At 46.2% G+C, this 243,793-nt stretch overlaps 5 protein-coding genes across 21 annotated transcripts in view; 1 reads left to right on the forward strand and 4 right to left on the reverse strand.

The window, feature by feature from the left end:
- The window catches only part of LOC309613205 (uncharacterized protein), a 179,109-nt gene extending 173,723 nt beyond the window's left edge, over positions 1 to 5,386 (reverse strand). For all 3 annotated transcript variants that reach the window (XM_082359761.1, XM_082359759.1, XM_082359760.1), the window contains exon 1: positions 2,772 to 5,386. The gene's annotated coding sequence lies outside the window, so the exon portion shown is untranslated. The remainder of the gene's footprint in view (positions 1 to 2,771) is intronic.
- A 10,517-nt stretch (positions 5,387 to 15,903) lies between these two features.
- LITAF (lipopolysaccharide induced TNF factor) lies at positions 15,904 to 125,138 on the reverse strand. Of its 6 annotated transcripts, none has more exons than XM_082359766.1 (6): positions 124,999 to 125,138; positions 113,800 to 113,913; positions 79,227 to 79,333; positions 23,303 to 23,527; positions 20,584 to 20,740; positions 15,904 to 17,520 (listed from the first exon to the last, which is right to left on the reverse strand). In XM_082359766.1, exons 4-6 carry the CDS (start codon positions 23,520 to 23,522, stop codon positions 17,412 to 17,414), a joined length of 486 nt encoding a protein of 161 aa, XP_082215892.1. In that variant the 5' UTR covers positions 23,523 to 23,527; positions 79,227 to 79,333; positions 113,800 to 113,913; positions 124,999 to 125,138; the 3' UTR covers positions 15,904 to 17,411. The 6 variants fall into 6 exon arrangements, with proteins under 6 accessions (XP_082215892.1, XP_082215889.1, XP_082215888.1 ...); XM_082359763.1 differs by lacking the exon at positions 79,227 to 79,333 and adding an exon at positions 93,160 to 93,624; XM_082359762.1 differs by lacking the exon at positions 79,227 to 79,333.
- Positions 125,139 to 125,284: 146 nt separating this feature from the next.
- On the forward strand, positions 125,285 to 135,849 carry SNN (stannin). 2 transcript variants are annotated; one of them, XM_082359960.1, is made up of 3 exons: positions 125,317 to 125,451; positions 132,305 to 132,407; positions 132,635 to 135,849. In XM_082359960.1, exon 3 carries the CDS (start codon positions 132,726 to 132,728, stop codon positions 132,987 to 132,989), a length of 264 nt encoding a protein of 87 aa, XP_082216086.1. In that variant the 5' UTR covers positions 125,317 to 125,451; positions 132,305 to 132,407; positions 132,635 to 132,725; the 3' UTR covers positions 132,990 to 135,849. The 2 variants fall into 2 exon arrangements, with proteins under 2 accessions (XP_082216087.1, XP_082216086.1); XM_082359961.1 differs by lacking the exon at positions 132,305 to 132,407 and having other exon boundaries at positions 125,285 to 125,451.
- On the reverse strand, positions 135,777 to 200,585 carry TXNDC11 (thioredoxin domain containing 11). Of its 7 annotated transcripts, XM_082359951.1 has the most exons (12): positions 200,204 to 200,564; positions 192,621 to 192,837; positions 189,346 to 189,443; positions 185,756 to 185,885; positions 174,872 to 174,965; positions 156,478 to 156,590; positions 154,192 to 154,392; positions 147,692 to 148,484; positions 145,253 to 145,395; positions 144,198 to 144,307; positions 140,535 to 140,615; positions 135,777 to 136,534 (listed from the first exon to the last, which is right to left on the reverse strand). In XM_082359951.1, the coding sequence occupies exons 1-12, from the start codon at positions 200,449 to 200,451 to the stop codon at positions 135,892 to 135,894; spliced, it is 2,871 nt and encodes a 956-aa protein (XP_082216077.1). In that variant the 5' UTR covers positions 200,452 to 200,564; the 3' UTR covers positions 135,777 to 135,891. The 7 variants fall into 7 exon arrangements, with proteins under 7 accessions (XP_082216077.1, XP_082216075.1, XP_082216076.1 ...); XM_082359949.1 differs by lacking the exon at positions 140,535 to 140,615 and having other exon boundaries at positions 200,204 to 200,585; XM_082359950.1 differs by lacking the exons at positions 189,346 to 189,443; positions 192,621 to 192,837 and having other exon boundaries at positions 200,204 to 200,583.
- Positions 200,586 to 206,911: 6,326 nt separating this feature from the next.
- Positions 206,912 to 241,564, reverse strand: ZC3H7A (zinc finger CCCH-type containing 7A). 3 transcript variants are annotated; one of them, XM_082359946.1, is made up of 23 exons: positions 241,404 to 241,564; positions 229,643 to 229,744; positions 228,801 to 228,840; positions 226,972 to 227,169; positions 225,867 to 226,025; positions 225,549 to 225,629; positions 225,417 to 225,455; positions 224,430 to 224,463; positions 223,660 to 223,943; positions 222,092 to 222,296; positions 220,928 to 220,992; positions 220,178 to 220,364; positions 219,384 to 219,545; positions 218,104 to 218,300; positions 217,722 to 217,822; positions 217,110 to 217,291; positions 216,624 to 216,700; positions 215,361 to 215,494; positions 214,843 to 214,948; positions 212,161 to 212,269; positions 210,374 to 210,507; positions 208,621 to 208,784; positions 206,912 to 207,814 (listed from the first exon to the last, which is right to left on the reverse strand). In XM_082359946.1, the coding sequence occupies exons 2-23, from the start codon at positions 229,708 to 229,710 to the stop codon at positions 207,625 to 207,627; spliced, it is 2,916 nt and encodes a 971-aa protein (XP_082216072.1). In that variant the 5' UTR covers positions 229,711 to 229,744; positions 241,404 to 241,564; the 3' UTR covers positions 206,912 to 207,624. The 3 variants fall into 3 exon arrangements, with proteins under 3 accessions (XP_082216072.1, XP_082216073.1, XP_082216074.1); XM_082359947.1 differs by lacking the exon at positions 241,404 to 241,564 and adding an exon at positions 240,408 to 240,529; XM_082359948.1 differs by lacking the exon at positions 226,972 to 227,169.
- Between the last annotated feature and the right edge of the window lie 2,229 nt (positions 241,565 to 243,793).

Consider the following 243,793-nt stretch of genomic DNA (forward strand, 5'->3'; position numbering starts at 1 on the left):
AGTTATGTTTTATGTTTTATTGTGGGGACCTTACTGAGGGCTGTAGCCCAGGACAGATAGCTCTGAGGAACTATTCCAAAGAGGTAAGGGAAGAGCCAGGATATATAGGAGTTTTGCTGAAGCAAACATGTAATCGAATATCAAAAGACTATTGCTAATCACCAAAAGCAGACATCTCAAGTTAATGATTTTAGTGCTTTTCTATGCATGGGAAGATGCAAGAGTCTGGGCTCATTGAAATTATTCCTTTGATATGCATCTTATCTAGGGCCAGTGTTGTAACAGGGAAGAAAAAATCTGACCCCATACTGGATCTGTTTCTTTTACTTTAACCTTTGTATTCTATTACTTTTGCTACAAGTTAATCTTGAAAGGGATGTTGCCTATAAGCTTAAATTACAATGGCCCATCTCTGGGAACCCTGCTCCCTTGTAATGAGCCTTAAACTAAAACACCTTTGTTTATCTCACATGAAAGCTCCTGACCAGGCCCACCTGTGAATGGCTGCAGGAAGAAAGAAATTAACAAGTCCCCTCCGGAACCTGAACAGAACCAGAACTTGACCCTCTCCTTTCTTAGTATAAAAGAAGCCTGAATTCTAACTCAGGGCAAATGGCTTTTGGGGACACTAGTTCACCATCTTCTTGGTCTGCTGGCTTTCCGAATAAAGTCGCTGTTCCTTGCCCCCCAAAACTCATCTCTCGATTTATTGACCTGTCGTGTGTGGAGCTGATTTTCTCCATCCTGAATTCCCCTCGGGGGCAGCTACAGTGGCTGATAGCTTGGCAGCGGGCAACATTCTTTGTTTAATGAAATAGCAGGCAACATTTTTTTTGTCCACACCAAACTTTTTACAGTATGACAACCCTGCTTACACCAGGAGTCCAGCCTTGTAGGATCTGAGTTTAGGATTCCCCTCCCCTACCCCCGCCAACCCCGCCAAGCTCCTGCTTTGCTTTTCCCAGGATGCTTTGAAAAATAACCACTTAGAGTTGAGCCTGAGAAAAGTGAGTGGCTTCTGCCCCAACCACAGGTCGTAAGTCAGAGGTGCTCCCTGTCTACCTCCTGACCCCTGTGACCTGGGATGGAAGACTGCCCTCCCCTCAGCTGACTGCAATATCACCTCCCCCGCTGTTTCTGTCAATAACACATTTGTGACTTTACTTCCTTGGTGTGAAAGTATTGAAACTGTCCCTTTAATCAAAACGACCCTGGGGTTTTCACTTCCCTAAAGTGGGAGCTACCTGACGATCCAAGTGGGTGGCTTGTGCCAATTTCAGGCAGTCACAATCTGCATATTCTAAATTCAATACACCAGCTCCATCCCACCCCACCCCCAGACAGCATTGCACAATCAAAGATCCAGCAACCCTTCCAGCTGATGTCGGGAGCGCGCAGCTTCAGCTTGCAGAGAGCGGGCGAAGCTGCCTGGTGTCAGAGCAGCCGATTCATGCAACGAGCCCAAAATAAAAGGAGTTACACTTTGCGTCACTTCCTACAGTGGGGAAAGTGCTGACTCCCTTTGTTCCACTTTCCTCCAGGGAACTAACTGGCACCCGTGGAGGATCGGGGAGATCAGCCCAGACGTGCGGTTTTTCTCACTTATTGAGGGAGCACCCCAAAAATGTCTATGGCAGTTTTATGGACCCTGAGCCGGAGGGGGTGGGAGGAGGTGTGGAAGGCATCTTCACGGTTCCCCTCCTCCCCACCTAGCACAGGGGGGCCTCAGCAGGGACACCTGAAGGAGACCACCGCCGGAGGCCTCAGATAAAAAGACCTAGGAATGCAGGTATGCGGAGCAGCGTTGGGGGGCTGGGCCCTGGTCTGCAACTCCCCTCAGAGGCTGCAATTCACTGGCTGTCACCAAACACGCCAGGGAGGGCAGCTGCCTTCCCCCCTTTCCCGGGCAGGGGTCGGGGGCTGCCAGGTAGAGCCTTTGAAAGTACTTGGCCAGGCCTGAAAAAAATCACACTTAGGTTTCTCGAGGACCCTGACTCCTCAGCCCGGGGCCCGCTGAACAAGACCATTCATCATTCTCACTTGGCCCAGGAATGAGAGCATCTGTACCTCAGGTTTGCCCAGCACAACCCTGTTTCACATCCGTTGCCCGGTATAATCATAAATAGCAGCCCCCTTTCATCCTCCAAAGTTCCAACCTTGATTTGCTACCATAATAAAAGATTTTAAAAGAACACAGAAGGAAACTAACGATCATTTTACTGACAAAGGGCGCACAGCTAATTCTTTCTTGACCAGCGGCTACAATGAGTAGCCATTTTAGAACCATGAATTCCTTAGAAAAAGGTAGCTATCAACACATGAATGGATAAACAAGATGTGCTATATCCATACAACGGAAGACCATCTGACCGTCCAAAGGAACGAAGTACCGGTACATGCTACAACATGGATAAACCTCAGAAACATGCTAAGAGAATAAAAGCCAGATGCAAAAAAAAAACCACACACTATACGATTCCATTTATATGAAATGTCCGGAATGGGCAACTCCAGAGGCAAAATAGATTAGTGGTTGCTTAGGACTGGTGGGTGGTGAGGTGGGGTAGATGGGTGGGTGATAACTAAAAGTTATGGGGAGTCTTTTGGGGGTTGATGAAAATGTTGTAAGATGGGTTGTAGTGATAGTTGTAAAATTCTGTGAATATGCTAAAACACCACTGAATTGTACGCTTTAAATGTGTGGATGGCATGGTATGTGAACTATATCTCAATAAAGCTATTACCAAAAAAAACACCACATAAGTTCTTACCTAGAAGCCCTTTTTCAGTGGCTGTTTACAGAGGAGATTCTACAGTGGAGTCTGAGCGCGTCTCTGCATTTGGAGGCCTGCTTCTCCCAGAACCTTCTCCCCCGACGCCTGCTACTCAGAGACCCAACAGCCACTGTGCAGGGGCCTCAGCTTTATATTAACCTGCTTCCAGCCTCCACCTCCTCCAAAAAGAGACACACCTGCCCAGCATTCCATTCACATCCGCTGCAAGGTAATAAGTGAGCTCATGTGAGGACTATAAACCATGCCCAAGCATTTATTTGTTCCTGCTTCCAGGGAATGGGCTCCATTAATCATGACCCAAGGAAGAAACCCTTCACCTTGGGTCAGTGAAGGTAAAAGAGTCACTCTAAACGTGGCATTCTCGGGCCAGCCAGGGAGGGAGGCGGCCCCCATGACCCCCCTGTGAAAGGAATGCGGGGGCTTTCAAATGACTGCAGAGATGGCTTCATCCCCATGGTGAGCCAGGTGTGCTGACACAGATGCTCACACCTGGCGGCAGACGGCAGGAAGGGGACCCAGGTGGCCAGTTCTTGTGGTTTAGTCTTCCTGCTTGGCTATTGTGATCCTGCTTATCAAAGCTGGACACTGCCTGGTCCTAACTGAGACTCTTGGATGCCAAGCCTGTGTCTTGATGGGTTTCCTGGCTCGCCCAGGAGCTTGCCTCTAATACCCCAAGAAAGCCAGCCCCTGGAATGTTCCAGCATGTTCTGGCATGTTCCAGAGCCTTCTCTCTGATCTGGCCATGTCCCAGCACAGACGTTTAGAGCTGGAAGGATCAGCCTGCCTCTTTTTAGAGAAGAGAGGAACTCAGCCCGGGAAGTTGAAATGATATGCCTCGGCCATACAGCAGGTTGCACGTCACAGGCTCAGTCAGGTTCTTGATGGAACTGCTTTCAGTTCTTTTTGCTTCTCAAATTCAACAAGCTCATACTGCATACTAACTCTCACCCAGCATTGTACCAGTTCCAAAGACAAGAGTACTGAGGTCCAGCCCTCAAATTCTACTCTTGCTTTTAAAATATTATTTAATTGTATGTTATGTTCTTATTATACTTGTTAATGGTTATGATGACCTCATTTAAAGGTCCAATGTATGCTGCATTCACAATTCACTCCACCCCCATCTTACCAACTGTCACAGTAAATTATACAAACTGGTACTTTTTTTTATTGAGGTGAAACTCATGTTACATAAAATTAACCGTTGTAAAGTGGACAATTCAGTGGCATTTAGTACATTTCACAATGTGGTGCAACCACCCCCTCTATCTTGTTCTGGAACATTCTCGTCACTCCCAAAGGAGACCCCATGCCCATTAGGCAGTCACTCCCCATCTCCCCCCACCCCCGGCAACCACCAATCCGCTTTCTGTCTCTATGGAGTTATCTATTCTGGACATTTCATATCAATGGAACCATAGACTACACTGCCTTTGTATCTGGCTTCTTTCATTTAGCACCATGTCATCAAGGTTCATTCACGTGGTAGCAGGGATCCGTGCTCCATTCCTGTTTATGGAAATGGGCATATTTTACATGTTAACCACATGCTTGGATAGTGAGGGACACCCCAAATCCCAAACATGGGAAATGTTGGCTTCAACCCATGTACTTAGCCCAGGGGTTCTCAATGGGGCATTTTGTCCCCTGGGAACATTTAGCAATGTCTGGAGAATTTTTGGTTGTGCTGACTGAGGCATGTGCTTGTGGTGTCTGGTGAGTAGGGGCCAAGGACGCTGCTCGACATCCTACAATGCACAGGACAGCCCCCACCCAAGAAAAGATCTGGACCAAGGTGCCAGCAGTGCCGAGGTCGGGGCCCCTCCCTTGGCCTGACTTCATTTCCTTCTCTCTGGCTGATCTGGCCCCAGGCCGTGTGGAACAGCATTTCTCAAACTCACCTGCCTTTAGGAACCACCTAGGTGCTTTTATATAAAAATGCATATTCCTGGGTCCCCTCCCAGGCCTTCTGAATCCAAATCTCCTGGCAAAAGACCCAGAAATCTATGTTTAACAAGCCCAAGGTGTATTTTAGGACCAGAAGGCCTCACTATGCTGTGGGTCGCCCGGTAGCCCTGTGTAACTCACACTTATTCTGTGTCTCCGTTATTTTTGTTTTTATTAATTTTTATTTTTTTGGCCATACCACGCAGCACGTGGGATCTTAGTTCCCAGACCAGGGATCAAACCGGCACCCCCTGCAGTGGAAGCGCTGAGTCTTAACCACTGGACCGCCAGGGAAGTCCTTCTTCATTATTTTTTTTTTTTTAATATATTTTTTTTTTAACACGTCTTAATTTTATTTATTTATTTATTTTTGCTGTACTGGGTCTTCGTTTCTGTGCGAGGGCTTTCTCCAGTTGCGGCAAGCGGGGGCCTCTCTTCATCGCGGTGCGCGGGCCTCTCACTATCGCGGCCTCTCTTGCTGTGGAGCACAGGCTCCAGACGTGCAGGCTCAGCAATTGTGGCTCACGGGCCTAGTTGCTCCGCGGCATGTGGGATCTTCCCAGACCAGGGCTCGAACCCGTGTCCCCTGCATTGGCAGGCAGATTCTCAACCGCTGCGCCACCAGGGAAGCCCTTTCTTCATTATTTTATCTGTAAAACAGCAAAGATGTTTTTCTTTTCCATCTGGAAGAGTTCTTGGCAGGATTGGTGAAGACAACATGAGATGAAATTCTTATTTAAATTCCCCAAGAGCAAGGGGGCTGTCTCCTTACACATTACACAGCCAATAAACATTTATTGCAAGAAGGGAGGCACAATTGAGTCTATCACGTCAATGGTAGACCAGGGCCTGCAACCTGGAGCCACGTGATGACTTCCCTGGGCCCCTCCCTCCTTAAACATATATTCAAAAGTGTATTTTAAGACTGTGTTGATAGAAAGAGGAATATAATCCAGGTTGGATTCATTATTATATATTCATTATTATTTTATTCAGGCTTTTCCCTTCTCATTAAAAAAAATTAAAAATCAAGCATTTCCCTGCGTCCCTAAAAATATCATGGGCCCCAGGTGCCCAGTGGGGAAATCAGCCCCGGGCTTTGTTGCAGCCTGGGAGATTCTGATCCAGTTGGTCTGGGGTGTGGCCAGATTGGGGAGTTTTATAAATGCTCCCCCAGCCCAGGCTGAATGCAGGCCAGGCCTGGTCCTGCTGTGAAGGTTTCAGTAAGTCTTTCCCAACTGGAGTCACCCCCTACCATGGGGAGTGATTGACAAGGTCGGGGAGGCCAGGGTGCCCGCACCCACACAGTATTCCAAGCAGCTTACGTGTAGGGACTGGCAGAAGAACGATCATTCTCACCCCTTAGTCCCTGAGATCAGCTAGGTGACAGCCACTCCCCCGCTGGGCTGGCTGGCCTGAAGTCCCTGGAGGCCTCCCAAGCTGAGGGACTGAAGCCGCCTTCAGGGAGCCCTGGAGGGAAACGCAGCTCCAAGTAGCTCTGTCACTTCTCTTTCCCCTGCAAATACCCAGGGACACACACACACACACACACACACACATAGCCACTCACAGTGGGTACAGAGACACACATCACAGACACCTAGAACCATCCCTCAGCAAACATCCACAGACACACCCAGACACACACACAAGTCCAGACCCCCGTGTACCCTCACAGAGGCTGTGCACCAACACACACACACACACACACACACGTATGCTCACACATGAGATCTGGTCATTGATGAAGGCCTGAGCTAATCTAAGACTTTAGGACAGGGACTTCCCTGGGGGTCCATGGTTAAGACTCTGCACTTGCAGTGCAGGGAGCTCGGTTTCGATCCCTGGTCGGGGAACTAAGATCCCACATGCCGCATGGCGTGCCCAAAAAATAAAATAAAAAAAAAAATAAGACTTTAGGACAGAGAGCAGGAAGAAGATAAAGTGAGGAGGAAGATACTTAGTTAGAAAAACAACAAGGTAGGGAAAGGTAAACTAATACAACCACAACTTACGTGTGAATTTTAAAAAGTAAACAAAAGAATATAACAAAACAGAAACAGACTCACAGATGTAGAGAACAAACTAGTGGTTACCAGTGGGGAGAGGGAAGTGGGGAGGGACAAGATAGGGGTAGGGGATCAAGAGGTACCAGCTACTAAGCATAAAATAAATAAGCTACAAGGATATACAGGACAGCACAGGGAATGTAGCCAACATTTTATAATAACATTAAATGGAGTATAATCTATTGAATCTCTATGTTGTTCACCTGAAACTAACTGTAAATCAACTATATATACTTCAACTAAAAAACAAAAAACAAAAAAAAAAACAGGCCCTCAGCGAAACTAGGGAAAGAATCCCTAAATCCCATCATCACAGCAGGCAGCAGTGATCAGATTCGGCTGATGAAGCCGATGAGTTCAGAGCCTCCACCCGCCACCCCTCCCCCACACGCGCACACCCCCCCACCCCCCACTCACCCAGCTGCTGGGAACTCCTTGCTGTGCTAAGAGTTTCAAGTTCAAGCATGTGCAGAAAGGGGAGACCTCAACCCACCACTTCCCCATCAGGCTTATGATAAGCTTTTTTTTTTTTTTCTACTACTTTAATTTCAGACATGAACAAGAAATGCAAATTATGGCTTAGAAAACAACCCTAAAGAGCTGTGAGCATTTTTTTTACCATATGCTCCCTTCCCGGTTCTCTCTGCTGGGACAGCCCCCAGCCCCAGAACAAAGCAAAAGAAACAATCCCCACTGAAAGAAAAAGTGATCGTCAAATGTTTCACTTTCCCTTTCTCCACAGTGTCCTTACTGGGGATGCCCAGATGAGCTCAGGTTGGAGAGGGGATCACCGGCAGACACCTGGGAAAACCCTGTGGCCCGCCGGGCAGATGGAACAACTTCTACTGACCACACCCACCTGGAATCCACCCACTTACTTGAAGTCAGCCTTGCCCTTCCTGCTTATCAACGGGAAATCCGGGGACAAGAGCTAGAGTAAAGGATTAGGTTTCACTCTTCCAAAGAAACTGGAAGGCATCCAGGGATTGCCCCCCAGAGAGGGAGACAGAGCAAATGAAATCACATAAAGACACAGAACAGAAATGAACTTTCCTAACACAGTTTTCAGACTCATCAGGCAGTGAAACCTAAAGGCCGCCCCCTAAGCAGGTGAAAACATCAGAATGACTTGATAATTTGAGACGATGAGGTGCCCCTCCCCCAAAATACAATCATTACAAAAGTATCTGGCTACCCTGCGTGCACACTCCCCCTATAGCTGATACACTGAGCTTGCAGCATTAATTTTGCCACAGTCCCCACCACTCCCTATCATCACACACTAGTCCTGCTTCACTCACAAATGTCACCTGCTGAGCCTTTAGGCAGCTGATTTTGTCATTTCACCTTGTTGAGGCTCCTGAAAGATCCTCTGATCCAGCCTAGAAAACTGAGGCCCTGGGGCTGGAGAGGAGAAGGGGTCACACTTCAAGTGGGGTCACACGACTACAAAGGAGGCAGATTTCGGGTGGGGACCAGGTTGCTTGACTCCTGTCCGGTTGACTTCCTATGACCCCAGGCTTCTCCCCATGTGAATTGTTCAGAATTTATTATCGTGCCTGACACCAAAAGTGACTCTCTGACCTTGCTGTCAGTCTACTCCCAAACAGGTGTGCATTAAAACACGGGGCAAAAACAAAAAATAAAAAATAAAAAAATGAGGGGCATAGGGTCTGAGACATAAAGGCTGGAGCCGTTGGGGGCCAGGACGCTTATTAATTTGAACGCTATTGTATTCTCTTTCCCAATTCTGCTTCACTAATTCAGCAAAACCAAGTCCAAGAAAAGTATAGCAAAACCTCAACAGCAATGCTCTAGGAATGCGAACAACCTGGGGATTTTTCACTTCCTGGTTAACAAGGGTGATCTGGAGGTCCTTTTTTTTGGTTTTAACCTTTAGAATCACAGGATGTTTCTTGAGTGAATGGATGAAGGAATAGATGGAGCTCATGAGGGCCTCAGGAGGTGATACTTTCAACCCCCCATTTTTTCAGAAGAGAAGGCCCAGAGAGGCACAGTGACTTGCTCACAGTCACACAGCAAGTTAGAGGTGGAGCCGGTACCCTGTTCTCTTCAGAACTTCCAGATCTGTTGCAGGAAACCCTCAGCCCACTTTCTCCCCCTGGTTAAGGAGAGCTGAGGGGTCACACTGAGCCTGTCTTTGCTGTCGATGACTTTGAAGGGCCGAGAGCTGTACCATCTGGTCTGGGAATGAAGGCGGCTATGGATTAGGACACACAGGAGGGTTGCCCTTTGAAGCTGCCTTACTTGATATAAGCTTTCATTCATTCATTCATGTCTTCATTTGAAATATTCACCGAGCACCTGGCACGTGCCAACACCTGTGCTGGGCACTGTGGCCCCAGCAGGGACTCTGCCTGACTGAGTCCTGCCTTCACGGAACTCACAGCCACAGCTGTCTGTCAGACAACCCAGGGAAAACAATTCTGTTTCACTGAGGAGTGAAATGAGATTTTAATAAATGGGCTTCAAATGTTTACTCATCTCTTGAAAAGGTGAATTTGCAAGGTCTTCTTTTACTCGATAGCTGGATCAGAAGAGGTACCGGGGTCTGAAATTCCCTGAAGCTGAGCTCCGCCTGCTCCACGGGGACCCCTCCACCCTCCTCTCTGCCTGAGCAGCTTCCCCAGGCCCTGCTGCAACCCAGGCTTCTGCCCCAGGTCTGTTCGCTGAACCACATCATGTCCCCTCACCGCTGAAATCCACTAGCGGCTTCCCATGCAATCTTTCCCAGCTTCATTGACATGTAAGCGACGAATTGCAAACTGCACATATTTAAGTACGGTATGATCAGTTTTAACATATGTGTCCAACCAACAAACCACAGCCACTAATCAAGATAGTGAATGAATCCATCACTCCCAAAAGTTTCCTCGCCCCCTTGCTCATCCCTCCCTCAACCAGGCAAACACTGATTAGTTCATGGTTTCTAGAATTTCATATAAATGGAATCATACACCATGCACCCCTTTTTTTGTCTTGCTTCTTACACTCAGCATATTTGTTTTGAGACTCGTCCATGTTGTCGCATGCATCAATAGTTGGTTCCTTTGTATTGTTGAGTAGCCCACTGTCTTTCCCATTGTGATCTGAATAAAACCCGGGCCTCTGACTGGCGTTGCACAAGCCTGCACCGTCTGCCCTCTGCTCCCCTCACAGCCTCAGCTTCTCCTCATTTCTCCACTCACTATGTGCTGACCGTCCTCTATTTTTCTTCATCCCTTAACACACCCAGCTCTGCCTGCCGCAGGGCCTTTGCACTCACTGTCCCCACTTCCTGGAATATTCTGTGTGTGTGTGGCTCCAGCTTGTCGTTCAGGTCTGAACCCAAATACCACCTCCTCCGTGAAGCCTGCCGTGACTACTCTACCTCACCTCCCATCTCTGTGACTGTCCCGTTACCTTGTTTTACATACTTCACAGAACTTATCACCACCTGAAATCCACAAGAGCAGGGTGAATGAATGAATGAAACTATAAACAACCCATTTCTGTCATGATGTTTACGTGTAGGTTAAAAACTCCAGTACGATCCCAATAAGACAAAGACGAAATTATCCATCAACTACAGAGTTTGAAGAAACCTCAGAACATCTAGTTAGATGTCCAGACTTGAGCCAAGTAGTGCATTTAATTCCCACTTCGGGAAGCAGTAAATAAAGAGCAGTAACCAGAACCCTCCCCAGACTCAAACCCAGTTCTAGGGCCTTATTCACTCCTACTGCTTGCCATCTTATACTCCAAAGGCCTGGCTTCATCCCACTGAGGTGATCCCAGAAATTAGACCCTTGTGCCCCCAGGATCCATTTCCTGGAACCCCCCCCCCCCACCTCCACATTCTCCCTCAGTTGTAGGTTTGATGTTGCCCACCTCATGGCCCACACAAGGGTCAGTCAACCTGGAACATGGGTTCTATTTATCATGTCATTTTATGGAAGTGGAAAGTGAGGCCTAGAGAGGTTAAGAATCTCACCCATAGTCACACAGTGAATAAATGGCTGAGGCAGGACATAAGACCAGGTGTGTGACTTTAGGGTCTGAACTGCTGACCCCAGCCTCCCAAATAAGAGAAGAGCTATTGTTTAGAGTGGACCTAGAGTTCAAGAGGGATCTTGTAAGGCCATTGGCAAATCACCCACTGCAGAGGAGTCTAAAGGAACAGAGGACCCCACAGCCTTACTCTCCAAGCAGCTGACCTGGGGGGATAGCATTTCTCTGTTCTCTGCTAACAAATAGCAGTAATAATAATAATAATTGGAGATAACATCTTCAATGCTTGCAAGATGCCTTACAAACATGATCTCAGAACGGAACTCATTCGTATGTAGGGGACTTACTGTACCCTGTTTTCCTGCACTTTTCCCTCCTGGTTTGTAACAGGTTGGAAATGTTAGGTTTTCTTATTTGGTGTCTCTCTCTCCCCTTCTACCATCAATTCCATGAGGGAGAGGATAGTGTTTCCCACTTTACTGCTGTATCCCAAGCTGGGCATACAGGTAAACAAAGGACAAACAGTTGAACACCTTAAAGGGCCCACTCAGAGGGGCCGAGATGCACCATCCACCCCTCCTCATTTTTCAGGCTCAGTGGGAGCCCCAGAGGATTGAATGGGGTTCAGATCAGCTGAGGAGTCTGGGCAGGACGGCCCAGGGAGCAGGTCTTCCTGCTCCAAATCCAGCTCTGTTGCCACCAGGCTGCTCCAAACAGCTCTCACTGCAGAAGAGGGCAGAATTCTCCAGGGCAGGGCAGTTCCAAATTGTAGCCTGTGCCAGATGTGGCTTTACAATAGGACACATTTCTTTAAGAAGCCATCGGGCAGCTCCTCAAAGAGTTAAACTGAATTACCATGTGACCCAGCAATTCCACTTGTCCGTATATACCCAAGAGAACTGTAAACATACTCTCACATAATAACCGGTAAACAAATGTTCACAGCAGCCTTATTCACAATCACCAAAAGGTGGAAATGACTCAAATGGGCCATCCATAGATAAAAGGATAAACAAAATGTGGCATATCCATACAATGGAATATTATTCAGCCACTGAAAGGAATGAAGCCCTGACACATGCTGCACTGTGGATGAACTTCAAAAACATGATGCTCAGTGAAACAAGCCCGACACAAAATGTCACATATTATGATTATGTGTATATGAAATGTCCAGAATAGATAAATCCAAAGAAACAGAAGCAAATTGGTGGCTGCCAGGTGCTGGGGGAGGAGGAATGATTAGTGACTGCTTAATGGGTATGGAGTTTTATGTTGGACTGATGGAAATGTTTTGGAACTCGATACAAGTGATGGTTGCACAACACTGTGAATCCACCAGATGTCACTGAATCATACACTTTAATGTTACATGATGGAGGTTGAGATTGACATATACACACTACTATATATAAAATAGATAATCAACAAGGACCTACTGTATAGCATAGGGAACTCTACTCAATATTCTGTAATAACCTATATAGGAAAAGAATCTGAAAAAAAATAGATGTATGTATATGTATAACTGAATCACTTTCCTATACAAGTGAAACTAACACAACATTGTAAATCAACTATACTCCAATATAAAATAAAAATTAAAAAAAAATAATGTTACATGAATTTTAGCTTAAAACAAAAAATAAAGAAGCCACCAGAAATGTTGGCAGGGTAGTTCTAGGCCCAGTGATCACTTTTCCCGGGCAGGGCTGTGTCTGGTATCCAAGCTACACAATGTCTTGAATACAGCAGGAGTCGATCAGTGATACATGAAAACCACAGATGTGCCAGACCAGAGGTTCCCAGATGTTGCCCTTGGCACTCACTTTGCACTGTGACCCCCCTGTAAGAGAGCAATCTTCCCAGGACATACCCCTCACGTCCTCTGCCTGCCTCTTGTATATAGAGAAACTTTAGCCAAGGAATAAATTTAATCAGAGAAGCGAGAAAATACAGAAGCAAAGGAAGATAATCAAACAAGACAAAATATTGGGTTGGCCAAGAAGTTCGTTTGGGTTTTTCCATGACATCTTATGGAAAAACCCAAACCAACTTTTTGGCCAACCCAATAATAATAGTTTAGCCATTAAATGAAGTCAAGGACCTTTAGTTTCTCCTCAAGGGCTATCAATAATATTCCGAGCCATATCCTTTGAGCTGTTTTGCAGATGCTAAAACCCCCACCAGGTGGAAGAAGTTAACTACATGATGACCAGACTGCAGCCATGACCTAAGCTGCTCCATCTTACACAGTTCTGAGAACTGGCCTCATAACAAACCGACCCTGGAATTAAAGATGACCTCTACCTAAAACAACCATGATGACGCTGATCAGGCCACCGCACGACTAATTTCAAGGGGCGTGTTGGAGCTGCCTGTGCTGTTCTGCACGTAGCCCCCTCCCCCAACCCCGAAACACCCTTTTAAAAGCTCTTGCCCCCGATTGACAGTGGGGAGTTGGTTCTTTGGGTCATGAGTCCACCTTCTCCCCAGGATTGCCAGATTCCTCAATAATGCTATCTTTACTTTTACCCAACACTTGTCTCTCAGTATTGGATTCTTGAGCAACGAGCAGCCAAAGCCGAGCCCAGTAACCCCCCCAACACATATACAACTATATAAACACAGGGTTCACAAACAGTACTGCGCTCTCTGATGACACTGATGTTGGACACACGAGCTACGTTGATTTTGCCCATTTGGGAAACCAGGTACAACATCACTGAGACACTGCAGTACTAAGAACAGTATAGGTACTTACATGTATGGCACATCCAAAGAGATATCATCTGAATAATAAAGAAATGAGCTACCCAGCCATGAGAAGACATGGAGAACCTTAAATGCATATTGCTAAGTGAAAGAAGCCAATCTGAAAAGTCTATGATTCCTGTACATATGTTTCCAACTCTGCATGACTCCAACTGTGTGACATCCTGGGAAAGGCAAAACTGTGGAGCCAGTCAGATCAGTGGCTAGGGGCTAGTGGGGAGGGAGGGATGAATAGGCAACACACAGATTCTTAGGGCAGTGAAATTATTCTGTACGATGCTATGATGGTGGATACATGTCATTATACATTTGTCCAAACACACGGAATGAGGCGGTCCAGTGGTTAGGACTCAGGGCTTTCACTGCCGTGGCCCCGGGTTCAATCCCTGATCGTGGAACTAAGATCCCAAAAGCTGAGAGGCATGGCCCAAAAAATAAATAAAAATAAAGAAACACACACACAGAGAAATGTACAACACCAGGAGTGAACCCTAACGCCAACTATGGACTTTGGATGGTGATCATAAGTCAATGCAGGTTCATCAATTGTAACAAATGTAGGGGATGACCGTGATGGGGAGGCTGTGCACGTGGGGGGACAGGGGATGTATGACAACTCTCTGTACCTTCCGCTCAATTTTGCTATGAACCTAAAACTGCTCTAAAAAATAATTTAAAAGGGGAAAAAAAAGGTATTTCAATGTGTGAACATTTTCCTAATACTGCAAGAGAACAGTCACAAAACAGTTAAATGCACTAGACTGTATACTTGGCCATGAACTTTTTTCTTCCTTCTTTTTTTAAATCTTTCCAAGCCTCAGATTCTTGTTTCTTTAAAATTCTTAAGACAAAAAAAAAAAAAAAAACAAAAAACCTCCGGGTTTCTCTCTTTCATCGCCCTTGCTGGATCTACTTTCAATTCACTGGTGTGCCCATGAAAAACAGACGACTCATTATAAACATCTGAGTCATAAATGCAGGAGATAACTTTAATAGGATCCAAAATGCAAATCAGAATTTTGTTAAGTAAAATTCCAACGTCTACACTTACTCCTAAACAGAGATCTTTGAGCTCAAAAATTCAGAGGATTTTAATATCCCAAGCACGAGAGGTTTGTCACTGGGGAGAAAACCGAGGCCAAATTGTGTGTGAGTATATGAAGCCACATTTATGAATAGTTCAGGGCCCAATAGAAGTGTTCTCGGTAGCAACTGGGAAGCCAGTTGTCCCAGAGAAAACATTTTCATGGGTAATGTTGTGGTCAGCCAGGAATCAGTCATGTGCTCAAAGTTGGCTTAAACAGATGCAAAAACTGAATTCTTTTTGATAACAAGACACAAACCAACACTTGTATGTGTACAAGGTCTAGATGGACTAACGGTATATAAGACGTACAGCCATTTCGGGTTTGAAATTGGTAAATATTCTTCTTTGAGGTCCAAGTAGATATAAAATAAAGCTCTCGCATTCACTGAATGTGATTCAGTGTTTGCAACAAACTCCAAAGTCCCCAATAAACAGGGGAAGAACAAAAGAGCCTTTTAATTTGTAAAAATATATGAATAAGCCCGTATTTCAAAGAATAAAATAGAATGTCTGACGAACACTTCATGCTCCAGGCATCTGATGTTATTTTTAAAGTTTCCCAGAATACACATATATGTTACGGTCCTCGAAATAGGGCTCTTGTTTTGAAGACTCTGCATATGTAATTGATAACAGCTTGAGACCATTTATATGCCACCATCTGAGCAAAACTGCTAAATATGCATGGCCTTCAATTTTGTCAAATGAAAGAAAAACACATGCTCAGGATCGGCTGAGTGGCAATTTTTTAAGACCAGAAGTTAGGGTTTAAATGACAAAGTCGCACCAAGGTGGCATGATTTTCCGGCACCTTCCAAAATGAAGCTTTATCACCAGGTAGGAAAAGAGGATGACATTCATATTCCCGGCGAGTTACAATGCCCTCCTTCTAGCATCTCACATCTACCCCGATCAATTAACAAAGCATGTTTTGTTCGGAGCATGAATGAGGACGGCTTTCTTCTGTGCATTTTATTAAAACTTGAAAGCTATGGCTTGCTGCCACTGATGACGCCTATTGGGTTCCAACAGCCTAATGTTCAAATCTGACTCACTAGCTATCCACCCAACTCAACATCGGTCATCTTGACATCGGGGGATATTCAGCAAGTCTGTAGTTTTCATCATGAAGGATTTTCTACTGTGATGGAACAAATAAAGGGTTCTTTGTACCAACGGCTGGAAACACAACATGAGACCTTTCTTCACACCGTAAGAATTGATGAGTAGTTCACAGAGTGAACAAAAGACTTTATTTTTGAAAAGCAGATAACACCAAAGTACTATGTAGTATCCATAGTCATTGCAAAAATAATTACTGGAACTTTCGAAACATCAAATGAATAAGCTGAATCAATGGGTTATGACTATAATTTTGAACCAATATACAGATTTTCGATCAAGACCTAGGCTTGATTTCTACATAATATTATTCACATGCATTCCCTGTGCCTATTTATTATCAAAACAGGGACTCCTGAAAGTCGAGCCCGGCTTTGTCTTGATTTCAAAGATGACACAGCAGCGAACAGAGAACTCTGGCTTGCTGCTTCAGTCCTAGAAATCATGTCTTCAGATGTTATACAACAAATTGATTTCTGAAAAATAAAATCCAGACTTCAGATGCCTTTGAAACAGTCAGGTCCCCACACTTTTCAGCACCATGGTACTCAGATGTGCTCAAACACGCTTTCCTTTGTCTTTCCAAATATCCACCAGGAACCTAAAAGGGGACCCGCTTTAAGAGTTCCATTATGAAGGTCCTTAGGAACAACACTAAACCCAAGTAAAGGCGGTGGATGAAATTATCCCCATTACTTTTTCTGTTAAGGAAAAAAAAAAAAAAAGTGAGAGTGCATTGGCAAATGGGAAAATGATACCAGTCATATAGTTACGGAAAACAGTTCTATAAATCCCTCCTTTCAAAATTATGTTCAAAGGTGTTTAAGACCAAAAGGAGGTCACAAAAACTGTTAATACAAACAATTCCTCTACCAAAAAAAAAAAGCCCTTCGTGGAAAGTGGCTGAGGATCTGGTCCAAGGAAGGCAGATCAGTGAAAAGATCCAGCCTTCTATTCCTAGCCTGCATTTATGACCTCATGGCTATGTGTCTGATGGGTGTGAATAACCCCTCCCTGTACTTAAAAACGAATTAAGAAATTAAAGTGAATTTGTGTGCTATTTAAAAGCCTGCAGTTACAGAATCTGAGAGCCAAGCCCTTAGACTGTAAGGCAAGATTTTTGTCATCAGAAGTGGAAACAGATGGCTATGACGGTAGGCACTAAAGGTTGGTTCAGCCGTACTGGGGCCAGAACAGTTTCAAAAATAAGGCAATCTGGGGCTTCTCAGTTTGAGACCACCAAGAGAAAGGCCCACTGAGGCAAAAAAAGAAGCTGGCCAGTGGCAAATCACCAGAAGATACTCAGACGGCACAATGCTCACAGCTGGATGGGATGACTTGGGGTCACAGACGGGGAGGCAGGAAACCCTTGAACCAGCACTCAAGGAGAATGTCTTTGCATGTCCTGTGCACGACTCCAAGCAGCAATTTCTGGGGTTTGGAGGTGTGTTATTTTTGCGATATTTTCCCCCCAAAAGAAGACACGAAGGTGGAGACCCTGGAGAGATGAGAGCACCAAAATGGAGCCTTCACCAGGGGCGGGGCTGGGCGAGAGTTGGAAAGGCCTTCCTGCAGCACACGGCTCCTTTCGGGTCTGGCTGAGTCCTACAAACGCTTGTAGGTGCCCAGGAGAGCTTTGCAGTTGGGACAGTAGTGGTCCACATCCTGCAGGGCGTCCACACAGAAAGGGATGAAGCAGCAGCCCGCGATGCACCTAGAAGAAAAAAGGCCACACATGGAGAGGGTTACAGACTGTAGTCGTTTGGACGATAGCCGCCAGAAAGGTATGTCGGAGTCTTAATCCCCGGAACCTATAAACGTGACCTTATTTGGAAAAAGGGTCTTCGCAGATGTAATTAAGGATCCCAAGATGGGATCTTCCTGGATTATGAGGGTGGGCTCCTTAAACTCAAAGACCAGGATCCTGATAAGAAGAGAAAAGGACACACAGAAATACAAAGAGGGACAAAGCCCACGTAAAGACAGAGGCAGAGATTGGAGTGATGCAGCCACAGCCGGACTACCAGAAGCTAGAAGAGACAAGGAAGGATTCTGCCCTTAGAGCCTTCGGAAGGAACATGGCACCTTGATTTTGGACTTCTGGCTTCCAGAATGGGGAGAGAATAAATTCCTATTGTTTTAAGCCACCAGGTTTGTGGTAATTTGTTATGGCAGCCCTGGGGAACTAAGATCCCAACCATTGCCAAGGCTGCTCCCACAGACAGACTGCTCTGGGTGTATTATCAAGTCCTGGGACATTTAGGCATCTTTCAAAGTGTTAGATTGGAATCGGTGAACTTCTTTTGTAAAGGGCCAGAGAGTATGTATTTCAGGCTACATGGGTCTTGTTCTGTCATTGGAGCATGAAAGCAACCACAGATAATCCGTAAATAAAGGGCGTGACGTGTTCCAATAGAACTTAAAATAGGCTGGATTTGGCCCCTGGGCTGTAGTTTGCTGACTCCTGTCTTGGACTGATCACTTTTCCATACAGAGAGCCTGCTTCTCACAGCAACAATCATATAAATTTCCACAAATCACGTCTCTTAACCTACATAATCCATCATCAGCGCACGCAGGCAGGACCTCCATACAGCCTGAGGTGTAAGAAGAAATATATTTGGTCTTTGGTTCCCAGCACAGAGCTCCAAAACCCGTGGAACTTCCTGAGTGACAGGAGTGTCTTCTGTTATTCACAAAGAGCCCCTTTCACTCACACCTGAGTTTATGCTAATGAGGTGACTAGGGTGGGTCCCTAGACAGGCTCTGGATGGGCTGGTCACCAGAAAGACCAAGTGACCAGAGGGCTGGAACTTTCAACCTCAACTACAGACCTCTGGGGTGGAATGGGGGGCTGAGGGCCGGGTTATAGAAACACTTGAACAGCTAATTTGGAGAGATTCTGGGTTGGTGAATCCGGCATTTATGTGCCAGAAGGGTGGTGTACCCCAGCTCCATGGGGACAGAAGCCCCTGCACTCAGGACCCATCTGGATCTCGCCCTGTTACCTCCTCACCTAGCTGTCCATCTGTCTGTCTCCTGTATGATAAACCTGTAAATGTAAGTAAAGTGCCATTCTGAGTTCTGTGAGCCATTCATTCTAGCATATTATCAAACCTGAAGAGGGGATAGCAGGACCCCTGATTGGTCAGAAGTACAGGGGACCTACGACTTGTGACTGGCATCTGAAGTGGGGGGCAGTCTGTGGGACTGAGCCCTTAAGCTGTGGGGTCTGCACCAACTCCAGGTAGTGTCAGAGCTGAACTGAAACACTGGACACCCAGCTGGCGCTGGAGCCTTGGCCAGTGTCAGAAAACACCCCACAGCCTTACAACCAAAGTTTGCCAAAACACATAGTTTAAAAAAAAGAAAATCAACATTTTACAGGAAGACACTGATTTATGTAAAGCAGAATCAGGAAATATCCTGATGAGAAAACTATCTCATGAATGGAATTTCCTATTGCCTAAGCTTACCTGAGTTCAAATAAGGGCAGCCAGTGCATTTAGAGATCATCCTAACCTCCCGCCTGACAAGTGCGGGCATGGCTGCAAGAGGCAATACACACACAACCACCTACTTTATCCTCAACACCCCCGGAGGTGGGCATTAGTACACCCCAGTTTACAGATGAGGAAACTGGAGCACAGAGAGGTGAAGTCACTTGCCCAGAGCCACACAGCTGTGAGAGGCAGGATCTGAACACACAGTACTGCATTTAAGGAAGAAAAGGAGGAACGGATAGAAAAAGCTGCCTCAATTTGAAAGCCAGTGGCCAATATTCGATAAAAGTTTCCATTTTTGTCCTTCCCTGATTTCAAAGACAAAAGTTAGTTTTAACAGGAATGTCCAAAGGATGATGAATTTTTATGTAATGTTTTCTGTCTCTTTTCTTCCCCACTGAATGCAAGTCCTCAAGGAAGTTAATTAAGCTCTCAGGGGCTTTGAGCCTCTCTTCAAAATTAGGAAGAGAACGATGATTCCCCCTCCACCTAAGTCACGAGCAGATAATGAGGAAAGAGCCAGGCAAGGGCATCTGAAAAGAAACACACAAACACGGTTTCCTTCGAGGAAGAAAATGGAGCACTTATGGTTTTCTGAGTGACTTGCATGGCCAGGAATAAGGAGGCTGCCTTTATCTGTCGGGAAAAAAAAAATTAAATGGTGCTTCCTCAACTTTCTCCCAGAACAGAAAGTATTATCTCTTTCAACATAATACCCTTGGTGCAGACATAAATATTTACACACTCTCCTTGTGTAGGCAACAGAAAACTACTGGGGGTCCTAAAAGGATAAGAAGTTTTGAAGAGATGACTATAAAGTATTTTAATGTATAGAATGTTTAAAGCTTCTCTGAGAGTCAAGCAAACATTATTAATTAGGTCATGAAATTCTAGAAGAAAAAGAAATCCCCAAGGGTATCGCTGTACACAGATACAAATGGCTGCTATGCTTGTCCCTACACGCAGAGAGTGGTCTGAGAAGAAAACGATGGAACAGCAGCTTCCAGGAGTGGTCTGAGAAGAAATGATGGGACAGCAGCTTCCAGGGGCTGATATGCTCGAGGGCAGTGGTTCTCAACTGGGCACGATTTCTGGTTATGACAACGGGGGCAGGGGAGCTCCTGGTATCTAGTGGGTAGAGACCAGGGATGTTGCTCAATATCCTACAGGGCACAGGACAGGCCCCCACAACACAGAAGTAGGTGCTGAGGCTGAGAAATCCTACAAGAGAGGAATTCGGGAGAACCCGGGGTCTGAGTGGACCCCAGACTTACCCCAACAGGCACAGGCTCCCGCAGGAGAGCCAGGTGAGGGCGCCGGCATTATAGGACAGCTGAGTCACGATCATCTTGTTGCAGGAAGGACAACACATCTGGACCGGGCGGTCGAAAAAGGAGATGGGCTGCTGCACGTAGACTGTCTGCACAGCGACTGATGGAAGGAACAGAACAAACCGGCCAATCAGTAAACGAGGAAGACATTCATTAAATGCAAAACAGTAGCGGCAGGATCTCGACAGATATTTGCTCACCCATGTTCAGGAGAGCACTATTCACAAGAGCCCAGAGGTGGAAGCAACCCAGTGTCCATTCATAAATGAATGGATGAACAAAATGTGGTCCATCCATGCAACGGGTTATTATTCAACCTTAAAAAGGAAGGAAATTCTGACACATCTTATAACATGGATGGACCTTAAGGGCATCAGGCTAAGTGAAACAAGCCAGTCACAAAAAGACAAATACTGTTGATTCCACAGATAGGAGGCACCTAGAGTAGTTGAATTCATAGAGATAAAAAGTAGAATGGTGGGTGCCAGGGGCTGGGAGAGAGGAGCGAAGGGGGAGTTGCCATTTAATGGGTATAGAGTTTGTTTTGTATAATGTAAAAGAGATGGAAGGTGGTGATGACTGCCCAAAGATGTGAACGTACTTAATGCCACTGAACTGTACGCTGAGAAATGCTTAAGGTAATCAATCTTATGTTATGTGTTATTTTACCACACACAAAAAAAACTGGGGATGGGTGAGGAGGGAGAAAAATGACAAAAAGGGAAGAAGAGAAAACAGTGGCAGATTTCCAGAATTACCAATTGAGGGGCTCTGGAAACCTCCACACATGAGATGGGGGAAAGGACTGTGTGTTTCTGGAGGAGATTTGGCCCAGCTCCACCAGGCTTTCAAACTCAACTGTCTCTGGACTCAAGTGCGGAGCTTATTGAGAATGCAGATTCCCGGGTCCTGCCCTCAAGACTGTCTGATTCGGCAAGTCTGGGGCAGGGTCCCCAAACCGCTTTTTAAGCTCTTGAGTGGTTCTATGAAGGTGGTCTGCAGATGGTAATTTCAGAAACAGTGATGTGATGGGTTTTAGCCTCAATTTTCTTCATCCGTAGATTAGTGGTTGCCAGGGGCTGGGGGATGGAGGGTGTCGGGGGTTTCTTTCTGGGGTGATGGAAATGTTCTGGAATTAGTGCTGATGGTTGCACAGCTCTGTGAATATGCTAAAACCACTGAATCGTATACTTTAAAAGAGTGAACTTTATGGTATGGGAATTCTATCTCAATAAAGCTGCTTTTTAAAAAATGGAATAATAAGGGTTGTCGCTAGGATTAAATGGGACAAAGGCAGTAAAGAACCTCACCCCGTGCCTGGTACAGAGTGAATCCTCCATAAACAAGCCTGCATTTCACACGGTCTCTTTAGCAAACTCCAATGCCCAGTAATAAGGCTGGCGTTTACCAAGCCAGGGGATACTGGCCCAGTTCTTTACAAGTCGGGGGACCATATTGATACACGCAGTGAGTATACGAAATCATGCTAAAAAGAGAAAACTATGTGAAAAACATGCGCGGACATCCACAAGCATCAGAAGAGCACCTCGGGTGATGGAAATCACAAAGCTCTCAGAGCTTAGCACGTTCTTTTGGTTTTCGGCAAAGTTGTTTAAGCTCGTAGTTCTGTCAAAGTGACTTTTTTCTCTTCTTTTTTATGTTATTGAAATGCCATTTCTGTGATCTATGTATTAGGGGACATGAACTGCTACCCAGAGCTAACCAGACAATATTCCCAGAAAGACCTAGAAAGCACCCCCGCCCCCGCCCCCTGCAGAAGAGCCAGCATCAAAGCATAATTTAGCACTTACACGTAAATTTTAATAAGGGTTATTTGGGGTGCAAGAATGAGTTATTTATTGATCAGAGTGTGATCTAAAATAGTCTGAAGTCGTTATCTTGTCCTCTTCCATCTCAAGGAGTCGAAGTCACTTGAGCACAATGACAACAATAGTTCACATTTATCCAATGATTACTCACAGAACCTTATTTAATCTTAACAGCCCCCGGCTGTAGGTACTTGATGGGCCCCATTTTATAGATGGGGAAACCGAGGGACAAGGAGGCTGGTGAACCCAGGCAGTCTGACTCACAGGTCCGCTCTCTGAGCTGCTTGTAATACTGAATCAGCTACATACCTGGGTGCAGGTGGGCAGCAGGAAGTACCAAAGGGCAAGGACATGAAGAAGTTGCCGGAAGGCAGGGGAGTCACCTGCACTAATGTTGGGCTGGGGGTGGGTTTCAGCTCACCCATTCCTCACTCACGGCTACATCCTCTCCCTCTCCTGCTCCAGCCCTGGCCTCGGGGCAGGGGTTCTCCCGCCAAGCCTCAGCAGGAAGGGCAGGAGCTCCCAAAAGCAAACTCCCATTCCCAAATTTCTCCGGGATGGTTGGTTGTGCCTCTGTGATAAACACCAGAGGCTCAGTTTATGGTGGACGTGGGAAAGTTCATAAACTGTGCTTTATTATGGAAAAGCCAAAAGCCTCACTGACTTGGAACCCAAGACTAGATGTGAAATTTCAGGACAAGGGGGAAAGTTGGACTTACTGGCACTTTGCTTAGACTCTGGGGCACAGTCACTACGGCCACTCTCCTGATTCTCACGGAGTCCCAGGGCGGAGGGCCAAGGAGAGGTAAGGGGGCCCGGGAGGCCGTACGTACTTGCATTGGCATTGGGGACGGGCACTGGCTGGGTGTAGTACGCAGGCGGATTCATGCCCTTCCCATCCGGGCCCGTCATGAGCCCCGTGGCTGGCCCTGGCATGGGTGCTGGAGGTGTGGGGTAGTAACTGTTAACAGAAACTGTCTCTTCATAGGATGGGGGCGCAGTTGGCACCGAGGAAGGTCCAGCAGCCGCCTGGTAGGATCCTGGAGCAGACATTTTACCTAAACCAAAACCAGAAGACACCAGATCAGAAATTCAATTGACAGGGGCTTCCCTGGTGGCGCAGTGGTTAAGAATCCACCTGCCAATACAGGGGACACGGGTTCGAACTCTGGGCCGGGAAGATCCCACATGCCGCGGAGCAACTAAGCCTGTGCGCCACAACTACTGAGCCTGCGCTCTAGAGCCCGTGCTCCATGCCTAGAGCCCATGCTCCGCAACAAGAGAAGCCACCGCAATGAGAAGCCTGCGCACCGCAACGAAGAGTAGTCCTGGCTCGCCGCAACTAGAGAAAGCCTGTGTGCAGCAACGAAGACCCAACGCAGCCAAAAATAAATAAATTAATTAATTAAAAACAAAAATTCAATTGACATCTTCCCATCTCTCTTTTCCACCCTCAATCTTTCTTTTTTTTTTAAAAACATCTTTATTGGAGTATAATTGCTTTACAACGTTGTGTTAGTTTCTGCTGTACAACAAAGTGAATCAGCTATACATATACATATATCCCCATATTCCGCCCCCCGCCTTGAGCCTCCCTCCCACCCTCCCTATCCCATCCCTCTAGGTCGTCACAAAGCATCGAGCTGATCTCCCTGTGCTATGCGGCTGCTTCCCACTAGCCATCCATTTTACATTTGGTAATGTATATATGTCAATGCTACTCTCTCACTTAGTCCCAGCTTCCCCTCCCCCTCCTGTGACCTCAAGTCCGTTCTCTATGTCTGCATCTTTATTCCTGCCCTGCCACAAGTTTCATCAGTACTGCTTTTTGATTCCATATATGTGCATTAGCATCTGGTATTTGTTTTTCTCTTTCTGATTTACTTCACTCTGTATGACAGACTCTAGGTCCATCCACCTCATTACAAATAACTCAGTTTCGTTCCTTTTTATGGCTGAGTAATATTCCATCGTATATATGTGCCACATCTTCTTTACCCATTTATCTGTCAATGGACATTTAGGTTGCTTCCATGTCCTGGCTATTGTAAATAGTGCTGCAATGAACATTGTGGGACATGTATCTTTTTGAATTTCTTTCATTTTCTAACCGACAAAAGACAATCAGGAAATGACCTGTGTCCAGTCTTGTCCAAAAGCCAGAAAGGGAGTTAACATCATCCCTTCCAGACCCAAGAATGAGAACCTTAACAAGAGATTCCCTACATAAAGGTAAAAGGTAGGGGGACATCCCTGGCGGTTCAGTGGTTAAGACCCCACGCTTCCACTACAGGTTCAATCCCTGATTGGAGAACTAAGATTCCACATGCCGAGTGGAGTGGCCAAAAGAAAAAAAAAGACTGCCTTGGGTATTGCTCACCCTTTGCATTTCCATTAAAAAAAAAGAAAGAAGGTAGATAATGACAAGAGAAAATTACCCAAATCCCCAGGGCAAACATCAGCCAAATGTGAACATAAATTTTTTCACACTTGAAACCATCACCCAACCAAGACCTGTCTTTCATAGCTAGTGTTTTTTCTTTTCTTTTCTTTTCTTTTTAAATTAACCACTGCAGTTTTTACTATCAGTGTTTCAAGTGACGGAAAAGACAACGGCCTTCAAAAGCCAACCACAAACTATGGCAAATACTGAGCAAAACAAGCCAGATGCCAAGACACCCGCACCGTGTATGCCATGTACCCGAAGTCCAGAAGCAGGCAAAAGGAATCTTGGGGGTGTAAGTTAAGAAAACGGTTACTCTTGGGAGGGGAAGGAGAGTCTGGAAGAGGCTGGTGGGTGAGGGTGTCTAGTCACGTTCTCTTCATCTGGGGGTGGTTACACGGGAAAGTCCACTTTGTGAAAATTCGAGTCGTAAGATTAAGTTATGTGCCCTTTTCTGTATATATGTTATAGTTTTAAAAAAGTAAACACACACAGGGACGCACAAACCAACCAGTTCTCATTTTGAAAAGTGAGAATCAGAGCAGCCAGGCACATATTTCCTTTTGTGAGGGCAAAGAACCGGGTTTTTTTTCCCTGCAGAACTTATGCCCGCCTAGAATTACATGGCCTGGACCCAGGGTGTGTTCCTGTCTGCGGTCCCATGCTCGGCAGCCCCCGGGCAGCTGGAGAAGGACACAGTGCCGTCCTTTGTCTGCTTCTGTTTTTCCAATGGGGCAGGGCTAACGCTGCATTAGAAGATCCATTCAAACCTGTCTCAGGAGAAACGGGGCACGGAGCTCCGGGGGCAGCGAGCCACGGTCCAGGGGCTTGGCCGGACCTGTGCTGCTTCCCACGCACCATGCCTCCACTTCTAGATCCCGTGGGAAGCAGAATCGATTCATTCTGCTGCGGGGAGAAGGGGAGAGTCCTTCAAGGACGCTCTGCCTTTCAGCCCAGCCCGAAAGAGGAGATTTCTCTGGGGGAAGAGATGAAAGGGCTTTCAAAGTGGAAAGAGAGGCATGGGAAAATGACCATGCATAAAACAAAATCCATAAATAAAGCCAGATAGGTTGGAGCTGGGTTCTAGAAAATTGTGAAAGTCCTATGGAGATGTTTGGACCTCATTCTATAAGCCTGGGGCTGTCCAAGGGAAACTTTCCAGAAGGATGGAAATGGTCTCTATGTGGGCTGTTCAATATGGTCGCCAGCGACCACACCACACTGCCCAACACTTGAAATGCGTCCGAGGAACTGAATTGTTAAATTATATTTATTTAAATTGAAAATCGAATACAGGGAATTCCCTGACGGTCCAAGTGGTTAGCATCCCGTGCTTTTACCGCTGAGGGCCCGGGTTCAATCCCTGGTTGGGGAACTAAGATCCCACAAAAAAAAAAGAAAGAAAGAAAATCGAATACACAATTCATTTACTGGAACATTTTTATGTAAGTCTGGGACTCCTTAGGTATGTGAATCTACTTTTTCAACAGCAAATTTAAGGAACTCTGAATCAAGATCAAATGTTTTTGATAAAATTTTAGCATCCAATTTGGGATATGATGTCAATGTAAAATACACCTTGATTTCAAAGCATTTTTAAAATGTTAATGTGAAACACCTCGTTCATAATTTTTTATATCGCCTCTAGTTTGAAATGATAATACTTTAGATAGCCAGAGTTAATATGTTGTTCCAGTTCATTTCACCTGTTTCTTTTTACTTTTTAAAATGTGGCTACTAAACAATTTTAAATTGCCTATGTGGCTCACTTTCTGGTTCTATGGGACAGGAGCCATGGAAGGTTATAGAGAAAAGGAAAGGTCCAACCCTAGACAGGGTAGATGAAGCAGAAGGTCTGGAAGGGAAACAAGAAGCAAAGCTCGGAAGGCCCCTGTGTGTGGGTGGAAGGCCCAGGGTTGGGGGGAGACTACACACCGGTCTACAGTGGGGGGTTGACCCCAGAACATCTTTGTGAAAACAGGTTCAGGGTTTAAAACAGACGGACTGTGAAAAGTGGTTAAGGTATAGAACTGTGTCAATTTCCTCTGTCCCACAGGAACAGAAACGCAGAGTAGGAGGGAAGACCGGCCACAAACATCAGCCCCAGGATGCCTCTCTACCAGGCTCACCTCCAACACTGGCTGCTGTCCCCTCCCGGCTGGCCCCAGGACCTCCCCACATCCGTGCACTGGGCTGGAGGAGACTTCAGCTGGGGAAACACGGCCTCGTGCTCCCGGGTAATTTACATCCGTGCAGAACGTCAAGGACTCACTGTCCCTTCCTGTCTCAGGAAAGGCAGACCCAGAGCTGCCTACACGATTTATTATGAAAACTGAGTCATATAAAAAACCCCACAAGAGCAGAAAGCACCATGTGTCCAGAAAGCCTAAAATAGCACAGTTTGCTGTGGTTGCAAACGGAGTGCTTCGGGAGGGGAAACAGAAGGTCCTGGGGTGCCCCAAATTCTGCAAATAGTTCCGGTCAAACCATTGCCTCTCTCCTCCAAAAGGGAAGAAACTCAGAGATTGTGAATCGTGCTGCTGAGAGCGAACACACAGGTGTTAGGAAGCTGGGGGGAGGCGGGGTTCTTGCCAAGACATCTAAAGGAAGGAAGGGCCTGAGCTTCTGGTTCTGGAAATTAATGTCTACCCACCCCTGCCCCTGTTTTAATTGACCATCGTCATCTTTCTTGTGGTCACATCCTATTTTCTGGAACTTCAGGACACTCTCTCTCGGGAACATTCCTTTTGGATCAAACAGCCACATAAACACGGTCATAATTCTGAAAAGAACAAGAGCAACAGTCTAGAATGGTTTAAGGAAAGGAAGGAAGGAAGGAAGGAAGAAGGAAGGAAGGGAGGGAGGGAGGGAGGGATGGAGGGAGGGAGGTAGGGAAGGAAAACACATAACCAGCTGCTTTGAAAGCTTTCTAAATAAATTCCACAGCTTGCCTTCCCCCAGGCCCCAGGCCCCAGGCCAGGAAATGCCACTTCAGTCAATCCCATTTCTCTCCCTCTCTTTTTCCTTTTCTCTCCCCACCCCCATTTCTTTTTAATTTGGTTTCCCCCAGGGGCAGGAGGCCCACCTAGCCAGCCACTAAGCCACCCTTCCAGAAAGGATTTGTTCACCTGGCCTCCACACCCCCCTCCTCACCCCCACAATGTGAAATTCTTAAGGGCAGACACACATGTGGACACACAGACACACAGACACGCTCCACTGTCAGCGGAGAACCCTGCATCCCTCCAGAGCCGCCGCCGCCTGTGTGCTGAGGCACTAGCACAATTCCATCTAATACTTGTGACCCATTTTTCTGGGACAAACTGGAAACCACAGGAAAGCGTCTTTTAGTTTAACAAAACAGAAAAGCCACAGTTTTGCCACGTAAAAGCACAGCCTTGAGAATCCTTTGGTGGCGCTGGGTGCCTGGGGTGCAGTCTCTGCAGAACCCAGGTTGCCACAGTTACGGGGAGCTTTGTGGGGGAAAATAAAGGAACAAACAAGGGGGTCTCCCTCCTCCCTCCCCAGTTGTTTAACTTTCTTATTAAGCCCCTGAGACTGGCTTTTCTCGACTGTCAATTAAAAAGGACACATTGAAGGCGATTCTCCACCCACCTTCCACCTGCCCCCGCAGGAATCGAGAAAGTGCTAAGGGCTGGAGATTTCTGTTTCCACCATCTCAGAATGACTCTTTTATTAGCTCCTTCCAAATGCAGAGAGAGGCATTCCAAACCCCTTTTTTTTAAATATGGAAAATGTGACCAGGGCTGACCTCACCAGCATGTGACCCGTGTAGTCCCACGGGGCCCTACACGCAGAAGGGCCCCCCAAGCTCGGTTGAATGCTGCCGCCATCTTGAAATTCCAAACACTTCTCGAACCAGAGGCCCTGCCTTTCCACGCTGCACTGGGGCCAAATGTTAGGTAGCCGAATCGTGACCACTGGTTACAGAAAAGGAAAAGGAGGCATTTCTGATGCATGAAGAGATGCATTCCTGATGCAAGAAGAACAAGGCTGGGCTTCCCTGGTGGCACAGTGGTTAAGAATCCACCTGCCAATGCAGGGGACACGGGTTTGATCCCTGGTCCAGGAAGATCCCACATGCCGCGGAGCAACTAAGCCCATGCGCCACAACTACTGAGCCAGCACTCTAGAGCCCACGAGCCACAACTACTGAAGCCCGTGTGCCGCAACTACAGAAGCCTGTGCGCCTAGAGCCCGTGCTCCGCAACAAGTGAAGCCACCGCAGTGAGAAGCCAGCGCACCGCAACAAAGAGAGTAGCCCCTGCTTGCCGCAACTAGAGAAAGCCCGCATGCAGCAACGAAGACCCAACACAGCCAATCAATCAATCAATCAATCAATCAATAAAAAAGAACCAGGCTTGAACTTGGAAATTGGCCCATGACCAGCTGCATGATCCTGGGCCCCACTCTCTCATCCGTAAATATGCCAATTGGAAGTTTGGGGTCCGTAGCTGAAAACATCCCTTGTTCTAAGACTCAACGATTCGCTGGGTGAAAGATATTCTCTTAAATGGGCAGTGAGGGCTACACGGATATTTATTCCTGGGCAGGCCTAAGGGAATGAGTCTGGGAGTAGCTTATTCACTGAACCCAGTATTAAACAGGATTTCCCAATCTTGTTTTCATTATAGCTGCCTCCCTCCCGCCCCTCCTACCCCTGGCCCCCAAGGAAAAAAATTAAATTATATTTAAATTCAATTAATTAACTTGAATATAATTTAATTTCTACCTAACAAGAAAAATTAAATACTAAGAAATAAGATTTTGTTGGGCAGGGTTGAGTTTTGGAGGGCCAAACACCACTGTAATATTTCAGATTTTTTTCACCTCTCCCCTCCCCCAAGAACCAATTTTCATTCCCTTGGATCCCCAGTGAGAACTCACTGTTTGGAAAGAGGTAGTTGGGCCCAGTGAGTTTCGCCAATCACCCACATTTATTCATTGAGTATTTCTAAAATATGACTCCTCCTTTCTTGGTGTCAGAAATGCAATTGTCCGAACTCAGTTTTGAACCTTTTACGGACCAAGTCCTAGGATCCCTTACATCTGCGTGTTCTTTTCCAGGCATGCCCAGCCCTCTCGCAACTTAATCTCGTGAGCCACAAGGAAGGGAGGTGGACAAGGAAGGGGTAGGGTGATCCCCACAAGGAAGGGGTAGGGTGATCAGACGGAGGGACACTCCCTTCTGTTGTACTGGGGCCAAGCAGGGCTGGGCTGGCATCCACTTCCTCCTGCACCCATCACTCCTCTGGGTCTTGAATCTGCTGGGTCCTCCCTCACTCCAGGAAGAAAGTAAAGGTTGCTCAGGGGTTCCAAATAACCAGACTGGTTACGCCTTATTTTGGCATCTCAGAGTCCAGAGGTCCTGGCCTGAGCACAATCTACTACTCATCTCACAACTGCTACTCCGCACCCCATTCCAGATTCACAACTGCATTAAGATGAACCAAACGGGCTCTTACTTTACCACAGCGGGCCCTGTAATTCACGCCCTTACATGCATCATCCCATGTCATTCCCACACCACTGAGTCAGGAATTATTGTTGTCATCAACCCGATTTACAAATGAAAAAACTGGGGCCCAGAGAGGTTGAGCGGCTTATCCAAATTTACACAGAGGGAGTGGTTTGAACCCATGCCCCTCAGACTCTGGAGCTCTTTAGACCTCATCAAAATACCTCCCAGGCTGGGAGATCCAGACACAATCAGCAGCTCGTTTTGCACACTTTGACCCCCCCAATGAAACGTGAAAGGAAAATCAATTCTCAGTGGAAGCAACACATTTGAGCCCGAGGCGACAGGTCACCCCCTTTCTCTCTGCCTCCCTAGCACCCGTGAAGATGCATATACACAGACTTTCACACCACACACCCAAGACGAGATTTAAAAAACTACCTGCCCATTATGGACTCCAACTAATTTTGTCATGAGGACTTTGCAGTTCAAAACGATCTACTTCTTTCATGGGAATCAGGCGTCCAGGAGGTCAGTGATCTGCCAAAGGTAGATATCCACAGAGCAGTTCCTGCTCGCCTGGGGGACACAAGCAACGAAGGGGAGATCTCAGAACTTCTGAGATGCCACATTTGCTTCAAGCAGCAGTGGGGGGCTGGGATATCTCTGCCACCTGCTGCAGCTCCCAGGGAAGAAAAGGCAAAGGCCATGCCAACCGAGTCTCAGAGCAGGCTTTTTAATATCGCTGTTGAAAGACAGTAGCAAAAAGCCCTCAAAATCCTGGAGAGAAGCCACGCTGGTGGGCGCAGTGATCTTCGCACCTTGAGCTGAGATTAATGAATTGATCCTGAAACCTCGAGACACAGGAAGAAACTCTGAGTCACTTTCAGCAGCAGATTTGTTCCTAAAAAAAACGCCCAAACAGTCTTAGAATTCCCGGAAACACCCCGGTGGAGCTGCTATTCCGGGCGCTCACACAAGCTCTGGGAGTCATTGTACTCGGTCTGAGCCTGCACCGGTGTTCACTGGATAACTTGGGGTCCCAGCCTGGCAGCGTTTGCCTGGAATCCTAAATTCAGAGGCAGGGGCCTGACTTCTGGGAAGCCTAGAGATGGCTGGCTGACCAGCTCGATCACTGATACAGCGGTTCCAAAACATTGCTGGGATGAACCTCGAAAACATGATGCTAAGTGAGAGAAGCCAGATGCGAAATCATTGTATGATTCCATCCATTTATACGAAATGCCCAGGATAGGTAAATCCAGAGACAGAAAACCAATTAATGGTGCAGGAGCTGGGGGTGGGGAGGAGAGGGTACTGGGAGGAAACAGGTATGGGGTTTCTTTTTAGGGTGATGAAAATGTTCTGGAACTGGATGGAGGTGATGGTTGCACAACACTATGAATGCACTACTTGCCACTGAACTGTACACTTTCAAACGGTGAATTTTATGTTTGGTGAATGTTACCTTAATAAAAAGAAAAAAGAAAGAAAGAAAAAGGCAGTGCTAGAAATCTTTTATCTATCATCTCCATATCACAAGCCAAGGCCTGCAATTTGAGCCTCCAAATCCACCACTAGCCTTAGTTCAATGCATTCAGTGGCCTGTTTACCTAAAATTGAGACCATTGGGGTCTTTCTGACACCGGCCAACGTGCCCCCCGACTAAGGTGACCTAAGGTCCTGAGTTGCCTGGGATGGAGGGGGTTCCCAGGACATGCTGGACCCCTAACTCCCCACACTGCCTCTCACGTCACCTCCCACCACAGTTGCAAATTGATGTGTCTCCAGCCTGGCTTGGATGTCCCCAAACATGCCCCAAGCATGCTCTTTCCTCTTTGCCCCCTATTTCCTTCCTTTCCTATGGGTTTGCAAATTCCTCTCACCCATCATATCCCTGCTTGGCTGTCACCTCCTCCAAGAGGTGATCTCTGGCTTTCCCAGAGGAGAACTAATTCCTCCTGAACCTCTCTCTACACAGTGCAGAAATCAAGGGTGCAGTGTCTGGAGCCAGACAGCCTATGGTCACATCAAAGTTCCCCTGGGCATGACTTTGGTGCCTCAGTTTTCCCATCTGTAAAATGAGCACACTGGCAGCTTCTTCCTCATGTCTTGGGAGGATTAAATGAATCCACTTGCGAAAAGGACCCAGAGCAACAAGAGACACATATGCCCTCAGCACGTGCTAGCTGTCATTAACATATGCTTCTCTGCTGTACTTGTCACAGGGCACCTTTCTCGTCTAAGACGTCTTCCTAACCAGTCTGTGGGCCTTTTAAGGGCAGGGATTGAAATTATTAAAATCTGCATCCCCAGCACCTAGAACTAAGCTCAAAACATCATGGGTGCTTCATAGGGTAACCCACTATCCCAGTTCGCCCAGGACAGAGGGATTCTCCCGGATACAGGATTTTTGGTGCCTAAATTGGGAAAGTCCCTGGCAAAGACCAAGACAATTTGGTCACCCCGATATTTCCACAAATGTTTGGAGAAAAGGATACCTATGTGTAAAAAGGACACCAAGACCCATCTTGGATGGCATCAAGATTCGGAAGCAGACATAAATGGGAGGGTCTTACCCTAAGAGCTTCAACTTAGAATCTGACAAAAATAAAGGTATTTTTTTATAGGAAGATGTTACTAACAACAGGCCTCGATAACAGATGGCCTCGCAGTTCAGCTCAAGGTAACATGAGGATTTGGCCAAATATGCTCCAGGACTGGAATCACTTAATTGGTCTGGAATCCTTTGTTTCCTCCAGAATTCCTTGGGGAGAATGGTATTTCTCAACAGGGCACCCTGTGATGTCCAGGCAGAAGATCAAGGTGTGGGTGGAGGGACTTCCCTGGTGGTGCAGTGGTTAAGAATCCACCTGCCAATGCAGGGGATACGGATTCGAGCCCTGGTCCAGGAAGATCCCACGTGCCATGGAGCAACTAAGCCCGTGCGCCACAACTACTGAGCCTGCGCTCTAGAGCCTGTGAGCCACAACTACTGAGCCCGCGTGCCACAACTACTGAAGCCCACACACCTAGAGCCCGTGCTCCGCAACAAGAGAAGCCACCACAATGAGAAGATCACGCACTGCAATGAAGAGTAGCCCCCGCTCGCCGCAACTAGAGAAAGCCCACGCGCAGCAATGAAGACCCAACACAGCCAAAAATAAATAAATAAATAAGTTAATTAATTAATTAAAGAAAAAAAAGAAAGAAGGGCTCTCCTCACACCCTTTGAAGAAAAAAAAAAAAAAGATGTGGGTGGAAAGAACTTGAAAAGGGAAGTGTGGAGGCAAGCAAACACAAATAAGATAAAATCAGAGACAAAAAAAGCCACAGTCTCTAAACTTCAAGATCGGTTCATTTTTACTCTTTGATGCAAGTTTCTGAGGCTGCTCATCCCCGGGCTCTGCAGAAGGCGCCCCTGAATTTTGCCAACAACCACTGCTGGTTCTGGTTGGGGTTTCAGAAGAGAGTGAGAAGGAGGCGCTTCCTGCGGCTGCACCATCCATCCAAGATCTGAACTTATGAGCAGGCTCCTTGCTGCCACCAGCCCAGACTCAGTAACACCTGTCACTCCATGTTCATCACCTGGTCCTTGGCATGGCTCTGAAGCCACTTGTTCTACATGGATGGTGTGTCAACCATTCTCCAAAAATGACAATCTTTTCTCATGGGTGTCAAGAAAATTCAGAGGCTCTAACGAGCTTCTACCCCAAGATGCCATAAACATCAGCAACTGCTGCTGACACGTGTGGAAGGGGGGGGGGACGGAGTTCACACCTTTGCGACATCTCCACCCTCAGTGCTTACTTATAACCAGCACGGATGGAAGGGGGACTCTTGGCAGATGAGGGGCTTAAGGAGTCTCAGGTGATTTTTTTCTTCCCACTCCCAATCCTTTCCGGTGAAATGACCGACAGGCAGGCAGGGTCCAAAAGCAAAGGAGGAGGAGGCCAGAGAGGTAATGCCCGATGCTGAGTATTCTCCTTGGGCAAATTGTACAAGACACATGGGCTTCACAGGCAACTCTGATCAGGAACCGACCTGGTGGAGAAGCAAGGCCACGGCCACTGAGCTCAGAAATGTTACAGGTGGGATGTCTCTGCCTGGTACCCAAGATACGGTCGCATGTGGGGTCTTCAGAAACACCTGTGTGTGTGTCGCCTGTCATTTACAAGCATGGGCGGGCACCACCCACCTCTCAGGGGTCAGTAGGAATGACGTGGACCACGACCTGGCCTGCTGAATACCCAACAGTGATTTGGAGAAAAGAGAAGACATGGAAGAATGTGAGCAGATGGGGCACGGAGAGGGGAACAAAAAAGGTCCAAAGAAAATTAAGACGATAGGATTTTAAGGTAGGTTGAATGTTTAACAGCAGTAACTGGGACCAAACTTCCTTGGTTCAAATCCCAACTCTGCCACGTCTAGGCTGTGTGAACTTGGGTGAGTTGCTTCATTTCTCCGTGCCTTGGTTTCCTCATCTGGAAAATGGGCTAACAATCGTACCCACACCTTCACAGTGTTGCAAGTTGGATGTGCCCAGAACACTGGGCACGCGGGTCACTACAAAAGCATTAGTTCTAATTACTTACAGGGAAGCAGAGTAAAATCCGGGGAGGGGGTCACTTGCCCTCAGTGACACAGAGGTCTCACTGCCAGGAGGCAGGAGGACCCAAGCACAGACCCCATCACACCACATGCCCCTGTTCTGAGGCCTCTACCTTCACGCCTTTACTTGTTTGTCCAAACCCCCTACAGTCTGACCCTCCCACCTGCAGTGCACAGACAGAATAATGCCCCTTAAAGCTGTCCACATCCTAATCCCCACAACATGCCTTAAATGGCAAAAGGGACTCTGCAGCTGTGATGAAGTTAAGGCCCTTGAGATGAGAAGATGATCCAGGTGGGCCTGAGGCAACCACAGGGGTCCTTAGAATAGGGAAGCAGGAGGGCCTGAAAGAGAGAAGAGGCCCATTGGCTTTGAAATTGGCCCACGGAGCCACGAGCCAAGACATGCAGGCGGCTGCTAGATGGATTCCGGCCTAGAGCCTCGAGGAGGAATGCAGCACCTTGAGTGTCACCCAGTGACACCCACTTTGGATTTCTGAGCTCCAGACTGTAGGATAATAAACGTGTTATTTCCGCTACTAGGCTTGTAATTTGTTACAGCAGCCAGAGCAAACAAACCTGCCCCCTCCTAGCTAGGTTGCCCAATCCCCCTCTGGCCCTGCAGACTCCCAAGGGGGCTCTCTCCCTCCCACGGTAGGTGCCCCCCATCAGAGACCTGAGCCCCTCAACCTCCCACCCCAGCTCCCAGGCATCTGTCCGCCCGCCCTCGGTACTGCAGGAGCCCTTCTCTGGTTCAAACTCCACTTAAAGCCCACAAGTATGGCCACCCCGCCACGTCCCGCCACGTCCGGGGGACTTTGCTCCAACAATGACCCCTCCTGCCAACCCCTGCCCTCTCAGCTGGCTTCTCTCCTGATCTCTAGGTTGGTTCAAATCTTTCCTTATTAAAAGGTAAAAAACAAAACCCCTGTCTTCCCTCAGCCTGGGTCCTCAGCCCCTGTGACTCCCTGCTTCTCTTCCGTGTCCACGGATTCACCCCTGACCACCAGCCTCCTTCCTCCCTTGGCCATGACCCCTCCAAGCCCACTTCCCGTTTCCTGTCCTCTTCTCCCAAGGCTGCTGGCATCTCCTCTGGAAGGACTGCCTCATTGGCCTGGCCCTGCACCTCTACCTTCAGGGGCTGTGCCTCCCCGTCAGCCCGTCCACAGCAGGTCCCCGGGGACTCGGGGGTCCGCACGCAATGCCCACGGTCCCCCGAACTCCTCAACCCCACACCCATCATGCTGACCACGACCCACCCCTGGACAGCTCCCCCCCACCCCACCCCCACCCCAGCCAACCCAGTCTTCACATACAGAAAGATGCTTATCTCTCTCCAAAGCAGGGAGATACAGTTAAAGCGACTCAGAGACAGATGGTCAAGCTTAATATCATCAGTGAGAAGTCATGTGGACATCACACACCTGCTGATCTGACAGAGTGAAAAGGGAACTCTGGCTTGGTGGCCTGGCTCCCCGAAACCCCTGACCCCAGGCTCATCACAAGAAAACCCCAGACAAACCCAAATTGGGCGACTTTCTACAGGGGACCAGGCCAGAACTCAAAACAGCCAAGGTCATGGAAAAAGGAAAGTTTGAGAAACTGTCACAGACCAAAGGAGAATGACAGGTGACAACCGAACAAAAGGTAGGATCCTGGATTGGACCCTGGAATGGAATCCAGTGGAAAAACTGCTGACACTCAAAAAGTCTGGAGCTTGGTTTACAGGAAGTTACCAATGTCAGTTTCTTAGTTGTGGCGAATACACCCTGATGATGTAAGATGCTAACAGTAGGGGAGGCTGGATGGAGCGTAGGGCACTTCTGCACCAGCTCTGCATCTTTTCTGTAAATCTAAAACTATTCTAAAGTGAAAGGTTTGATAGACAGAGATAACAAACTTATGGTTACCAAAGGGGGGAAGGTGGGGAGGGATAAATTAGGAGTTTGGGATTAGCAGGTACACACTAATATACACAAAATAGATAAATAACAAGGACCTGCTGTATAGCACAGGGAACTATATTCAATATCCTGTAATAAACCATAATGAAAAAGAATATGTATATACATGTATAACGGAATCACTTTGCCATACGCCAGAAACTAACACATTGTAAATCGATTATACGTCAATTAAATAAATAAATAAATAAATAAATAAAACGAAAGGTCTGTGTTTTAAAAAATCCACAACTGATACCAAGATCTTTTTCACCCATCATTAGATTTGCCATTTTCACCCCAGCAAAGAGCAGGGTTTGATCGTACACAGAGCTGGCCTGGGTGTGGATGAACAGGCCTCTCTCCCAGAGCCGGTAGGAAGGTAACCTGAGTCTCACACAACAGAAGCATCTACCAAAATTTAACATGCATGAGTCCTTTAACCCAGCAATTCCTCCTCTAGGAATCTGTATCACAGCTGACCCCATGCGTGGGTGCAGCGACAAAATGATGAGCACACAAGGGTACTCACTGCAATGTTGCCAGAAACCACCTAATTGTCCATCAGCAGAGGCCTGGGTAGACCAGTTATGGCGCATCCACACAAGGGAATGGTATGCAACCATCAAGACAGAATGAGGGGGGCTTCCCTGGTGGCGCAGTGGTTAAGAATCTGCCTGCCAATGCAGGGGACACGGGTTTGAGTCCTGGTCCGGGAAGATCCCACATGCTGCAGAGCAACTAAGCCCGTGTGCCACAGCTACTGAGCCCGCGTGCCCTAGAGCCCGCGCACCACAACGAAGAGTAGCCCCAGCTCACCGCAACTAGAGAGAGCCCGCGCGCAGCAGCGAAGACCCAACGCAGCCCCAAAAAAAAGACAGAATGAGGAAGTTTATGTGCAGAAACGTAGTTATCTCCGAGATGTATCAGTGCATGAAAAAAGCCCAAATGGTGTTTATTGTCATAGGCCATCATTTGGGTACAACGAAGAAGGATGTATGTATTTCTTTGTGAAATATGCATAAAATGCCTCCAAACGGATACACAAGAAACTGATAACTGGGAATTCCCTGGCAGTCCAGTGGTTAGAACTCCGCGCTTTCACTGCTGCATGACGTGGCCAAAAAGAAGAAAAAAAAAAGAAAAGAAACAAAGAAACTGGTAATAGTGGTTGCCTGTAAGCAGAGGGGGGAGGTGCACTGGGGGATGCAGCCAGATGAATGCTTTTCACTCTTATACCCTAAGTTGATCTTTTGTATACTGAGCCATAGCAATATTACATAATCAGAAAATTAAATTAAGAAAAAATTAATAAGTTAAACATATTTATAACTTTAAAAATTTACAGTTCTATAATCTATTAATTATAATTTAATTATTTATATTAATTATGATATATTTATAATAAAATAAGTTTTAAAATTAATGAAATTTAAAATAAAATACATTAAACCTTTTATTTTAATAAATTTTATTTATTTATTTATTTATTTATTTTTGGCTGCGTTGGGTCTTCGTTGCTGTGCACGGGCTTTCTTTTGTGGCGAGCGGGGGCTACTCTTCATCGCGGTGCGCGCGCTTCTCATGGAGGTGGCTTCTCTTGCTGCGGAGCACAGGCTCTAGGTGCACGGGCTTCAGTAGTTGTGGCACGCAGGCTCAGCTGTTGTGGCTCACGGGCTCTAGAACACAGCCTCAGTAGTTGTGGTGCACAGGCTTAGTTGCTCTGCAACTGGCATGTGGGATCTTCCTGGACCAGGGCTCGAACCCATGTCCCCTGCATTGGCAGGTGGATTCTTAACCACTGCGCCACCAGAGAAGTCCCAAAACTTTTTTTTTTAATGGGGAAAAAGAGCCACTTCTGCAAACCCATATTTGCCCTCCCCAGGTTGGTCTCTCTTGTCCTCCCACCTCTGGGTGAAATGACGTCATCATTAAAGTTACTGATTACTTCTCTTTGGTGAAAAGATGTGCACTCCACCGTTTCTGCTATATCAGCCCCAAATCTGTACTAACAACATCCTATTGGCCAAAATAAAATTCTTCTCTTCACATTTTATGCTATGATCCATTTTTCAGGCGGGAGGTTCTGAAGGCTGATGGCGGATGTGGGATTGGGGAGGCATGGACCCTCCCTCACTGGCCTTAAGGAACCCATTTAGGGAGGCAAAGTTAACCAACACGGGGAGATATGGGAGCAAACGCAAAGGGGAAACTGAGCCCAGATTCTAAGGCAAGTGGAGGGTCTAAGACAAGAGAAGGACACAGGCGAGGGCAGAACAGGAGGAGGGTGAACAGTATGGCAGAAGACACAGAGGCAGGCACACCTGTGTCCTGTGGGGGGGTGAGCAGTGGTTGGCCAGGAGGGTGGGGTCGGGTTACAGGAGCACTTTCGCCATCAAGAGCCTGGCCCTGGGACTTCCCTGGCGGTCCAGTGGTTAAGACTCCACGCTTCCACTGCAAGGGGGGCAGGTCCTATCCCTGGTCGGGGACCCGCATGCCGCACAGCACAGCCAAGAAAAAAAAAACAAAGAGCCTGGCCCAGGTGAGGTGGGGACCAGGCTACCAGGCTGGACCTTCTGGGGAGGGACCCTCACGCAGGTTCTGTTTCATTAACCAGCAGCCCAAGAGCGACTTGAAAAGCCCCCCAAAGTTTTCAACTCCTGCCAGGGAGAATTCAGATTCTAAAAATAAGCCTCAAAACCTAGAATACCAGGAGAAAGCAACCACAGCAGAAGCCATCCAACAACTCCCCGTCAGTATAAACACACATCAAAGGCCCAAAGGCCCATAGCCAAGGGGTCTTCTCCCCAGATCACGTCTCAACACAACAAAAACTCCAGTCTCATAACTTCTGGTGTTGCTTCATTCTGATCGAGGCCCCTTTTTCAATATCTCTCCCCTGAAAATCTCTTAACCATTTTCTAAAGTGATCCCCTATTATTTCTCTCTGCCTTCTTAAAGTCAAGAAAGAAAGGAAGAGAGAGAGAAAGAGAGAGAGGGAGGGAAGGAAGATTGGAAGGAAGGAAGGGAGGGAGGGAGGGAGGAAGGGAAATGCTTGTGTCACCATCTTGTGGTTCTGTGATACCCCAGGCTGCTGGCAGCCCCCATCCTACTCCTCCATTTGCTGCTTCAAAGCTTCCGAGAACTGGAAAACCAGAACCCAGTGTGTAAGAACTCTGTGTAAAGTATGAATTACTAGTTTCCTTGGGTGCCTCCCATGAGGAAAGTAAACAAGCTTGGGCATTTATCTTGATGATAAATACCTGCATTACTTGGGAGACTCCTATTTGCTTATTTTCTCAATTCTGGCCATAGTCCAGATGACTGTAGCTTTTATAACTGTCATACCTTTGAAAATTATAGAACAGTCTTGCCTTTAGCAAGACTTAAGGTGAGAACAGGGTGGTAAACGTTAGCTACTGCAGTCTTTTAAGGCATGCCCCGCTTCCCCTTGCCTATCCTGTACAACCCAGCCCTGGATGACAGAAGCCTTCCCCCTGTGTCCTAATTGCTTCCTGTCTGCAAATTAGATTCTGTTTCCCTAACTGGACCGCATTACACCCCTCCAGGGAAGGGCTATCTTCCATGTTTCTCTGGATCCCCCAGAGCTTTAGAGAAAGCAATGCACAGACAACCTCCTGGCAGAGCTGAGATTTCATGCGCACATATGGCGTATATATATCCCACATACGATGGGGGAATCTATAGTGCACGTTCTTTGAAAGAGTGTATTTTTGGGGGGTAGTTTTCTTTTCCAGTTTGAGATATAACTGACATACAGCACTGTGTAAGTTTAAGGTGTACAACATAATGATTTGCCTTACATACATCACGAAATGCTGACCACAATAGTTCAGTGAACAGCCATCCTCTCATAAAGATTCAACACTAAAGAAATAGGAAAAAAATTCTGTGCCTTGCGATGAGAACTCTTAGGATTTACTTTCTTAATAAGTTTCATTTATAATGTACAGCCATATTAATTACCTTTATTATACATTTACATCCCGAGTACTTACTTATCTTATAACTAGAGAAGTATTTCCTAAATAAAGAAGACAAATCTTCCTTACAGAAGAATTCCAAATGGTATGTGTAGAAGCCCCCTCCCTCCAGGAGGTAGAGCTTAATCTAGCCCCTCCCTCTCCTAGGTGTGGACTGGATTTAGTACCTTGCTTTTAAAGAATAGTCTAGGAAAAGAGAAGAAGAGTAACTATCTACAATGGAGAAAACTGGCGAACACCACCTTAACCTAGAGACAAAAGTTAACATCATTAGCAATGTCACGTGGGTATCACGTACCCCCTGATGTGATGTGATGCAAAGAGCCCTTCATCTCTGTGGCCTTCTTCCCCCAAACCCATAACCCCAGTGCAATCATGAGAAAAAACATCAGACAAACCCAATGTGAGGGTAATTCTATAAAATCTCTGCCCGGTACTCTCCAGAAAGTCATGAAAAACAAGGAAAGGAAAGACTGAGAAACTGTAGTAGACCGGAGGAGACTGGGAGATGGGGTGATTAAATGCAGTATGGTACCCTGGGTGGGATCTTAGAACAGAAAAGGGACATTGGCGGAAACACTGGTGAACTCCAAATAACGTCTGGAATGTGATTAACAGTGAGGTACCAATGTCAGTTTCCTAGTTTGACAAATGTCCTGCGGTGATGATGTAAGATGTTGTGGGGGGGGCGGGGGGGGTAGACAGGACGACTGGGTGAGGGGTAGATGAGAACTCCTGCACTAACTGCTACTTTCCTGCAAATCTAAAATTAAACTATAAGATGAACTGGAGCAGGCAGGCTTCACTCAAAAGCATTCAAGTTCAGTTTTTAAAAACAAAAACAAAAAAAATTTTAAGGTTTACTTTTTTAAGTTTTTTTTTTTTTTCTCAAGTGTATTTTGGTTAAATGGGAAAGGTTAAGTGGAGGCGGGGGTGATGATCAGGGTTTCTATTATTTCTCACTGAGGATGAGTGGATGGATACTTAGGTAGGTAGATAGATAGATAGATATCACCATATTTAAGCAAATGGGCCTTAGAGTTTAGTGAATCTCCAAACCTCCCAGCTGAATGCACACTGATTCCCGGCCACAGATCTGTACCCCCTCCCTTAAGATAGATTTTAAAACTCTCACAAAGTGGTTTTAACCACAGGTAGGTGATAAACTCTTCTAAAAATATATCCTCCTGTTTTCTAGATTTAGGTATCAGATCAACATACAAAAGGGCAAAGCCTTCAGAGAGAAGATAAAGCAGCTTTTTCACCACCAACTTAATCCTCTAAGATCAGTTCTTTCAGGAAGAAAAAGAGGAAGACTATTCAATTCCACTCTCTGCCCCCACCGTCCGGCCCCAGAAAAGAATCTTGCTCCGAGTATACATCACAGAAATGACCCCAGGAAAAAAAGGCATTCCTTCAGCAAAAGAAGGACACACACACACATGCAAATTGTCAGGTCCCCTAAGAAAACAGTCTAGTTTGTACACAAGGTGGAGAACCAGCTGAGGAGGTCAAAGAGAGCTGGTCTTTCACAGTCTCTAGAGAAAAATGTTCTTTACAATAATGTGAGCACAAGTGAAACCTGATTTCAAAAACCCTAACGAACTATCTGACTTCTACATTTAGCCAATCAAATATTGTTCAAAATTCTTAAACTAAAGGCCACTGGCTAGCAATCTTTAAAACACAAAGATTCTGCGACGCTGTGTTTGCTGTAATGTAATTTAACCTGTTTATGGCACCAGAAAACGTCCCAGGCAAATGGTGCTTCTTAAACGCTCAGTCAGTAAGGAGGAAGAATTTAGACAAAAGGGGAAATTGGGATCTCCAACTCTCTTTGGGAAAGGAAGTGAGAAATTACACTAAAGTTTTTAGGCTAATGGACCCCAAAACAAATTCAGATTCGGTCTCCCTTAGTTCAAAAATACCAAAGCTCACAGGGAAAGATTTCAGAGACATGTTTTCAAATGACATCTTCTAAATTCAGTCTGTTTCACAAGTCAAAGATAAAGTGACCACAATCTGAGAGCCAGGTTCAAAGATGGCATAACTACAAATTACAGTGATTTGTAGAATGGAAAATCCTTCCACTGGGGAGCTGGGTTGCTCCCCCAGAATCAGAGAGGGCAATTTCCCCCTGGATTCCTGGTGAAACCACATCCCCAGTTTCCACATGAATGATAGTTTTTGATGAAACAGCACAATGAGAATATTAATGGGACTACATCAGGAGACAAAATGATATGTACCCTGATTATAATTTCATAAAAAAGCAGGCACCATGACAAAAGATAAAACTGCCAAATAAGGAAAACTGATGCTAGTTGTTTCGTTCACAGGGTGAGATTATACCTGATAATCTTCTTTATCTTTCACGCTTTCTGTAATATTGTTATTTTTTACATAACTTTAAAAACTATCAATGCAGCCTTTATGAATAACCTCCCTGGAATCAAGGTTAGGGCAAGTCAATGCGAAGCTCTTAAATTTACCCCAGGAACGCTGTCAATTCTAAAACTCCATGAGCTAAGTAAGCTTCAATTCTCCATCATCATTTTCCCTGAAGTTACCTTCTTCACCCACAAAGAAGAAAGTGCCTCTGGCTTTTCCGATCTTGGTGAATTAACTTCCTACCTACTAGGTGAACAGGGAATCACCACACAGACACCCTTGATATTTCCTTTCTTCTGTCCAGGCCTTAAACCCTATGAAACTACACACAGTTCTTCTGCTGAAATAACCTGCGGCTAAGGGACAACTTCATTCCCTACCAAAGTGTAATCCTGACTGCCCAGAGTGCAAACAATAAGATGAAATTGTGAGAACCCGGGAAAGTACCACTTAGAACTCAAATAACAATGTTAAGATAAGTAAACACCAGTCAAGTTCAGAACAGGCCATGGGGGGGCCAAATGGGCACCAAAGACACCATAAACACGTCAGTACTGAAGTACCCAGAGTTAAGGAGGCCTTATTTGCATGATGAGATGGACCACCTCGCCCACTGAGCTATTTTTGTTGCAGTAAAAGCACAAATAAGGACAAGTCACGGTGCCAAGACTCTAGGACTTCATGTCAGATCTCGCTTTTTCCACCGTCACTGTAGCTGGGGTTGATTCATCTTCGGTGGGAGAATTTTAAGTCCCTGATGGCATACTCCCGTTCTCAGAGTGGCACCATAGCACCTCTGGTTGTGGGTAATGGCCACAAAGCATGCCCTATCTCCTTGAAAATGAACTTAGGCCTTCCGGTTCCTTTGCTCTCAGTGGTTCCCCTTTTACTGTCCTCAACTATGGGCTAGTCTGTGCCTCCTCTGAAGCTTTGCTGAGCCCCTTCTGCTCATTCGGAATGCTGCCCATCTAGTCCACGTGTACCTTCTGCTACATGTACTCAGGCCTCTGCTTTTCTATGAAACTTTCCCTGACTAACCTGGCCCCCAGCTCACAGCTCCCTCCTTTCCATTCCTTTCAATCCTTCCAGAGTCACAAGGGCATTGCTGAGCACTGGCTTTTCACCTGTGTGTGTTTCCATTCTCCACCCACAGCATAAACCCCTCAGGACCGGGAGCCATTTCTTCTGTGTCCTTTACGAGGCAAGGGTAGCACTTTATTTCCCCACAGCTATCCCGTAAAAGTGACCACAGGAACAAAGGGAAGTTTACTACTCTCCAGAGACAGCGAAATGACTTCAATCTAGTATTTTAGAGACTTCAGAAATTGATTCTCCATCTCAGATCAATCACCGAGTCACTTAATCCACGAAAACATTACAACAAGGATACTTTTACAAACTTGAATAAAAGCACGCATTACTCATGCCTTAAAGTAACAGGGAAGAGGGAAGATGGGCCTCTCCCATCGTAGATCTACAATAAATGTTTCTTAGAGAGTCTGGTGCACATTTAAATTCCAGAGCAAGGACTGGCTGAGAGGTAAGCCAAGTGCAGCATGGGTGTTACTCTATGCCAGGTAGAGCAAGTCACCTGCTCTCTGGACTCCGAGCCAATTGTGATAAAAGCAAACATGCTGGTGGAGTCCCAGATACCAGCTCATCCCACTACACGGCATCCAGGTTAGGCCCATTTTAAAAGAGTCACCCAGAGACGTCTTGGGGTGGGAGTAGGAAGGTAAGGGAGGCAGTCAAGCACACACTAATGCAAACCATGTCTTTCCTTAAAAGGGCCCCAGGGGAACTGCAGGGCCAACCTGCGTTCCAGACAGCGCCTGAACCAGGGCCAGCTCACCAGGCCAAGGATTTATTCCCCTTGGGAAGACCGGTGGGAGAGTCTACCCTGATGGGCTAAGATGGGAAGGTCCTGTGGCTTCCAGAAACTGGATTTCCCAGCCACCAAAGCTCAGTCCAACAGGCAATGACATCAGCCCCACTTATGGGAAGCACAAAAGCCACCAGAAAACTATTCAAAGACCAGCTGGCCGGATCACTGGAATGCACAGCCCTTCCAGAATACACCCATTTCCCATCACCTCCTTTCCCTGACCCTGACCAAGAGCTTCTGGCACAACAATGACCCCACTGCCCAGATCCACAGGGGCCTGTACAGCAGAGGGGAGGGGGCGACCTGCCCATCTTGGTAGGGAGGGGCGATGTCCACCTCGCCGGCATGTGCCACTGGCATCCATCCAGCACCGGCAGTGGATGGGGTCCCGGCCCAGCCCTGCACTCACAGAGTGCCCACCTTACCCCCCATGAAGGGGGCGTCTAGCCAGGGCCCAGGCTCCCTCTGCTCTGTGTCCCGGATTTTCATCTGCCGGGGGCTCCCTAGGCCCTCGGGTGTCCACACAGTCACCGGCTGAGAGCCGTCCTGAATCCTGCGGGGAACCCCCGGAGTCAGGGGAAAAACGCAGATGCCGTGGCCCCTAAAAGTCGAATTTCTGGGACCGGCGTCCGGAAATTCGTCGGGCTTTTTTGTTTGTTGTTTGGTTTTGTTTCTGAATCACCGGGTGAGGATTCTGGAAATCTCAACTTTGAGATAGCTGCCACCAGAGCGAGTCGAGACTTTCCTGAAAAGCCTCGGGGCGTTCTCTCCGGGGAGGCGGCCCCGCGAGTAGGAAGGGGCGCGCTTTCAGGTTGGGGCGGGGCGACCCCACCGCGCGCGATCCGCGGGCGATCTGCCCACTTAGCAGAGCAGGAACGGAACCAGCCCGTCCCGCGGCGGGAACAGGCGCCGAGAGGCTGGAAACCCGGCCTCACCGGCCCCGCACGGAAGATCGAGGCGGGACCTCGACGCCCTCCACCCCACCTCGACCCCGGGGACCCGTCAGGGTTCCCGGCCGCCACGACCCGCGTGGAGCCCGGAGCAGGTGCTCGCGCCGCACGGAGCCCGCTCGCTCCCCACCGCCGGCCCGGGGTACCCCCGATCCGCGCCCCGGCCGCTGCCCGCCCCCATCCGCGCCCCCCACCCGCGCCCCGGCCGCCCGCCCTCCCGCGCCGCACTCACCGCCGCCTGCGCAGCCAGTCGAGCCGGGAGGTCTGAGCTGGCGGTGCAGGCTGGAGGGCTGGCGGGCGGGCGGCGGGGAGGAGCTCCGGGCGGCGGGGGCGGGAGCTGGACCGGCCGGGGCGGGACGCTGCGGCTTCGGCTTCCGGCTTCTCCACGCCTCCGCGCGCGGTCCGGACCCGCGCCCAGCCACCTGCGGGGTCCGCTAACCCGGGCCTGAGAGCCCGCCAGGGACCTGCGACCCTCCGGCTTCTGCCCTTCCCCTCCACCCCCCCGATCTCCCACTACCCTCGAAACACCCCGGGTTACACCCCAGACCCCGTTCACTCCCTGGAACCCCCAGTTTCAGCCCAGACCCCACTCGCCCCATACTGGTGTCTCCCCTTTCGGATTCTGCCCCTGCTCGTCGATCCCCGCCACGTGCCCGGACACCCTTGAATCTCCCCTCCTGATTTCCACCCCCTGCTCTCCCCGGCTCGCATGGGTCCCCCATGTCTGGCATTCCTTCTTCCCCACCCTCAGACTACGCGGACCCCCACCCTCGAGTTCCAGATCCCGCGCCAAGGGATCCAGTGCTCCCTGCCCTCCGGAGGGCGGCCCTTCTCTCCCCATAACAAATTTCTGTACAGTCAGACGCATCCAGACAGCCCAAGATGCTCTATGTGCCTTTGGCCAAGTGCCCACTTTCTCTGAGCCTCAGTCTCCTATCTGTAAAATGGGCATAACAGTGCATATCTCATAAGATCTACGGGAGAATTAGGTGAGCTAATGCAGGCAAAGCGTTTAACACAGATTGCGTTAAATAAAACTTACCGTATGTTATAAAGCAGAAACTAACTCACCATTGTAAAGCAATTATACTCCAATAAAGATGTTAAAAAAAAAAAAAAAACTTACCCTATCTGGTAACTATTGTACTTTGTATGCCCCCAGGGTGGCCCGTGGCCCCTAGGTGCTTTCTCACTCCATCACTGAAAACTGGAAATCAGTAACTACTGTTCCAGCAAAACCCTCTGCCCCTGAACAGGTGCTGCGTATCTGATAAGAGCCCCCATTATGCTGCTACAGTAATGATAGCAGCCCTGACCCAGCAGGGCCCCCTGGGAAGTCATTACAGGGCACTGATGAGCTGATGTGGCTTTAAGAGTGCAGAGTCCTGGAGAATGGGCGGAACCCTAACGTGGCTACCTAGAGAAAAGCCACTTGGGCGGGGAGCCTAGGATCCCCGTTGCGGATTCAGAGATCTGGATCCCAGAACTCCTCTGGTGGTGGGACCCTCCCCACCTTTACACTGAGACCCAGGCAGAGAGTGACTTGCCCAGTGTCTTACAGCAAACTGTCCCCTTCTTTCCTGCCCAAAGCTCTTACCACCTTTCACCACGTGGACCCAGCTACCAGCAGCCACGTATTACTACCAGCCCTGGACGTATTACTCAATTAAAGGAGGGGATTTCAAAGTTCTCCCCAGCATGAGAAGTTGCCACGTAGATGTTATTAGTGATGCCAATCTTTTCCTGTTTTAAAACTATAGAGAAAGCTGGATTGTGCCCAACACCTGATGTCTTGACATTAACCCAGAGTATCACAGACCACTGATAGCAAGAGGTGAGCCCTATAGAAAATCTGTCAGAGCAAAATCTTGAAGAAACAGCCTTCCTTCCTTCCTTCCTTCCTCTCCCCCATCCTCTTCTTTCCTTCTTCCTTTCTACTGAGGGAAAAGCAATCGCACACCTGAATTTCCTTCTCTTTTACTCATTGCTAAGCCATCTTCATTCATTTTTCTCCCCCCAACTGCTGAGCCACAACAGGAGCTGGTTTTGTTTTCTCATCTGTCCTAAATACTTACTGCATCCGTGAGTTTGCGATTATTTATGGGGAGAGCTATAAAACTGTAACCCTTTTTGATCCCTGAAAAAAACCACAGAGTTGGAATTTCCAACCCAACGCTTCCAAGAAGGGAAGAAAAGTAAACCAGCCACATGATCATCTTTTTCTGTGTCATCAGTAGACACAGAAAAAGCATATGACAAAATCTAAAACCTTTTTTTTTTTTTTTCATTTTTTGGCCATACCACACAGCATGTGGGACCTTAGTTAGTTCTCCAACCAGGGGTCAAACCCGCACCCCCTGCAGTGGAAGTGTGGAGTCTTAACCACTGGACCGCCAGGGAAGTCCCCCAAATCCAACACCTTTTCGAGATATAAAGACACTCAACAAACTTGGAATAGAAAGACACTTCCACAACCTGATAAAGAGCATCTACGAAAAGCCCACAGCAAACATCATCTCCATGGTGAAAGACAGGATGCTTTCCCCCTTGAGATCAAGTACAAGCAAGGATGTCTGCTTTCACAACTTCTATTCAACACTGTACTAGAAGTTCTAGCCAGAGCAATTAGGCAAGAAAAAGAAATAAAAAGCAACCAGATGGGAAAGGAAGGAGTAAAACTATCTCTATTTGTAGATGACATCATCTTGTATATAGAAAATCCTAAGGAATCCACAAAAACTATTAGTGCAAATAAACAAGTTCTGTAAGTGGCAGGATACTAGATCAACATTTAAAAAATCAGTGGCATTTCTATACACTAGCAAGGAACAATACAAAAACAAAATGCAGAAAACAGTTTAACTAAGGAAGTTTAAGATTTCTTCACTGAATGTTGCTGAAGGAAATTAAAGAAGACCTAAATAAATGGGAAGATATTCATGTGGTCTATCGGAGTTCTATCAGAGAAATGGAACCGGAGATAGATAGATACATAGACACATAGATACACAGATATAGATAGAGAGATAGATACGAAACTCCTGAGCAGGAGCTGAAGCTCTAGTCCATAGGTGGAATTCTTCTGGGAAACCTCAATTTTGCTCTTAAGGCCATTCAACTGGTTGGATAAGGCCCAAATTACCAAAATAATCTCCTTAAAGTCAACTTGTTGTAGAAGTTAACCACATCTACAAAATACCTTCACAGCAACACCTAAATTAGCGTTTACTTGAATTACTGGGTACTATAGCCTAGCCAAGTTGACACATAAAACTAACCATCATGGATGGTAATACTCCCCAAACTTATGTAGAGATCCAGTGTAATCTCTGTCTAAATTCCAACTGCCTCTTTGGCAGAAATAGATAAGCAGGCACTAAAATTCATATGGAATTGCAAGGGACTCTGAATAACCAAAACAGTTTTGAAAAAGAACAAAGTCGGAGGACTCACACTTCTTAATTTCAAAAGTTATTATTCAGTACAAAGCTACAGTAATCAAAGCATGTGTTATGGGCATAAGAATAGACGTATAAACCAATGAAATAAAACTGTGATTCCAGATATAAACCCATACATCTGTGGGCAATGGGTTTTTGAGAAAGATATCAAGACCATTCCATGGGAAAAGAGTCTTTACAGCAAGTGGTGCTGGAACATCTGGATACTCACATGCAAAACAATGAAGCTGGATCCCTACCTCACACTATAGAAAAAAATGAATTCAAAATGGAAAAAATATAAAACTCTTAGAAGGAAACAAAAGTGTAAATCCTCATGATCTTGGATTAGGCAATGGTTTCTCAAATATGACATCAAAAGCACAAGCAACAAAAGGAAAAAATAGATAAATTGAACTTCATCAAGATTAAAAACTTTTGTGCATAAAAGGACACTAATAGCATACTTCGGCTATATTATGGGTTCAGTTCCAGACCACCACAATAAAGTGAATATTGCAATAAAGTGACTCACACGAATTTTTTAGTTTCCCAGTGAATATTAAAGTTATGTTTACACACTACTATAGTCTATTGTGTGCAATAGCATTATGTCTAAAAAAAAAGTACATATCTTAATTTAAACATACTTTATTGCTAAAAACTGCTAACCATCATCTGAGTCTTCAGCTAGTCTTAGTAGTAACGTCAAAGATCACCGATCACAGATCACCATAACAAATATAATAGTAATGGAAAAGTTTGAAATATTTTGGGAATTACCAAAATGTGACAGAGGGACACAAAATAAGCAAATGCTCTTGAGAAAATGGCTTCAATAGACTTGCTTAACGCAGGGTTGCCACAAACCTTCAATTTCTAAAAAAAAAAATGCTATGTCCACAAAGCACAATAAAGCAAAGCAGCATAAAATAAAGTATGCCTGTATCAAGAGATTGAAAAGACAATCCACAGAATGGGAGAAAATATTTGCAAATCGTACATTTGATCAGGATCTAGTATCCAGATTTTATAAAGCACCCTTACAAGTCAACAACAAAAAGACATCAACCCAATTTTTTAAATGGGCATTGGGATGGTGAAAAAGTGCTGGAGAAAGGCAAAACCATGGAGCCAGTAAAAAGATCAGCAGTTGCCAGGAATTAGGGTGAGGGTGAGGGTCAGGATGAAATGAATAGGCAGAGCACAGAGTAATTTTAGGGCAGTGAAAATACTCTGTATGATATTATGATGGATACATGTCATTATATTTGTCCAAACCCATTGAATGTCCAACATCAAGAGTGAACCCTAATATAAACTATGGACTTGCGTGATGATGATGTGTCAGTGTAGGTTCATCAATTGTAACAAACATACTGTTACCCATCAGGTTCTTGGCCTTCCCTAATCAATAGAAATTGATAAGAGGCCAGACAAGAAATTTAGGTAAGGCTTTATTGGGGCTCCTGCTGCAGCAGGAGGGAGTGAAAACAAGTAACAGATGCCCTTGGTCACTCCCCGAGGCGGGTGGTAGGCTGATTCCTGATATGGGATGAGGGTAGGGGCGGGGCCAGAGGTTGGGCAGAAGGAGTAGCTTGGGTGGTTGCCCACCCTTTTGGTGGTGTTGTGTGCAGGGTGCATGCACAGTACCCTGTTTTTGCTCGGGACTCTTCAGAAGTGGCAGTTGGGTTTTTGGTCTTTTTGTATCTTGTTGTCCATAATTTGCCCCAAGTGCACATGCACACAGCTATTTTTAGTCCCATATAGTTTCTTCGTATTTTGTTGCTCAAGGAGACGTTTGTCCAGGTGCAAGCACTGCAGCAAAGGGTCCCAAGTCCCAGGTCCCAGCCTGTCTCAGTACCACTCTAGTGGGGTATGTTGATAATGGGGGAGGCTATGCATTTGTGGGGATAGGGGGTATAAGGGAACTTTCCGTGCCTTCCTCTTAAGTTTGCCGGAAACCTAAAACTGCTTTTAAAAAAATAGTCTTTTTTTAAAAAAAAGTTTTAGAGATGGATAGTGGTGATGATTGCACAATATTGTGAATGTACTTGATGCCACTGAACTGTACACTTAAAATGGTTGAAATGATAAATTGTATGTTATGTATATTTTACCACACACACACACAGAAATTTAACTTAAACAAAAAATTGGCAAAGAACTTGAATAGACGTTTCTACAAAGAAGATATACAAACACCAACAAGCACATGAAAAGATGCTCAACATCTTTAGTCATCAGGGAAATGCAAATCAAAACCACAATGAGAAACCACTTCATACCCACTATGGTGGTCATAAAAAATTTTTTTGTTTGTTTTAATGGAAAATAACAAGTGTTGGGGAGGATGTGAAGAAATTGAAACCCTCATACATTGCTGGTGGGAATATAAAATGGTGCAGCCACTATTCTACCCCTGGTATATAAACAAAAGAATTGAAAACAGGTATCCAAACAAAAATTTGTACAGGAATGTTCATAGCAGCATTATTCACAATAATCAAAAGATGGAAATAACCCAAATGTCCACTAACTGATGCACGGATAAACAAAATGTGGTATACCCTTATGATGGAATATTATTTGATCATAAAAAGAAGTGAAATACTGATACCTGCGACAGTGTGGATGGACCTTGAAAACATGATGCTAAGTGAAAGAAGCCAGACACAAAAGGTCACATATCATATGATTCCATTTATATGAAATTTCAAGAATAGGAAAACTCCATAGATACGGAAAGCTGATTGGTGGTTGCCAGGGGCTGGAAGGAGTGGGGTAATAGGTATGGGGTTTCTTTTGGGGGTTGCTAAAAATGTTCTGGAAGCCAATAATGGTGAAGGTTGTGCAATATTTTGAATTGTGAAGTTTACTGAATTGTAGAGTTTAAAATGGTTAAAATGTTAAATTTTATATTATGTGATTTTATCTCAATTAAAAAAATAAAAGTAAACCGGCATCTCACGTATGCTCTGTGAGGACATAGCAGAGGGGGGGCCATTATACATACATCTGTGACTGTTTCTCTTCCCACTGAAGATTTTGCAGCTGTATTCTAACCTGAAAGGGCCCAGAACAAGATCTGGGAAGTGGACCCATTATATGCCAACACCCCTGGCATCACATGAACCAGACAGAAAGGGGAAGACGTCCTCTGGGTATATTCTGAAATTTCAGCAGCCAGGGGAGAAAAACAGTTTGCATGAAAGAATGCAGGCTATAATCCCATTTTTTGTTAAAAAGGAAAAAAAAAAAAGAATACATACACCTGGAAAAATGTCTTCACACTTTTTCAAGGATAAAAGAACGTGATAAATAGTTGTCTCTGAGTGAGGAGAATTAAGGATTTTTCTTCTCCTTTTGCTACTTTCCATTTTCTAACATTTTAAGAACAAACACAAATTGCTGGTTTAGGAAAACTAATTTTCAAAAAAAGGAAACCAAAAAAAAAAAAAAAAAAAGGAAACCAGTTGCTAGAAACAGCCTCCACTGACTGATCTGTGTTATTCATAACAATGAATTCTGGTAACTAATGTTTCCATAACACTTTTTTCATTTCCAAAATACGTTTCCCACACACATCACACGATTCATCCTTGCAAAAGCCCTGTGCAGCCGAGATTCTTCCTGCTGAGTTACACAGATGGGGAAACTGAGGCCGGGGACAGGCGAGGTCCTCCCCATGCCCAGATCCTAGCTCACTGCCCTTGCCCGGACTCTGGCCCTGGATAAGCCCTTTGCTTCTGCTGCTGCCAAGCTGGAGCTGAAATGGGGTGAATTCAGGGGCAGAGAGAGGCCTTGGTGGAGTTGCCAGATGTAGCAAATAAAAACACAAGACTCCCAGTTAAATTTGAATTTCAGATAAACAGCAAGTAATTGTTTAGTATAAGTATGTCCCGAATGTTGCAGTGTTGCAGACTTGTAATATATTTTCAGCATTGTACAAGACATACTTAAACTAAAAAAAAAAAAAAAAAAAAATCACTCGTTGGTCTGAAACTCACATTTAACTGGGCGTTCTCTGTTCTATCTGGCAATGCTACCTGCCTGGTGCACCAAAGCGACGGCACCTACAGACAGTGGCCCAGGTGGAGGCCCTGGGGGTGAGTTTCCCCAAACCTGCAATTACATGGGTCAGCCTTTCCCCTGGAGGTGTGGGAAACTGTCCCCAAACTAGCCAGACCTCTGTCTTCACCAGGCCCAGAAGAAGTAGCAAGTGGGGCCTTTCCTGGCCTGCCTAGAGTGAGAACTTTGTTACCTGCTTGGGGGGTGGCCCATTAACTGCAGGGAAAAACAGGTCCTCAGGATGAGAGGCCTGATCCCCTCAATAACACCACCTAAATGACACGCCGTGTGCCTGTGGTTCTATTTAACAAGATATACCCTGACCACAGCAATGGGCCAAGGATGCAGAATAAACCCCCAGTGCAGAAGAAGGAGGACGATGATGGATGATAGTGATGGGAAACACTAACACTAACCCTACCCCTGCTGGGTGCTGGACACTGGACACTTTCATATCCATTATCTCCTTTTCTTTAAAAAAACACCTCCTGTTTTACAGATGAGGCATCTGAGGCCCAGAGAGGTTAAGTAACGAGCCCCAAGTCACACAGCAAGAAGGTGCCTGGAGATGGGATTTGAACCAAGTCCAGCTGACTCCTGAGATTGTCGCACAGCCTTCTCACTCCCTCAGCTGATGTGTCCTGGGTGCCAGGACTGTTCCAGGGCCTAGAGCTGGGGTAACAAAACGAAGGGCAAAGTCCTAACTCCCCTGGATTTTATGTTCTGGTTGGGAGCAGGAGATAGATAATGAATCAATAATGAGTACCCTGTGATTTTGCAATCATCCCTGGCTCTTTCTAACGGCTGTAGCTTCCCGGAAACAAATGTCTTCATGGCACAGAAGAGCTTCGTTCTCTGGGATCCATTCCAACAGCCCTGGCTGGGGAGAAGGGGCGGTGTGGGTGGAGCCTGAATCCCAGAATCATATTTATTTAACAAATGGTGCTCCCAACAACCCTGTGAGGGAAGTATTATCATCTCTACTTTACAGATGTAGCCATTGGAGCCCAGAGAGATTAAGCAAGTTGCCAAAAGTCACACAGATAGTAATGGTAGCAGTGGTAATTTGAACCCAGGCTGCCTGGCGCCATGTTTAGTCACCACGCTGTGGAGAGCTTCTTGGTGCTTAGAGCCTTTTAGATCACCCAGACCTGTATCTTTCAGGCTGTTGAACCTCAGAGCCTTTCCCTCCAATGTAGCCTCCTACAGAGCCACAACCCACAAAACAAAAATAAGCATTTCCAAGCAACACCTGGCCCTCCCTAGTCTGAAAGGGAACAGCCAACTTCCCACCTCCACCTCCCAGCCAAGGTCTCCATGCAGGTTCCTCTCTTCCCTTGGAGCACCCACAGAGGCCCTTGGCCACTTTTCCTTAATATTTTTGTATGGAGATGTAACTGACATATAACATTGTATATTAGTTTCAGGTGTACAACATAATGATTCCATATTTGTACATACTGCAAAATGATCGCCACAATAAGTGCAGTTAACATCCATCACCACACATAATTACAAATCTTTTCTTCCTTGTGATGAGAACTTTTAAGATCTATTCTCCTAGCAGCTTTCAAATATATGATGCAGTATTATTATTAACTATGGTCACCATGCTGTACATTACCTCCCCAGGACCTATTTATTTTATAACTGGAAGTTTGTACACTTTGACCACCTTCACCCACTTCACACACACCCCATCCCTGGCTTTTGGCAACCGTCAATCTGTTCCCTTTTTCTATGAGTTTGGTGATTTTTTTTTTTTTCAAATTCCACGTGTGAGAGACTTCCCTGGCAGTCCAGTGGTTGGGACTTCGCACTTCCAATGCAGGGGCGCCGGGAGGCGGGGCGGGGCGCTGGTTCAATCCCTGGTCAGGGAACTGGGATCCGCGTGCAGCACGGCGCAGCCAAAAAAAAAAAAAATTCCACATGTGAGTGACATCATATGATAGTTGTCTTTCTCGGTCTGACTTGTTTCACAGAGGCTCTCCATCTCTTGCACCACTGTCTTTCCAGGTGCCCCAAACACCAGAGCCACCTTTCCACTCAACTTTCAGAGGGATCTCCTCATTTGGGGTTTTCTCCCGGGCACATTGCTAGACTGATTCTGCAATTCCTGGAATTTGAACCTGAATGCCAGTGTTTGTCTATCAGTTCTAGGCTGGTCTCTCTTCCGGCCAGAAGGAGAAGTGCAGGCCAGGGGTGGTGACTGTAGGCCTGGGAAGGCTGGAATTGCCCAACCTCCAGAGGGTCAGACCAGGGCTTGGGGGTGGGAGGTGGACAGTCAGGCCCCCTCTGTTTGAGGAAATAGATGGAGCAGTGGTGATGACATCAAGTCTGACACAAGGCCTGGGCCCCAGTCCCCGTCTTGGCTCCTTCCCGGTGGCTGGAACTCAGCCAGCCCCTCCTTCCAGACTCTCTTTTCTCTGCTGCCCCAGCATCTCCAGTGAGGTCGTGACAATGAGACGAACTCGTGAAGGGAAGCGGCCTGGCACATAGGAAGGCTTCAGGTGTTCATAACTGCTACTATTATTGTGTTGCTGTTGCTGCTGCTGTAGTTGTTTTTAACTGAAGTGTAGTTGATTGACAATGTTGTGTTAATTTCTGCTGGACAGCAAAGTGATTCAGTTACACACATACATACATTCTTTTTCATATTCTTTTCCATTATGGTTTATCACAGGATATTGAATATAGTTCCCTGTGCTATACGGTAGGAGCTTGTTTTTTATCCTTACTGCATGTAATAGTTTGCGTCTACTAACCCCGAACGTTGCCGTTGTTTTTAAGCACCTCTTCCGTCGAAACCAAATACCCACAAGGCCTATGAGCCCTTTGCTTCTGGAATCACACTTTAGATCTGCTAGCAGCAGCCGTAGCTCCGTGATAAGAAAAAAATCCCACCCAAGCAAATATACTCATGACCCATCCTGAGCTCCTGACTCAGTTTCCCCACAGTCTAGAGAGGTATCAGGCCCTCCCTAAGGCCTCCAGAGCCCCACATGATCTAAGGCTCACTACTTCTCTGTCCTCGTCTCCAAACACCCTCAATCTCACTCACTCTGTTTCAGCCACACAGGCCTCCCTGCTGTTCCAGCACCGTCCTGCCTCAGGGCCTTTGCACGGGCTGTTTCTCCCTGCCTGCACCACTGGCACCCCAAGTATCAACATGGCTGGCTCCCTCCTTCAAGCCTTTGCTTAAATGTTACCTTCTCAACCAGGCCCACCCCGACCACCCTCTCTGAAATTACAGCCCCTCCCTCACACTCTTGACCCCTTCCCCACTTTTCTGTAACACTTACTACCCTCTCATTAACGACATCATGTTTATTATTCCACATCTGATGGTATGCTGCTCACGGATGTGTCCCAGATGCCCAGCACAAGCCTGGCACTGGAATAAAGAGAAGGCAGGCTGGAGGGGAAGTGGGGAGCACCTTGATGTCTCTGACACCCCCCACTTCCCTTTTCTGCACCCCAACCCCAAGCACATGTAGCCCTGAGGCCCTAACCTGGGAGCATCCCCAGGAAGCCTTATTTCCAGAGCCTTTCCGCAAAAAAGACGAAGTACACCGCTTCCCCTTTCACCTACCCACCCTTCCGGGATGGAAGTTGTCTCCCTCACCCCCATCCTCCCCTCCTCCACCTTCCTGAGCCACTGAAATGAGACACTGAAATGAGACACTGACATGTGGAAGAAACACTTGCGAAGAACCCCTGAGCAGGAGCCTCTAAGGTTTCTTCTCCCTCCTGAGCTAGTCAGAGCCAGGGCTAAATGTTCATTACCAGACCTACTGCATTCCAAACTGAAAATATCCTGTCTAAAACTGTCATTTCTTTTAAAAAATTGTGATCATTTACTACATGCCAAATCCAATAGGAGCGCATTTAGATCCATCATCTTTTTTTTTTTTTTCTTTGTTGCGCCGGGTCTTAGTTGTGGCATGCAAACTCTTAGTTGTGGCATGCATGTGGGATCTAGTTCCCTGACCAGGGATCAAACCCAGGCCCCCTGCATTGGGATCTCAGAGTCTTAACCACTGCGCCACCAGGGAAGTCTCTAGATCCACCATCTTGTTTAATCTTCATGACAACCCATCATTCTTAATAATAACAACAATAATAAATGCATAGCCAGGCATCAGCCTAACATGTTTATTTACTCATTTAATCCTTGCAAGAACCCTAAGAGGTAGGTGTTATTATTCTCCCCATTTTACAGATGAGGAAATCGAGACACAGAGAGGTTACGTAGCTTGCCCAAGGTCACACAGTGGGGTTAGTGTAAAGCCAAGGTCAGAATCCAGAGAGGCTCTTTCTAAAGTCCCTTGTGGTACAGTGGTTAAGACTCCACACTTCCACTGCAGAGGGCACAGGTTCAATCCCTGACTGGGGAACTAAGATACCGCAAGACACGACCAAAATAAATAAAGTCTGTGTGCTTACCCACGGACTTATCCTATCCTGTTTCGCAGAGTAGGAATTCTAAACCCCATTTTATAAATGATGAAGCAACCAAGACCCAAGGTTTTTCCCACTTGTAAGTGTCAGAACCAGGATTTGAACCTAAGATAGGACTGCAAATAAAGCACCCATTTTAATGCATTGCAGCTGCGGGGTCCCAGTCCAACTCGTGTACACACTTGCATGGAACCAGCTTTGACCCCCTGGGAACTTACTGCCCAAGTCACACAATATAAAAGGCCCAAGGACTCCAGACAGAAAAGCCATCGATGTGGAAGAGCTTTGGAATCAGGATTGAGGAGGGTTCCCTCCTCCAACACCCTCGAGTGACAAAAGAGGAAGCAAAGGAGGAGAAAGAAGAAGTGAATTGGAACCTGACTCATTTCTAAAACCCACATATGTATTTCCCAGCATCGTAAGCAGGGTGTGATACAAAACAAACAAAATCCTGTGAGGTCACTGGGTGTAGCGGACCCTGGGGGAGCAAAGTGTCCTCTGTGCCCCTAGACGCACACCTCAATGATCCCCCACCCCAGGCCATTCCCAGCAGCAATCACGATGTCTGAGGGGTGCTTTCTTCCTGACCTGCGGATCCCATGCTGGGAATCACTGTGCAGATACCCCTGTAGCTGTGCATGGATGGGGCATTCCCTCCCCCAAACCTCGCTGATGACAGCCCAACGTGGAGACAAGGCAAACGGCTGTTAAGAAGGAGCTGGACAAACACCTCGTGAAAAACCACTCATGATTTTTCCTCTGCTGCCATTAAGGAGGAAGAAATAGTGCTCTATGTCCATTTATGGAAAGTGGGCTGTAAAAATCCTCAAGTGCGAAAAGCAAGTCATAGAACGAGGAGTCGAGAACAATGATGTTATGTGTTATTAACATCTACAGCAGGGGACTTCCCTGGTGGCGCAGTGGTTAAGACTCTGCCCTCCCAATGCAGGGGCCTGGGTTCGATCCCTGGTCAGGGTACTAGATCCCACATGCATGCCGCAACTAAGAGTTCACATGCTGCAACTAAGGAGCCCGTGTGCTGCAACTAAGGAACCCAAGAGCCGCAACTAAGACCAAGTGCAACCGAATAAATAAGTAGATAAATCGATATTTTTAAAATAAATAAATAAAACAAAAACAAAAACATCTACAGCAGTAGTTTCACTGACGGTCACACCAAGGCATGTGAGACATGAAATTATGTGACTGGGTAAAGACCAGCCACCTTTCTTTTTAAAGGAAATGGGATAGAATGGAATAGACTGTCATAGAACAAAACAGAACAGAATAGACAACCCCAGCCAGCATTCCTTATAATAAGCATCATTGCATAAAACTTCTGTTCTTCCTATATTCCACTGTCCGTGTGTACTGGGTTACAATGCAAAATCTATTTTTTCATTGTGGCTCATAGCTAAACAAAAAGTTTGAAAACCCCTGATATGGAACATATCTAAAAGAAAGGACCCAACGAACCAAGAGAGTTTCCCTCTGAAGAGAAGAGGGAGGCAGGCAGGGGCTTTATTTTATACAATTCTATACTATTTGGTTTTTTCTTTTTTAAACAATGAGCATGCATTGCTTTTGCAATAAAATAAAGAACTTTTTAAACCTTTTAGTAAAAATAAACATCCCTGCCTCAGTCTCCAGGAAAGAGGCTGTGCTGTTTGAGCTGTCAACAACTTTCTGATGTGAAAAAGACCAAATCCCTACCCCGAGGGGCTGTGTCTCCCAGCGGGCTATAAGGGCCTCCCTGGTTTTTTTCCACGCATCCTTCTCTTCCCTTCCAGAAAGCCACAGGATCATCCAAAAAAGGAGACACGCCTTAAGCTGTCACTCTCCATTTTCGAAAATGGAACAGGCGCACCAGTTTTGGGGCTGGATTGTCGGGCAGAGCCCTGGTGATGCGTCTGCCAGCTGGGGAGGGGGCTGGAACGCCCCCTCGCCACACACAGGCCGGTTCTCCTGCCATTTAGAGCAAAAGGAGGATATCACAAACTGTTAGGAAAATCAACAGACCCCCCACCCCCCGCAAGCCCTGCCTGCCACCCCCACATTGTGTTTTCAGCTCAGTGTTATATCAAGTATTTTCTACGTTGATAAAGAGCTCTCGTAACTCCTTCTTCTAAATGCCTCTTAAGAATCCACGAAGGGGTTACAACAGATGTGTCACGCCCAGTGATTCCTATTACAAATGTCACGGCAGTCGATATCACTGGGCACTCAGTCTTTCTTTCCTTGTTTTAGGATTAGTTCCTTTGGGCAAATTCCCAGAAGCGTGATCGCTGGAAAGGAAAGTGTAGGCCTTTCCAGCCCCTGAAACACTGTCAAACTGCTTTCTGAAAGGGCTGAGACCCACACCTTTTTAAGGAACTGCAGGCTGGCATGATTAAGTCACCACCACCTCTGACTCCTGACGTGAAACATCTGTGACCCAGGTGCCCTGTGTCAGGAAGAGACAGCAATGTAGGAAAGAGAGAGACTTCCTCTCCTACTGTGGGAACTGGCCAGGGCCTGAGCCACAGCGGAGCGGACCCTCACCCTGGCCAGTCCTCGAGGACTCCGGAGGGCAGGGAGGGCATCACTTCCTCTCCTTCCACAATGGGAACCTGGAGCCCAGGCCCTCAGCATCCCAAAGCCAGGGCTGGGAGGATGGACTTCATCGGTAGGCTGTCACCATGAAGAATGTGGTCCAGAGCATGTTCTGCTGGTGGCTTAGTCAGGTCGGCTGCTATACCAGAATACCACAGACGAGATGGCTTATAAACATCGCACATTTATTTCTCACAGTTCTGGAGGCTGGGAAGTCCAAGATCAAGGGGCTGGTAGATTCTACATCTGGTGAGAGCCCACTTCCCAGTTCTTAGACGACTGTTTTCTCTCTGCGTCCTCACACCGTGGAAGGGTTGAGGGAGTTCTCTGGGGTCTCTTTTATAAGGGCACTAATCCCATTCACAAGGGCTCCATCCTCATTACCTACTCACCTCCCAAAGGCCCCACCTCCTAACACCATCACATTGAAGGTTAGGCTTCAACATATGAATTTGAGGGGGACACAGACATTCAGTCGTGGGAAAATGCTGAGCAAGGAAGACAAGGCCTATGGTTTGTCCAGATGGGGCAGATGGATGGGTGGGGACACAGCTCAGTGTCGGCTCTGGCTTCGGGGACCCCGCAGACCCCCACAAGGCCTGGGTCCTCGTGGCTGAAAAGCTGCAGCTTCCTGCTTCCAGGCAAGACCCTTGCACACTTCTCTAAGGGCTGGCAAGGAGGAAAGGAGGTTGCACTTTCCCTGTGTGACACACCCCCTTCCCAAGGCTATGGAGCCCTCCCCAGCTCAGTGTTGGAGGGGAGAGATTGAGGACAAGAAAGAACAAAAAGAAGGACTCTGACGAAGCCCCCAGCGGTGTGCTTGTTCTGAGCCCTTCAGCGAGTTCTTTAGTATTCTCACAACCGCACCAAGCCAGGCGCCATGGTCCCGGCCGAAACCCATCACCGGCTGCCCACTTAGGACCAAGACCAAACTCTCACCATGGCCTTTGACCTCCGAAGCCTCCTGCTCCTACCTCCAGCTTCCCATTTTCTCCTTAGGGCATCGCTCACTGAGGGTATGTAATTACCCACGTGGTTAAGAGATGCCTTTTTGTTAAACTCATTATGGACCGTTACAAACAGCTTCCCCATCACCTACTTGTGGTCCATCTGATACCGTCTATGTATCCCCACACCTTCCTCCGCCACTGGATTTTTTTAAAATAAACTTTAAAAAAGAATAATTTTAGGGAATTCCCTGGCGGTCCACGCTTTCACTGCCAAGGGCCCGGGCTCAATCCCTGGTAGGGGAACTAAGATCCTGCAAGCCGAAAGGTGAGGCCAAAAAAAAAAAAAAAATTAAAAAAGAATAATTTTAGTTTTACAGACTGGATTGTTTCAAAGCAAATCCTTGACATCATATGTCATCTGTAAACACTTTGGGTTGCGTCTCTAAAAGGTAACTCTTTTGAAAAATAGAACCGCAAAATACGATGTGCCCCTGCCCCTCACCCCAAAATGAACAACTTCTGAATTTCATCCAATGTCATCCAGTCTGGGTTTATATTTCCCTGACAGTCTCATAAATGTTTTTAAAAGAATCTGGTTTGTTCGAAACAGGATCCTGTTCACGGTGTCGTCAGCACCTGGCACTCAGCTCATTTGGCCCATAGTAGGTGCTCAGTAAACACTTGCTGGGTTACCAAATGAGAGGAAAAAATAATCAAAACGACAGCTCACATTTTCAGAGTACTTCTCAAGCTGGGCCCCATGCATGTTCTCATCTGTCTAACCCAGGCAGCCATACCAAGAGGTAATGACTTTTGTTGTCCCATTTTACAAAGGACAAAACTGAGCCCAGAGAGGTGAAGTGACTTGCCCGAGGCCACACAGCGAGGATAGAATAGACCAGTGAAGAGGGCATGGGATGCTATCTCACTGTGCCAAGTGCTACCCTTAACCTGACAATAGCCCTCAATCTGCAGGTGAGGAAACTGCTGGGCAAGGCTGGCCTCACCCACAGCCAACTCTTCCCCAGCAACATGAAGACAGACAGGCACTTGGCACGATTTCCAGGGCCAGGAGTTAATCCCCTCTCCACCCTAGACCCCATCGGTGCCCTGCAGAGGGTTTCCTAACCCACTTTCCCTCCTCCAGGAGGACTCCAGGAACATCCTCCTCTGGGCCCCTGAAGGAGAAGCAAAGTCATCTCAGGTTGCCCTGACCCTGTTCGGTCATGCAACAGATATTTATTTCTCATCAATAGCTGCCAGCCATTGTGGCAGGCCCAGGAGAACAAGTAATGGCCGAGACCAAGTTTAAGTCCAGTGGGGAGACAGACCTTAAAGGAGACCACCAAATGCATTTAAAATAGTCAATGGGAAAAGGGCATGAGGGAAGGATGTAGAGGCTCTAGGTGCATCTGGGTGGGGTGGTCAGGGAGGGCTTCCTGGAGGAGGTGAGGCCAAGGCTGTTTTTTGGTTTTTTTTTTTTTTTTTTTGCTATGCTGCCACACAGCTTGTGGGATCTTAGTTCCCTGACCAGGGATTGAACCTATGCCCTTGGTAGTGAAAGCACAGAGTCCTAACCACTGGACTGCCAGGGAATTCATGGTATTTTTTTTTTTTTTAAGTATAGTTGATTTACAATGTTTCAGGTGTACAGCAAAGTGATTCAGTTATATATACATATTCTTTTTCAGTTACATATATATTTTATATTATATATTCAGCTATATATATATATCTTTTTTTTTCTTTTCAGATTCTTTTCCATTATAGGTTCTTACAAGATATTGACTATAGTTCCCTGTGCTATACAGTAGATCCTTGTTATCTATTTTCTCTATAGTAGTGTTTATCTGTTAATCCCCAATTCCCAACTTATCCCTCCCGCCCTGGCTGAGTCCTCTTATTATTTATTTTGAACAATTTTAATTAACTAATAAAGTAATGTTAACAATAATAATTCTGAATAACAATAATAATGGTTAACAATTATTGGGTTATATCATTTTGGTGTTTTACATATGGCACCTCCTTTCATCTTTACAATAACCCAATGGGTAGAGACTATTATAAACCCCATTTTATAGGTGAAGGAACTGTGGCTCAGAAAGGTGAAGTAATTTAGCCAAGTCATAGAATTCAGTAGGTGGTGGAGCTGGGATTTGAACCTAGGCCAGCTGTATCACAGGATACAGCCTCTGATTTTAGTCTTTCCTTTCTGCCACCCTGACAGGCTGCTTGCTGGACCCCAGCCTGGGGCCTCAAGGCATCATTCAAGGTCATGTCCCTTCTCCAATCTCAGACCCTAGGTCCATCACAAGGGGTCAGGGATATGACCAGCCTTCAGAGCCACAGGCCCTGCACAAACCGTGCTTGGCACCCAGCTGCTAGCCTGACAGGCTCTGCAGTTGAAGGAACTGAGTTCGACTGTGGCTCTGGGGCGTACTAGCTGTGTGACCCAACGCAAGCTCGGCAACCTCTCTGAGCTGCTGCCTCTGACCCTGAGAAGTGCAGATGACCATGGGGCCAACCTTGTGGGGCATTCCAGAAGGAAGGAACAGCAAGAACAAGGAGATGGGAGCCTGCAGGACATGTTTGGGGGACCAAATAGCCATGTCCCGAGGACCCAGGGCACGAGGTAGGAAGAGGCAGAAGCTAAAGTCGGAGAACTTTATGTCGGGGCAGTTTATTAAGCACTTACTAGGTGTAAGGGCTGGAGACACGGAGGCCCAAGGGGGGGGATTTTTGTCTGTTTTGTTCACTACTGTATCCCCAGTGCCTAGAAAAGTAGCTGGTAAACAGGAAGCTTTCAATAGTTGATTTATGAATGAATGAAGGAACAAAGCAATGAATCAATCAATCAATGAGTGAGTGAGGAATTAATGAATGAGTGATTGAATCAATGAATGAGTGAGTGAATTATGAATGAGTAACTGAGTCAATGAGTGAGTGAGGGGACTTCCCTGGTGGTCCAGCGGTTAAGAATCCGCCTTTCAATGCAGGGGACACAGGTTCGATCACTGGTCAGGGAACTAAGATCCCACATGCCGTGGAGTAACTAAGCCCATGCACCGCAACTAGGGAGCCCACACACCACAACTAGAGAGCCCCGCACACCGCAACGAAGCAAAGACCCAGCGCAGTAAAAAAAAAAAAAAAAAAAAAAAAAAAAATGAGTGAGTGAGTGAATGAATGCATATGTGTTCTGACTGCAGTCTTAGTGGAGTAGCTGGGGAGGGAGGTGGATACAAAGAAGAAATTACTGTTCCCTAACGGGTAGGAAATCCAACAAAGGCTTTTTAAAGGGGCTGATGCTCAAGTCCAGTCTTAGGCAGACAGGGAGGAAGAGCATTCCAGGCAGAGGGCACCACATGGGCAAAGGCCTGGCAGGTTAACAATCGCCTGGAGTTCAGAATTACTGGGGCGTAGGATGGAGGTGGGTGTAGAAAGAAATGTTGGTGGTAAGTCAGGGACAGGCCCCCAGGGTCTGGGATCAAGCATTTGAATACTGCCCTTATGTGATGAGTCAGAGAAGGTTTTAAGTAGGAAAACAATGGGATCAGATCTGACCATGTCTGGCTGCAGGACTTCCCCAGCCAAGACCCTTCACCCTTTCACTGCCTTCCACAGCAGGACTGGATCCCAAACACATACACCCCACTCCAAAGGCTGAATCTTCCATTACTTGTAAAAAAAAAAAAAATGCAGGTATCCCAAAAGTATTTACCCAGCACCCTCCATGGCACAGAAATAATAGCTGGATTAACTATTTACTTCTGCCAGGTCTGGGGTCAGCCTTGGGTACATGCTATCTCATTTAATTCTCCCAGCAGCCCTGTGAAGTCAGTACTATTTGGGCCCCATTTTATGGATGAGGAAACTGAGCTCAGAGAGGTTTAAACAATGGCTGAAGGTCACACAGCTACTTGGGAGTCATTCTAGGCCTTGACCCCAGGCAGTCTGGCTCCAGAGCCCCTGTTCCTATCACCATTCTGAACTGCGTAAGGGCGCTGCTTTCTGCCTTCAATCTGGGAAAGTAAACCACCACACTCAGGGCAGGCACTCGAAAAAAGGCTGCCTTTGCCCAGCTGGCCTCAGCCTTACATCACGGCCTGCATTGCTGCTATCAGCCCTAGCACGTTGTTGTGGCCCCTTTATAAGGGCCTGTAAGAGAAAAGCCCTGAGCTCTTCAGGCCCAGGAAAGCCAGACTTCCCCCGAACCCTTGATTTGTTTTCACCTTTGGAACAGTGCGAATCTTGAAATTGATTGTGTTTCCCCCCTTTGCTCTGGCCACTAGGAAGCTCAGACCAAATGTACATCCCAGCTCTGGAAGCAGAAGCGTGCTTTAATATGAGTGTTGTTTTATTTTCCTTCCCTCCTATTATTTTCCACAGTTTCCTCATTAGAAAAAATTTCATTGCTCTGTTGATATCTTTGTTAGTTACTTCTCATTCATTGTGGCAAGAGGCAAGCTTACAGATAAATACATACACACATGAAAAATGAATAACAATCATACCATTAAATCAGTGTTTCTCAACCTTGGTGATATTAATATTTGGAGCTGGATCATTCATTGTTGTGGGCCTGTCCTGTGCACTGTAGGACGTTTAGCAGTGTCCCTGGCCTCCACCCACCAGATACCAGTAGCACCCCTCCCACCCCTGCACTGTGACAACCAAAGATGTCCATTGTCAAATGTCCCCGGGGCAAACTCTTCCCTGGTCAGGAACCTCTGCTCTAGCCTGAACTCCTTAAAGGCAGGATGAGAGTGCTTTATGACAGCAACCAGGGCCTAGCTCAGGACCAGAAGTTGGCAGGATGAGAACGGCTGGCTTAAGAGATGAACAAATGTCCACCCCAATACCTCATCACCCTTCTCCAGGTTTTCTGCCCATAGAGCTCATGCCATCTCAATCCTCATAGGAGCCCCATGGAGTCATAATTAGAACCCTGCTTTACAGATAAAGGCACAGGGGTCCAGAAAGGTTGAGTGAGTAGACAAAGGTCACACAGCAAGTGGGCAACAGGGCCAAGAGGCACAGGGAGCGGTCACTGTGAGATAAAGGATGTAAGCTGGATTCTGAGGAGTAAGTCGGACTTGACTGGGCAGGTGGGATCCCAGGTGGGGGAATCTGAGCATGAGAAAGGCCCGTAGGTGGGCATTTGAACGGCTTCCTTAAGACTGGGAGATTCGAGAGGGAACTGAAAACCTGTATGTGGATGTTCATAAGAGCATTATTCACAATAATCTAAAGGGGGAAACAACCCACATGTCCATCAACAGACAGATGGATAAACAAAATGTGGTCTGTCCATACAATGGAATATTATTCAGCCATAAAAGGAATGAAGTTTGCTTCATGCTGTGATGTGGATGAGCCTTGAAAACATGATACTCAGTGAAAGAAGCCAGACATGAAAGGTCACATTTTGTATGATTCCATTGACATGAAGTGTCCAGAATAGGCAAATCCGCAGAGACAGAAAGTAGATTAGTGGTTGCTTAGGGCTGAGGGGAGGGTGGAGTGGGAGGTAATAACTAAAGGGGATAGGGTTTCTTTTCCAGATGATGAAAATATTCTAAAACTGTGACGGTTGCACAACTCTTGTATACTAAAAGCCATTGAACTGTACATTTTAAATGGGTGAATCATATGGTATGTGAATGATGTCTCAATAAAACTGTTAGAAAATAAAGATGGGGACTTCCCTGGTGGTCCAGCGGTTAAGACTCTGCGCTCCCAATGCAGGGGACCCAGGTTTGCTCCCTGGTCAGGGAACTAGATCCTGCATGCCCCAACCAAGAGTCTGCATGCCGCAACTAAAAAAAAAAAAAAAAAAGATCCCACACGCCACAATAAAGATCCTGTGTGCCACAACTAAAACCCAGCACAGCCAAGTAAATAAATAAATAATTTTAAAAATAATCAAGTAAAATAAAGATGGAGTGAGGGGATACTCCCAAGGCAGAGGATGCAGGCTTCAGTGCTGGCTGTTCCACTGCCTGGCTACATGACCATGGACAAGTCACTTCACCTCCCAGAGCCTCAGTTTCCTTATCTGTAAAACGGGTACATCCATGACCCCCCATCTGCTAGGGCTGAAGGGAAGTTGAAGGAGATAAAGCATGCAGCCTAGAGCCTGCCATTCCAGTGCTCCGTAGATGTTAGTCACTGGACGTTATACTCTGGATGTGTCTTGTCCCGACCCACTTCTCATTCATACTCCAGAAGCCTCTAGAGCACCCATTCCAGGAATGGGGCAATTCCTTGAAATCTGAAAAGACCACACAGGCTTTCTTGCCCTGGGAAGAAAATAAAAGCCCTCACTGTTGTCCTAGCCCTGGATCCTAAAAATCAGGCCGGCCTTCTTTCCCCAGATCCAGAGGGCCCAGGATCTGTCATTTACAGTTTCAAGACACCAAATGACCCCAGTGATCTGTAAAGAGGTCCTCATGGCCCCCATCATCTGGGGCCCTCGAAGCTGTGCTCCACCCCCTCCAGCCCCCACTGCTCCTGGTGGCTTTGAGGACATCAGGAAAGGCAAAGAGAAGCTGGCACTGACCCTGCAAAATAATCCAGCCTGGGTGGGATGGGTTGGGAGTATCCCACAAAGAAGCAAGTGTTGGGGGGGGCTCATCCCTGTACAATGGCTCCTCAGAAACCTGTCCCTGGGGGGAAACAGAGGATCTCTATCAACATGGCCTGAGAAAGAAATGTCTGTATTCTTTTCGGACCTGCCCCCACAGGCTCCAGGCCAAGAATGTACAGCACAGCATCTATTAAGTTTCTAAAATTATGCCTAGGTTTGGGGGTTTGGCCAGGGCGAGGAGTGGGAAAGGATGTGGTGGGTGGGCAGGCAGGCAGGAAACCTTTAATCCAGCGCCTTGCACCCCGACCTGCACGCTGGGCAGCGGGAAGGGAGTGCCCTTCCAGCAGATGTCAAATTGGTCCTTAGAATCAAAAGCCCTTCTGTGCACAGCCTGGGCACTCAACCGTTTTTAAACATTGCTGCACTGCCTTCCCGGATTGTTTGAGTTTTCCTTGGATCGACGGAGTTGGGGGGAAGGGGATGATGTATTTGGGCCTTCCAGTTTGAGGAGTAAATGAGAGAAAGAAAACTCCTAGTGGTCAAAATCCAGAAGTGAGAACAGGGTTGCTGTAGAGGGTTGTGCAGGCTGTGCACTGCACAACTGCTGAGGGTCCTCTTCTCAAACACGGAGTTACACTGTGTACACCCATTCGAGGTGGCCCATCACGTACCAGAAGGAGGACCAGCTGGCTCATGGGGTCAGGGCCTCATTCTTGGATGGAGCTGGGGGAATGGGAATCAGTGGCCAGTTTGTATGTGGGAGTCAGAGCAAGACCTTATCACAAATGTCAATCCTGATCGAAATACTTAGACACCCCCTCATACAGATAACTAAATCTAAGGGGGAGGAAGGAAAAGTCAAGGGGGTAGGAGCCCCCAAATCTGTGGGCTATCCTACCTCCCAGATATGGTTGCCAGAAAAAATACAGGACACACAGTTAAATCTGAATGTCAGATAAGCAATGAATGGAAGATATCCCCAGGGCTAAGATCAAACAACAAACAAAAAAACAATGAATGATTTTTTTAGCATAAGTATGCCCCCAAATATTGCAGGGGGAAAATTACACTAAAAAAAAAATCATCTGTTGAGGGACTTTCCTGGTGGTGCAGTGGGTAAGAATCCGCCTGCCAACGCAGGGGAAATGGGTTCGAGCCCTGGTCCAGGAAGATCCCACATGCCACGGAGCAACTAAGCCGGTGCGCCACAACTACTGAGCCTGAGCTCTAGAGCCCGTGAGCTGCAACTACTGAGCCTGCACGCCCAGAGCCCGTGGTCCGCAACAAGAGAAGCCACCGCAATGAGAGGCCTGCGCACTGCAACGAAGAGTAGCCCCCGCTCGCCGCAGCTAGAGAAAGCCCCTGCGCAGCAACGAAGACCCAGTGCAGCCAACAACAACAATAAAAAATCCTCTGTTGTTTCTCTCACAGTCAAATTTAACTAGGCATCACTATTTTTCTTTGCTAAATCTAGCAACCCTACCCCCAGAGGGCATGCCTATAAAAACTCTTTGCCACCCACCATTGCCTGGAAATAGCTGTTGAAACAGCAGCTAATTAGGAGCAAGTTTCGCCCCAAGCCTTTTGGCTGCTGAGCAGGAGCCAGGGTAGGAGGTGTGAGAGCACTGCCCCCACACCCCCACGTGTCATCGCAGTGGCCTCTTCCTCTCCTGGGGGCTCTGAAATCACCACCTGGCCTGGCTAAGAGGTTTCTCTGCAGGTGGGTGCCCAGCACGGCGCCTGTCCGTGGGGAGGATGGAAACACAGCCTCAGAGCCAGAGGATCTCACAGCACTGCCCACGTAGCTGAAACTGGAGGAGTGAACCTTGTACAAGGCCTGCACAGTAAGTCAGACACTGTGACTCCCAGGAGCCAGGGTGGCCTCGGACTCTGGTGTACTCTCATTGGTCTGAGATGGGGTTGCCCTGGGGGTCAGGCTTGGGGGGCCGGTGCTCAGGTCAGGGCGGAGGCCCCTCCCAGGCTGTCCCCCTGGGCTTTCTAGAAGGCAGGTAGAAAATGAGGGAGAGCGCTCTGCAACCCTCGGCGGTTTCTATGGGAATGGCTGGCTGACCTCTTGTGGGGCCAGAACCAAATGCACGTGACCAGTGGGCAGCGGAGCCAACCCAGCTGGCAGGACACTCACGTGCGCAGGAAACCTGGACAGAAAGTTACCCGAGGCCCAGGAAGGACGGACCTGGATCTGGAGCCCGGAAGAGCCTTGGCAGACAGCAGGAGGGTCTCCCCGGTCCCCCACTTCCCCCCCAGCTCAGGACTGGCCACCAACATCCCCACCCCTGCTCCCGACTCCGTCTGAGACCCTGGAAAGGGTGGGGAGGTGAGGAGGGGCTGAAATGCCCCAGGGATGAGTCAGCCCTGTTTGGGAGCAATTCCACTCTGCTAGCCCAGAGGTGACTGGACACCATCTGGGAGCCTCCCTGTGGCTCCTGAAGACTTGTGAGTCCCCTCCTCGTCACCCCAGAGTCCTGTTCCCTACAGAGGCACAGAGGCACCCGATCCCTGCAAAAGCTGTCCCGTGTGCGCCATAACCGGAGACTTGAGATGCCTTCTTTCCACGAGAGGGCCAGCCAACTAGGCTCTTGACTCTAGTTTTTGTTTGCACTTCTGATCCTTGTTGGGTGGAGAGGGGAAAGACGCTCACAAGGGCAAAGAGGCCAGAGCTCCTCTGTCACCTGGGGCAACACACAATGCAGCCAGATGCAGTTCCCCGGTGGGGGGGGGGGGCTGCTTTCTCCTGTGTGATTTGGTCACAATTGTCACAATGGGTTTGTTCGAGGCGTCAGACCCTGTTGTTCTGCCTATTTAGACCTGCCCCACTGCAAAGGCAGATTAACATTCTCCTCTCCAACTGCCAACTCCTGGAGGGCAGGGACCCTGCTAATTCAACATGGGCTCCTGGGAGAGCCCCCAGAGGGAGAGGGCAGTCTGGGAAGGCTTCCAGGCGGAAGTGGCACTGGTTGAAGCCAGGGTTCACTGCGAGGAGGAGGAGGAAGGGCACTATCACACAGAAACAGTGAGATGGAAGGTGTGGCACACAGGCAGGCTCAGCAGGCAAGTAACCCAGGGCAGCTCAGGCTGGTGGCACTAGGGCATGGGCTGGGGGCCGGGGGTCTAGAGAAACAGCTGAACGGAGAGAGCATCCTGGAAACTAGGATCTGGACCCAGAGAGCCAGCCTTGCCCTGCCACGTGCTGCCGGATGACTTGGCAAAGCCACTTCACTTGCTAAGCCTCAGTTTCCTCATCTCTAAGATGGGAACAATGGCGGAGATGAACATCGCTGATCTGCGGGGTCCCTTTGTTCCCTGCCAGGCCCTGGGGTCCTCACGTTTACCGGCACATCACTCATTCCCATGACACCACTAGGAAACAGGGGGCACCCTTATCCCCACTGTACAGATGGGGCAGTTGAGGCTCATGCAGGTTCAGAAAGACGTCCCAGGTCCTAAGGTTCAGGGTTTGAACCCAGACCCAGCGATGTGAGGCCCAGGTCTGAACTGCCCCTTGGATAGAGGGAAGGGGGATGCTCTTTGGGATATGGGCACAGTTGTCTCTCACTCTACTTTTTCCTCCCTGGGGCGGCCATAGGAATTAGCACAAACTTGGTGGCTTAAAAAAGAAAGAGAGAGAGAGGAAGGAAGGAAGGAAAGGGAGGGAGGGAGGGAAGGAAGGAAGGAAGGAAGGAAGGAAGGAAGGAAGGAAAGGAGGGAGAAATTTATTCTTTCACAGTCCTGGAGACCAGAAGTCCAAAATCAAGGTGTCTGCAGGGTTGGTCCCTTCTGGAGGCTCTGAAGGAGAATCTGTTCCCTGCTCCTCTCCCGGCTTCTGGGGCTTCCGGCTGATGAAGTTCAGGACATCATACCCCAAAATATTGCACCTCGGCATGCTGAATACCTTAAGCAGAAGCAGGAATATCACACTGACCTTGTCCTTCTTCCCTGAAACAGGTGAATAAAACTCCCATGGGAGAGGTGCCCTCCCTGTACCAGGAGGAAGGGAGACTTTCTTATCACCAGGGACGGGGAACTGGGGATTGAGAAATCTGAACACAGTTTGTTAATCTCACCTTTTCCTAGTTATTTCTCCACTTACCACCCCAAACCCAAACCCCTTTGTCTTGTTCTTCACACATTTACTTGTTTCTTTGTCTCAAAGGTATAAAATCTTCCTGCTTTGGTCACTTCTGGTCCTCATTCTCTTGTAAAGACTCCCATGTCCAAGTAAAAATTCAGTCAAACGTGTTTCCTTTTCTCTTGTTAATCTTTGTCAATTTAACTTCCAGACGCAGCCAGGGACCTTAAAGGGGTTGACAAAAATTTTTTCTTCCCCTCACAGCAGTCCTGGAGTTTCCTTGGCTTGTGGCTACATCCCTTTAATCTCTGCCGCCATCATCCTCTGTATCGGTGTCCTCGCTTCTTCTTATAAGGACACTTTTCATTGGCTGAATTGTTATGGTCTCTCATTGGCTGGGCTGTTGCCGGGCAAGGAGAAAAATCTTCCTTCCTCCTGCTGGGGTGGTAAAGTAGTAACTTTCTTCCTGTTGCAGATGCAAGGTACATCTCTTCCTGTTTGGAGTCTACAGACAGCAACGTGTGATAGGGCTTGAGAGCTCCCACCTCCTGCCTTCCTGACTCCAACTTAAATGAGGTTTCATTTGGTCCTCAGGGTACTTGGGGTGATGGAAATGTTCTAGAACTAGGTAGTGGTGATGCTTGCACAACATTGTTAATGTACTGAATGCCAGTAAATTGTTTACTTTAAAATGGTTGAATGAATTTTACTGCAATTTAAAACAATAAAAATATGGGAATTCCCTGGTGGTCCAGTGGTTAGGACTCAGCGCTTTCATTGCCGGGGCCTGGGTTCAATCCCTGGTCGGGGAACTAAGATTCCACAAGCCGTGCAGCGAGGCCAAAAGGAAAAAAAAAGCAATAAAAATAAATGAGTGAACTTAATTTGAATGATATATTTTTTAACCCAGCCTAACCAAAGTGTTATTATTTCAACATGTAATTGATATAAGAAGTTATGAATGAGATATAATATTTTACATTCTTTTTTCCATGCAAAGTCTTTGGAATCTGGTGTGTGTTGGACACTGCACCACAGCTCAGTGCAGACCAGCCGCATCTCAAGTTTCAGCAGCCACGTGGGGTTGGCGACTCCCTCGTTAGACAGCAAGGCCCCAGAAAGAGGCAAGCCTTCTGGCTTCTTCAGAGGAGCCACCGGAAAGTAAACCTTTTGCTGCAAAGCACCCCCCCCAATGTAACTTACGTGTGTGCTTTGCTCATGGAGTCTCTGGGGTCTTGTCTGCTCTGGCCAGTCCTCCCTCCCAGAGATGGGGAGAGTGTAAGGGTGGAATGGAGACCCTTCCCCCAAAGATATGTCTACCCAGAACCTGTGAATGTGATTCTATTTGGAAAAAGGATCTTTGCAGATGTAATTAAGACTCTTGAGGGAATTCCACGGTGGTCCAGTGGTTAGGACTTGGCGCTTTCACTGCCGAGGACACAGGTTCAATCCTGGTCAGGGAACTGAGATCCCGCAAGCAGTGCAGCACAGCCAAAAAAAGAAAAAAAAAATCATTAAAAAAAAAACACACGACTCTCGAGGTGAGATCATCCTGGATTATACAGGTGGGCCCTGGCAATTTGCTGGCATTCAGTACATTCACAATGTTGTGCAAGCATCACCACTACCTAGTTCTAGAACATTTCCATCACCCCAAGTACCCTGAGGACCGAATGAAACCTCATTTAAGTTGGAGTCAGGAAGGCAGGAAGGGGGAGCTCTCAAGCCCTATCACACGTTGCTGTCCGTAGACTCCAAACAGGAAGAGAGTTACTACTTTACTACCCCAGCAGGAGGAAGGAAGATTTTTCTCCTTGCCCGGCAACAGCCCAGCCAATGAGAGACCGTAACAATTCAGCCAGAGAAAAGCCACTACACTTCGAACTCCCAGCTTCCTCCAATGGGCTCTTTGTTTATAACAGCCCTGCCCAACTCCCCCTTCTCCTCTATGAAAGAATGTTCTTCTGCTTTCTCTGGACTTGCCTATATTTTTTGCTATAACACACTTGTCACGAATTGCAATTCTCTATTCCCCAATAAACCCATTTGCTGGTAAAAATAACTAGCTGTCTCATTTTTAAAGTCAACAACCAATTAGCAGTCACTCCCCTCTCTCCCCAGTCCCCAGCCACCACTAATCTGCTTTCAGTCCCTATGGATTTCCCTATTCTAGTCACACAGCAGGGACTTAAGTGGCTACTTCATGCCAGTGGATGCCCGGCTTCCAGAACCTCGTGGAGTGCTACCGGTTGGGGCCAGGCAACCCCCCGCGCCAGAGCCAGGTCTGTGCGCTTCACCCCCAGCATTTTCTCCAGCACCCGACTCAGCCCTGTCACAAAGTGCATGCTCAGTAAACATATATGCTGGGAGAAGGAAGGAAGGAACAGGGACCCCAGGAAGAAAAGCAACTCTGGGAGCCCCATTCTGCCCTGGGGTCTGAATGGCCTGGGCAGCAACTCAGTGGAAAAGGAGAGATGTGTGTGCGTGCGTGTGTGCCTGTGTGTGGGCGTGTATGATATAATTTAAAAAATATATATCTGTTTGGTCTTTGCCCCATTCCTGGCACAAAGCCCCTAAAATCCTTGGAATTTCCTCAGTGATAAGAATGTCTTTTGTATGCTAATGAGAACTCCAGGGGTCGGGGCTAGAAAGCTTCAGGAGGGGGGCTGGTAGCCAGAAAAACCGGCCAAGTGATTACAGGGTGGGGACTTTCAGCCCCATCTCCTGAGAAAAGAGGCTGGAGATTGAGATCAATCACCAATGGCCAATGATTTAATCACTTGTGCCTGTGTAATCAAACCTCAATAAAAACCCCTAAATAATGGGGTTCAGGGGACTTCCGGGTTGGTAAACACATCCATGTGCCGGGAGGGTGGCACACCCTCCCAACTCCAAGTGGACAGAGGCCCCTGTGCTTGGGACCCTTCAGACCCTATTTCCCTCTTCCTCTGGCCATTCATCTGTCTCCTTATAGTGAACTGTAATATGTAATAGTAAGGATAGCTCTTTCCTGAGTTCTTTAAGTCCTTCTAGCAAATAATCAAACCTGAATGAGGGATGTTGTGGGAACCCTCAAATCTATAGTCAGCCGGGCAGAAGTACAGGTAGCCTGGGGATCCCATTTGTGGCTGGCGTCTGAAATGGGGGGTGTCTTGTGGGACTGAGTCCTTAACCTGTGAGGTCTAATTCTAGTTAGTGTCAGAATTGAATTGCTGGACACCCAGTTGGAGTGGGAGAATCAGAAGGTGTGTTTGAGGGATTCCTCTGGGCTTTGTTGCGTGGATGGGCTGAGAGCAAGATGACTGTTGCTGGTAATAGACACGGGTGATGCCCTTGCTTCCGGATGGATGGAGTATTTCTGGGGGGCTGCCCAGGGCTGAGAGCCGGTCACCACCCTGGGCTCAGAGGAAGAAGCTCCAAGGGAGCTACCAGGTGAAAGCCAGCACCCCAAGGGCCCTGCACGTCACGTGAACGACAGGTGCTTTGCTCTGTGGGTGAGAGGCTGCCAATGCAGCCCCCTTCGGGGGCAGGCCAGCAAGAGAAACAGGAGAAGTGAGCAGAGTGTAATTATAAGCACGGGGCACTCTTAGCTATATTTCACTCTCCCACTTTTGAAGGTGATATGGGCAGAGGGACGTTTCTCTTCTGTAAGAAAATCAGCAGCACAAGTATGAAGACGTAAGGAACCAACCCTCAGCCTCCTGTCTGGGAGACAGACAACAGGGAACAGAGGGAGTGTGGCAAACTGGAAGGCAGGGCCGTCTAAAGGGTGCAGCAGGCACTGTCATCAGCGCCTATGATGCTTCTCCGTCTGTGACTTTCTACCTGAGGTTTTTCTCTTGAGCCGACTGGCAGTGCCAGGGAGCTAATACCCTGGATGCAGGCTTCTACCAAGAACAGACAGGTGCTGGCAGGAGACACCCCAGTTCCCTGGCCCCTCGGGCGGCAGACGTCCCCAGATGTCCCCAGTGGGATTGCACCCCAGCTGCCCACAGCAGTGACTGCTCGCCCACACCCAGCACCCTGCGCTAGCTCCTTCCTTCCCCGCCTCTCTCCCCATCTCCCACCAGCTCTTCCTGGGATCCCCTCCCTAATCAACTACTTGCACTAAGATCCTGGCCTCAGAGCCTGCTGCTGGGGCAACTGAAATTTAGGCAAGGGACTGAGTAAGGGACCAACTGTTCCTTATAGCTGCAGCCAGTGTTTGCTGGATGGGAAGGCAGGCCCTGTATTGCAAGACCTTCCAATGTTTTTCAAAGAGAAACCAAAATCCAGACTTTCCTATGAAACCTTTCCTATGAAACCTTCATTGCCAACTCAAATTAAACAATACAGAACAAAATAAAACAGAACAAAACAAAACATGTCTGTGAGCCGGCCCTGGCCCTCGACCTGCCAGGTCAGGGCTGTTGGTGGCGGGTGGAGGAGACACAGAAAACTGTAAGCGGGGATTTGGTCAGAGGGGCTTTTTGGCAACCCGCTCAGGCGGCCTGGGTGGGGACAGGCGGGGGAGGCCCGCGGTGGGCCGGGCAGTATGGCCTGTTTACGAGACCCCAGCTGGAAGCATCTGGAAAGCCCTGCGTGGCCGCCCGTGGGCCGGGAGTAGACCCAGAGTAAACAATCAGTCCGAATGCTTTTCTAAACACGCAGACCCTGAGCTGCCTGCAGCCTCCCCAGGCTCGCCAGGCTGGGGAGAAATCCCAGGACCCCTCTGCCTGCCTGACATCTAAGCTCAGGCCCAGGAAAAACAAACTCGGGGCGGCTGGAGTGCCCCGAGGGGGCAGTCATGAGAGAGCCACTTCTAGACCCCACGCCTGTGAACTCCTTTTTAATTCTGTGCAGATGGGGAGGCTGTCTTTACAGATTTCCATCTCCCTACAATGCCCCCTTCCTTCCTCTTGCAGAGAAAACAAAATGGGTGTCTCTCGAGATTGTTTTTGCCCTATTTCACATGGTTATTTAAAGCCATCGCTTTTCTGCTGCCTTCTCAGGATTTAAATTAAGAATACAGGGTGTCGAGTACAGGCGGGTGATGTAAAATTTGGGTTCTGTGTGTTTATTGTTCTACAACCAGCCAAACCCTTCTGTGCCTCTTCTAAATTGTTTAATACGTTCAGTAGATTTTCAGTTGGAACTATATTCCGTCAGGGGGAGGAGAAGAGAAATTCCTGAAAGTGGACCTTTAATGGGCTCCCTATGAGCCACATATTTCATATATCTTTAACTCATGCAATCCTCATCATGACCCAAATAGCTGTATAGCATTGTATGATTAAGGTATCTTTTGGTTGCAAGGGACAGAAACCCACAGCAAAGGGAATTTACATGTTTGAAAAGTTCATGGTAAGGACCTCAGACATGTCTGGATCCAGGAGCTCAAATGCTGTCATGGGAATCTCTCCATCTCTTCTCTGCTCTCCTCTGTGACTGTTTCATTCTCAGTCAGGCCCTTCTCTTATGGTTGCAAAGATGGTACCCAGCAGTTCCAAGATTCCAGTCACCAAGCGACCCTGGTGGAAAGAGAATACCTCTTTCCCAAGAGTTTTAGCAAAAGTCCCATGACTGAATTTCATTGGTCCAGCCTGGGTCATGTGCCCATCCTTTGACCAATCACTATGGTTAGGCTGATTAAGGAAAGTCCCAGAATTTAGGACTTACTCCTCCAAATGGTGTGAGTCAGTTCCATAATATTGGGTTGCCCAAAAGATGTTAAGATGTTATGGAAAAACCCGAATGAACTTTTTGACCAACCCAATACTTGTGAGAAAAATCTCATTACTTTCCTAAGTCTGATGAAATTGGGATCTGATCCCCCTTACCAGGGGGGCAGGCTTTTGCCACTCAAAAGCTTGTTTCCCCAGATAGTTCCCACAAGCTTCTCCCAGATAGCCTGGTTCCATCCCGCTATAGCCCCAGGTGTAGACAATATCTCTTACCTGTGCTGCCAAATCTTCCCTTCCTAGCCCCACCCCAGGCTCTTGGAGCTGAGTTGTGCACATGACCAAGGCTGGCCGTGGTGACTGCTTCAGTAATGAGCATGTGACTTAAGCTGAGCCAAAGAGGAAATGTATTGTATGATTTCCTCTTCAATAAGAGGAAATCTCCACTAGGCTGGTGAGATGGAAGCCTGGCCTATGATGCACCATCTTTGCCAGCAGATGGTGAGAGCCCACCTAAGAATTAAGCCCCCACAAATGAAAGCAGAGTCAAGAGACAGAGACAGATTCCCAACAACCTGCCTGAGCCCCTGGATCCAGCTGTGCCTGAAGCTGTTGTACTCCTGACTTTCCAGGGACACAAAACAATACATTTTGCTTCAATGTAAGCTAATTTCAGTGGGATTCTGTTATTTGCAGCTAGATGAATCCTGACTAATGTACTAGACTTCAAAAAAACCAAGGCCCGTTGATTCTCCACTGGCCCAAGACAAACACAGCCTTCAGAATGCAAAGTTGGTCCTTGAGAGGGTTGGAGGGAGGGAAAATATCTCTCATTCTTTTGTGATGACTCAATGGCTAAAAGAAGCCCTGGTTCATTTCTCAAGCAGGTTATCCTGGCTGACAAACATTACTCATCCCAGCCCCAACCAACCCTGAGGTTGGTGTGGCCCCAGAGAACTTGCTATACTCTAGGCCTCCACAGATTTTCCACATTCATGTGAAAAGCCTGTCTGTGTCATTGCTCCTTTCTCCTCCAGCTCAGAATCCTGGGAGCTGGGTTTTCTAGAGCTCCAAGAAAACACCTTACAGAATGTCCAGCCAAATCAACACCCAAAAAATGCTTACAATGCACAAGAGGCCGCCGGAGATCTCGCCTCTACAGAGAACGCCCAAAGAAGCTGTTCTTGCCCCTTCTTACCGAGTGATGGGCTAGCACAGGACTGCAGATGCGAGGAGGCAGGTCAGTAGGGGCCAGATGAGGAACCTCTGGATGAGCCAAAGAGGCAAGACTCTTTCTGGAAGGACCTAGGGTGTACGGGAAGATTCTCAGTTGGGGAAATCAGACACGACTTCATCTTAGATTAGGTTCCCAAGAGACGGAGCCCGAGATGGGGATTTGGGTGCACGTGGCTTTCTGAGGGGGAGGTTCTCAGGAGGAGGCGGTGTCATTCCCTCTGGGCTGGAGCGGAGCATGGGTAAGGGGTGGGGGAGATGGCTGTGGTCACTGGCCGCCAACACTCAGGGCAGCTGGCACACAGCAGCCTGGTAAAGAGGATTTGGGCAGCCCCTTCCTTCCTCCTCGGGACCACACACCTGCTTTCAGGGAAGGGTTGCACCTGGCGGGGATGGGGATCCACCAGTGACGGCATAGCACAGCAGTTGAGAGCCCAGAGCCTTGGGGGCAGGCAGAGCTGGGTTCGAATCCGGGCTCTGGGACACTTCAGGCACCCATCGGGATCTGCAGAGGTGCGCAGCTCCCAGGACGAGGGCAGATGAAGCATGATCGTGTGTTAGGTGCCCCTCCATCCAGAGCCCAGCGTGTGGTGGGTGCCCCACAAGTCTCGGCTTTGTACACATTTCTGAGTGTCCCGGGCCTGAGGGCCGTGGTGGAAGTTCTGGGGTGTATGGGGGGCGCGGGGGGTCTTCCTGAGCCTTCCCGTGCCTTCCCACCACCTACAGACACTGACTGACCTTCTACGTGTGCCAGGTGTTACCAGATCCCTGGCTTTTGGGGTGTCTAAACCTTCTTTGTTGGGGATTCCTGGCTCCCCACTTTCCTTCCCACTCTCAGTCCCTCTGGGTGGAAAAGTACACTGATTGGCATGAGAATCAGGTCTGGAACACAAAACTGGAGGGGGGTGGGGTGCTTCTAACAGAGGAGCAACTCAGTAAGAGATGAAGGAGGTCTGGTCTTAGCCTTGAACCAGAATTGCTTCAAATCCTCCAATGACCCCTAAGACCCGGAGGACAAGTCCCAGCCCCTCGTAGGCCATGCTCAAGGGGGAGGCCTCGTGGGCCTCAGTGCTCACCATGGCCCCTCCTGTACCCTGGCTGCTCAGAACACCTCTCCCATCGTTCCACATGGTCCTGTCCCTGGGCCTTTGCATGTGCTGTTCTCTCTGCCTGGAAGGCCTTCCCCTCCTTCTCCAGGGCTACTGTCCTCCTGCTCTGGCCTCAGGCCTCCCCTGGCTCCAGGAAGCCTTCCCTGACCCCGGCTCCTGTGGGTGGGCCCCTCCTTCCCGTTCCCTTCCCACCTCCCCACCCTGTGCCATCTCCCTCCTTGTTCACTTGCCTCCCCAACAAGACGGAGCAGCCCAGAGGGCAGCCGTCAGCCTTGACTGACTTGGTGTTGGCTGTGCCAGATACAGTGTAGATGCTCAGGAAATGGGTGTGGCATGAAGGAATGAAAGCCAGTGAGTGGGGTGGGCAGCCCCCCCTTGGCCAGTGACTAATCAGGTGCCGCCACAAATTGTATCCACTTATGTTGCACCAAGCAACACGCTAAGCCAGTGACACTGTCCTCTAAGCTGACTTTGACAATGGTTTGTGACAGCCAAACATTCCCAGATATACTTATCTATAATATACACCCTCCCCACCAAATTAAAATTGGCCATTGCTTTGGATGCATGGATGACAGGTACCATCCCATGAGCAGAAATAGCCATGATAATAACAACCATTGCTGCTCTGGATGTACCCAGCTCGGCTAAGCATCACCTGAGCATTTTTATTATTATTTTCCCTGTTTTACATTTGTGGAAGCTGAGGCCCAACATGGTTAAAGTTACCTGCCCACAGCAGGTGGTGGAATAGGGATTAAACAGAAAACAAATGACCAGGCTACAGTGAACTGTGCACTGCGCGGGGCGGTGGTGTATCAGTTTCCTGGGGCTGCTGCAACAAATTACCACAACCTGGCTTAAAACAACAGAAATGTATTCTCTCACAGCTCTGGAAGCCAAAAGTTTGAAATCAAGGTGTTACTGGGGTTATGCTCCATCTGGAGGCTTTAGGGGTGAATCCTTCTTGCCCCTTCCAGCTTCCAGGGCTCCAGGCACTCCTCGGCGTTCGGCGGCATCACTCCCATCTCTGCCTCCGTCTTCACATGGCCTTCCCCTCTGCGTCTCTGCGCCTCAAATTCCACCTCCCCCCCATCTCCTTTCTCTTATAAAGACACCAGTCACTGGATTTAGGGCCCATCCTAAATCCAGGATGATCTCATCTCAAGATCCCTAATTTGATGACATTTGCAAAGACCCTATTTCCAAATAAGGTCACATTTACAGGTACCGGGGTTAGGATGCGGACATATCTTTTAGGGGGTTACTATCACTGCACTACAGGTGAGCAGGAACAAGCCATCAGCTGCCCCGCCTCCACGGGGCTGAGAAAGATGAGGAGGGGGGCTTGCCCAGGGAGAGGAGGAGACGGGCAGGCACAGAGATCAGCAGGGACAGAGAGGCCACCAGGCTTCATTCCCCACTGGAAACCCCATTTACAGAGGAGGAAGCAGCCAGGGAGGCTGCGAGGCCACGCAGGTCCCACTCAGGACAAATAGCTGTCTCTGACCCTGTGATCCCTGGAGCCTCTCTGGACCCTCTGGGCCAGCAACCTGGCGCATGGGGTCCCTTGGACCGGTCTGGGGAGGCCTCGCCAAGCCAGACCAGGCTGCTGGCCGGAATCCAGGTCCAAGGCAGACGCCGCCCAGGCCCTGCTTTTGGTTCTGCAAACGCCACCGGCCCTGCTCCCTCGAGGACGGAGAGTCCGGCCCCTGTCCGCATGACCATGCTGTGCCCTCAGTCCCCACCAGCGGTCGGAGTTTTCCATGCGTCTCCCCGACCCCCAAAAGGCTGAATGCCTAGAATTCTGCAGGAATTCCCACAGTGGCCCCCGCCCCCTCTGGGTCCCCAGTGAAGGAAACAAAGGCCCTCTGCGGCCTGGGGCCGTGGGTGGGGGAGGCCCAGGGCAGTCACTGGGACGGTCATTCCTGGAGGTTTGCTCTTAGACAGGAAAGGATGGCGCCACAATGGGCCCTATAGATGTTTGCTATGATTATGATATAAACACACAGGTATGTATGAGGCTACGTACCTACACGCAGGGACACATGTAGAGAGACATATGTAACCCCGAATAAAAACTCACATGCAAATAGATACACAGATACATGGGTACCTACGTGCACACACACCAAGAGGCACTCACACACACACACGTACAACAGATACACACTCACAATATAAAACTGGATGCACGTATGCCACACGCAGGCGTGCACACAAAGTGATGCTCACACACGTACACACATGCATGCACACAGACACCAAGCCACACAGGGGAACCATCCCAGCCAGCCCTGCATCTGGTTCACTTCCTTTTCAGTACTTCCCCTCCCCTCCATTGCCCAGCTGTGTATGAGACACATCTGGCCGTGGCCAGAGGCACCAGAGTCCTTCCCTGACTCTTGAGAGGCGCCTGTGTCATCTCTCAGGTTATAACATGCTGTCACACACAGGCTGGTTTCTGTCTGTCTGACCAGACACCCCACTGCTCCCTGCCCGGCCCAGAGTCTGGAATCAGGACTCTCAGCTGCACAGCCTGGGACCCTTCTCCCCGCCACCTCCCTGCACCCCCCTCTGCTGGGCCCCATTTCCCAAAGTGGGAAATGAAGCCCAGGTCCCAGCAGCCTCTGAGCCCACTCCTCTCCCCACTCCTCTCTCTGTCTCTCTCTGTCACACACACACACACTCACACACACACACACACACACACCCCAGGGAAAACAAATCACAAACCCAAACTGCAGCAGCTCCCTCCCACCTCCCTCATCCAGATTAAGGATCAGCGTCACCAGGGCGACACCTTTTGCCATCAGTGCCCAACCCCTGACCCTGTAGATTGAAACCTTTTGTCTGTGGGACCACAAGGGGCATTTCTGACCCAGGACTCCAGGCTTTTTACTCTCCCAAGGCCTGTGCTGTGGGCCGGCCCCCAGCATTGCCACACTGGGAAGAGTGGATTCGGGGCAGCAGCGCAAAGACCCTGGGTGTTTCTGGGAGAGGAAGCAGGAAGGCAGGGAAGAGCTAGACAGTGAGGCCATCCAGGCGGGGTCCCCGTCCTCCCTGAGCCTCAGTGTGCTCATCTGTAAAGGGGGTAAGAACAGCGCCATCTGCACTGGGCGTTGTTTGGGGCTGCCCAGGCTGCGCCCCTCCCCACGCTTGAAGAAATTTCCACCTTCATGGGTCTCAGTGGGAGAAAGCCCTGCTTCCCACTGGGGACCCTGAGGATGGCAGCCTGGCGTTTTGTCAGCCTCCTGGCAGCTAGGATGCGGGCACATGCCCCCGGCTGGGGCAATCAGTACACAGGTCCCAGAGTGGCACTAATGCCACTAAGAAATAGGGATGGGAGCTCCACCACAGGGAGAGGGTGGCAGGGACACCCACCCCTGGGGCCAGGCCTGCAGCCGTGGGGCAGAACCCCATCTGAAGTTTCCAGGCATGAGTTTGCTGCCCACTTTCTAGGCCGTAGTCAGCACTGGGGCTGAGTTCTCCAGTCTTCTTCCTTTTCCAAGAGATTCCTTTTGCCTTATATCAGCCGGGTCTGTTTCTGTTGCTGGCTGCTGGGTCCAGGGCTCATCACAGCCCCCTAAGACTGCTGTGGGGAGTGAGTAAAACAATCCAACGGAGGACTCAGCTCCGTCACCTGCTAGCCGGGCACCTGAGCACATCACACTCCCTCTCTGGGCCTCAGTCTCCTCAGCTGTAAGATGAGCTGATAATAGTTCTCCACCCCCTGTGACATAATAAGAAATAGACATTTGGGGCTTCCCTGGTGGCGCAGTGGTTGAGAATCTGCCTGCCAATGCAGGGGACACAGGTTTGAGCCCTGGTCTGGGAAGATCCCACACGCTGCGGAGCAACTAGGCCCGTGAGCCACAACTATTGAGCCTGCGCGTCTGGAGCCTGTGCTCCGCAACAAGAGAGGCCGTGACAGTGAGAGCCCGCGCACCGCGATGAAGAGTGGCCCCCGCTCGCCGCAACTAGAGAAAGCCCTCACACAGAAACGAAGACCCAACACAGCCATAAATAAATAAATAAATAGCCAAAAAAAAAAAAAATTCCACAACGTCTTAAAAAAAAAAAAAAAAAAAAGAAATAGATATTTGGTCTCTGCCCCCAGTTCCTGACACAGAGCTCCTAAAACCCTTGTAATCTCCTGAGTGATAGGAGAGTGTTTTGTTCTAATGAGGTGGCTCTTGGTGGGCACCCGGGGTGAGGGCTGGTCACCAAAAAGACCAAACCATGATTAGAAGCTTGGAGCTTTCAGCCTCACCCCCATCCTCAGGGAAGGGAGAAGGACTGGAGACTGAGTCAATGATCCATCATGCCTACATGATGAAGCCGCGATAAAAATCCCCAAAGTACAGGGCTCGGAGAGCTTCTGGGCTGAACACATCCATGTGCTGGGAGGGTGGTGAACCCCATCTCCATGGGGACAGAAGCTCCTGTGCTCAGGACCCTTCCAGACCTTACCCTGTGTATCTCTTTATCTGGCTGTTCACCTGTATCCTTTATCATATCCTTTCTGATAAGCTGGTAAATGCAAGTGTTCCTGAGTTTTGGGAGCCATTCCACCAAATTATCAAACCTGGGCGGGGGCTGTGAGAACCTCTGACTTTGTGGGCAAGTCAGACAGAAGTAGGGGCGCTCTGGAGAGCTCCTGTGGCTGGCACCTGAAGTGCGGGCAGTCTGCGGGACTGAGCCCTAACCTGTGGTCTGATACCCAACTCCAGGTAGGTGGTGTCAGAATTGAATTGAATTATATGATACCCGGTTGGTGTCTGGAGAATTGGAGAATTGGTTGGTGTGGAGGAAAATCCCACATATTTGGTGTCAGAAGTGTTGTGAGTAGACAGCTTTCTTTTATCCTCATGGGGATGGTGTGAGGATTAAATGAGATAATGCATACAACAAGCACTCAGGAAGAATTTGCCATGGGTAGCATTTGCCTTAACATGGTAACAGCAATGATTTATTTGGTTTTTATGAAATAAGAACTGAGTAGGGGTCCTCAAATTCAGAGAATCTGTAGATCAGGAAAGGAAAAAAATTACATTTTTGTTTTCACTAGCCTGTAACTGAAATTTAGTATCTAACTTCAATTCCTGAGGTAGCAACATCCATGGACCTGTGACTTTGTCACCAACAAGAATCGCAAGTATTTTTATCTCCCATGACTGTCATATATATGACATAGCTGGCTTCTTTTGTAACCTTTGTGGGGTTTTTTTTGCATTGAAAAAGACTATTCTGAATATTAAACTTAGTTATTAAAATACATGCCAAAAAATACATGCCAAAGTGTTTAAAGGGACGGGTACTGATGTTAGCAAATTATTTTGAAATTTATCAAAAAATAAAATAAAATGGCTAGATAGAGTTATAGATGGATGGAAAGACAGAGAGATGGAGGAATGGAGAGATGGAGGGATGGATGGATGGATGAAGGGATGGAGGGATGGATGGATGAAGGGATGGAGAGAGGGGTAGAGGGATGGATGGAGAGAGGGATGGAGGGATGAAGGGATGGATGGATGAATAGATGAGTAGAGGGCTGGCTGGATGGATGGATGAAAAGATGAGTAGAGGGATGGAGGGATGAGGAATGGATAGATATAACAACATGCTATCTGGGTGTTCACTGCTCAAGTCTTTCAACTTTTCTGTATGTTTGAACATTTTCACAATAAAATGTTGGGGGAAAGATTTCTAAAAGAGAGAAAAGGATGAAACCGAGAAAGAAAAAGACATTCAAAGCCTGAAGAAAGAAAGAAGACTCATCTTAAAGATCATCTTTATCATTGAGTCCTTATCAAAGTCAGAGTATATATAGAGAAGAAAATGAACAAAAGAAGCACCAAAAGCAGATACATAATGCAGGACTTAAGTAACTATAACATTAAGGGGGAGAAATTAAGTTTTCCCTATAAAGAAAGTTCAATGTCAAGGCTGTATTGTCCATGTGATGCCCACTGGCCACCTGTGACCACTGAGCAGTTGAAATACAACTGGTCAGATCTGAGATGTGCTGTAAAATATACACCGGATTTTGAAGACTTAGTACCAAAAAAAGAGAATGGAAAATAGCTCTGGAATATTTTAAAATATTGATTACATGTTGAAATGTTAATATTTTGGATATATCAGATTAAATAAAATATATTGTTAAAATTAATTTCCCCTGCATCTTTTTTTTTTTTTTAATGCAGCTATAAGAAAATTAAGATGACATATGTGGCTAAATTAGTTATATTTCTACTGGGTAAGACTGGTTTAAAGAAGTGTCCACTGTGAAAATTCTGAGTTTACCAAGCTGCATGCATTTCTCTTACACTTCTAGAATTATTCTTCTTCTTTCAGTGGTTGACCAGACATGGATATGCCAAGGGAATAATTGTTGCCCTTTGCTTACCTTTGGGGGAGTACCTGCTTTTTCCATTTTTCTTGTGGTCTGTACCTCTGGGAGATACGATGTCAAACTAGTGTTTAAGATATTTGGAAATAAAATAAAATCTTTATAAAATAAAAATATTTTTTAGGACTTCCCTGGTGGCGCAGTGGTTAAGAATCTGCCTGCCAATGCATGGGGACATAGGTTCGAGCCCTGGTGGGAAGATCCCACATGCCGCGGAGCAACTAAGACTGTGTGCCACAACTACTGAGCCTGCGCTCTAGAACCCGTGAGCCACAACTACTGAGCCTGCGTGCCACAACTACTGAAGCCCGCGCGCCTAGAGCCCATGCTCTGCATCAAGAGAAGCCACCGCAATGAGAAGGCCGCGCACTGCAAAGAAGAGTAGCCCCAGCTCGCCGCAACTAGAGGAAGCCCGTGTGCAGCAACAAAGACCCAACGCAGCCAAAAATAAAAATAAATAAATACATAAAAAGAAAATTTTAAAAATATATATTTTTTAGAAGAAATATCCAGTCTTAAATCAACAGAAATAAATTCAGGTACACCTTTCAGAACAAAACAAAGGATATTTTTGGAAGGGGTGCCTGGACCCCAGAAGGGTCCTCAGTGAATCAGGATGTCCCAGCTGGGTCCCCTGCCCTCCAGCCCTTTGAGAATCACGTGGTTTCTGACCATGACCTTCCTGTTTTCAGATGATTCTGCCACAAACAGATGGTAATCACAAAAACATGAGGCACCATGTGACAGTCGCCTGGCCCTTCTTGTGGGCAGTGGCCCCTGCCCTGACTGGGGCAGGCACAAGGTTTGGTCCCTCTGGGCCCTGCTCCAGAGTAAGGAGACCTCGGGAGGAATCTGGCCAAAGTGACAGTGGCTCCATCCTCTGGCCAGAGAGTGGCATGGAGCTAAGTCAGGGTCTGAGCACACTGGATATTTACCCCAAAGGCAGCTTGGGAGGGGGGATACCTGGGCTCTGGGAGGTGGGGCCAGGCAGGGCCAGCTGTCACTATCGTCAGCAACTTATTGCGAGGCATTTCCTGGATTGGGGCTCCTCTTGTACTGCTCACCTCTCCAAGCCTGAGCCTTTCTCTTCCTTATTAACATATTTTAAGCATGTTCCAGGTGCTGTCACCAGACAAACATCATCTCATTTCATCCCTACTCATCCTTGAAGAAGGAGCTATCATAACATTTCCTAATTCACTGATAAGAAAACTGAAGCACAGAGAAGTTAAGTGACTGGTCGAAAGTCACACAGCTCAGGACCCATAGTCTTGACAACCACTCTGTGCTGCCTCTTTGAGGAAGGGCCAGAAACCCAGGTGCTCCATTCCAATAAACAAATTCCTACCAGAGAGGGTACAGTACTGCTCACCAGCATCTCTACCCAGGAGAGCTGCTCCTCCCCCAGGTGCCCCACGTCCTCAGGGCATCACCACCCACCAGTCACCCAGCCAGACACTCAAGCCTGACAATGCTTCCTCCACAGTCATAAGTGTCTCTGGCGTCAGGCCCTTTCTCTCCAACCCTTCCCTTCACTATCAACTGTGTGATCTGAGGCAAGTCACTTGACTTCTCTGTGCCTCAGTTTCCCCACCTGTAAAATGGGGATAATGATAGGTCTATCTCATAGAATCATCATGAGGTCAAAGTGATTTTTAAAATTTTTTATTTATTTGTTTATTTTGGCTGCATCGCACAGCTTGTGGGATCTCAGTTACCCAACTGGGGATTGAACCCGGACTATGGGTGAAAGCCCAGAATCCTAATCACTAGGCCACCAGGGAACTCCCACAGTGATTTTTAAATTAAGAAACACACACACGCACACAACATTGTAAATCAACTGTACCCCAATAAAAGTTAAAAAAAAACAAAAACCAAAAAACAAACAAAAAAACCCCACATTGTAAAGCCAACTATACCCCAATAAAAATTAAGAACACACACATACACACACACACATTTATATATATATATATAGGGGCTTATCATGACACCTGGCACACAGTAAGAGCTCAACACTATTTAACTATCATAATTATCATCTGCATCCAGAGCTCAGCACAGTGGATGGGACACCAGAGACCCCACAGCAGATGTCTGGGAGGCCAGAGATGGTTTCCTGGGAAATGCAATCATGTCCCTCCCCAGCCAGGGGTCCTGTGGTGCTGTCCCCACAAGCCCAAGCATGAAGCACGCGAACTCCTCAGGCGGTCTCGTGAGTCCCAGCTGATGGCACCTACCCTCTCCTGCCCACAGAGCTCCCTCCAGCGACCTGCTGCTCCCCTGCCCTCCTCCCCCCTCCCACCCCCCATGCCCTGCACAGCCAGCTCCTTCCCATGCTTCAGGGCTCAGCCCACATCAGTGCCTCCCTGCCCCAGGTCACAGCACATGGCTCTTCTCCCTCTGGGCCCCACAATTTGTCAGTTTGGACCTGCTTGTCTGTTGACTGTCCCCCCACTGGAATGTCCGGGCTGTAAGGACCGGGACCTCGTCAGGTGCTCACAGCTGGATCCCCCAGCAGGCACAGCTGGCAGGTGCGTCAACAAGTGTTTGTGGAATGACCAAATGCTGGAATCAGTGGAAGGAACAAATGGGGTCTGGTCCCAACGCTCATTTTGCAGCCTGGGAAGCCAGAGCGGAGATGAGGTGACTTCACGGGTCACATACACAGTGGGTGGCAGAGCCAGGCTGAGGTTATTATTATGAAATATTTCATAAGGACAAGGGGGCACATGCCATGCAGACAGAGCTCTGGATGACTTCCTCTTTGATTTGCCACCAGCCCTGGTGACACAGGCAGCTGAAGGCTCCATGAATCACTGCCCTTCATCCCAATCACGGTCACCCCTGTGCCAGTGGAGGGACTGGCTGCGAGGTCTTTTCATTCGATGCTGGGATGGGGGCTCAGGATGGCCCCTCTGGCAGGTCACAAGAACCCCCCATGGGATGGGAAATCACGTCTTAACAGCTGAGTCACAGCCAGGGTGTAGAACGGCATCGCTGGTAAGCGTGACTCCATGACATCCACTCCAAACTCATCCCAGCCTGTTTCTCCCCTCCACACAGCTCGGCTGTATTCAAGTCGGCTCACTGGCAAGATACTGCCACGGAGGAAGGAAGCAAGCCCAGAGAGGACAGAGCTGGTTTGGGGTGGGCAGCCTGGACCCTTGCCCCTTGCGGAGGGAGAGAACCAGGTCATGATACCCAGAAGAGCCAGGCCCGCTAGGTGTCTATTGTGCTGAGTCCTCACCTCCACCCTCGTGAAATGGGCAGAACTGTTATCTCCACTTCACGGATGCAGAAACAGGGCTCAGAGAGGTTGAGGGCTTTGCCCAGGGTCACACAGCTGGCCAGAATTACCTCGGGGCTGGAACTGCAGAGCCTTACACGCAGCGTTCCAGCTGATCGCAATCCACACTCCACCACGCGCCAAGTGTTTAGAACACGTCACTGCCTTTCGTTTTTTTTACAACAAACCTATGAGCTACGTGCTATTGTTAGCCCTGTTTTACAGAGGAGGGAACTGAGGCTTGGATAAGGGAGACCATTTGCACAGAGTCCACAGTCGGGGGCTGACAGGGGTGGGATTCGAACCCAGTGCATCTCCAGGGCGCATGAGCTTCCCTCTGCACCTGACCTCCTCCTTCATCAGCGACTCTTGGCTTCTGCACAGTTGGTCAGGAGCAGGCGGGCTGACCCACACTGTGACCTCTGGGCCAAGGACATGGGTCTGCAACCACCTTCCTGCCCCAGGGCTGCTTTCCCAGGCCTCCGGCTCTCCCAGCATTTGTGTAACTGGTCATTTTATTCACTTGTATGGCCTCCTGCCTTGGCCCTGCCTGATCCCCCATCCCCAGGAGCCCCTTTGAAAGAGTAAACGGAGCTGGAATGAGGGACTGACGCTGAGGGATGGACAGATAGCCAGACAGCCTGGAGGCAGATGAGGACACAGCCAAGGGACCCAGACAACTACGGTGAGTGTGAGAAAGCAGGTGATATACACGTGAAATGCTGGCGACAGATGTGAGCAAGGCAGATAAAGGAACCTGGGTCACTGCGGAGCAGAACAGAAATAAAAATGCTGATTTATCACCAGCTGGACACGGCCCCCTGGAGGCCAAGTGTGTGACTTTTAAAGAAATACCCTGAAAAATGGGTCTGGCTCAGCCGAGAGCCTTGGAATCCTTTTTCTTTTTTCTAATAGCCGAGATATAATTCACATACCATACAGTTCACCCATTCAGAGTGTACATTTCAATGATTTTTAGTGTATTCAGAGTTGTGCAAACATCACACAGTCAATTTTAGAACATTTTCATCACCTCAGAAAGAAACCGCGTACCTTTTATTATCACCTCCCTGTTCCTTGTGCCCGCTCCCCATAGCCTTAAGCACCCACTAATCTTTTTGTCTCTATAGATTTGCCTATTCTGGACATTTCCTATGAGTGGAATCATGTACTTTGGGGCCTTTTGTGTCTTTAGCATCATGTTGTCAAGGTTCACCCATGTTGTAGCACGTATCAGTACTTCATTTCTTGGGGAGGGATAAATTAGGAGTTTGGGATTAACAGATACACACTACTATATATAAAATAGATAACCAACAGGGACCTACTGTATATACAGGGAATTCTATTCAATAGAATTGTAATAACCTAAAATGGAAAAGAATCTGAAGAAGAATATAGATATATATAGGTATAACTGGATATATATAGAATATATATAGGTCACTTTGCTGTACACCTAAAACTAACACAAAATTGTAAATCAACTATACTTCAATAAAAAAATAAAAATAAAATACTTCATTTCTTTTTATTGACCAGTAACATTTCGTGGTACAGATACACCACATTTTGTTTATCTACTCATCCGGCTGACTGACATCTGGGTTGGTCCCTCCTTTTGGTATTATGAATAATGCCGCTACGAACCTCCCTGTACAAATTTCTGTGTGTTTCTACTTCTCTTGGGTCCACACCTAGGAGTGGAAGTGCTGGTCATATGGGAAAGAACCTTGGAATCTTCTTCCAGATTCAGAGATCCTCCATAAACACATAGGCAAGAAATTCTACAAATAATCCCAGCACATCTTATGCAGGCTTCCTGCATGCCAGGTCCTGTTCTATATTCACTTGCAGAATCTTCACAGCAATCTACTGATGAGACACTAGTATTATCTCAACGGTACAGACAAAGAAACCGAGGCACCACTCTGCCTGGCTCCCGAGAAACTGCTCTTAGCACGAGACCAGGACAAGGTTTGTGATGGGTGAGAGCAAGACCAAGGGCACCCGTGAGTCACACTCCAAGGACCTGAAGGAGTGGCTTCCCCTCCCTTCCTGGTGTGACCCCAAGGGACAAGCATCTCCCCCGGGGAGGAGCCCACTGAGGGCCCCCAGGCCTAGCCACACCCCTCCATCCTGGCTGAGACTTTTCGAAGGAGGGGCAGGGGTGGGCTGGGGGAGATCTTTCCTCTGCCATCAGCGAATCTGACCACTTCCCTCTCCCCCCCACGTCAGGACAACAGTCACAAACTCGGTCCAGAAGCATTTAGTGAGCACTTACTACATGCCAGGCACTGTGCTGTGCACAGAAGATCCTGCCAGGGGCAAAACAGACACAACCCCTGGAGCTGACACTCTAGGCGGGAGAAAGACAATACACTGCATAACGATAAATATATACGGCCCCCCATAGTAGCGGGTCCCTCCTGGCAACCGATGCACGCACCCCTCCTCTGTGGCAGAACAAAGGACCCCATTCCCTCCCCACAGCGGACGGGTACAGCAGTGGGGTTGGCCAGGTGCCACGTGACGCACACGCACACTTAAGCAGGGCAAAGGGGCACACACTGGGTCTGAAACAGGAACGACATCCTCACACGAGGCGATGAGGCTGAGGGGTCTCTTTAGTTCCTGGTAAGGAAGTGTTCTAGGCCCAAGGCCATTCTATGAGGCCAAGTCCAGGTTAAAAGACTGCACACCCCAGACCCCTTCCCAGCACGAGGCAATGCAGATCAAACCCAAACATCTTCTACAGCTGGAGGGAAACGTAGAGATGAGCTTAGTTCAGGGTTTCTCGGTATCAGCCATAGTGACATCTGGGGCTGGAGAACCCTCTGCTGGGGAGGGCTGTCCCATGCACTGTCGGGTGTCAGCAGCACCTCTGCATTCTACCCAGTAGATAACGGCAGCGCTCCCCACCCTGCAGCGGCAACAGCCATCCAAGTCTTCGGGGTTACAATCACCACCCCCACCCGTTGAGAACCACTGATCTAGATAGACCCTGTCCAATTACAGATGGGGAAACGGAGGCCGAGACAGGTTAAAGAATCAGAACAGCTGCCACAGACTGGGCATCTACCTGGTGCTGACCCGACGCCAAGGGCTCTAGACGTTATCATCTTGAATCCTCGGCACCATCCTAGGAGGGAGGCATTACCACCTCCCTTTCACACATGCAGAATCTGAAGCTCAGAGAGGCCAAGGGACTTTCCCTGGGCCACACAGCAGGTGAGTGGCCATCAGAGCCAGGCATCCTTGACTTGGGGCCCAAGCAGCCGCCTCCATGAGCTGAAGGTGAGCTTCACTGAGGGAGTTTTGATAAACAGGCAACAGCTGCTGGCAAATTCTTTAATTCCATCTGTTGACATGTCTGTCATCAACTGCAAACATCTGTGGGTTTCCACCAGGGTCCGCTTGACTCCTTCCCATCCCCGTGGTCTGTCAGGCATGCGCAGAATGACAGGTTTCCGAGCTGATGGGCCACCTTTGGCCCGTATTATCCCGGGTCTCAGTGGGCAGGTGGCCTTGGTGAATACATAACCATCTGTCATAATAAAATCATAAGCTGTCAGAGCTGGATGCAGCCTCAGAACGTACCTGATTCAGCACCTGTGTTCTCCAGGCAGGAACTGGGGGCCCGGGGGTGAGGGGAATACCATGCTCAAGGTTACACAGGGAGCTGGGGCGGGGCCAGAAGGAGGACCAGCTGAGATAGAATGCACATACCGTACAATTCACTCTCTCACAGCGTACAGTTCAATGGTTTTGAGTATATTCCTAGAACTGTGCAACCATCCTCACAATCCATTTGAGAATATTCTCATCACCCTTCCCAAAACCATTGGCAATCACCCCACCCCACCCTCGTTTTCCCCCAACTCTCCAAGCCCCTGACAACCACTAATTTCTGTCTTTATGGATTTGCCTATTCTGAATGTTTCATGTAAATGGAATCATACAGTCTCTGGTCTTTGGTGACTAGCTTCTTTCACTTCGCATAATGTTTTCAAGATTTATCCGTGTTTTTAACAGGGCTGCATTCCTCTTAAAGGCTGAATAATATTCCATTGTATGGATAGACCGCATTCTGTGTGTCTGTTCATCCACTGATGGACATTTCCATTGTTGCCACTAGACTGTTTTCTTGGTAACTCCCATTGATTGAGAGCTTCCTATGTGCCAGCCTGAGCACCTGACTTGCAGACAGATCACACAGCCCTGGAGGAGGCAAAATTGTTCCCATTTCACAGTCAGGGAAACCGAGGCTCAGAGGAGCCAAGGGATCAGCTCAAGGCTCCAAATCAGAGGTGTTCTCAGAGGTCCCAAACTGGCAGCCTGGGGGCCAACGTGAAGCGCACTCTGGTTTGGCCTGAAAAGCATTTCATAGTTGCTTGAATTAGCTGCAAACATTTGAAACTTCAGGGTTTTTTGTGTTAAAAAAAAAAAAATGGATTTCTAGCTTCTCTTGAAAAAAATAATAAAAATCGCACGATCTAGCCACACAGGGCCTGTCTTTCCCTTTCCAGGAGTTTAGAGACAGCTGCTGAGAGATCTGCTGTCCCCTCAGGACAGGCCTGTGCTCTCTCCCATCCCCCGGCCCACCTGCTGGGTTAGGGTGACCCACCATCCAGCTTGCCCAGGACTGTCCCAGTTTTAAAACTGAAGGTGCAGGGCCCAGGAAACCCCTCAGTCCTAGGCAGGCGGGATGGCTGATCACCCTACTGGCCCAGAAGCCCCATCGCCTGCCAACCCTGCCATCCATCACTCCCCCCAAGATCCTTACACTATACGTCACACATCAGCTTTGGTCCAGTGTCTGGTGTTCTCAGCTATGGTTTCCTTCTACCATTTCTCCCCCTGCCCACATTCTCCAGGCCCCAATTTCTCATGCGTCCTGGGCAAAATGAGAAATATAAAGAGTCTGAATTCTTCATTAACCTGGACTTACTCCATTTCGACTCTTGTCCATTCTGAGACGGAGGCCTTCCTGCTGTTATGAACCTCCTTGCTTTTATGAAACAATAGGGGAAGGGAGGTCGTTGGGGAGGTTTTTAATGTCTTCATTAGGTAAAATAAAAAGTTAGCCATCTCATGTCCAACTGCAATTTTTTAAAATAAACTTTAAATTTTAGAATAGTTTTAGATTTAGAGAAAAATTGTGAAAGGAGCACAGAGAATTCCATACTCTCACATCCAGCTTCCCCTGTTATTAACATTGATACATTATTATTTACTAAAGTCTGTGCTTTATTCAGATTTCCTTAGTTTTTTTCCTGAAGTCTTTTTTCTGTTCCAGGATCCCATCCAGGACACCACATTACATGTAGGTTCCTCTGGGCTGTGACAGTTTCTCAGACTTTCCTGGTTTTTGATCACCTTGACACTTTTCAGGAATATTTGTCAAGTCCCTCAACTGGGATTTGTCTGATGGTTTTCTCATGATTAGAATGGGGTTGTGGGACTTCCCTGGCCCTCGGACTTCCCTGGCCATCCAGCGGTTAAGACTCCACTTCTACTGCAGGGGGCACGGGTTGGATCCCTGGTCGGGGAACTCAGATCCCGCATGCCGTGCGGGTTGTGTATTTTGGGAGGAAGACCCCAGAGGTGAAAGGCCATTTTCACCACCATCATATCAAGGGTACGTGCCCTGAAAATGACCTACCACGGTTGGTGGTGACCTTGATCACCTGGCTGATCAAGGTAAATAATTTGGAATTCTTTTGTGTGGGAAATTCATCTCTCCTCCAAATTAAAAAAACTATCATATATATATATATATATATATTTTTAACTTTCTATCAGCAAAGCCCTAATCCTGGCTTCACCACTGCAGGCTCCAGCTGGCCATATGGGATTTGCCAGAGAGAGACAGAGCCCCCTCTGTGTGCCAGGTCTATGTGGGATTTTTATTTCACATAAAAGGGTGCTTTCTGGCAAAATGGGGCTCAGCCTCCCCAATTTACAGAAGAGGCTCAGAGAGGCGAGTGGGGCCCCAGGTCACACGCTGTGAGTGGCAGCTGCTGGGTCTGAACCCACTTCTCACCTCCCTCCCCAGCCACCCCTGAGCTGGCTTGCTAAAGCTAACTGCTGTCGAGCAGGAAGACACCCAGGCCACGGAGGCGGGGAAATTATACCAGCCTGGATCCCCCGCTCTCAACCCACGGGGCCCCACCCACCCGCGGGGAGACATCACCGGCGCGGACCTTCAGCTGCCGCTGCTCCGGAAACCTGGAGTTAGAAAATGGAAAAGGTCTGGAGATGAACCGCAGGACGCCCCAGCCAGAAGGGCGCCACCTGGCGTCGCCCCTCCCCCAGCGCCCTTTATACGGGGCCTGGTGGGCGCACACCCACTGGGAGAAGCCTGAACATATCTTTAAGGGAGTCTTGGCTCACTCCCCGGACCACATCCTGAGGCTCATCTTCATCATCCCCCTGCCTCCTAGCGGGGCTGGGCTGGGCAGTGGTGAAACCTGGGGGGCTACTCCTGAAGGAAAGTCTGGGAGTCCTGGACCCCACTCTTGGCCTCTAAGGTCCCCCTGGTGCCCTGGGAAATGCAGCTCAGGTTCCCCGGCAGGAGCACTGGACTGGGGGGTATCCTGAGAGGCTGATCCACCCCTTGGGAGAGCCCTCCCTGCTCTCTGGGCCTGGGGGTCCTCCTCTGTAAATTGGGGGTAAGAGCTGACTCCCCGGGAGCTGCCCAGTCCCCTGCTTCCAACCCGGACGCAGCTGGCCCAGCCGCCTCTGACGGGCGCCTCGCGGCCTCCGTGGCGCGTCCCCTGCTCTCTGCCACCCCCTGCAGGTCATGTGTGGGAGGGCAACTTGGCTGAAAGCACCCAGAAGGAGACGAGAACTAGTTTTCTAGACCGGCATTCCTGGGTTCCCATCCCGGCTCTACCACCTGCTAATGGAACCTCAAGTGTGCCACTGAACCCCTCAAAACTTAACCCAATGCTTTGTCATTTATAAAATGCATATAAACAGGTGAGGAGGACATCTAGGCGTCTCTGTGGTAACATTTGCCCAGGAAATTATTGCCTCCAGCCTTGTCCACTCTGCATCCTCAATGCTGTTGTGTCCACCCACCCATCTCTGCCCGGGCTGGGCCTTCAGCCTCTCTCCTGAATCACTGCCTAGGCCTTCAAGTGGCCTCCAGTCTCCACTTTAATCCACCCTCCTAACTCCAGCCAGGGTTCTCTTTCTAAAACACTGATCTCATGAGTAACTCTCCTGCTTGCAATACTCAGTGGTCCTCTATCGATAAAGTCACACCCTTCACAGCATTCAAAACCTTTTCCCTCATATCTGTCAGAATGGCTATTATCAAAAAGACAAGAGCTAACAAGGGCTGGCGAGGATGTGGAGGAAAGCGAACTCTAGTGCATAGTTGGTGGGAATGCAACTTGGCTCAGCCACTATAGAAAACAGTATGCAGGCTCCTCAAAAAATTAAAAATCTAAATACCATATGATCCAGCAATTCCACTCCTGGGTATATATCCTAAGGAAATTAAACCACTATCTTGAAATGATATCTGCATGTTCATTGCAGCGTTACTTACAGTAGCCAAGACATGGAAACCACTGAAGTGTCCATCAATGGACGAATGGATAAAGAAAATGTGGTATACATATACAACAGAATAGTACTCAGCCATAAAAAAGAATGAAATCTTGCCATTTGTTACAACATGGATGGACCTTGAGGGCATTATGCTGAGTGAAATAAGTCAGACAAAGAAAGAAAAATACTGTATGATCTCACTTTATATGTGCAATCTAAAAAAGCCGAATGATACAGAAAACAGATTGGTGATTGCCAGAGGCCAGGCGGGCAGGTAGGACTGCGGAGGCATGAAATGGGTGAAGGGGGTCAAAAGGTACAAACTTCCAGTTATAAGGTAAATAAGTTCTGGGAATATAACATACAGCTTGGTGATTATAGTTAACAATAATGTATTGTATAGTTGAAAGCTGCTAAGAGAGGAGATCTTAAAAGTTCTCATCACAAGAAAAAAAAATGTAACTATGCGAGGTGATGAATGTTAACTAAACTTATTGTGGTGTCATTTTACAATATATACATATATCAAATCATTATGTTGTATGCCTGGAACTAATACAATATTACACGTCAATTGTATCACAAAAAAACCCCAAAAAACAAAAAACAAAAAACCTGTTAGACCTGGGCCCTGTCTTGTCTCTGATCCAATCATTTACCATTTCTTTTTCCATCCTGGGCTCCTGCATATGAATCCACTGGCACCCTCTGTACCCCCTCACCCTATGGTGATTCCCAAATCTGGGCCTTTGCATGTGCTATTCCTGCTGCTGGAAGACATTGCCTGTATCTCTGTCCACTATTTGTCATTCAGGATACAGCTCAAATGTCCCCACTGCTAAAAAGCCTTCTTTCCTTCCCACTCCCTGCCCTGCCCTGCCCAGAGAAGAGTGGGTCCCTCCTTTGACTTGTCCTTCAGGCATCTGCTCGGGATCCACCTCCTCCAGGAAGCCATCCCTGACCACCCCATACCCCCAAGGTCTTGAGTTGGGATAGCGTGGCTTTGGTCTGTCTGACCTTGGGGACTGAGTGCTGTGAGGTCAGGGGCTGTGTCTGAGTACTCGGGTATCCCTGGCACCCAACCACTGCCCGGCATGGAGGAAGAAGTCAGCTGGGGTTTGGTGGATGGATGAATAAATAAATGAATGAATGAACGAAAGAATTTGGACAAGCAAGTTGGAACTGGTGATCACAAGGAAGGGTTCTTGAGTGCTACTTGGAGGACCCCTTGGCTTCATGGGAGGTAGAAATGGCTTTGCTCTGACACAGATCATGGCTCCCTGGACCCCATCTAAGCCTGTTTCTCCACAGGCAAACTTGGGAAAATATTAAGCCATTGCCCAGGTGGTTATAAGGATTGACTGGGATCACATTGCTCTTGGTTTATAGCCTGGACCCCGAAAGCCTTATGTCAAAGCTCATGGGACCTTTAGGTGTTTAGCCTTCACGATGGGATTCTAGGAGGGAGTGTCCAGGACACACAGTGCCCGAAGTCTCCAGTGCCCACCCTCCACCCCCTCCACCCCCTCCACCCCCCACTGGGCCCTCTGTGCCTAACACTGGCCTCCAGTCTGCTCTTCCAGCTGAGCCCCAGGCAGGCTTTTCCAGGGTCTGGGCTTTAGCCTCTCTCGGCCCCTCAGTCTCTGCAATCCTCCCTGCATCCCTGCTCCCCAGTGACATCCATCAGCGTCTGGCCAGCTGTTGTCCAGAGCAGCCACTTCCGACCAGACCCCCCATCCATCACCGCAGCCCAGGGGACTTCAGCCCAGCTGCAGCCAACAGCCCCAGCACCCACCCCGGGGCTGGGGTTCCCGGCAGCCTCTCTGCTTAACCCCAATTCTGGAAATGGACAGCAGCTGGGTGGGGGCAGGTAGGGGAGACCCTCCACTCCAGCTGTTAGGGGGGGACACCCCTACAACTGACCTGCTGACAGAGGCCTTTTGCAGGCCACCCAGTCAAAGGGAATTAGGAGCCTTATTTTCACAGCAGCAATGACAGCTGACCTCTATTGAGTGTTTACTGTGTGTTCAGACCCTCTGCCAAGCGCATTCCCTGCCTCTGCTAATTTAATCATCAAAACAAAACAAAACAAAAACAACCCATGAGGGGGGACTTCCCTGGCGGTCCAGTGGTTAAGACGTTGCCTTCCAATGCAGGGGGTGCGGGTTTGACCCCTGGCCGGGGAGCTAAGATCCCACATGTCTCGCAGCCAAAAAACCAAAACATAAAACAGAAGCAATAGCGTAACAAATTCAATAAAGACTTTAAAAACGGTCCACATCAAAAAAACAAACAAACAAACACAAGCCATGAGGTTGGTTCTGTTATCATCCCACTTCATATGTGGGGAGACGGAGGTTCAGAGAGATGCTGTGACTTGCCCACAGTCACGCGGCGGGGAAGTGCCACAGCTGGGACTCAGACCCAGACTGAGCGATTCTGGAATCCACGCGCCTTCTACCCTACACAGGTGCCTGAGTGGAAGTATATGGAAGACACAGGGAAATAAGGACCGGGGTGGAGGGGAAAGAGGGATTCCTGCTCAGAGAGGCATTCCTTGGGAGCTTTGAGAGATGGGCAAGATGCGGGTGGGCAGAGGACTGAGGGGGATGTGTGCTTAGCAGGGGGAGCACCGTGAGCAACGGCGTGGAGGTGGGAGCCTGAACCACTATCAGCGCAAAAGAGCGAGAGTCAGCGAGATACGCAAGACACACACACAGTGTGAGGCTTGTAGGTGATGTGGATGTGTGTGAATGGCTGCATTTGTTAGTGATTGTGACTGTGTGTGTGTGTGTGTGTGTGTGTGTGTGTGGAAAATTATGAAAGGCTTTGAAATGGGCAAAAAAGATGACTGGTGTCTTGCCTAGTGCACCCTTCTGGGTTATCTTGGCCTTTCATCATCTTCAAGGTATTTCACAAGATGTAGAAAACCGATTGTAATGCAAATTATTCTCCTCCATAGAAATGTAAATTACTTGCATCCGGTAGAGACACAATTGTTTTTTGCCCTGCGCACACTGACCAGTTTTGCACCTATTTGTAAGTTCATTTCAGCGCTCCTAATTGCCTGCGTTTGTGTGTGTGTGTGTGTGTGTGTGTATATGTGTGCGTGCGTTTTTTAATCCTCCTTTGAATTGGCTGTAACATCTTACTAGTTCCCTCATAAATTCATGAGTCAAATAAAATCTTTGACATATGTTCAAAGATTTTATATTTGTATAAGAGTCCTGAGTTTCCCTTCTTAAAAAGATGTTCCTTTACCAGTGCCCATGTGCCTGTCCGCTCAGGGGCTGCAAAGCCTGCACACCCCCTGCCCCCTGTCCTGGCGCCCCTCAGGCTCTGGCCTGTCCAGCTGACCACAGACAGTATCCCCCGCTGTGGGATGCCCAGACCAATCATGGTTCTTGTGACATTAGTCAGCACTTACTACACGCCCAGCACTGGACTGAGCAATTTAAATGTCTGAGATCGATTCTTTCTCCCAACACTGCTGTGAGGCAGGTGGTCTCATCACCCCCATTTGACAGATGGGGAAAATGAGGATCAGAGAGGTGAAAAAGTCAGCTAGAGAGGAAGTGCCAAGGTCAGGATTTGAACCTCAGCCATCTGACTCCCATGCCCATGGGTTCCTCCACTATCTACAAGTGAGTGGGTTTCTCTAGCTGCTCCAGCTCAGAGAAGGTTGGAACAAGGGCTCCCAAAGGCTGAGCCCCAGCCCTGCCACAGAGCAGTAGGGGAGGCTGTTCCTCAGTGGGGAGCACCTACTATGTGCCAGGCCCCAGCCAGGCACTTCACATGCACACTCCTACAGTGTCCTCACCATAGTGAGGCAGCTCCTGCCTCATCCCCATTGGACAGAGGAGGAAACAGGCTCAGAGACGTTAAGCAACTTGTCCAAGGTCACAGAGCAGAGCTGGGATTTGAACCCAGGTCAGTGTGTCTCCCAAGTCTGGGCCAGGTTCAGTCTGCCTTCCCCCGGCCTGCAGGGGGGTCACTTATCCCAGCTGGGGTTCAGAGGGGACTGCAGTCAGCAGTGGTGGACATTGGTCCCCTCCCCGACCTGCTTCCTGCCTGGGAGATACAGACAGTCCCTTCAGAAGGAGCTGGAGTTGGGAGTGCCAGGTGTGACAGACCCACCCTGCCCCCTTCTCCAAGAACAGTCTGGGGCCTCCCAATCAGCTGAAATTGGAGCTTCGCTGCTGTCTGCATGCTCCTCCATACCTCAGCCTCAGTTCCCACACCCTGAATCCTGCTCCCTCCACCATGCACAAAGGGTAGCTCACTTGTTAAACCACACAGCACAAGGTTAAAAAGAGCCCCGCGGTGCTTCCTGTCTCAGTAAGTGGCACCTCCACCCACACACGAGCACAGCTGTTATGCACGCCCATAGCACCATGAACTCCTGGGTAACATGTATCACAGTTATGACTGAAAATCCCACGAGGTCCTTTCAGTTTTGCTGTGAACCTGAAACTGCTTCAAAAAATTAAAGTCTTAAGAGACAGTTGTTGTTTTTTTTTAATCCCATGAGAGTACCTAAGAATCTGTCCCCAAAATACAAATCCATGTATGCACAAGGTTTTGTTGTTGTCACTGCAGCACTAATAGTATCAGCAAAGAGTGGAAACAATACAAACATGTACCAAGAGGAAACTGGTTGAATAAAATGGACATCCACATAAGAGAGCGCTACACAGCTGTGAAAAGGAACAAAGATGCTCTCTTAATCCTGCACTGGAATGATCTCCAGGATATATGATTAAGTGAAAAAAGCAAAAATAAAATCCAAGGAGCAGAACTGTGTATGCAAAGTATTCTATCTTCTGAATATGTGTGGGGTGTGTATACATTTGCTTATATTTTCAAAAAGAAACAATGGAAGGATAAAGCAGAAGCTAACAAAAGTTGTTACCTATGGGGAGAGAGGTAATTAGCGAAAGGGAAAGATGTGGAAGCTGGATTTCACTGAGTGTATCTGGTTTTAGAGTATGTAGTTTGTAAATGCAAACTTACAAAATTGTAAAGCCAAGACAAAAAAAGCAATTCCTTAAAATAAAAATACCCAACAGAAATGAGTAAACCTGACTAAATGTCAACTTGGCAAACACACTAAGAAGGATTATTGGAAGTGACTTTAAAACAGCATTTTGATTGTACATCCCTAGTGGGCTTTAACCTAAGGACCACAGAATCACAAAGAAACAGGAGCACAACGAAATCTTCAACAGCACTCAGTCATCTTACAGGTAGTGACTATATTGGTATTATTAGGTTGAAACTGTCTGCTTTATAACATAGGATAAAGAAGATAAGAAATTGGATTAATATTGTTAGGAACAAAGATTTTCTGTGTAAAAATAAAAAAAGAGATACATAAAATCAAATAAGTTAACTGAAAACCTTGTAATCTTATATGTGAATGATAATTATCATTGTCTCCAGCTTTAAGCCTAGATGCAATGATAACCCAGTGGGAATGAGCATCCCTAATGTCTAGATTGTGATTCCTAACTCCCATTTATTGACAAAAGGAACAGGGCTCCTCTGAGAAACAGCTGATTCCGGGTAGAAAATGCATGAGATGAATCTGGGACATGGCATCCATAAATCAAGAAAACTGTCAAAGACTACAGAGGTCATGTCGAAAGGACGCAGGATGCAGGGGGAAGGGACTCCCGTTTACTTGTGCTGGGCACGGTTCTAAGCACTTTACAAGTATTAACTCACCCTTAGGAAAATTGCTTAACATCGTTTAATCCTCACAATAAGCTTGCTATGAGATTTGTATGTTTATGCTCGTTTTATAGATGAGCAAACTGAGTCCCAGGCGATGAAGTAAATTGCCTAAGATCACGTAGCAGTTAGATGGCTGAGTGAGGATTTGAATCCATGCCCTTAGCCATCTTCTACGCTGCCTCTTCATTAATGCAGGATGATCAGCATCGAAGTAGAAAAGGGAAATAAAGAAAGTGGCCCAAGGCTTGGCAGAGGCCGGTCTGGGGAGTGTTTAGAACCACAGAGAGCACCCCCAATCACTTCCCTCCTTGTTGGGTCACCTGTGCCTATAACCAGGGTGCTCAGAGGCTGACCCCAGTGGGGATCAAGGACCAGTCATGATGTGCTCGGCTCCACACCCTGGTCAGCTGCAGACCACGCTCCCATAATGCTCAGCCTCCCTACAGCCACCCCTCACATCCTCCTGACTCTCTTGGGGCCACCTGGGCTCTCTTCCTCAAGACCACCACTTCAGAGCAGCTCACGATTTACTTCCTCACAATGCCCAGCCAGGTGGGAATGGGCATTCCTATTGCTCAGATGGGGAAACTAAGGCTCAGAGAGGTATTGAGCTCTCCAAGCTCATGGCACTTGGGAAGAGGCTGATTCTGGCATCCGTGCCTTGCCCCACCCTCTCTCTTTCCTCTGTTGGCTCGTTCTCTTTGGAAGGCTGAGCGTGGGGTGCTGGTGGTCCATGCTGAGGAGTGAGTTACCCTCATTTTGGTGTGTGTCATCTCCCCAGCTTCAGCTGGGAGCTTGGAGGAGGGGTCTGCGTACACGAGCTTGAGGCAAGAAGCCTGCTTTCCCCGAAGAGAAAGGAGCCTGCCATCCAAAGCACCCTGGACATCTCCTGCCCTCCGTGTCCATACAGCCACTGCACCCGACCAATTCTACCTCCAGAACACTCCTGGAATCTGTTCCCTCTTCACCTAAAGCCACCACCCTGGCCCAGGCCACCATCAGCTCTCACCTGGACTGTGGAAGCCTCCCACTCACCCCCCTCCCCGCTTCCTCCCTCGCCTCCTCCAATCCACTGCAAGAGAGAAAGGACAGATTCCAGACGTGCTTTCAAGGTGGGATTGACAGCATTTGTGACAAATGGGCAAATGAATATATTTAGTTTCTGCCATCATCAATGTGCCTCCCTTTTCTACCTAGGCCTGATTTTATTTCTTTTTAGATAACCAGTAAGGTGGAAATACCAGGCTCTCCACAAGGCCTGGAGGCTGGGCCAAGCCCCCACCATTCCCTGCCCCCTCTACCCCCCAGCCCAGCCCTCCACTTTCTGCTGGAGGCTGTTTAAGAGGCAGCAAATCAATGCTTAAGAGCAAGGATCTCACACTCTCTGCAGCTACTAAAAGGCAAGGAAATAAAAGAGAGAATCGTTATAGCTTACAAGGGATTTAAGAGAAATACCAGCCAAATGCAATGTACAGACTTTGTCTCTTGATTTGAACCATTAAACACATTCAGAAAACAAACGGGGTGGGGGGAAAGATGGGATTCGAGAGGATATTACAGAATCATGAACTTCTTGTAGGTGTGATGTGAAAGTGGTGATTAAAAGAAAATGTGGTTATTTAAGAAAGTTCATATCACAGAGATACATTCTGAAGAATTTATGAATGAAATGCTTAGATATGATTTGTGATAGAAGAATCCAGCAGGGGGCAGGCGGGGAAACGGGTGGGGGCAGAGCTGCAACCAGATGATTTAGAGGAAGGTGCACCTTTCTGAAAAGATATGGAGGTTCCTTAAAAAACTAAAACTAGAGCTACCATATGATCCTGCAATGCCACTCCTGGCCAAAAGTCGTAATTCGAAAAGATACATGCACCCCTATGTTCACTGCAGCACTATTCACAATAGCCAAGACATGGAAGCAACCTAAACGTCCACTGACAGATGAATGAATAAAGAAGATGTGGTACATTTATATGATGGAATACTACTCAGCCATAAAAAAGAATGAAATATGCCATTTGCAGCAACATGGATGGACCTAGAGATTATTATACTGAGTTAAGTCAGACAAAGACAAATATATGATATTGCTTATATGTGGAATCTAAAAAAATTTGATACAAATGAACTTATATACAAAACAGAAATAAACCCACAGACATAGAAAACAAACTTATGGTTACCAAAGGGGAAAGGGGTCGGGGGAGAGAGATAAATTAAAAGTTTGGGATTAACATATACACACTACTACATATAAAATAAATAAACAAGGACCTACTGTGTAGCACAGGGAACTCTACTCAATGATCTGGGAAGGAAATCCAAAAAAGGGGATATGTATATGTATAAGTGATTCAATTTACCATACAGCAGAAACTAACACAACACTGTAAAGCAACTATACTCCAATAAAAATTTTTTAAAAAATCATTAGAAAAAGATATACTTCACATGATTCCAGTAAAAGCACAGTGTCTAGAAATAGAGCAGCCTGTGGTTTACCGATGCTGATAAGAACATGGGGGGGGCTCTCTTGGGCTTCGGACACTTACTGATTAAGCTCTTATCCTGTTTACTCTTGTCTGTATCAGGGACGGATGTGAGGATACTGGAGCTAGACTGTGGAGTTCAAACCTTGCTCTGACACTTCTTTGCGGGTGACCTTGGCCACTCACAGTCCCACTGTGTGCCTCAGTTTCCCCATCTGTCGAGGGGGGGTGTAATAATGTCTGCCTGATAGAATTGTGGTGAGAGTCACAGGAGTTAACCAGCATGTCACCAGCACTAAAGAAACGTTAGCTCTGATTATTGCTATCAGGTAATATTTGAGTGTTCCCATGATTTTTTTTTCACATTTCATTTGTCTGAGCCGATCTGGACCCCCTGGGGAAGACACAGAACACCTGGCTTTGTTGTTGTTGTTTTAAATAGATATATTGAGCTATAATTCACATACCATGCAATTCCCCCATTTAAAGAGTAAAATTCAGTGGGTTTTTCTGTGTCATCCATCACCATAATCGGTTTTAGAACGTTGCCCCCAAAGAGGCCACTTCAAGGGAGGGGTGGGGTAGTGACTCAGACCCTGTGACTTCTCTTCTGGCAGAAGGGGTGGGCTGTGGGGACCACCACCTCCCCACAGCTCCTCTGGGGTGGGAGCAGCCAGCCCGTCCTGCAGCGTTCTTTAGGGACACCAGGGACCAGCCAGCTGGCCTCGGCTCCAGACCCACTGCATTTACTGCGATCATGCGAAGTACCTCTTTAGAGAAAGGTGACCGCAGACCTCCGTGCGGCTCTCTCTAGGTCGATGATAACGTGCCACAATTTAATTTCTTCCTTTTTTCTCAGGAGGGAGGGAGAGAGAACCACTAGCCAGATACGCTGGGTGTTAAAGCTGCAACAAGGCCCGTCAAGGGGCATTTAATGACCGGCCCCTGGACGAGGGGGGCAGCCAAGGGATCAGAATGGCTCTGGGGCGTCTGGCCCAGCAACTGGGGAGCTGGTGGTGACATTTACCAAATGAAGGAAGGCAGGCAGGAAAGGGGCGGAAGAATCTGGATCTCCCACCATCACGAAACTCTTGCGAGGCTTGAATAGGATTTGACAAACCTTCCAGATGAGACTGAGCTGGGTTCAAATCTTGGCTCCTGCCTTCGGGCCACATGGCCTGAGGCAAGTCACACTGCATGTGGGTCTCCTGGTCTGTAAAATGGGCTGTAAAACCTGAAGGGTCTGTGTGAGGGGCCAGGTCAGAGCACGCCCAGCATGAGGCATGGCTCACGGTAGGAGGTCCATGCACGGTGGCCTTGACAATGATGGGTGTTAGTTCCCCTCCCTGGTTGCACATCTTTGGGAAATTCCAGCCCAGGAAGTACGTGTAATGGGGGTGAAGGAAGCAGAGGAGCTAGAAAGGGCTAAAATAGGGAACTACGGGTAAGGGGGTTTCCAGGCTGAGCAAGAAGGGAGATTCTGGTAGGTCAGGGGCATGGAGCCCATCACCCCTGCCTGAAACCCACCAGGCCTCCCCAGTGTCATGCTCACAAGTGCCATCCAGGCCTGGTCCACCGCTCAGTCCCCTTCTCCCACCACTTCTTTCCCTCCCAGCCCCCCTGGCCTCTTTGGTCCCACCTCAAGCCTTTGCCTTGACTGTTCTCCCCCCACAAACAATGCGTTTCCATGACTGTCTTCTTTGCATCCTCAGATGAGGCACCACCCTGACCCCCTCTCTCACGTAGCCCCCAGCCCACCCTCCCCGAGTCTCTATCACATCACTCATTAGAGCATTTATCGGTCTCTGAAGTTATATTTCATGACGTATTTATCAATGTGTTTTCGTGTTCCTGGCCTCCCCCTCTAGACTGTCAGGCGCCTGCGGGCAGGGATCTTGTCTCCTTGTTCATGCTCTGTCCCCAGGACTTGGCATGTGCATCCTGAGTGGTGTAATGGACATTCCCAGGGGTGGGGCTGGGCTGAGCCTGGGTGGGGGCTTCCTGGGAGGAGGCCTCTAGGAGCCCTTGATCCCCAAGGAAGGGAATGAGCCTCTGGCTCTCAGCCAGCAAGGCAGGCAAGGCTCCAGCCCAGAGATGGTCACTCAGCAACTCCAGGGCAGGGCGGGGCTCAAAGGAGGTAGAAGACTCTTGTCTCCTGGAATGTGTTGTCCACGGGGGCAGGGTCAGCACTCCTCGTGTCACCAGGCCCGTGGCTCTGGCCAGGGGGCTCTTGGCTGGTTGGTGGCCAGTGGGTGGCCAGGGCCCCGGAGGCTCGTCAGACCCTCCTCCTGAGAACAGGCTGCTTCTAGCTGGCCCGGCCCTGCTTAGGGCAGGACACCAGGCCTCACCCTGAATCCCCCCTCTGCTCTCTCTGCAGAGTCCCCATGGCTGGGCCTGTCGGCTGGCTCTGCTAAAAATCCTCCACACCTGTCCACCCCTGCCTCAGTCCAAGTCCTTCACAGGCGGCAGGGGCCTCCCCCCTGCTCTCCCGGCCCCTCTGATCTGTTCTCCATGAGGCAGACACAGCCAGCTCTTTAAAATTTAATTTGGGTCCCACCCATCTTCCCAGGGAGGATGAAACCCTTTCATGTCCTTGCATTGTTTTGCGGGTAAAGCTCAGCCACCCTCCCCGCTACCTGACCTCGAACTCCGTGACCCGCAGCGTCTCACACATACTCCCCTCTGGGTGTTTCTTGACCACTGGGCCTTTGCACATGTGGCTCCCTCTGCCTGGAAAGATCTTTCTGCCTCTCCCTGCTCAGTTAGTTGTCCTCGCTCAGCTTTCAGATCAGGCCTCAAACATCACGTCTTCCAGGAAACCTCAGGTCCCTGTCAAGGTCGCATCCCTCTACACACTCTCACGGCACCGTATTTGCCTTCAGGGATTGTTCAGGGTGACTGTATAATTATGTTTAATGTCTGCCTCCCCTTAGACTGAAATGTGCTGAGACTGGGAACCTTCTCTTACCTGCCTCTCTCAGCACTGCACCTGGTGCATCAAAGTCTGGATGCAGCGGAGACATGCGCGTTCCTTCGCGCATTTGCTCTCCATAAACATTTGCTGAGAACCCACTGTCTCTGGGCTGCCAAGCCGGCATAGACCTGATCCTGGCCCTCAGGGGGCTCAGCCTGCTGGGGACCACACACTACAGTGAGACCCGGGCTGGGCAGCGGCCACAGAGCAGGACCTCAGGGAGGGCTTCTCAAGACTTGACCAGTGAGTGGAAGTCTGAGAAAAGAGGGGGAAGGGAACCCCAGTCGTGGGAACAGCCTGTGCAAAGGCCCTGAGACAGGAGGAGACAGGAGGCATCAGGGAACCGCAGTGGCTGAGCATGGCTGCAGTGCAGGGAGGGAGGAAGGGGTGGAGGATACAAGGGCAGATGGAGATGCTCAGGACCCAGAGCTACCTTCCTGCCTCCCTCCCCTGTGGTCTCCCCACTAGGACAGGTCAGGACCTGCCAGAATCACGCTCACCAGCTCCAACTCCCTCCCTCTGGGGCCAGAGCAGCAGGGACAGGGTTTGGCAGGGGCCGAGGGCAGTGTGGGAGGATTTTCCTCCATGCATTGGGAACCAGGGAGCCCCAGGAGGCACCAGCTCTGCTCAGAAATGAGTCTCGTTTTCTTGCACAACCCTCGCTCTCACCCAGTTCTCACCAAGCGCTCAGCTGCCTGTGTACCATGTCCATGCTACAGATAGAGAAACCGAGGCTCGGAGACTGGGGTCTTGCAGCTGAGCTGAGTCAGAGCTGGGCTTGAAGCCACAGGCTGTGTGACTCAGAGCCCAGAGCATGTTCCTTGCAGAGCCTGTCCCACGTGGGGCAGTCTGGTTCTAGCACAGGGCCCATCAGGCTCGGGACTGTCACAACAGCAGCAGCCCCCCGTCTGAGGGGACTGCTGGCTCTGTTCTGAGGCAGGTCCTGCGGCTGCACACCCCATCAGCCCGTTCCGCAGTTACAGGGGTGCTCTGTCAGGCAGGCACACTGCCTGGAATCCCAGTCTTTGCAGAGGCCCTGAGGATGCCCTGACAGAGCTGCTGGTGCAGGACCCCCATAAACAGGAGGGAGCACCTTGCCGGGCGTAGAGGGTTCTGGGGCTCAGAGGGTGGGCTGTGGCCTTTGCCCACCTCTCACCTCACATGGGGAGGCTGGCAGGCAGGTTCCATCTTAATTCCTGGTACCACTTTCCCTTCTGGAAGCTTCCCCTTGACTGGAGTGAGATCCAAGGGGGCAGAGTCCTGCCTGCACCCCTGGACCCCAGGGCCCCAGCCACAAGCTCATCCTCGAGCACAGCCCCAGCGCCGGCCCTGAGCCTGCGGGCTCCAGGCTCAATTTGTGCGAGAGCAGCCTCTCAGCTCTTCCTGGCTTTGTTGTTTTCCCAGTATTTTCTCTCAATTATTTCTCTTCCTCTAAATATTACTGGATAGATTTTGTTATAGATATAATACATTCAATATTTTCAATAAATTACATATCTATTTTCATTATATATTAATATAATAGGTTAATATATTATGTTAAGATATTCCTATATATTATAATGATAATGCATATTAATGTAACGATAATACTACACATTAGAATTTTATCATTCTGTTAACTTCAGCAGGAAGATCTCTCAGACCCTGTCATTCGTCAGTAGCGCAATCTGGGACTTGACATTTCTCTGAAGTCAGTAGTTGTTATTATCCACCTGTTTATAAAAGCTGCCCGTGAACTGAAATTCTTTTCTGGAAACAGCACCCACCTTATGGGGGGTGTGGGGAGGGTCAGATGAGGAGACTGGTGCTCAGGACAGTCAGCGCTCAACAAACACCAGCCATTCTGGCTCAGCAGAACTGTGTCTTCATACGTTTCAAATTATCCTTTAAAATCAGTAAATCAAAAAGAATAAGGCACGTCTATGTGTGATGATCAGGAGTGAATTTCAAGATATATTTTCAAGTGAGAAAAGCAAAGAATAGAACACCATATATAGAATATTACCATCTGTGCTTTTTAAATAGGGATATATCTTTATCCATCCATACGTTCATCCATTCATCCATCCATCCATCCATCCATCCATCCATCCATCCATCTCCTGTGTTCAAACAGGATAGCTCTGGAAGGACGCACAGAGAAGACGGAGCATGCACACCTGGATCCCCACCTCCTTCCATTTTCCTCTGGTTTTCTCCCAAACGTGTATGGTACATGACGCATGTTACTTCTGTATTTATTGTCCATCCCCTCCAGTAGAATGGAAGCCCCATGAGGGCAGGGATATCCGCCTGTTGTGTTTGCTGTTGTGACTCCCACACCCAGAACTTTGCTGTCCAACGGGTCAATCACCAGCCACATGTGTTGCTTGAGCCCTTGACACTGGGCTGGTTGGAACTGAGATGTGATATGTGAATCAAATCCACATTGGGTTTTGAAGACTCAGTGTGTGTCATGGACTGAATTGTGTCCCCCCTTCCAAATGTATATGTTGAAGACCTAACCCCCATTTCCTCAGAATACGACTGTGTTTGGAGACAGGGCATTTAAAGAGGTAATTAAGGTAAAATGAGGCTATTAGGGTGGGCCCTAATCCAACCAGACTGGTGTCTTTACAAGAAGAGGAGATTAGGACACTGAGAGAAACCAGGGACCGAGCACACACACAGAGAAAAGACCATGTGAGGACACAGCAAGAAGGCAGCTGTCTTTAAGCCAAGGAGAGAGGCCTCCCTCAGAAGAAACCAACCCTGCCAGCACCTTGATCTTGGACTACCAGCCTCCAGAACTGTGAGAAAACAAATTTCTGTTATTTAAGCCACCCCACCTGTGGTATTTTGTTATTGCAGCCTGAGCTAACTAATACACCACGAAAAGATCATTAAAATTACATTAATAATTTTTGTATTGATTCCATATACTAGGTTTGGATATACTGGGTTAAAGAAGTATATTATTATTTCAATAAAATTAATTTCACCTGCTTCTTTTTACTTTTTAAATGTGGCTCTTGGAAAATTTTAAATTTCATGTGCAGCTCTCATTGGTGGCTGACATCATACTTTCTGACACCATAGCCTGGCACAGTGCCTGGCACATAGTAGGTGCTCAATAAATATCTGTTGAATAGATCAATTAAAATAGTTGTCTTTGGGAAGTGACTGGAAGACGGGAGGAAGGGTGACTGGCTTTGTACCGTATTCCCTTTGAGTTTACCATGAGCAAGTATCTTCTTAAAAAAAGAGAGAGAACGAGAGATCTAAAATAAAATACAATCAAACACTCCCTTTCTGATAACTTAATATATTAAGACAAAATAAGAGTCGCCCCCATACACTTAAAAGATGCCTCTTGGACTTCCCTGGTGGCGCAGTGGTTAAGAATCCGCCTGCCAACGCAGGGGACACGGGTTCGATCCCTGGTCCGGGAAGATCTCACATGTCGCGGAGTAACTAAGCCCGTGTGTCACAACTACTGAGCCTGTGCTCTAGAGCCCGCGAGCCACAACTACTGAGCCTGTGCACCACAACTACTGAAGCCCGTGCGCCTAGAGCCCGTGCTCCACAAGAGAAGCCACCGCAATGAGAAGCCCGTGCACTGCAACGAAGAGTAGCCCCCGCTCACCGCAACTAGAGAAAGCCTGAGTGCAGCAACAAAGACCCAGCGCAGCCAAAAATAAATAAATAAATAAATAATAAAAAAAATTAAAAGATGCCTCTCGCAGGTATGCACATAATAGTCAGCCACCAGGTGCCCTCAGATGGAGCGTGTCAGCCACGAGCTGCCGGAAAGCTGAGTCTCAGATGATGGGGGAGATTCCTCTCCACACCCCAGGCTCAGGCAGGGAAGCAGGTCCCAGAGTCTCCTGCACAAGCCCCCTCCCCAGGATGAACAAAACACAGGGCTGGGACCAGGGACAGCCCCCCAGTGTCAACAACCTAAGGTGCCCCCCCAGGTCCCTCCAATCCTCCTGCCTGGGGTTTGCTTTGTCCATCTATATAATGGGCACATTGGGCTCACTCCATTTTTCAAACTTTTTGTTTTGGCCACACCGCAGGACATGCAAGATCTTAGTTCCCCAAACAGGGATCCAACGCACACCCCTTGCAGTGGAAGCACAGCGTCCTAAGCACTGGACAGCCAGGGAATTCCCATTTTTCAAACTTTTTACCATGGAAAATTTCAAACATATACAAAAACACAGAGAGCAGTAAAGGGAGCCTCCAAGCACTGTCCCCTCCCCTCCCCAACCATCAACTCATCATTTTCTTTCACATTTACCCCCTCCCCACCCTGACTATTTTAAAGCAATTCCCCAACAGAGTATCACTTCATCTGTAACTAGTTCAATATGTTTCTCCAAAAGACAAAGCCTCTTTTTCAAAACATAACCACAGAGCCACTGTCACACCAAATAAAAGTGAACAATAACAGCTTAATATCATCCAGGATCCCCTTGGTGGTCACATCCCGTAAATATCAACTTAAAACAAAACAGTTAATATGTTCAATCAGGATCCAAACAAGGTCTGCACATTGAAATCAGTTTCTTAAACCCCTTTTATTGTAGACTTTATTTTGTTGTTGTTGTTGTCTTCCTATTTTTTTATTTTAAAATTTTTATTGGGGTAGAGTTGATTTACAATGTCATGTTAGTTGCAGGTGTACAGCAAAATGAATCTGTTATCCATATACATTAAAGTAGACTTTAGATTACTCCAGTATATCCTTCTATTCCCTCCCACCGCCCATCTCTCTCCCTCCTGCCAATATCCACCATATTAGTTATCTATTCGCTGCATAATGAATTTCCACAGAACGTAGCACTTAAAACAACAAACATTTATTATCCCATAGTTTTTGTTGGGCAGGAATCTGGGCGTGACTTCCTCCAGTGAGAACCCTTAAGAGTTTCCCACTGTAATCTAAGTGTCGGTAGGGCTATGGTCTCACCTGCAGGCATGACTGGGCAAGGATCCAGCTTCCAAGCTCCCTCAGCACACGTTGGCAGCATTCAGTTCCTTTCCACGTGGGCCCCTCCAACGTGGCAGCTCACAACATGGCAACCTGTGTCATCAAAGTGAGCAAAGGAGAGGGAGCAGTGGGTCTCACATTTGTGTGTGCACCAGACCCTCCTGGAGGAACTGTTAAAACACAACTCACTAGGCTCCACCCCCAGAGCTCCTGATCCAGCAGGCTTGGGTGGGGCCCAAGGATGTGCATTTTAAAAAAATTAACATTTATTTGTTTATTTTATTTTGGCTGCGCCAGGTCTTAGTTGTGACACGCAGGATCTTCGTTGGGGCAAGCACAATTTTTTAGTTGCGGTATGCGGGCTTCTTAGTTGCAGCATGCAGACTCTTAGTTGCAACATTCAAACTCTTCAGTTGCGGCATGTGCATGGGCTCTAGTTCCCCGACCAGGGATCAAACCCGGGCCCCCTGCACTGGGAGTACAGAGTCTTACCCACTGGACCATCAGGAAAGTCCCAGGATGTGCATTTCTAACAAGCTCCCAGGTGATGCTGGGGACCACACGTTGAGAGCTACAGAATTATAGGTACCCCCCTCTCTAATTTTTTATTTCTTCATTGCATTTTATTTGTTGAGGGGCCACTCTTAAGAAGTCCAAGGTGAAGACAATGGTTTCAATCCTGGATGCAAATGAGAATTACTTGGTGAAAAACTAAAAATACAGTTGCCATATGATCCAGCAATCCCACTCCTGTGCATATATCCAGACAAAACTATAATTTAAAAAGATAAATGTACCCCTACGTTCACAGCAGCACTATTCACAATAGCCTTTTGGCTATTGTGAAACAACCTAAATATCCATTGACAGATGAATGGATAAAGAAGATGTGGTATATATATACACACATACACACCTACATATAATGGAATACTACTCAGCCATAAAAAAGAAATAATGCCATTTACAGCAACATGGATGGACCTAGAGATTATCACACTAAGCAAAGGAAGTCAGAGAGAGAAAGACAAATACCATATGATATCACTTAAATGTGGAATCTAAAATGCAACACAAATGAACCTATCTACAAAACAGAAACAGACTCACAGACATAGAGAACAGACTTGTGATTGCCAAGGCAGAAGGGGGTGGGGGAGGGAAGGATTGGGAGCTGGGGATTAGCAGGTGCAAACTATTATATATAGGATGGATAAACAACAAGGTCCTACTGTATAGCACAGGGAACTATATTCAATATCCTGTGATAAACCATAATGGAAAAGAATATGAAAAAGAATATATACATAATTGAATCACTTTGCTATAGAGCAGAAATTAACACAACATTGTAAATCAAGTATACTTCAATAAAACTGAAAAAAAATTACTTGGTGAACTTTAAAGGGTCACACCATCGCCACATCCCCAGCAGGGCCTGGGAGACAATCACTGAAAAAGCAAATGTCACAATAGCAACTCTGATGCTCAAGCCCAGCTATGGGCCACTCATGCATCTAGTTGTAGATTATTTCTAAATCTTTTAGCAAAGTGGAGCCAGTTATTCCCATTTTACAGATTAGGAAATTGAGGCCCCAAGAAGGTAACAGGAAAGTGGCAGAGCTGGGCTCAAACACAGCCCCAAGTGCTTTGTCTGTCAGTGGGTCGCAGGCCTGTGACTCATGCTGGAGTCTCCGTCCCCTCTCGGTGGAAAGTCCTCTGCCCTCAGATCTAGAGAAGAAAGTTGCTTGCGGTCAGGCTCAGCTGTGGATAAAAGCGCCTAAGAGCTGGGCCTTGGGAATAATTCCTGCCTGACCCCAAAGTAACCCCAGGCCCGGGATGGCAGCTGTGAATAATGGATGACGCCTGGGAGAACACTGTGGCCTGTGATTCATCTCCACTGTGATGGCCAACTACCTCTGGGGAGGGGGAAGATGGATGGACTTCCCCACCAGGAGGCCCCGCCTCTCCCCTCCATCCCCAGCCTCTCCCTAGCCTCAGAGTCAAATGCAGGGGCCACCGGGGAATCAGGGGTCAACCCCACTGCCTATCACTTCCTCATTTCAACCTCTAGACCCTTCCTCCTGGAGAAGCAGGGCCCAGAGACTAGATTCTGGAGGGTGAGGGAGGGAGGGAGGGAATGGCTTTGATGTGTGGTGGTGATGGATGAGGGCTCTGTAGCCAGACTGCCAGGGTTCAAGTCCTCTGACATATGCTAGCATTGTGCTCTTGGGGGACTCACTCATCCTATTTGAGACTCAGTTTCCTTGTCTGTAAAGTGTGGAAAATACCATCGACTTCATGGAGTTGTCGGGGGTTAAGTGAGTAAATAACACATGTAAAGTGCTTGGCATCACCTGGCACATGGTAAGTACTCAATAAATGCTAGTTAGTGTTCTTATGCTGTGTACCCGGCAATGTGGGAAGCTTCCTGCGTAATTTGTCTTATGCAATCCTTATGGCAACCAAGGGCAGTATCTGCTATAATTCTCATTTTACAGATGAGAAACCGAGGATCACGGAGATGAAGTATAAGATCGCAAAGGCAGTCCGCGGGAGGAGCAGAATTTGAACTCAACATCCAGTGAACAATTTCCAGTACACTCAAGGGTCCCAGTCGAACATCCTGCCCCACTGTCTCCAAAATACACTTGTCACTTTACAAAAGCTCCTAAGATTATACGACCCATCCCTCCTTACACAAAAATCAACTCCAGATTAAGGGCTTAAATGCCAAAAACAAACAAACAAATAAAAACCACTTGAAAATGTTTAGTAGGAATTAGAGGTAAGTATCCTTTGGAACTTAATGATGGAAAGGTGATAGATTACGGACTTAAATGTCAAAACCAAAGCTTCAGAACCTTAGTAGGAAATATAGGTGAATATATTTTAGACCTGTGTTGACAAAGGTGTTCAGTATCATTAGTGATCAAGAAATGCAAATCAAGATCTCAGCTGGAGGGCTTCCCTGGTGGCGCAGTGTTTGAGAATCTGCCTGCCAATGCAGGGGACACGGGTTCAAGCCCTGGTATGGGAGGATCCCACATGCCGCGGAGCAACTGGGCCCGTGAGCCACGACTACTGAGCCTGCGCGTCTGGAGCCTGTGCTCCGCAACGGGAGAGGCCGCAACAGTGAGAGGACCGCGCACCGCGATGAAGAGTGGCCCCCGCTCGCCGCAACTAGAGACAGCCCTCGCACAGAAACGAAGACCCAACACAGCCAAAAATAAATAAATAAATTAATTAATTAATTAATTTTTTAAAAAAGATCTCAGCTGGCAACAATTTCACACCCAACTGGAAAACATTTTTAAATCTAATAATACCAAGTGTCGGAGAGGATGTGGATCGTACATGCTGCTGGCGGGAGTGTAATTAGTGCAACTGCCACATAAAGTACCTTGTTATCATCTCAGAAAGTGAAACATCCACGTATTCTGAGTCCCAGTGATTCCATTTCTGGGTAAACATCCCAGAGAAACTCTTGCATGCGTGCTAAGAGCCACTTATGAGAATGCCCAAACAGCACTGTAAATTAGCAGACACCTGGACACTACCCAAAAGGCCACCCACAGGACAGCAGATGGGTCAGCCATGGTATACAGACCTAGTGGATATATAACACAACAGTTAAAACAAGTGAACCTCAACATGGGCCAATCTTAACTATACATAGACTAATAAAGAAATTAAGCCCCATAAGAGTCAGACAGCTTGATACTCTTTCTTAGGTTATCTGGATTCCCTTTGTTATGGGTTGAATTGTATCCCTGAAGAGAAACACTGAAGTCCCAATCCCTGGTACCTGGAAATGTGACCTTACTTGGAAATAGGGTCCTTGCAGACGTGATTAGTTAAGTTTAGATGAGGTCCTATGGGTTACAATGGGCCCTAAATCCAATGACTGGTGTCCTTATAAGAAGAAGAGGAGGTCCAAGCTGTAACAATCAGGCAAACAAAAGAAACAAAAGGCATCCATATTGGAAAGGAAGAAGTAAAATTATCTGTTCGCAGATGATATGATCTTATGTATAGAAAACCCTAAAGACTCCATCCAAAAGCTATTAGAACTAATAAATGAATTCAGTAAAGTTGCAGAATACAAAATCAACATACAAAAATCATTTGTGTTTCTATATACTAACAATGAACTATCTGAAAGAGAAATTAAGAAAGCAATCCCATTTACAATAGCATCAAAAAACGATAAAATACTTAGGAATAAATTTAACCAAGGAGGTGAAAGACCTGTACACTAAAAACTATAAGACAAAACAAACAAACAAACAAAACCCTGATGAAAGAAACTGAAGAAGACACAAATAAATGGAAAGCTCTCTCGTGTTCTTGGATTGGAAGAATTAATATTGTGAAAATGTGCAAACTATCTAAAGTGATCTATAGATTCAATGCAATCCCTATCAAAATTCCCACAGCATTTTTCACAGAAATTTTAAAAACTATCGTAAAATTTGTATGGAACCACAAAAGATGCCAAATAGTCAAAGCAATCTTAAGAAAGAAGAACAAAGATGAAGGCATCACACTTCCTGATTTCAAGCTATGTTACAAAGCTATAATAAAACATACTGGCATAAAATTAGGTGCAGAGACCAGTAAAAATGAATAGAGAGCCTAGACATAAATCCACGCATACAGTCAACTGATTTTTGACAAGGTGACAAGAACACACAATGTTTGAGAAAGGACAGTCTCTTCAATAAATGGTGCTGGGAAAACTGGATATCCACATGCCAAACAATGAAACTGGACCCCAGTCTTCCACCACTCACAAAAATTAACTCAAAATGGATCAAAGACTTAAATGTAAGACCTGAAACCATAAAACTCCTAGAAGAAAATATACAGAAAAAGCTCTTTGACATTGCTCTTGGCAATGATTTCTTGGATAAGACCCAAAAGCACAGGCAATAAAAACTAAAATAAACAAGTGGGACTACATCAAACTAAAGAGCTTCTGCACAGCAAAGGAAACAGTCAACAAAATGAAAGGCAACCTACAGAATGGGAGAAAATATTTGCAAACCATATATCTGACAAGGGGTTGATATCCAAAATATACAAAGAACTCACACAACTCAATAGCAAAAAAAAAAAAAAAAAAAAAGTAAATAATACAATTTTTTAAATGGGCAAAGGACCCGAATAGACATTTTTCCAAAGAAGACATTCAAATGGCCAATAGGTACATGGAAAGGTGCTCAACATCACTAATCATCGGGGAAAAGCAAATCAAAATCTCAATGAGATATCACCTCACACCTGTTAGGATGGATATCATCAAAAAGACAAGAGATAACAAATGTTGGGGAGGACGCAGAGAAAAGGGAACCCTCGTGCACTGTGGGCGTAAATTGGTGCAGCCACCATGGAGAACAGTATGGAGGCTCCTCAAAAAATTAAAAATAGAACTATCATATGATCCAGCAATCTCACTCCTGGGTATATATCCAAAGGAAATGAAACCAGTATCTTGAAGAGATATTTGAACTCCCATGTTTACTGCAGTATTATTCATGATAGCCAAGATATGGAAAACAACCTAAATGTCCTTCAATGGATGAATGAATAAAGAAAATGTGGCATATATATACATACACATATATATATACATATACATACACATATATATGTATACATATATATACATACATACACACTGTAATATTATTCCACCAGATGTTAAGTGAAATAAGCCAGACAGAGAAAGACAAATACTGTTTGGTTATCACTTATATGTGGAGAAGAAAGAGAGAAAGAAAGAAAGAAAGCTGATTTCATAGAAACAGAAAATAGAATGGTGGTTGCCAGGGGCTGGGGGAAGGGGGAAATGAGGAGATGTAGGTCAAAGGGTACAAGAATAAGTTACAAGAATAAGTTCTGAGGATCTAAGGTACAGCGTGGTGACTATAGTTAATAATTCACTATTGTATACTTGAAAGTTGCTGAGAGTAGATCTTAAACATTCCCACCACGTGCACACAGGTGCGTGTGCGCACACACACACACACACACACACACACACACACACACAGGGAGTTAACTATGTGAAGTGACGAATATGTTAATTATCTTCATCTGGGTAGTCATTCCGCAACGTGTATTATATCAAAGTATCACACTGTACACTTTAAATCATATTCGGCAATTATTCCTCAATAATGTTGGGGGATAAAAGGAGAGGTGATGACACACAGAGAAGAAGGCATGTGAAGACAGAGTCAGGGGCTGGAGTGATGCACCTACAAGCCAAGGATTGCCAAGGATTGCTGGCAACCACCAGAAGCCAGGAGAGAAGCATGGAGCAGATCCGTCCCTAAAGCCTTCAGAGGGAACATGGCTCTGCCAGCATCTTGATTTTGAACTTTTAGCCTCCAGAACTGTGAGAGAATAAATTTCTATTGTTTTAAGCCATCCAGTTTGTGGGAATTGCTTCCAGCAGCCCTGGGGAAGCTAATATAGCCTTTTAATAAAGTTAGTAAGAAGAAACTAACATAAAAAAATATACTTTGAGGGACTTCCCTGGTGGTGCAGTGGTTAAGAATCTGCCTGCCAATGCAGGGGACACAGGTTCGAGCCCTGGTCCGGGAAGATCCCACATGCCTCAGAGCAACTAAGCCCATGCGCCACAACTAGTGAGTCCTTGCGCCACAACTACTGGAGGCTGCACGCCTAGAGCCCGGGCTCCACAACAAGAGAAGCCACCGCAATAAGCCCGTACACCGCAACAAAGAGCAGCCCCTGTTTGCCACAGCTAGAGAAAGCCTTTGCGCAGAAACAAAGACCCAACGCAGCCAAAAATAAATAAATAGATTTTTTAAAAAACTATATATATATATACACACACACTTTGAGGATAAAACCATACAAGAAGGAAAGCATGGAGTAATGAAGACAGGACCCAAGGTGATGGGGACCACGGGGTGGGGGATGGGATGGGGAAACCTCAAGACTGGACTTGGGCCACTGTTAGGGTTTTGGCTTTCGATTAATGGGTTACTTGGTGTGTATCATGTGATTAAAATAACTGTGGAAATTTTTAAGAAAAGCAGGTCATGTAAGACCAAAGAGAATACGCCATGATCTGGATTATGATCAGTCCATCATTCTCTGCATCTGAAGTTTCATTAAAAAATTACTTAAAATCAAAATAAAAGGGATTCCTGCACAGCTCGCTGTCTGCCTGCTTCCACGTCTGTGAGTTTCTCTGGTGCCAAGACGAGGCTGCATGCTCCCAGCTCGGGGCACACCTTCTCAGAGAGCCCCTGCCACCACACCTCTCACCTTACTGTCTTTCCCTTTTTCCCTAGCACATACACTGTCTGATAACCCCTATAGTGTACTCATTTCTGTGTTTATCATCTGTCTTCCCCCAGGAGACTGTGAACCCCCTGAGGGCTGAGTTTCCTGTCTGATTCACGCCTGTCTCCCCGGGAACTAGCACAGTGCTTGGCACAGAGGAGGTGCTCCATAAAGATTGGCTGAGTGAATGAAAAAGTGAGTGAATAAATGAATGATTTAGTGAATGGGTGATGAAGGGGTGCCAGTGCCCAGGTGTACGTGTGTGTTTCGGGGGGTGGGTACCGCCCGTGGGAACGCAGGGCAGGCTCAGGGCAGGGAGCGGCTCAGGACAGTCCTGCCCTCCCCCCTCCCCAAGTCTGCCCCTCATCACGCTGATAACACAGACTCCAGGAATGAAGACCGGAGCCAACCCAGGCCGCCCTCAACCCATGACAACCCAGCTGGACTCTTCCGGTCAACACAGGAGCCCATGGGATGTCTCCATCCCGGCCGGGGGCTCTGTCTGGCCCTGCAGTAAGAGGATTGGGCTGTGAGCGGCTGTGGGGTTCACCTCTGGCAGGTTCCCCACTTCAGCCATCCGTCTTCCACTGTCCTCACTGCTTCCATATCCCCCTACCGTCTCCAGTTACTTCTGTTACATTTTGCTTTAAATTAACTCACTTATTTTTTTCCCCTGAATAGACTGAATTAAAAAGGAAGAGAGGGGGAACTCCCTGGCAGTCCAGTGGTTAGGACTTGGTGCTTTCACTGCCGTGGTTCTGGGTTCAATCCCTGGTAGGGGAACTAAGATCCCGCAAGCCACATGGAGCGGCCAAAAAAAAAAAAAGTTTTTTAATAAGTAAATAAAAACAAATGGGTATGTCACTATCAAAAATGGAAAAGCAATATCTGTGCCAAAAATAGAAAGTAACATAAACTGCAGAAAAACAACACGTTGTTAAATTCTAGATCAAGAGTGTGGATTGCCCAAGACTGTCAGCCTGAGGTCTGCTCCCTCCTGGTTATAAGGGAGCCGAGCCAGCGCTAGAGAGATGTTAAAGCCACCCACCAGCAAGGGAGGATTTCTCTCCTTGACCAGGATTGCTGTGTGATTCAGAGCAAGATGGCGCCCTCTCTGTGTCCCGCCTAACCTCGCCCTGCAGAACTCACCAGCGGCTCACTTCTCTCCCTTTGGGGAACTTCCCACTGGCCAAGCAGTTTTCATTTCATTTTTAGGCCTGGAACCCTAAGAGCTGTGGGCTTGGCAAGGAGGCCCCACTGGAGTTTCCCCAGAGGCTGGCTGAGGCCTCTCTACTCCCCAGCAAACCCCACCCTTGTCCCAGTCCCTCCATGCCCCAAGGGAAGCAGGCACAGGGCCAGCCTGGCACAGGGCAGGCCCGGCTGGGCCCCAGCAAGCCCCAGGGAGCCAGGGTGATCTCAGCCCTCGCCCTTAATTATCTTCCTGGCTAATGAGCATCTGAAAACCTCCATGTCATCTATAGGACCCTTGGGATGCTGGGGGCAGGGAGGTTCTACAGGCCAGATGTCACCAATGGAGGGAGGTGGTAGGGGCCCCGAGAGAGGAAATGGGCTTGGGGAGGGGAGCTATACTTCCTGCCTCTTTGTAGGGGAGAAAGCTAGGGCTGGGGCAGGCAGTTATGGTGGCGGTTAAGTGCAGGACTCGGCAGCCTACTGTGCGGGCTCAGATCCAGGCTTGTTGCATACCACCTGTGACCTTTAGCAAACGCATTAGCCCCTTGCTGCTCAAAGTGTGGTCCCCAAACCATCAGTACCACCTGGGAGCTTGTGAGAAATGCAGAAGCTCGGGCCCCGACCTACTAAGTATCTACATTTTAACAAGACCCCCCAGGTGATTTCTGTGCACATGTGCCACTCTGTGCCTCAGTTTCCCCATCTGTAAAATGGGGATTAAAATGAATTTATGCATACGTAGTGTTCAGAACACGGTTTGCTGCTATTATTATTCATTCATTGTTATTATTATTGAAGCAACTCACTCTGGGCAAGAGGGATGGCTGGACCCAGGTGGGCTATTCCCAGTCCCCCACCTCTCAGGGCCCCAGAGGTGGGTTGTCACTGTGAAGACCAGGAGCCTGAGGCTCACAGAAATGCAGTGATTTGCCCAAGATCCAAATGGGGGAGCCCAGGTTCAACCCCATTACTGTTCAACCCTATTACTAATGTTAAGAGTGAGTGAAATTGTTTCCTCTGCACAAGCACTTGTGGTACTCACAACCGCCCTGTGAGGTCAACTTACTGTCACCCCCATTTTTCAGATGATGAAACTGAGGCACAGAGAGATTAGGGTGCTTTTCTAAAGCTACCCAGCAGGAAAGGCTGCACTACAGCCGGGCAGTCTGACGCTCATCTTCTATGCTATGCGGCATTCCCCCTCTGGTTTTTTCCTCCCAGAACCTGTTCCCCCAAGGTGTCCCTGCTTCCCCTGTCATTTCTTTGACAACCCTGGCTCTGGGGCTCTGAGGCTGCTCCTCTCAAGTGCTCACCACTAATGAGGTCTTTGGCTACTTGAGGCTGGGACCGCAGAGGCCGCTGAAACTGGGTCTGTGGGAAGAACCTGCTTCCTTTCACCCCGGGCTCCCTGGTGTGGCTAATGGGGCAGGAGCCCTTGAGGGCCGCGCCACGCAGACTCAGGAGCAGGAATCGTTCTGGGCTGTCTGGCTCTGGCCTCTGGGGAGCTGGCCTGGAGCTGGAAGCCCCTCTGACTCTCTGTCCCCTCTTACTTTCCCCTCTTACAGCTCACATCCTGGGCCTGGCCTCTTGGCTAGGGCGCAGCAGGGCCAGACCTGGAGGTCTGCAGTCTGCCCATTCATTCATTCACTCCACAGGCACGCATCATACACTCTTGCAAATGTACAATTTCGCAATGCACAGACGGGAAAATAACAAAGGGACCGCGCTAGGTGGAGATCAGGGAGGGCCCTCCGAAAGATGGGAGTGGAAGAATGTTTCAGCGGAAGGAAACAGCACAGGCAAAGGCCCAGAGGTGGGAAACAGCTTGGCGCATTTGAAGCAGGAAGGAGAGACCAGCGACAGCGTGGCGACTATGGCCTTGAGAGCTGGGCCCTCCATCTTCTCCCAGAGGCCTCTGCTTGAGGCTGGCAAAGACATTTCCAGACAAGACTCCCAGCTTCCAGGATGAGGGGCTCCACCTCCCCGCTCCTGCCTTCCAAGCCAGAGGTGGCGATAAAGGGAACTTGGGCCACAGAGGCCTTGAAGTACCCACCCTTGCCCCTCTTATGGGCCCCGGCTGGCCACGAGGGGGAGTGTCCTCCTGCTGGACCGCCTTCTTGGGTGAACAAGTGGACTAACCGGCAGTAACTCCCAGGCAGACAGGCGTGGCCTCCAATCCTGCCCTCATTATATGCTGGCTGTGGTACTTCAGCCCTCTGGAGCGTCAACTGGAAAATGAGTAGCTCTCCCTTTCCCCGTTGTCTCCATGAAATGTGTTGAGAGCTGAGTACAGGGTATAGCTCTTGGTGAGGGCCTAATCGCGGAGTTATTAAATTAAATAACCATGATTATAAGAGGCCAAGAGGCTGCAAATTCCCCACAGCTTCAGCCCGCAGCAAAATGAGAGCTCTGTGAGGGCAGGGTCCTTACCTGTCTTGTTCGTGGCTGTACCCGCGACCACTGGTGTACCCGGCACATGGTCGGTGTTCCATAAAGGTTGAATGAATGGACAGATGGGTGATGAATTAATGAACTACTAAACGAGTGAACAACCAGCTCCCTCCCCAAGGAAGGACATTTAACTTAGGGGTCCTGCCTATCTTTTGCTCCTGCCCGGGATGCTGCCGCCCCCTGCTTCCGGGCAGCGTGCCACACTCTTACCTGCAGTGCGCCTCAGTTTTCCCCTCCGTAAGCTGGCGGGAGTAAGGGGAGCCTCTCGGGGGTTGGAGGCTGGGCTCCCTGCCCGGGCCTCGCACCCACCCGCGCCCAATCGGCGCGCTAGGAGGCCGAACCCGCGCCCCGCCCCCAGTTCTGCCAGCTGCGCTCAGCCCCCGCCCCGCGCGCACGTGACCCCGCCCCGGCCCGCCCCGCCCAGCCGTCCCAGCGCGGACTCCCATTGGCTGTTCTAGGAGGGCCCCGCCCCCGTCCGGAGCGGAGCCGGAGATACCCCGCCCGCCGCAGAGAGGGGCTCCTGCGTCCGGACTGTGCGCTGCGGCCGGACCGGGCTGGCTGGCTGGCTGGCGGCTGGCTGGCTGGCGGGCGGGCGGGCGGAGCCGGGCCCGCGGGGCTGCGGGACGATCGGGGCGATCGGGCCGGGCTGCGGGCGGCGCCATGGTGAGAGGGGTCGGGCGGGCCGGGCGCTTGGGCCCGGCGGGGGCCTGCAGGAGGGGAAGGGGCCGCCCCGGATGGGGTGGGGGCGCGCGCGGGGGGGGGGGGGTCCTCTGCGGCGGGGGAGGGGCAGCCCGGGCGGGGGCGCGGCTTCGGGGGGAGGGTCTGTTCCGGGGGGCCGCGCCCGCGGGCGGGGGTTCTTTGTCCGCTGCGCTGCGGCGAGATCGGGACAAAGGAGGCGGCGGGGGGCGGCGGCGGCTTTGCAGCGAGCTGGTGTCCCCCCCCAACCCAGTGCATGCCCCTCACCGCGGCCCGCAGTTCTGCGCCCCAGGCCGGCCGCGGGTCTCCTCCGGACACTTAGGGATTTTTAAAAATAACAGGAGGCGGGGATTCTGGCAACCTCCAGAGTGGTCAGGAGGGCTGCAGGGGGTAGGGGTGGGGGTCCTGGCGACGTCTGGCGCCCATTTCGCAGGTGGGGAAACTGAGGACGGGCTGCGGCGTTCGGTGCCCGGTTCCGTCGGTGGTGACTGCGCGGCGTGGGCATGACTGAGTCTCGTAGTCCCCCGTCCCCTAAGCTTCCCCCGCGCCAAGTCAAGCCGACTGGAGTTGCCTCTCCAGCTGTCGTTTCCCCTCCAGCTGTCGCCCCCTGGGCCGAGCTCCTTCCTCCCTCCAGCCTCGCTTAGCTCTTTGGTAGAGTCGGGGAGACGACGGAGTCGCCTGGCAGGGTTAAATGAGAGGGTGCGTGGAGCGCGCCTGGCACTGCGCCTGCACGTCGCCCGCGCTTGGCACGCGGGAGCTGCCAGGGCGCTTATGATCCCTGTGTCCCCAGCATAGAGCCGTCCACCCCAGTCACCCAGACTCTTCGGGTGGGGGCGGACTGGGGTTCACTTGTCCACCTTGGCCCCTCAGGCAAGGGAGCGAGGAGGCGGGGGTCAAATAATATGACATTTTAGTGTCACAGTTGAAATCCCAGATTCTGGATCCAGGCTACCTGGGTTTGAATCCCTGCGCAGTTACTTTTGGGCTGTGTGACCTTGGGCAATTGATTTAACTTTTCTGAGCCACAGATTCTTTATCTGCAAAGCGGGCATAGTAATAACTCTAGGGTTGTTTTGATACTGAAAGGAGATTATCTGTGTGAAGTGTTCAGCCCAGTGTCTGGCACATAGTAATTATTGCCAACTTTTGCCAGGCGTCTACTGTTATTACCAAAGTTGTTTGGCAAGTGAGCTGAGCCTCGGGCAGCCTGTGAGAATAGCCAGTGGCTGATTCACAGGGTGGGGGCACAGGAGACTCGCACTGACCTTGGGGCAGTCCCTGGGGTTCTGCCTGCGCCAGCTTCCTCTTCTGCACAGGGGAACCTGGGGGGTGCTGGTGCGCGTTTCCTCTCCGGGAGGACCGTGGTGTAATGGGTGGGTGGTGAGGGTGAGGTGACACTGGCCACAGAGCTGGGCACAGCCCAATGATTGTCAGTCTCTCATCCGCATCCCCACTGTTCTTGCCCTGGCTTTTGGAGGGCAGGGGCCTGTGTGATGCTTCCTTGGGTCCCAGCGCCTGCTCAGGCCTGACACAGAGCAGATATGCCACCTGCCCCCTTGTCATGCCCCGTCCTCCCCACAGTCCTATGTTTCTAATCAGAAACTGGGCAGGAAATGTTTCCGGTTTGTGAACTGGGGTCCCCCGAAGAGCCTGGTTTGCTGGCACACCTGATAGATGGCTTTGTTGAGGGAAGGGGCATGGCTTCACCCCTGCGGAGGTGGTGGGTCCCCTGTAAGCAGGGCAGCCCCAGAAGGTGGAGGCTGCAGGGGGGGAGGGGTGGCAAGCTGGTGTCCAGCTGGGCTGGGTGACACTCATGATGTGCCCAGTTAAGCGAGAAGAAGGTGGCAGCGTGTCCCTGAGGAAGGCGCTATTTGTGGCACTGGGCCTGGACCAGGCCCTGTACCCTCCTGGGAGCAGGTCCTTCGGGGGGAGTGAGGGGCGACCCTGTGACACCCAGGAAGGTGTGGTGCCTGGTGACACACAAACCTGGTGGCCCCATAGCCCTTCTGTTTTCACATTTCTTATCACTTCTCAGCCTCCCCACAACCTGGCTGCTGAGGTCGAGGCCTCTTTCACATTTTGCAGGCTGAGAAACTGAGGCCATTAGGAGCAGCTTGCTTGGCTGGGTCACAACAGCTAATGATAGTGGAGGGATGGTGTGGGGCAAAGGAGGGGACTCTTATCTGCTCTGCTGCTGGCTGGGCTCCACTGGGCCTTGAGTGTGTGAAGGGACCTGTGGAGTGGGGTTAAGGCTTCATTTTGGGGTCCCCTGAAGAGGCAGGGGTAACTAGAACCCAACCCAACATTGGGGAAGACCTAAGCCGTGGGCCTCCGAGGGCAGCAGGACAGTGGGGGATGCCTGCCCTCAGCTTGCTGGTGGCCGATGCAGGGTCTGTCCTCTGAACCCATCGGTGGTTGGGGGTGGGGCAGGGGGCGAGGTCAGAGGGGTGGTGTCAGCAGACGCTGGGCTTTAGAGCTTGTTGAATCCGTCTGAGGGAGGTGGGAGCGGGAGGGCGGAGGGAGGGTGGAGGATTGGCACTGTGTGTCTGGGGGGTCCAGATGGCCTTGGGCTTCCAGTGCCAGCTTTCGTCCTGACTGAGGGAGCTGGCAAGGAGATGCTACAGAGGTTGGGGGAGCATGGCCCGTCGCCCACCCCTAGAGTGCCCGGAGACTACAGTCCTTGGCTGTGCTCTGGCTCCCGGGCTGGCCTGACCCTCTGCACTTAGAAGACCCCTCCCTTTATTCTGCTGGGCCCCACTTCTAGGTCCCATCCTCCTTTATTCTGTCCAAGTTCACTCTTGGACGGTCCATTCAAGCTCTCCACGCCTTAGTTTCCTCACCTGTGAAACTTGGATGGTAACGGTGAGCAGCGCTAGCCACGGGCTTGTTGGGAGGAGTAGATGATGGTATGGAATAAGTGTTAACTGCTTTGGTGATTGTTCTAAGGGGGTCCAGGTTTCCCACGTGCCATCCTGGGCGTCTACCTAGCCCAAGCTGTGGTCCTCCGCGTCCTGCCCTGTGTGCTTTCCTGGATCAGGGTGAGGGGTCAGCTGACTTGCAGGAGACATCTTAGCTTGGAGGGGCAGGAGGGAGGCCCTGAAGAGAGGAAGCAAGGGGTGGGGTAAAGCCCAGGCCAAGAGGGTTCAGAGGGAACTGGCTGGCCGCCCTCATGCTTCAGGTTCCTCTGGGATCTGCATCTCAGTGGCATCTTCCCTCCCCTCCCCTCCCCTCCCCACAGCTCGTGCGGTGACAGCTGCCCCTCCGTGGGCTTGGGCCAGGCCTGCCTGGGACCCACTTGCACACGTGGCTCCTGCCCCCATGCTCAGCCTGCAGCCTGTCCTTCCACGCAGGCTGCCAGCTCCCTTGAGGGGACCCGTGGTGGCTTCGAGATTTGGGGGCAGTCAGGGGTGGGGGCTGCCAACCGTGATCCCCATGCAAGCAAGGTCTCTGATTACTGCCTCCCCGGGCTTGGAGTGGGCGGTCAGCAGACATTCATTGAGCACCTGCTGTGTGCTGGTAATAGGGCTGGGGATCCAGCAGTGGGCAAGATGGACAGTGCCCTCCTACAGGCTCAGCGTCCACTGCGGGAAGGAGACGGCAGCCAGGGAAACACCTTCCCTGACCCAAGAGAATTTCACGTGGCAGAGCGCCAGGAAACAAGAGGAAGTAGTACGAGACGATGGCCAGTGGGGGTGGGCTGCGTCTGGAGCCTGGGTGATCTGGGAAGGCAGCCCCCAAGAGGCACCTTCTGAGGAAGTCCCGTCTGATGGGAAGGAACCAGTCACGGGACACTCAGGGAAGAACACTCCAGGCAGAAGGAACAGAAAGTGCAGAGGGCTTGAGGTGGGGGGCGGAAGGGTGTGAAGAAGCTGGGGAAACAGGGAATTTGGATTCTCTGCTGGTACCAGGGAGGGTTCTGAGCAGGGGATGACATGATCAGAGTTTTTAAAAGATAGGTTCTCAGGAAATACTTGCTGAGTGAAGGAACAAACACATTCAAGGGAGGGCCAGGGACCGCAGGCAAGGCATAACTGTGGCCTGGTCACCTGGCTCTGCCCGCTCCTCCTGACCTGGGGCGGGGGCAGCAGACAGGGTTTTGAGGTCACTGCTCCTCTCAGAGTGTCCTTGGAGCTGGGGCTACCGCTGCCTCAGTTTGCTGGTTGGTTGTTGGTCCCGGGACCGCTTGTTCCGCCCCCCCACCCCCACCCCAGCACTCAGAGGCACTTCCTGGGCTCCTCAGCTGGTTTGGCCCCTGGGGTCGCCCCTCCCCAGGTCTTGCTGCCATTGTTTGATTTCCCTCTTCCTGCCCCTGAACCACCCCCTGCTCCCCAAACACACACACTTCCCCTTCTGCATTGACACTGACTTGCCTTCCTGTCAGGAACCCAGGGGGAGGGCAGGCACCCCAGCAGGCGCTGGACACAAGAGCCAGTGGAGAGGGTGAGGCGGGGAGGGATGGGCAGCCAGGTGTGCTCCCGAGCGGGACGAGAGCACAGGGGTTGGGGCAGGTTCACCCAGCTGCAGCCAGCAGGCTCTCTGGGGGTTGGGGGGAATCACCTGCTCCATGTGGAGGCCCAAGAGGACAGGCTGAGCAGAGCTGTGGGAGCTGATGGTGGCAGGGGAGACGCCAGAGGCCTCTGGGTGGGCACAGAAGTGTGCAGGGCCACTCACGGAGCACACGGCCCAACAGGGGAGGCAGGGGCCAACCCGATGGCTCTGACACAGGAGCCAGGCTTGCACGTTGAGGCTGGTGCCCTGGAGGGAGGGTAGGAGGGAGTGCAGCCACAGGACGAAGAGGACTTCCTGGGCCGCGGGGTCAGGAAGGCTCCCCGCCTGAGCTGGAGTTAATAACCAGGGCAGCCTCCACATGTTGATGTTTGTCTGGGGTCTTTGGGGAGCTGTCCCATGCCATGTGACAGGTTTACCAGCATCCCTGGTCTCCATCCACTTGATACCAGTAGCACCCACACACACACTAGCTGTTATAATCAAAAATGTCTCCAGACGTTGCCACATGTCCCCTGGGGGGCACGGCTGCCCCCACTTGAGAACCACTGCACAAGGGTAAGGGGAGCAGAGCATTTGGGCAGAGGGACCTGGCTGGGCAAAGGTCTGGAGGCAGGAAGGAGCGTGGGGTCAGCGGGAGAGGAGCAGGGGTGGAGATGCTTCATCAGGTCTCGTAGGTCACTGCAGGGACTTGGGGTCTTTCCTCTGAGTGACAGGGGCACTGGCTGCAGTGGCCCCCACAGGTGGACCAGGGAGCCTGTTGAGAGTGATGGCAGCGGCTTGACCCTGGGGGCAGTAAGAAGGGGGCAGACTCCAGGGATGTCGCCCCCTCCTGACTAGGACCCCTCTGCACAGATGGGTGTGGGAGCAGGGCAGTTCTGGTGGTCTGTAGGGTTTTCTCAGGGCCCGGTCCCCGGACAGACTCACGGGCGTTGACTTAGCTGCCTTTGACCTTCAGGCAAACCTGGCCCTGGGGTTGGGGTGGAGGCCTCCCCGGTGTGGATAAGAATCATTTCTAATTAAGTTGTCATTGCTCCAGGAGGGCAGGTTCCATCCTGTCTGGAGGGAAAACCTTCTGCTTCCAGTGATGTCTACCTGCACTGATGTCTGTCTTCTCCAAAAAAAAAAACAGATTCAGACAGCTGAGCATCGACTCTGCCCCCACTGTGCCCAGGCGTCGCAGGCATCCTCGTAACCACCTGGGTGTTAGTTACTATTATTTGCTCCGTTTACGGTCAGGCAGGAGAAATTTTTAAAGTGCAAGGTCGGTCTTGGGACCCAGGGGAGCCACCACCTCCAACCTCAGTGGGTTGTCGCTGCCTGGGCCTTGGGGCACGTACACCCCCTCCCCGCCCCCACCCAAACCAGCTGATCTCCAGCTGCAGCCACCGGCGGCTCCCTCGGCTCCTCGCACTTGCCAGCGGTCCCTCCTGCCTTCAGAGCCTTAGCAGACGGTGTTCCCCTGCCGGGAACGCTCTTCAGGGGCGGAACGCTCTTCAGGGGCTGGCTTTCCCGCACATGCACATCTCGGCATCAGCATCACTTCCCTGAGTTTCGCCTGCCCCGCCCAGTTTAGCATCGTGGCATCTGGTCCCCTATGTTCCCAGCATTGCATTCCTGCATTTGTAGCGACAGGTGTTTGGCATATTGACCCGTTTGTGGTCTGGCTCCTGCACCAAGACGCCGGCAGAGGCTGGTCTGTCCCGCTCTCCCCTGCCCTCCTCAAAGTTTTTCCGGAGCCAGGTCAGCTACAGCTTCTTTGTGGGCAAAGGCTGTTGTCGGCTGCACTCTCTCACAGGTGTTCCAGAAGACTCTTTGAGCTATATATGTCCCCTGTTCACGAGAGGGGCTGATGTCATTTCCCTGCTTTTGAATCCCTCATCTCTGGCTGTCTTGAAGCACTTTCTTTTTTTTTTAATTTATTTTTGGCAGCATCGGGTCTTCGTTGCCACGCACAGGCTTTCTCTAGTTGCGGCGAGCAGGGGCTACTCTTCGGTGCGGTGCGCGGGCTTCTCATCGCGGTGGCTTCTCATGTTGCGGAGCATGGGCTCTAGGTGCACGGGCTTCAGTAGTTGTGGCTCACGGGTCCTAGAGCGCAGGCTCAGTAGTTGTGGCGCACAGGCTTAGTTGCTCCGCGGCATGTGGGATCTTCCCGGACCAGGGCTCGAACCCGTGTCCCCTGCATTGGCAGGCGGATTCTTAACCACTGCGCCACCAGGGAAGTCCCTGAAGCACTTTCAATCTGTGAGCAGTTACTGAACACCTAGTGGTGCTGGAGTTCTAAAACATTCACCTTAAAGAGACCTTCTTTCAGCCTCTGCTGCAGTGGTGACGGAGGTCTCGGGTGCCCCCTCTCCTTCCTGTCAGGTTTGTGCTGAGCGAGGATGACTGCCTGTCTGGTAGCAGAGGCACTGAAGGTATTAAATGGAAGTGGCTGGGGTGAGCGAGGGGAACACTGGTGGCATCATGAACAAAAAAACCCAGCAAATGCCAACCAGCCTGTTTCTCACTAGGATGAGGGCAGGACGGTCAGGCTTAAGAACTGATTAAAAATAGATCCCATGGAAGAGCAAGCCCGAGCGTGTGGGCTGTCAGGGTCCCCGGCGGACTCCCCGGTGTAGCCTCATCTTGCTCTTTCTTTCAGGGCTCTCGTGTCCAGCCTGGGTTCCAGCCTCGCTGAGCCGTCCCCACCAAGACCTTCCTGCAGAGGGGTCCCCTCCGCTCAAGCGCTAACCATGTCCATCATGGACCACAGCCCCACCACCGGTGTGGTCACGGTCATCGTCATCCTCATCGCCATCGCTGCCCTGGGGGCCTTGATCCTGGGCTGCTGGTGCTACCTGCGGCTGCAGCGCATCAGCCAGTCGGAGGACGAGGAGAGCATCGTGGGGGATGGCGAGACCAAGGAGCCCTTCCTGCTGGTGCAGTACTCGGCCAAGGGACCGTGCGTGGAGAGGAAGGCCAAGCTGACCCCCAATGGCCCTGAAGTCCACGGCTGAGCCGGGATGCGGAGGCTCCTGGGCCTGTCCGCCGCCAGCCGAGAGGCGCAGTAGGGACGAAACCACAGACGTGCTGCCATCTGAGAGGAAGGGTTGACGCTTGCTGGCATGGCCTCGCCGGGCTTCGTCATCGCATGCACCGACTCCTGGGGTCCCGGCGGTCCTGAGCCAGGGCTCAGTGGCACTGGGCAACCCCTCAGCCTCCTGGTAGGACTGCCCATTGCAGGCAGTGGGCAGGCCTGACCTTGCTGGGGCTCACGGCCCCACGGCGCTTTTGTTACTTGAATGTTTAGCTGAGCCTGTTTTCCATGGAGCTACTACTGTAATGCGTGAACTCACAAGCCTGTGAACTGTAAATAGGCCCCAGAAGCACGTGCTTAAGCCTCTTTTGCTGATTTTTTAAAAATATAGAGCACATGGGACTGTCCGTACTAACGCTGAGTCAAGGCGGGAGGGAGGGTCTTAGACTTGTAAGGCCCACATTGCACTTGGCAGGGGCCTCAGATACACGTGTGTATGTAGAGGACGTGACACGTCGGCTTTAAGTCTCGCAGCTGACCCGTTGGGGTGCTTTGGCGATTTCTGCTTCGTGAGCAATGAATGGGAGCGGCAGCACGTCCCGCCCCCTCCTGCTCTAGGTAGATGAGGTTGTTAAATGCCAGTTCCTGTTGCTGGTGGAGTGATTGCAAGGAAGCTACTGCAGCTGCTTGGGAGCCGGTGAAGGACGAGCCGGGGCACGAGGCCCGAGTCCCGAGGCTGCCAGGCGTCCTAGTGGCAGAGCAGTTTCTGGCCCCCATGGTCTTGAGCATGCTGAGCACCCTGCCCCCCACCCAGCTTTACTGAGCACAGGCTTCGCTAGAGACACCAGAGCCGCGGTGGCTACCTGTATCCCAAACCCAGTTGGCCCAGGAAGGAGAGAACATTGTGCTTTTTGTTTGTTGTTGTATTTAATATTTTCCGCACTGGAGGGGGCGGCGGGGGGGCGCTTGGTTTCTTCCCCCCGCCCTTTTCACAAATTCGCTTCCTTTCCTCCCAGATTCCCACCCACCTGCTGGGTCCTGGATTTCATTTTCCTCAGTGGGCCACCTAGAAGGAGGGTCCCCTGACCTTGCTCTAAGAGCGCCAAGTGTCACTTCTTGTGTGCCTCTGCACACAGGAGCCCCCAGCAGCCTGTGCTTAGTGGGCGCCCAGGGGAGGCGGCTGGGGGGAGAGTGAGTTTCAGGTTCAGGATTTGGTTTTCGCCAAGGTGAGGCGTTTGGTGGCTCTTGGTCAGGCCAGTGATTCCCACCCCGCCCCTCCGAGATGTCCCTTGTGTGTACTTCAGTGAACTTGCTTAGGTTTTTAATCCCACCACTGTAAGCACACCCTAAGCTATCATGATTAAAATGTGACTTGTGTCTGCATCCTCGGGAATAAACTGGAGGCCAGCCCCGGGTGAGCTGGGGAGCGCTGGCCCTCAGCACTTGAGCCGCCTTGCCAGCAGCATGGGCAGGGAGCTCCCGGGTGGCCAGGGGCTGCCCCCGATTCCCAGCTCCCCCTCAAAGCTCTGGCCTCCTGGTCAGGCGGAAGGCGGCTCCTCTGGCCTCATCCAAATCTCCTCTAAAAAGCATGTTGAACTAATCAACTTTCTAGAACCCCTAGGAGGGAGCTTAAGGAACACTTCTTTTAGCGGCGTACCCCTAACTTAACGGTCAAACATTAAGGTATAGCTTGGGGGGAGGGGAGGAGTAGCTAGTTAGGCCATTTGAGCTGAAGGTAGGATTGAGACAGCACACGTGGGCTACTAAGGAATCCTTAGAAGGCGGCCGGGCTTTAGTACAGGGGAGGAAATGCCTTTGGCCCCCACCTGGGGATGGCCAAGCATGAGTCAGGCTGGAGACCAGCAGAAGGCCCTGTAAGCAGCACACAGGGTGTGGGCGGGAGGAGGGGTCAGAAGTTCTAAAGGGGTCAACTGGAAGGTCAGGGAGGTGTATTTCCTAATGAAGGACATAAGAAAAATGGGGCAGGTGTAGGGGTGTTCGATCCATTCCCCTCACGTTTCAGAACTTCAGGCTTTCTACCTCTACTTTCTGCAGCCGGCAGCCTGCACCTAAGGCTGTCTTTCCTTTACCCAAGTAACTGAGGAGCTCCGGGGACTTGCATTTTCAGTCCCTGAGCCTGACCCTGACAATGACCATTGCTTGACTGTCAAACTCGCCCTGAGCTTCTTACTGTGCCGGTGCAGTTTCAGTTTTGAAAAGATGAAGCATCACTTTCTCCTCAGTTTCACTCCTGGAGGTTCCTTACCCCACGACATCTGTGCCATTTGCATCAGGCCCAGCAGCACGGCGTCAGTGCCGGGTGAGGGTCACGGGCATGGTGGGGCACTAGTGGGGTCTCTGGAGGCAAGTGGAAGTGCCTGCAGAACTGGTGACCAACCACATAACAGCTCTCACTGTTCTTGGTCAACAGCTACTTTTTTTAGCATAGACACCAGAGCCACACACTCAAATGGCTTAGTTAAGTTATGACCTCTCATTGAATTCTTTCTGAATAGCCCAACTGTTGCGTCCAAGTTTTCTGACTAGTCAGTCAGGACATCAGCCTTTCATTCTGCATGTCATCGCAGAAGCAACAGCAGGGGGATGGGCAGGGAACGCCGACACTGAGCCACTAAAATATGGACTAACTTTTCAGACCAGTCTTCAAGTGGACTGTGCTACTGTTTCTGTCTCAAAGCTACCAAGTTTGTGCAATAAGTGGAGGGGATGTCACCCCTGTTCAATAAAAGCTGAACAACATTCAAGCTGATTTTCTAGACCACTGAGAAAATCTTTATTTACAATAAATTTCAATAAAATTTGCATAAATATATTCGCAATGTACAGTCTTCACCTCTGATTTCTTCGTGTCATTTTCAAAGTTAGTCTGTCCTGTTCTCGGTGCTCCTTTCGGAGGCCAGCGTGGAGCTGACGTTGGAAGGCGGAGGGGTGCTGGCTGGTAGCCGGGGGGCGCCCGAGGGCTTGCGGTAGTCCGATCGCGCCTCGTCCGGGGGAGCACGGCCTTCGGCCCCGTCCCTGCCCTCCAGTTTCTGCTCCATGGTGGCCACGAGGATCTTGAGCCAGGTGTTCTCGGTGAGGAGGTTCTCCGAGGCATCGGCCAGCTCCTGGAGCTGGCGGGCCACCTCCTCAAGCTGCCGGCTCTTCTGCTCGTGCAGGGCCTGCAGCTGCTCGCTGTGCCGCTGGAGCAGGCTGTGCTGCCTCTCCAGCGCGTGCTGCCGCCGCCGCAGCTGCTGCTCGTCCCTGCGCGTGCTCGAGAGCCGGGCCTCCACCTGCCCCTGCGCCTGCTGCAGGGCGCTGATCTCCGCCCTCAGCTTCTGGATCTCCCTCTCCAGATGGGAGATGTGCCCCTGCTGCAGGACGGCCTCTCTCTGAAGACACTCTTTGGTAGGAGGGTTAACCAAGTTCTGGGGGGCAGAAGCAGGGTCTGAGTGATGCAAAATGAACCTCAGCAGATTTGGAAGGGTGATGGGAAGGTCTTCGGGGTATTTCACACTTAGGTCCTTTCTGGAGAGAAAGGGAAAGGAGTCAAAGATAAGAGAGTCACACCAACATTCTTAGTCCAAAACCAGACTGCCGCCGAAGGTCAAGCTGCTTATTTCCTACCAAAAGGAAGTCAGCATGGAAAATGTCATCTGGCAAAAAATTTTCTACAAAGCTGAGGATGTCCCATATGCTGCTTCTGTAATTAAGGTGGTTTATCTCAAAGGTGTGTCTGTTCCTGAGGACAAAGAGCTCAGTTTCTGTTCACAACCTTCCAAGAAAGATAAGAACTCAGGGCAGAGGGGCCTCCGTGTGCTCTCAGACGCCCAGTGGCGTGTCAGGAAGGGTGTCCGGGGGCAGGACTGCCACCCATGTCACTATTGTGGCCATCGACAATGCTTGGCGAGATGGGAAAAACCTCCAACACTCAGCCCGGCTCTTCAGCAAGCATTTATTACACACTATCCAAGGCAAGAGTTCTCAACTGGGGTAACTGTACCCTCCCTTCCCCAGGGGACACTGGGCAACATCTGGAGACACATTTTATTGTCATGATGGTGGAGGTGTTACTGGAGCCCCACCCTTGACAAACAGACCAAGGGGCTCTGAGGAATTAAGGTTGCCGGGCCCTGAGAGCAGAGAATAAGGAAGGAGGGTGACATATGAAGGGGATTTTCCCCAAAGCTTTGCTGCAAGTTCTGATGTACAAAATTCCTTTTTAGAACTTGTCATCCAATTGTCTTGATGACCAAAATTTCTACCACAGATACATTTACCTGTGTATACACCACCTGGCTGCAATAAATCCAAACCAGCAGCTTTAGCATGAGGGGGGCAGACACCATCCAGTATTAAAGGAGTGGAGGTGAAGGGCACGACTCCAGGGCCCACCCGCCTCCGGGGCCTCACAGGACTCCTCTGTGGCCTGCACTGCTTTGTCTGTAAAGGGGGGAATATGAGTCTCATCTACCCCCAGAGGACTGCTGTAAGGACTGCATGAGTTACCTGAAGGCTCAGGGAATGTTAGCTTGAAAAAAAAAAAACCACCACCACATGGTTCCTTAGAGAAACTAACCAGAAATCCCTCATTAAGAGCTTGCACACCCTCTCCACACACAAAGCCAGTGGCCAAACACCTAAGAAAAGACAAAAGGTGTTCTATCAAAGGGTAGCCCTTTCCCTATGAAATAAAAATCACAGGGAAATTAAAATCAGGTATGTCCCATTTTATACGTTTATGGAAACTTTCAGGTAAATGGAATAATTTTTAAACTTTGGGGGTAAGTATATAACCACGCCTTCCTTTAAAGCATAGTTTTCTTAACATGTAAGCTTTCTCCAAGTGGGGTCTCCCAGCCATTCAACTGACAACTAAGAACATCCTGGCCCCTGTGAAGTGCGGGTGAGGACGGACAAGCAGAGGCTGGATCCACCCCTAAGTTCTGCAACACAACCTGCTCTTCTAGAAAGAGCAAATGTGCATCATCCCCAGCAAAGAGCTTAGTGTGTGTATCTGGAGACATTTACAGGACAGAAAATGATACCGGTAAACGTGCTATTTTAGAGTTTCTGGAGCAATCTCCATGAACCTACCTGATGGGTGTGCTAAAATGCTTTCAAACTTCTTAGAAGTCGCAAGGACACAGAGCGTCAACAAACTGCTTCCAAAATGGTAATCATTTTGAAAGTGTAGTGGTAGAAGGTCCCACTGTTTATTGGACTCTGGTCTCAGTTCACCAGGAGTATGTGTACGCACCTCTAGTGTGTCAAAGGCTAAATACAAAATGACCAATGGGGTAGAAGTTATCTGCTCCAAAGAGGGGCTATAATACTGAGGGAAGGTGGGCTGTTCCTCTAAAGAAGCGAGGTCCTTCCCCAGGGGACACATCAGAATGAACCCCCCACCCGCTTCTGATCTCCTGGCCCAGAGCCGGGCCAGAGCACCTGCATTTTGGAACGTCACACAGAGTGGGGGAAGAAGAGTGGTTCTAAGGTGCCCCTGCACAAGAAGGCGGCCCTGCTGGGAGCAGGAGGTAGTCCAGGCTGTGCACTGTGGCAGAGGACAAGCTCTTTCCTACGGTTTCTTTCATGATCATAAAATACAAACGACGTGCTCACTGAGGACCATTTGCAAAGGATATAAAAAGCATACAAGAGGCACCCCCGTGACCACTGGTAACCTTCACTCCTCCAAAATTATCATCGTCAACATCTTGATACCTTCCCTTCTGCACACATTTTAACCCAGTGCATGTGTAAATTTATATTTTACCAAAATGCATATATACTTTTATATTCTTTTCACTAAAAATGACATAAGCATGTGCCCTGTGAAGAAGGTCTTACTGCTTGTTACCAGTTTTTTGTTTCCTCTTTTGTGAGCTGTCAGCTTTTTGCCCTTTACCTTCTGAGTGAACTGAACACTCACTTCACTTCTGATTACCATTTATTTTTAGGAAATAAGAAAAATTCCATTCCAAAGCAGTAAGGCTTTGGTTTACCAAGCTCTCTGCATTAGAATGGAACTGGACAGTCTACTCCTATTCAGTATTTACTTTCTTGACTTCTCAATACAAGGGAACTAGGAAGAGGCTGTAGCAGCGGCCTTCCTGCAGGGCATGGAAAATGAGCTCATCTCTATGCTGACTCCATCAGGCAACCTCAGAATGAAAGGCACTCGACCCAAACGCGAAACAATTCCAGCTGCTGAGAACCTCTTTGTGCAAAGGCATGTGCTGGGTGTTACGACGTCAATGTTTTTTCCAACTATGACTGAAATTTGAAAATTATGGTGTGCTAATAAACTTCATGCCCCACCTCTGTCCCACACACGATGAAATTACTTGTGTTAATTGTCCACGGTTCCTGGACCGTGTTGGCACCTGAGACACTTCTTAAAAAGAAAAAGGCTCGTCACAATATAGTCAGCAGTAGAACTGGGTGAGTCACACTCTGTTTTTAGTGCGTGGTTTGACAAGACCCTACTACCACAGGAAGTATTGCAGCAAAAATTCTTTGAGATAAGGAGGAAAAACCAAGGAAATGATTCAGTACACATGAAGGAAGCACTCTCCTAGAGAAGCATGAAGAGCATGGCAGTGGCTGCAATAAACAGTAAAAGCGAGCGCCAGAGAATAAAAGACACGTGAGTTAGGGAACGTCACTAAAATCATCCTGCAAATGCTTTTCCCTATAAAGATATTGTCAAAGCCATGTGACTGGGTCCCTGAGGACCCATCCTTTTAAAAACAAACAGGAATCTGTACCAAGAGAACATCTGGTTTATCAGGCTTTAAAAGGCCAAGAGTTAATTTCCCTTCTACCAAAACATCTGGATCCACATTCGCTAACTGCCAGGTCACGTCCCCTTGCTAACGGCCCATCCCTGCTCGCTGGGCTTTCAAGGAAGCTGCCCTGATCACTCACCTTGGAGCACCACTTAGACAAATGTGAAGAGATCAAGGTGACAGCCCCGTCAGGTGACATTCACAGAAGTCTGCACAACTGGGGAGAAGGCTTCTTGAACCCCAGTATGCGGGTGCAGTGGGTAGGAGGGCCTCCGTTTCCTCCTTGTACCAGGGGGCCGAGGTGGCCATCCGCAGGGCTCAATGACAAATGACTCACGTGGAAGCGGGCAGGCCGGGCCTGACTCCCCATGAGGCCCAACAGTGAGCTGTTGTTTTGCCCCACGTGAACCTGGGGCTCTTTGCTGTCAATCTCAGCACTCACTGTGTGCTCTTAAGGCCAAGAAGGTGAACAAGTTCCAGTGGCCACATTCATACTTCATGTAAAACACACTCTGGGAGGGGGCAAACTTACAAAAACTACCACACCTGACATCATGACACCAAAGCCCTTTTAACCCTTGGTTCCCAGTGGCACATTTTTTGAACAATACATTTTATTCTAAATACTTTAGTAATAAAAAATGATGTACATTTCACTTCTGTGAAGTACCTTAAACCCATTTCATTTTCAGCAAAAGAATCCCATCTGCCCAAATATTGAAAAAATTCAGCATTACCTGTTACAGGGAAAAAATAAGACAGTAGGAAGACGGTCAACCATAAATTCCCAAGGAAGATCATTCTGAGATACATCAATCCTGGCAAAGGGAAAGAACAGAAAAAGCAAAAGATCAGCCCAAGAAACTCCAACTTGAAAGGATCTTCTCAAATAATTGAAGAACCCAGGGCACTGTCTACGCCCACACAAGACTGGCCCCTGGCGGTGAGTGCACCACCGGGTGTAAGGCAGGCACAGCTTGTGGGAGAAGCAGCGAGACTTCCAGGATGTGCAACTGCCCACCTAACTCACTGAGGGAAATGTCATGTCTTGAAAGTAAAAGTAGAATCCCCCCTCAAAAAAGGCTCGCTGACACCTCAGGAGTAGTCCACGCACCTGACCAAATCTGGGCAAGTACCTTAACCGTTGAATCAGCTCTGGAAAAAGGAAATCATTGAGCAAAACACATTGAGCCTCTGAAAACGTAAGAAAACAAGATAAGGAAGATTATATTCTACATTTTGTAAGTCTAGACAGAGGCCAAGAAAGTTGTATTTTCTAAGCAGATTTTAGATAAATTTTCTAATACAGGAAATGACATCTGTGCTAAATGAGCCAACCTGTGCTTAATTACTACTGAACTAGGTGGGGGTCCCTCCTGCAGCCCGCACTGAGCTGGGCCTGCAAGACTGTCTCCCCACCTGCCCCCAGGGACTGCTCAGTTGAAGCAAAAAGAACATCCCAGAAGGAGGAAGCGAAGCAGCATGGAGGGCTGCTAGGCCAGGTGTCAATATTCACAAATAGTGCATAAAACAGGTGGAAATGTTTTGAATCATTAACTTGACAGGAGTTTTCAGAAAAGTATAATTGGGGGCAGAGTGGGGAAGGGGGGGAAATCAGTGCCTCGCATTTGTCCAAAAGGATGAAATACACTTTAAAAAAAATTGACATAACCAAATCATAATGGTTTTAAATAGCTTCATTAACAGAACAGTACTCCTGCCTCTCTGCCTGTGAAAGCCCACCTAGAACATCAGAGTTTCTATTTTTTAAACAAATGGTGTTGAACAGTTTATTCTATGATCAAGTGTTTCTTTCTCCTGATTTTTACTTCAAAGAAAAACCAAACTGTAAAATTAAAAGAAAAACATTTGTAAACGTCCACTCAGAATCCCATTGTGCTAATCGGGACCTTCTTTCTGGGATTTTCATTCAGGCTTTGGTGTATATGCCTACATACTGGTAAGAGCAGCAATCATATTTCATACCCTATTCTTTTCAGTTAATTGTATGAAAAGCGTTGTTCTAACAAAGGGGCAAAAATCCCATCAAATGCCCAACCATAATTTACTTAACCATTTTTCTACTGTTGGATATAAATAATGCTGCAATGACCAGCACATGCTTCTCTGGAAGTCCTACTTCCTTAATTCCCCAAAGTGAAATTAACTGGATCAAAAATGTATAACCGGGCTTCCCTGGTGGTGCAGTGGTTAAGAATCCGTTTGCCAATGCAGGGGACAAGGGTTCAAGCCCTGGTCCAGGAAGATTCCACATGCCGCGGAGCAACTAAGCCCGTGTGCCACAACTACTGAGCCTGCGCTCTGGAGCCTGTGAGCCACAACTACTGAGCCCACGTGCCACAACTACTGAAGCTCGTGTGCCTAGAGCACATGCTCTGCAACAAGAGAAGCCACTGCAATAAGAAGACCGTGCACCGCAACGAAGAGTAGCCCCCGCACACCACAACTAGAGAAAGACCGCGCAGCTACGAAGACCCAGCACAGCCAAAAATAAATAAATAACATAAATAAATTTATTTAAAAAAAAAAATGTATAACCATTTTTGTTAAAATGTTACTAAAATGCTTTCCAAAAAGTTTATGCCAATTTACTTATTCTATTAGCTACATCTGACTGTGCCAATTTTATTTTATCAACACAAGATTCTACCACTTAAGAGTATTCGTTAATTTAATAAGTGTAAATGACACTTTGTTATTGTTTTAATTTACATTTACTAGACTATAATTTCCCCACTTGTTTATTTACTCTCTTCTCTTACATGAAAAGCCTGTTCATGACCTTTCTTCACACGGCAGTCCTTCTCAGCTGTTTCTCCCTCCATCCCCCGTTTTTTTTAATTGTGGTAAAATATACATAACATTTACCATCTTGGCCATTTCTAAGTGTACAGTGCAGGGGTATTAAGTACATTCATAATGCTGTGCACCCATCACCACCATCCATCTCCAGAGCTCTTTCATCTTGCAAAACTGAAACTGACCCCATTAAACAACTCCTCCCCCTTCTCCCCTCCCCCCATCTCTTGGCAACTACCATTCTGCTGTGTCTATGAATCTGACTACTCTTGGTGCCTCATATAAGGGAAACCATACAGTGTTTGTCCTTTTGTGACTCATTTCACTCAGCATTAATATCCTCAAGGTTCACTCATGTTGCAGCATGTGTCAGAATTTCCTTCCTAATTTTTAAGGCTGAATAATATTCCATTATATGTACAAACCACATTTTGCTCTCAGCAGTTTTCTTAAACCATTTTAATTTCTCAGGGTCTGGAGCACGCACACCTGATTCTGAACCCTGCTCCCTCATTTACAGGCTGTGTAACTCTGGGCGAGCTGCCTCATCTTTCTGAGCCTCAGTTTCCTCCTCAGTAGAAAGAGAGTGGCAATCATACCTGCTCCACTGAATGGTCTAAGGATTAAGTCAGATAATATGTATATATAAAAATCTCGCAGCATAGTAACTCCTCAAGTGTGGCTCTAATCATTACTTACAGCACACACAAAAGGTTAAGACATATATGCTGTAAAATATAGCTATCGTCCTTTTGTAAGTCAGTTTTATTTTCGTTGCACATTTTTCTAGTGAAATCTGTTCATCTTTCTTGCATTATTTTTTCAACTGCTTCATTTTGGCAAGTTTTCACCTCTCAAAGGAACTAGCAAATCCAATATTCTAGCTTCTGTTATTTTTTCTATGATTTGATCTTTTATATTTATTCTATCTGAAGGGTTTTTTTTTTTTTTTTTTTTTTTGGTGACAGGGAGAAGATATAGCTTAAGTCTAAATAATTTTCATCTCAGACTGCCTACTACCTGATCCAAAAACTCTTTGAGCCTTGTTTTTACAAAACAACGGTTTAACATTTTTTTGTTTGCTACACATACACATACAGTACCAAGGAATCACAAAACTAGAACATGCAGGTATCAGCCAATCTTGCCTCTTACTTTTAGGAATGAGGAGGGAAAGGAGGCCTGGTGGGGAGATTTGCTCCAGGTCCCAGGGCTGGTTGGCAGCACACCAGGGGACTGGCCCCCTTTTGCTGGGCCAAGGCCCCAGTGCCATGTATTCCAGAAAGCTGGCCACTTGGGGGGCTATCCGAGCAACCAGGTCAGCACTAATCCCTCAGAACTGCACTCACCCTCCTATGAACTCAATCAGGACTAAACACACTCAACATCATGGAAGGAACACTCAGCATTCATCAGGAAAACTGTGCCTCCCATAGGTTTTGCTCACAGCTTTAAGCTGACAATCAACCAAATCTTACCCAAGGTCAACAGAAAATGGGCAGACCCTTGCAGGCCGTAATGGCTAAGCTGTAAGGAGGAGTGAAGGCAGGCACACAGCGCTGCAGCACGGGCTTCCTTACCTCGCCACAGTGAATGTATCCGCGGGCAGGAGCCGAGCTAGCTGGATAAAGACGTGATTGAGGGCTGGACAGAAGCCGCACCACTGTGCATAATAAAGCAGCAACACATCCTACGGGAAGAGGAAGACGGCTGTTACTGGGCTGCTCAGGTCCTCACTGTGCTTAGAACCTGGCAGGCATTCAATAAACGTTGCTCATGCACTAATTACAGTGAAAATTTAATCTTCAGGTATTTTCAATTATGTGATTTCTTTTTTTATTTTAAATAAATTTATTTATTTGTATTTTTGGATGCATTGGGTCTTCGTTGCTGCACGCGGGCTTTCTCTAGTTTCGGCAAGCAGGGGCTACTCTTCGATGCAATGCTCAAGCTTCTCATTGCGGTGGCTTCTCTTGTTGCGGAGCATGGGCTCTAGGCGCCCGGGCTTCAGTAGTTGTGGCGTGCGGGCTCAGTTGCTCCGTGGCACGTGGGATCTTCCCAGACAAGGGCTCGAACCTGTGTCCCCTGCATCGGCAGGCAGATTCTTAACCACTGCACAACCAGGGAAGCCCTATGTGCTTTCTTAAGGACGTTTTACAATCACAAAACCACCATGTAATTCACATGTTCTGCAGTAAGACTGTCATGTAGTCCATCTTTTGTACATCAAAACCAACCGCCCCCGGGTGGCGCAGTGGTTAAGAATCCACCTGCCAATGCAGGGAACACGGGTTCAAGTCCTGGTCTGGGAAGATCCCACATGCCACGCAGCAGGTAAGCCCACAAGCCACAGCTACTGAAGCCTGCGTGCCTAAAGCCCGTGCTCCACAACGAGAGAAGCCACCGCAATGAGAATCCCGCGCACTGCAACGAAGAGTAGCCCCTGCTCGCTGCAACTAGAGAAAGCCCACGCACAGCAACAAAGACCCAACGCAGCCAAAAATAAATTAATTTATTAATTAAAACAAACAAACAAACAAAAAAAGCCCAACTGCTCACCCCGATGACTGCAGCTTTGGAAATTATTGTAATAGGGACAGATGGCTTGATTTTTGCCTCACTCATGATTCCATACCTGTTTTTGAAGGACTACTTCCCAAAAGGTATCAGTTGTCACTTCAGTGATTAAACGCTGAGATGGGAACTGGGCAGAGTCACTTCCGATAAGATGCCTTTTCAAGGGACTGTAGAGAACGCTGAAGTTTTGAATGAAAGACTCTAAAAATAAGGAGAAAATGAGATCAGCTCTTCTCTCAGTACAAGGAGAGTAGCTGGCCTACTTTAAACTCTACATCTAAAAAAATGGGCTGGCTTCACAGGCCCACATTTTTAACACTTCACCTACAGGCAAAACCCTGAACGAAGCCACCCGGGGGGACAGGGGGTAGCTTTGGCAGTAGTAACTCAGCAGACAGCACTTTAGCTAACAAAGCACCACTCGGTGTTCCATGTTCTACTATGCAGGGACTAGGAATTCGATGCTCCTTTTAAAAACAACACTGGTCCAAAAATGGACACCTGAGACTGCATAAGTCATCAACATGCCACCATGGAGATTTCAACCTACTATACCAAGACCTTTAAGCATAACTACTGATGCAGTAATTGCACAAGCTACCGTAATGGGGAAGGTGTTTAAATACTCATTAATTTAAGGATAAGGAGCTATGGTTTTTGTTTCCTTTATTAAAGTCCTTCAAGTTTCTTTCTTAAAAGGTTAAGAAAAGTAAACTCAATTATATTTAGTGGAAAAACACATAAATAAAACCCATAAATAATCCCAAACCCTAACCTGAACCAACAGTTTTACCCTCCCCACCAACTCTACTATCTTCAGATTCCTTTGTATCATCTGGAGCAGCACTAATCTGAGTTTCACTTCTTTTTTTCTTCTTTTTTCTCTCCATTGCGAGGCCCTAGTGAACAATGATATGTTCCGTGGAGGGAGGAGGAAAGGAGGAAGGTCTTGTGACGAGAATCCATCATCAACATCTGACTGATACTTAGTTGGCTATGTTTTTGAAACATAAAACCAAGAATTATTTACTAATCTGAACGAAGCCTAAATTCTGAAACTGACCCAGAGATAGCTGACTTAAGAGTCAACTCTCCAAAACAACAACGATGCACAGTGAATGTTTTTGGACGAGGACCCTGACAAATTTTGTCACCAACCACAGCACAAAGAACAACGGAGCTAGACGTTTCAGAGGAGATAACAGAAGATGAAAAGAAAATCGGAAGAAGGCTTCTTTCAGATTACCATTAAATTCAAGATGCACACATCATGAGCTAGCTCACTGAATGCTTGAGTGTTAGAACAGAATGCAGGAAAATCCAATAAATACTTACTTTAAAAATACAGGCTTGTTTCATTTTCAGAAAACTCAGTAAAGTGTAACTTTAGGAAACATGAATTAGGAGCAATTTGTAGTATCAAAAGAGTACACACTTCATAAAGTGACTGGTCACAGGGTTCCTCTAAGCACTCAGGAGGCTTCGTGTTTATAATATAAAGCCTTTTATTAACATAAGCCTTTTAACGTGTCTAATGTAAGAAACGAGCTTCACCTGGACTTAAAGGACAGCAGCTAAAATGACTATCATTTAGGGGCTTTGATTTTACTCTTGCTTTCATACTCTCCAAAACTTGAAAATAAAAGGTTTCCCTCCCCACCAAATTCCTCCTGTCTCCATTTGGCAAATGCTAACTTTCCCCCATGTTTCCAACGAGGCTGAACTAACACGGCTTTTGAATTCTCACTTCCTTGTGTGCACGTCAAGGATGGCAGCAAAGCCCTGGGAACAAGACAGCATCGGTTAGTTCACTGCTGCTGCCAAGCCTAAGGGCAAGCTCTCGGATGCACTCCCATAATGGGGCCTTACCCGCCACCCCCCAAAAAAAAGTGGGTTTTGCTGGTTTGCAACCTGACACTTGTTTATCGCACTTGACACTTGTTTGTTACAATCTAGGCACCCAAGGTCAGAGCAGCAGTTCTCAACTTGTTATAAAAGAGCAGCAGAACAAACTAGGTCTGGTGGCCTTGATGCCTAGACAGTTAAACCTGTGAGACAAAAAGGGGGGTCAGGCGGTTCTATTGTTTCACTGCTTTCTGTTTAAGTACCTTTCGAATGAAGCCACTGTTGGGGCTCACGTTCATCAGCCCCTGGGGAGTTACCACCCGACCCGCTCTCCACCACCCTGTCCGTCACAGAGGCCAGGTTCCCACTAGCCGCAGCTCGCACCACCGTGGAAATGCAGCAGGCGCTGCCGATCAGGAACGCTGGACTCTTAGCCCCCAAGGGCTAAGTGACAAACTTATCCAAAATTTGGAGTTAGGAAGTTTCTATTCCATTTAATATACAAAATTAACTTCTTTTAAAATTATGACCAGCTGCAGTCTAAAGATTTCAAATGCACTAAGAGCCAACCGTAATGAGATCCCTAAATAAAAGTTACCTATGTTAAGTTAAGCAAAGCATTAGGCTTGGGGAAGGAAACTGCCCACAGTACCTAGGGTGAACTTCATAAGAGCTTGTTTTGGATCCAAGACATAGTGAGACTCTTCTTTCACGTCAACAATTGCAGCAAATCCTTTCACCCGAGCAGCGCTCGGAGCACCCAGCCTCTCTGCATACAACCAAAATAAATTGGAATCCAAAAGGTAGATGTTCAGGGTCTTGTTGGTTCTGCAGCTCAGGCCTATGAAGCTTGTGCTATCCACGTCCAGTTCAGGAAAGAGATACCTGTTCTCCTCAATGTGAGGAACGGAGCTTGGGGTATCAACCTCACATTTCTTCTCAAGGGAAGAAAATGCAATGGTCGGGGTTTCAAAGACATCTTGTTCAGAATCAATGAAGCCTGTCACGCCCCTGTTTATGGTCCTGCAACATGCAGTGTAGTAGCTGAAAGGGCTATAGAAACTTAGAAAATTCCTGCATTCTATGCTGTCTGATGCCACATGATAAAAGGTCTGCTCCTTGAGGTAGAAAGAATCCAGAGCTGCTGCCATCTCGAAAAAGCTGCACTGGGGCATGCTGACCGACCTTGGCCTGAGGCCGCCGGTGGTCTGGTTGACACACAGTTCACACACGTTGTGGGTCCTGGAGATGGAGTGCCACTGGGGCAGCACCACGGTGTTGCAGCAGGGGGACTCCGTTATCAGTGGCGGGTCCGGCAGCTGGGCCGGGGGCTCAGGTGCCAGAGACTTGAACACCGGGGCGTCCACTCGCCGCAGGTGCTGAAGGAGCCGCTCCACCACCTGGTCCCCGTGACAGTTGTTGTACTCCAAGGCCACTTCGGTGATCTGAAACACAGGGCGGAGCTCATGAGAGGTGTGGGGGTGACTGAGGGACAGACCCCGTGGCTCTTAGACCTGGAAAGCATCTTGCCTGATTCACAAGAAGGAACCCTGGCTGGAAACACAGCATCAAACAGGAAGCTGTCACACCAAAAGCTATTAATAAAGAGGCTTGGGTTATTTTTCAGATCCTGTCACTCTGTTAACAAATACCGAACCGCCTGTTCAGAGACGGAAGGGGTCTTAGAGGGAGAAGTCAGTCTACCCCGTGATGGGGTGAAGTGGCTCACCCCGACACACATCAAAGAACCAGGAACAGAATTTAAATCTCAATGCCCAGTTGAGTGCACTTTCCTTTACATCCTTAAAACTCCTCCAGACGATGTCTTCTTTCTTCATCTTAAGTAACAGTCTAAAAATTTCCCAAATATTTGATCCACTTGTTGATCCACCTAACAAGTGGATCAAATATTTCACAGCACATGTTTCCAAATAAATTCATGCCTCACGGGAGGCTACGAATTCAGCCTCTTCCAAACCATACTCATCCATCTCGCCTTCCTCCTCCTGTACCACCTTTTCTGGAAAATGGCATCACCAAACTGGAAAAATCAGCTGACCCTCAATTTCTCCTCTGCACCACCCAAGCCTCCAATGCAGCCAGCTATGACTTCAGCATCACGAAGCAGCCCCGCTTTGCATCCTCACAGTCACTGCCTCAACTCAGGCCCTCACGGGTCACAGAGCGCCCCCTTTTTCTCTCCCCCACTTTAACTGAGCCTCCACACTGCCACCACTTATTTTTAAAAATACAACCCTAAGCAGGAGACTCCTCTGCTAAATGACATTCGACGGCTCCCTATTACCTGGAGGGTAACCCTAACATAATCTGACCTGCGTCTGCCTTTCCGGTGTCACCCCGCCACCTTTAGACCAGCCAGGCCCTTCCACGATGCCTTGCCTTCAGAGGCCTGGCCGGGGCCTCCTCCATCTGACAAACCTCAACACTCCCCAAGACCCTGCACCAGGATGGCTGCTCCAACAAAGCTAACACCCCCCCTCCCCCAGGAAGAGTCTACATCTTCAGGGTTAGTTCCAGAAGCCCTTCCCAGACAGTCTCCCAACTGTCTGTCAAGACGTCCCTCTTCCCCACAGGCTTATGGATCCTCACGGGCAGGGACCATGTTTGATTTATCCTGCTATCCCCCCAGCCTAGCTCAGAGCCCGGAACATAACAAATGGTCGATAAACAGCTGGTGAACGAAGGGCATCTCAGGATATCGTACATGCTCCCGCTTCTCGGGGAGATGAACCGCTTTACCCTCAGATCAGTGTTAGCCATTTAGATTCACATTTCACATTTCATTCCAAGACTCTTCCATTTCCGAACTGAGTACATTTCACCACCCAACAGCCACCCCAGGTCAATGAAAAAGATGAGCAAGTCATTATAATCCAAAGGCATTTATACTCCCTAAAACAGAACTGTGTGCTAACTTAAATCCCACCAAGGTTAGTTAAAAGGTGTCAAGTCACTCAGGATTTTGTTTCATTAAAGTGTGTGTGTTCGTGTGTGTGTGTGTGTGTGTGTGTGAAAACCATTTAATAAGTGCTTTTCCAATTTAAAAGAAAACCCAAATTTTATAACATATGATACTTATAGACAGAGTTAATTTAAGACATATGCGTTTGTACAGAAAAACAGATTGTTTGAATAGTTCTTGGGCATAAAAAAGGTTACTTTAGATGATAAACCAGTGTTTTGGTTTTTTCCCCCACACAAAAACATCTCAGCCCTTTTTAAAGGATAAGGCTCTGACAGCACATTACGCTAAAAAGGTCAAGCCCGTATGATTCATAAATAGCCCAGCTGCCCTCTTGCCCCATCCTAGTACTACTTTATATTCAAAGACATAATAGATTACCACCCCCAGTCCCCCCCGCCAAAACCCACAAAAATTCAAGTACAGTCAGCCCTCCATATCCTCGGGTTCTGTATCTGCAATTCAAACAACCATGGATCGAAAATATTCAGGGGGAAAAATGCCAGAAAAGAAAGCTTGAATTTGCTGCACATAGGCAACTATTTACATACCATTTATATTACATCAGGTATCATAAGTAATCTTAGAGACGATTTAAAATATACGGGAAGATGTGCATAGGTTATATACAAATACTACGCCGTTTTACATATGGAACTTGAGCATGTTGGATTTTGGTATCTGCAGGGGGCCTGGAACCAACCCCACTGTGGATACCAGGGGGCGACTGTATTTACCGTGGGTTTTTATGAAAAGTCCAAGTAGGAGTACACTGAGGACAGCAAAACTCCTTATGAGGTCTTCCTTCCTCATCTCTTTCATTCTTAATGTCTCTCACAAACAAAGCAGCCGTGTAAAGGATATTCTTAAGTGAAGAAAATATTTTATACAGTAATGCCCCTGAAAAGTGAGGAGTTCTTAGTTTTCTCCTCTAAACTGAACCAGTTTTTACTGTTATGTTCCTTTTTCATAACAGGCAGTTTTGAAAAGGCACTCCAGTTACATCCCGTATGTGAATCACTTGATGTCATATTTAATTTCATGTCAACTAATAAGGAAAATTTGGCAAAAAACTTTAAATGTTTGCACTATAAATGCTTCCTTCCATTTTCGTTAATCGGAGAAATCTGTAAGTCTGGACAAGATGCCTTTGTCTCCCAGACTCATACGCAGTGGACGCCTCAGAGCAGCGCTGTGAAAGCTAAGAACCCGGGACTTCCCTGGTGGTGCAGTGGTTAAGAATCCACCCACCAATGCAGGGGACACGGGTTCGAGCCCTGGTCCGGGAAGATCCCACATGCCGCGGAGCAGCTAAGCCTGTGCGCCACAACTACTGAGCCTGCGCTCTAGAGCCCGCGCGCCGCGACTGTTGAAGCCTGCGCGCCTAGAGCCCGTGCTCCGCAACAAGAGAAGCCACCGCAATGAGAAGCCTGCGCACCGCAACTTGAGAAAGCCCCCGTGCAGTAATGAAGACCCAACACAGCCAAAAATAAAATTAATTAATTAATTAATAATAAAAATAATTTTAAAAAACAAGCTAAGAAACCCACACAGAGTCTCTTCTGGCTGCACTAAGAATTTCTTTTGATAAGCACACTGAGATGTCTCATGACCTCTCCGGGACTCTCTGGAGACGCTGGGGTCAGGGGCCTGATGCCGCGCACGGTGCAGGCCGTGCTCTGCCGGGGGGCGGGGTGGGGCACACGTGCGGAAGAGCAGCTGCCTGGTCCCGGCCTGGGCCTCACAGGACGGTCCCCATGTGGCTGTCCCTTACTGCCTGACCCCCCCGCCCCGACTCTACAATGACCACTCTCTTCTCGACAAGGCAGGCCTCCTCCATTGCCTGCCCAAAGTTGGGCCTAAAAGCATAATAGAAAAATAAGGCTTAAGGCTTAAATTCTTTTGGGGTCAAGGAGCCTTTGAGTTTAGAACTCACCCTCATGTAAGGGAGGTGTTCAGCCCTCCCACCCCGCCCAACCCCGAGGATGACTTCCTTACTTCTAGTCACTGTGTCACTCTTTCCATGGTCACATGCCCCACTTCCCATCCCCAACACCACCGTCCAAGTTCAGCATCTTCCTACTTCTCACTTTTCTGGAACACGGCTGCTAGGAAAACTTTAATAATGGTAACACAGCTCTGCTGACAGCGCTCCATTATCAGACTTGGATGGCTATGACTGATCCTGGAGTCCTCAAAGAAGCACCCAAAAGCCTCTCCTACAACGTTTTTCTTCTGGGTCTTCTTCAATCAGTCCTTTATGGAGACCGTACAACCTGTCCTATTTCCTAATATCTAAACCCGTCGCCCCCTGCCCACCCCCGGTGCCTTTGCTCAGGCTATTCCTTCCCTTAAGTTTCTCTCAGCCCATCACAATCCTGGCCACCCCTGAAGGCCTGTCTCAAACACTCACCCCTCCCACAGCCCCATCCTGCCTCCCTCCTGCCCAGCCCCCAGCTTCCCGGGACAGCACCCACTCTCCTCCAGTTCCTCCTGGGGCTGAGCACCCTCTGCCTTGAATTACAAGCAGGTTCTTGCTCCCCTACCAGACAGGCCTCCGAGACCATGAGACCAAGGCTCTGCCTTCTCCATCTTTCTCCACCGTGGCTCCCTGGCACAGTGCTCCATAAACGTTTTCTAAAGGGGCCTGAAATGAACAGGGGAACGTACTGCACTTGGCTGAGTAATCCATAACACTGCTAAGATGCCACCTGGGTTAACCACAGGCTGTGATTAAGGGACTCTCTTCACCTCACGGGGACACTAAGAGCCCGGAGGAAAGGAGCTGTGGGCAAAACCTTGATAAACAAAGACGGAGGAGTACGGGGAGATAGGCGAGACACTCACCCAGAAACAAAGAGTTGGAAAGAGAGTGTCTCCCACCAGGTGTCTAAATCCAAGCACAAACCCCCCAGAGGAACTGGGCTCCAGTCACAAAATACCACCCAACCCAGAACCCCGACATGCCCAAGCCAGACAAGACAGAACTCTCCAGGAGGAAACTTTAAAAGTTAAAGTAAAAATCCACAACCATGGCTAATACCTTGCTTGAAAACCCCACCTTTCCTACAAAGAGCTTTAAGGGCTCTTAATACTAGAGTGTCTTAGTAAAGAAAGAGTGTCTTAGTTCATAAAATAACTGTGTAGTAAAGATTTTCTAAAGAAATTAAGTCTTATTACTTCAAGTCCTCCCTAATCAGAGAATAAACAGAGCTCTTTCCTCTTCTCCTCCTTCCTCCTCTAAGCCGTGGTAGCAGCATTCACTCAGAAGGCCCCCAGCAGGGGCAATAACTTCCACAAGGAGGCTCCAGAGCAGCCCCGGGAGGGGTGTGGCCTGGCCCCCCGGCTCCCCCCGGAGAACAGGCCGTCAGGCTCACGTGGAGGGCTCGGGAGAGGCAGCACCCAGGCAGCCTGGCCAGTGATTCACTGGCTGTCTGAAATTGGTTTTGGCCAATTAAGGGATCCTTGAGGGAAGGAAAAAATAAAACCCCCAGTAAATCCAATTTAGCAATCCCAGGCACTCTCGGCTGATTGTTATTGCTCTCTGTAAGTGCCTCCAAACGATCCCATGTATAAAATAAACTCACACTCAGAGACAGTGAATGCACCAGATGAAGCAGAAAAGGCAGCAGGGAGGGGCTGACTCCTGATGGCGGTTGTCTCCGAAAACTGCTCTGTGAGACATGCAAGGTTTAGAAAATCGTGGGATCCCAAGGTCACCACCACCGCTGCTGGCTGCTGGGCTGAGGGTGGCCAGGGCCAACAGTCTGATCGAACCCCCGCGACAACAGCATCCCAAAGGCCACACTAAACCCTGCCTGTGTTGTCCATCCCCTCTGCCCCTCTCCCAGGCATCTGTCACCGCAGGAAGAGGGCCATCTGGTCCTTTTCCAGAGAGGCACAGTTTGCCTTCCCTGTCCCCTCCGACTCACCCCGACCTGAGCAGCTGTCAGTAATGTGGCCAGAGAGGCTGTGGTGAGTCCTACCCAAGGCACGGGCTCTCCTGCCCACTTACAGGAGAAAGGAGTAACGCCACAGAAACATAGCAGCTGCTCCTGGCGGCCGCTCGGCGACTAGGGGAAACTACTCTGATCGCAGAATGAGAAAAGGCTAAGTTAATGAGTTTCTCCGACTCCTTATGAGACACCTTTCACCACTATGACTCTTACCTCATCTATTAAAGGATGACTTTCGGCTAAGGGATTAAAAGGTATAAATACAAAAAGTGCTGGTCCCTTCTTCAGTTCATTGTTCAGCAGGAGACTCTTGCCGCCGTGTGGCCGCAGCCATCGAAGGAGCGTCTCTCGGTTTTCTAAGGCCCACTTATAGATGTTCTCAGCTGTGTAGTTGATGACCTCCCTGGGAAAGACCTGGGAAGGACAAACGCACAGAGGATAAAAGGCAGGACAGGATCAAAGCACATCAGTCCCGTCCTCAACCCCACACTTCACAGGTGAGGAAAATGAGGCTCAGAGCAGTGACACGACCTGTCCCTGCCTGTGCAGCTAAACCCTGGCTCTACTTCTCCAGACAGAGCGCTTCCTCACCAGCAGCTCGGAAAAGCAAAAGCAGCTGTAAGAGGTGACTTCCATATCATGTGGTTCATCTTTTTCCCTTTAGACAGACTCATCTATCAACAAATAAGTCTCCCTGCCTGCTGCTGGCAACAATGACCTCTACCACCCTGCACAAGGGGAGCTCTAAGAGAACAGAAATGGTGGAGTCAAGGATAATTTTTACCTTGGCAAAATCATGTTTAACTTGGTCCCTGGGGACCGTCTGTTAGGGCAGAAGTTTGGATCTGCCTTGCTCACATGTACCCTCAGTGACTAGAACACCTGGCACAGAGCGGGCACTTAACAAATATTTGCATGAATCCATGAGTGACCTAGAACTTGTACAAGGCCACGGATCACATTTTATGTGTACAGAATGAAGGAGAGATACACCTAGATTTTTTGCTTTGTTTTCCTATAATAATCAAGAGTACGTCAACACAAAAGTATTTTTGAAATTCCAGTGATATAAATCACTGGGTTTCAAACAAAACTCCCCACAGAATGCTTTGGAGAGTTCCACAAAATGAGATATTTTACACTCCCCAAAACAGAGGTTTAAATTGGCTTACAATAAAGATGTCCACTGCTTTTATTTTTTTAAAACACTGGTATCCCAGTAATATTTCATTTGCTAAAAGGAATTCTGCTGCTACACCAACCAACCAACCTTAAAAACTATGGAATTGATGCAGTAAGCCCAATATCTTTTTCAGTATCATTCTCAGTCCTACCTTCTTTTCTCCGTCTATTTAAAATTTCTTCCTCAGTACCCTTTACTATACATAAACATGATATATGTTGGTTGTATAGCATGCTATAAAGGAAGGATGAAGGAAAATGATAGCAAAGGCAGATGAAGTCAAAAGAAGCTTAGACAGAGAAACAAGGAGAGTGGGGTGGGTGGTGGGAGAAACCATCACAGCGGTGATTCCCAAAGTGGGATGGTGGGAGTCTGAAAAAACATAATCATCATAATCAACATTTCTATCTGGAACACACGTAAATACATTTGACTTTGGGAATATAAACTGCGAGAAGTAAAGCCATCTGGGATATAGAGATATGCAGAAGCCAGGGTGACTGGTACTGAGGGCGCCGCCCGGGAGGGTCTAACAGCATGAGGCCTGCACGCTGAGCCGAGGGGAGCATGGGATTAAAGGGCTGGGCACACACTGGGTACAGGAGATCTGGTCTTCACTCGACCTGTAAGTCACTGACACCATCAATGAAGTCAGAGAGAGAAAATACTGAAGAAAAATCAACTCAGTGCTGGGACTGAGGAAGTAGCAATAAACAGAGCAGAAGCACAGGACTAAGCAGGATACAGGTCAAAAGCTCAGAAATCGCTGAGTTGGGGCTGGTCCACCAGAAAGCAAATAAAATCAGGGAACAAAGACAACAATGGAAAGCGAGGCTCTCTGGGGCGGAAAGCCAACAACTTCTCACTGTGACTTGACAAGAACTTCAAAATCCATTTCATCAGCTAAAGGAGAAAAGCATGTCACATTACTACTCTTGATAAATGGAACAAATGAACAGAGAACACTGCCCAAAGGAAGCTTAACCTCTGAGAACATGGGCCCAGAGTAACACTTCTCCAACAGAGTAACTCTGCAATTTCACCCAAGAAGGAAAACTAACAAGGCTGTATCAAAATCTAAGAATATAAACAGAATTTCTAGATGTTAAATCCAAGAGCCCTCTAATGCATGGGTTCTAAACCAGGGGCATGGGCTCTACAGAGGGACTGTAGGGACTCTCAGTTTGCAATATAAAATCATGTGCACTCTCCTACAGAGAGTATCCATAGATTTTATCCAATTCTCAAAGACGTCTGTGATCCAAACAAGGTTAAGAACCACTGCGCTAATATAAACGTGATTTCAAAATACTTACAAGTGATGTGTTGAAATGTCTATGTAAATACACACTTCCAGAGTGTACTAAGGATACCAGTTTCGCAAGATGTTTATTTGTGATAACCCCAAATCGTACTGTTCCTAGGTAATCTGAAACAGAAAATTTTCCTTTATTAAAAAGAAAAAGCCTATGCCTTAAAACAACCACAAAACCCAGTGATCAAATCCTGACGCACAAATTCCCCAGGGCAAAGCTCTTTTTGGGGACCTATCCTAGATAGAAAAGGAGAAGCCGAAGAAACAACCTCCTGAAACAGACCTCATGTCTACTCCTGCGCACCTGTCTCTGACAAGCACTTTCGCTGTGTCCGTCAATGTCCCCCCGACTCACTAGCCCCCCACCTGGGAGCCCAGGCACATGCTGTTCTGTCTGGACACTTCCACAGCCAATTCCTTCTCATCATCCAGATCTCGGCTCTGACCCCACCTTCTCTGAGAAGCCCTCCCTGACCACCCGCCTCCGGACAAACACTCAGAGGATGGTCTGGAAGGGGAAACTGGGGCTCCCTCCTGATTCAGGTCCTCTCTCTACCATTACTCTAATTTTTTAATAGCACTTATTAACAGGTACATAATCCTACTGATTTATTTAGATTTTCTTTGGTCCAACTTCCTCTTAAGTTCTGTGAAATTAGAAACCTTGTTTATTGCTGTTACCCCAGCACCTAAAGCAGTGTCTGGGCATATGCATATTGATCTCTTGATTAATAAGTATTAGTTAAATGAATCAATCTAGCATATATAGTGACTCATACAAATTAGTAAGAAAAAGAAAGCAGTTAAAAATGGACAAATCACAGAAAAGGAAATGTAAAAAGGCTAAAAATACACTCAACCTCACTATTTCAGAGGAAAGCAAATGAGAACAAAATGCCACTTTTCACCTTCAAAATGCCCAAAATTTGAGACACAGGAAATATCAAATATTGATGACCAGCAGAGGAACGAGTCCTCTGATGCAAAGTTGGTGGAAAGGGTAAAATGGCAGCCGCTTGGGAGAGCAATCTGCTGTAGTGACACAGCCTGCGGCCCCACAGCTCCACTTCTTAGTGTCTACACATGTGCACCAAGAGACACGCAAGGACAGTCACCAAGAAATACTCTGCAGCTGTTAAAAACAGTGGGGCAGGGCTATCTATACAACATGAATAGATTTTCTAAGACACATGAGTAAAAAAGCAAGCTGAAGAAAGATAAAGTATACCTTTTATGTGGAAAAAAGCATCACACATAAAATGTTTTCCCCTACAGGCACGTATGTTTAGAAATGTATACAGAATCTGAAAGGATAATAAAAATTGTTTTGTGTTGGGGGATGGCGATCAAAGGGGACTTTATCCTTAGATGTGAAGCTTTCTTTTCCCCCCCAAGGAGTATATTTAATGTAATATTTGTGTGATTAAAAATTGACTAAAATATCTAGTATTAAAGGAGGTGGGTAAGACAGTGTAGGAAAAGGTGCATTCTTTCCTATCCCCTTTCTGCTTTATTAGCAAACGTTAAATAAAATCTCAGTTAAACTTTAAATGCTATCAACTGATATCTATGTAGTTAAAATATGAAGGTGCTGAACACACGAAGTTTCTAGCTTAACCACACGGCCCACCTTCCAGCAGTGGCGGCGTCTTCCTCTCAGAGGAGGAGTGGCTGTTGAGGATGAGGGGAGAGTGCCCGTGACCCTAACGGCGGCTGGACAATCTAGCACAAACCTGATGAGTTTAAAATGGCACAAAACCAAAGAAACACAAGAAGAGTAAATCAGACATGGGGCTTCCTTGGTGGCACAGTGGCTAAGACTCCACGCTCCCAATGCAGGGGGCCCGGGTTCAATCCCTGGTCGGGGAACTGGATCCCACGTGCCGCAACAAAGATCCCGTGCATCGCAATTCTAAGACCTGGCACAGCCAAATAAAAATAAGTAAATAAATAAATATTAAAGAAACAAAAAGAATAAACCAGAAATGATGGAAATGGCTTATTTATAGGGTGGGTGGCAAAGGGGAGGGTGGGTAATGGGAACGGGAGAACAGGGGTGAGGCAGCCTGACCTTCCTCTGAGTATCAGAACCATGGCAAAGCTCACAGCCTTCACACACTCAAAAACTAAAATCATGAAACCAACCAGCATGTGTGGGGACCCAGTGGGGAACACAAGCACTAACAAACCCACCCAGCTATACTGCAAATGCATCCCGCCTCAGTGAAGGGCTGCTGAGTGGGGAGTAAGAACGGAACCAGAAGAGAACAGCAAACGGTATCTTGACTGAATACTGTAAAACTAAAGACGATGAGAGCCAGGCTTCTCAGGGCAGGAGAAAAGTTACATATGAAGAGGGGAAAGCTAAAATGAACTCTGCGGTGTTAGATTGGAATCAGAAGAAATTAGTGTAAACTTATGACCTTTCATATAACCTTACGACTTATGACACAGATAATAGATACAGAACTATAGAGGCATGCATGTGTGTGGGTATAAATACGTATATGTCCTAGCTCTGTCTGCTGAAAGGGCCTAGAAGTAATGACACCTGATACTGAAGAGCATATCTTGTACCCAGATCTGGGTTTCTAAATGTCACTCTCCAATAAAAAGAAACCAGGGCTTCTTGGAGAAGAGGCTGATCCCAGAGCTGGGGCAAAGGAAGTATAAGATGAGCCTGAAACACCCTGTCGAGTCAGAACGAAAGATGTGCTCATAAAAGGAGGGGGATATGTTCAAAGGACACAGGCACCAACCCAAGATGCTCCTAATGGCCAAAGCCAGAACAAGTTGAGCAACAAAATAGACGACCAGATTTTTCAAAAGTGTCAATATCATGAAAGACAAGGAGTGAGGAATTGTTATAGGAGGAGACTAATTAAATGTGATGTGAGATCCCAGATCAGATCCTGGAACAGAAAACAGTCATTAGTGAAAACACTGGCAAAATTCAATAACGTCTGCAGTTTAGTTAATAATCCTGTACCAGTGTTAATTTCTTAGTTTTGGCAAAAGCACCCTAACAAATGGTTAAATAATATGTTAACAATGGGGGAAGCTAAGTGAAGGCAGGACGTTAGGAAACTCCCTGTTCTATTCTTCCAACTTTTCTGCAAGCATAAAATTGGTTCAAAATTTAAATTTTAAAAAATGGCATAGCACGTAAGTTCAGATTCCAAAGCTGTCAGAAGAAAAAGCAGGACCCAAGAGATGATATGAATTGGTAGAAGCAAAGACACCACTCTCCAGGAGAGGGCTGAATTTTGGTAGACTGGCATCAATAAAGAGAGGAGTGAAGGAAAAGCAGCCAGTAGGAAACTCATTTGATAGTCCACCAAAGTCACCAACATGATTTATTGGAGCAGAGGAATAAGTAGTGACAGCTTGACTCAAAAGTTGAAAGGGGTAATTCAAAAACCTATTTAACTGCATTAATAAGAATCGACAGCTGCCTGCACAGAGCAGATTCTAACACACCCAAACATGTTACAATTTCAAAACTTTATTTTTTACAGAGAAATTTATAAAAATCACACATTTTAAAAGTTCCTGCATATAGTGGAAATCTTGCTGGACGAAGCAGCTTAAGTTTGCAGTCCCATGTGTACAAGGAGTACATGAATTAGCAGAGGAAGTTTACAGTATCAAAATGACACAAGAAAATAACACTTCTCATCTCCATATCCAGAACATTCTGTTAAGCAGGGCTCCAGGGCTTTATACAATAGGGGCCTTTGTCATTTATAAAATGAGTAATTTTGTCCTAAAATTAATGAAGCTTTAATATTTTAATTAAGGTCTTTGAATGTGTTAATAATTAAAAATAAATTCAGAATCATGCTCTCCCCTCCCCCAACAATGGTCCAACAATGGCATGATCCTATTCAGTTAATAATAATAATAATAAAATTTCCAAACTTGCACAAGCCTCTTAGATAGCCTTATCCACCAGAGGGCAGACAGCAGAACTACAATCCTGCAGCCTGTGGAACAAAAACCACATTCACAGAAAGACAGACAGGATGAAAAGGCAGAGGGCTATGTACCAGATGAAGGAACAAGATAAAACTCCAGAAAAACAACTTAATGAAGTGGAGATAGGCAACCTTCCAGAAAAAGAATTCAGAATAATGAGAGTGAAGATGATCCAGGACCTCGGAAAAAGAATGGAGGCAAAGATTGAGAAGATGCAAGAAATGTTTAACAAAGACCTAGAAGAATTAAAGAACAAACAAACAGAGATGAACAATAAAATAACTGAAATGAAAACTACACTAGAAGGAATCAATAGCAGAATAACAGGCAGAAGAACAGATAAGTGACCTGGAAGACAGAATGGTGGAATTCACTGCTGTGGAACAGAATAAAGAAAAAAGAATGAAAAGAAATGAAGACAGCCTAAGAGACCTCTGGGACAACATTAAACGCAAAAACATTCGCATTATAGGGGTCCCAGAAGGAGAAGAGAGAGAGAAAGGACCCGAGAAAATATTTGAAGAGATTAGAGTCGAAAACTTCCCTAACATGGGAAAGGAAATAGCCACCCAAGTCCAGGAAGCGCAGAGAGTCCCATACAGGATAAACCCAAGGAGAAACACGCCGGGACACGTAGTAATCAAAGTGGCAAAAATTAAAGACAAAGAAAAATTATTGAAAGCAACAAGGGAAAAATGACAAATAACATACAAGGGAACTCCCATAAGGTTAACAGCTGATTTCTCAGCAGAAACTCTACAAGCCAGAAGGGAGTGGCATTATATACTTAAAGTGATGAAAGGGAAGAACCTACAACCAAGATTACTCCACCCGGCAAGGATCTCATTTAGATTCGATGGAGAAATCAAAAGCTTTACAGACAAGCAAAAGCTAAGAGAGTTCAGCACCACCAAAACAGCTCTACAACAAATGCTAAAGGAACCTCTCTAAGTGGGAAACACAAGAGAAGAAAAGGACCTACAAAAACAAACCCCAAACAATTAAGAAAATGGTAATAGGAACATACATATCGATAACTACCTTAAACGTGAATGGATTAAATGCTCCAACCACAAGACACAGGCTTGTTGAATGGTTACAAAAACAAGACCCCATATATATGCTGTCTACAAGAGACCCACTTCAGACCTAGGGACACATACAGACTGAAAGTGAGGGGATGGAAGAAGATATTCCATGCAAATGGAAATCAAAAGAAAGCTGGAGTAGCAATACTCGTATCAGATAAAATAGACTTTAAAATAAAGAATGTTACAAGAGACAAGGAAGGACACTACATAATGATCAAGGGATCAATCCAAGAAGATATAACAATTATAAATATATATGCACCCAACATAGGAGCACCTCAATACATAAGGCAACTGCTAACAGCTATAAAAGAGAAAATCGACAGTAACACAATAATAGTGGGGGACTTCAATAACACCTCACTTACACCAATGGACAGATCATCCAAACAGAAAATTAATAAGGAAACACAAGCTTTAAATGACACAATAGACCAGATAGATTTAATTGATATTTATAGGACATTCCATCCAAAAACAGCACATTACACTTTCTTCTCAAGTGCACAAGGAACATTCTCCAGGATACATCACATCTTGGGTCACAAATCAAGCCTCAGTGAATTTAAGAAAATTGAAATCATATCAAGTATCTTTTCTGACCACAATGCTATGAGATTAGAAATTAATTACAGGGAAAAAAACGTAAAAAACACAAACACATGGAAGCTAAACAATATGTTACTAAATAACCAAGAGATCACTGAAGAAATCAAAGAGGAAATCAAAAAATACCTAGAGACAAATGACAATGAAAACACGACGATCCAAAACCTATGGGATGCAGCAAAAGCAGTTCTAAGAGGGAAGTTTATAGCTACACAAGCCTACCTCAAGAAACAAGAAAAGTCTCAAGTAAACAATCTAATCTTGCACCTAAAGGAACTAGAGAAAGAAGAACAAACAAAACCCAAAGTTAGCAGAAGGAAAGAAATCATAAAGATCAGAGCAGAAATAAATGAAATAGAAACAAAGAAAACAATAGCAAAGATCAATAAAACTAAAAGCTGGTTCTTTGAGAAGATAAACAAAATTGATAAACCGGGACTTCCCTGGTGGTGCAGTGGTTAAGAATCTGCTTGCCAATGCAAGGGACATGGGTTTGAGCCCTGGTCTGGGAAGATCCCACGTGCCGTGGGGCAACTGAGCCTGCACGCCTAGAGCCCATGCTCCCCAACGAGAAGCCACCGCAATGAGAAGCCTGTGTGTCGCAAAGAGTAGCCCCTGCTTGCCGCAACTAGAGAAAGCCCGCATGCAGCGACGAAAATCCAACGCAACCAAAAATAAATAAATAAAATAAATTAAAAAAAGAAAAAAGATAAACCATTAGCCAGACTCATCAAGAGGGAGAGGACTCAAATCAATAAAATTAGAAATGAAAAAGGAGAAGTTACAACAGACACTGCAGAAAGCTTAGGACACAAAGCATCCTAAGAGACTACTACAAGCAACTCTATGCCAATAAAATGGACAACCTGGAAGAAACGGACAAATTCTTAGAAAGGTATAACCTTCCAAGACTGAACCAGGAACAAACAGAAAATATGAACAGACCAATCACAAGTAATGAAATTGAAACTGTGATTAAAAATCGTCCAACAAACAAAAGTCCAGGACCAGATGGCTTCACAGGTGAATTCTATCAAACATTTAGAGACGAGCTAACACCCATCCTTCTCAAACTCTTTCAAAAAATTGCAGAGGAAGGAACACTCCCAAACTCATTCTATGAGGCCACCATCACCCTGATACCAAAACCAGACAAAGATACTACAAAAAAAGAAAATTACAGACCAATATCACTGATGAATACAGATGTAAAAATCCTCAACAAAATACTAGCAAACAGAATCCAACAACAAATTAAAAGGATCATACACCATGATCAAGTGGGATTTATCCCAGGGATGAAAGGATTCTTCAATATACGCAAATCAATCAACGTGATACACCATATTAACAAATTGAAGGAGAAAAACCATGTGATCATCTCAATGGATGCAGAAAAAGCTTTTGACAAAATTCAACACCCATTTATGATAAAAACTCTCCTGGAAGTGGGCAAAGAGGGAACCTACCTCAACACAATAAAGAAAAAAAAAATTTTTCAATAAACTGTTAGCCAGGTAACTGGCCAGTTGTAGTCTCTATTAACCATCCAGTGCAAGGTGTCAGAAAGACTCCTGCAAGATGTAACAACATCTTGAAAGAGCATTTGGGTGAAGGCAGTAGTTACTGAGCAGTTTCTGTAGCTGGTCACTCAGACACTAAGTAGGTCAAGGTGACCACAGCATGAAGACTGTCGCCTGCTACACAAAGTGCTGAGTCCTTGGCCCTGTGTCCCTCAGCTACAAGGCAACCCACTGCACACACAGTCACCACTAGGCTCCCCACGAGACGTGGGGTGAGCAGAATGAATACTATCATGCTGATTCGCTGTTTGTGTGCTTTGAGTAACAAACAGCCTTTCTTTGATCCATTAAACCTTGTCTACTTTTAGCATGTATTGTAGGTTTACCCTTTGCTATCTTTTATGAGGCTAGGGTTCTTTTCTGCCACTAACAGAATGCTCTACCCCTGCTTCCTATGCCCCCGTAGGTGGAGCTTCCGCTGACCTTCTTGTACCTTCCACACACCACTGTCACCATTTACCTCGTAGCAACCACCAAGGCTGCATCGAGAATGGAAAGATCTGGAATTCCATCTGGTTTCCATTCAGAATCATCTGGCTCACTTGTGACCTTTCTGGTGTGCATTCAGAGTTTTTGTTTTTGGCCACTGCCTAATGTTTTAATATCAGACTACTTTGTTTTGCTTAAAACCATTGCTTTAAATTCAATTTTTAGTATTAAAACTACAGTTCAGTATTAAGGTAAAGCAAACACATTCTGAGGCAAGACCTCAGTGAGGCGAAATATTAAAATTCTCAAACATGCCAGAAAGAACAAGAATTCGTTTCTTTTGTTAGCAAAAGAGAATAGTTTTTTCTTTTTATTGAAGTATAGTTGATTTACAATATTGTATAAGTTTCAAGTGTACAGCAAAGTGATTCAGATATGTACATATGTGTATGTATATATGTGTATATATATATATATATATATATATATATATCAGATTATTTTCCACTAATAGATTTTTAACTGTGCTTTAAAGTTAATAATAAAGGGTCCTGCCAGAAGCAAAGCTACACAATTCGCACTCAGCAACTACCAGATTACCAAGACTACCAGGAGGACACTCTGAAGCATTAACTCAAGGATGTGCCTGCAGGAAGGAGACTCAGTATCTTAGGAAATAACTGTTTTCCCCGGGATACTTGGATAATGAGGCCTAGGCCTTGAGTGCACTGTCCTGTGTCGTAGCCACTAACCATATGTGGCTAATGAGCGCTTGAAATATGAGCAACCGAGGGACTAAATTTTAACTTTATTTGATTTTAATTAATTTAATGTAAAAGTGATACTCAACTCAGTTATCGGAAAATGTTTAAGTATGTTTAAGACAACATGGGTATGTAACCTGAAGCTAATATAATATTGTAAATCAACTATATTTCAATAAAAATAAATAAGTAAAATGAAACAATATAAATATTTGGTATATAAATCACTTTTTCAACTGTAAATTTTATAAACTCTAAATACAGATCAAGTATTTCCAATGAACATTTAGCAGCTGAATTGAGATGGGGCTGTTAAGTATAAAAGACTTAGTTCAAAAAAAAAAAAAAGTAAAATATCTCAATAGTTTTTATGCTGATTACATGTTGAAATGCTAATAATTTGGGTACACCGGGTTAAATAAAATATAAATTATTAAATTAATTTTACCTATTTCTTCTTAAATTTTAACGCAGCCACCAGGAAATTTTTAAATACCTCCGTGGTTCATCTTATAGTTCTACCGGACTGTGCCAAGGTGGCAATGATGAAAAAGCAGGATTCATGTAACTCAGGAAGAAGATCAGGCTAAGATAATAAGCCCATTAGCCAGTAAATCTTAATAATGGACAATTATCTGGGAAGGATACATAAGACAAAGATTTTTTCGTGAATGATTATTTTTAAGAATCCAAGAGCAGAGAATGATTATTTTTAAGAATGTGTCCCACTCTCTCCTTCGGAAAGGAAAAGGTGGGGCTCGAAACCTTGTGACTCTGGGTATAAACTGCCAAGCTTCTGAAATTCTCTCTCAGAGGGCTAGAGTAAACAGCGCTTGGTGTCCTACAAAGTAAGGTACCCAAGGATACAATGAAATAATGAGCAGAAATGCTGGAACTGAACAACATGGAAATTTTTACATCAGGACTGGCCATCTGCTCTCCAGGAGCCTTTCATGTGAGCTGATCTCTCAGGGATCATAGGACAAAATGGAATATCAGGTCAAGAAAAATACTGATAGAGGAAACTGCTAACAAATAAACCATGAAATACTTCAAAACTGAATACCATTGGATTAAGTCACATGGCTTTTAATCTGCATGGCTAAGAAGTTATTTACTCCCTGGGAAAAATTCTCTCACTTCTTTACTCTGGGAAGTAGTGACATTCCCAAAGGCAAACCTGTATTGTGGTACCTTCCATCCTTGCAACGATTCTCATTTTACTCTATACTCTGCCATTTTTATTAACTTCTACTTTCCCACTCTTCTTTACATGGTTTTGGACAAGGAAGAAAAAAGGAAAACGACAGGATTATATAAAAAGGAATAACAACAGCCCCTCCAAGATTACTCAGCATTTACATGGTGATTCATCATCATTCGCTAGATGATGACTTCACACACTTCACACACTTTAAATGCATTCATCAAAATGAAAAAATCTTCAAAGAAATGCAATAGTTTATAGAAATGTTTGTTTTCAATGTATGAACTATAGCTATTGCTTGCATTTTTTCCCACAGAAATCTGACTCTGAGATTTGTATACTGTCAAAATTCTGTTTTCTTTTTTCGGCTGTGCCGCATGCCTTGTAGGATCTCAGTTCCCCAACCAGGGATTGAACCCGGGCCACGGCAGTGAAAGCACTGAATCCTGACCACTAGACCACCAGGGAACTCCCTCAAAATTCTTAATATAAAGCACAAAGCAATTATCTAGAAAAAAATCTGGCATATGGGCACCAGAGATACAATATGCACACTCTGGTACATGCCAAAATACTGCTAAGCTCTAAGTAAACATGTAACTCCTTAGCTGTGATTTTTCTCTTTCTTGTGAGTTAGGGAGGAGGGAAAGAAAAATATAGTTCCAAATACATCATTTTAGGGGAACATAAACTATAGAACTAAATATGCACTGTTCTATATACTAACATGACAGTAAACTTAACACCCTCACACCATTGTTCTCATTTAACCAGAGCATAATATTAAAATGATCAATTCAAACACGTCCCTTGTGTGTACTTCAATTAAATTCCTTTTTTTTTTTTTTAAAAAACACCCTCAGGGAGGGAAAGACTTCACAAAAGAAACACATCTGCTTAGAAATCCCTCCTCCATCCCCTCTTATGCTGCTCTTAGGGTCTAGCATAGGTGTCACATATTCTTTTTTTTTTAAATAACTCTTTACAAATATAAAAACAATTCTTAGCTCCCAGGTCTAAAAAAAACAGGCCAAAGGCCAATGCATTTTCAAGCTGAAGTTTCCTTTAGAGGCAACTAGGGCAAAGTTCCCTCATCCTGCAGATGGGGAACCTGAAGACCAGTGAGAAGGGGTGACTGGTGAGCTGTGGTCACAGAGGACATCTGCCACTAACATGACTGATCAGGACAGTCTCTGACTACTTGTTAGGAAGATACTAAAGTCTAAGGGAAAATCAGAAAACAACGTTGGTTGCTAAGTGGGAGACACAGCCAATGAGTGCAACGGGAGTTCCAAGAAGGGAGCCAGTGGATGGAAATCTCCACTTGATGTCCACAGTGTGCCAGAAATCATGCTGGCTGGGCAATATTTACAAATCCCAGAGGACTTCAGTTAGGCCTTGAAAAATTAGGAAGGCAGATAATAACTAGGGCAAGGCCTTGCATTTTAAGCAGTATCATGGGCAAAGACCAGGAGGTAGGAATCACCATATTGTGCCGCCTGCCCCACCTCCGGAGGGTACAGAGGCAGATGGAGTGATGTGGTCCTGGATTCCTATCTCACTCCTCGTTTACTGGTACGTGACCATATTAAGTTGCTATTTCTGCTGTAACAAATTACCACTAACTTAGTAGCTTAAAAAAACATAAATTTATCTTACAGTTCTGGAGGTCGAAGTCCAAAATGGGCCTCAATGGGCTAAAATCAAGGTGCAGCAGGTAATGTTCCTTCTGGAGGCTCTAGGGGAGAATGCATCTCCTTGCCTTTCCTACCATTTAGAGGCTACCTGCATTCCTTGGCTTGAGGCTACCTGCACTGGCTTGTGGCCCCTTCCGTCTTCAAAAGCAGTAATGGCCGGACAAGTCCTTCTCACACTGCATCACTCTGACACTATTCTTTGCCTCTCGATGCCACTTTTAAGCATCGTTCTGATTACATTGGGCCTACTCAGATAATCCAGGATAATCTCCCTTTCTCAATGTCAGCTGATTAGCAACCCAAATCCATAGGCAACCTCATTTCCTCTTGCCATGTAATGTAACATATTCACAGGTCCTGGGGATGAGAATGTGGACATCTCTGGGGAGCCACTGTCCTGCCTCACAGTGTCCTGGAGGCTGTTAACAACCTCAGTTTCCTCACCTGAGATAGTAACACTGAGATAATAACAGCTTCTACTTCAAAGAGTGGCACTGAAGACTGGATCATCCAGGTAAAGTGCTCCATCCAGTATCAGCTTATCACGTTCAACGTTACATAACAAGTGGTCAAGTGGAGACCAGAACAGGGTTTGTCTGCACCGAGTTGAGTCGTTTCACTATAAGTTTGTGACTTTATTATAGAAGGTGATCCCTGAGAGGTTTCTAAGATTTTAGTGTTTTTGGTTCTTTGTCTAGGAGTCTTATTTCAGCTTAAACAAAACAAAAAAACCAAAACCCCCCAACAACCTTGAAGAAATAGGATCAAAAATCAAAACACACACATACACACTACTAAAACAGGATACCTTTAAAAAGGCAGAAAATACCACAATTAGAAAGTAAAGATGGTGTAACTTTTCAAATACGTGGGTTCAAGGAATCAAAATATCTACAAATGGGCACTAAATATAGTTCTGAGCTCTCCGCACACCTTTTGCTCTTCTCAACGCCGCCTATCTTCCACTCTCTCATTCCTTACACACTTACCTGAAAGCTGACCCCTCATTCTCCTGGGAAATCCTCCCCACCTCCAGTCTTCCCTGACCTGATCCGCACGCCCCACCTCCGTGCTCCGACGAAGGCTGTCACAGACGTGTCACTGCACTCACATTGTGGGTAAGCCCACCTGTTGGCCACACTAGCTGGTGGCACCCCGATGGTAAGGAACAAGTTTTACTCCTCTTTACAGCTGTAGCACAAAGTGGATCCTCAAATGTCTGTTGAATTAATAAGTCATGCTGCTGAAGCTAATTCAAAGTGCGGGGATGTCTGTTTTTGGCCTTAGTGCTTATCTAGCAGCACTTACAAGGCTTGAGAGATGTCATAATAGGAATAAAAGCATTTCCTATGAAATATGATCACATCCTCGCTAAAATAATAGCAACATAATTAAAAAGTCAATTTTAGGTATGGGAACAAAAGGTATGGAATTTCTAATGTGTATTAATCAGTACCCAGAGGGCCTCAGAACACAGGCAGTTAGTTAGAAAAAGATTTCCCTCTTTAAGTGAGTATAGTGACAACAAATGAGATTACGTGGGAAAACCAGTGACCTAGAACCTGTTTCATTCACGGAGAATTGTTAAACCTAATGCTTGGTCCAAACTCCCAAGAGTGAGACCCAGGAATCTGAAAAAATAAAGCAATTTCAGAGTCAATCTTGCCTAAGAAGTCAATCCCTTGTTTTTTCAATGACTTTAAGAATGTCACTTTCAGGATAAGAAAATCCTACTTTTCAGACCTCTTGATGTTGTACAAAGTTTCACAATCTAACAGAAAAGTGCTCCAAAAAAGCTTTGTTTGTGAATAAGGATATGGAGGAGGGAGCTTTGTGCGTCCTGACTCAATTCTACCAGCAAATCACAGCACCATCAGACGCCACCTGGTGGAGTAGAGGAACCCTACACTGGAATTACTTCTTCCTCTAAAAAATTCCTATTAAAAAAAATTCATTACAACAGTATTTTCCAAAGGTGTTCCTTAGAAAACTAATGCCACAGGTTCCCTGTCAACTATGTTTAGGAATTCCTAAAGGTGAATGAAGGGAGTGGAAACGACGTCTTTAGTTAATAATTTAGTGTATTTTGAAGATGACATTTAAGTATCATGTGAATTTCAATTCAATCCATGAGGATTCTAGTGTCAGGGGACTGGGAGAAGCCAAGAAGAAAGAGTAAGAAGAATGAGCCAGGCAGGGACTCCATCCAGTCCAGTGGGAGTGATTCCTGCACACTGGTCTATGGAACCTGAAAGGCCAGGCATGAGGAGAAGTGGTGGTGGGAGGGGATCCAAAATGACTCAACATCCCTCTGCCAAAATCACTCCAACCTGAGCAATTTCAAGGTAAAGTATCCTTTAACTAGTCATTCATTCAAACTTTTAGCTAAATTGTTCGAGTTGTAGGAGAAAGACAACAAAACCTTGGCCTCAAGGCGCTCAATAAATACTGTCTGAACAAACCAGCTCAAATTCTGGTGGGACAGACATGCAGTCAGTTCCACAGCGAGAACACCATGCAGTACTGTCATCCCTTGGTGTCCACAGGGAATTGGTTCCAGCCCCCCACTTCCCTTGGATACCAAAATCCACGGATGCTCAAGTCCCTTATATAAAATGGCATAGTATTTGCATGTAACCTATACACATCCTCTGGTATACTTTAAATCAAATCTAGATTACTTATAACAACTAATAGACTGTAAATGCTAAGTAAACAGTTGCAATTAAAACGTAATGCTATGGAAGTAGTTGCCAGGTACACGATACATTCAATTTTTGCTTTTTGGAACTTTCCGGAATTTTCTTTTTCCTAATATTTTCGATCCAGGATTGGCTGGATCCAAAAGTAAAGAACCTGTGGATACGGAGGGCCAACTACACAAAAAACAGCAGGTATGGAGTGCTCCAGGAAAAGGGAAGAGGAAGACCTGTGTCTGCTGGTCGGTCAAGGTACATACTATCTGGTGTAGATGCTTTTAAGAAAACAGACACAGTACTTACTTCAGGTGCTTTCAGCCAATGGCTTTCTCATTAAACTGCTACAGATTTTCAGACTATTATTTTATTCACACACAACATACTTCACACATGATGTGGCCTTGTAAAACAAGCATTTACCCTTACCTCCACCCTCTCCAACTTTACAGACAGAGAAACTCAAACACAGAAAAGTTAAATGTTTTGTTCAAGTTTATAACCCTGCCAGGGGCAGACAAAAGCTAAGGACCAGATACTGCCAGATCCCAGGCCACTGCTTGTCCCCCAGGCGGCACTGCATCCCTTTTGAACAAAATTTGTTGCAAATTTTCTCTTTTAAAAAGGTCACTGAATCATAACAGAATATAACAACATTTTACCAGAACATATTTTTACAGCAAATAATGAAATAATCATAAGATGGAAGAAAATCAAGTAAGCAACTTAAAAATATCAACCCCTCTACCAAATTTTCTTTGGGCAAATTTTCTTTAGGCCTGTCTGGAAAGGCTCCAAGAGGAACAGGCTCTGCAGTCTGGGAAGAGTGAAGAAGTACAAGAGATGGGCTTCCCTAGGATCCTGAAACACACAGACTGCCAGCCCACAGTTAATCATTCAGCACTTTAAAAGGATTAACCATTAATGAGGGATGTGTAAGACCTTTTACAAAAAATTGAAAGGAAGGTTTGAATAAATTAATATCATGCTGTGATGCTAGAAAGGGAAGCTAAGTTTTATGAACATGTCAATTACCTCTAAGTCAACTTAAACATTTAATAAAATTCCAACCCAAATTCAGCCAAATGCATAGATGGATATAAAAGAATATTCCATAAAACACCAGAACTAGAGGACGCGGAGTCCAGAGTTCACCAGGTAATTACTTACAACGTAAAAAATGAAATTATATTTACTCGTATAAAAAGAGGGATGGATCTAGACCAAGAGAAAACACAGAAACAGACCCAATTACATATTAGAAAATATTTTGTGATAAAACAGGCATCATCAAGATGAAGGATAAAGAAAGCTTTATTCTGTGAATGGTGCTAACTGATTAGCCAATAAGAAGGGAGGAAAATCAATTGTGCTCTGTATTTTAAGCCAAAGTAAATACAGGCAGCATAAAGTGCCAAATAACTTTAAAATTCAAAAAGAAGTGAACTCATTAGTGACTAGATTTTTCTAAAAAAAAAAATCAAGAAAAAGAACCACAGGTTTAACTACATGAAAATATAGAACTGCTAAATAAAAAATGATACAGGTAAAATGGCTAGGAAAATAATGGACAGAAATATAACAAAAGGGTTACTGCCCACACCACTTAAGAGGAGGGCCGACATCAACTGATGAATCAGCACCAAGTTGGAGAGCAATAGGTAAAGGACACAGGTAACTGAGATGTCCCCTCTCAGCAACCCCACAGCACCCAGGCAGGATGCTTCATATATGGTACATTCTCAAAATATCTGTAGACCGATGGCCAGCTAGCTTCAAGAAACGAATGTTAGAGAGTGTCCTGGTTATTTCTTCTAAGGCAATTAAAAAAAAAAAAAAAAACATTTAGGCAATGGAAAGATGTGTATTTTACATATGCTTGTGGCTTGGTGAACCAGGACATCTGCTTTCTACCACAACAGACTAAACACTTCGTCAGTTAAGCTCTCTATACCAAATGTTAAGTGTGTCAAATGTTCCTCAGGCCTCAATTTGTGTACACAATAGAAACACAACAATGACCTAGAATTTACATTCCAAACTGTCCCATTAAAAAAAAAGTCTGCACGTGTTTCTCTTACTTAACATTGGCTATTAATAATAGGTAAAATACCATTTGACTTCAGGGTAGGAGAAAGAAAAGGGGAAAAAAACCCAGATGCTCAAGGCAAGATTTATTTTAGGTAATCCTTCCAAATTTGTCTTTTTCTTCTAAAAATGGTTCATTAAGCTTAAGTGGGAGTCTACCCACAAAAATGGGGTGAAGAATTATTAATTAGAATGAACTCAGTTCTTGCAAAGTTCATATGCAACAGGATTTTATAAGACCCAACTAGAATCACAAGAGAGGGAAGAAATGTAGTACAGGTAAATTGAGCTAGATTTATTCTGAGAAGAAATTTCATGTAATCATTTGTGAAAATTAGTGATTTGACCAAAAGGATCATTTTGTACCTTCAAGTAGTTTTTATCCATTTATTACCTTCCTTGCTTAAAAAAAAAGAAAAGAAAAAAGCAAGGGTAAGTCAACTATACTTAAAAAAAAAAAAAAAAAAAAGGGAGGAAAAAAGGCTACTATCTTATACTTAGAAAGGTTTTTCCAAAAAGAAGCAAAATTTTGGAAACCTCTGAATGAAAACGATGAATCATAAACACACAATATAAGCCAGCTGGATAACAAAACATCCTTCCAAATCTTGAAATAGCTTCTCCAACTCAAGTACTTGAATGCTGCCATCATTTTAGTGATTGACTCTAGGTTACCCTTTTATACATAATCTTCAAAGGACTTTATTTGGTTTTCTAATAAGATTTTTGAACATCTATCTGCTTAAGCTTATTTAAGTTGGTAGTATTTTGTTTTCAAAATTCAAACTCTGACTCACTGAGCCTTCTTAGTCACCTGAAGCTGTGCAGCTCAAAGTCTTTCAAGTAGACAGAAGACACACCTAATGTGACAGCTTGAGTTCCTCTCCCAGAGTCCCCTGCATGAAAAGCATGAATACAGTAGATTCTCTATGCATAAAACCTTAAGACAATGGACATATTAAAATAACCAGTAATATAATTATTTGACGTATTAATAGTATACTACTATAATACCCCCTCAAAATATTGAAGCAATGTAATATCCAGTAATAGGAGGATGACTACATATTTTTGGCTGACCTACTGAGGGAAAGATGACATGGCCATCAATCTGATCACTCATTTGGCAAATAGTGATTGAGTCCCTGCTATGTGCCAGATGCTGGAGAAAGAACACTAAACTGAAGATAGACGATCCCCATCCTCAGAAATCTCCCAGCCCAGGGAAGATGACAGACAGTAAACAAATCATCTCATAACTATACACATATTGGGTGGGCCAAAAAGTTCATTCAGGTTTTTCCGTAAGATGTTATAGAAAAACGCGAACGAACATTTTGGCCAACCCAATAAATACAAACTATGTTGAGTGCTATGAAAGAAAACAACAAATCTCTCTCCAGGGGGGTAGACTGTGGAGGTGATATTTGAGCTGGAATCTGAAGGATGAATAGGGGTTCGACAGGTGGACAGCTGGGCCCTGGGGAGGGAGAGGGCACATTTCAGGAAGAAGGACTAGCACAAAGGCCCTAGTGTGAGGAAGGAGGGGCGAGACTGGACACCAGTTAAGTGCCCACTGGCCTAGGGTAGGGGTAGGAAAGGGGCTTGGACCAGAGTGGTAACAAGGAGATGAGGAGCAGATCAAAGTATCTAAAAGAGAACTGACATAAGGTCATGGCTGATATAGAGGAAGAACATGGAGCAACACGAAAAAATGGGCAACATGAAAAATGTTTAATTTAAAAAGTAGGACACTCAAATAATACGTGATTTAGCTAAGTAAAAAAATATATATGGATTTGAGAATAGTGAACCTGGCAGTAGGCTTATGCTATGTGACATGACTTTCATCCTTATAGAAATACTTCTTGAAGAAAATGTATTCCTAAATTATGATACATCCAACTGACAATACAACCACTGAAAACTTTGACCAAGATTTGTAATGCCACACAAAAAAAGAGATTATGATATAATACAATTTGAAGTGCAAAATATATCATTGCAGACGCTGTGTGATCAAGCTACATTTTAAAAAATAATAGTCTCTAAACATTTAAGAGACTATACTTGAAATAGCACAAAATTTTGTTTGCCAGTGCACCATAAAATAACGTAATTTAACACAAATACAGAGAAAAAGAATCAAGAAAACTAAAATATATAATCATAAAGATAACATATGCAACAGAAAATATCAATATACAAACATTTCTGTTAAAGTACTAATGTCTTAATATGAATCATGTTTACCTTTCTTTAATGAATGTAATGCTGAAGTGAAGAAGGTCAAATAACCAGGAGGCTGGGGTGAGCCACTGAACTCAAAGTACCCGAGTACTCCAGGCTGCAGAACAAGAGCAGAATTAGGTGCCTGGGGTATCATTGGTCACTGCGTAAAGGGAAATATTTCAAAACAAGAAAGACATGCCATTATAATTTAACAACTGCAATTTGTTGCATTTCATTTTTTAAAAAGCCTAATAAGCCTTTGAAAAAAGTTGCTGGTTAGGGCTGACCTTTCCCTCCATTTAGACAAACAAGGCAAGGGATGGAGTGGCAGCAGCTTTTACAGAGGCAATTCAGAGCTGAAACTTCCTAAGCAGGTCTTTCCACCCTCTGTGGACAGTTCTCCTACATCCCTGGTTTGAAACCTCACTGTCAAGTTCAAGCACTCACTTGCTTTTGTTTAGCAACTCCAGGCAAACTAGGTCAATGATTTGTAACCTTTCTTACATTTCTTCCTCAATCTCTTCACCGCCTCACTCCAAACACACCTTCACACTTACTGGAAATCAGGCTACCTCTGACTGGCTCCACTGTTGTTCAAGGTCATCCTTTGATGGGCTCCTTCTTCCCCACCACACGCAAAGCCCAGCATTCCACAATGGCACCCCTCCTCTCTTGTCAGGTCAGTCTGCCGAGAGCCCTCTCGCTCCTCCACCCCAATTTCCACCTGCTCATTCCATTTCTCTAAGCTTAGCACAGAATACCCCTCCATTCTGCCAAACCAATTAACTGTCCCCACCAGACATATTCTGCCTTCTTGTTCAGAATAATTTCTTCCTTCTTAGAAAGGCTCGTAGGCACTCGTTCTGTCTGGTTTTGTTCTATATGTTTTAAAAGCCCAACTGTGAGATCCTTAAGGAAAGAGCGCTGGGCTTGGAGTCAGAAGACTTAAGCTCAAGTCTGACAGTTAAATGATACTGAGTGAATGCTTCAGTGTGAAGCTCAGTTTCCTTATCTGGCAAATGGGGACCATTCATCATGGGGTTACTGAGAAGAATGAGCCTGATGAACTATAAAGCACTTGGAAAATGTAAAGAGTCCTTTCTAGCCCTAAAACACACAGCACTATGTTTTTAATAAATAATTTTGGAGGTGATTTGATCATTGGGACAAAGTCAGATCCAAAAAGTAAAACAGAAATGTAACCTGTTGGTCAAGTTTAAAATCGGTATGTTGTATAAAAGAGGAAATTTCTGATTGTAGTGGAACATACTATCTTTCAAATCTAAATCACCTATTAATTCTAGTAAGATTCCATTTTAAACAGATCAATTGGTTTTCACTCTGGTAGAAACTGAGATAGAATGTTTAATCTTAACATCTAAAAAAATCTAGCAAATAACTAATTTCTCAAACAACTGAGGAAATCAGAAAGTAAAGTCACTGAAACAGGATTTTCTTTTGCTAAACTCCTTAAAATGTTTTCAACAAGCTGATCCAGAATTGGCTCAATGTAGAATTACACAGTGTTTGGGTTCTTAAGGTTTCAAACCAGGCTATGATGGTGTATAAGCCTTTCTACCATGAACAAAGGAAGACAAGATCTTCAGAAATTTTAGTCACTTAGTTAATACTGGATACAAGATAAAAATGAAAAGTAACATAAAGAAAATAGACTCATTAGTTTATTTCAATTCTGACCAATCTCCTAAACCAAAACCAAATGGAATAATTGGTTCTAGATATTAGGAAATGTTTCACGGCTAATAATTAAATGAGGTGAGTTTCAACCTCTTCTGCCATCATGTTATCTAAGGTGGCTTCACAGCAGGAGACATATAGCCCATAAACATGTATCTCTCTACATGCATGTATGCAACTACATATGTGTTTATGTAAATACACATTAATGGAAGTAAAAACGATGTGAATTCTCAGTCTTCATGAGAAACCCAGATTAAAACTTTAAAAATGAATAAAGGTTAGACCATTTGCAGGGGTCCTTTACGGACCTTTCTACAGTGTAAGGGTTTATTCTTGTTGATGGCACCACTGCTGCAGTTTTCCAAGGGGCTACATAGCTTCGGTGGAAGAGCCTGTATCCTCAGAAGACCTGGTACTAAAATTTCCAAGTAGTTTGACCAAAGAAATTCCACAAACAATACAAACAACCCCATAAGTAAAATTATTTTTACTTTTCATTGCCAAAGAAATGAAGATCATAAGATTAAACAACTATATGAGAGGATTAAAGGTTGTATAAATTATAAAATACTAGCTCTTTGAAACACAAGACGGGTTTCCCGGGTGGTGCAGTGGTTAAGAATCTGCCTGCCAACGCAGGGGACACGGGTTCGAACCCTGGCCCGGGAAGATCCCACATGCCGCAGAGCAACTAAGCCCGTGTGCCACAACTACTGAGCCCGTGCTCTACAGCCCGCGAGCCGCAGCTACTGAAGTCCGCACGCCTAGAGCCCGTGCTCCGCAACAAGATAAACCACCGCAATGAGAAGCCCGTGCACCACAACGAAGAGTAGCCCCTACTCTCCGCGACTAGAGAAAGCCCAAGCCCGCGTGCAGCAACGAAGACCCAATGTAGCCAAAAATAAATAAATTAATTAATTAAAATATATATATATAAAAAATAAAACACAAGAAACAGGCAAAGTATATTTTAGGTACTATTTTTCAAATATCCACAATACTGTGAGTCTGTATTAGATTTTGAAAAGTGGCATGTTTAAGGATATAACTTAAAATTAACATTTCAAAACAATAAGAGGAAATAAAGTGAAGTGATAGTTATCTGTTTATTTCTATTGCAAATTATCATTTAAAAGTTATTAAACTGGCTCTGGTTACGCTTTAGGTAAAATAAATTTTGCAATCATTTCCCCAAAGTTTCAGTGTCTCTCCAGCCAAAGCTCTATTTGAGAAATGATTATACATTTCAGAGTTTCCTCCACAGTTCTTTCTTAAATCTGGAAAAAGGGAAGTTTGGGGAACAAAACACATGCACATTCACATAGGTCTACACCCCTTGTTTGCTGGGTTGCAAATAAACCCAGGGGCTGGTTCAAAGCAGACACTTTGGCCCCTGCCTCTTACTTTGGAGGCTCTCTTTCAGATGAGCGGGCCGAGCACGTGAGCCAGCCTGACCCTGGGCTGAGGCTGGAGTGGAAGCCTGCTGGCACGCAGGCTGTCCCTCCTCACTCTGATGCTCACCAACATGTAAAGATGGTCCAACCCCAGGTTCCAGCTGCAGTGTTTCCATCAGTCCCTCCCAAATGCCTGGACGGCTGCCAGGTGAATAGAACAGCCACAGGAACCTAACTGCCAGCATTCCTCTTTCCTTCATTTGCCCAACTAATCAAAGGTGTAATCAGGACGCACCACAGTCACAAGACACCTCTGTGCCCTCATCTCCTACCGCTCTCCTCTCTGCTCCGGCCCCCCCATCCTGTTCCTCCCTCAGGACCTTTGCACTCACTGCTCCTGCTTCCTGGAGCGCTTTCCCCAAATTTCCTCAGGGATGGATCATAGCACACAGGCTTCACTCTAAGTATCTGCTCAAATGTCATTTCCTCAGAGAGGTCTTCTCTGTCTTCTAAAATAGTTATGCCCACCCTCCCTGCCCTCATATCTATCTTATCACCTGTCTTTATTTCTCTTTGTAGCACTTATTACCTAATATTACCTTGTATGTTGTTTCCTAGGGCTGCCGTAACAAATTATCACAAACTTGGTGGCTTAAAACAACAGAAATTTATTCTCACAGTTCTGGAGGCTAGCAGCCCCAAATCAAGGTGGCAGCAGGACTGTGTTCTCTCTGGAGGCTCTAGGGAAGAATCCTTCCTTGCCTCTTTCCTAGCTTTTGGTGGCTCCAGGCATTCCTTGGCTTGAGGCTGCATCACTCTGGTCCCTGCCTTCATGTTCACAGGGCCTTCTTCCCTGTGGATTTAGGACCCATTCTAAATCCAGGATGATTTCATCTTGAGATCCTTAACTAATGACATCTGTACAGACCCTATTTCCAAATAAGGCCACATGCTGAGCTTCTGGCTGGACCCATCCCCCTACATCTTGTTTATTTTCCTGTTTGTTGTCTATCTCCACATTTTTTTTTTTTTTTTTTTTTTTGCACAGCGCACAGCACGTGGGATCTTAGTTTCCCGACCGGGATCAAGCCTGCGCCCCCTACATTGGAAGCACGGAGTCTTAACCGCTGGACTGCCAGGAAAGTCCCCTATCTCCATATTTTAACTCCATGAAACACAAGCTCTCTCTTGTTCATCACTACATTTGCAGCTCAGACAGTGCCTGGCACAAAGCAGGCACAAAATAAACATTTGTTAAAGACTGAATGGGGATAAAAAGATAAATAAGACAAAGCTCCTCCTCACCAAGTTTACAGTTTAGTGAAGAACAAAACATAAGTACCAGATTATAACTTGACCCAGTTTGTGTGTTTCAACTCCATTTAATGATGTACAGTATATTCAGTACCTGCTATAATGAGGAGCCTGGAAATAGGTTATTTATAGGAGGCTAGCACATCCTCATTGGCATAAAATATTTATTTTCCTAAGTGAGCACCATTTGCAGTATGGCATAAATTTCAGCAGATGGTGTACATGCCCTCTAGTGGCCAAGAGAATAGTTACCTCGGTGTGTTTTTTCCTCAATGGCAATTGAAATATTTCTGCATTAATGTTAACTCACACTTAGAAAATTTAAAGCTACTTAATTCACAGTCGTATAGAACTATGAATTAACAGAAACAGTATCAAGTTATGTGTGCAACATCCAGGGTACAAACAACCCTTTTACTAACAAACAACAAGATAACAGCAGGTACCAGGCAGTCTACTAGGTTTTTCTCCAAAGTGCTCAGGTTTCTGTCACCTGGCAATTTACCCAATGCCCTGCTTCTCCCTCCAAACAATTCCCAAGCCTTCTCCTATCTCACTTAAAACAACTTGGTTTACCAAAACTGCTAAGAACAAATGAATGGATGTGTGCTAAATCACTGCTCTTAAATAGATAAATTATAGAAATTCATGAAAAGATTTCAAAAATATTTTGGCTACAAATATAAGAGTTCTAAATAATACTGTTGGCATTTGGTGGGTAGATTATAAGGTACAAATCAGATAATTCTGTCACATTCTTTAAAATATAAAAAAGAAAGCATTATTGATGTAGAAGCTACCGATACTTAAGACAAATATGTCTAAAAAATACCGACAAATGAGCCCTAAAACTGTGACTGTGAAAGTGACATTACCATATTTAGTCCTATTCCCTTTCCAATCAACTTAATGTCTATCCAAAATAAAAATGACACTGGGTTATGTCTGCCTATGTTGTCCACAAGTAATAAATTAAATTGTCCTGTCTGTATCTTAAATATGCAGGAAGAACTTTCAAGGAAGAGGAACTCTACAACTGGAGTAAATGAAGAAAGCAGAATTTCTTAACATGGTTTGCAACAAGATGACTTAAAGTTCCTGGGGCTTCCCTGGTGGCGCAGTGGTTGGGAGTCTGCCTGCCAGGGCAGGGGACGCGGGTTTGGGCCCTGGTCTGGGAGGATCCCACATGCCGCGGAGCGGCTGGGCCCATGAGCCACAATTGCTGAGCCTGCGCGTCTGGAGCCTGTGCTCCGCAACGAGAGAGGCCGCGACAGTGGGAGGCCCGCGCACCGCGATGAAGAGTTGCCCCCACTTGCCGCAACTGGAGAAAGCCCTCGCACAGAAACGAAGACCCAACACAGCCATAAATAAATAAATAAATTTAAAGTTCCTGATCTCCCTCTGTGGTGTCCACCAGAAAGTCCACTTAGTTTTAGCTACATTCATTATTTATAAGGCAGGTATGATTTTAGTGCATATCTGGGAAGAAAATTCTGGACTCTACCCAGCCTCAGTACTGTGATTATCATACATAGAACACTCCCAGTTCTGTAGAATAAATGCTAATGACCCAATTAATAACAGTAAATGGTAAAACTCTACTGTTTGAACAGTAAGTCAATAGCCACGGCCCATCCTTTATCACTAATTATTCTTAGAACCATTCCTAAAGATGAAGGAAAAAAGTTAACAGTCAAATTAAGAAGCTGACTTTCAAAATTTTTCTTTCATGAAAAAGGAAGATTCAAAAATGACATTAAATAATTAAATATTCAAAGTTTTAACCTCTAGATACATAGTGAAGTTTCAAGTCAGAGACCTTAAACATTCCTTTGTGTACAAGGAAGAATTTTGGGAGCCACAAGACCTAGGCTACAGTCCAGTCTCCACTTAGGGGTACATCACACCCAGTCTGTACCTTATCTTCTTAATCTGTTGAAAGGATCTACAATTTCCATCTATCTCACATGGCTGTTGGGAAGATTAGAAGTAAAAGCACTTGAAAACTGAAGGGCACTTACCAATGCATAGTCTACTCATTTTTTGTTTGCTAATAATGTCTAAAGTATTTTGGAATCTACAGAGTCAAGTATTTGTAACAGTCACTCTTTTAATGTCTTTCTACAATGTTCAGTAAATTAAAGGCAAAATTGTTTTCCTAAAAATTACATCTGGGGGAACTAAGATCCCACCTGTTGCGGGGCAACTAAGCCTGTGTGCCACAACTAGAGAGCCTGTGCACCAGAACTACTGAGCCCGCTCACTCTAGAGCCCCCGCGCCACAACTAGAGAGAAACCCGTGCACCACAACAAGGAGCCCGTGCGCCGCAATGAAAGATCCCGCATGCCGCAAGGAAGATCCCACGTGCCGCAACTAAGACCCGATGCAGCCAAATAAATTAAAAAAAAAAAAAAAATTGCATCTGGTTTCAGTGTCATATTTTATAAACATAAAAGTATAGAGAATGATGCACAATCTGATTTGGGTAGGTTTGAGATATCTAAGTCAAATAAAACATTTTCCATTGGTTAAAAACTTCTGCTCTTCTAGGTAATTCATTATCAAATCATCTGAAACAGGCTTTTAAAAGGATTGATTCATCTGTAGGACTTATAAAAATTCAAACCAAGCTAGAATTAGAGCATTCCTCTTTATAATAGCAATAGAAGCATATGTGAATAGAGTTCAGTATATGTATAATAAAAGTTTATGTCAATATAAAAAGTTGTTAATTTCAGGGTATCATCACTTCCCAAGTAATAAACCCTAACTACACAATCTTATGACGATCCAAACTGTTCACAAATATCTGGATTAGAGACAAACTTATGAGTAATCAATGTGTTTTTTTAAAATGAGGGGGAAATTATCAAATGCACTCCTATAAGACGTCACAAACACATCCAGAGACGGAAGCAAAAAAACAAAGCCATCCTAACAAACCTTAGAAGTGCCACAGAAACATTAAATAATTATTTCAGCCCAATTTTGGTATACCTAAATTTAAACACATTTGATATTGAAATCTATATAAAAAATATAAATTAGGAGACAAGGCTCTTGATCAAAACAAGTATCTTTCATACTAAGACTTCTTTAAATCATCAATACCCTTAACACATTTAAGATGCATACTTTTTAGGGGGGAATTGTGGTACAGACAATTTGAGTAGAAAGTTGAATATCAGGGACATCTATTGATGACAACATAACTCACTCCTGGCTCTAGCTCCCCACAGGTAACACTCCAGAATTTTCTAGTTAAGGCACTGCTTAATTTTCATCTTCTTTCTACTGATACTGTTATAAGCAGATAAACTTGCAACAATTAGATTGTGGCATTCTGTGTGCCACATGAAAAAACGTGTTCATACTAAGACCTGTGGGGCATCCTTAAGGCCTGATTTGGGGAAACAATAATTGAGAGCAGTGGCTCTCAACTGAGGTGATTTTGCCCCCCTAAGGGACATTTGACAATGCCTGGATATTTTTGGTTGTCACAAGTAAGAGGGGGGTGCTACTGGTAACTAGTAGGTGGAGGCCAAGGATGCTGCTAAACATCCTGCAAAGCACAGGACGGCCCCCGACAACACAGAATTATCGATTCCCAATGTCAGTAATGCTGAGGTTGAGAAACCTTCACTTAGAGGAATGTCTAAAAGTATATTATGCTCCAGAGTGGGGCCTCCCAAAATTCCTTTATCTTTCCTATTTATTCAACTATCAAAAACCATGACAGTGGTTTCACTTCTGGATCTGGAATTTTGTCTTTATGTTATCTTACAGAGAGTAAATGAAATTGATATCACTTCTTTCTAGGCAGTATTTGGTATGTTTCACAAGATAAATGGCTTCACATTTGAAACCATGCCGGGCTTGACTCCCGAGTTCTTTCACAATTAATCAAATACTGCCTCTTGCCAACCCAACAATTTCATCTCCGTGAAAATAAGCCCAGCAAAGATGATTCTAACACGCTAAAGGCCATCTACAGCTTTCGGGAGGCACTTAAAAGGCTGACAGAAGCTATACAGCATCCCAGCTTGGCAGCACTCTCTTGGGTCTCATCTTAAAGGCAGTCTCATCATTGCTGTACATCTTCTAATTAAGTGGGCTGCCAAAAAACAACCTTGAGTAATGTCGTGTGGACTCAGTGTCAGACTTGGAGCATAATCTCTGAAAGTGCTGCTGGAAAGCAGGTACAAAGAATGCAGAGGCTCAAGGTCAGGAATCATCCTGGCTGCTCCTGCGCTAGTCTCCCCTGCAGATCCAACTACAAAGACACTACAAACATCTTAGAGGCAATAAATAAAAAAGGAGTAGAAAGATCTCTGACACAGATGCTCAAAGGCATTGTGTCAAAAATACTTTCCCAACCACAAATGATGAACCTTCTTCTGTCTGCCTCTTTCCAGCCTCTAAACTTCACCAAAGCCAACAGTCAGGAGGGATTATCTGAGCCAACTTCCTTATTTCAGAGATGAGAAATCTGCATAAAATGCAGAAATCACAGATTTCTGTCAGGGCTAAAACCCAGGCGTCCAGAGTGCTAGCTGAGTCCGTCTTATCACATGACCTCTGCTAAGAACTGGCTCAGAACTCTCTGGATACAAATCTCTGACAGAGCTGGATATACTAATAAAGCCACCTCTCTGTGCTCTTTTAAGGCTAAACAATCTCAATTTTTTCCACACTCTTTTGGTGCAGGTTAAGTACATGCTGTATGCTATTGGATGCTCCATAGCTCTTCTCCCATTTCTTTATTTTTTAGAAGACACTGACTGAAAATTTAAAGAAAAAAATAGAGGGTACCAAACTGGGCATGGTGTTCTATAAAAGTCCCAACAGAAGCTAAGCTGAAGGAAGAACTCTTGGCCCTTACAGGTCATTTTTTATCATCTTAAGTACAAAACAAACAAAAGGTGTTTATATCAATATTAAGTTGGGAATTCCGGCAGGTGTTGTGCACATTTTGAGCTCTCTCAGTAGTGCTAAACATCCAGGATTTTTCCACAACGTCATTATCACTGATAAATTTTCATTTATTAGGACTACATCCTAGCAGGCCTTTTTTTTTTTAAATCTCATCTAACCCCTGTTTTACAGATGAGGAAATGGAGGCATAAAGAGGTTAAGTATAATACTAGCCGGAGGCCACACAGCTAATAAGGCGGAGATGAGTTTGGATTCAAGTCTGTCCAAGTCCTGATTCGTCACCATTTTGCTGGACCACCTCCAGTGACTGCTTGTCAACTAGTGCAAATCTATGTGAAAACCCACATCACACAATCATTGCACCTAAAAGTTAAAAGGAGTCTCAAGAAAACCCTGTTCCCGGGCCCTGACGCCTGACAGATGAGTGACCTGCCCCAAGTCACAGACCCAGTTAGTGCTGCCAAAGGGATTAGGCCCAGGCGCCCTGCCTCCTACTATAACTCCTGCCCACCAGCCTCCCAGGCAAAACGGGAGCAAGCCCATGAGGGGCACGGAAACCCACCCTTTATCCACATGAGAGTCAGGAAGCATTCACCCTAATGCACATCTGAGAACTATCAGCAGAATAACTAGACAGTAACACTGCTGCTTAGAGAACCTGCTAATAGTTAACACAAAGTGTTCCTAACATAATTGAAAAAAGCTGTAAATGACGTTCTAGGGAAAAAAATTCACATCCTAGCTACATAAAATATACATAGTGCAAAAGGTAAACTTCAACCGAGTGACAATTGCTAAATTCTGAATTACTGAGGTGTGGATTCATATGGTTTTTATCTCTGTCAGGTACTTATGGTCTTGATTTTGTTGTAGCTAAGTATCGTTTTTACTTGTGCCCCAGTATGATTTTACACTTGATCCAATGAATTTCTTTGTGGAACTATTTTTATAATTTACTGAGATTGTTTTAAGCTTTATACTGGCCTCTCAATAAGCTGTCCTGAACACGCAATGAGGATCCTACCAAAATAATCCATCAGGGGTTGACTGGCAATGGCAAAGCAGTAGAGAAGCCACGTTAGGAAACTTTCTGTTAATGAACCTTGAAATTGTTACGCACTTAATAAAACAGAAAGGAACATATTCCTAGTTCTGTTTTGCTTTTTTAAAGCTAAACTACAACTGACAAGAAAAACCAGAGATCTCAGAGTCAAATGCTGTAAGCAACAAATAAAATTTTTAGAAATCTCTCTAGCTGCATACAAACTATAAGTTAATTTTTACATACTCTAACTTAATTGTGAGACAAACTGAAAGTTTGTTAAAAATTCCTGAATAAAAAATAGACAAGGTTTTGCAAGTATTTTACTCTCTAAAAACTCACTTGGCCAAACTATCCCTATAATCAAGTATCTCAAAAAGCATTTAATTGGGGCTTATCTCTAATGTGATCTTTTAATTGCTACAAATCAGGAGGTATAAAGATTCTTCTAAATATAAACAATCCAATGCAACCCAGTGAAGCCTGGGGGAATGGGAGAAGATAGGAAAGATAGGTACCTCATAGTTTGAGAGAAAATCTAGTAATTCTGATTGAGATGGGATGTAGAGAAGTGGTTTCATCACCCGGCGGACAAACTTCTCAATGTAAACAGCACTCATGGGGCCTTTGTATTCGATTGGTCCAAAACTAGTGCCAAAAAAATAAAAATTAAAAATACACCATGCATTAAATCTGTAATATATACCTGAAATCATCAACATCACAAAATGAAAAAGTCTTGCTTTAGGATCCCAACTGTTTCATATGTAAGTAGCCTTCCTTGTCTCAGGAGGTAACTGGAGGGCCAATTAAGAACAAGCATTTTATGTAAGGGGGGGTACAAGTGGCCGTTACTTTTTTATATGAGCGTAATTCTGCAAACTGAATTTCAGAGCAAAGAACATTCATTCTAGTCTCTGAAAAAAATTAATTCTCACAATATTTCTTTAAAAAACAAAACAAAACAGACAGGCAACCCTGGAAACTGACCAAATGCCAAAGGATTCCAGGATCTTAACTACACAATTCAATTGGGGGTGGGGGGGAGGTAGGGGCAGACTTTCCAAGTCACTCCAAAATAAGGAACAAGTTGAGCAGTTGGTCCTTGGCCTACTAAAAAGTAGTTATTAAATATTTTTAGATGCACTTACACAAAGGATCACTAAATGAAACTTAAACCTATTTAAAGCTTTATTACAACAACAAAAAATTATATGAAGGTATGAAATCAGGGACCTATGCAAACGATCTTATTTTCCCCTCCAGTTGTGCTTGGGAATGCACAGGAATTTGATTTAGTATTGCTAAGCAATGCTTCCAACATTCAGTTATCCTCCTAAGCTAATCAGAATCCTCACATGGCTTTCTTCAATCTTGCACAAAAGAGACATTGCTCAAATATAATTGGATGGTATGTGGTGGGGGTGAGGGAGTACGGTGAGATTCACCAATTCCATAACCATTCTTCTCTCTAAATAGAAATTGACATTAAGCCTACCGTTAATAGCACCAATAGAGCACAGTAAAGAAATGTATAAATGGTGATCACATAACTATAATATATGGTTACAGAAATTAACACACACATATAATGTGATGAGATAAACACAATTCTTCGGTGTGCACTGCAGAATATGATACCATACAGAGGAATATTAGCATGAAAAAAGTAAAAATAGCATTCTACATGCACAGCTGAGAGACTGGGTGAACAATTCTGTCAATTCAAGACTTACTACAACTCATTTGTTAACTAATTCAAGTTTTAAAATTACTACCACCACCAACCCCATCAACCACCACCAATTTTTAATTTAAAGGAAGAAATCAAAAATATCATCTGATAACTTATTTTGTTGAGCAAAAAGGAGGCAAGTGATCTGGAAACCTCGTTACTCAAGCAAACAGGCTCTGCTGAGGTTCCCTGGTACCGTGTTACAAGGGTCCCAGTGACTCGTAATGAGACGATCCCAGGATGCAGGATGTAGGACACGTTTTGCCAACACACTATAGCCATTGCCTTAGGACAAGCTGAACTTTGCACAGAGTGTTTTGAGAAAACTACTCCCTGCTTCAGAGCCTGTTATAAACTGCCTTTGTAACTGGCATCAATACAAGCCAAAAAATGGAATCTACTTTCACAAAACAGAAAAGCCTGTTAATTTCTGTAAGCAGCTACTACTAGTTAAGCCATTACACAAACAGCAGCAGCAAGAACACATACAAACAGCAGCAGCAAGAACACACACAAACAGCAGTGGTCTGTCCAGTGATGAGACTCAAGGGCCATATTTGCAACCACCATTAGCCAAAAGAACCTCAAGACTACCAAATGCTCACAAGAGAGTTTAGTTGAAGGAACACATTCATTCATATGTGTATGTATAAAATAGAGGACTTGAAGATTCTTAAATAGAATATGAAAAGGCTACCTTTTGGGTATCTCTATGCCTTAGCACTTTCTTCTATTTTTGGAACATCGGGAATGGTAGATGTTGAAACGGGTATTAATGGGTCTGAACTGACTTAAACAAGTAAAAGTTGTAAAAGTTTAACAGGCAAAGATGAGGGGCAAGCACTTCAAGGCAAGTACCAGCCTCAAATTCCTCATGTGTAAAATGAGAGGGTTGGACTAAGTATTTCTAAAGTTCCTTTCGTGTCCTTCCAATCTTTCCATAAAACTAAGAAAACAAATAGTGTAAGACAATGTTACACACCCACATATCCCAAAAGGACATTTGTACTCAATTCAAGGGAACTCTTGTGATTTTAATGTCACATCAAGTTAAGTCTACCTCTGGGCAGCTGGCTTGGTTACATACAGTTGCATGACCTACACTCCCTGCTAGCCATCTGTGCCCTATTTCCTATTTCGAAAAAAAGAAATGCAGGGATCTCTCCAGGGAAAGCTTATCGCCCATTACACAGCACTGACTTTGAGTTCCTTCAAGTGTAACACCTTATACTTACTTTTAGGAAAAAGAAAAAAAGTAACCATCAGAAAGTCATTCTGAGAAACTGTTCTTATATCCAGAGGAAAATTTGAGGGTGGAGATAGGGTAGGAAAGCATGTTTTTGCCCAAATACTATTTAATAGCTCCTGAGAAACAACACTCTGTTCCACACAAAGGTTACGTTAGAGACATGGGAGTGAGCTGAAAGATGACAGATAATCCACAAATGATGGTCTGGTGATGTTTGTAATAAATCCCCATTGATTAAGGCCCAGGAATTTTAGAGGGAGGAAATAAAGCTTAAAAAAGTAAAGCTCTTACTGGTGAACTCTTCTTAAACCATTTTACAGTAACAAACTTCAAACCAATTACAAACAGTAACAAACTTCAAGCCAATTACACTACACAGAGTCCAGAATCCCATCTCCTGTCTCCAAAATCCTTCAAGTCAGATTTTAGACATAACTTAACACCCACAGCAAGGTCTGGGCAGTTTTCCAAAATCAAACACCATTATTTCTGCAGCAAAACGAGTACAGTGGCACCTGATGTGGTATAAAGACTATAGGTGGCCTCTTGGTACTTCAGGCCAGATGAATGCATTTGGGGACAAAGTTCACGGAAGTCTTTCAGGTTTTAAAAGCTCTCTGGATTTCAGAATGATAGATTATAGGATTGCGGACTTGTAGTCTTTTTCTTCCCAATTTGAAAAGATGTTAGATACCCTCTTGACTATGCTATGCTGCCAGGTAATGGGATAAGGACTTCTGTATATTTTTATACCATAAAATACTTTTCGAACAGTTGAAATGTTCAGCCACACAATGGAGTAACTGGTATAATAAAAACAATGCTATCGAATATGTAATGACATGAAAAAGTGTTCACAAAAGAAAGAAAAAGCAGTTGAAGAGACAGTATTACTACATGATCCCATTTTTTAATTTAAAAAGGGGGGGTGGATATGTATAGTCACAGGAGGATATAAATCAAAACACACAGTGATTATGAATGGCTAATAAAATCACAGATCCTTTTATTTACTTATTTTTGCTTATCTGTATATTCTCAATTCTCTACAGTGAATATAACAAAATTCACTTTGAAACTGATAAACTTAATTGGAATTAGAAATGCTACTTGAAAGTTCTTACCTCCGATGATACAGATATATTACAGGAAAATAAAAGAAGTGTTTCTGTTTTCTGCATTTCCCCTGATTCCACCAACAGTTAACTGCGACAAACAACACCTGCAAGTCAAAGAAGGTTTCAAATGACTATAAATAGCAACTGAAAAATTGCCAAGATTTAAAAGATAAAATTATAGAAATGGAACAATTCCTCTCTGAAACAGAAAGTATTAAAAAAAATTGTTTTGAGTGTTCAAAGAATGTCATCATTTACCACGACAAGGACAAAGAAAGACACCTGTCCACAGTGTCCAGCTAGGACTCCGAATATTTTGGAGTCTGGCCCAAGAGGAGAATGATTTGCTTCAAATTCTGAAGTGAGTGACACCAACAAACTTTTTCTAAGCATGATTACACTAAAACTCAGTAGTAGGATGTGTCTTTTGTTAGTCAAACTGAGCATCTGAGAAGGAAAACAATCTTACCTACAGATGAAATATCACAAATTTCAAAGGACCATTTTTAATAACTATATTAAAAACTAATAAAGATAATAGATGACTAGAGCTATGCTCTAAAATGTACCATTAGATAGCAAAATATGGATTAAGTATGTATTTATAGGTAAATGCTAAAGTATTTAAGGAGGAGTATCCCAATGTCCACAATTTACTTTGAAATGTACCCAAAATAAGATGGATTAACAGTTAGATTGTAGCAGAGTGTCTCACCTTTGCTACTACTGACATTTTGGGCTTGAATTGTTACAGGGTTTTTTGCTGATGTGATGTTTATTTTTGTTGGGGGTTGGGGGAGGGGAGGCTGTCCCACACACTGGATGCAGCATGGTGTAGGATCCCTGGCTTCTACCCATTAGATGCCAGTAGCATCCCCCTCGAGTGGTGACAACCAAAGACCTCTCCACAGTCCCAAAGGTTCCCTGAGAGACAAAACTGCCTCTAGTGGGGAACCACTGATTAGAGGGATGGTAAGATGAATAAACACATGATAAAACAAGTGTAATAAAATGGTGATAGAATTTAAGTGGCAGGTATATGTCACCTTTGCTATGTATTTTAAAATTTTTATAATAAAATATTGAAAACATATGAAGACTACAAATTAAAAGTCACTTTCAGATGCCTTATATTTAGATAGCAATGTTGCTCAAAACTTAGTGGAAACTCTCAAGAGCTCCTTTTATAGTCTATCTATTAGAAAGAAGAGCAACAATATCTTTACTAAGGTTGACATCTCAAAAATAGGGCACAATCTACCATGTATGCTAATTTTATTAAGTAATGTGGCGCAAAAAATTTTTGCCTGTTTCCAAAAATAAACCCAGTCCTTTTCCCTATTGAGAACATAGAACAATAAGCCCTCAATTTAGAAGAAGCTGAAAAAATTTTTTGAAAAAAGCAGAGCCCATCGGTTGTGGACGGCACTGTAACCTCTACCACTTGTCCCGTGACCTTTAACAAACCTCTCTGCCCTCTAAACCTGAGGTCCTGCTTCAGAGGAACAAGGCTACCAGCATCAGCTTGCAGGGCTGTCCTGAGGAACAGCATGGGCCTGCACACCAGCACACCATCCCTACAGTCACTCTGAAGGACATATTCCCTAGGCTGACAGTAAGATAACAAGTAATTGACACTTACCCTAAAATACAACAGATTCTCCCCTTTTTCCCCACAAGTTCTCTGAATTCAGAAAACTTGGGGAATGACTGACAAAGTGGTGACTTCCTTTAAGCTTGCCTCCCAGTGCTCCCTTAGAGTCCTTTCCTCCCTGTAAGTGCCGGATTGGTTACTATCAGCCATTTTTAAGGGGGGTGAGAGAGGGGGGTAAAGGGAAGACAAGGAATAGATCAATTCCATGGGTCCAAAGCTGGAACACAAAATCACAACCCCCTCAGAATCAATGTTATAGGGAATGAAGAGTTCTATTTAAATACTACTTGGTACTACACATTCAGGGATATAAAACAGTTAAAAAGGCTTTGCCAGGCTGGGCAGGAAGCCTAGCCACCTTTTATAACATTGTTTCTAAGAAAAACCAACTGAGAGTTCCAAATGAACTTCTGGAACTCAGCTGCACCACAAGTTACCCCAGATCAGTGGGTGTCAGCAGCAGCCTCTTAGAACCTGTGGGATGCTTTTCTGCCGGTTGCAATGACTGGGAGGAGCTATAGGGCATGTAGTGGGCAGAGGCTGTGGTACATATCCTGCAATGTTCAAAAGTGCTCTGCACAGGGAATAGTCATCCGCATCACCCAGAGCAGTTTTAAATGTCCTGCCAAATACTAATGTTGAAGGAAACCTGTTTGTTATTATTCAAGCTCAGAACCTAACTCCATTTTATATGTGAATCCAAAGCATGGCTTTTGTGTTCACTGAATTTCTTGGAAGGCAACTTCTTTTTAATTGAAGGCAGAAAGTACTTTGTTTGGTTCAGAACTTTACCAAGAGCTGTTCACCATTTAGAAAAATCAAATCACTGAGAGCAATGCCCTCATGGCACCTAAGTTGTCAACACATCCTACTTTTATGGGCCTGCATTTGTAACTGTCCCATTCACAGTGGTTCTACATAAAGGTACAGCACTTACATACTGAAACAACATGTGATTTAATTATACACCACTTTTCTTTTTCCGCCATCTTTATGTTTCAATTAGCACATTAGATTGGCTATTTTGAAATTATACGTACAGGGAAGTTTTATCATCTATGAATTCCTTTTGAGGACAGAAAAAGGGACATCATAAAATACATACATAAGGACAACGGGGATCCACTGGATTTAAAACCACTGCCAGACAGAAGGCATATATATCCATTGCCTATATATCCCTCTTATCTAACACAAAGGTGGCATTCATTAAATATCTGTTGAACATAGTTCTGGTCCCGGGATTTAAAAGGTCTGCATAGTTACACTGTACTCATGATACATAAATTTCTCTTACATAAAATAACTAATCAGCAAATATCAAATGTATATTCAATGAGGATTTTCAGTCTTCCCACCGAAGCCAAACAGCATGGCACCCTGAGATAAGCACTGGCCTGCATCACAAGGAATTGCAGAATCTCCTCCCTCTCCTGCCTCTGACCAACTATGACCATCACAGTCAGAAATTCTATTTCTTTATAGAAGGCTTTACAATTTACGAAGTAAGGCTCCTGGCCTTCACCCTGGCAAAATCAGCCATCTGGGTAAGGTGTCTCTATGGGGATAACCAGCCCTGCACAGGAACTGACGGTTGTTTGATTCTCAGGCTGAAGGTCAGCATTACCTGGTCTGAAAGCTGACTCGCTACTTGTTCAATTTCTGCCCTGGCGGCGATGGACTGCCCACACCACGGAGCGTAGAAGAACAGGAGCACCACCTCCGAATCCTGGCGAATGTGCTCTGCGTAGTCCAGCTGCCCCTGGAAGAGGTCAAGAACCGGAGACCTCGAGGAGAAAAAGCTGACAGGTGGCTTTGCTGGAATTATCACATCTTTCGCTCGACTAGAAAAAGAGCAAACACAAACAAGATTGTTGATCTTCTTCTAACAACAGCTCTGTGTGGAAGAAAAATGAAGCTTAAAAGTCTTCTTTCGAAAAAGAAAATGGAGTTCCCAAAACACTGTCCTGGAGTATAAAAGTAATATTTTGTGCTAAGTTAAGGCAACATTTGGCTGAGAGAATGCAAGACATGAATAACATGTTAAAACGATTCTTGGACTTCCCCAGTGGCGCGGTGGTTAAGAATCTGCCTGCCAGTGCAGGGGACACGCATTTGATCCCTGGACCGGGATGATACCATGCCTCGGAGCAACTAAGCCCGTGCACCACAACTACTCAGCCTGCACTCTAGAGCCCGCGCACCTAGAGCTCGTGCTCTGCAACAAGAGAAACCACAGCAATGAGAAGCCTGCGCACCACAACGAAGAGTAGCCCCCGCTTGCCGCCACCAGAGAAAGCCCGCACACAACGATGACCCAACGCAGCCAAAAATTTAAAAACATAAATAAATAAATAACAAAAACGATTTTTTTAAAATTTATTTTATTTATTTATTTTTGGCTGTGTTGGGTCTTCGTTGTTGTGCGCGGGCTTTCTCTAGTGGCGGCGAGCAGGGCTACTCTTCTTTGCTGTGCACGGGCTTCTCATTGCGGTGGCTTCTCTTGTTGCGGAGCAAGGGCTCTAGGCGCATGGGTTTCAGTAGTTGTGGCACACAGGCTCAGTAGTGTGGCTTGCAGGCTCAGCAGTTGTGGCACATGGGCTTAGTTGCTCCGCGGCATGTGGGATCTTCCCGGACCAGGGCTTGAACCAGTGTCCCCTGCATTGGCAGGCGGATTCTTAACCACTGAGCCACCAGGGAAGTCCACAAAAATGATTCTTAACAATGTCTGCCCAGGTATGGGGTGGGAGGGCAGTGGAGAGCAGAAGAGAAGGGTGTCTTTGAGAGAGCGCCAAATCCTAACCACTAGACCACCAGGATGAGTTGAGAATGGTGTCTCTGAATAATCCAGATCCTTTCCTCCCCCACCCAAAAGACTCCATCCTCATCTCTCCGCAGCCTTGCTCTCCACAAAAGCCAATGATCTCCAGGGTTTCAGAGCCACCAGTGAGTCACCCAGAATTAAGGGGAGGGAGCACATGTGGCACCACTAATAGGCATGGGAAATGCTTACAATCAACTCATGTTTAGTTTATTGGCTGGAGTTGGCCTGTAGTTATCCAGGGCACTCAGGCAAAAGTAATAATTAAATAATAATGTAGATTTCTCCAGATATATGTCATGATCCGAAGGTTAATAAAGATGAATAACAAAGCAACAGCCCATTTTACAGGAAAACAGGTTTCCTAAGTACGTATTTGAGATTCCCAGAAGGTCAGGAGGAGAAAGAAAATAAAACTAAACAAGTAGTCAGAAGTCACAGAGCTGCCACTATTTCCCCATCAAGACAAAAAGGTCTCGGTTCAAGCTGCACCCCACCAAGTTAAAGAATCCTAGTAAATGCCTTGAGCTGTCCACGTATCTGCATTAAAATAGTATAAAACCATTATAGCAGCTTAGCTAAGAAACCAATAGAGGAAATAAAAATGGAACCCTAGAAAATATTCAATTAACCCAAAAGAGGTAATTCCCTGGCAGTCCAGTGGTTGGGACTCTGCTTTCACTGCCGAGGGCCTGGGTTCAGTCCCTGGTTGGGGGACTAAGATCCCGCAGGCCCCATGGTGCGGTGGGGTGGCGGGGGGGGGGGGGGGGAAGAAAGCAGAAAAGGACCAAGAAAGGAACAAAAACCAGAAGGTACGAATGGAAAACAAATAGCCAGAAGGTAGACATAAACCCAACCATATCAATAATTACATTAAATATGAAAGGACTAAACCACCCAATTAAGAGGAAGAGATTGCCAGGCTGGATAATGAAGCAAAACCCAACCATATGCCATCTAAAAGCATTCTGAACATAAAGACATAAGGATGGGAAAAAATAAACCACATAAATAGTAAGCATAAAAAAGCTGTAGTAACTCACTAGGTGAAAGGATAAATAAACTGGGGTGTATTCTTACAATTAAATGCTACTCAGCAATAAAAAAAAAGAACTGATACACACTATAACTGGATGAGTTTCAAAATAATTATACTGAATGAAAGAAGGCAGACACTAAAGAATACGTATGAGTGCATTTATATGAAATTCCAAAACAGGCAAAACCAATCTATAACGAAATGAATCACATCAGTGGTTGTCTAGAGCTGGGAGTGGAGCAGGAAGGCTAACTGCAGAGGGGTACTGAGGAAATTTTCTGGGGACAAGGAAATGTTCTATATCTTGACTAAGAGAATGGAGATGGTTACATTTGCCAAAAGTCATGGACCTATACATGTAAAATGTGTGAATTTTACTGAACGTAAATTATACTACAATGAAGTTGATAAGCAAAAAGCTTTGCTGGTGTGTCACCTCCTTGGTGAGGATTGCTCTGATGAGTCTACCACAAGCAGGCGGCTCTCAAATTTTTTTTATCTCAGCTTCCCGTTGAGAAGTTGCTTTCATAGCCCTCACCATAATCTGTAACTTACTTATTTTACCTGTTTATTAACTCCATGAGGGCAAGGATCCTGGCTCTCTTTTTCACTGTTATATCCTCACTGTTTAGCAGTTCCCAGTACTCTGAAGTTCAGTAATTTGTGAAATGAACAAACCTACCCTACACCTTACCTGAACCTATGTGAAAGCAAATTAAACATAAATCCATACAGACGTATATTATATTATTAAGAACAATCTGAAAGAATCAAAATGTCAGAGACTTCCCTGGTGGTGCAGTGGTTAAGAACCCGCCTGCCAATGCAGGGGACATGGGTTTGAGCCCTGGTCCGGGAAGATCCCACATGCCATGGAGCAACTAAGCCCGTGTGCCACAACTACTGAGCCTGCGCTCTGGAGTCTGCGAGCCACAACTACTGAGCCCGCGTGCCACAACTACTGAAGCCCGCCCACCTAGAGCACGTGCTCCGCAACAAGAGAAGCCACCACACCTCAAAGAAGAGTAGCCCCCGCTCGCCACAACTAGAGAAAGCCCACGCGCAGCAACACAGACCCAACGCAGCCAAAAATAAGTAAATAAATAAATACATTTATTTATTAAAAAAAGCGTCAGAAGGTCCGTTTGCCTTACTAGGGGTGATTCTAAGGAACACCTAATTGTGTTCTAACTTTATACGTGTGCAAATGAACTCGATAATCTGGTTTCTCAGAATACAGCAAAGTAGAAAGAAGGAGGAACAGGAAGGAATGTGCTGCTAGCTCTGAGATACGCAGCAGACAGCCAGATATTTAGGATCAAAAGAGAAATCACACAAATACCCAAGACCTAAGCTACTCTAAGAGCCTTGAGTCACTTAGTTTGAGGAAAAGAGTCCACCCCCTTCTCTACATCTAGAAGGTGTCAGCTTCCTGAGTTAAGACAGTTTTAAATATATTGCTTCCCCATTTTAACCAAAAATTATTAACATCATAAAGTAATGCCGTTAAAGGTTGCTATTAAATGCAACTCTCCTATTTATGCACTCACACTAACATTTTAACTCTGCAATCAGGGAGGTCTGTCTATGTAAAATATCTTCATAATCTGAAAAACAGTCACTTACACAATAATTCAAAAAAAAAAAAAAGTTCAGTAAGCAAATGCTACTGTGCTTCAGGCACTGCTCTACAGGAACCAAGGCTATAGGAGGGAGCACATGTTCTCAAGGGGCTTCTTTTCTCAGGGAGGGAGACAGGCAAACAACCAAACGTGTAAACAAACATAAAACCACACAAAATGATCATGTTCTGTGGAGAATTTAACACAGTGATGAGACAGGAGACCTGGAAGCTCCTCGATGGGGTGGTGGGCAGGGTGGTATCTTTTAAGCTAAGACCTGAGTGACAAGAAGACAGTCATTAAGACGGGAATAAAGACACAGACCTACTAGAGAATGGACTTGAGGATAAGGGGAGGGGGAAGGGTAAGCTGTGACAAAGTGAGAGTGGCATGGACATATATACACTACCAAACGTAAAATAGATAGCTAGTGGGAAGCAGCCACATAGCACAGGGAGATCAGCTCGGTGCTTTGTGACCACCTAGAGGGGTGGGATAGGGAGGGTGGGAGGGAGAGAGATGCAAGAGGGAAGAGATATGGGAACATATGTATATGTATAACTGATTCACTTTGTTATAAAGCAGAAACTAACACACCGTCATAAAGCAATTATACTCCAATAAAGATGTTAAAAAAAAGAGATTAAAAAAAAAAAAAAGTAAATGGCAACCATGAGCCAAGTCATAGTTTGATACCTCTATTTGATTGCATCTTATTCCTGAGTTATGACACTGAATAAACATCTTTCAACAAGAAAAAAAAAAAAAAAAAGACAGTCATGCAGATGGGAGGGAGGTCTTGCAGCAAATAAGTGACACATTTCTCAGCAAGTCCAAAATGCTCCTCTTTGGAGGTATTATTTTTCTACTATTCAAATTTCGTCTTAGAAGTTAAATACGCAATCTGAGGGGAAACGTAGGTCTGTGACAGTCAGAGGATAATCATCAACTTAGCACTGTTGCGCTGCATGTTCAGAGCAGCTCCTCAAGTAAACGAGCCAGACAAACCCTCCGCCCGCCAAAAAGCAAACATTAACCAGGGCAGAGGAACATACGCCTCTGCCCCGACAGCAACATTCACGAGTTTCCATTTAACTCCTAAATTCGCTCTCGTTTTTGAGAAACTATACCTAGATCAAAGATTTCCTGCAGCCTTGAAGTGTAAACCTCAGGCACCAAAAACTCAAGAGTTGGTTGCAAACAAGGAAGGCCTGTTGCAACTCCCAATTTTTGTATGAGACTCATACTCTACACTTCCTCCCAAAGGAGCTGAAGCAGCTTTGAGCTTACAAAACGAAATACAGCAAAATGAATATACAAAGCAAAATACATATAGAGATAATAGAGACAAACACACAAACACACAATTTTTTTCCCCACAAAAAAACACACGCACAAATCAGGGTAAAAGGAAAGCGAGGATGAAGTCATGGAGATTCAATGCATAGAAAAGCAGGTAGGATAGAGATTTAGGTGCCCAGAAATGCACAGTTATTCGTAGTGTTTCAACCCCAAATCAACCTTTTCTTAATGCTATCTGATTTGAACTCAGCTAAGCAACAAGACAGTGAAGAGGGCTGTCACCTATTTCAGGCCTGGAGCTATTAATAAAAATTAATTTAAAAAAAATTCTACTCTCCTTTAAGCCTCTGTCCTCATTAACACAAAGATCTTAAAAGTAAAATAGGAAAAGAGTAGCAGAAATGTTAGAGTCAGTTGTAGAGCGGTAAAGTAGTAACATGACACCATTCCATCAAAGGAAACTCTAAAAAAATCAACCTGAGTCTATTAAAAGACTGTGAAATTTGCCAGTGGCACACAAAGAAGCTGGACAGGCAAGCAGCCTGTTCACTGGTTCACTCTCCTTGCCTGAAGTACGTGGGGACCTTGCTCAGTCTGCTCTAGTAATTGGATTTACACTCTTCCATCTTCCTGAAAATCTCAAAGCACTTTCGTATCTATTAAGCCCTGTTCTCTCAGAGCAAACACTGCAGGTTTTTACTATAGATGGACAAAGTGATGCAAGTAAGCCCCCCAACCCTTGCAGGAGAGAAAACCTCTCCTCCTAATCTGAATCCAAATACCACCTTGCAATATTCTACCTTGTAAAATACTTTGTCTAATTTCCTTGTACAGGACGTGATAAAGAACAAGGTAAAGAGACTAATTCCTGACAATAAAGGATTCAAATTCCAGTTCAGCCACTTATTAGGCGGATGTGATTTGGGGCAAGTTTTGCATCATGACCAAAGCTCCACTCCTTCGTGTGTAAATTGGAAGGGTAAGAGTATGTATATCCAGACTTCACTGGATTGAGACTTAAGTGATCCACACTAGGCTCTCAGATCACGTGTTAAGTGAATGAATGCATTCATGTAATCTGCAGTTCTCGAACAGGCGATTCTGTTCCCCAGAGGGCATTTGGTACTGTCTGGAGACACTTGTGGTTGTCACACTGGGGTGGAGGGGTAGGAGCAGGTAGTAGGTACTGGCATGTAGTAGGTGGAGGCCAGGGATGCCGCTAAACATCCCATAATGTACAGGACAGCCCGCCACAACAAGGATTATCTGACCCAAGATATCAACAGTACCAAGGCTGAGAAACCCCGCTGGTAGTATAGCACCTGTCACATAGCAAATGCTCAATGATAGTTATTATAATTTGTTCTTTCCACTACAATCCCCAATCCTTTGACATCTCTTTGACAACAGGGCCCACATATTGTCCTTAACAGACTCAATAATAATGTTCCAAGTTGAAATCTTCCTCGTGGCCAATATGCCAGTCAGTGGCACCACAGATTTATATATTGGAGTCCCAGGAGATACACTGTGGATTTGGGAGCCCGAAAGCACTCCTGAAATTTAAAGTAAATTTTCTATTTGTGTCCTTTCCCGAAGAGAGACATTAACTCTCACTCTTCCTGTTCACTACACTCCAGTCTACTCAGGCCTTCCTTCCAGTTCCAGGAAAACAGCAGCCTTGTCCAGCCTCAGGTCAAAGGACCTTTGCACTTGCTCCTTCCTCTCCCCTGGACGCTTCCCCCAGATCTCCCCAATGCTGGCTCCTTCCCCTTCGTGGGTGCGTTTCCTATCTAGCTCCCTTAGGAAGGCCTTTCTGCCCCACCCTCTTCGCTTCTATTCCCCGCACAGCACTTACTGAAGCTCTTTAAAATTATATTAAGTTTTCTTATTTACTGTCTGTACCACCCCCTGGAATGGAGAACAGGGACTTTTTATCTTCATCGCTCACCTGGATGAGCGCTCCGCACACAGCAGGTGCGGATAATAATCGCTATATCGATGAGTGCATGAATTCTCAACATGTGGGACGCTAAAGGTTGTCTACGCCTAGCCTAGGCATAAGGGAAATAAAATGGGTGATAAATGAGGGTCCTGCAGCCTGGGCAGAAGTGACAGGTGCACCCTCAAGAAACCCCAACAGCTGACAAGCAGCTCGAAACCTGGCCCGCCTTCCTCGGTATTAAAATGGGAGGAAGGGGCGCCGGGCAGCACCCCAAAACCTCGCCTTATGGCTCGCTGGCCGGAGAGAAGGGAACGCGGCGGGCATGGCCGCATGCTGGAGGAGGGTCAAGTCCATCGCTCCAGGCAAAGTCAGGCCCGACTTCCCGGGAGGCCGCTACGACCCTCGACCCCGAGGCCCAAGCCGGCTACGCGCCGCCCGCCGGGCCGAGGGGGCGCCGGGCCCGGGGTGCGGGCCGCCTCACCTGCAGGTGAACTTGAGTGCGAGGAGCAGCGCGCAGCCGAGCGCCACGGCCCCGCAGAGCAGCTCGGGCCGCCGGCGCGCCATGAGGGAGGCGCCGCGCAACCCGCGGCGGAGCCGGCCCTCCGAGGAAGCAGCCGGGGCCGGGCTGAGGGAGCCGGAGCCCGCGGGGCCGCCGCCACCGCCACCCTCGTCCTCGGCGTCGTCGCTGCTGCTGCCGCCGCCGCCGCCGCGGCCTCCGCATTCCGACATTACATGCTCCCCGTCGCCGGCTTTATACCGCCGCCGCCGCCAAGGGCCCGGAGGCCCGGCCCGGCCCGTCGCTCCCCAATCCCGCAACTCGCCGAGCCAGCTAACCCGGACGGTCCACGTCAGCCCCGCCGCAGCCGCGGCGCCCGCCCACGCGCAGGGGCTCCGCCCCCACCCGAGAGGCTGCGTGGACACCACCCATCAGTCCCGCCCCCAGAGAGCCACGCCCCCTCGCTTACGGAGTCTGCGCGGACCCGTTCCCCGCTGGCTGCGGGGCAGCCACGGCGTAGTCCCACAGGCCCCGCCCCCGTCCCTGACGTATGCGCCGAAGCCGCCATAGCCACATGCGCGAGATGGTACCCAGTCCACTGAGTCTGCGCAGGCGCCGGCGCCTAGCGTCCGGCGACTCCTATCCCGGCATCCAGCCAGCGCAGACCTCAGCAGCTCTGGGCTCCAGGGAGTCCGCGCTTGGCTCCTTGAGTTTAAAGAGCCGTGATAATGACAGCAGTCGTGTCTGCTAATATCACTACAGGCTCCGGAGGATGTAGGTGCCATTTATTGTCCCCGCTTAATGAAAGGAAAACACGTACAGAGGCGAGAAGTGCCCGCGGATCCAGGAGTGAGGCGGGAGAGGTCACGGCCTCGGTTTACACATCTGTAAAATGGGGGTGATATCAGTACCACCCTCACAGAGCTGCTTTGAGGATTTTGTTTTATATAAATTTATTTTATTGTAGCTGTGTTGGGTCTTCGTTACTGTGCACAGGCTTTCTCTAGTTGCGGCAAGCGGAGGCTACTCTTTGTTGCAGTGCGTGGGCTTATTACAGTGGATTCTCATTGCGGAGCACGGGCTCTATCTAGGTGTGCGGGCTTCAGTACTTGTGGCACACGGGCTCAGTAGTTGTGGCTCGTGGGCTCTAGCGTGCAGACTCAGTAGTTGTGGCACATGGGCTCAGTTGCTCCGCGGCATGAGGGATCTTCCTGGACCAGGGCTCAAACCCGTGTCCCCTGCATTGGCAGGCGAATTCATAACCACTGCGCCACCAGGGAAGCCCTGCTTTGAAAATTAAGTGAGGTCATTGATGGAAACTGCCGGGCCGATAGTGAGTACTCAATAAATTTTAGTGACTGTCGTCTCCCAGTGTCCATTTCCTGCACCAGTGAAGTGCTGTGCGCCTGAGCACCATGTCCCTACATCACACCCCTGGGAGGAGGGTCTGTACAGCCTGTACTCACTTCACAGGTGGGAAAACCGAGGCTTGGAAAAGCCACGTGACTGCGGCCACAAAGCTAGTAGGTGAGGAATTCAGGCTTAAGGGCAATTTGGTTAACAAGCCGCTCCAGCGACACACTGTTGACTCTAAATCCTCTGTGACTCTAAATGTTAGGTCCTTACTAAGTAAGTTTTTTTTTTTTAATTATTTTTGGCCGCGTTGAGTCTTTGTTGCTGCGCGGGCTTTCTCTAGTTCTGGCGAGTGGGGGCTACTCTTCGTTGTGGTGCGCGGGCTTCTCATTGCAGTGGCTTCTTGTTGCAGAGCATGGGATTTGGGCATGCGGGCTTAAGTAGTTGTGGTACACGGGCTCAGTAGTTGTGGCTTGCAGGCTCAGTAGTTGTGGCGCACGGGCTTAGTTGCTTTGCGGCATGTGGGATCTTCCTGGATCAGGACTCGAACCCGTGTCCCCTGCAGTGGCAGGCGGAGTCTTAACCACTGCGCCACCAGGTAAGTCTCTCTAAATAAGTTTTTGTGATTAAAAACAAGTCGGAGAAGGATGAAATGTGAGTTGAGAGTGACAGGAAGGGATTGTTTCCCTGGGACAAGTGTACCTGGAGCTAAGAAAATGTCCATAATTACCAAATTGCTGGGGCCACAGATCTAGACTCGACTTCCTTTGTCAGTAACTACAAACCAGGCAGATAAAACTCGGAGGGAACTAAGGCAGTATGATGCCAGGCAAAAAAAACAAAAAACCAGAAGATGAGACCCTACCTGTGCCGCAAGCCAGCCGCATGACCCCGGTGCAGATTTTCCAGGGATGTAAAATGTGCTACGAATGGTCACCTTCGTAGGTGACCCAGAGCATTAAGTGTGTTAACCGCGGAGGCCCAACATGGTAGCTCATATTCACCTGCCATTTTGCTCTTTGGTTTCTACATCTCTTTGTTCTTTATTTCCTTCTTTTGTATTAAGTGGATCTTTTCTAAAACATTATTAATTCCTTTAATGATTTAAAACTTTTTTTTTTTTTAGTTACTTCAGATTTATACTAACTTAATTCCAGTAAGATACGGAAACTGCTCCAGTACAGCTCCGTTTCCTCCTCCCTTTTTTATGCTATTATTACTCTTTTTTTAATCTACTACAAACTGAATAATATAGTGTTACCTTATTGTTTTATATAATCTTATTGGAAGAAGCTAGAAGAGAAAAAATGTATTTCTAGTTTTTAAAAAAATATTAACCTTATTTACCGTTTCTAGTTCTCTTGATTTCTTTGTGTAGATTTGAGTTACATAGTATATTACTAACAAAAACAAATATGGTCCAAAGTCACCGGTACCCATTCACTGTAGGTTGCTAGAACAGAATCCACACTACTCTTCCATAAGACACCTGTTGTTTGCACAGGCCTTTATAAGGTTCAAAGTACTTTTGCTGCCTGTGGGTTATCTCATGAGACCCACAATATCTTATGGCAATGCAGGGCGGCGTCTTACAGGCCAGGAAACCACCCTGGATCAATAAAAGGATGTTTCCTTTACTATTCTCTTTCTAGACATCTGGCTGCTGCTCTGGCCCTAGATGTTCTCCTGAAACGGTGATAAATTCATTTCAGATTACACCAGGCCATCTGGGTCAGGTGGCACTGCTCTTCAAGGCTACGTCAGCCCTAACTAGTCCACATCAACCAGTATCTGAGCTTTCATGGCCACTTTTTATACCATGGTCAAGGTGGTGGCATTTGAGTAGGGGGCAGGGGGAAGATTACATATATTTCTCCCAGGTATTAATCCTTTTCTTAGAATCGGAGAGAAATAATGCTTGTAAATTTTTTTCTTAATCAGAGCTCTTTTTTTTTTTTTCTTTCGTGTGCTAATAATCATTTTTCCCCTGCTCCAAATTTTGTAATTCTGTCTTCTTAACTGTCTCATTACTATTGTTTCTAAGCCAAATTTGGTTATTTTTAAAAGTGAGTTACTATGGTAACTCAGTATCACTTGCTTCAAATATTTTATTCTACTTTGTCCTTTCAGCAGTTTCCTTTTTTTAGAGATATAAATTTATTTATTTATTTATTTATTAGTTTTGGCTGCGTTGGGTGTTTGTTGCCGCGTGTGGGCTTTCTCTAGTTGCGGCGAGCGGGGACTACCCTTCGTTGCGGTGCGTGGGTTTCTCATTGCGGTGGCTTCTCTTCTTGCGGAGCACGGGCTCTAGAGTGCAGGCTCAGTAGTTGTGGCACACGGGCTTAATTGCTCCGCGGTATGCGGCATCTTCCCGGACCGGGGCTTGAACCCATGTCCTCTGTATTGGCAGGTGGATTCTTAACCACTGTGCCATCAGGGAAGTCACTCACCAGTTTCCTTAAATCTGAGTCTCTGGTTTGGTATTGTCAGTGTTTCTTACACAAGAAAACCCATATTTTACATTCTGTAGTTTCAACTAAATTTTTTAAAAGTTGAAGTACAGTTGATTTACAATATTGTGTTAGTTTCAGGCGTACAGCATAGTGGTTTTTTGCAGATTATGTTCCATTATAGGTTATTACAAGATATTGGGTAATTCCCTGTGCTATATACAAGGTATAGTAAATCCTTGTTGCTTATCTATTTTATGTAGTTTGTATCTGTTGATCCCATACTCCTAATTGTTCCTTCCCTCCCTCCCTCTCTCCCTTGATAACCGTAAGTTTTTCTGTGTCTGTCTGTTTCTGTTTTGTATATAGATTCATTTGTATTATTTTTTTAGGTTCCACATATAATGGATATTATATAGTATATTTCTCTGACTTAGTTCTCTAAGCGTAATATCCTGTGCCCCATCCATGTTGCTGCAAATGGAAATATTTCATTCTTTTTTATGGCTGAGTTAATATTCCATTGTACGTATATATACATATATATAGCATATATATGTATAAAACATCTAATGCTTGTTTTTTTTTAATTTTTGGTTGTGTTGGGTCTTTGTTGCTGCGTGTGGGCTTTCTCTAGTTGCGGCGAGTGGGGGCTACTCTTCGTTGCGGTGCACGGGCTGCTCATTGCAGTGGCTTCTCTTGTTGTGGAGCAGTGCTCTAGGCACACGGGCTTCAGTAGTTGTGGCACGCAGGCTCATTAGTTGTGGCTCAATGCAGTTGAGCAGTTGCCTACAGCTTGAAAAGCAGGGGGAGTGGGTAGACTAGGGTGTGGGTTTGGTTTGGTTTTGTTTTAGGTAATGAAATACACTAAAATTCATTGTGGTGATTGTAGCACATTTGGAATCTACTAAAACCATGGATTTGTACTTTAACATGGTAAAACTTTTGTTATAAAAATTGTATCTCAATTTGTTAAATGTTGAAAAAAATCCACCCTGGAGGAGATATGGAGATAAACATGTCCAAGTAGACATGCCAGTTATTAGTTTTGTCTGCTGTTAATATTCGGGCTTTGCTCTTTCATACTTTTTTTTCCTTGCCCTTTTCTCCCCCTCACACCTCGTTCTCCTCTTCGCTTCTAGGGTGGAGGTGTGACTTCACTATGGAATAATTCGCATTGACTTCCTGATGCTGAGACCAAGGCTGTGGCCAGGGGGGATTCTTAGCCGAAATGAGGCAAAAAACTGGATGATTTAGGCAGAAATGGAATTTACTGAAAGGATAGTTCAGAGCACAGAGAACTGCAAGAAAGCCCAGGCACAGAGAATTTGAGGTGGGGATGTGGGTGTGGAAAACAAACAATTTTCGTCTTGACCGGTCAAACTTCTAAGTTTCTAGCCTAGATTCCAAAGGTTCAGACAACCAACTTGTTAAACTGCAAGCTAAAACAGAGCACCAGAGACAGCTTTTTAACATCTATTCTCCCTGGAAAGAGAGGATAAAAGGATGGAGAAGAAAAACATCATGAAGGCCATCAGACTAAGGAGACCTAGCAGAATGATAACACTGCCAGTCTGCTCTACAGAAACAGATTATTTATTTGGCAAATAAGATGCACTCCTAACGCACCTGCCAAATAAAACTGGTCCCAACTGCCTTCCATTCATGGGAGGGAAACCAGTCTCCTGCGGTCTTCAAGGAGTCCCCCGGGCTTGCCTTTCACTCTGCAGCCTCTGGTTCTGCTGAAGGCACCGCTTCTCTCTCGTCTCTCTACTTGCAGCCATGCTCCCTCCACCCAGGCGGGACTCGCACTGAACAAAGACCCTTTTCTGTTTGCCACAAACCCCACTGACTCAAGGTTGTCATGAAGAAGTGACTTTCGAGCCCATCAGCCATTCCTTCTGACTCCCACCCCCAACAGGGACTCTGCACTGGCAGTGTCCTCATGAGGTGGCGGCCCTCAAACCCTGACAATGACTCTTCTCCCTAGCTCGCCAGGTCAGGAGCAGATCTGGGTCTCAGGACAGCTCAGCCCCTTCCTTGTCTCTGCAAGCCCGTCCTGACCACAACTTCAGTGGTCTTTCAACAACCAAAACGGCCCTATAGGAGGTGCTGTGCTAGACAGTTGTGTCTGTGGAATCCCACAGCCCACGTCTTAGCTGACTGTGTGTCCCCTTGCTGGGCATTCATCTGAATGAGACACAGAAGAGCCCCCAGAGGTGTTAGCATGTCAGTCAATAAGAGAAGCCTCTTAGCAATCTGAATCGGAGGAGAGCGGGACAGAGTGAAAGCTGCTGCCATGTCTCTCTAATTTGCCTTCTGTCATTAATTGCTTAAATGAAAGTGTTTTAAAAAAAAATCTAGGGAATTCCCTGGCAGTCCAGTGGGTAGGAGTCCACGCTTTCACTGCTGAGGGCCCAGGTTCGATCCCTGGTTGTCGGGGAACTGGGATCCCGCAAGCCCAGCGGTGCGGCCAAGAAAAAAAAAAAAAAAAAATCTAACCTTGTGATTTTAGTACCCAGTTTTTTTGGTTTTTTTTAATTAATTAATTTACTTTATTTTTGGCTGTGTTGGGTCTTCATTTCTGTGCGAGGGCTTTCTCTAGTTGCGGCAGCGGGGGCCACTCTTCATCGCGGTGCGCGGGCCTCTCACTATCGTGGCCTCTCTTGTTGCGGAGCACAGGCTCCAGACACGCAGGCTCAGTAGTTGTTGCTCACGGGCCTAGTTGCTCCGCGGCATGTGGGATCTTCCCAGACCAGGGCTCGAACCCGTGTCCCCTGCATTAGCAGGCAGATTCTCAACCACTGCGCCACCAGGGAAGCCCTAGTACCCAGTTTTAACAATTCTTTAAGGAACTGGCAAGGACCACACCAAAAAAATGAAAGACATCTGTATATAAAATCTTTATTACGGGCAGTATTGGTCCATACACTACACAATACCAACAGTACAAGTTTAATCTTTCAAAATCATCATTTAAACAGCAAAAGACCAAGAAATAAAATTTGAGTCAACTGATTATTTTTCAAAATATTCTCAATGCACATTATCCTCAGTTCCCTTATTATAGTGAAACATACAAATACAGAAAAATACCCCATTTAACATATACTAGTGTTAAATGGTTATTTGGCTTAAAATCTGAGTTAAGAAAATCCTTTTTAGCAACCTACATACAGATAAGTAGCAAACTTTATTATATTAGACAAATTCATTCCTCTTAAAACATGTGAAGAATTTTCATCCATCATGTGTTCTGATCCTAGTACAGTGTTTCTCTCTCACCATCATGATTCTTATCTGAAGGACCAACTCAAGAAGTCGTCCTCAACATAACCTTATCCTCTTCCCCAACACAATTCATCCAAAAGTCTGTTCAACAGATGGCAACCAGTAGCGGTCGCTTTGCCATTTGATGCCGTGAGAGCCTGGCCAAACCTGTCAAACAGCCCGTTTTCCTACCTACTGTGGGTTGCTGCTCAGGAGGGACGAGAGACGCCAATACAAGCAGAAAATCTGCAGCTCCTCTGCTACGTGCCTTACAACACTTTCAATTTTTCTGGTCAATGCTCTGATTAGGTAACATACATAAAAGCCAGCATATTAGTTTAAATCTTTAAACAAAAAACTATATTTTCCAAAGTCATTATCATTGGGGGCAATTAAGTGATCTTTTCGTGCTTTGTTGAGCTTCATCTTTAGGGCATCTCTTCTCTCTTCCCATTCATGAAGTTCAGCATTGCCATGTGCAAATTTACAGCTGCTTCCTTCCGTGCAGGTACCATTCATATACCTGTTAGGACAAGTCAGCTTGGTAAGCGTCCACCAGCTTGGTAAGCTTCCACCAGTTGTTTATAAAAATCTTTAAAATGTGCTCTTCACTACCTTTATGGTTTGCATTAAACTTTTAGCTCGAAATGTTAATCCTAGAAAAATGAATATTTTATTGCCTTGACATCTACAATAATTAGTACTTTAAACTATTTAAATGCACTATTTAATGAAAAATACAGATTGTTGGGGGAAAAAAGACTACGCTCCTTCTTGATGCAGTGGAAAGAAATCAGAAGGGGCAGGAAGTAAAAAATATCTTCAATAATTCTATGTATCACATGGATCTAAGTTTGGAAGTCAAATAGAAACAGCAACAACAAAATGAGGAGCAATTCAAAATTATCTAGCTTTTCACTGAAAAATTTTCTAAGTAAACTTAAAATACTAATATTTTCCTTTGACCTGAGAAAGTTCCAGATTTATACTTGGAATATAATTCAAAGGCAGTTTCAAAACTGATGAACATCTACTACGAGAAAGATTATTGTGAATGGTCAGAGAATCTCCACTGCCAGTTCAGAGATCATTTGGGCAAGCTTGAATGAACTTATTTCCCTATTTGGTTATCTTTAAGACTTTCACGCCAGTACCGGCAGACTAGTGAATCTTTTCATGTAACGCAGAAGAGTGAAGAAATGTTCAAGGAGCAACTAAACTTTGAGCTCAAATCCAAGCATCCAGGATTAGAAGATTTTATCACCCAGATACTCTGTCTACTCACAAGGTCAGCAGTTTTCATGTGGGAAACTGAAGAGACCCACGTACCTATCGCAAATACTAAAATATCCTGTTGGAAAGCGGTGCTGCCAGCAGTACTGGTCATCTTCAGTGTGGAAAACCTTCTCCTTGTGCTTCTCCGAGGAGATGTGGCCCTGCCACTGCTTCTCACTGTTGCAGTTCTTCCCACACATCCAGCAGTGGAAGTCCACCTAGAGTGCACGGAAGACACGCATCCTGTCAGTGGCTGCTGTCTGTGTGGCCCCTGACGGGTCACCCGTGTTCAGGCACCAGAACAACTAGAAACGACTCCACCCAAGACCCAGACTCTACTCTTGGGGAGCCCATCCAGTGGGGGATGCTGGGTGAGAACGTAAAACTCAAAGTCAAGAGCAGGACCAAGGAGAGGGCGGCCAGCACACAGGAAGCAGAGAGCAGGGGCGACGGACCGGGCCAGGGGTCCAGGCAGGCTCTAGCAAGGAGCTGGTGTGCAAACAAGGGAGTCTGTCGGCAGGACAAGGGGCCAGGTTCAAACAAGGATTCCGGGGAAGATTCATACCACAAGGGAAAGCAGAGAGGATGTGAAAACCCGGGACTCGCCCACTGCAGAAGGACGAGCAACTCCATCCTTGCACATGAACTGAGCCCCTACTATGGGCCAGGACTTGTGCCAGGGGCCAGGGAAGTACACGTGCTGGGAAGACACCTCCCTGGGGGCACAGACCCACACATTAGGAACCCTGTGCTCCCACATATGCAAGCGTGCAGTGTTTCAGTAGTGTTGACTATTTCCCAAATGCCCTGCAACACTGGGTAAGAACAGGTTTGCAGAGACAGGTCAACCTCATGACCCAGCAAGTTGGGGTGACCCTGGCTCTGGAAACCCTGGTAGTACTTAAGAAAAGGTGGTGAGGAGATCAGTGCTGAGCCTTGGCAGAGAAAGCAGGGTTCACAGGGCGTATCGTGCACAAAGACGTGTCCATGACCCACATCTGAATGACTCAATACGGAGAAGGGACAAAAAACAAAACAAGAAACAAGGAGCAGAGTAATGCATACGCCTGTCAGTTTGAAAAAAACATGCCAGGCAGAGCAATAGGTTAGGAATAAACAGTCCAAGATATGTAAACATGGCCTGGAAAAATATACACTGGATCTGGTCCCTCTGGGAGGGGGACAACTGGGGTTCCCACTTTATCTGTGACATTTTATTTACTTTACAGAAGCAAACACAACAAACTGTTAACATCGGTTCACCTGGGATGGTGGGCTCAAGACAGTCATTATACTACCCCCTTCACTTTTTGAAAAATTTAAAAGACAGCCAAAACAGTAAAAGACCACAGGTGACTTAACGTCTCTGTAGAACCCAGAGGCAGAGGCCAGACTACAGGACGATGATAAGAGAACAAGAGGACTTGGGGGACGGGGACCCCACATTTCCTGAGCACTTTCCGTGGGCCGGCACTGGGATAAACCCGCAGGCTCATCACACTTCGTGGCTCCATCACAAGCAACCCCCTCAGAGACGTTCAGTAACCTGCCCAGTGTCACAGGCTAGTAAGGAGACAGAAGCAGGACTCGGACTCACAATTTCCTGGCTCCACAGTTGGAAAAAAGATCCAGGAAAGGCATTTTTAGGATGAAGAGACTTAAACTAACAGTAGAGAGCCAGCGTGGAGAGAAGATGAAGATAAGGGGGAGGGCAGACCGGGGGCGAGGGAGCCAGGTTTTGGAGAAGGTGGGAAAGAAAAGAAAGGCCTGGAAGCAAAGGTGAGGGGAACCAACCTGGGGTACTTACAGTAACTTCCGCGTAATCTGTCGGCATGTGAATTTGTTTTCCATTTTCTTTGTTTGACTGACTGGCTACATCATCGCTTTTTTCATTTTTTTGGCTCTTTAGCCAGAGTTCATAAAACTGCTCCATATCTTGTACTAAAGAAAAATGAACTCCTTTCAGTGGCAAATATTTAAATACGCCATTTAAATACACACAAGAACTCGCACTCTTTTGGTATCAGTCGGTGCAATTTTCAAAAGAAACTTGAGAGGGCTGAATGGAAACTGATCATACTGAGACACGGAGAGACAGTCCATTTCCAGACTCTCAGGGGTGAGAACCAAATTCAGGACTGTAAGACCACAAACGTTAGTTTTCTTTTTTTTTTTTTTAATAGTTAGCTTTCAAGATTAACTCCTCCCTGCATTTGCAAGACACTATGGGGGTGTTTAAAATTCAGAAACCATTTCAAGGGCATTGCTGAAAAGGAAAGCCTCGGCACGGCTTCACGATGCCCCACGTTAAACACTTGCTACCGCTGCTGTAACCACACAGGCTGCTTACACGGCTCCTCACTGTCTACTGAGAAATCTACTGTAAGGACCGAGATTCTGACCCTGGTGGGAGCCCGTCAGTTGAGCCACAGTCCCAGAAGACCGACATGCTGGGGTGCAACTTACAACAACACAGCCATGACCAGGTGCTGGGCAGTGGCTGCAAGCTACTGGAACAAGTGTATCCGGCATTACTATCAAGCGATAAAACCAAGGTTTCTCAACCTCAGCACCGCCAACGTTCTGAGCCAGAAAACTCTTCGCTGTCGGTGGCAATCTTGTGCGTGTAGGATGTTTAACAACACCCCTAGCCTCTACCCACTAGCTGCCAGTAGCACAGCCCTACAAGTCATGACAATGTCCAGATGTTGCCAAGTGTCCCCAAGGGGAGAGAGGTGTGTGTGTGGCAAAATTCATCCCCAGTTGAGAGCCACTGAGTTTAAAAAAAAATCTGGTAATGAGGATCTGGTCAAAACTCGGCTTTACTGCCTGCCCAAGTGTTTCTATGATTAGAGGTAAACTAGGAAATTCTTCTTCCTTCAGACCAGTGGTAGCAGGAATCACTGCAAGAGCCCTGATTTGCAAGGACACCTTCAGTAAGGCCCAACTCTATGTCCCCACTCCAAGCAAGAAGGAGTCCTGTCCACACAAGTCACTGAATTTTTACATGGTTGAAATACGACAGGTGACATGCTTAAATCAGATGGCTTCTTGTAATCCAGAGATCACAGATCTTAAGCAGTCGGTAAATTTCCATCAGTTTACTTAAGACTGAAGAACAATAATCCTGGTAGCAAAACCTTTTCTGGTTGGAAGTGAAAGGTTGTCTGAGGCTCCTCTCAAAGGCTCTCACAATAAACCTGACGTTTGACCAAGACAAACATTCTCTCCTCGGGCCTTTGAATGTGGGCCTGTTCTACCAGTAAGGGGTCCTTGAAGAGACCTCCAATTATAACCTGATTAATTCAGGGGTGACTATTCACAAAAGGAGCTCACAGAAGGACTGAACTTCCCCAGACCATGAATCACGCCTATGACATCAGAGGATGCTGACCTATGTATCTGTATCCGAATCTGACCTAAGCAAACATGATCGGAGGTCAGACTCTGCTTCACTGATAAAATGGTATAATGGTTTAGAATGCAGACTGCTTTCTGTGTGCACAGTGAGTTGGCATATTTACAGAGAGGAAAGAGACTTTCAGGCAAGCTAGATTTCACGGGTGTCAAGGCCACGGTTAATCATCAACTTACTCCCGTTCTCTTTCATGTAGGTCCACACTTCCCGTTCCTCAGGACTGTGAGCAAAGGAACAGTTTCCAACATACTGACATTTTTTCCCAGAAGCAATATGATTGCACAGCTGTGTTAGAAAAATATGAACATGCTTTAAGACAGAGTACACTTAGTAAAACTGCCTAATTTTTACATTTAAGCAAAATAAAAATGATTATCCATGCTAATGCCGAGAACATAATTTTAAAAGGAGATTAATTTGCTTCTATTCAAATTGACTATAAGCCCCAAATACATGAGATGATATTAAGCTTTCTGTCTCAAAACTTTTCAAAAGAAAATTTCCAAAAGAAAGTAAGTATGAAACTGGAATATGGAACATTTTCTTACAAGGAAATGTCAACAAACTCATTGATTCAGAGTATCTGCTTTTAACACAGCAGAACATTTTATCTCTGCAATGCAAGTCTCTGGCCCCCTCAGTCTGAAGGATCCTACTCTCCCCTACCTGACACCTAGGATGCCTCCTTGTCAGCACTTGGGAAGCGATAAAGAAACTGCAGACTCCTCCAAAGGTACTAAACAGTGTCAGAAAAAATCTCGGACATTTACTTATCACCAATACTGGCAGCTAATCTTGGCCATTATTCACTAGCTATGCGTTGTTCAAAGACAATTATTCCACTAACCAGGCCATCCAGTTATACAGCGTTCAAATAATACCTCTTCTGGTTATTTGCATTTTTACTTTACAGAGTAAATACAGTGATACTGGTAGGAAAATAAAGTGAGAGCCATCAGCAGAACACAGACTCCCCTAAGACCCATGACTATTAAGAACTAGGAAAACCGCCGGCACCAAGAGCTCATTCTTAGATATCATCAATGTACTTGTCTTTATAGAGCATAAATCCTAGTACAATTAATTGTTAGCTTATTTTAGTTTATCCGTGTTTCAACAGGAGTTGGCCCTATATATTAGTTTACGTAATAGTAGATGCTTAGCATTGACTTTCACTAAAAATCAAGAAGCAGTCAACACTTAACACTGCTCCTTTCCTCCCTTGGACCAACGTCAGGGACCCCCCACCCCTGCAACCCTTACAATTTTCTGCATGAAGTCAACAGTCAACAAAATATTCTTGTGATGGACTGTATTATATTCTTTTCCCAGTCAATCCCCAATAAGTACTTAGGTATTACTAGGTAGACATTTACCATCGTCTTTCAAAACTCAACGATAAGGAGCAGGGAGAAGAGAAAATAAAGGAGAAGGCCGCTCTGTGCTGGGTTTTTACACAACACCATCTCCTGTATCTTCCCTAGGATGCAATTATTCTCATTTACAGATGAGCAAACTGAGGCTGAGTAACTTGCCCTTTGGGCAGACTCTGAAGCACACGCTCTCTCCACCTCACCACACTGTCTACGCACATACACACACAGAGTACTATTTCTTCTTTTAGAAAAAGGATCCCTTAGCAATACCTAGTATGGTAGGAAAAAAGAGGAAATAAGCTCCTGTAACATTGCAAAGTAGAACACCACGTCCAAGATGAGAGAATAATCAGTGGTCCTAGGCAGCTGCCTCATGAGCTAGAATTGTTCCCAGTCGTCTTAGTTTTAGCAAAGTTTTGAGGAATATGCCCATAATCTCCACTATCTTTTGAAGCACAAGATATCAATGGTTCCAATAAACCTTACTCCCCTCCTACATAACCCACGGATTAAATCACCCAAATCTGAGGCTGAAACCACTGTGGATAAACAAACACACCACCTCCTTCAAAGACTGTCCTTATAACTTGTATAAGTTTTACAAAAAGCAAGGTACCCTGGGTGATAGGAAATTAACCCTCCTCTTCCTCAACTCTCTGGCAGTTGGGAGAGGGAGCCTCGTTACATGGGGACTCTGCAATCCACCTGCACTGCTTCTCTGGGCAAAAGGCTCTCTCCATACTTCCTCCGCTGCGGCAGAAAATTTCCGCCCTGTCAGCTCCAAGTGTCCCTCGCACAGTGAAATCCCTCCAGACCCTCTCTCTTGTGAAGAGGCAAGTTGGGCCAGCTCCAGGGCTTTGCCCAGACAATCGTCTTTAAGACCACGTAAGGTACCAGGGGGACCAAGCTGAAACGTGCTACCTAGTGAGTGAAATGCTACCCACACATTAAGTTGGCCTGGTGTTTTCATTCTAAGGGCTTTTGAGGAACATATTGCTCTAACATGGGGCATTTTTCCTTTGGGTTACTTCAAGAAAATCCTATGTTGGGCATCCTTTAGCGAGCATCCATCGCTTCAGTGAAAGAAACAGGCATGATAAAAACAACCCATCAACAGCATCCATAATAATACGGAAGGCCCTGGGTTTGACAGCAAAGCTGAGGAATCAAATTTAAATGAAATTCTCTCCCATTTGCTCCCAAAGTAATTCATCTGGAAAATAAGCTGAGCCATGACCATCACTCTTCTCTAGTCCACTGTCTACTTACTTTTCCTCAGTAACTCATACGATTCCAATCAATCTAAAGACTGTCCCAGAACCACACATTCAAAAGGGGAAGGAAAACGAAAGGACCACTTCGATTTCATTAACATGATGAGCATTATTTAAAGGGGACCAGTTTCCATCTGAATTACTACTACTTTCTAATGATTTGAAATGCCTAATAAAAAAAAAAGTGGCTTAAAAATTACGTATGTACATCAAACTGTAAAGGCATTTGTTTCTTTGTGGGGAGAGGACGGATGTTCATCCACTTCTTACGTTCAATAGACATCACTCTCATCGCACGACGATCTTTGGTCCACCTAAGAAAAATGGAGTTCAGAAAAAACAAAAACACACTGGCAAAGGCATAATATAAAGGGGCAGGTACAAAGTTTGTACCTAAAGGACCAGAGATTTTTTTTTCCTCAACCCTTCTAAAAGAAATGCCTTATGATTCTGTCATTTCATTTCCTGTCGATAATTATAAACAAACATTCCCTACGAATCCTAAACACGGAAATGATGAAATACAGGAAAAACACTTGAATTGTGTTGAATTCTTAGCTACTAAATTCTAAAAATCTCTTCCCTTTTGCTTTGCAATCATTCCTAAATTGTCTACTTTCCTTTGCTCTCTTCAAAGTCTTAATCTTTTTTTCTTATATGCATGATTTTACACCCATGAAACAGATCATTATGATCAGGCACTATTTCCACACACACACTACTTACGAATGCCTTGCTTTTGCACTACAATATTTTCTGTTTTTGTCTGGTTCAATGACTTGACCATTTCTCAGACACTGAGCACACACAAATTTTATCTTCATATTAAGGGATCCAGGCATTATTTGATTGCCAAGTACCTTAAATAATTAAAAGATTAGTTTTAATTTAACAGAAAACCAGTTTTCTGAGAACACAATCACCATGCATTTTTTTTCACAATAGCATACAATTTCCGTTTTTGTCTGGTTTGATGATTTGACCACTATATATATATATGATCTGATAACTAAAATCTCCAGTTCTCCACCCAAATGCAAGAGAATATGATAAAAGCAGATTACAGATGCCAAACCTCAATTTATGAAAGTCAGCTTTGGAGTTAATAACTAGGATTTTTGGCAGGGAGGGGAAGGAGGGTAGTTGGGTAAAGCAGTTTGGCTGGGCAGTAAGCAAAACTACAAACACAATCCACCTCCCTTATTCCAAGGATCCCCATAGCGTGAGACCCCAACTGTTTTGCCAATTAAGCTGAATAAGAAACTGTATCCTACAGTCTTTTTTTGGCCATGCCGCCCGGCTTGCAGGATCTTAGTTCCCCAACCAGGGATCAAAACCGTGCCCCCTGCAGTGGAAGCATGGAGTCCTAACCACTGGACCACCAGGGAATTCCCTATCCTACATTCTTGGTGGGTGTTATGGGCTGCCTAACTTTTTTTCTTTTATATGATCAACTAAAATTCAGATTTTTTTTTCACATTAAGAATTACTCAACTGGGGCTTCCCTGATGGCACAGTGGTTAAGAATCCGACTGCCAATGCAGGGGACATAGGTTCGAGCCCTGGTCCGGGAAGATCCCACATGCCACAGAGCGACTAAGCCCGTGAGCCACAACTACTGAGCCTGCGCTCCAGAGCCCGCGAGTCACAACTACTGAGCCCACATGCCACAACTACTGAGCCCGCGCGCCTAGAGCCCATGCTCCACAACAAGAGAAGCCACCGCGATAAGAAGCCCGTGTACCGCAACGAAGAGTAGCCCCCGCTCGCCGCAACTTGAGAAAGCCCGCGCGCAGCAACGAAGACCCAATGCAGCCAAAAATAAATAAATAAATAAATAAATAAATAAATTTTTTAAAAATTAACTCAATAAACATTAAGAAAGTAACTGGACTGTATGTAAGTTTTAACTGCATCTGCCGACAACTAACATCAATTAGGCCATTCCAGAAAGGATCCCAAATGCAGAAAGTACACAGGAAAAAATACCTGAGCTCCAGGTACGTTTGCTTCCAAATTTTGCCAATATCGTTTAGATTCCTGGGCAATAGCGTCATGTGAGATACCTGGGAAACGCAGAAGCCTTTTTTTAGGTCCTCGACACAACAACAGGCCACCAATCTAGGCAAAGTCAGACTCAATTCTTTAATTAACCCCACTTGGCATAATCTGTTGCCAAGAATGAACATCCCATTATTCTTTCAAAATGGAATATTTACAAATATAGCTCTTGGTGTCTTCCGAGGAATCTTTCTTCCTCACAAGTCCATACTTCATACATGAACTTGTATCAGCAATTACTTATACGAGACCACACTCAAAATAGGCCACTCTAAAGATGAAGTGACTACACGGTTTAAAGCTCAGGAAAAAATCAAGTGTTGCCACACCAGGTTGATGGAGAAGGGTCTCCAATACCACTTCATAAACCCTGATGCTCTTGAAGAGACATTTCTCAATCACACACAAACCTACCTGTTTCATTTTGCAATATCCAGACTTTCAATTCTACAAGACTATGTGCATAAAAGCATTCGTCTTCCCTTAAACAGCCATATCGAACCTCATGTCGGCATAAATCAAGCTGACATTGACCATGAAAAGAACGTATTTTGGAGTATTTTACTGTTGTCTCTCGCAAAATGTGGACAAGGCACCTAAGAGGAAAAGGGAGTGACATTTTACTATTGTTCTGCCATAGCTTTAAAAAAAATGTACATACACATATAAAATGTAAAGTTCTAGACTGAAAATACATTTTAAATCTTTATCAGAAAAAATATATCACTGTATGCAATTGTTTTGCTCGGGAGGGGAGGGGATAATTATATGTTAAGCTATAAAATACCTAAATCCATGTCATGAGAAGCTATAAATCAGTATTGCTTTTCTGTATTAAATTTCAATTAAATAATTCATTTTAAAATTCTCAGCAAAACCTATTAGCCATTTAAAAATAGTCACCATCTTTCAAAACAACAACAAAAGGAGAGGGGGAATGCCTGAGCAGATACTACTCTGGTTTAATTTGGATCTAAAAAAAGACTCTCGTGTTGTCACTATAAAAATTAGAAACTACCAACATACTTATTGTCTTCAAACTCATGCTTTGTAACCGGATGAGAACAAGAAGTAGAATTATCTTTGTTTCTTTTACTTATCATTCTAGGCTTATGATCAAAACATTTCTGAAACAGAGAAGAAGAATTATCATGAAAACATAATATGAGATAGAACTTCCGTGCCATGCTTATGATGTACATACCTATACATTACATGCTTACACCAAATAACACTCAGTAAGTACGAAGTCTTAACAGTATTCTTTTGGATAATAGCAGTGGCTACCGTTGCTGAGCAGATGCTTTATCATATGGCAGGACCAGAGCTAAGTACTTGATACTTCTGGGCTTGCGGGTCGGAAGCTACCACCAATTTCACAGCAGAAAGTAAGGTTTGGAGAAAGTACCTCACAAAGGAATATAAATTCTCCAAGATGCTCTTGGAGCAGTCTGAACACGGTAAGGTTGATCTTTCCGTTGCCACCAAAGAAAGCCTCCCTGCTGAATGCTCCCTTTCGCTCTAGCGTCCAGACATCTATCTCTTCCTGGCAATAAGCGAATGTGCAGTGGCCCAAATATCTACATTCCTCCTCGGCAGCAACATCTAGAAAGACAGGGAATTAAAACACATTTAAAACGCGGGCTGTTGTTTTTTCAAAGCCAATAAATATTAAACACACTTAGGGAGACTTCCCTGGTGGCACAGTGGTTAAGAATCCGCCTGCCAATGTAGGGGACAGAGGTTCGATCCCTGGTCTGGGAAGATCCCACATGCTGCGGAGCAACTAAGCCCGTGTGCCACAACTACTGAGCCTGCGCTCTAGAACCCACGAGCCACAACTACTGAAGCCCACGTGCCACAACTACTGAAGCCCGCGCACCTAGAGCCCGTGTTTCGCAACAAGAGAAGCCATCGCAATGAGAAGCCCGCGCACCACAACAAAGAGTAGCCCCCACTCGCCGCAACTAGAGAAAGCCCGCGTGCAGCAACGAAGACCCAACGCAGCCAAAAATAAATAAATAAATAAATAAATTTATAACAACAACAAAATATCAGAAAAGTATTTAAAAAAAAAAACAAAACACGCTTAGGGCACCACTTGAATTTTTATAACAATTCATGGATAGCTTCAAACCATGATACGCGTATTACAATGCAGGGATGGTATTAACTCTTAAAAAAGAAACCAAAAAACCAGCACCACAATTCTAAATTATTTTTATTTCAGACAGGGAAAAAAAGCCTTGATACCCGGATGTACTCCACCTAAGTTTAAAAAGTCATTTAGGTACATTCAAAGCTCGTTCAGGTGAAGGGGTCTGACAAAAATGAAAATACTAAGTTCTCTCAAAAACAACTTAAAAGAGCAACATTTTCAAAGCCTTATAGTTCAGTGTTCTGATTCTGTTTAGACCATGTCAGAGAACCCAAAGTTTGAGACAGTTTTCTGTTTAAAACCTGGGGAAATCCCCATTTCCATAAATAACTATAAAATACCCACAAGACAGCAAGTTAAAAACAAAGGTAAAAATAATATAAAAAATACTAATGTCTCAATCCAAGGAACTTTCTGTTAACTCTACCTAAACATTTTAAGTTACAGTAATACTGGAACCATTATAACAAATGTAGCAAATCATTTCTTGCTTAGGCGATGTACACCAATTAAGTAATTATAGCATATACCTTTACATATATAATAAGGTCCTTCGTAATTTGTTTTTGTTGGTCTTGGACGTATTTTTTTCCATGATTTATCTTCAACATTCTTTATCCTACCAATTAAAATATCTTTCTTACATTTATGATCTATATTAGCATGGTAAGTGAAATCCATTAACTTAGGGCCTGAAAAAGATGTAAAAAGGATTGCTCATATGCACAAAAAGTATCATTTCATTTTACAGGCACATTTATAAGCAGATGTGAGCAGATGGATTATGATTATTAAATTCCCATTAAAAAATCCCATCTTCATAACCCCCAAATGTAAACAAGCTATGGAAGTAACTTTTGCCTTTCGTGCTGTTTGTCAGACAAAACAAAGATCAGGACAAAACACCAGTCTTCCCAAAACATAACCCTTATTTAACTATTAGGAGTTTTGATGGCTTCTAAAGGTAAAGAACGCATTTAAATAAGCAACTAAGAAAGAAAATTAACTTGGGTCGAGTTCAGAATAAATTGTGTTCATATCACTTGACTTAGGGGTAAAGATATGAAATAACCCAACAGAAAGTACTTTAATTTTCACAAACATTATAGTCAGGTAAATATTCTATTCCATATGATTCTATACATAAAATTTTATCAAAGGAGAGCAGCGGCTTATCCTATTAGACTCCAAAGGCCCCTAATCAATAACTGCTGCTTCTTTAGAAAGAATTCAGAGATTGAAGAATCACAATAGCTGGTGTTTCCTAAGAACTCTCAGGTTATTGACTGCTTTAATCCTGTCTGCTCCTTTGTTTGGTCCTGACCTGATTTTACGAAACAGATCTGGCAAGCTTGTCTCAGTTCATGGGTTCCTTCAAGGGGATGTCTTGGGGTCACTGAAGAAGGTGGTTTAGTTACTGCACTTCCAAAAAAGTTTCCGAAGTCATTCCTAGGGTGACTTGACATTCCCAGGAAACTCTCAGAAGCAAACAAACTGCCTGGTCCATTCATCTGCAAGAAGAATTAAGAAAACAAAAAACAAAAAAAAAAAAAACAAAAAACAGCCAACAAATATTGCACTATCACTAAAGAAGGAAACAGATGCATCTGAAAAATAAGACATTCTGCACAGACTGAAGTTGAGACTATTCTGTCCTAACTGCGTTTCTATTTAAAAACCATTTCCTTCTACATTTTCCTCTCTTTTGGGTCTCTAGGCCCCTCCCCCACGTTTTTGGATGCTCCATGAGTTGTTATAAGTGACGGGTAATTGTTCTGCTTCATCAGCCAACATGTTTTTCACGCCCTGATCTTGTATTTCCTTGTCGTTCACGCTGTGCTAAAGCCTCTTACACTGCCTGCGATTGTGATTAATTTGTTATGACAGATCCAGCCTTAAACACAAAGCATTTATTACTGGATGTTCCAGAAGAGTCTTATTTTAGCACTCTTTCCCACAGCACACACAAAATTTCAGGGAGACGGTCACGTTCATTCAAATAACTCAGTTACTTAAGTAAAAGACCTATTTGCAATTTAAGCGACGTATTTACAAAAGAGGAAGTGGCACTTACAAGTAAAAGGGAAGAATTACTGTTGTTAAGCGGTGTTCCCTCTCTAGAAGTTGAGGTGGACAGATCTAAAATAATAAAAAAACTTCAACAGACCTTTTCATTCTAATCATGTAATAAGAACATCAGGGCTTAGTAGCTCACTGTGGCTTCCCACGTTATCTTCCCATCCCAATTCCAAGAAGCTTTCTTGCTCATGATTGACACTTAAAGAGGGCTATGGAGTCTTTCCTCTCCTCTAGAAACCAAGGGCATAAATAACCCTTAGACAAACAAATTTAGATAAAAAGTGATTTTCAGAGACATAAGCTAAGGCAGGGCCTACCAAGTGGGACTGTTAAAAAGACTGAGAAAATAATTCGTATTCAAAATGGGAAAGGAGCCTCTCCTTTTGAAAATATGAAGCAGGAACTCATCATAACATTAAGAAAATCAATAAAGTTCAATTACTTTCTTTTTCTTAGTCTACCACTCAGTTACTTTCTCTCTGCCCTTCTGTCTCCCACAAATTTCAGTTTCTTCTGTTGTCAATCTTCAAATCAATTATTTTGATTTTTATCCCTTTAACCATAACAAAGCCTCACAAAAATATGAAGATTTTCATTGTTATTGTTTAAAGTATATATTAAGCCTAGGACTACAGAAACAGGAGTCAGGCCAAAACCTCAGCAATCCCTTGCAAAACTAAGGCACCAGGCATGCTTTGCTGAGCTCAATGGATGAAGCCTAAAATAGATGGATCTATTATCATTTTAAACACTGATTTTAAATTAGTCTTAACTAAGTATTTGCCTAGTTCAGAATTTAAAAGGATAACCTGTCTTTAAGACCCTTTAGATGGGGTATCCCTTTTTTAGAGAACACATTAAAAGTCATTTCACCCCCCAAAACAACGGACACCCAGCTTAACAAACTATCCTATAAAAAAACCAGTGCCACATACATTCCTACTCTCAGGGCTTTGATTCTTGATCTCCAAAATGGCACAGTTAAGTCCAGGTGAATTTAAAACAGGATGGTTTAGACTTTAGAGCTACAATGTATTTTCAGCTACAATAAAAATAATTCAAGTACCAACTATCTGGAGTTAGTTAAATAACAGTCAAACCAAATTGTCTTTTTTAGAAAATGAACTGTAACTGTTTATATAAGTGGCTCGAGTCTTACCTCGTTTGGATTCGCTCATTGAAAATGAATTTAGAGAAGAACAGAAATCTTCTAAGGATGAAGTCAAAGGCGGATACAGCTCCGAGAAGGAGGGTGCAGGCGCGTACCTCGCACCGATGGGCAAGGCGCCCAAAAGAGACGCTGAGAAGGGGATGCTCGGAGCGACGCTGGCCGTTGGGAGGGGGCCTCTGACTAAGGCTGATGGCTGGAGAGGAAACAAGACCGGATTAAAGTCCATGAAACTCAGTTCCAAGCTGGCCAAACTGCTTTTAACATCAGCATATAAAAACAAATTACTTCACTGGGTAATTTTGTTACATAACAAAGTTGAAATCAAAATCAAGATTCAGTGGCAGAATCCAAACTACAGAGCTGATTTCTTCTCAAGCCTACTTTTTAAAAAGGATGGAGATGTGATGTCTAATATTGCTGTAATCCAAATAAGACGTTCATGGTTCATTTTCAAAACTTCCTTAGGATTCCCTACATGAGAGCTGGCTTCATCAAAGAGGAACTGTGAGGATGTGTGTGGGGCTGGAGTGGAAGGAAGGGTGCTTAAGAGAAGGGAGCTGGAGCAGCCTGGAAAAGTGGGGACCATCTTTCTGGAGATGTGAATGTACAACCTCACAAGAACAAATGGAACGCTACCTTGCCCCTCCCCCACAGAGCGAGGATTTTTGGAGAGTTTCCATGTGCCTTATACTATGATAAATCACATACCATCTATTTAATCCTCCTAACCCTCTGAGATGTATCCTACTAGGGCTGCCACGGTACAGATGAGAAAACCGAGGGACTGAAAGGTGAAATAACCTGCCCAAGATCAAAGTGGTAGGAACCAACCCCCCATCTGTCTGCCTTTTACATCTTCTCTCTGTCAGCTCCACGGGGACTTCACTGGTTTCACCCACCCTGGAAACCAGCTTTGAGTTCCACCCCCCATCATCCTCCTACTGCTGCCACTATTTTAATATACTTCACAGCAGGAGTCAGTGAACTTTTCTATAAGGGGCTGGATATTAATATTGTAGGCTTTGTGGACTACACAGTCTCTGTTACAACTAGTCAACTTTGTTACTACAGTGTCATGAAATATTTTCTGTGTCTCAAAATATTATTATTATTATTATTTTTCTTCCAACCATGTAAAAATCTAGAAACCATTCTTAGTCCATGGGCCATACAAAACAGGCAGCAGGCCAGATCAGGCCTGTGGACCAAAGTCTGCTGACACTTGCTTTATGGTATATGGTTATAGGAGAATTATCCTTAAGGAATGAGAAGTCCTTAATCCATGAATTCATTTTGCCTTACATGTCAAATGCCTATTCTTTGTCAGAAAGTTAAATTTACCGTTTCCATAATATGTGATTCCTAGCACATTTCCCTTTTTTATTTAAAGAAATGACCAAATTAGCCAGTTACCACTGGAAAACGACAAAAGTAATTTTCAAGAAACCCAAAGCTTACTCTATAGTCAATACTAAAAATATCTAGCAGGTTATACTACGATTAAAAAAAAAAAAAAAAGCCTGCCTTCAGAAGAAAGGAGTCACACTGAAATTTACCATAACAGTTTCATTAGTTTCAGGTGCAGAATCAAGGAGGTCATCTATTTCATCTCCAAGGACCATATCTCCATCATCTAAAAACGCTTCCGGCATACTGAAGGGGATCTTTCCTCCATTTGCCAACACTGTCGATGGCAGAGAACTCTCTTCCACTTGCAGTGGCAAAATAGAAGTTAAGGGCATAATGGGAACTGAGGCCAGCTCATTTCCAACTTGGTGAGAAAAACTGGATGCAGGTATAGAAACAACAGGAACTGCTTCTTGCCTCGGAGTTAATAAATCTGTAACATGGATGGACATGTACTCACTTATTTTCAGTGTATTTATGTAATACTAGTGTTAACAGCCAATAATAGAAAAAATGAAGAGCTAGATGAAAATATGAAAGCAATTATAAAAATAAATAGATACAACAGTGAAAGCAATTCAAATAAAAGAGTACAAGTAATCCTAAAAATAATTCGTTTTGCACAGGAATAGATACATTGACTTGTGAAAACTTCTCCTTCTTTCTCAAAACTGCTGGCCCCCTTTCGGATGGAGCTACTAGAGGGTGGTGAAGCCACAGTGGGTATCGAACAATTGCTCACTGACATCCAGTACTGTCACTCACTCACTGGCACATCCAGAGGCACAGAGGTGGTTTTTGAAATTACTCTTGTTTTAATACTAATAACCACACAGCAATCTTATTTGACAACACTATAATGTACATAACGTCTAAGGCTGGCACTTTTCAGATTAAGAGGATGTGTGTGAAAACGTACCTGGCTCAATATCTTCCACAGAAGAGTTCAAAGCCTAGAAATTAAACCAAATAATAGATGATAGTATTTTCAGGACTCTAAACCATAAAGCAAGCTATAAAACTCACTCTAAGAGAGCAATGCAGGTTCTCACATTTGACCTCCTTCCAATTAAGACAGAAATAAAGAAAACGTGTAAACCTCTGTAATACATGGCGTTAAACGGTGCTGGCCTACTGGCACTTGTTTCCTGTGGCCCAGTATTTCTCAAAGGATAGTCAGGAGCCTTCTAGTTCCAGAGGGACTAGTCTAGCCACCACTCTCTCCCCAACTCACAGTGGCATCCTCACAGCTCTAAGAAGACGTACCTTTAAAAAACTTGTTAATTATGTTTAACCCAATGACTCCTAAGATTAGTATGTGGCCCTGACCCACTTTTTCTAATAAAACCTAACATCTATTAAAATCCTGTAAAATGCTCCATTGGCCTTCAGGAAATGCTGATTGAGAGTAACAGATATTACTTGAGTTGTTTGTTTTCTTTTTCTAGGGCAGGAAGCTCTGGCCACTTTTGTGTTTGAGGAATAAAAAGGTCTCAAAGGGCTTCCGTGGTGGCGCAGTGGTTGAGAATCTGCCTGCCAATGCAGGGGACACAGGTTCAAGCCCTGGTCTGGGAAGATCCCACATGCCGCGGAGCAACTAGGCCCGTGTGCCACAACTACTGAGCCTGCGCGTCTGGAGCCCGTGCTCCGCAACAAGAGAGGCCGCGATAATGAGAGGCCCGCGCACCGCGATGAAGAGTGGCCCCCACTTGCCGCAACAAGAGAGGGCCCTCGCACAGAAACGAAGACCCAACACAGCCATAAATAAATAAATAAATAAATAATTTTTTTAAAAAGGTCTCAAAATAGACACAAACCAAAAATATTAGAAACAAAACTACTAATGCTTCTATCTTTTCTTCTTTTTTTTTTTGTATTACGAGTCTTACAAGAGCAATAACCTTACCTTTGTAGCCCCATCCCCAGGAACTGTTTTTAGTGACAGCTGAAAGAAAATTAAGAAACTAATTTAAAACCAGAACTGACTCCAAGCTACAAAACAAAACAAAAATACCTTATGGAGAGAACTCCACCTTACCTCAGTTCTAACATATGCTTTTCTTATTTTAAATCCCAATTTCTGAGCTAGTTCTTGAGTTAGTTTTATTACATGTTCATCCTGAAAAAAGTGAGAATATATGATTAGTGGCGGGCTATATTTACTAACTGTAAAGACGAAGAGGCAAAACAGTTCTAACTTATACTCTGTCAAGACACTTGTTTTATGGGCAATTATTCCCAACTGCAGCAGGTGGGTGGCTGGCTGGAAGATGTAACTTTTTAAGGCCATTTCTCTACACAGAATCAATAAAATGGTTATGATGTAAACGAATGAACCAAAACATAAATTCCATACCTGAGGCACTGCCAAGGAGCACTTTGCCACAGCGTCATAAGCCTCTTTGTACCTTCCTAAATCACTTAGAGCCTTAGATTTCCGATAGAGAGCTTTGCAGTTACTGGCATTTAAACTGAGGACTGTATCACAGTCTTCTAAAACTTTATCATGGAAACCCTGGCGAGGAAGACCAAATAAAGTTAGCAATCAAACAGTTCACATCTTGTGATGATGTCTCCCTGCAAATGGAAACAAATTCAGACTTTTCCTTTAAATTGAAAGTTAGTGGTATTATTTGTCTTTTTAAAAATTATTTTCATTATGAAATTTCAAATACACAAAAGTAGAAAGAATATCGTGGCTACCCATGTACCCACCACCCAGACATTTGGCCATAAAATACCCCAGATCTTCAAGAAATAAAACGTTCCAGGTATGGCTGAGGCCCCCAAGTGTCACTCGCCTGTCCTATTTTCCTCGCAGTTGTAGCTACCCCCTTTTTGGAGCTCATTAAAATGTTAAATGGAAATGTAACTCCCAAGCAGCTAGTTGAGAAGGAATATATTATACAAAACAAATCATCAATGAATGCTCATTAGCAAAGAACTAGGTGACAACATGGATACTTAAATTCATGGTTAAATTTTACTGAATGTCTATAGTGAAAATTATAAGCACATCAAAATATTGCTTTCTAAGTTCTGACATGTGAAGAGCTTGTTAACTCTTTCGAAGGCTAACTACTGTTTTGTGCTATAAAAAAAACAGCTCCTAAGAGAATCTTGACTAAGAAGCAAACTGTCAGCAGAGATACCTGATGGGTACCCTGTACCCATCTGTGAACACCTGTATCTTCCTAGGCTGACTTTTTTATGAGCAGACACCCCCCACCAAAAGCCATACTCAAAAAGGAATCTCCAAGGACCAGTATCTAAGAAACAAATTATTTTTAAATACCTAAGCATTTGGCCAAAGCTGATTTTTCAAAGCTTGAGGCCACTCTAAAAGCAGTTAATTTATCTTTCTTATAAACTGAAATTAGGAAACTGACTTTCGCTAGTATACTATGTTATTGAAAACCTTTTTTCTCTCTAGAAACATTGCTTTAAAAATCACAACTCACCATATTAGAATAGCAAGCAATACGATTTATATATAGTTTTTCAATGATTTCTTTAGGGATTAAAATTTCTTCAGACTTTGCATAATCAGCTATACTCAAAGCTTCTGAATATTGGCTCATGGAGCTGTTCCAATCACGTTCCCGATAAACATCATTTCCTTCGTTAAAAAGATTTCTCACAAGAGCACGTAAATATACCTAAAAAGAAGAAAGTAACCACTTGAAACCCTTCAAGGGACAAGTCAGAGTGTAAGCAAATTTTAATTTTTGTATCTAAAACTTCAGAGGAAATAATTTGACAGAGCAACAAGCACTGTCGTAAGAAATTATCAAATCCAGGCCAACTCACTGCTATTTCAGCTAGGGTTTCATCTTGCTTGCTTTTTCCAAGAAAAAATTCAATGTCTCATTATTAAGAGAAGTGCTGCAAAAGCACCTTGTCAATATTTGTTGACATCGCCAACTCTGAGCCTGGGATAAATTCCTACAAGTGGAATGAGGATTTTAAGGCTTCTGACTAGTATTTCTAAACTGTCTTCCAAAAAGGCAACAACAAGGAATACTTATAGCGGCTTGCTTCAGAGCACCTCCACCAACACGTGTGCACACGTGCGTGAGCACGCACACATAAAATCTACACATTTCTAGGTGAAAAATGGTACCCTTTTTTATTTGCGTATCTGATTACCAGCGAGGTTGAACTTCTCCACATTTTTATGGACCATTTGTGTTTCTTCTTTTGTAAATGTTCAGGTCATTTACTGATTTATGGGGAGGGGATGGCAAACCTTTTTCTTACTGTGTAAGTATACACACTCTTCTGGTAGGGGCAAATGTTCTTAAGTCTCCTTCAGGATTTCTATCATTGCTCTAAGATTTTAAAAGTCCTTTCCTATCAAAGGATCAGATAAACATTCAGCTCTTCTTTGTCTCATTTTACGAATTCACGTCTAAGCTGACGAAAGTAATAAAGAAAACTGTCCAGATCAACCTTTAACAGCTGAGGTGACTTGAGAGACAGGCCGTTTCACCTCCCTGGACCCCAACTGCACGTTTGTAAAATGAAAGGATTGCTCCATGTGATTGCTAGTCCTCATACTTTACAGTTCTACGTCTGTTTGGAGAAAAGGAAGGAAGGAAGGGAGAGACTGAAATGAACGGAAAGGGAGGGAGGGAGGGAGGCAGAGAGAAAGGAGTGACATTCAGAAGCACCACAACCCACAGAGATGCAAAGCCACAGGGGAACTAACGGTCTGCAGAACTGAGGGCCTTTAGTCCAAGACCCAGTCAGCTGGGCTTTCTAACTAACTAGATTCCTCTCTAGCTCTTTCCCCTAATTATCCAGTCACCTCTTTACTTCTGTTACAACTTCTCTTCTAAGGAAGAACAGAAGATACTCTGCACTCTCCCTCTCAGCATATTCTGTCCCCCTCATTTTCAATGAAATGAAAGGCTAAAGGTAATTGTCAAGGGGCTCAAAAGAAATTAATTCAAAACTTCACCAATAGAGGAAAGAAAAAATAGGACAACTGTCCAAGTACGCCGGAAAAAAACGTTGTCTTATATATACACGGGTCAGCAAACTTTTTCTGTAAATGCCCAGATAGTAGGGATTTGAGGCTTTGTGAGCCATAAGGTCTCTGTCTCAACCACCATGTCGTGAAAGCAGCCACAGATAACACATTGACAAATGGGCATGGCTGTGTTCCAATAAAACTTTATTTATGAAACAGACAGGGGGCCACATCTGGGTTTGCCAACCCAGGCTACATGTGGCAGTTCACAGGCTACTTGTGGAGTTCTCAAGCAGACCTTCCCAGAGTCCTTACCGCATACTGTTCCTGTGTTCCTGGATACGACAGCGGTGACCTAAGAAGAAGAAACAAATCAATTCTGATGATCAGGTTCTTATCAGGATTTGTTCACCCAGGAGTCATCTTAAAACTGAGGTTCTCATGAGCTCACCACTGGTTCAAAGCACATTTTAAAGACCTGCTTCTCCTTTACGACCATTATTCACATATAACTGTAGTCATGAAAAAAAAAAATCTAAAACTATTCCTTTGTATTTTCTTGAGTAAGTATAACATTTTCCCTGCAAATCTACTTCTAATTAAAGACAGCCTAATTCTTCAAATGCCGAAAAAGTTTTAAAATAGTATAGAACCACTACTACTATTTGATTCAATTTACTATAGAACAGAGGGGAAGAATGTCCCCTTCCCAGGAGGGACAAAGAGGCCTTTCTGCCTGGACATGGCCACCCAGGCTGTGGTCCTGTCACTGACGTGCTTCATGAAGGCCAGTTAGAGACCGAGCTTCGTAACAGAAAAAGTGCGATCACAAAAGCCCTGTGTGCTGACAGATGTTGATTTTCACTCATCAGAACTGTTCTTACGAGATTAGGTTCAAATTCCTCAGTCTAACATTTTAGAGGATACTTAAGGATTTCAGCCCTAAAAATCAGCGACAGCAAGATCCACTTCAGAACAGAAAGAAATCAACGTCCAAGAGCAGAAAATACTGCTAGAACAAAAATATCTAGTTTCTAACCCAAAAGAACAGGACTTCGGAAACATAACTAAAGGTTTCCTAATCCCTGCTACATGCAGAGCCACACCAAAAGGAGTTACTTCATGACGAGAACATGAGGCATGCAGTGAGCCCTTACTGTATAAACTGTAGTCCTTCCTTAATGTTCTGCTGCCTTTTTCTTCTCTCCTCGGACACACTGGACATGTTATCCCACACATCCACTTTCTAAAGGAGAAATCTGGAAAGAAACAGGCAAGAAATTACACAAGGCACGGGGCTCCTGGACCCCAGTTAAAACACCCATAATCTAGGTCTTGTCACACGCTTAGCTGTGGACACGTCCATCTCCGCCGCCTTGACTAGGGTCCTGGACGCCGAGGACACCACCTGAGTCGTGTCTGTGGTCCCCACCGTCTCATGCGCCACGAGCAGAGGGCTTCCACACTCCGCTCACTCCCCTTAACAGCCGCGCAGATGCTGTCGCTGTCGGCCCCTCCTAAACAATCCCCGCACTAAAGTCACCTCTCTCTCCCCATTTCACCTTCCTTCCTTCGACGACAGGTTTTGTTCCCGGCCTGTCTCTACGCACGCGGAAGCAGCCACGAGAACAGTCCTGGCCTTGTTTTGCTTCTGGAAGCTTTCCAGAAGCAAAATGGTTTCACGTCCGCTTGCCTCTGAGGGGTTTTGACTTCCTTGTGAGCAGAGTCTAAACCTTATCTGTGTTTTTTGAAACAATCCTTCTTCGTACAACTGATAGAATAAGGATCTAAGTGAAGTTACATTAATTGGAATTTTCTGGAGGGTAAGGGTTTACCTTCGATGTAACACTGGCAAATGTCAACACCGTTAGTATTTAACCTGACTAGTCGACGCTCATTAAGCAGCTCCCAGGAAGCAACGGGAGAACCACATAGAAGAGATCTCGGATAAAACATCGTCTCCCAATGTCCTAAACTAGGGTTTCTCAACCTCAGCCATTCAGGCCAGATAGCTCTCTAGTACGGAGGGCTGTCCTGTGCACTGCAGGATGCTGGCGGCATCCTGGCCTCTACCCACTGGATGCCAGCAGCACCTCCTCCCCTCAGCTGGGACAAACTAGTGTCTCCAGATATTGTTAAATGCCCCTTGGCGGGGGTGGGGAGGGGCTGGGGGGTCCACACAGTCACCCCTGGATGAGGACTACTGAGAGCTAATGCTGAGAGGACATCGTGTCACATAAACCATGTATTTGGACCCATGTGACAGGGGAATGGCACCCGTGTTTCAAGTACGGAGCTGAAATGTTTTCGTTTCATTATTGCTTACCATTTGTAAGCAAGTTTTATCTTTAAGTCTACCTTTTTTCAAAGTGTAGAGTGAGGAGGGAGGCTGGAATACCCTGGAAGCTCATAACTGGTGCTAATACTTTTTGTCTTTTATTTTTTCTCCTTCCAGTTTCATTGAGATTATCATTGAAATACAGCACTATATAAGTTTAAGGTGTAAACATAATGATGTGACTTACACACATCATGAAATGATGACCACAATAGGTTTAGTGAACATCCGTCATCTCATATAGATACAAAATTAAAGAAATAGAATAAAACATTTTTTCCCTTGTGATAAGAACTCATCTACTCTCTCAACAACTTTCATATATATCATACAGCAGTGTTAATTATATTTATCACATTGTACATTATATCCCTAGCACTTGTTTATCTGATAACTAGAAGTTTGTAGCTTTTGCTTTTTGTCTTTTAAATATTTGTCTTTTAAATATTTGTCAGTTCTAAATATTTTGATCTTGTATCTAAAAGTTGGTTACTTTACTTAAGTATTGCTATTTACACGTGTATCTGGTATCTGCCTTAAAATACTATGTTTGAAATTATCCAGAATTAAAAGTTTAAAAAGCCCGTTATACTGAAGTAAAACAGCATTGTTTCTGGAATTTGTTTTTAAGGTCGTCTAGCTTAAAGGGGGGTAAATGGGTGGGCATGAAACAAGAGTAGCAAAAACATGGGACACTGCTCCAGCTGGATGAGGGGAGGGTATGTGGGGTTCATTCTGTTCTTCTACTTGAACATGTCTGGCCATTTCCATAACAAAAAATTTTTTAATTCATATGTATGAATACTTACAAGGTTCTTTAAAGAGGCACTATTTCTAAGAGAAAAAAGATGGGAAATTAACTCAATGCCTGTCAAAAAGGAAATGATTGGGGCTTCCCCGGTGGCGCAGTGGTTGAGAATCTGCCTGTCAATGCAGGGGACACGGGTTCGAGCCCTGGTCTGGGAAGATCCCACATGCCGCGGAGCAACTGGGCCCGTGAGCCACACCTACTGAGCCTGCGCTTCTGGAGCCTGTGCTCCGCAACAAGAGAGGCCACGACAGTGAGAGGCCCGCGCACTGCGATGAGGAGTGGCCCCCGCTCGCCACAACTAGAGAAAGCCCTCACACAGAAATGAAGACCCAACACAGCCAAAAATAAATTAATTAATTAATTTTTTTTTTTTTTAAAAGGAAATGGTTGAATAAATTGTGCTGGAGGGAAAAAAAGGCAAAGTGCAAGTGTCCACAGTAAGACCCTGTTCTGTTATTTTAAAAGGGGGTAGGGGTATATATTTATATTTGCTTGTGTACACACAAAATAGCTCCAGATGGGATCACAGAAAGCTACAGCAGTGAGAGAAACCCAGGGGTTCAGGGAAAGGGGTGGGACAGCGTCTTTTCACTGCAAACCTTTAAAACTTCTTTTTTTAACCTTGTAAACAAATGATATCTGGGAAAAGAAATAAAGTATTAAAAGAAGTCTACGTAGCTTCTGAGCCCTTCCTTAGAAAGATGACTTACTGGGTCACCCAGCCTTTTTCTTCTATTTTACTTAAAACAGAGTCAGAACCTTAGAGCTCAAAGGCACCCAGAGGTGCACTTGGGGGTCCAGGGCGGTCAGGCCAGAGGGACTGGGACAAAAGAAGTGAAGCCAAAGACAAGAAGCATCCCCTCTCCTTCCGTGAAGGACACACGTCTCCCAACCCCTGTCTGGTGGGGTGGGGAATTAGTTTGAGGTTCACTCAAAAAGTAAATCTGTTGGCTCAGAAGGAACTCCGGGGTAATGATAATCCGCCAAGTTAAGAGCCTTAGAGCTATTTCTCCAGAAAGTGCTCGAAAACCTTGAACCTTGGCCTCTTAAGGACAAAGGGCAGGTGGAAGAGAGCTGACAACTCAAGCAAGTGATTAAGAGAAAATAAGACGCAGATTCTTAACAGCATGAAATACTATGCCTCCTTTAGATGTTTAAAGATTTGAAGACATAACATCAGGTGATGTTTAAATATAATATGGCAGGGCATTTCATGTTCTGTAGATTTTCCCCCTAAATTTTATTATGAAGAATTTTACACACACAGTAAAAATTTTTTTACAATGAATAACATATACCTCTATACTACCTATATCCTACAATTAATATTTTGCTATATTTATTACATCTGCCCACACTTCCGTCCATCTACCAACCCAATTTTGGTAAACTGCAAACTGAGTTGCAGACATCAATTATAATTTACCACTAAACACTTCAGCATACATATCATTACCTGGGGTTCCACATTTGTTTACAGTTTTTTAAGGTAAAATGCACACAATTTAAGGCAACTTCTAACAAACGATACACTCATGTAACCCAGACCCCGGTGGTGAGACACACCATCACCGTCACTCCAGAAAGTTCCCTCAGGCCCCTTCTCTAGCCAATCCTTGCCTCACCCCCAGCCCAGGAATCACTGTTCTGATTTTTTTCCACCACAGATTAGTCTTACCTGTGAAATAAAGCCTCCCCACCCCCCCATCTCATTTTAAAAGAAAACGATAAAGGCTTTATACACCATCTTATTTTCAGATCCAGTCAACAAAATCTGGCCTCAATTTTCAAGTGAGGAAGAATATGATAAAAGTTAATCCAACAATCACTTTCCTTCTTCAAATTCAGCAGCACATGACAGGTGTCCACTGTCCCCTCAAAACAGGGGCTTCATCTCCAACTGACCTCTAAACGTGAGGGCCCTGGGGTGTCATCAGACCCCCCCTTCCCCCAGGCACTCTCTCCCCTCAGGGACCTCCTGCTCTGCCCAGGTGTTAAATACACTCATCTAGGGCCCGACAACTCCCCACGTCTGTCCCCTGGCAGAGCTTGCTAGACACCCTCTACCTGGTAGTTCTACTTGGGTGTCCAGACATCACACACTGTTCGGAGAGCAGGAGTTTAAATATTATGACAGCGAAAAGCAATGTCGCCTTCCCAACCCTGTCATTCAACCACCCATTTGCCCTGTGAAGGCAATCAATCAATACCATTGTTACCGATCTGCTATGTGTCCTGACAAAGACACTGTGTGAACCAAGCTGTATCTTGATTGTAATGGTAGTTACGTGAATCTATACATGGGATGAAACTGCATAGATACACACACACACATACACACACAGGCGTGCGCACGCACATACACACACGAGTGAATGTAAAACTGAGTCAGGTCTGTAGTTGGGTTAACAGTATTACGTGAGTGTCAGTTTCCTGACGTTGCTATTGCACTACAGTTAGGTAAGATGGCACCATTGGGGGAAGCAGATGGAAGGGTTCATGGGATTCTATATACAACTTTTGCAATTTCCTGTGAGTCTATAATTATTTCAAAATAAAAAGTTAAAAATATCCTGTGCATACGTTATTTTTTATACAAACTGGGGCTCCTAACGTGTTCTGCACCTTGCTTTTCTCGATTGGTACCTCATATCTTGAAGGTCAGTCCATATCAGCACGTATCAAGCTGCATTACCTTTAACAGCCATGCAATGTGCTCCGTGATATGGCTGCACCATAACATCACCAGCCCCCTAGTCATGGACATTTTGGTTGTTTCCAATCTTTAAAAGTTCACCAGGTACACAGAACATTTCATATATGCATATCTTCAAAGAATTTCCGTAGGATGAAGGGTATGTACATTTCTTTATTTTGCCAGCTACTGCCAAGTTTTACCAAATGACCCTACCCACCACCAGTGCACAAGGGTTGCTATTTTACCCCTTCACCAAGAAATTATCAAATGTTTCCATCGCTGTCAGGGAGATGAGAAACAGTGTGACAACTGTGGTTGGGGTCCTGCTTGTTTTAGTCTATCATTAGTGAGGCCGAACACCTCTTCAGATTTGAGAGCTGTTTGCACTTCCTTTTCCATGAACTGTTTCATTTCCTTCACCCATTTTTCTTCCAGGCTGAGCTTTTCGGACTTATGGAAGTTCTTTATGTGTTGAGGAAAGCAGTCCTTTGTGATGTTATCATTATTTTCTCCAACGTGATGTCAATCTTTTGACATTGGTTATGGTATTTTTTTTTTTTTGGCTGCATCGGGTCTTTGCTGCTGCGCGCAGGCTTTCTCTAGTTACAGCGAGCAGGGGCTACTCTTCATTGCGGTGCGCAGGCTTCTCACTGCGGTGGCTTCTCATGTTGCGGAGCACGAGCTCTAGGTGTGTGGGCTTCAGTAGTTGTGGCACGTGGGCTCAGTAGTTGTGGCTCGCAGGCTCTAGAGTGCAGGCTCAGTAGTTGCGGCACACGGGCTTAGCTGCTCCACGGCATGTGGGATCTTCCCCGACCAGGGATGGAACCCGTATCCCCTGCATTGGCAGGCGGATTCTTAACCACTGCGCCACCAGGGAAGTCCTGGTTTTGGTACTTTTTGATAGCAAAAGTTTTATTTTTTTTTATTTTTTTATTTTTTGTTTATTTATTTATTTATGGCTGTGTTGGGTCTTCGTTTCTGTGCGAGGGCTTTCTCTAGTTGCGGTGAGCGGGGGCCACTCTTCATCGCGGTGCGCGGGCCTCTCACTATCGCGGCCTCTCTTGTTGAGGAGCACAGGCTCCAGACGCGCAGGCTCAGTAATTGTGGCTCACGGGCCCAGTTGCTCCGCGGCATGTGGGATCTTCCCAGACCAGGGCTCAAACCCGTGTCCCCTGCATTGGCAGGCAGACTCTCAACCACTGCGCCACCAGGGAAGCCCCAAAAGTTTTATTTTTAAGTAGCTGAGTTTATCAATACTTATTTTTATGGCTTCTGGATTTTGACATACTCAGAAACGCCTGCACCACTCTGAGATCATAAAATAATTCTCCACATTTTCTTCTAGTATTCTCACTGTTCCATTAAAAATTTTTTTTTTCTTAAACTGGATACGTGTGTGTGTGTGCGTGTGTATTTCCCGCCCAAATAGCTACGAGTTGCCCAAACACCATTTACAAAAAGGCCTTCTATCCTACACTGATATGCATAAGGCCCGTACAAAATTCTGGGTCAGTCTGTGACCTTTACTCAGCGTTTTTAACTAAATGTCCCCTAATCCTACGCCCTCCTCCCAAGACTAACCTTTTGCCCAAACCTACCTTCTTAGTACTAAAACCACTTTCTGGCCAATTGCTCAAACAAGAAACCATTCTCTCACCACATCCAATCAATCCACCGACAAAGGCTCTATCAGTGATACTGTCAAAATACATGCAGGACACCCCAAATCTGTCAGTTCTCAAACCTCCTCTGCCACCTCCGCCTGAGCCACAGGTGGATGTCGAATACCCTCCTCTCCCACCTCTACTCTCAGCTCCCTATTCTCTCCACTGTCCCCTCCCCCATGCAGTTCCCACACTAAACTGAAAGGAATGCTCTTTAAAAGCACAAGTCGGTTATTACAGCCCTGCTTAAAATCCTCTGCCAGCGTCCCCTGCGCACTCAGAATCAAATCTAGACTCCTGACTGTGACGCCGCCCTCACCCAGCCGTTCGCACTGGCCTTCTTCCTGTGGGTTCCTGGGATGAGTCAAGGGCTCTGTGCTTCCGGGACCTCGTGCCTGCTGTTCCCTCTGCCCCCCGACACTCTCCCCAGATCTGCACGGGCCTTTCACCCCAGAGTCTTGGCTTCAGTGTCAGCTTTAGAGGCCGTCCCTCCCCCCCAACTCTGTCGCCACACCCCACTCTCACCCCATCATTCCCTTCCAGGGGCCCCCTATCTTTCTTAGTTCTCATCACCTTACACTCTCTGGGTCCAAGTCAATGAAAACTTGAATGAAGAATGAATGAAGTGGCCAAGCATAAAGACAATGCTCCGTACAAAGTACCTGGGTACAGCCGTTCACTCAAGGCAAGCGTGACAAACCAAAGGACGGGGCCAAGAGGATGTGACCAGACGCCAGCAGGGCCGGCTGAGGTGGACCCCACCTCCTTAGGGAGCAAAGCAAGGAGTAAATCAATAGGGTGGGAATCAACCAGAGACAGTGACAGAGAAAAACCTGAAACCGTAAGCAGCTCAAGGAGTGCGGTGAAGGGTTTCATTCATTGCCAACAGGGGAAAAGCAAGTCAGCCACACCACCTCCTCCTTAAACAAAAAGGAAAAGAGATGGGGGTGGGAGCTTTGAACAGTAAAAATAAATAAATAAAATACGTCAGAAACTCAATTAGATAGGAATTTCATTCAATTAACTAAACTCTTACAAGCTGGAACATACATCACCTTCCCGGAATCAGCTGATTTTAAGTTTGTTACTCACTCTGAAGCTTTACAGGAGCAAAGGTCCCCTGGTTCTCCAGTATAATTCCTTACATATTTATTCCGTACTTGTTAGGTGGAACCCATTATAGTGAAGTCCAGTACAAAGCTATAACTAAACGATGAAATGCTAAACCATGAAATTTTGGCCTTACATGGTAACTTCATAAACTAGCTCCCCTTATCAGAAAACACCAAGGAAACGAATTGTGACTACAATATCCGGTAGAGATGGAAATAATAGCTAACACTGAAGCCTCTTAGTGGACGCAGGGTATTGTTCGAAGTTCTTTACACATATTAAATCATCTAATCCTCCTAAGAACCCTGCGAGGTAGGTACTTAAGAGGAAACGGAAGCACAGAGAAGTGACGCAAACAGTCCAGGATCACACAGCCTGGAAGTGGCCGAGCCGGCCAGGCTGGCTCCGAGCCTGAATTCCTATCCACAGAGCAATTCCGCACCGCGAGTGCCAGGAGGTAGAGCACGGCTATGCTGGCCCTGGGCTGGGCTCTGAAAAACACATGCAGCTGCGACAGACAGGTGGGCACTTCAAAGCCACTCGAGAGGAACAGGACAAACACACGTCTCTGCACACGCAGGCACACACGATGACGTGTGCAAGGGACATGATTTAAAGCAACTCAGACAAGCAGAGGGTGTCCACAGCGTGGACACAGGGAGTTAGGATAGCACTCCGGGGCCGGAGCTTTGAATGGAAATACGCTCCACCCACAACATCACGTGTTTAGATGCAAGGAATAAATATTAAACAGCCTTACTTCCGAGACACCCTCACACAGGACCAGAGAAGATGCCCCAGGGAATGCAGCACAGTGCCTGTATTTTTGCCTTAAAAGGTATTCCTAAGTTTCAAGTGAAAAATTATCATTTCCAGTCTGTATTCAATGCTACCCTCAGACTCAAGCCTGTCATGGTAATGGCATAAACAAACACGCACACAAAGTAGTTAAAGTTCCTGTCACCCCAGCTTGCAACAGTGTTCGTTCACTCTGGTAACACTTAACAAAAGCGCGTGGATATATTACATCCCTCAGTGACCACAAACCCAGGGAGGGAAACATTATTACAGATTATTACAGATGTTCTATCACTTTCTTGGAACACTCAATCTCCTACTGGATACTTTATGAGACAGTTTTCCCCTTTTACTAAAAATGAAACCCCCATGATGAAGGCTGTGCTAAACAACATCAAGAAGGAAATTTCATATTTTTGCCACACTCCCACCCCTGCCCCCAAGCTATCCATTTTGAACTTGCTGTCAGATATAATAACATGTGCCGGGTGCCCCTTATAGGGCCCAGCCCTCCTAAGGCCCAGGGAACATCTCACCTCATACAGGAATCCTGTATGGGAGGAATGAACAAGAAAGATGTGAAATCTTCCAAACAGCCTGCCCAGGGGCGCCCAGACCCTGGGTCAGTGACACGTCCAGGACTGCAGAGGAGGTATTCTGAAGTGCCAGATTACTCTCCTGCTCCAGACTCAGGTATTCTAATAAAATACAAAGGTTCCACTTCCTTATTTGTGAAACAGAAAAATTTCTGCCTCTCTCTTACTGCATCCATTACCTGGTTCCCAAAGCTTTGAAAGGTATGTGGAATTAATAGTAATAAATTAACTAAAAACACATTGTTAAACTCATAATAAAATTAAAAAGCAAATTTCTTGTTGGGGCAAAACCTGATAAGGACAAGTGGCCTTGTTTCTTTATATCAAAGAAAATTTTCACCTCCACTTAATATGCTTCGTGTGTGTGTGAATTAAAACAAATGTATTGAGACTTCCCTGGTGGCACAGTGGTTAAGAATCCACCTGCCAATGCAGGGGACATGGGTTCAAGCCCTGGTCCGGGAAGATCCCAAATGCCACAGAGCAACTAAGCCCGTGTGCCACAACTACTGAACCTGCACTCCAGAGCCCGCGAGGCACAACTACTGAGCCCGCATGCCTAGAGCCCGTGCTCCGCAACAAGAGAAGCCATCACAAGGAGAAGCCCGCACACCGCAAGGAAGAGTAGCCCCCGCTTGATGCAACTAGAGGAAGCCCGCGTGCAGCAACGAAGACCCAATACAGCCAAAAATAAATAAATAAAATAAATTTAAAAATAAAAATAGAACAGATGTATTGTCACAAGCATAAACTTTTAAACTTCTGGATTAATGTTTTACTATTTCTTCCCCCTAAAAATACTATCTAAAGTTTTCCTCTTGATTTGTAAACACATCACACTTTGGAGAAAACAAATTTCACTTCCAATCCTAAGATTCTGGAGAAAAAGTATTTTCATTTAAAAACAAAAAACAAACCAAAAAAAACCTCAAGATATTATCTGGAAGTCAAGTCTCCACACATCATACTTTCTCTCGAAAGCCCTTCTAGAGTAACCAAGGCAACAGAATACAGACATATTCTGTTTCTACCTTGTTCTTTATTGGAATGCTCACAACTTTCCAAAAGTCACTCTCACCATTCCTAAAGTTGAGGATCTATAGTAATTGATTCTCTCCCACTTAACATTGATTTAACCCTCCCAAACTGGCAAGTTTTACAGTTAATCAAAATTAAGAATTAGGGGACAATATGGTTGACAACCACCATTTTTATTGGCAAAAACTGACAGCATCTGAGGGCTGGGAAGGGAAAAGGGTGTAGGTCAGGGTATGACGAGCGCCCAAGAAAAAGCCACAGTAACTTGGAGGAAGGCATTTAGGTGGCAGAGGCCCTGAAAATTAACATGCTCTTTGCATCACACACACAAATATTGAAAATACTCAGCTTCGATAGCTCATGATCTGATTCTGAGTCGAATCTTACACAACTATTTCCAGACTACAATACACAGCAGATAGACATTTTTTTCAACAAAGAAAATTCTGTCCACTAATTTAAATTATTCTGCAAATTAGAACAAGATCCTCATTAAGCAATCAGCTCGACAGTTCAGTTGAGGGTGAGAAGGAAGAAGCAGGGGGCTCCTTGAGAGGCTAAGAGAGAGGAGGCCACATGCCATCAGAAAAGCAGTTAAAAATAAGCAGATGGCATAGGCTCCCAGCTACCCCTGCCCCCATTCTGATGCTCTGGCTGAACACTGTCCAATAGAAATATAATGCGAGTCATATATCTAATTTTAAATTTTCAAGTAGCCATGTTAAAAAAAAATGAGTAAAATGAAACCAGTGACATTAATTTTAATATTTACATTAACCCAATATGTTCAAAACATTACCATATCAACCTGTACGATTTAAGCAGAAAAAAATTACGAATGAGGTATTTTACTTTTTTTTCCTTACTAAGTGTTTAAAATCAGGTGCGTCTTTTCACTGGGAGCGCATCTCCATTGGGTCTAGCCACATTCCAAGCGCTCAGGAGTCCCTTGCGGTCAGTAGTCACCTTCCTGGGCAGCTCACATCGCCTTTAGGCAGACTCTTGGTTCTTAAATACCTAACTACATATGGGGGGACGGGGAAAATACACCCAATCAGGGTGCAGGCGCAACCTCTCGGGACCAGCCGGAGCTTTCCAGCTGGACCACACCCCTGCAATGACCGTCTCCAACAGGAAATTCACGCTAATGGGAACTGACAGGTCTTCATTCTTTAAGGGTGGGGAAAAGAAACCTAAAGCCCGGCCGTCTCCGTATCCACAATATAAGACAGGAAACCATTCGCCGCGCGTCCTAGACGTGCACCCCGCGCAAAAAAAAAAGGGGGGGGGGTGGTGGGGAGTAACCCGAAATAAACGATCCAAGAGCCCCGCGAGCATCCTGCCCGCCCCCAAACCCAAGGTACTGAATTAGGGGTCCTAAATCACCGGAACAGATACAAATAATGGGAAAAAAAAATCCTTTTTTTTTTTTTTTTTTAGTTAACCAGAGAGGAGGTATTTTGCCAACGGAAACACATGCTGGGACGGAGGGAGCGGCAGCCCTCTGCGCCCCACTTGGCGGAGACGCGCCCCCAGGCTGAGCTCCGCACCGCCCCCAGGGAGGGAAGGCACCGGGACCCGCCCGCCCCCGTCGACTCGCCCGCGGGGCCCGGGCGGCGGCGCGCGCTCGGACCGCCCCTCCGCCGGGGCCGCGCGCCCTTTGTGGCCGAGCCCTCCGCCCCTAGGGCCGCCGCTTCGCCGCGGGGGGGCCAAGCGCGCCGCCCCTCCCCCGCCCGGCGTCCGTTACCGACCGCGCGCGAGCACGAGGCGGCGGCGGGCGCGCGCCGGGCAGGGGCGCCGGGCGGGGGGTCGGGGCGGCGCGCGGGCCAGGCGGGCGGCTGGGCCCGGCGGCGCCCACCTACCTGCGGGGACGGCCGCGCCGGCGGGCAGGCAGCGGCGCGCGGTGAGCGGGCAACGGCGGCGGCGGCGGCCTGGGCGCTTGCTCGCAGCTTCCCTTTGCGACCGGTGGTGGCGGTGGCTCCGCTGCCCCCGCGCGGCGCCCTCTGGCGGCCGGAGGCCGCGCCCGCCGCTCGGGAGAGGCCGCCATTGGCTGCGCCCGCGAACGTCGGCACCGGGGGCGGTGGCGGCGCCACGTCGGGCCGGGCGGTGGCGACCCTCAGCTCTGGGCTCCGGGGCCGCCCCTGAAGCGGGCGCGCGGTCCCAGCCGGGCTGGGGCCGCGGGGTGGAGCCAATAAAGGGCCAAGCGGTTCCGGGACGCACCCGTCCTGAGAACTGATTGGGGCGGACATGCAATTCAAATTGATGGGAGCCGTGGGTGTTTTTTCTCGGCAGCGGCCCCGGGGCAGAAGAGCAGGGAGTTAGAACAGCGTCTAACCTGGAACTGACCTAGTTTCGGGTGTCGGGAGGCCTCCCCTGAGATACTGTTTATTTAGCAAATCCTTATCCGGTACTTTCTACTCTCCCAGTTGTAACTCTGTGGAGCCTCCGGGCAACCATTGTTGTCCCCTTTCCCGCAGATGAGGAAGGGGAGCACGGAGCTCCGTGGCAGCTCTGCGATGGACCCTAGAGGGCCTGGCTCCCTGTCCTTCAGACCCCCCGCCCCCCAAATGTCACCTCATACACCTGTATTTTCAACAGCCAACTGTGCTCGGGGCTCAACAGCGGGCAGAGTCTCTGCCTCATAAGGGGTTGGGGGGGTGGTGGTGGGGACCCACAAGGATGCAAAAAAAAAACCGTTTCGGGCAGTGAAAACCAAGGAGACTAGATCAGGGTAATGAAACCATGATGGGAGGGCTCCACTTAAGGTGGGATGAGTGAGGGCGCGGTGGGGATCTGAGAAGGTGACAGCCGTGCAGAGACGGAGAATGTGCTCCAGGAAGAGGGAAGGTCAAGTGCAAAGACCCTGAGGCTGGAGCTTGGTGCCTGGGGAACAGGAGGGGCCTCTTTGGTGGGTGTTTTTGAGGGGAGAAAGTTCTGAGTGACAAGAGAGGGGCCACAAGTTGGAATTTGGAGTTTGTTCTGTGTGGTGCTAATGAGTCTGAATTGGGAGTGACACAATGTGATTTACATTTCAGGAAGTTCTCTCTGGCTACTGTGCAGAGACTGGGCCGTAGGAGGGACAAGGGGAGAAGCCGAGGCCGGGAGACTAGCTGCGTGGCTCTGACGTTCGTCTGGCTGACGTAGGTTTATAAACCAGATGTACTAGCTCAGGCCGCTGTAACAAAATACCACAGACCTGGAGGCTTAAACAAGAATTCATTTTCTCACGGTTCTGGAGGCTGGAAGTCCAAGCTCAGGGTGTTGTGTTGGCAGGGTTGGTTTCTGATAAGAACTCTCTCCTTGGCCTGCAGGTGGCCACCTTCTCACTGTGTCCTCACATGGCCTTTCCTCTGTGCACAAGCATTTCTCTTCCTATAAGGACACCTGTCATTTTGGATTGGGGCCGCACTCTTACGACTTCATGTAACCTTAGTTAATCATTTGGGTACTTGTTTGTGGTCTTCCTCCACCCCTCTTAGGACAGCAGAGACCCTTCCTGCTTTGTTCTCTATTCCCAGCCCCTAGAATAGTGCCTAGAACTCTATAAACATTTCTTAAATGGATGTCCCTGTGAAACTTGGAGCTAAGATCTGCAGGATGAACAAGAGGTAATGAGCTGCAGGGGTGCGTGGAGAGAGAGGAAACATTTTAAGTCAGAAGATGCTGAAAGGCCAGAGTGGCTGGATCACAGAGAGCTGGGTGGGGTTCCAGGGAGGTGAGACAGGAGATGAGCAAGGGCCAGGCCCTGAAGGCTATTGTAAAGCTACAGGAAGCTGGACATCATTCTGCCAGTACAAGGAAAAACTCGATGGGACAATATAAGTTTCCTATGGCTACTGTAACAAATCACCACAAACTTAGTGGCTTAAGACAACACATATTTATTATCTTACCTTTCTGGAGGTCTGACATCTGAAATGGTTCTCACTGGGCTAAAGTCAAGGTATGGGCAGGGCTGGTTCCTTCTGGAAGCTCTAGGAAAGACTCTATTCTCTTGCCTTTCCCAGCTTCTAGGGGCTCCCTGCCTTCCTTGGCTCATGGTCCTTCCATCATCTTCAAAGACAGAAATAATTGGTCAAGCCTTTCTCAGGCTGCATCTCTCTAACTCTGCTTCTGATGTCACGTCTCCTCTGATGCTCCCTCTTTCTTCTTTCCCTTATAAGCACCCTTGTGATTATACTGAGCCCATCCAAATAATCCAGGATGATCTCCATATGTATATATGGAAGAGTTCTTATGACCAGAACATATG

The sequence above is a fragment of the Balaenoptera borealis genome (genome assembly GCF_965194805.1).
Source record: "Balaenoptera borealis genome assembly, chromosome: 16".
NCBI classification, from domain to species: Eukaryota; Metazoa; Chordata; class Mammalia; order Artiodactyla; family Balaenopteridae; genus Balaenoptera; species Balaenoptera borealis.

What these genes read in the sequence shown, in the direction of transcription:
- LITAF (XM_082359762.1), bottom strand. Translation starts at nt 113,860, where the DNA reads ATGCTGCCAACGTGTGCTGAGGGAGCTTGGAAGCTGGATCCTTGCCCA. An exon ending in CGTCCCCAATGCCAATGCAA is followed by an intron (nt 20,741 to 23,302) that starts GTACGTACGGCC and finishes TCCTTCCATCAG; the next exon opens with TCGCTGTGCAGACAGTCTAC. An exon ending in GGGAGCCTGTGCCTGTTGGG is followed by an intron (nt 17,521 to 20,583) that starts GTAAGTCTGGGG and finishes TTTTTCTTCTAG; the next exon opens with GTGCATCGCGGGCTGCTGCT.
- SNN (XM_082359961.1), top strand. Translation starts at nt 132,726, where the DNA reads ATGTCCATCATGGACCACAGCCCCACCACCGGTGTGGTCACGGTCATC.
- TXNDC11 (XM_082359951.1), bottom strand. Translation starts at nt 200,451, where the DNA reads ATGTCGGAATGCGGAGGCCGCGGCGGCGGCGGCGGCAGCAGCAGCGAC. An exon ending in CGAGTCAGCTTTCAGACCAG is followed by an intron (nt 189,444 to 192,620) that starts GTAATGCTGACC and finishes TTTGACTTGCAG; the next exon opens with GTGTTGTTTGTCGCAGTTAA. An exon ending in AAGTAGTCCTTCAAAAACAG is followed by an intron (nt 144,308 to 145,252) that starts GTATGGAATCAT and finishes CTCTTCCCGTAG; the next exon opens with GATGTGTTGCTGCTTTATTA.
- ZC3H7A (XM_082359946.1), bottom strand. Translation starts at nt 229,710, where the DNA reads ATGTCCAGTGTGTCCGAGGAGAGAAGAAAAAGGCAGCAGAACATTAAG. An exon ending in GAACACAGGAACAGTATGCG is followed by an intron (nt 227,170 to 228,800) that starts GTAAGGACTCTG and finishes TCTTCTTTTTAG; the next exon opens with GTATATTTACGTGCTCTTGT. An exon ending in CTACATGAAAGAGAACGGGA is followed by an intron (nt 210,508 to 212,160) that starts GTAAGTTGATGA and finishes ATTTTTCTTTAG; the next exon opens with TACAAGATATGGAGCAGTTT.